Source organism: Chlorocebus sabaeus, chromosome 26 (genome assembly GCF_047675955.1).
Source record: "Chlorocebus sabaeus isolate Y175 chromosome 26, mChlSab1.0.hap1, whole genome shotgun sequence".
Lineage (NCBI taxonomy): Eukaryota > Metazoa > Chordata > Mammalia > Primates > Cercopithecidae > Chlorocebus > Chlorocebus sabaeus.
In genome coordinates this window covers 41,044,102-41,332,459 of record NC_132929.1, presented here as the reverse complement: position 1 = coordinate 41,332,459, position 288,358 = coordinate 41,044,102, and the positions used below count along the sequence as shown (strand labels likewise).

The 288,358-nt window shown below is 41.5% G+C and overlaps 5 protein-coding genes and 2 non-coding genes across 31 annotated transcripts in view; 5 read left to right on the top strand and 2 right to left on the bottom strand.

Moving 5' to 3' along the window:
• Positions 1 to 51,277, top strand: part of DENND4A (DENN domain containing 4A) — a 132,280-nt gene extending 81,003 nt beyond the window's left edge. For 6 of the 12 annotated variants that reach the window (XM_008016208.3, XM_073012245.1, XM_073012246.1 and 3 more), the window contains 20 exons: positions 3,572 to 3,705; positions 6,792 to 6,927; positions 7,290 to 7,496; positions 7,906 to 8,034; positions 8,601 to 8,742; positions 9,121 to 9,252; positions 12,065 to 12,181; positions 12,952 to 13,083; positions 18,033 to 19,129; positions 33,453 to 33,642; positions 38,204 to 38,298; positions 40,231 to 40,406; positions 40,495 to 40,641; positions 42,297 to 42,495; positions 42,716 to 42,970; positions 44,984 to 45,101; positions 45,221 to 45,247; positions 45,717 to 45,879; positions 46,043 to 46,107; positions 48,423 to 51,277. In XM_008016208.3, coding sequence (XP_008014399.3) covers positions 3,572 to 3,705; positions 6,792 to 6,927; positions 7,290 to 7,496; positions 7,906 to 8,034; positions 8,601 to 8,742; positions 9,121 to 9,252; positions 12,065 to 12,181; positions 12,952 to 13,083; positions 18,033 to 19,129; positions 33,453 to 33,642; positions 38,204 to 38,298; positions 40,231 to 40,406; positions 40,495 to 40,641; positions 42,297 to 42,495; positions 42,716 to 42,970; positions 44,984 to 45,101; positions 45,221 to 45,247; positions 45,717 to 45,879; positions 46,043 to 46,107; positions 48,423 to 48,559 — 3,798 coding nt within the window. In that variant the 3' untranslated portion in view covers positions 48,560 to 51,277. The remainder of the gene's footprint in view (positions 1 to 3,571; positions 3,706 to 6,791; positions 6,928 to 7,289; positions 7,497 to 7,905; positions 8,035 to 8,600; positions 8,743 to 9,120; positions 9,253 to 12,064; positions 12,182 to 12,951; positions 13,084 to 18,032; positions 19,130 to 33,452; positions 33,643 to 38,203; positions 38,299 to 40,230; positions 40,407 to 40,494; positions 40,642 to 42,296; positions 42,496 to 42,715; positions 42,971 to 44,983; positions 45,102 to 45,220; positions 45,248 to 45,716; positions 45,880 to 46,042; positions 46,108 to 48,422) is intronic. The other 6 variants (XM_073012254.1, XM_073012253.1, XM_073012250.1 and 3 more) reach the window with 5 other exon arrangements.
• Positions 12,514 to 12,617, top strand: LOC119628213 (small nucleolar RNA U13). The gene has a single exon (XR_005244517.1). It is a non-coding gene; the product is annotated as a small nucleolar RNA U13 (small nucleolar RNA).
• Positions 51,278 to 53,854: 2,577 nt separating the features above from the next.
• Positions 53,855 to 98,515, bottom strand: SLC24A1 (solute carrier family 24 member 1). Of its 6 annotated transcripts, XM_008016215.3 has the most exons (12): positions 98,138 to 98,515; positions 97,247 to 97,428; positions 90,890 to 90,990; positions 83,867 to 85,879; positions 71,665 to 71,718; positions 70,147 to 70,255; positions 65,328 to 65,414; positions 64,189 to 64,280; positions 59,216 to 59,779; positions 58,402 to 58,491; positions 57,339 to 57,505; positions 53,855 to 56,313 (listed from the first exon to the last, which is right to left on the bottom strand). In XM_008016215.3, exons 4-12 carry the CDS (start codon positions 85,754 to 85,756, stop codon positions 56,064 to 56,066), a joined length of 3,303 nt encoding a protein of 1,100 aa, XP_008014406.3. In that variant the 5' UTR covers positions 85,757 to 85,879; positions 90,890 to 90,990; positions 97,247 to 97,428; positions 98,138 to 98,515; the 3' UTR covers positions 53,855 to 56,063. The 6 variants fall into 6 exon arrangements, with proteins under 6 accessions (XP_008014406.3, XP_008014405.3, XP_008014409.3 ...); XM_008016214.3 differs by having other exon boundaries at positions 97,247 to 98,515; XM_008016218.3 differs by lacking the exon at positions 71,665 to 71,718 and having other exon boundaries at positions 97,247 to 98,515.
• A 104-nt stretch (positions 98,516 to 98,619) lies between these two features.
• Positions 98,620 to 131,353, top strand: INTS14 (integrator complex subunit 14). 4 transcript variants are annotated; one of them, XM_008016221.3, is made up of 12 exons: positions 98,620 to 98,745; positions 102,179 to 102,462; positions 104,068 to 104,175; positions 110,037 to 110,192; positions 110,980 to 111,098; positions 111,504 to 111,646; positions 114,469 to 114,561; positions 116,764 to 116,908; positions 118,624 to 118,757; positions 125,435 to 125,553; positions 128,228 to 128,293; positions 130,453 to 131,353. In XM_008016221.3, exons 2-12 carry the CDS (start codon positions 102,241 to 102,243, stop codon positions 130,702 to 130,704), a joined length of 1,557 nt encoding a protein of 518 aa, XP_008014412.1. In that variant the 5' UTR covers positions 98,620 to 98,745; positions 102,179 to 102,240; the 3' UTR covers positions 130,705 to 131,353. The 4 variants fall into 4 exon arrangements, with proteins under 4 accessions (XP_008014412.1, XP_008014415.1, XP_008014413.1 ...); XM_008016224.3 differs by having other exon boundaries at positions 98,622 to 98,745; positions 102,196 to 102,462; XM_008016222.3 differs by having other exon boundaries at positions 98,634 to 99,046.
• Positions 131,354 to 131,754: 401 nt separating this feature from the next.
• HACD3 (3-hydroxyacyl-CoA dehydratase 3) lies at positions 131,755 to 180,044 on the bottom strand. The gene is made up of 11 exons (XM_008016225.3): positions 179,754 to 180,044; positions 158,153 to 158,195; positions 155,416 to 155,489; positions 153,473 to 153,637; positions 151,331 to 151,382; positions 147,150 to 147,260; positions 145,377 to 145,504; positions 139,859 to 139,971; positions 138,410 to 138,516; positions 137,728 to 137,859; positions 131,755 to 133,800 (listed from the first exon to the last, which is right to left on the bottom strand). Exons 1-11 carry the CDS (start codon positions 179,838 to 179,840, stop codon positions 133,724 to 133,726), a joined length of 1,089 nt encoding a protein of 362 aa, XP_008014416.1. The 5' UTR covers positions 179,841 to 180,044; the 3' UTR covers positions 131,755 to 133,723.
• On the top strand, positions 138,993 to 139,093 carry LOC119628222 (small nucleolar RNA U13). The gene has a single exon (XR_005244525.1). It is a non-coding gene; the product is annotated as a small nucleolar RNA U13 (small nucleolar RNA).
• Positions 180,045 to 193,065: 13,021 nt separating the features above from the next.
• DPP8 (dipeptidyl peptidase 8) lies at positions 193,066 to 268,327 on the top strand. Of its 6 annotated transcripts, XM_008016226.3 has the most exons (21): positions 193,102 to 193,324; positions 195,031 to 195,166; positions 198,308 to 198,577; positions 203,584 to 203,696; positions 209,737 to 209,910; positions 212,482 to 212,650; positions 220,644 to 220,754; positions 223,408 to 223,536; positions 226,469 to 226,530; positions 230,516 to 230,616; positions 231,723 to 231,900; positions 232,770 to 232,929; positions 237,799 to 237,878; positions 245,093 to 245,245; positions 245,503 to 245,638; positions 248,405 to 248,550; positions 254,174 to 254,320; positions 256,153 to 256,305; positions 258,422 to 258,564; positions 259,735 to 259,846; positions 263,788 to 268,327. In XM_008016226.3, exons 2-21 carry the CDS (start codon positions 195,151 to 195,153, stop codon positions 263,908 to 263,910), a joined length of 2,676 nt encoding a protein of 891 aa, XP_008014417.1. In that variant the 5' UTR covers positions 193,102 to 193,324; positions 195,031 to 195,150; the 3' UTR covers positions 263,911 to 268,327. The 6 variants fall into 6 exon arrangements, with proteins under 6 accessions (XP_008014420.1, XP_072868343.1, XP_072868344.1 ...); XM_008016229.3 differs by lacking the exon at positions 195,031 to 195,166 and having other exon boundaries at positions 193,066 to 193,324; XM_008016230.3 differs by lacking the exon at positions 256,153 to 256,305.
• Positions 268,328 to 288,358: the final 20,031 nt, after the last annotated feature.

The following is a 288,358-nucleotide window of genomic DNA, read 5'->3' as shown; positions in this document are numbered from 1 at the left end:
ACTACTCAGAAAATCAAAACTGAAAATTAATGCATTAAAACATAGTTACTTGTATTTGCTTTATTATAATTCAAGAGACTCTTATTAGAGAAAAAATAAATTGTCACAAGATTAAAAATATATCTTGGTTTTTTTTTTTTCTTTTTTTTTTTTGAGATGGAGTTTTTGCTTTTGTTGCCCAGGCTGGAGTGCAGTGGCATGATCTCGGCTCACCACAACCTCCGCCTCTTGGGTTCAAGCAATTCTCCTGCCTTAGCCTCCCAAGTAGCTGGGATTACAGGCATGTGCCATCACACCTAGCTAATTTTGTATTTTTAGTTTCTCCATGTTGGTCAGGTTGGTCTCGAACTCCCGACCTCAGGTGATCCGCCCATCTTGGCCTCCCGAAATGCTAGGATTACACGCATGAGCCACCGCGCCTGACTCAAAATATATCTTAATAAAGTTCATATGTAGTTAGAGCAGAGGTTAATTGTATCCCTGGTGGTGTTATTAACCAGAACTCTCTGAAATGTAAATAATTATACAATGCTGTTACTGCCTTTCATGTTTTGATACCACAGTAAGTGACTCACAAAAAATCAGTGCTTACTATTCGTCTGCATATGTTTTCTAGATATCAGTAACACTTTAAAAAGAATAATTTTTGTGAGGGTTATTCCTTAGTTGAGTAACTTTGAGCTTAAGTTTTTAAGTGAACAAAACTCTTACTTCTGGCAGTTTAACTATAGAAAATAAATAACTAAGTATACATTAACTGTCTCATATGGTTCATAACTACTATTGAACAAAAATTAGACGTGTGGTACTATTATTCACTTATTCTCACATGGTATATTAACTCTTTTGATCTTAGTATATCCAAACAAAACACTTGACTGACTTTAAAAAGCTGGAGTGGGTAATACTGAATAGAAATAAGAAAAACAATATATGAGAATTATGTGTTTCATTTATGACTAATTTAAGAACCATGTGTTCTTATTCTTCATATGATTATATTTTAAATCATTACAATCTGTTCCTGTGGGATGGTGCTTAACTAAAGGCAGTTTTGTGTAACAAATAGTCTGGTGAGATTTTTTCTTGGTTTCCCAAGAATCCATTTCCAGTGTTTTCTGAGCATATTAGTGTCTTGTGGGAAAATATGAAAATTATTTTAATTTTATCCTGCAGTGGGTGTTGGATTTCTTTTTCTCTCAATAGAGACAGATGTCACCATGCTTTCCAAAAGACAGAGATGTCCAACCGATAAATGTAGGATTTATTGCATGGCTATTTTTATAATGTTAAAATGAGATTTTATTGGTATATAAGTAAAAGGAAGTACTTTTACCAAGCTATTGAGTCTACAGTGCAAAATTTTAATATTTATATAGACTTCACCGAAAACTAGAGCAGTTGTCCTGGACCCCACACTTTTTTATGAGAACAATATGGCTGGAGAATGGAAAGTAGGCGCAAATATGGAGAGGGAGAAGCTGCTAAAAAAAAAGAGTGAGAACTATTAAATAAATAAACATTTGCTGAGCATGGTGGCTCATTCCTGTAATCTCAACATTTTTGGGAGGCTGAGGCAGACGGATTGCTTTGAGACCAGGAGTTCCAGACCAGTCTGGGCAACATAGCAAGGCCCCATCCCTACCAAAAAAAAAAGAAAGAAAAATTAGCTGGGTGTGGTGGCACGCGCCTGTAGTTGTAGCTACTTGAGAGACTAAGGCAGGAGGATCACTTGAGCCTAGGAGTTTGAGGTTGCAGCGAGCTGTGATTGCACCATGGCATTTTAGCCTGGGCAACAGAGCAAGACCCTGTCTCAAAAGAACCATTAAGAATCATAATATATAGGCTGGGTGCAGTGGCTCGTGCCTGTGATCCCAGCATTTTGGGAGGCCAAGGCAGGCGGATCACCTACGGTCAGGATTCCTGACCAGCCTAGCCAACATGGTAAAACCCCATCACTACTAAAAATATAAAAATTAGCTGGGTGTGGTGGTGCGTACCTGTAGTCCCAGCTACTTGGGAGGCTTAGGCATGAGAATCACTTGAACCTGGGAGGCGGTGGTTCTGGTGAGCCAAAATTGCATGACAGCACTCCAACCTAGGTGACAGCAAGACACTGTCTCAAAAAAAAAAAAAATCATAATATTTATACGATTTAGTAGCCTGATTCTTTTCTCATTTATTGTTATTTTGTGAATGTTTTTCTCATTATTACAATTCTGAATCATGTCCTAATTTTTATCTAGTTCACTGTATGGATATACTATTAAAAACATTATTTAATCCAAGAGAGTATAGCATATAATGCTGTGAAATTATCAATAATTTATATAAGAAGATTTTGAATGCATTGTTTCCTTTAAGTGTTAGAAAATTTTTAAAACTCATCTGTGTTCTTTTTTGGTATACTCTGCCCTAAGTCCTTATCTTAAAGGTTTAACTTGTTAGTAATTCCTACTCTTCCACTTAATCCACATGGTATATGATATTTCTAACCTAATAAAGTTCTGTGAAATGTATTTTGTCATATGTATGACATCCTTTTTTATTAATATCAATATTATGCCCTTTAGTTTATGAGCTCTTGTGGGGCAGTTTAGGTTCTACGAAGTTTTCATTTTTTCTGGATATTACCTTGCCATCGAGTACCTAGTAGAAATAGTACTACTAAAGTGCTTTCAATATTGATGTGACTAGAGTTTAAGTCACATGTACTTCTACATATGCTGAAAGAGTTTAGGGAAAGTTGTTATATTTAGTATAAATTTTTAAAATATATAGAATTCACTGTTCTTATCACACAGACACACATGTACGTGGATTTTAAAAATATTATTTCTTCATTACAGTCTCATGATTCAAATGCAAAACATTTGCATATAAAAAGGTATATTCAAATATAAAAAGGTATATATTCATCTGGGTCCTATTCCATCCTTGTCTACCCTATTCTTTTCCTCTTCCTCATATAGGTACTTTTCTTAGTATCTTTCTAGTATTTCTTTATGTAAATATAAGCAAAAATGAAAGGCCGGGCACTGTGGCTCACGCCTGTAATCTCAGCACTTTGGGAGGCCGAGGCGGGCAGATCACAAGGTCAAGAGATCGAGACCATCCTGGCCAACATGGTGAAACCCCGCCTTTACTAAAAATACAAAAATTAGCTGGGCGTGGTGGCACACACCTCTAGTCCCAGCTCCTCGGGAGTCTGAGGCAGGAGAATCGCTTGAACCGGAAGGCGGAGGTTTCAGTGAGCTGAGATCACACCACTGCATTCCAACCTGGTGATAGAGCAAAACTGTCTCAAAAAATATATGTGTGTGTGTGTGTGTGTGTGTGTGTGTGTGTGTATTTTCCTCGTTTCTTATTCAGAAAGTAATATACTATTTACAGTTTGCACTTTGCTATTTTCACTTAATTATTTTGGCGCTCATAGAGAACTTGCTCACTCTTCTTTTTTAGTGGCTGTTTAGTATCCATTGTGCAGATGGTTTATTTAACCACTTCCCTTTATGTGAACACTTGGCTAACCAATGTGGCTTTTTAATATATGTTTTTAAAACTCCTTTAGGTGGATATGGACAAGAGCGGTGAAGTGCGACTTATAGAACTGGATGAATCTTTCAAAAGTGAACATACTGTTTTTGTAACACCACCTGAGATCCCCCACCTACCCAATGGTGAAGAACCCCCTTTACAGTACAGGTATTCAAGAGGCAGAATGTTTGAGATTGAAAGAGAGAAGCAATCCACCATCTGTGACGTAGCTTTCTAAGGACTGTGGTATTTTCAAAAATCCAAACTTTACAGATCCCTAATTTTTAGGTGGTAAGCAAGCTTATCCCACATCCATTATTAAGCTTTGAGGTATAAAAAGAAAACATATATAATTTTGCATAATATAGACTTGGGAAGCTCTCTAATGATGTCTGCATAAGTATCTGTCCTTGTAAATGTTGATTACATTCAGTTAGACTCCCCACCTCAAATGCAGCACTTTTATTATAGAATTTTGATTTTTTTTTTCATTAAAACTGGTTTCCTCACTTTCAATCCTTTTTCATCTCATACATACACTGATTAATATAACCTTGGTTTACAAAAAGATTAAATCTAATTTAGAGTCAATCTTTGTGGCCTTGATTTGTACAATATAATTTTTTAAGTTACTAATTTTTGTCATGAGTTTTAAGTCATGGGAATTCAGAATTATTGGAATTGATCATTGTTAATTTAGGAAATGTGGTTAGACACTGTGCTAAGTATATAGACTTGAATAATACATTGTCTGTGCCTTCAAGTCTAGTGAAGAAGAGAGAAAAGTCCTAAGCACAGTAAAATAAGGGCTATGATAGAGGTGAATGCATTATTTAGTTTCTAATATACATTTATTTTTACTTAAAATTGTAATTTCTTTTAGAGTTTAAAAGATTTCTTAATTCTCCAATAATACTTTCTTACTTTGTTTAAATGTTCTAAAACCATTTCACATCTATCACCCTTTAAATCATAGTTTGTTATTTTCATTGAAAAAGGATTTTTCAAGACATCTTTGTTTATGACTTGGATTAAATTCTTCTTTTTACAGATGAAAAAGTGATGTGATAGATGTTTATGAATGTTGATTAATAAGAGGCCACTTGATTTCTACTCTTTTCATCCATTGATGATATTGTTCATATCACTTTTTAAATGTCTTCTGTCGAAGATATTTAAAATATTTCTCTTAATTTCTCTCTTCCTCTCTTTTTCTTTCTAAACAAGTTCTCATTTTTTAATCTCTTTTGTACTTTATGCTTATTTGTTTTTTCGTATGTGTCACTCATAGAGTTTTGTGTTTCTGTGGTTTGGTTTTAACTTTTTTAATTTAAATTTTACTTTTAGATTTAGTCCTTTAACGCTAAGAAAATTTGGCCAGGCACAGTGGCTCATGCCTGTAATCCCAGCACTTTGGGAGGCTGAGGTAGGCGGATCACTTGAGGTCAGGAGTTCAAGACCATCCTGGCCAACATGGTGAAAACCCTGTCTCTGCTAAAAATACAAAAATTAGCTAGGCGTGGTTGTAGGTGCCTGTAATCCAAGCTACTTGGGAGGCTGAGGCAGGAGAATTCCTTGAACCTGGGAGGTGGAGGTTGCAGTGAGCCAAGATCGTGCCACTGCACTCCAACCTAGGTGACAGAACGAGACTTTGTCTCCAAAAAAACCGCATTATTTCAGCCTGTGCCACATAGCAATACCTTATCTCTACAAATGATTTTTAAAAAATAGCTGGGCATGGTGGCGCACACCTGTGGTCCCAGCTACTCAGGAGGCTGAGGTGGGAGGATCACATGAGCCTGGGAGGTTGAGACTGCAGTGAGCCATGATTGAGCTACTGCACTCCAGCCTGGGCGATGGAACAGACAAATCAAAAAATAAAATAAAAAGAAAATTACTTATCTGAAAACATTTCTGTTTTTTTAGAATCTGTCATTTTTTTTCTTCAGACTACTCATATAATTTTGGTGTAATCATAACCATAATTGGGAGAACACTGTAAATGTCCTTAATCACAAAGTCTGCCTCATAAGAGATTACTCGTAAACTTACATTGTCTATGTAAAATAATGAGGCATTTGAAATAAGACACACAAAATGGTCTTATTATCTTATCATATACAATGAATTTTTTAAGGGACATGGTTTTCCTGGATTTCTTTGCTGTTTCCTACTCAACATTGAATCATTGCTAGTATTTTCTTATTCTATGGAATTCGACTGTAGTAATGTATAAAAAATACTGTCTACCCTCATTTATTATAGTTAGATTTCTTCCTAATGGAAACTATTTATATGCCTTTAAGAAAATATTATATAGTATTCTTAAACAGGTTAAGTGTATTGCTCAGGAGGCAATTTTGGTTTCTTTCAGCATATTTTTTTCCTAACTGCTGCCTTTCACTTATTTACTTATTTATTAATGAAGTGTCACTGTGTTGTTCAGGCTAGAGAGCAGTGGCTATCCACTGGCAGAACCATAGTACACTACAGCCTTGAATTCCTAGGCTCAGGCGTTCCTCCTGCCTTAGTTTCCTGAGTAACTGGGATTATAGGCACTCACTAACTGCACCCAGCCTAGCTGCTAGCTTTTAAATGTCCAGAGCATCTTGATCTAGCACCCTTATTAGGTTTACCTCCTAATAGAGCACGTATTCTAACCTTTTCTTCCTCTTATTTAACCTTCTCAGTTTTCTTTCTCATAAATGATACCTTGAACCTACTAGCTAACCTGACAAACCAATTCATGAGAATGTGAGAGCAAGGTCTGGTGTGCTAATGTGCTAAACCTAAGGTTGTTATTTGCATCTTTCTAAGAAGGGAAGTTCAACAGTAAATATGTTAATCCAAAGCAATGACATTAATGATTGCCCTTTTTGAAAGAGTCCTAGTTTGGTGGACCTTTTACCAGCTGTCATATTATCTAATATGTTTGCTATGTATTAACAGGAGTACTAACTTTTAAAAGTTTGCTTAAGTTACCTTGGAGTTGGATGTCATGTTCATTTATGTTTTTCCCTTTTCCTCAAAAAATAACTTGAGTCTGGATTTGGCTATTACATTTCTAGTTATTATAGTAAGAAGAGCAACATTAGCATGAATATTTATTGAGTACATATCATAGCCTGATGAAGAAAGATAGTTAAATTCTAAGTGAAGAAATTATTGGTCATAATTATATTAACCTGTAACCACTGTGATCATCTGTGTGTGCTTGAGAACTGTTTTTCCTTTTTTTGTCTTTTCTAAAACAGCTATAATGGATTTCCAGTTCTTAGGAACAATTTATTTGAAAGACCTGAAGGATTTCTACAAGCAAAGAAGAACAAACTGCCTTCAAAATCAAGTAGTCCTAATAGCCCTTCGCCCGTGTTCAGAAGAACAAAACAGGTACTTTATCGCATTCTTCATGTAATCAAATTTTAGAACAAGAAATAAATTGAATATTTATCCTCCTATAATATGCTTTATCACTTCTTATATAACTATTACTAGATTATTTTGTTCCCCAAAGCACTCTGAAGATACAGTAATCTGACTTCAAGAAATTAACTAGTTCTCTTGTCCTAGAAATTTATTTTATATGCTGTTTAATACAGGTGCAAACAGAAACTTGAAAACACTTTAATTACAGACATATTTTGTTATGGAAACATTATAAAAGCTTGTGACTTGTACTTGTTTAACATTCAGTTAAATAAAGATGCCTAAGTGCATAAATTTATTAGTTAGATCTTTATATTTTTTTCCAGGAAATTAAATCAGCACATAAAATTGCAAAGAGGTACTCTTCCATCCCTCAGATGTGGTCTAGGTGTCTACTGCGCCACTGTTATGGACTGTGGTTTATTTGTCTCCCAGCTTATGTGAAAGTCTGTCATTCAAAAGTCAGGGCTCTGAAAACAGCATATGATGTGCTTAAAAAAATGCAGTCAAAGAAGATGGATCCACCTGATGAGGTAACAATTATTTTATTGTTATATATATTTTTTGAGACAGGGTCTCACTCTGTCACCCATGCTGGAGTGCAGTGATAGAGTCACAGCTCACTGCAGTCTTAACCTCTTGGGCTTAAGATGCAATCCTCCCTTTTTAACCTCCCAGATAGCTGTGACTACAGTCATGTGCCACCACGCCTGGCTAATTTTTAAATTTTTTTGTAGAGACAGAGTCTCACTATGTGGTCTAGGTTGGTCAGAAACTCCTGGGCTCAAGAGATTCACCTGCCTTGCCCTCCCAAAATGTTGGGATTACAGGCATGAGCCTCTGTGCCCTGCCACAATTATTGTTTAAAATGCATTATTTTGTTCTAGATTTGTGTACATGGTGACATCTGTGTTTCTGTACAATTGTGAACTTGTATTTCAGGTATGCTACCGCATTCTTATGCAACTCTGTGGACAATATGATCAGCCGGTGCTTGCAGTTCGAGTGCTTTTTGAAATGCGGAAAGCTGGTATTGACCCCAATGCCATTACTTATGGTTATTATAATAAGGTAAATACCTTGGTTTAACAGATAAAGAGTATTACTTTTGTCATTATGCAGTGTTAAATTTAATGGCAGAAATAATTTATGCAGGAGGTTATTTGGCATTTATTTTCGAGTATATAAAATACATTTTGTCAGTCAAGGAAGACTTTAGTTCTCTTTTATGTTATACAATCTACTTTGATTTTTTCTTTCTTTGAAACAAGGTCTCACTCTGTCACCCAGGCTAGAGTGCAGTGGTGCAATCATGGTTCACTGTAGCCTTGACTTCCCATGCTCAATTGATCTTCCCACCTGAGCCTCCTGAGTAGCTGGGAGTATAGGCATGTGCCACCATGCCTGGCTAATTTTCATATTTTTTGTAGAGGCGGGGTTTCACCTTGTTGCCCAGGCTGGTCTCGAATTCCTGGGCTCAAGTGATCCACCTGCCTCAGCCTCCCAAAGTGATGGGATTACAGGCATGAGCTACCACGCCTGGCCTGCTTTGATATTCTTTAGCTTTATTCTGAAACCAATATATATTCACTTATAAAAATTATTTTACTAATTATTTTATTTTGTTGAATGAATAGGCTGTTTTGGAAAGTACCTGGCCTTCAAGAAGTCGTAGTGGCTATTTTCTCTGGACAAAAGTAAGAAATGTTATTTTAGGAGTAACACAGTTCAAAAGAGCTTTAAAGAAACATGCACACTTATCACAAACAACTCTCTCAGGTAAGGGATGTGTGTTTTACTTGTTCTTCAAAATTAATTGACTAGCTACAGTTTACATTTTTAGAAATTTTAAACAGTTTTACAATATTGAATGTTTTAGTTTTTAGTTATTAAGCAAATTATATCACTCTTCCCATTTAGAAACCACCGGATTTCACTTCTGTTTAAATGTTTCAACTTCTGACCACCTTCGTGTGTGGTGGTTTCGTGTTCATTAATAACTCTCAATAGGTTTCTTTGTTATAGTTGTATTTTGCTAAGTATGTGGCCCTTTTCATGTTCAGTATTACATTGGTGGATTATTAGCTTGAGCAACAAATTAATGTGTATATTGGTACCTCTCTGAGTAGTAAAATGCTGTCAAATTGTGTTCTTAAGCAGATGGCAGTGACCTGGATGCTGTTAGTCATGGCAGCATGGATAGTGGTCATGGGACACACACTGTGGAGCAGGCACCTTTTAATACGGGTTTAATCAAAGTGTATGCTACTGATGATAGATCTAGTACAGGTTTGTGTATGCTTATGTATACATTTATTATAGTACATTTTTAAAACTAGATTTGGTAGCCTATTTTTTTTACATTTTCATTTTCAGTGATATGTTTAACTGTCACTTTTTAATTTTATGTATTATTTGATTTGATATTAGATTTAATAACTATATGGAATTTTATTATTTGAATAGAAATAAAAGTTTTAAGAGAGGTTATAAATCACTTTATTCTACTATTTAATACATGATAATCCAGTTAACTCTGCGTAGACATAGATCTCTTTACCCTATCATTTTCTTATAATAAATTCTTTGAAATTATGAAAATGATATTAGAATTTTTTTAAAAAGAAGCATAGCTCTGTATCTAAGTTAATAGTATTATACCAACATCAGTTTCCTGGTTTTGACAATGTACTATGATTATGTAAAGTATTATCACTGGGGGAAGCTAGGTGAATAGTACCAAGGAACTCTCTGTACTGTAATTTTTTTTTAACTTCTGAATCTTAAGTGATTTTAAAAGTTGTAATAAAAAATTTTAAATATAGAAAAATATAGCATTCTAAGGCTGGGTGTGGTAGCTCACGCCTGTAATCCCAGCACCTTGGGAAGCCAAGGTGGGTGGTTCACTTGAGCCCAGGAGTTTGAGACTGTCTGGGCAACATAGCGAAACCCTGTCTCTACAAAAATACAAAAATTAGCTGGGCATGGTGTCCCGTGCCTGTGGTCCCAGCTACTAGGGAGACTGAGATAGGAGAATTGCTTGAACCCAGGAGGTTGAGGCTGCAGCAAGCCATGATCAAGCCACTGCACTCTAGCTTGGGTGACAGAGCAAGACCTTGTCTCAAAAAAAAAATTTTTTTTATATATATATAAAATAATATATGTATAATACTATATATGTATGTGTAATAGTATATGTATAATGTGTGTATAGTACATATACACATAATATATGTATATGATATGTATTTATGTGTATATAGAATTGTATATTTTATGTATATATTTATATGTGTGTATATAGAATTGTATACTTCAGTGCTAGAATTATAGCACCAAAGATGGCATTAATTTCAGAGAAGTATAAGATTTGTATATCAGCTCTTCTTAATTATTATTACAATTGACATGCAAAAATAAATTATTTACATAATTCTGTTCTTTTTATTACATTTCAAAAATTACACATGACTTTTGACTACAGATAAGAGCAAGCTCTTAAAGGACAGAAACTTTAAAAATTGAAGCATTACTAATAAAATATGAAGGCCCATATCTCTGCAAATGTCAATATTATTTTGGTCTGTCTTGCTTTATACCTACTTTTAAGTTTAATAAATGTAAGCTAATTTTGTTGAAATGTAATATTCCTAGTTATTCTTCCTTGATTGGTTTTATTCCTTGACTATGCAGTGTGATTTTAATCAGTTATAATAGTTATCCTTTGGCATTATCTCTTACAAACGAAGAAATCTTTTAACTGTGGCTTTTAAAAAGGCTATCTTAAAATAGTGCAAAACCTAATAAAAGCATGAATTTTATCGAGATAATTCTCAGATTTTTCTATTTATAGTTTCTTTAGAAATAGACCTGAAGTTTGATTAGAAAAAATAAAAACTCAAAATTATAACAAAAATATTAAACTAAATACCTAGTGATATATAATATAATTTCTTTAGAGAATGCTTTACAAGCTTGTAAACACTTTTCATATATAGTCTCATATAATAACAACAACCTTATGTTTTACAAATTTGGGAACTTCAAATCCAAACAAAAAGGTTACATTGTTACTTAAAATCACATGTCTCCTGAGATAAAGAACTAGGATTCAAAACCTTATCTTTTGAGACTAATCTGGTAAAAACAATTTTCTAAAAATGATGCATGTCTCTTTAGCAAAACAGTGTATTAGAAGTTTTTTGATATTGATAGACCTTTTTCCTTTCTTTGAGACAGCATCTCTGTTGCCCAGACTGGAGTGCAGGGGTGCAATCATAGTTTACTGCAGCCTTGAACTCCTGAGCTCAAGTGATCTTCCCACCTCAGCCTCCCAAGGAGCTGGGGTCTATAGGTGCATGCCACCATGCCTGGCTAAATTTTTTTTTTTTTTTTTTTTTTTAGTAGAGATGAGGTCCCACTGTGTTGCCCGGGCTGGTTTCAAACTCCTGGGCTCAAGTGATCTGCCTGCTTCAGCCTTCCAAAGTGCTGGGATTATAGGCATGAATCACTGCATCCAGCTCCTTTTGCTTTTCTTAACAATATCTTTAACACTAGATTTTTATCTCATTCCCATGTATTTGTACTCACATGCAGTTCAATGATTATTCAGCTAAAAATTTTTAAAAATTAATTTCCTATCAAATTTGAAGAAATCCAATTTTTTAGTAAAATCATTTAGACATTTAGCTGTAGTGACCTATGTGTGAATGTTCTGTTATAAATTCTTTGCAGATTTCTCCATTGCTTAGTTGAAACTCAAACTTTCAACTAGAAAGGTCATGGACTTATATAAAGAATGTGTGGTTTGTCTGTGTCTTTTGGAGCTCATATAGTAGTGTGAATGTACATAGTTACTTTTGACTACAGTGTGGAACCAAGAGTAAATTATTTCGAGATCATCCCTTTCTTATATTAATAGAGATGATGGAAGGGGTAGCTAACAATGCTTTAAGGGTAGCTGACAAAATAATGCTTTAAATTGGAAGTTGTCCAGAAAAAATTTATGAGAAAATCCAAACACTAGTATGTTGCTCCTAATTCCAGTTGCACTCACTAAAGAAGTTTGTGATAGAGTTTTGTTTCTTTTTGTTTTTACCAGGTGGCCAGTCTGATCTTGGATATAATTCATTATCTAAAGATGAAGTTAGAAGAGGGGATACATCTACCGAAGACATTCAAGAAGAAAAAGATAAAAAAGGCAGTGATTGTAGTTCCTGTAGGTATTGTTTAAGTTGATATTGTATAAAATTGTGAACTTATATTCATAGAAAATACAGGTGATTTTATAAAAGTTCTGGTTTTACTTTCCATTTTTCCATCATAACTCTTTCTTGTCTCCCATTGTGTGCCCCCTCAGCCACCACATACTCTCATACAAATGCTTTATGTATGAAGTATATAGTCTCAGTGGCAAAACACTTCCCAAGTCAAATACCATTAGAATGAATGCTATGTGACTCCCAAAATACATGTATTTAGTGGAAGTGTATATACATTTCTTGAAACAGTATTTCTTTTTTGAGATTTAACAATATTTGAAAGCTTGTGATCCTTTTGTAGTTCATGGGCATGATGATTGGGTAGTCAAGCATGTTTGTGAGATGTGCCACCCTTGAACCTTGTTATAACATCAGCACATTACCCATCTGACCTGAAGAAAGAAAAAAAAAAGTTTGTTTAATGGATTGTGATTATATTTACCCCCTTCCCCACTCCACCAAAAGCACTCCTTTACAATAAATGAGGAAATATAAAGTTTATACCTGGACCTCATGCATGATCAGTGTTCAGTAGTTTGATCTACACTTCAAGGCCTCAAATAAGTGAAATCACTTATTTGTGGTTGACAAACAGATATAGAGGTGTTCCGTATTTTCTTATCACCTGTTTTCGAGTAAAAATATGTAGAACTGAAAACTTCTCTTGATACTTGCTACAGTGTATATAGATTTCATTTTATTAATATTTTTGTTTTCATCTTGCCAGTGTCAGAGAGTGAGAGTGCAAAAGGAAGTGCTGATTGCCTTCCTAAGCTCAGTTATCAGAATTCTTCCAGTATCGTTCGCCTCACTGGTACAAGTAACAACAGTGCTGATAAAATATCAGGAGAAAGCATGGGTAAGTTGAATAGTACACTTGTGTTATGTGCAGAATAAATTGTATCTGTATGACTAGTGAATAATTATTTTTTTAATAGTCTTAATTCTCCAAGGTGATTTAAAAAAATATTTTGTGCAGCCTCACATGGTATAGCTTAGTAACTTGAGTTCTATATTTTATAACATGCTGTGTTCAAGCTTGTATTATACAAGGCATAGGGGCAAACCTCCAGCTTGTATACTCTTTTGAGTTTAGACTCTTGGTACTTTTTGGAAGGGGAAAGTGAGATCAGTAGAGGTGATGAGTCTGAGGGTACCATACAGCTAGTTAAGTTTCAAATGAAGCATATGGTTGATTAGTTTTCATATTATTCCTGTTTTTCCAGAGGCAAAAGGATAGTCCTTCAGATAGTTTAAGTAACAATACCCAATAATTTTTCTTTTCAAAGTCATCTTATATATTATTTTATATTTATTAATATAGAAATGCTTGTATCAAAGGGGATATTAGCACCATTTTAAAGATGAGAAAACTAAAGCATACTTCAGTGATTGGCAGGTCACATAAATTATCAGTAGTTAATAGAAAAGTCAGATTAGAAGTAGAATAATATTTGGCCTCAAAGTTTTTTTACCAGACCATTTTCAGGGGATTAAATAGACATAAGATTCAGAGTTTTTAGTGTTAGTAGTGTGATTACCTAATAAATTTTTTTTGTGTTACCTTACTTTTGCATGATGTTGTAATATAAAAAATATTGAAGAACATGTGCTATCTAGACTGAAATATCTCTGTTTTTAAATGGCCTTGCTGCAATGGTGTTTGGTTTTTTTTGCAACACAGTTAGATATGCCTCTAGCTCAGGGAAAGGCAAACTAAGGCCCGAGGACCAAATTTGCCCTGAAGCCTATTATTATACTAGCCTGCAAGCTAACCAAGCCACGATGGTTTTTATAGTTTTAAATTGTCAGAAAATAAGACTAATATTTAGTACACATGAAAATTTTATGAAATTCAGACATCAGTTTTCATAAATAAAGTTGTGGGAACACGGGCATGCTCATTCATTTACGTATTATCTGTGGCTGTTTTTGCATTGCAACAGCAGAGTTCAGTAGTTGTGACTGAGACCACGTGGCCTGCGAAGACTACAATATTCACTCTTTAGCCCTTTATAGAAAAAGTTTGTGGAACCCTACTCTATCTATCAGACAAACAAAAGAAAGTTAGATCACCTATAACTCTTATTTTGCATTTCTTTGTTAGATAATTGTTATAACATAAACGTTAAAAAATTTTCATCAGTGTCATAGAGTTGTTTCACAACCATTTAGTCCTTTGTAACTAATTTTCTAGTTATAACTCTTAATAACTTGCGTTTGATCTTTATTTTATTGTTCTTTCATTGCTGTCTGTTCATGCTTGCCCTCCTCTTAGGATCTGTGTTTAATTTTTTTATTTAAATATGATTGTAAACCATCCTTTGATCTTCACATTTTGTCAGAATAATAAGCATCTGGCTAATCATCTGGCTTTCAGTTACCCTATATGCTGAACAAGTGAATTTTATAAAAGTCTAGAGTGGATTTCTTTGGTGTGAAGTAAAGTTATTAGTTTATCCTTGATACTTTTGGCTTGAAAACTCTCATCTGTTAAGTACTGTGGATTTATTACTGCTGCCAAAGACCATACATGGGATATATAGGAATACTTATTATATACTTGTACATACTAGGATTTAAAGCATTTTTCGGGTTTATTTATGTTTTGCAGCACAATATATGAATATTTTATTTATATATAATATAAATATATATTATAAATATATATATTTATTAATATATTTTAATAATATATATAAATTAATATATTTATATATTTAATAATATATATAAATAAAATATATTTTATATATTTTATTTGTGTTTGTGTGTGTGTATATATATATATACATATACAGGAGTAGAATTAACAAAGATATGTTTTAATGTTTGGTTGGATTAAATCAAACATTGAAATCATCACCCTATCTTGATATTTTTTTTTTTTTTTTTTTTTGAGACGGAGTCTCACTCTGTTGCCCAGGCTAGAGTGCAGTGGCACGATCTTGGCTCACTGCAACCTCTGCCTCCCGGGTTCAAGCGATTCTCATGTCTCAGCCTCCCTAGTAGATGGGATTACAGGTGCGCACCACTGTGCCTGGCTAATTTTTGTATTTTTAGTAGAGACGAGGTTTCACCATGTTGGCCAAGCTGGTCTCAAATTCCCAACCTCAGGCAGTCCACCTGCCTCGGCCTCCCAAAGTGTTGGGATTACAGGCGTGAGCTTCTGCTCCTGCCCTCATGATCATCTTGAGAATTTAATGTTTTGATATAAATACATATTGAATTACTGAGTGTTCAACCACAGAGAAGTTTAATTCTGAGATGTTTCTCAAGCCTAATTCTGGTTTTAGTGTGCCTTTACTTTTGATCCTTAACTACCCATAATATAATACATTAATATTATAATATAATGTATTATATTCCAGGTTGGTTTGTTGGCTGCAGTTACTGCCTAATAGACAGTATTCATTCAGTAAATATTCTTTTAGATTCTACTATATTTCAGGTGCTACTGGGGGTATATTATAATAAGAAACAAAAAATAAACATGGATCCTGCCTTCATGGAGAAAGCAGGTAGAAGGGATGGGAAGACATTGATCAAGTAAATGCGAAAGTATTCTTAGATTAAATACAATGAAAAAGGACAGTAGGTTGCTATGAGAACATATAATAGATATGTCTTGGGTTTGGGGTTGTTAGGGAAGACTTCCTTCAGCATATCATTTTTAAGCTTAAATTTCAAATATGAGTAGAAAATAAATGAGGGTAGGGATCAGAAAGGAGGAATTGAGAGGGTGCATTCCAAGCAGAAGGAAGCATGTATAAAAAGGCTGTTTAGTAGAAAGGAATCCCACAGCATGTTCAAAGATCTGAGAAAAGGCTAGTATATCAGCTAGGCATACTTTCAGCTTTAAGTCTCAGAATATGTGATTAACAGTGCTTAAAGAAGTTGCAGTTTATTTTTCTCAAATAGGAAATTCAGAGGTAACCACTTGCTCTAAATGTTGGCTTAGGGGTTTTGCCATCAGTTCTTTTGACCTAACCGTGATTATAGTATAGCCACTGGTAACTCCACACATCACCTATCCGATCAAGGCAAAAAGAATGGGAAGAGAAACACCAGCCGTATCTATTTCTTTTGTCAGGAAAGAAGTTTTTCCAAAAACCCTCAAAAACTATCCTTAATATCACTGGCTGGAATTATGTTATGGAGCCACCTAGCCCAAGGAAGTTAAATAGTTTGCAGTCTTTGTGTTAGAGGCATGCAGCATCCAGCCTAGCATGTGTAATTTAGCATGTGTGTAAACTTAGGATCAGGCAAACTTTTTTGTAAAAAGCCGAATAGTAAATATTTCAGGCCTTGCAGGGCACATAGAATCTCTGTTACCTAGTCTTCTGGGTGCATGATTTTTACAACCCTTTGCAAATGTAGAAACCATTTGAGACTGTACAAAAACAGGCCTCAGGCTAGATTTGGCTCATGGGTATAGTTTGCAAACCTCTGGTAAAGTCTGATAACCAACTTGGTCTTCAGGTCGTAGCATATCACTGACTTTGCAAAGGATCCCTTGCAAATGCAATTCCAGAGTTATCTTTGGTTACAAGATTCCTCCAGGTCTTTAGTAATATTTAACCTGTGAAGCAGAAAATTTCCCAGAATATCAGAAGAAAGTGTGTTCTTGATTTCCTATGTCCTCAATCATAAGCTGATGAAAAAAACAATAAACTTTGCCTCTCTGATATGTCATTTTTCTTGTTAATGGTATATGCTTATTAAGTAATATTAGATGTAGGCTTTTATGACCTCTAGTATCCACTCTTTTCTCTTGCCCTGCCATTTGCATGCATCACATGACAAGAAAAGGCACATTTTCAATACCTGCCTGACTATAGAGAGCTAATTCTGTGGATAAAGCACATAAGAATAGTTGATGATACTATACCTAGACTAATGCTTTAGAGGACTCCCACATATAGTAAGAACAATTAAAGTGATCAGAGATATAGATTTCTGCTTAAAATTTAGTATTTTCATCTAAGTAATTTGGTAGAAAGCAGTGAACAGTATTTCTAAATGTGAAGTGGCCATTAACATTTGACTGGTATAAATGTGCAAGCAATATGTTAAGCAAGGGTAAAATTATTTAGCCACATTAATTTAGCTAAAATTATTTAGGATTTGGAGTTTTAAAAAATAGCCTTTATGGATAAAGTTAACATCTATTTTGTTTTGTGTTTTGGATGTTTTTTTTTTTTTCATTTTAATAAGCAGAAGATTCACAATTTTGGCTGGGCATGGTGGCTCACGCCTATAATCCTAGCACTTTGGGAAGCCAAAACAGAAGTATTTGTTGAGCCCAAGAGTTCCAGACCAACTTGGGCAACATAGTGAGACCCTGTGTCTACCAAATTAAAAAAAAAAAAAAAGGAAGACTCAGAATCTGAAGGTCATCTAGTACAGCCACAATTGTAAAACCATTGTAATTTATTTAGTGGAATTAGTAAGTATAAATCTTAATTGATGACATCTTTAAAAAGCGATACATCCTAATGTCTAGGAGCATACCCTTTATAATTGGACAAATCTGAATTTGAATCTCAGTTCTGTCTCTTAAGGACTGGGTTACTCTGAGCTAGATAATTAATCTCTCTGAGTGTTCCTTTTTTCTCAACCCATAAGGATGTTGGAATGTTTACAGTAGGAAATACAAGTAAAGTGTCTAGTATAGTATCTGTCAAATAGCAGACACTCAGTGAGTGCTTGCTATTATCGTTTTCATCACTAGAATTTTAAATATTTGAGATGACTTCTATTTGCTATTATATTTTCATGGCTAAAAGCACTTTACTTGTTTTTCAGAAAGCACACCTGAGCTGCTCTTAATATCATCTCTTGAGGATACAAACGGAACAAGAAACATTCAAAGTAGATGCTTCAGGAAAAGACATAAAAGTGACAATGAAACTAATTTGCAGCAGCAAGTGGTCTGGGGAAATAGAAACCGTAATCTTAGTGGAGGGGTACTGATGGGATTTATGCTCAATAGAATTAACCAGGAAGCCACCCCTGGAGATATAGTTGAAAAATTGGGAGCTGATGCAAAAATTCTTTCAAATGTTATCTCAAAAAGCACAAGACCAAATACTCTTGATATTGGGAAGCCACCTTTAAGATCAAAAAGAGACAGTCTAGAAAAGGAATCTAGTGATGATGATACACCTTTTGATGGTTCTAACTATTTGGGAGATAAAGTGGAATCTCCTGTTATTTTTGACTTAGAAGACTTAGACAGTGAAACAGATGGATCAAAAGCAGGATGTGTTGCTACGCAAAATCCCAAGAGTATTCAACGTATGAACAGCAGCTTTTCAGTAAAACCTTTTGAAAAAACTGACGTTGCAACAGGATTCGATCCCCTCTCTCTTTTGGTTGCTGAGACTGAACAGCAGCATAAAGAAGAAGAGGAGGAGGATGAAGATGATAGCAAAAGCATTTCAACACCATCTGCTAGGCGTGATTTAGCTGAAGAAATTGTGATGTATATGAATAATATGAGCAGCCCTTTGACAAGTCGTACACCAAGCATTGATTTACAACGGGCATGTGATGATAAATTAAATAAGAAAAGTCCACCATTGGTCAAGGCATGCAGAAGATCTAGTCTGCCTCCTAATTCTCCTAAGCCAGTGAGACTTACCAAATCTAAAAGTTACACAAAAAGTGAGGAGAAGCCAAGGGAGAGACTTTGGTCTTCTCCAGCCTTCTCACCTACTTGCCCATTTAGGGAAGAATCTCAGGATACATTAACCCACTCATCACCTTCATTTAACTTAGATACACTACTAGTACCTAAACTAGATGTTCTAAGAAACAGTATGTTCACTGCTGGAAAAGGAGTTGCAGAGAAAGCAAGCAAATGGTATTCAAGATTCACCATGTACACCACATCATCTAAGGTAAGTTTGGTTAGTATTTGCTACTTTTACTGTCGCACATACACACCCATCACCACCAAAAGCCTCTTACTTGTTTTAACTATTCTTCCTAAACATAGCTTTATAAAAAGGACTCATGGGGTGTGTAAGTTTTGTTAAGTATCAGAATTGGAACTGAAATAGTAACTTCAAAGAAAAGAAAATTTACTAAGGTTATATTTGTAATTCAGTTTTGAAAGACAGTGATTTGTAGCTGGAGTAAGAATTAGTGTTATATGAAAGTACTTACTGAATTTCAATATTTCCTTCAAGATGCAGATTTTTTTTCCAGATAGTGTGTCCAATATGCCTTCAAAAATTACCAGTCAGGCATGTGGTTTGCCCTTCTGGTTAGGATGGAGTAACTTACAGTAGACTTACATACCTTCCCCTAAGAGCAAAAAGCTAGATGAAATAGCGAAAGTATCTGTTTAAAGTCATCAGAGAACTGCTGAAGTAACTAGAAAGCAAAGAGGCAGGATTCTAGAGAAGTGAGCTGAAGTTCTAGAGCTGCTTTCTCCCTGAGGGGATTTGCTAACTATGGGCATGAAGCATTAGGTTGTAAATCTAGGCTTTCCCTTATCAGAACTTTTGGGACCTTGTGGGTTAGAGAGACAAAATTGAAGACTTTAAGGGCCTTAAATACACCGAAGATTTTCTTCCTTCAAGACATTTTCCACATACTTGATACGGCATGAGAAGGGTAAGTAGAACGTCTGTGAGAAATCAAGTTCTCAGCAGTTTCATGGTCCTGGAATCATAATAGCTAGAGTTCAGGAGCTGCCAGAGGGAGGAGGGCCTCAACTGGAATACTTACAGAGGTATGCCTTAGGAACATTGACAAACCAGAGGTAGACTAAGCCTGACCGAAATTGCAACCTAGACTTGACTCGGGTCATTTGTGATTTGGTTAAAATAATCAGCTTTTACTCTTATCAACAGAGAAAAGATTGTACCTTTTCTGGAGGAATAAAACATCATCTAGAGTCCTTAGAGTTTTTAATGTACAATGTCTGTCACTCAATTAAAAATAGCTGTGCCAAGAGACAGGAACATAGCTGAAAAATGAAGAAAGCAGATAATGGAAAGAGACCCTCAAGTGATCCAGATGTTTGAATTAACAAAGGACTTTGAAATAATTATAATATGTTCAAGAATATAAAGGAAATGGTATAAAAAATAACTATAAAGATGGAAGATTTCACTAGATAATCGGAATGTATTTAAAATAATCAAGCATAAATTTTAGAACTGAAAACGAAATAAAAAGCAAAAATCTTGAGCCAGAGAAAAAGATGCATTGTCTGCAAAGGAGCAGTGGTATTCTGAAGAGAAACTGTGATGTCAGAAGACACTGGAAAGATGTCTTTAAAGTGCTGAAAGAAAATAACTGTCAACCTATTTTTCTATACTCAACAAAAATATTCTTTAGGAATTGGGGTGAAAATACTGGTTCCACTGTGGTAACATAAGGCCACCACAGCCCATCCTTGCCACTGATTATAACTTAAAAACCAGACAAAATATAAAAAACAACTAAGGATTCTGAAAAATAAATAAAAGCAGGCAGTTTCTGGGGAGAGACCAACACAAAAATGAGTTTATCATTTTCTTTCCTTATGCATCTTTGCCCCAAGGGCAGTCACATCATGGCACCTCTGGCAGATAAAACTTCAAGAGAAACCCCATATTTCCTGAACAGAGAAGCCTGAGAAAGACGCCTCTTTGTGCAGAAAGTTTGAGGGGAATCCCATACAAGTTTCACCCTACCCCTTGACCTGCACAGTCATGGGACAGATGCAAAATGGAATAGAAAAGGCTTAAGTAACTGAACCAAAAGTTCACTGCCTACAAAAAGTAAAACACGAATTACAGTCTGAATATATAACTCAGTTGTTTGCCTGCTGAGACAAGAGCATCAACAATCTCTGAAGTATTATAACAGTACCCAGGCTACATAACATAATATTCAGTGTCCAAGATAAAATCCAAAATTACTTGGTATAAAGGACCAGGAAAATGTGACCAATTCTCAAGGAAAAGACAACTCCAAGATGACTCAGATGTTGGAACTATCAGGGAAAAACTTTAAAGCAGCTCCCATAACTGGTTCCTTTAGGTAAAGGAAAACACATTTGAAATGAAATAAATTCTAGCAAGAAATATAATTTATTAAAACAAATTTTATAACTGCAATATATAATATCCAATATAAACTGATTGAATGGGTTAAATAACAGAATGGAGATGACAATGAAAAGTCAGTGACCTTGAAGATAGAGTAATAGAAATTAATCAGAAGAAGAGAGAAAAGATTTTTATAAAAATAAACATAGACTCAGGGACTTGTGTGACAATATCAAAAGGAACAAATGAAATATGGATAACTGGAGTTCCAGAAGAATTGAAGAGAGAGATTTTGTTAGAAAAGATATTTGAAGATTTGAAAAAATAATGGCTGAAACCTCCAAAATTGGTGAAAGATACGGATTTATAGATACAAGAGACTCAGCAAATTAGACAGAGTAAACTCAAAACTACACCTGCACACATCAAAAGTAAACTGCCAAAAAGCAGATATTCACCTGCTAACAAGAAAATGGCTGCTAAAGAAATTTAAAATACACTGAAAGCTATTAACAAAAAATTATACATTACCTACAGAGCCATAAAGATTTGAATGTACCCATGCACTTTTCATCATAATCCTTGGAGGGAAGAATTTAGTGGAATTGTACCTTTAACATATTGAAAGAAAGACCTGTCAACTCAGAATTCTATATCCAGTAAAAATATTCTTCAGGGGTGAAGGTGAAATAAAGACATTTTCAGATAAAAGAATTCATGAGCAATGGGATTGCTCTATGAGATATGCTGAAGGAAGTTATTTAAACTGAAGAAAAATGATACCAAAGAGAAACCTGGATCTTCAGGAATAAAAGAAATGCAAAATAAATGGTAAATAGCTGGTTATTAGAAAAGATTACTTTTTTTTCCTCCAAAACTTAAAGAAAAACCTATAATTGTCCAAAACAAAAATAGTAACATTATCTCATGGAATTTTCAATATGTGTAGATGTTTGACAGTAGTAAACATCAGTAATAAAGGAACTTACCCCACAGACCTTCATTATAGTTATAGTATTAAATATGAAATGATATAAAACTAACTCCAAGTAGACTTTAAATGATTAGATATGTATATTGTAATCCCTGGAGCACTGAGTTAAAAAAATACAGTGAGGTGTAGCCAAAAAGCCAATAAAAATATTCAAATAGTCTTACAGAGAACAGAAAATCTTAAAGAGGCCAAGAAAGGGGGAACAGAGAAATAGACTAGAGGTAACCATATCAGTAATTAAATGATAACAATCTTAAACACCTCAATGAAAAGACAGATGTTAGGCTAGTCATGGTGGCTCATGTTGGTAATCCCAGCTCTCCGGAAGGCCAAGCCAGGAGAATTGCTTAAGGTCAGGAATTTGAGACCAGCCTGAGCAGCGTAGCAAGACCCTGTCTGTACTATATATATATATATATATATATATATATATATTTTTTTTTTTTAAACTAGCTGGCCATGGTGGCACATACCTGTAGTCCTAGCTACTCAGGAGGCTGAGGCAGGAGGGTTGCTTGAACCCAGAAGTTCAAGGCTGTAGTGAGCTATGATTGTGCCACTGCACTCCAACCTGGGCAACAGACTGATGTCAAAATGTTGAGGAGTTGGATGTTATGGTGTGTATCTGTAGTTCCAGCTACTCAGGAGGTTGAGGTGGAAGGTCTGGATTGCTTGAGTCTAGGAGTTCTAGGCCAACCAGGACAGCATAGCAAGACTCTGTCTCTCAAAAATATTGATTATAAGAAACAGTTCATCAGGAAGACACAATAATTATCCATGTATATTCACTAAATCACAGAGCCTCAAAACAATGACACAATAATTGATAGAATTAAGAGGAGTTCTAAATCTTAGTAGGACATTTAAAAACTCTCAATTGATAGAAGAACTAACAAAAATTGGTCAAGACAAATCTCAACAACAAAATCAGCTACCTTTATATAATTGACATTTATAGAATATACACTCAACAACTACAGAACACACATTCTTTTCAAGTGTTTACAATACAGTCATCAAGATAAACTATGTTTGGCTTTTTAATAACCTCAGTCAATTGAAAAGGATCCAAATCAAAGTGCATTGTAGAGTTACAGAACATTACCGAGGGATTTTAAAGGAGATTTAAATAAATGGAAAGACATTCCTTGTTCATGGAATTGAAGACTCGGTATTGTTAAACTGCAACCCTCCCTACGTTGGCATCTAAATATATATCAAAATTGCCCCTATCAAAATTCCAGCAGGATTTTGTAGAATTTGACAAGTTGTTCCAAAATTAATATAGAAAATGGAAGGACCCAGAATAGCCAAAACAATTTGGAAAAAGAAAAAGTTGGGGGACTCAATTCTCGATTTCAAAATGTACTACAAAGCTACAGTTACCAAGACTGTGCTGCTAGGATAAACAGAGATGAATAGATGAGAGAATAAAATTTAGACTGCAGAAATAAACTCTTATGTTTATGGTCATTTAAATTTCAATAAAGATGCCAAGGCAATTCAATGGGGAAATGATAGTTTTTGTCAAAAAATGGTGCTGAGATAATTGGATATCTGCATGCAAATACAGTCAGCCTTCTGTATCTGCAAGTTCTGCCTCCATGGATTAAACTAACCACAGATTGAAAATATTAAAAATAAATACAAATAATATAGTATAATTATTTACATAGCGTTTACATTGTATTAGGTATTGTAAGTAACCTAGAGATGATTTAACGTTTACAGGAGGATGTGCATAGGTTATATGCAAATACCAACCCCCTGTGGATACTGAGGGATGACTGTAGGTGAATGTAGACACTCAACTTATATTCAGCCATTAACACAAAATGGATAAGATGTCTAAATGTAAGAGCTAGCACACTATAAAAATTGTGGGCCAGCGGTGGCTCACGCTTGTAATCCCAGCACTTTGGGAGGCCGAGGCAGGCGAATCACGAGGTCAGGAGATCGAGACCATCCTGGCTAACACAGTGAAACCCCATCTCTACTAAAAATACAAAAAATTAGCCAGGCGTGGTGGCAGGCGCCTGTAGTCCCAGCTATTTGGGAGAGTGAGGCAGGAGAATGGCGTGAACCCGGGAGGCAGAGATTGCAGTGAGCCGAGATTGCACCATTGCACTCCAGCCTGGGCGACAGAGTGAGACTCGTCTCAAAAAAAAAAAAAAAAAAAAATTGTGGGCCAGGCGTGGTGGCTCATGCCTGTAATCTCAGAACTTTGGGAGGCTGAGGCGGGCAGATCGCCTGAGGTCAGGAGTTTGAGACCAGCGTGGCTAACATGGTGAAACCCCTGTTTCTACTAAAAATACAAAAAATTAGCCAGGCATGGTGGTACGTTCCTGTAATCCCAGCTACTCAGGAGGCTGAGGTAGGACAATCGCTTGAACCCAGGAGGTGGAGGTTGTGGTAAGGTAGGATCGCACCATTCACGCCAGCTTGGGCAACAAGAGCAAAACTCTGTCTCAAAAAAAAAAAAAAAGAGAAAATACAGGAAGAAAATCTTTTAAGACCTTGAATTAAGCCAAGAATTCTTAGGTATGATACCAGAAACAGTCTATAAAAGGAAAAATTGATAGGTTAGGCATTACCAAAATTCAAGACTTGTGCTCCAAAAATGAAAATGTAAGAAAATGAGGCCGGGCGCGGTGGCTCAAGCCTGTAATCCCAGCACTTTGGGAGGCTGAGACGGGCGGATCACGAGGTCAGGAGATCGAGACCATCCTGGCGAACATGGTGAAACCCCATCTCTACTAAAAAATACAAAAAACTAGCCGGGCGAGGTGGCGGGCGCCTGTAGTCCCAGCTACTCGGGAGGCTGAGGCAGGAGAATGGCGTGAACCCCGGAGGCAGAGCTTGCAGTGAGCCGAGATCCGGCCACTGCACTCCAGCTCGGGAGACAGAGCGAGACTCCGTCTCAAAAAAAAAAAAAAAAAAAAAAAAAAAAAAAATGAAAAGCCCACAGACTGGGGAAAAGATACGCAAATTCTGTATTTAGTAAATGACTTGAATCCATAATACACAACTCTCACAGCTCAATAATAAGATAAACAACCCAAGTAAAAAGTAGTTCTAAATAGATATTTCACCAAAGAAGAGATACGAATGGCTGAAAATCACATGAAACATGCTCAACATAATTAGTTATTAGGCGTTAATTGTATTCGAAGCCACAGTGAAATCCCATTTCACGCTCACTAGAAGAATGGCTGTAATCCAAAAGATGACAAGTGGAGGGGATGTGAAGAAATGGGAACCCTCATACTTCTTTGGTGGGAATGTTAAATGGTACAGCCCCTTTGGAAAACAATCTGGCAGCTTCTTTAAAAGCTAAGCATTAATTTAACATATGACCCAGCAGTTTCACTCTAAATAATCTACCCAAGAGAAATGAAAACGTAGCCTACACAAAGATTTTATGTGAATATTCATAACATCGCTCATAAAAGCCAAAAAATGGAAACAACCCAAATTTCCGTCAACTGGAAAATAGGTAAAATATGTTATACAGTGGAATATAATTGAGCAATACAAAAGAATGAAATACTGATAATATGCCTTAAAAAAATTGATGAACTAGCCAGGCCCGGTGCTCACGCCTGTAATCCCAGCACTTTGGGAGGCTGAGGCGGGCAGATCATGAGGTCAGGAGATCGAGACCCCGGTGAAACCCCGTCTCTACTAAAAATACAAAAAATTAGCCGGGCGTGGTGGCAGGCACCTGTAGTCCCAGCTACTCAGGAGGCTGAGGCAGGAGAATGGCGTGAACCTGGGAGGCAGAGTTTGCAGTGAGCCGAGATCGCGCCACTGCACTCTAGCCTGGGCAACAGAGCGAGACTCCATCTCAAAAAGAAAAAAAAAAATTGATGAACCTCAAATTCATCAAATTTGAGGTGATGAATTAAGCCAGATTTTAAAAGACCAAATATTGTATGAATCCATTGATATGAAATGTCCAGAAGAGGCAAATCTGTAGACACAGTATATTAGTGGTTGCCTGGTGTTAGGAAGGCAATGGAGATAAACTGTAAATGGGTATGAGATATCTTACTGGGGTGGTAAAAATTTTCTAAAATTAGAAACGTTCTAAAACTTGGTAAATTTACTACAAAGATTATTGAATTGTAGACTTAATATGAGTGAATGTTATGACATGAAAATTAAGGCCCAATAAGGTTTCTTTTTAAATCAAGCATATTTTCTGACCACAATAGAATTCATTACAAATCACTAAGTAAGAGATCAAGAAAAACACTTCCAAATAATTTGAATCAAAGATAAAATCATAAAGGAAATTAGAATAATTTTTGAGTGGAATGAACAAAAATATATCAAAATTTGTCAGATACAACTAAGAGGTGCTTAGAGTTTAACTTATAGCTTTAAATGCTGTAGTTAGAAGTGATTTAAAATTAATGATTTATGGTTCTACCTTAAGAAACTAGAAAAAAAAAAACAAAGTAAGCTCAAAGTAAGTAGGAAGAAGGAAGTAATAAAGATGGAGCAGAAATCAGTAAAACTGAAAAGATGGAAAGAGTAAGAATATCAATAAAACCAAAAGCTGATTCTTTAAAAAGAACAACAAAATTGACACACTGCTGGCTAGACTGATCTAGAAAAAGAGAACACAATCACTAATGTCAGAAAGATCCCACCTAAAGATGAAAATAAATAATATTTTTTAAAGCCTAGCATAGGCATGTCTCATTTATTGTGCTTGCTTTACTGCACTACACAGATGTCATGCTTTTTACAAATTGAAGGTTTGTGGCAACCCTGTGTTGAGCAAGTCAGTTGGTATCATTTTCCAATAGCATGTGCTTACTTCATGTCTCTGTGTCACATTTCGATAATTCTTGTAATATTTCAAACTTTTTCATTATTATATCTGTTATGGTGACTTGTGATCAATGATCCTTGATGTTATTATTGTAATAGTTTTGAGACACCATGAACTGTTCCCGTATAAGATGGTAAACTTAATAAATGTTACGTGATTTCTGACTGTCCACCAAATGGCCATTCTCCTGACTCTCTCCCTCTCCTCAGGCCTTCCTATTCCTTAAGACACAATAATATTGAAATTAAGCCAATTAACCCTACCGTGGCCTCTAAGTGTTCACATGAAAGGAAGAGTCACACATTTTTCACTGTAAATCAAAAGTTAGAAATGATTAAGCTTAATGACGAAGGCATGTCAAAAGCCAAGTAAGGCCGAAAATGAGGTCTTCTGCACCAAACAGCCAAGTTGTGAATGCACAGGGAAAGTTCTTGAAGGAAATTAAAAGTGACATGAGTGATAAAACAGCAAAACAGTGTTATTGCCCAAAAGGAGAAAGTTTGAGTGGTCTGGATAGATCAAATCAGCCACAATATTCCCTTAAGATAAAGCCTAATCCAGAGCAAGGCCCTAACTCTCTTCAATTCTATGAAGGCTGAGGAAGCTGCAGAAGAAAAGTTTGAAGCCAGCAGAGGTTGGCAAATGAGGTTTAAAGAAAGATGCTGTCTCTGTAACATAAAAGTGCAGGATGAAGCAAGAGCTAATATAGAAGATGTAGCTAATTATCCACAAGATCTATGTAAGGTCACTGATGAAAGTGGCTACAGTGAACAACAGATTTCCAATGCAGATGAAACAGCCCTGTATTGGAAGAAGATGTCCATCTAGAACTTTGATGGCAAGAGAGGAAAAGTCAGTGCCTGGCTTCCAGGCTTCAAAGGACAGGCTGACTCTCTTGTTAGGAAGTAGTGTAGCTGGCGATGTTAAATTAAGGCAATGCTATCTACCATTCTGAAAATCCTAGAATTTGCTAAAGGTACTCTGCCTGTGCTCTGTAAATGGAACAGAAAACCTGGATGACAGCACATCTGTTTACAGCATGGTTTACTGAATGTTTTAAACCCATTGTTGAGACCTACTGCTCAGAAAAAAAAATATTTATTTCAAAATATTACTGCTCATTGACAATGCACCTAGTCACGCAAGAGCTCCAATAGAAAAGCAGTCACCAGGTGCAGTGGCTCAGGCCTGTAATTCTAGCGCTTTGGAAGGCTGAGACAGGCGGATCCCTTGAGCTCAGAAATTTGAGACTAGCCTGGGCAACATGGCAAAACCCTGTCTCTACAAAAAATTAGCCAGTGTGGTGGCACATGCCTGTGGTCCCAGCTACTCAGGAAGCGGAGGTGGGAGAATCGCTTGAATCTAGGAGGCGGAGGTTGCACGGGGCCGAGATCGCTGTCTGTACTCCAGCCTGACTGACAGAATTGAACCCCCATCTTCAAAAAAAACCGAAATGTCAAGGAGTCAAGTTGAATGATGAAAAAAGAAATGTCAAGGAGATTTATTGTTTTCATGCTGGTATTCATTCTGCAGCCCATGGATCAAGGAGTCATTTTTACTTTTAACTTAGTATTTAAGAAATACATTTCATAAAGTTATAGCCACAATAAGGTAGTGCTTCCTGTGATGGATCTGGGCAAAATAAATTGAAAACCTTCTGGAAAGGATTCTCTTCTAGATGCCATTAATAGCATTCATAATTCATAGGAGGAGATCAAAATAGCAACATTACTGGAGTTTGGAAGAAATAGATTCCAATTCTCAAGGATGATTTTGAGGGGTTCAAGACTTCAGTGGAGGAATTATGCAGATATGGTGAAAATAGCAAAACCCTAGAATTAGAAGTGGAGCCTTGGAGATGTGACTTAATTGCTGCAATCACATAATAAAACTTGAAGGGATGAGGAGTTGCTTCTTATGAATGAGCAAAGAAAGTTGTCAAACAGTATCACATGCTACAGAGAAATCTTTCTTGAAGAGAATGCAGCAAACTTCATTATTGTCCCCTTTTTTACCACAGCCACTCAACCTTCAGCAACCACCACCCTATTCAGTCACCAGCCATTAACATCCAGGCAAAACCCTCAACCAGCAAAAAGATTACCACTTGCTGAAGGTTCACATGATTGTTAGCAATTTTTAGTAATAAGGTATTTTTAAGTTTATGGCATTTTTTAGACATAATGCTGTTGTACAGTAGGCTTCAGTGTAGTGTGAACAACTTTTATATGCACTGGGAAATAAGTTTGTGGTTTGCTTTACTGTGACATTTGCTTTGTTGAGTTGGTCTGGAACTGAACCTGCCATACCTCCAAGGTATGTCTGTACAGTGCCTTCATTGAAGACACTAAATAAATGGTTATTGTTGCTATACTCAATAAAATTCAGTCTCATTAATTTTTCTGCATATAAAGAATTTAATGTCTCTCAATGTAAAATTCTTTTTTTATAATTTCAAACATGCATAATCTGTATTTTAATTAGAAAAATTCAACTATTTGACTTATTTTTTATACTAAGTAATTCTTTTATGCATAAACAGCAACAAGACCTCTGGTTCAGGATGTTAAAATACACATCTGTATTCCCTCCTCCTCAAAATCCCATTAAAGTGACAGAAAAGTAGATATAATAAATCCATCAAAGCAATGAAAGAAGAAAAGTATGCCCTCAGGAGATGAGAAATTTTCATACCTTAAAATGAGAAAGCAAATGAAACTGGATTGATGGAAATGCCTGAATACAGAAAGTATAGCCTCTAAAGTAGTAATAGGAGAGATCAGCTACCAAGATGAGAAGTGTTCTTGTGAATGAAGCCCAGGTGAGCAGGCAGAAGTATAAAATTACACAGCCAGGTAATTAAATTAAAAGACTACTTAAGGAATAGTTTGGCTAGGCATTGTTTTTCCTCTTACAGGAGTAGTTGTGAAAATGAAATACTCCAGCTCACAAAGGTATGAAATCTTTAAGTACTAAGAGTGAAGGAGAGATACCAAGGACAGGTATTGAGATGAGAAAGAAAGTAGGGTTAAAAGTAATTCCAAAATTTCATTATTAGCCCAGATTTTTTTTTAAGGAAGCCCCACTCTACTTAAAATATACTGAAGTATCCACCAACCAAAGTAAAACCTTCCTTTGTTTGGTTGCCCTGTACCTTCTGTTCCAATTCCCCATCCAAGCACTCTAAAGGGTGACCTGTTGCAGACATGCTCACATTGAGCTCTGTCATTCAAGAGAGTCTGAGTTCAAGACCAGCCTGGGTAACATGGCAAAACCCCACCTCTAGAAAATAAAAAATTAGCCAGGTGTGGTGGTGCATGCCTGTGGTCCCAGCTACTTGGGAGGCTGAGGTGGGAAGATTGCTTGAGCTCTGGAGGTGGAGGTTGCAGTGAGCCGTGATTGTGCCGCTGTCCTCCAGCCTGAATGACAGAGCAAAACCCTACCTCAAAAAAAAAAAAAATGTTTAATGTTATAAAAAATAAAATTAAAAGATGAAATAGAAGGAAACTTAGTTAACTTGATAAGAGTATCAAAAAACTATAGTAAACACCATCCCTAACAGTGAAATGTCATAAATATTTCTTTTAAAGTCAGGATCAGGCCAGGCATGGTGGCTCACACCTGTAATCCCAGCACTTTGGGAGGCCGAGGTGGGCGAATCACGAGGTCAGGAGATTGAGACCATCCTGGCTAAGACGGTGAAACCCCATCTCTACTAAAAATACAAAAAGTTAGCTGGGCGTGGTGGCATGCGCCTGTAGTCCCAGCTACCCAGGAGGCTGAGGCAGGAGAATCACTTGAACCTGGGAGGTGGAGGACAGAAGTTGCAGTCAGCTGAGATGACGCCACTGCACTCCAGCCTGGGTGACAGAGCTAGACTCTGTCTCAAAATAATAATAATAAAATAATAAATAAAGTCAGGATGAAGGGAAGGAAGCATGCTAAACACCTGTGCCAGCCTCCCAACAGCATTCTGGATTCTAACAGTACCAGAAGGCAAGGAAAAGAAGTGAGAGATAAAGGCCGGGCATGGTGGCTCATGCTTGTAATCCCAGCACTTTGGGAGGCCGAGGCAGGCATATCACTTGAGTCTAGGAGTTCAAGACCAGCCTGGGCAACATGGTGAAATGCTGTCTCTGCTAAAAAAAAAAAAAAAAAAAAAATTAGCCAGGCATGGTGGTGTGCACCTGTAGTCCCAGCTACTTGGAAGGCTGAGGTGGGAGGGTCACCTAAGCCTGAGAAGTCCAGCCTGGGTGACATAGTGAAACTGTCTGAAAACAAAAAATGATAGATAAAAATGTTGTAAAATAATTTAATAAAACTTGATATTCTGAGGTTATCTACTACCGCTGAAAAAACTGAACTGGTAAGGTGGCTAGAAACAACATAAACATTTGTAAAACAACTTTCCTGGATATGACAGTGGCCAGTTAGAAAAGTAATGGAAAAATATGAGCTAATTCACTAGAACACAAACATGAAATGTCTAGAAGTAAACATAACATCAAGTATATAATACCTACATAAATAAAACTATAATACTTTACTGAAGGACATAATTTACTGATGGATTCAGTCTTGTAAAGGTATCAGTTCTAACCAAATTAGTCAGGGTAGTCTAATTTTAAAATACAAGAAAAAAAAAAAGCAAACCAAATACCTGGTGACTAAATAATACAGATCATAATTAGCTGCTTTAAAATTGATAGAGAAGATACATGAGAATAATCAAGAAAATTTTGAAAAAGAAAAGTATGAGACCAGGTGCTGTGGCTCACGCCTGTAATCCCAGCACTTTGGGAGGCCGAGGCGGGCAGATCACTTAAGGTCAGGAATTCAAAACCAGCCTGGCCAACATGGTGAAACCCCCCATCTCTACTACACATACAAAAATTAGCTGGGCCTGGTGGTGGGCACCTGTAATCCCAGCTATTCGGGAGGCTGAGGCACAAGAATCGCTTTAACCCAGGAGGCGGAGGTTGCGCTGAGCCGAGATCATGCCACTGCACTCCAGCCTGGGCTTCAGACCGAAATTCTGTCTTTGAAAAAAAAAGATAAGAGACTGCGCTCTAAAATACCAAAACTAACAAAACTAATGCTAAAACTATAAAACAGTTTGCTAATCAATGCAAAACAGATAAATGGACTAGTGGAATGGAGAAAAGTCCAGAAATAAAACTGTCTATTACATAGAAGTTTGGGGTATGAAAAAATAGCATTTAACATCAGTGGGAAATGAGACTATTAAGTAAATGTGTCGGTACACTTAGCTATCCACTTGAGGAAAAGATTCCTGCCCTTCACTGAACAAAAAAAAAAAATAATGCTAGATGGATTAGATATTTAAGTGCAAAATTTTAAAAAGATTTTTTTCTCGTTTAGGAGTGGAGAAATACTTCATTAGCAAGATACAGACCTTGGAACCCATAAAGGATGAAAATATTTTACTACATAAAAATGTTAAAGCCCAGCCAGGCATGGTGGCTCAGGCCTGTAATCCCAGTACTTTGGGAGGCCAAGGCAGGTGGATCACTTGCGGTCAGAAGTGAAGACTAGCCTGGCCAGCATGGCGAAACCCTCTCTACCAACAGTACAGAAATTAGCCAGGCACAGTGGCACACACCTGTAATGTCAGCCACTGGGAGCACTCCTCCCAGACAGGAGGATTGCTTGAGCCTGGGAGACAGAGGCTGCAGTGAGCTGAGACTGCCCACTGTACTCCAGCCTGGACAGCAGAGTGGACCCTGTCTCAAAAAAAAAAAACTTTTACCCTATATGATTAAAAATAACAACAATATGCACACACATGACTAGAAAAGTAGGTTGTATTACCTGAGTGGTAGAATTACAGGTATTAAATTTTTTTCATATAAAAATCTACAGCTACCAAATTTTCTCATGTATTTTTAATATAACCAGAAAAAATTTAACTTTTTAACTTCAGTGTTCCTAAAAATGAAAAGTAGAAATATAGATATCTTTGAAACCTGGGTTATTGTGGAAAAGAATAAAACGTAATTCTAGTGGTTTCATATTTGGGTGATACCTTGTCAGGAAAATTATCAATAAATGGAGATTAAAAGTCAACAAGGTTTACCTTACTAACTAGTATATACTTCACTGTAATCAAAAAATGATTTCTTAAAAATTGAACTGCAGCACATTTGTCCAAATGAGCATGCCTTTATAAAATTGGTTGTTTTTTTCTCTAGATGTTGTAATATTAGTTCAGCTGATCATCTGGGTAGTTAGGTGATAAGTATTTTTTCTGCCTTAGAAGTGACTTTTTAATTAACTACCTTTAAATGTATGAGAAATTAAGCTTATAATTATGTCCTTAGGATCAAAGTTCTGATCGTACCAGTCTTTCTTCAGTGGGAGCCCAGGATTCTGAATCTACCTCTTTAACAGATGAAGATGTCTGCCATGAGTTGGACGGAGCTACCTCCTCTCAAGAGACCAGTGCTACTTCAGGGACTAAGAGAATTGATCTCAGCCGAATAAGCCTGGAAAGTTCTGCATCCTTGGAAGGTTTGTCCAAACAGTTCTGTCATGCTGCATTTGATTTGTAGTTTCATTTGAATTGTGACACTTTCACTTTTTTTATGATTTAGTGTTGTTTTTTAATTTTGTAAACAATTTGTATAGTTCCAAAGTCGAAACAATAAAACCAAGGTGCTTTCACAAAAGTGTAACTTTCATCCCCACTCCCTCATCTTGTTTTCTCCCTATCCCTAGAAGCAACCATTTTTATTCATTTTTGGTTTATCCTTCCATTGTTGCTTTTTCAAAAATATAGGTATAGGTATATATATATATATATATATTTTTTTATTACTTCCCTGTCTTCTTACTCAAAGGTAACATACTGTCAATACTTTCCTACCCCTTGCTTTTGTCACTTAATATACTCTGAAGATCATTCCATATCATCACATAGCAATGTTCCCCATTCATTTTTTCAGCTATATAGTACAAAATTATAGTTACACATCATGTGTGGATGTATCATAATTTATTGTAGCCATTTCCCTATTAATGGACATTAAGTTTCCAGTTTTTCTAATGCTATAATGCATATATGTTATATTTTTACCAGTGTGTCTTTGGAAGATACTTCAGAATTCTTCCTTGAAGTGATATTGCCAAGTTCCCTTCCTCAGGCTATTTTGCATTCCCACTGCCAGTATATGAGAATACCTATTTCCCCACAGCCTTGTCAACAAAATACGTTGGCACACTTGGATTTTTACCATCTGATAGGTGAGGACTGTATTTCAGTTTAGTTTTCATTTCTATTTCTCTTATAAATGAAGTTGAGAATCTGTTTAAGGACCATTTGCATTTCTTTTTCTGTGGACTGTCCTTTGCCTACATTTTAATTGTTGGTCCTTTTTTTAAATGTTTTTAGTAGCTTTTTTATATTAGGGAGTTAATCCTTTGTTGCTTATATAAGTTGCAAGTAGTTTAATCTAAGTTTGTTTTTTTGGGGTGTTTGGTGTTTTTTTTTTTTGCCATATGTAAGTTTTAAATTGTGTGTCATCAAATGTATCAGTCTTTCCCCTTATTGCTTCTGGATTGTGAGTTGATAGAAAAGGTTTTTCTTTCCTTAAGATGTAAAAGAATCCACCAGTGTTTTCTTCTGATACTTAACCTGGTTTCCTTCTTAATATTTTCTGGGGCCAGCAGACTTTTTCTGTAAAGCATTATGTAGCAAATATTTTAGGTTTTGCAGGCCACATACACCTCTGTCACATATTCTTTTTTGTTTTTTTTCTTTAACAACTTTTTTAAATGTAAAAGACACTCTTAGCTCAGGGCCATACAAATATGGATTTTACCTCTGATTTAGATATTTGATCCATATGAAAAGTTACCCTGGTTAATGGCATGAAGAATGGATGTAATAGAATATTTGTTTTTCACTTGTATCTTTGCTCTTTTAAAAAGCTTTTATTACGGAAATTTTCAAACATACGCAAAAGTATAAAGAATAGCATAATGAACCCCCATGTATCCATCACCCAACTTCAATAATTATCAACAAATAACCAATCTTACTTTATCTGTTCCTCTTTCTCCTCTGCTGCCAACATTTTCTCCTTCCTCGATGAGTTATTTCAAGGAAATCTCAATGTATAATTTTATTCATAAACACTTCAGTATGTATCTCTAAAGTAAAAGACTTTTATGTTATCTATAACATATAATGTGTCCTTTTTTTTTTTTTTTTAAAGATGGGGTCTCACTCTGTTGCTCAGGCTGGAGTGTAGTGGCACAGTCATGGCTTACTGCAACCGTTATCTCCCATGCTCAAGCCTCAGCATCCCAAGTAGCTGGGACTACAGGTGTGCACCAGCACACCCGGCTAATTTTGTAGAGACGAGATCTCACTATGTTGCACAGGCTGGTCTCAAATTCCTGGGCTCAAGTTATCCTCCCACATTGGCCTCCCAAAGTGCTGGGATTACAGGCGTGAGCCACCAGACTCAGCTATCCTTTTATGAATGTAAATACATTTCACAAGTTCAGCACACCTGAGTAACCAGCGCTCAGCTCAAGAAACAACACTCATAGCATCTAGAACCCTCTCTCATGCCCATGTCTAGTCACTTCTTTCTTTACAGGTAAACATTAACTTCTAACACCATAGGTTAACTTGGCTAGTTTTGAACATTTTATGGGCTCATATAGGATGTCTCTTTTATGAAGTGTTTGTTTTTTGAAAACATAATTATGATACCATCATACTTTTAAGTGATATTTATCATATATGTCAAATATTTAGTTTCAAATTTTCATGGTTATAAAGCTCATTTTATGGATGCTTTGTTCACATTGGGATCCATACAGGGTCAGCACTTGCATTTGGCTAATATGTCTATTAACTCTTTTTTGTCTTTACTCCCCTTCCTTTCCTTTTTTCCCCCTTTGCTGTATATTTATGAAGAAATTAGGTGATTAGGCCCACTCCCTTCTTTTTTAACATACAAGAACAGTTCATTGTCTAAGCAAATACCACTAAACTTACAGCCTGATTCATGTTTATTAAAATGAATATTCTATACTGTAGATTAGTTAGATACAAAAGGTAGACTGCTCAAATAAATGATTGTATTAGTCAAGGCTAATAGAAGGTTTTGGGAAGCAATTTTGAACTAACTGTAGGAGAGGGATTACAGAAGGTTTTTGGGAAGAAGCATCAAGGGAAGAACTGCATTTACCACCAGTGATAAGCATCTTAAAGGACAGCGTGAGATTTCAGCTTGCTTTCTGCCTCCCTAGGCTGTCTCTACATGGTAGGGAGTAGGACCAGTGGTAGTTCTGGACCTTTTGGGTTTTTTTCTTCCTTGTTATTTATTTGCTGAAGCAATCAAGTCTTTAGTTTGGATCATGCTGATTGCATCCCAGTGGTGGTGTTTACCATGTTTTCCCATCCCCTCTTATTTCTTGTGGACTTGTAGTTTACACCATTAATTTTTTTGACCTTTGTTTATCATTTATTTTGAGACAATCTCACTCTGTCACTCAGGCTGGAGTGCAGTGGCGCAGTCGTAGCTCACTGCAGCTTCCACCTCCTGGGATCAGGTGATCCTCCCCCCTCAGCTTCCCAGGTAGCTGGGACTACAGGCACACAGTAACATACCTGGCTACTTTTTTTGTATTTTTTGAAGACATGGGGTTTTCACCATGTTGCCCAGGCTGGTCTCAAACTCCTGATCCACCTGCCTCAGCCTCGCAAAGTGCTGGGATTATAGGCGTGGGCCACCATGCCTGGCCTTTTGATCTTTATCTTTATAAAAATACCAGTCCTCGGCTGGGCACGGTGGCTCACACCTGTAATCCCAGCACTTTGGGAGGCCAAGGTGGGCAGATCATAAGGTCAAGAGATCAAGACCATCCTGGCCAATATGGTGAAACCCCATCTCTACTAAAAATACAAAAAATTAGCTGGGTGTGGTGGCGTGCACCTGTAGTCCCAGCTACTTGGGAGGCTGAGGCAGGAGAATCGCTTGAACCCAGGAGGCGGAGGTTGCAGTGAGCCAAGATCACGCCGCTGCAGTCCAGCCTGGTAACAGTGAGATTCTGTCTCAAAAAAAAAAAAAAAAAAAAACAACTCATTCATAAAATGTAGAAATGACAGAGAAAAAATTGTGTTGAGAGGATATAACATAGATTACCTCCAGTTTTACTGACAAGATACAATCACTGTCGACAACTGATTTGACCACAAAACTTCCCTTACTTTTTCATTGTTATTGTTTTAATATTTACTAATATCCTATTGTTCTTAAGCATACAATTGGGAATTCTTCTCTAGTATTTAAGAGCAAAGAGCAAGATTCACCATTTTTTTTTTTTTTTTTTTTTTTTTTGGAGTCAGGATCTCATTCTGCTGCTCACACTCTCGTTGTAACCTCAAATTTCTGGACTCAAGCAGTCTTCCTACCTCAATCTCCCAAGTAGCTGTGACTATAAGTACACACCACCACCTCCAGTTAGTTCTTTATTTTTATTTTTTGTAGGGACAAGGTCTCACTATGTTGCCAAGGCTGGTCTCAAATTCCTGGCCTGAAGCAATCCTCCCACTTTAGCCTCCCAATGCACTGGAATTACAGGCATGAGCCACCATGCTCAGCTATTCTAGTTCTTAAAAGACCCTTACAAGGAGAGAATTGCCACTAAGTCTTTTCATGATTTGAAATAAAAATGAGCTATTTTATACTTTTTAGACCTTGGAACTAAATACTTTCCTGTATTTTAAACATGAAAAAATAGAAACAGCACAATAGTAATTACTAATGACTAGAATGCTTTGTATTCTGTACACGGAGTGCTTAATAAGTCAGTGATGAGTGAACACACCTCAGATGTGGGGATGAGCAGAATTAGAGCACATTTCCTTAGGTTTGTGCTCAAAAGTTCATGCCTTGAAAAAATCTTGTTCATTTTTTGTTTTTCCTAATTACTTTTAATATTTTGACTAGAATAGGTTAACATTTTATCCGAGAACTTATGGAAATGAAAGATTCTTATATCCTTTCTCATTAGTTTTAATGGTTTCTGTTCTTTGTTTTTCACTAATGAACAGGATCCCTGTCGAAGTTTGCCTTACCTGGGAAATCAGAAGTGACATCTTCCTTCAACGCCAGTAATACAAATATCTTCCAGAACTATGCAATGGAGGTACACTTTTGTGCAAAAGAGAATCTTCATATACTGCTTTATAAAATTCACATTTCTTAAGTATTGGTGATCCTAGGTAGAGTAATAGAAGCTAAATATATAGGCTGGGTGCAGTGGCTCACACCTGTAATCCCAGCACTTTGGGAGGCCAACATGGGTGCATCACCTGGGGTCAGGAGTTCAACGCCAGCCTGGACAATATGGTGAAACCACGTCTCTACTAAAAATACAAAAATTACCCAGGCATGGTGGTGCGTGCCTGTAATCCCAGCTACTCAGGAGGCTGAGGCAGGAGAATTACTTAAACCTGGGAGGCAGAGATTGCAGTGAGCTGAGATCGCGTCACTGCGCCCCAGCCTGGACGACAGAGCAAGACTCCCATCTCAAAAAAAAAGAAAAAATAATAAGTTAAATATGTAGCACCTGAAATTTCAGAATGTGAATTGCATCTGAGTAAAGTTAAAATTTGGCTTTTGGATATCCAGTATTTCAGATTATTGAAGTCATACTAATTTATTTCTATTAGGACAGATCTATGCTTACTTTAAGTTTTATCAACCTACAGATGCATTTTAATTTTCAGTGTTAGTATTTGGATTATTTTCATGAATGTTCTCTTTGAGTGTTTATTTCACATAATAACACAATCAGTTTTGCTATGCAAGCATACTTTTTTGGTGAATGTACAGGGAGTAGTTTTGGCATTGTGTTGTCAACTTCTTCCACCATGTTTTTCATTCTTTGTGTCAAGTTTGATGTAGATCTCTGCTGGGTATGTGTTTATATCCCACATTCTTACAATGAAAAAGTTAAACTTTTTCACTTTAAAACTTTCTATTTTTTCTGTAAAAATTGCTTCCAAATACATTTGTGAGTATGGTTGCTATTTTATGTTAATTTGCATAAATCTGGAAAATAAATTTGCACACAGCCAAAACATAGATGATGAACACTAACTTTACAAAGCTTCTGGAGGCTTCGAAAATTTCTATATTTTATTAACGTAATGACAGCATTTATAGTCATCTATAGCAATGCTTATTAAACTGTCTTTGTAAAAGACCAGGGTTGTTTTCATTTTGTTTAATTTCTAATCTGTCATAACTAATGTTCTTAGAAAATACATTGATTACACACTTAGATGTTACTGCAATATCACAGTACTTTAAAAAGTTTATAGGCCAGGCGTGGTGGCTCAAGCCTGTAATCTCAGCACTTTGGGAGGCTGAGACGGGCGGATCACGAGGTCAGGAGATCGAGACCATCCTGGCTAACACGGTGAAACCCCGTCTCTACTAAAAAAAAAAAATACAAAAAACTAGCCGGGCGAGGTGGCGGGCGCCTGTAGTCCCAACTACTCGGGAGGCTGAGGCAGGAGAATGGCATAAACCCGGGAGGCGGAGATTGCAGTGAGCTGAGATCTGGTCACTGCACTCCAGCCTGGGCAACAGAGCGAGACTCCATCTCAAAAAAAAAAAAAAAAAAAGTTTATAAATCCTCCTCTCAATTTCTTATTTATCTCATCACAATCTGGTAAGTGTTTGTAGACCAGCACTGGTCTAGCAACCATGCTTTGAGTAACACTGATTTGTAATATGTAATTACAAATGCCTGTTTGGGGTATTAACAAATTAGTGATTGAGTTTACTTTTCCATTAATAAAACCACAGCAAATTTTACTCTGATTTGTAATGAAAAAAATCCTCACTTAAAAGCAAAAAAAGCCTCCCTTTCAGGCAAAAATTCTAGAATAGATTTAGCGGAAATAAAGACGATTATAGTATATAATACCCTGATGTAATCGAGTGTTTGTGTATAGCATCTGAATCCTTCTGAGTTTTGATTTTCCAATGGATTTATGACTTGAAATGGTTTTTAATTCATAAACTGAATTAACCAGCTTTCTTTATAAAGTGCTGTCTTCTCCCATAGGTTCTCATCTCAAGTTGCTCTCGGTGTAGAACTTGTGATTGTCTTGTCCATGATGAGGAAATCATGGCTGGCTGGACAGCAGATGATTCAAATCTCAATACTACATGCCCATTCTGTGGCAATATCTTCTTACCCTTTCTGAATATAGAAATAAGAGATTTAAGACGACCTGGAAGGTAATGATATTTTTTTTCCTTCATGTTTAAGGACCATGTTCCCTATAATATCTTTTTTCTCAAAAAGTTCCTTTGATTCACATTACAGATACTTTCTAAAGTCAAGCCCATCAACAGAAAATATCCACTTTCCATCCTCCATTTCAAGTCAGATGAGGCAGTCTTGCATTTCAACATCAGCCTCTGGTCTTGACACATCTGCTGTCTCTGTTCAAGGGAATTTTGATCTAAATAGGTAATTATGATTATGTGGAACTATATTTTGACAACATATATTTACATATATTTTAGAAGTATGACAGAAAAATTAGTTGACCATTTCCAGGTTTAAATTTCTATGAATAATAGATTCCTAATCTTAAATTCTTACTCTTAAAACAGTGTTAAAATTCTCTAATCACATAAATGTTTAAATATGTATTTATATATTATGCTTTATTAATCCCCAGAGTTTAAGCTGTATGTATATATGATAATGTTTACTAGTATTTTAAAGTAAAAAAAAATATGTAGAACACTTGAAGTTTATAATGACCATCATTTTTTTGTCTCTGTCTCTTTAGGAATTAAGTCAATACTACTACTTTTTAATATTTTCTACCTAGGAATATTTAATAATCTAGAACACATTTGGAACTGACATAGGAGCTGTGAAATTAATCTAAAATTTATATAGTAAGCCTAATATAAGTAAATCTACACTTAAAACTGATGCAGAAATCAGTTCCATTTTGCATAAGTGCCAAATAAGCCATATATAGCCGGACAGTTGAAGACATATTGGTAGCTGCATGTGCCAAAAAATGCCTGTATAGTACTGGCAGGCTAATGTGACCTGTTTGATCTTGATTACTTAAGCAGTAAAACCAAAAATCTGTTTGTGCACCTTCTTTCATCATAGATCTATTGTAGCCCTTATCTTTTTCTTCTTCTGGTTTGTGACTCCTGAAGGAATATGTGCCTATTTTCTCTGCTTTCTATCCCCATGGTCTAGTGTGCTTTCTGCTGTATAGAAGTCTACTAAAGGGTTTGAATAAATAAATGAATCTTAAATATTTAAAGTTGACTTGATAAAAAAAAGGAAATTTATCATGACTATACTACTTAAAAATATATTGTATTTCCCAGCTGAAGCCTGAGAAGCATTTCCTTTCATTCATGTTGCCATGTCTAGCTCTGATTCTTTTTTTTTTTTTTTTTTTTGAGACAGAGTCTCACCCTGTTACCCAGACTGGAGTACAGTGGTGCGGTCTTGGCTCACTGCAACCTCTGCCTCCCAGGTTTAAATAATGTTTCTGCCTTGGCCTCCCAAGTAGCTGGGATTACAGGCACCCGCCATCACACCTGGCTAATTTTTCTATTTTTAGTAGAGACAGCGTTTCACCATGTTGGCCAAGCCGCTCTCGAACTCCTGAGCTCAGGCAATCCACCCACCTCAGCCTCCCAAAGTGCTGGCATTACAGGCGTGAGCCACCTCGTCCGACTGTCTAGCTCTGATTCTAAACAGAAGAACAGAGCCGGGCGTGGTGGCCCACCCTTGTAATCCCAGCACTTTGGGAGGCTGAGGTGGGCAGATGGCTTGAGCCCAGGAGTTCAAGACCAGCTTGGACAACATGGCGAAACCCCAGCTCTACTAAAAATACAAAAATTAGCCAGGCGTGGTGGCATGCGCTTATAGTCCCAGCCACTCGGGAGGCTGAGGTGGGAGGATCACTTGAGCCCAGGAGACAGAGGTTGCAGTTAGCCAAGATCACACCACTGCAGTCCAGCCTGGGTGACAGAGCAAGACCCTGTCTAGAAAAAGAGAGAGAGAGAGAGAACATGATACTTGTCGACGAAGTAAAGTAAATCTAGACACTGATATGCTTTTTTCTTTTTTCAATGCCCAAGCAAATCTAAACTGCAGGAAAATGTTTGTGCCCGAAGTATTCAGATCCCTGCTAATAGATCAAAAACAGCTATGTCAAAATGTCCGATATTTCCAATGGCCAGGAGTATTAGTACTTCTGGCCCCTTGGATAAGGAAGATACTGGAAGACAGAAGCTCATTTCTACAGGCAGCCTGCCAGCTACTTTACAAGGAGCTACAGTATGTATTTTGTTGTATTTTTATTTGGAAATTGATCACTTACATATGATTTTGTTCCCCTTGTCCTAAGTAGTCTTATTAGCTTTATTATTGCCAAGAAGAGTCTCTTATCCAATGATACAATTATATTACTTTTCTACTCATATGGGAATCATTGAATTTTTTAATGGCTTAGTATTATTTTGCATTTGCCATTTATGGTTTTTTATTTATTCAACAGGATTCTTTAGGTTTAGAATGGCAGCTTCCAAGTCCCGATCCTGTCACTGTTCCATATCTTAGTCCTTTAGTGGTATGGAAGGAACTTGAAAGCTTATTGGAAAATGAAGGTGATCATGCAATAACAGTGGCAGACTTTGTGGACCATCATCCAATTGTTTTTTGGAACCTGGTATGGTATTTCAGACGTCTTGACTTGCCGAGTAACTTACCTGGATTGATTCTTTCTTCTGAGCACTGTAACAAGTATTCAAAGGTATGAGACTAAAAATTAAAAGGCAATGAATGCTTCTGTCACCACTGTAATGTTTGCATATTCCTAATAATTAAAAAGTAAGGTTTGTTTTTATGCTGAATTTCTTTTATTTTATTTTTTGAGACGGAGTCTCTTTTTCACCAGGCTGGAGGGCAGTGGCACTATCTCGGCTCACTGCAACCTCCAGCTCCAGGGTTCAAGCAATTCTCCTGCCTCAGCCTCCCAAGGAGCTGGGATTACAGGCACCCGCCACCATGCCCAGCTAATTTTTGTATTTTTAGTAGAGACAGGGTTTCACCATGTTGGCCAGGATGGTCTCAATCTCTTGACCTCATGATCCACCTACCTCGGCTTCCCAAAGTGTTGGGATTACAGCCGTGAGCCACCATGCCCAGCCTATGCTAAATATTTTTAATAGCCATCTGGATCATTAGATAAATAGAATTGTTTTAGTTGCATTTACAAATAATATTTTCTTCTTACAGGCTGACAATAAGAGTTTTTTGTTTTTGTGTTTGTTTTTGTTTTTGTTTTGCCTTCTAAAATTTACATTAAACGTACTTGAATTTTTGCTATTGCTTCAAGAATAAACTGGAAATGACTCTTAGGAGGCAGATTTGTGAGTTAAGCCTATTTGCATCTTGTATTTCCTTCAAAACAAGCCTATTTTTTTTTTTTTTTTTTCTTTTTTTGACACAAGGTGTCGCCCTGTCACCCAGGCTGGAGGGCAGTGGTGTGGTCATGGCTCAGTGTGACCTCTAACCCCTGGGCTCAAGTGACCCTCCTTTGTCAGCCTCCCAAAGTGCTGGGGTTATAGGCAGGAGCCACTGTGTCCAGCCCAAGCCTAACACTTTTTTAGGAGGATATCTGTACAGCAGTCCCTCCTTATTCACGGTTTTCCTTTCTGAGGTTTCAGTTACCCATGGTAACTGTGGTCTCAAAATATTAAATGGAAACTTCCAGAAAGAAACACTTCATAAGTTTTAAATTGCATGCTGTTCTGAGTAGCATGATGAAATCTGGTGCTGTCCCATCTGGGATGTGAATCATCCCTTTGTTCAGTGTATCCACGCTGTGTATGCCACCTGCCTGTTAATCATTGAGTAGCCATCTCTGTTAGCAGATCGACTGTGATGGTATCACAGCGCTTGTGTTCATGTAACTCCTATTTTACTTAATGGCCCCAAAGCACAAAGCAGTGATGCTGGCATATTGTTTTAATTGTTCTATTTTACTATTAGTTATTGTTTATTTCTTATTGTGCCTCATTTATAAATTAAATGTAAGTATAAATATCATAAGTATGTATGTATAGGGAAATACAGTATATATAGGGTTCAGTACTATCTGCAGTTGTAGGTATCCATTGGGGGTCTTGGAATATAGCCCCTGAGGATAAAGGGAGACTGTTGAAATTCATATTGCAATCATGTGCTACCACTCTTGTCATTCCTTTACCCTATGTTTTTGTTTAACATTTAGGCAATTTGTTTGTTATATGTTCATTTGTATTTTTGGTATGTTGTTTTATAAAAGTGCCTTTACTTTTTCATATACTGCCACTGCCACTAAATGGTCAGGAACCTTGCCTTCTCTCTTCTTGTGCTGCATGCCTATGATTGCACATGTGCTTTGGATTTTCACTACCTCATAATGAGTGACAAAGATGTGAACTCAGCGTTATCTGGGCCAAGGTTTTGGATGATATAGAATGAGATTCCTGGATTTATCTTTCTGTGACGTTCAATCATGAGCAAGAGGAGCAAGATGAGTTCTTCTTAGTACCTTTCTCACTGATCTCAAGTACTTTGTTATATCTGATCTTTAGAGATCATTAGCTTTTCCACACAGCCCATCTTCCTGTAGTAGATACGAAATGTATGTAAATCAGTCTTTTTCTGTTCTCTTTTCTCTCTCGCACATACACATCCTAAAAAATATAAGAATTTTATAAAATACTTATAAAAAATTATCATGTAAGGATCATTAATGAGTGTTTATTGTATAACACAGATTCCCCGCCACTGTATGTCTGAAGATAGCAAATATGTTTTAATACAAATGTTGTGGGACAATATGAAGTTACATCAGGATCCAGGACAGCCCTTGTACATTCTCTGGAATGCACACAGTAAGTGCCGTCATAGAATGCTGAGTTTGTTCATATGAGAGTAATCTCTACTTGCTTTAAATAGCCTAAACCAATGTATAACTGACTTTTATTTTACTGTACTACTTTTTGTCTTACAGGTCAAAATCGTACTCTTTTGTTTGAGAGTGAGTGTTTGATTTTTTTAGTGCTACCTTCTATGGAGGTCTAAGGGTTTTTTTTTTTTTGGTGGGGGGTTTGGTTTTTTGCAGGGTGCTGTGTATGTGCTGGAGGGGTTGGTTGTGTTTTGCAGAATTCAGCTTTCAGCACATTGCTCATCCCAATTTCTTCTTTTTACTTATGTTTTATTTGTTTCCATCCCAGGCTGCTAATTTAGAATTTGCATCAGAGGCTGTATTAAGGGAAACAGTATTTTTAGTTATTGTCTATTTAAGACCACAGAAGGCTTTAGACCATTTTTTTGTCATTATTTGTCTTATTTTTTGCTTTCTTCATTCTTGGATTCCTATTTCTTTATCTATTGCCCTTAATTTATTTTTAGTGCTTTGTAACTTAATATCTGTCAGTTGCTGCTTAATTTCTTTCTTCTTTTTACACAGAACATTTTTCTTCATCTGTTGTTTTGTTCTTTTACAGCCCAAAAATATCCAATGGTCCATTTATTGCAAAAAAGTGATAACTCATTTAACCAGGAACTGTTGAAAAGTATGGTAAAAAGCATTAAAATGAATGATGTCTATGGACCAATGAGTCAGATTTTAGAGACACTGAATAAGTGTCCACATTTTAAAAGACAGAGGTAAGTCCTTCTCTTAGACAAATATTGTTCTCCTAGGCAGATTCATACTGTTTGCTTAGTAATTTGTTAGAATATCTCATGCTTACAATAGCATTAAAATTTTCATAGGGAACATATGGACTATATGGATACTAATATTTTCTCCATGACTTTTTCTCCCTAGGAGTTTATACAGAGAAATACTGTTTCTCTCACTTGTGGCACTAGGAAGAGAAAACATTGATATAGGTAATTTAGCTTTATATATAATATGTAGTATTTATATATCATGGAATAGTTTTCAGAGTATTTTTATATTAGTAGTTGTACTTTATTAGTAATATTAAATCTGTAATTATATTAAGGTAGATTAGTTGTTGCTAAGGACCAAGAGGTGGGGTGAATGGGGAGTGACTGCTAACTGGTATAAGGTTTCTTTTTGGTGAGATGAAAATGTTCTGGAATTAGGCAGTGGTGATAGTTGTACAATCTTGTGAATATACCAAAAAAAATTAAATTGTACACTTTAAGTTAGTGAATTGTATGGTATATGGGTTATATTTCAATTTTTAAAAGTTAATCTGACAAGAAAAGGACTAGTCAGGAAAAATTATTTAACTGAAAGGGGCCGGGTGCGGTGGCTCATGCCTGTAATCCCAGCACTTTGAGAGGCCAAGGTGGGTGGATTGCTTGAGCCCAGGAGTTTGAGACCAGCCTGGGCAATGTGGTGAAACCCCATCTCTACAAAAAAAAAGAAAAAATGTTAGCCAGATGTGGTGGCACATGTCTGTAGTCCCAGCTACTTGGGAGGGTGAGGTGAGAGTATCATTTGAGCCTGGGCAGTCGAGGCTGCATAAGCCATGATGGTGCCGCTGCATGCCAGCTTGGGCTGTAGAGCAAGACCTTGTCTCATAAAAAAAGAAAAAATCAACAGAAGGTGATTCTTTTCTAGAAGCTACTGTAATTACATCAGGGTAATGCTACCAGGGGAAGAGCTAGAAAAATCAATAGTACAGAATAGGGAGTCAGAAATAAACATAAATGTCTACGGCAATATATCAGCCAGGTGCAGTGTCTCATGCCTGTAATCTCAACACTGCGGGAGGCCAAGGCGGGCAGATCATTCGAGGTCAGGAGTTCGAGGCAAGCCTGGCCAACACGGCGAAACCCCATCTCTACTAAAAGTACAAAATTAGCCAGGTGTGGTGGCGCGTGCCTGTAGCCCCAGCTACTCAGGAGCCTGAGGCAGGAGAATCACTTGAACCCAGGAGGTGGGGGCAGCAGTGAGCTGAGATCATGCCACTGCACTCCAGCCTGTGCAACAAGAGCGAAACTCCGTCTAACAAAAAAATATATATACATATATAATATATATAAATATATATTTTATATTTATGTATACATATAAATCAGTTAGGAAAGGTAGACTATTAAATGGCATTGGGACAGTCATTCTAGCCACTTGAGAAAGATGCCAGAACTTACCAAAATCATGAATAGTGTTACTTGAGGTAGGCCTTTTAACTATAGTGAAACAGAGAAGATACCAAAAAGGATTACTCAGATCCTTGTTACCATCCCTTTATTCCCTACCTAATACAAGCCCAGATTGTAGTCAGATATTACTCTAGCCCTCTGCCAAAGGTGAGATTTCCTTGAATGTCTAAAAAATTCCGGACCTCCAAGCTAGAGAAGCTCACTTGCTTATGCACTTGACTCAACTCAAACAAGCCTTCATGGGTACCACTGTGGTACTGTTTCAGAGAGGAAAGATGTTCTTATGGCCGTCACCTCCCCAAAGCAGAAAAATAGGATCTTAGTGACATTGTTATAATTCATACCCCATTTGGCTCTCTGAGGGGCAAATTTTCCTCCAGTATGTGTTTAAAATAAGCAATAAGTTAGCATGATTTCTAGGCTGAGAGAAACTTTTAGCAGAAGCGTGTAAACCTCTGTTGTCCCTTTTTGTCACATGTGGACTATCTTCTGGGGAAAAGGCACACAGACCTTGGTATAATGTCCTTAAAAATAAAAGTCACAGTCTGTTAGCTCCATCTGTTGCCATGTGGAAAAGGGAAAAGAAAAATCCTTACATGGTGATTTCAGATCTTTGGATTATTTTCCCAGAGGTATCCCATAATATAGGAAGTTAGGACACACAAACCAAAAAACATTTCCATCGAAGCAAAATTTAAATTTAAAAAATGAAACCATAAAAGGATTAGTGTAAAGAAAATATGGGCAAAAAACTTTTTGTTAATCCTGGTGGGAAAAGGCTATTATATATTTTTACTGTTTTTATTGAGTATGCAAAACAAAGTACCAAAAATGTGCGTATGGTATTTGGTGGTTTTTAACATCTGTACCTGGTAAAATTAAAAATTGGCATCTTCAAACCTTTTAAGTTTCTCACTGGTCTGTGCAATCCAGCTGTGGTCCTTTGGATAGCAGACATGTCCTAGCGATTCCTTCTTGGCCTCTAATGTAGTATTACAGAAACTTGATAGTTTTCAACATCAGACCTAAATTTCTTTATCCTTTTATTTCTTTATCAATTTTTGCAGATGCTTTTGATAAAGAGTACAAGATGGCATATGATCGTCTCACACCTAGTCAAGTCAAGAATACACACAACTGTGATAGACCGCCAAGTACGGGGGTGATGGAATGTCGAAAAACCTTTGGAGAACCTTATCTTTAAGATGTATTTGTATGTGTATTCAATGTATATTGTATAGTCAGTGTATAAAATAACACTTTTAGACTCTAAATATTTTTTCTTCAATTTTTGAAAATACAATTTGTAAATGGTTCAAAAGACTCAGACAGCTTATGTACAGAATGTTTGAAGAAGAGAATAGTGACAAGTGGGGAGAAAGCCACTTTGTTTCTCGTTTCTTTTTTTCTTCTTCTTTAACTCCCCTGTAATAGGAAATAAAGTATTTTTGTGATGAGGAAATCCCTAAACAAAATTAGTTGCCATAAAATATGACAACCGTTTTATGGTTTCTCTTGGAAGAGACAGATTGAAAAATCATGAATAGAATCTAAACAGAAATGTCAGATGAAAGTATTTCCTGTTTTCATAGACTATTCAAATGTTTTGACCATGAAATTGTATTATACATATTTTAAATTGTTTATAGTAAGTTGATATTTTTTTAATTTTAAAATTTAATATAGCAAACTTAAAATGAATTTAAACTTAAGCAAGCAAGCGTGTATTTTCCTTGTCTGCTGCTATTTGAAGTAATTAGTACAGCTGCAGATCTCTCTGTGTATATCTATCTATATTTTTTATTATTACTTGGGAGAATGAATTTTAAAATGTCAGTGCTAGTGTCAGTGTTGTCCTAGGATTGCATGTTAGTACCCCTAAGCCTGAGTGCGGGCAGTGAGTCATGCAAGGGTAGCGTGCACTGCTCAGACTGACTCATGGAGCCTTGTGCAAGGAGAGCCAGAGGGGTTCACTATACCACGACTCCAAAATTGTCTCTATTGCTAATAGATGCATATAGTATACAGGGAAAATAGCTTATAAATCCAAATATCAATTTAAATTTTAATATTCTACATGAAAACTTATGTTGGGAAAATGCAGACAAATGATTATATTCTAAATTTTACCCTTATTTTAATGTCTAAAATACTGGGTATGATGCAAATTATACTAAAGAATAGTTACCTGAAATAGGAGTTACTGGGGTATTCCGTTAATACTATATATAAATATTCAGAATTTTTTCCAAAAGTAGAAAAATTCCCCTCTAAAAGTACAGCCAGATAGACTGTCCTCCATATTGAGGAACTTAGTTTTTTCAGCAAGCTTCAGAATCTGAAGTCTGTAGAATCTAAAATACAGAAATATCCAGAAATCAGACAATAAATTGAAAGTTTAGACATCATGAGTATTAAATAGGCTTTAAAAATGGATTTTTAGTCATATTATTTCTAATGTCACTTTCTTTGGGTAATTTCTGGAAAGGAAAAACATCTTTTGGCTGCTAGAATTATTTATAGATTTTCAATATGTGTGTGTGTTTGCACACATTACATTAGTGAAGGAATTCCCTAGCTAGTTTTAAAGAAGGAAAAAATGGATAGTCCCAAATTAGGTGTGTAACGCCAGTAGAGTCCACGACACTTGGTCTGGAGGTATCTTGGAGTCCTGAGACTTAGAATCAGTTCAGCTGCAGAAAAACCCACCTTTTGAGTTCACACCATTAGTGAATAGCACCAAGCTGAAACATTTCACAGCTTTCAACTCTGGGAAATAATGGAGAGAATTTAAAAATGTAAAACTTCAGTTCAGTTAGTTTGCGGGCTGAACTTGTTTACTTGAAAAATCTGGTGCTAGGCACATGTATCTGCCTCTCCTTTGTAAATACCACTCCAGTCTTATTTACTGTTCATATCCAAGCTTCATGTTCTATTTGTTCTTCATGTTCTTTAAATCATTTGAAAGTTGTCAACTGAGAGAAACATTTGAGAAGGGAGGCTTTTGGCACTGGTGATAAACATCCCTCCAAGAGAACCCTCTGGGGTTCTCTTCTATTTGTGGTTGGTTGTCTTTATTCTTTTTCAAAAACAGCTTTCATTGTTGTTTACTTTTTGTGTAATACAAACAAAATGTAGGAATCATAGTTTATTGACTTCAAATGGCTGACAAAACAAAAGAATGAGATAAAACCATTCTTTATGGTTTTAAGATTCAGACTCATTTGGAAAAGCGAATGTAATTTTTACCTCCTCCTTCCACCCCAAGTTTTCTTTCTGCTTTTGGAGAGGGTTATATTCCCCCTAATTTTAATCCCCAGGGAATATTATTGCACAGATTTAGTCTTTTAAAATAAAACCTAAAACATGAATACAAAGTGGTAAACCTGTTCAAAAGAAAATTAAAATGTGAATCATTCTTGAGCTGGGTGTGGTGGCTTATGGAGGCATGTAATCCCAGCACTTTGGGAGGTCGAGGCAGGGAGGATGGATTGAGTCCAGAAGTTTGAGACCAGCCTGAGCAACATAGAGAGGACCCTGTCTCTACTCAAAAATTATAAAAATTAGCTCAGCACGGTGGCTCATGCTTGGTAATCCCAGCTACTCAGGAGGCTGAAGCAGGAGGATCACTTTGAGCTTGGGGGTTTGAGGCTGCAATGAGCTGTGATCACGCCATTGCACTCTAGCCTGGATTACAGAGCAAGATCCTGTCTCAAAAAAAAGAAAACAGAAAATATCAATCATTTAAAATAACTCTGTATAAACTTTTCTTCTATTTTCTGTTAACTGTACATTTTGGAGAATAATGGCCAATCATGTTGGAGAGAAATACCCTTTTGCTACATCATCTTTTATTTTCTTACTCTCAGTTTTGTTTACATGTTTAAATGGTTGACAATAAACCATGTCCTGTGCTGATGTAGCTTGTTTACTACGTCCTACCATTATGTTCTAAATGACACACATTTGTATTCCATACCGTATTTCAGATATTCTACTTTTTCTTCCTAGTGTTAGGCGGAGAAATATGCAGCTGTTCATCTTCTGATTTTTGTCTTCTTTTTCCTGACTTTCTTGGGGTTTTGGTTTTTGTTTTGCTCTAAAACCCTAACACCACCAGCATATTTAATTGTAAGGTTTTCTAGTATGTCTCTCCATTTGTGTATTTAGAGAAATGGTCCCAGAAAACTTTGGTTCAACATTTTAGGCATTAAATACTTATTTTTACTTTATGCTGATAATTACTATGATACTTAAGTGCAACCAGCAAGTATTAGCCAGCTGTATATAGAAGTTATGCTTTATTTCTAAATACGGACTGAGCTCCTGGAATCCAAATGCTCCAAAATCCAAAACTTTTTGAATACCGACATGATGCTCAAAGGAAATGCTCATTTGAGCATTTTGGATTTCATATTTGGGATGTTCAACCAGTTTGTATTTTTCATATATTCCAAATTTCAAAAATATCTGAAATCCAAAACACTTCTGGTCCAAAATATTTCTGATAAGGGATACTCAATCTGTACTTTGTAAGTATGCAGTATGAAAATACCTATTTGTTTGGCAATATGCAGTAGCCCAGCTTTATTTTTATTTCTCTCACTAGAACTTGAAAGCTGCTATTTGGCACTTTATCTCAGAGCAGGAAGAGAAAGAGTAGGCTGTCTCTCTGAGAGGACCCTTGTCCTTCGTGCTAAAGTTAGCATGCGCTGCCTCTTCCTGTCTGGATACAAGACTAAGCTTTATTTCAAAACTGAACTCTCTAGCAGCTGCATACCAGTTTACCTTAATATCCTCAGTACTTGGTATCTTAACATCCTCATACTACCTTGCTCCTTTGGCCTCAAAGTAAGCATATTTGCTGGCTTATTTTTCTTAACAAAATTAGCAGTAACAAATTGAAGAATTTTCATCTTTGATTACAAAAGTCTGCGCATGTGCTTGTAGTCTGAGATGGTCATAGATTCTTCTGATAAAGTTATTGCTGTCTTTCCACAGTTCCTGTTCATTTGGACGGCTCCCTCCTTTACTATTTAAAGATTTTCTTTTCAAATGTAGTAGTATGATAAAACTATTGCAGCAACTGGTGGATTTTCTGCAAGTTAAATTCTCCAGGTTTTGCTTGCTCATGCAGCGAAGGGCCTAAAGACCAGAAGTGTGCCTTTAGGTGTGCAGGCAGACTTGGGCCAGGATGTCCTGTAGGCTTTAGTGAACCCCCAAGGATAGGCAGCTCTGCTCATGAGCCCTCTCATTACACCTTTCATAGCGTCCAGTCCCCGTACATGTTGCAAGCTGCACTGCTGGAGGACCCTCCCACCAAAAAAAGAGTCAGAACCAAGAGTATTCATTGGCACATAAGGCCAACCAATTCTTCCTGATTATTTACCAGGCTGTGCTCTAGATAATACATTCCAATTCCTGTCCCCTTTGGTACTCAATCTGTAAATAATATTGATATAGACAGCTGTAAAAGACTAAGCCTGTAATTTGGTAAAAACCATTTTCAAATCTATTGATGACAGTGCAATATAATGTTCAAAATATATAGTAACCATTTTGGCTGGGTACAGTGGCTCAGGCCTGTAATCTCAGCACTTTGGGAAGCCAAGGAGGGCGGATTGCCTGAGCTCAGGAGTTCGAGATCAGCCTGGGCAACAGGGCAAAACCCTATCTCTATAAAAAAAAAATACAAAAATTAGCTGGGTGTGGTGGTGCACTTCTGTAGTCCCAGCTACTTGGGGGGCTGAGGCGGGAGGATTGCTTGAGCCCAAAAGGTGAGGCTACAGTGAGCCATGTTCATGTCACTGCACTCCAGCCTGGGTGACAGGGCAAGGCCCCGTCTCTTTAAAATTAATTAATTAATTAATTAATTAAAAAAAAAAAACATTTAAACACATAACAGTTTGAAAAATTTGGAATACATCTCTTTTTTCTGGTACTATATAGAATCGTAACCGATTAAATAGGAAGAATTCAGAAATCTGGCTCAAACTTATTACCAGGGTTTATCACACTATCAAGGAAGTGCAGCCTAAGGGATTTGAAGTCATCCATGTAGCCACTGACTTCCAATTCAGATACCCATGTGGGACAGTTCAGACTTTCCAGGCTGAATGAGCGACCTAGAATTTGTCACAAGTAACTACATACAGAATATTCTGCCTATAAAGTGAGAGGACCATCTCAATATTATCTTGACATTTTTAAATGGTACTTTACCTCTAAAACAGCATGATTTTAATATTATAGTAGGTTTGTAAATGTGTGACCAAAAATTCTAATTTCCAGGTATAACCAATTAGTCTTTTAAAAGTTACGCAAGTTTTCCATCTCCCCAAAGTAATCTCTGTCTCTCCCCCAATGAATTCCTACTCATCCATCAAGACTCAGCTTTCATTTTTTGTACTTGTCCTTTTCTGTAACACTGTGAAATGATCAGAACTTCCTTTCTAGGCAAAGGGGTATGCCAGAAATTCAGCAAATTGGGAAAAGGATGTCAGATTATTAGAGTTGGTTTTTATCATTAAATGGATATTTCAGCCTTTTATCATTACACAGCATTTTACGGTCCATCGCTCCTTACTCAGTCTGAGGAAGAGCATCAGATCCCAGGCTGTGGATGAGGAGGTGGCATCCCCGAGGCTAACTGGAATGGGCTGTAGACACCAGGTTAGCATCCAGAATTTTGGTGTAGGGACCTCCCTCCCACAGGCATTGCCTTCTCTTCCTGTTCTTAGGCCATGGCTATGGAAACCCAGCAATGCAGTAGCATCAGGAATAAGGATAATTAAGAATATAGAATTGGAACATGATTCCATACTCTTCATCAGTCTTCTCGGGAGGATTCTGACCAAATGACCTAAAGATAAGGATGAGCCCATCCATGTTGTAAAGTAAAATACCATTGGGATTCACAGTTTATTGAAATTTAATAAAAATTATTTCCAAAGAAGGGGAATCCTGGGGTAGCGAGGCAATTAATTAAGCAGTTCATCTTAAAAGATGGAATATTTGGAACACCTTAGCCATCGTTCAGTGCCAAAATGTTTGGGTTTTTCACATCACATCCGTCCTTTTCATCTTCTCATCTTCAGTGAATCATTCCTCATTTGTAATTAAAGCCATATTTACTATCATAATATGCAGTCACCCGAGCTCATTTTGCTCTGAAGTCAGTGATATTAAACTGTTCTGTTTCTAATGTGTCCCTTAACTTGGTTCTAGTAAAAGCAGCAAGCAGTGGTATTTAACATACAAACTCATCAAATTCCACATAAAATGTTTAACCACATTTTTAAAAACTCAAGTGTCCTTTACACTAGCTACCTTGGAAGTAGTACTGCACTTTTTTCACCATGTTGTCATTGTGTTATGCATTCTTGGAATTTCCTGTCTGTAACTACCTTAAGATCCCTTCATAAAGCACAGAAGAAATCAGTCTTGCTTTATAATCCTATCTAGGTTGACATACAAAAATAGCATTGCCCCACTGGATCTCTTACTTTATAAACCAGATGTGGCGCTACTGACTTTGGACTCTTTAGAATGACTTCCCTTCCCACTCCACTCAGCTGTCATTGTTGGGTGAGAACATGCTGGAGGGTGAAACCAGGACAGCTGGCCAAGGGTGGAGCCAGGACATTCCATTAGAATGTCTAATCCCTCAAGGTGACCACTGATGGAGACTACATGAATTTAGATGTTCTAATAAATACATACTTTTAAATGGCCTCTAGAGTAGTTTTACTTCCCTAATCTCCACTCCTTCCAGTTCAAGAGCAGATTACAAATTTTTATTTTTCAGGCTGCTTTTTAAATTTCACTTTTCAGAAATGCAACAATAAGAGTTAAAGGTAGTCTTCCTTTTAAGCTAGAAAATACTGGTATAGGCCAGGCGCGGTGGCTCACGCCTGTAATCCCAGCACTTTGGGAGGCCGAGGCAAGAAGATCATGAAGTCAGGCTGAGGCAGGAGAATCGCTTGAACCCAGGAGGTGAAGGTTGCGGTGAACCAAGATCACACCATTGCACTCCAGCCTGGGCAAGAGCGAAACTCTGTCTCAAAAAAAAGCAAGAAAATACTGGTATATATCCAGAGGCAGTGGGCTACAAAACGTGGAATGATCATTGATTCCTGTTATACTTCTTTTTTTTCTGTAGCCTTGGATCCTTAAACTCACCAATAACTGAACCTACAGTGATTACAAACCTGATAGAACCTCACATTTTGAACAGAAAAGGAGGCAACAAAATTGCAGCATGTGTTTGGGGCAGAGGTTGGGAAGGCTGAGATGTAGACCACAGCTGCATCTTTTGGGCCAGCAGTCCTTCAGGAATGATCAGGGAACAGTGAGCACAGGAGTTTATCTTATAGCCGCTGCGCCTATCCCAACCTTTGCCCCCAATTATCTCTCATTTAGAAAACCCTCTGGCTCCAGGGGTCCTTCTATTGCCTCCATGTAATAAATGTCTGCATGAGTCAGGGGTAGAAACTCCACCCCTCCAGAGGTGAGGTTCTTAATCCACAATGAGCTGCACGTGTTTCCAAGGACAAACCTTAGTCTCAGATCACATTCACATCAGAGGTCCTAGGTCACTCAGTTCACTTTCCAGGCTCATATACATTCTTTCATTAGTGTCACAAGAGATACAATAACTTCTGCGTAGTCTTCTGATCCATGTCCATTGTGAGCAAGAGTGACTTAACTCAGACAGATACAGGACAGGATATGATTCGATCTTCTAACATCACACTGATTATCAGGAACACAAAGTAAAGGAGGAACATTGTGAAGCCCAGGATCTTGTTCATTCTCCATTTACATGACGCAATTGAAGAGATCACAAACAGAAGCATGAGAAAAAGCAAAACAATTGCACAAAACAAGCCATTGCTGCTGACTGGAACTGGCTGTAATCCATTAATAAGACAGAAAAGCAACCAAGGAACGGGCAAGCTGCAAGATTGAAGAAACAATGTGAATATCCTCAATGTTTATAATAATCCCATACACTTAAATAGTATTTTACAGTTTACAAAGTATGTATTCTTCCACCAAGAAAAAAATCTATGAAGTGAACAGAAATTATTAGCCCCATTTCACAGACAAGGAAACTAAGTTTCAGGGAAATTAAATTACTTGCCCAAGGACTCGCAGCTAATACCTAGAAAAGCTTAGGTTAAAACTGAAGTATTCTGAGTCTGAGCTTTTTTTTTATTTTCTGCATACTTCATGACTTCTATATGACTCAGATTGGTTGATGTGTGCCTTTTTTTTTTTTTTTAAATGCTGGAATTACAGGCACACATCACCACACCCAGCCCCAGTGTGATATGTACTCTTAAATCTCTACATTTTTATAAGGCCTACATTTCTTTTAATTCTTTAGTGATGAGGGCTGCCTTTTTACCTGCCCCTCACCCCAAATACACATACACAGATTAAAATTTAAGGAAACAAATCTACCACCTAAATTCAGAACATGATTGGGGAAATGAAAATAGCCCCTTTCTGACAAGGTAGGGAGAATGGGGTAAGAGGATGGGTACAGGAGGGTAAGGCATTTGCACGTTATACAAAATGCTGTTTAGAGCCTCTGAGCTAGCAGGAGTTCACGTACAAAGGAGCAAGAGTAGTACCAAGAAGTGAAGTTGAGTCATTGCTCCTTCCAGTCCCACCTCCACCGCCTTGAAAGTCAGTGAGGAGAGCATTTGATGCTATTTGGTAATAGAAGGAAATGGACTTTGGTTTTCAATTTATCTGTAAATTCCAGTCAGTTACATTTCAGGCAGCATTTTAGTTCTATTATCCCATCTGGCTATGATGAATGAAGGCAAGATATTTTGTTGCTCTGCAGAAACTAACAATATAAATGCCCTTTTATGCTATGTATAATGAATAAAGCAGAAAACCAGTGAACAGAGCCAATGCAGTGTTTCAGTCACATGTAACACCCCTTAGGAAGTAACATTGCCACTCACCCCACAGTAATATCAAATATGTTACTGCCCACAGAGCTTGACACAGCCATGTCTCCCAGGCCTTTTCGAGCGACAATCACACTGGTGATGAGGTCAGGAATTGATGTGCCTGCTGCAAGGATTGTCAGGCCCATAATCTCTTCAGAAATGCCTATTGTTTCACCAACCTGGTAAACAGCAACAGTAATGAGAAACCATGGCAACAGTAGGTGAAAAATCTGAGGCACCTCCAACCACTATCCACATCCTACTTCGTGCAAACAGAATGCCTTCTAAGGAGCTCAGCTATACCCCCTCAGCCTGAGTGAGGAAGGGTGATAGGCGGACCTACAACTGAGATGGCCACAGAGAGGAAGAGCAAGCAAGACTCCTGCTCCTGGCTGCAGGGACCATGTTGCTCTTCTTTTCACAATTGGACTAAAAGTTACCTACACCAGATCTGCTGCTCGCTGTCATTCCAACTCTTAACACCCCTACCTTCCCACAAGAACTGCCCTTCCAAAGAGCTGTTCATGTCAGCATTTCTATTTCCAGGAATGTGGACACTTGCTGTGTGCCAAGAACTAAGAGGCTGGAGGTGGAAATATGAGCAGGATGACATAGACCCTAACCTTAGCCTTTTAGAGAGGAAAGCTAGTAAACAATTATTACAGTGCAGTATTCCAGGCAGAACAGAAACACTATGGGTACTCAGAGGAAGACTAATTGAATGCCAGAGAGCAGGCGAAACAGCTGGCTCTCAGAGTGCATAGGATTTCACCAGGTGAGAGGGATGGGTACATGGCGGAGAAGCAGGAAATAAGGCTAATAAGCCATGGTCAGCTGGAATCAGGCAGGATTCCAAGGTCTTCTATGCCATGCTACAGGATATAACAGAAAAGCCACACTTGAAAAGCACTGCATTCACTGGAATAAAAAGTCTACCTTTAAGCCTTTACAAGCAACACAGAAACAGCACGAATTCACTTGATCCTCGAGATTCCCTGAGTACCGGAAATTGATCCTGAAGGAAAGTGTCCTTGGGACCTGCTGGTAGAGGATTTCGTTCCTGCTGTTCACTCACCTGGTGAGCCCACCACACCATGAGGTATGAGAACATGGCTATCCACACGATAGATCCCAGGAAGGTGAAAACAAAAAACTTCCTAGACTCCTGTTTGAAAGTTTGAAAAGGATGAGAAGTAAGTTGTAGAGGCTAAACGTCTTTGACCCTTCTGAGCAAGCCCAAGAATCAGTGACAAGGTCTAATGGAAGAGTGATGGAGAGGAACTGGAGACATTTGACCTGAGGGCTCTCTCTCCAGGCCGAGGACCTTGAGATGGATGGAAAAGGATGGGGGTGGGGGGTACAACTGTAGAGGAGTGCAGCCAGTAGGGTGGACAGCAGTCACCAGATGGAAGAAAGCTGTTTGCTTGCCCTAGAACCAGGTCAATCTAGGTATCTGGTTTGGCTTTTGCAACCTCCTTGTACCATTCCTTTCTTGTCAGACCTCTCCTTGCAAATAAGAATGTTGGGTATAAATACCAGTGATTTCCCTGGGTTTTGGGAATACTCCTGTGAAATATGGAGGAGGTTTAGTGGCATCATTCTCAAATTAAAATCAAGAAGCTGAGATAGGAGTCAAAGAGGGACTAGTGTATACTGCTTATACTGGTGGAAATAAAGCACATTTGAGGTCCAGGGTCTCCCAGTCCCAGTGGTATGTCCCCTAAGCACATTGTCCCCTTCCAAGGCTTCAGTCCCTTCCCGGATCTCAATGGTGGAGCCCTGCTAAGCTGGTTGTCCCTGGCCTCTTCCTCCTCTTGAGTGTGAGCCCTGCCTAGAGACCCCGCAGCCTTGCTGGGGATAGAGTCTGAGATACAGAGGGGCACACTCACCTGCCTTCGGACGTCGGGGACTGTCAGCCACAGTGGGAACACGATGGGCAGGAGAAAGAGGTAAATGGCCTGCTTCTGCCTGGTTTCAGGCCAGTGCAGGGACAGAGGCTCTTCATTTCCCTCCTCCTCCTCTTCCTCTTCTTCCTCTTCCTCCTCCTCTTCCTCCTCCTCCTCTTCCTCCTCCTCCTCTTCCTCCTCCTCCTCCTCTTCCTCCTCTTCGTTATCCCCTCCATCACTTCCCCCTCCATCTTCTACACCTTTCTCATCACTTTTGGCTTCACCGTGATTTTCAGCACTGAGTTCCTGGCTTTCAGTTTCACCTTCAATACCTTTCATTTCACCATCTTCTGCGTGGATTTCACCCTCACCTTCACCTTCATTGTCTCCTTTTCCTTCTGCTTCATTTTCTTTTTCACGTTCTTCTCCTTTTCCTTGTGTTCCAGTTTCACCTTCACCTTCTGGTTGAGTTTCACCTCCGCTTTTCTCTTCAGTTTCACCTTCACCAGCAGTTTCGCCCTCTTCACCTGTCATTTCACCTGTGCTCTCAGCCTCAGCCACATCTTCCTGCAATCCAAAACCAACAGATTAATGTGTGGTAGCTGCTCTGATTGTTTTCCTTCTGATACTCCCCCATTTTCTTTGTTGGCGTGCTTCTCAGAATGTATCTGAAAACTTAAGCATGAGGAGAAAACTAGTGCGATAATTCAGCAGAATTCCCATGACCACACCCCTACCTAGTGGCTGTCCAGCTTTTATGTGATCATTTCCAGGGGTGTAAAACTCACCACCTGAAGCAGCTTCTGTCATCTTTGGCACCTCTGATTACTCTGAAGTCCATATTTATATCGAAGTTCTACCCCCATGTATAGGTTTTCTCTTTGATGCCTTACAAAACATCAGTCTTCCATGAGACAGCTCTCTTTCCTGGGTTAAAGATTCCCAGGTCCTTATATCATTTCTACATGCTATGGCCTAGCGCCTCCTCCCTATCCTGGTAAACTCATTTTAATTAGCTTATATCCCAGGAGGAGGGCATCCAAAACTGAACACAGAACATTGCATGGAGTGGAACAGGACTATCACCTCCCTTGTCTTAGATACGATACTTCCATTAATGTTTAATATGGCATGACATCCTTTGGTGGTCACAATGCATTGCTGAGTCTACTAAAACTCCTAAATTGTTTTATTACCTTGTATCTATAAAATAAGGATGATAATGCCTATTTATTGAGGGTTTTTATGTGCCAGGCACCATGGGAAGTAGTTTAATAATAATAGCGAGCACTTACTGTGTTTTATGAATCAATTAATTCATGATATGGATAGAATTATGCTCATCTTACAGATGGAGAAACTAGAGTAAAAGGAACTAAGTAACTCACCTGTGGTCCACGTAGTTTGTAAGTGATGAAGTTGGGATTTGAATACGGATGGTCCACCAAGCTATCCTGCTTTACCAATACCAGGTAAAGGTCCGAATGAGATGTCTGGCTCCCAGACCTGGTAGCCTGAGGAGCTTATTAGAAATTCAGATTTTTAGGCCAGGCACGGTGGCTGATGCCTGTAATCCCAACACTTTCGGAGGCCGATGCAGGGGATCACGAGGTCAGGAGTTTGAGACCAGCCTGGCCAACATGTTAAAACTCTGTCTCTACTAAAAATATAAAAATTAGCTGGGCACAGTGGCAGGCACCTGTAATCACAGCTACTCAGGAGGCTGAGGCAGAATTGCTTGAACCCAGGAGGCAGAAGTTGCAGTGAGCCGAGATTGCGCCACTGCACTCCGGTCTGGGTGACAGAGCAAGACTCCATCTCAAAGAAAAAAAGAAATACAGATTTTCTGACCTCACTTGGACCAACTGAATTAGAATCTCTAGGATTGGAAGCCAGGCATCTGTATTTTAATATACTCACAGCTGTTCCTAAAACATCTACCTTTAGACCACTGTTTGGGAACAACTGACTATCTCCACATACCCTAAAAGCCATTGATAGCTGGGTGTGGTCTCAGACATAGATACCTATGTTTCAACTACTCAGGCAGCTGAGGCAGTAGGATTGCTAGAGCCCAGGAGTTCCAGGCCTGCCTAGGCAATATAGTGAGATCCCATACCCCCATAAAAAATTTAAGAGCTGGGCCGGGTGCGGTGGCTCACGCCTGTAATCTCAGCACTTTGGGAGGCCAAGTTGGGCAGATCATGAGGTCAGGAGTTTGAGCACAGCCTGACCAACATGGTGAAACCCTGTCTCTACTAAAAATACAAAAAAAAAAAAAAAAAAAAAAAAAAAATTAGCTGGGCGTGGTGGTACATGCCTGTAATCCCAGCTACTCAGGAGGCTGAGGCAGGAGAATCACTTGAACCCAGGAGGCAGAGGCAGTGAGCTGAGATCACGCCATTGCACTGCAGCCTGAATGACAGAGTGAGACTTGGTCTCAAAAAAATAATAATAATAAGAGATAAAATTAAAAGCCATTGATTCAGAGTGTCCTCAGATTAGGCACCCAGCTAACCTATAGCAACATGCTGGTCCATCCCTTGAGCAAGAGCCCTGGGCTGTGTGTTCATGGAGTAAATATGTTGTCTGTAACAAATGTCATGATATTGGCAACCCCCAAAGGATGTTGAGTGATTCTCAATTGTGCTGCACATTAAAATCACCTGGAGGCTTTTTAAACTATTGATGCCCAAGGACCCACCCCAGATATTCTGACTTCATTGGTTGAGGGTGGGGCATGGTCATTTTTTTTTTAACTTCCCCAAATTATTCTAATATGCAACCAGGGTTGAGAACCCCCAACGAAGACATCAGATACTACTGGTGAGGCCTGCGGTTTGAACTGAGAATGAGGATTCAGAAGATTTTAGTCTGAAATCATTCCTGCCCTCTCCCTTCTACCCCCATCAGGTAGAGAATGCTTCTCAGAGGAGATGACAAGTCATTTAAACCCATAAATATGGGAGTGTCTGCCTGTTTGGCTCCCTCTTCTCTGAAGACTGTCACTCCTAATAGCCCCAGCTGAGCAGGTAGCTTCCTCTTCCGTGTTGGAGTCAAGTCAGCCAGCCACAGCCAGTTGGATGAAAGCTGGATCCCTGCAAGGAGCTGGGTTGAAATGCTTCTTTCTCTCTCTCTCTCCCTTTTTTTTTTTTTTTTTTTTGGAGACAGTCTCCTCTGTCACCCAGGCTGGAGTGCAGTGGTGCGACTTCTGCTCACTGCAACCTCCGCCTCCAGAGTTCAAGTGATTCTCCTGCCTCAGCCTCCCAAGTAGCTGGGATTACAGGCATGCACCACCACACCCGGCTAATTTTTGTATTTTTAGTAGAGATGGGGTTTCACCATGTTGGCCAGGATGGTCTTGAACTCCTGACCTCAAGCGATCTGCCTGCCTCGGCCTCCCAAAGTGCAAAGATTATAGGTGTGAGCCACCGCGCCCAGCCCGATTCTCTCTCTTTTAAGACTGGAAACCTGTCACTGATTCCCCTGTGGACTGCAGGATTGGGTTAGTGGCTTGGAGTTGTGTGTGCTCATAAGGGAACAAATGAAGCCAGCCTGCCAAGAGAGGCCCATGATAGAGCCTGTACCCAGAGAAGGGATGTGAGGGAGAGCAGGACATGGAATGAGAAGCCACCAGGGTAACAGATGCCTTCTCAGGCCTAGTTCCAGCTCTTCATGAGATCAAGCCTTACTTCCTGCCCTGGGATTCCAGGGGATACCTTTGTATCCTCTTAATCCCTTTTACTCGAGCTAGCAGTAATAGGCCTACTCATGTTACCATGAAGCTGTCTTAGACGCTGAGCCCAAAGTTGCTGGTTTAAGGACGAGATATAATCAAGCGCTTTCTGGGTATTGAATGGAGAGAAGAAAAGAGATGGAACTTGCAAATGGGATGTTTTTTACTATCAGTCACTCAACATATATTGAGCCAGTTGTGCACCAGGCATTCTGCTCCCCTCTGTAGAGGAGACAGGGATGACTCAGACTTCGATCTTGCCTTCAGGAACCTCACCACCTAGTAGGCTCAGAATCCAAAGAAGACAATTGGTAAAAGCCCTGAGATAGGTGCAGAGCACCAGGGGCATTCAGATTTGGAGTGGATCGAGGCAGCTACATGACAAAGGTGTTCACACTGGCCAGGGGCGGGGCCAGGGAGGGTGGGGGTGCGTGGTAAGATGAACATATATGAAAATGGAGGAGAAAAGGCGTTCTAGGGAGAGGAAACCATGTGAGCCAAGGCTGGGAGGCAGAAAAACATGGAGACGGCCGGGCATGGTGGCTCACGCCTGTAATCCCAGCACTTTGGGAAGCTGAGGCAGGTGGATCACCTGAGGTCAGGAGATTGAGACCATCCTGGCCAACATGGTGAAACCCTGTCTCTAATAAAAATACAAAAAAAAAAAAAAAAAAAAAAAGAAAAACATGGAGACAAGAAATCCAGTTTGGCTGGAACATGGTAGAAGAAGAGACCATGAGGCTATAAAGACAGGGCAGTGTCAGGACTTGGAAAGCTCTGCAGACAAGGCTGAGATGCCTGACCAGGTGCAGTAGGCAATGAGGAGCCTCAGAAGGTTCGAAAGCCTTCACCCAGCAACCCTCCCACCTGCATTTCAAGCTTCCCAGTGCTCTGGAGCTACCTGGTCTCACTGTCATCTAGTTGCTGACAGACCCACTAACAATTATTCCTTATGTTCTTATAGCATGTGACAGTTCACAATACATTGTCAATATATTAGCTCACTCATATAAGATGTTCCAGTGAGTTAACTGGCCCCATGAGATATTTGTATTTTTGAAGTGATCTTCAGAGAAAGAGTAATATTTACCCCTAAAGAGTAATACTTGAAGTGATCTTCAGAGAAAGAGTAATATTAACCTCAAATAGGATTTCAGACCTTCAGGGAGGATGTATTTTTGGTCAGGAGTTCCTTCCCTAGACCTCTCCAGTTTTGTCTGTGCAAAGGCTGGGTGCCTACCTGACCGCCTGGATTCTCCTTCTGATCTCCCTTGATGTCTGGAGCAGGGGCTGGTGTGACCGTGACCGCAGGGAGCTTGGCTGGCTCCTCCTCTTTAAAGGATAAACATGGGTTACATCAGAAGAGTGCACAAGGTTCTAAGGGAAGCTGGCGTAAGTGGCTACAGGGCTATTGGACTATAAGGTTTCTGAAGGTTTATTTGGGGGAATTTCTTGTTGGTAGGAAAAGTAAGGTGATGTGAATTGTTATTGCCCTGACCTATCTGCAGATGAGAAGACAGTTGGCAAGTGACCATCCGTGCTCCCCTATAATTCATAGACATTTCCATCCTGGCTATTGTGGCCAAGGATGCTACCAACAGCTGGGCAGCCAGAACAGAGAGAAGGCAAAGCTCCCAGCACTCAGAGAATGACCCTTTGGGAAAGATCCTGCTGATTCCAAAAGCAGCAGCTTTTGAAGGCTTGGAACAGGACTGACGGGAAGGGAAACTTGGAACGGGTTCTCTCACTTCTTGGCTGTGTGGCTTTGGGAAGTCATTTGACCTCTCTGAGCCTCTTGTTTATAGGATGGGAAGAATGACTGCTGTTCCACCTCCCTCCAGGGTTTGCTGAGTGGATCAGGCAGTCCTGGTGTGCCGTGCAGAGCCCACATGGCAGTGGCTGTCCCATTTTCTCAGTCCTAGCTGCCACACAGATACCGGATTTCTGTGACACCAGACCCCTGGTAGTTGCTGATTTCAGACCAATAACGAGCAACATTGTCCTTGTACAGAAGAGACAGGAAGAAGAAATAAAGTCCCATAGTCTCATTTGGGATGAGATTCAGCAAAAAGAAGTGGAAGTTCAACAACCCCCTAGCCTTCCCTTGCCTATCCCAGCTGTGGAAAATGGAGAGGAAGCTGTATGGGGCCACTCTCAGACCAGCAGCCATGTCAAAAAGACAGTACCTGGGAAGGAGGAGTCTGGAGTGGAACGGTGATCAGGGCAACACCCGACCATCACCCTAACTGACTGGCTCACAGAGGCCAAAGATGTGACTCAGCCCCTGGCCTGGCTGGCTGCCACCTCCAGGCCAAGCTCACTACTGACAGCAGGGAGAGAGGGGCAGGAGAAAACCCACTGCTCTGGCCATCCTCTCACCTTCTGGTTTACTTTCTGATTTGGCCTGGGGTTGGGCTCTGGCCTCTTGATTCAAGCTGTCCTCCTCCTTCTCCTCGGCAAGGCGAACTGCAAATGAGACAGGACATACATCTTACCTGGAATCATAGGATAGTCCCTGCCATGCTCTTTCAGTTAGGACAGTCAGCTGAGCAGCCAGAGGGCAGCTGCAGAGCACGGGAAAAGGCTGCCATGGGCGTTGTGACATCTGGATTCTGATCCCGCGAGGCCTAGTTGTGGTGCCTAATTCCCAAAGTTCTGTTTACATTCTCTGCATTGTCACTGACTGGCTGTGACCTAGGGTAAGTCACTTCCCTTCTCAAGGCCTATTTCCTCTCTGGTAAAATGACATGGTTGGACTCAGGGCCAAGAAATAGGATTTATTTCCTTTGCAAGCTCAAGTGACGGCCTGCTTGGATACTGAATTGAGGAGGACTCTAACCCAAATTTTGTAGGAAAGTAGCATGATTGATTGGTAATGTCTGTGATGGACATGGAATGGAGAAATAATTGCAGGGAGATGTTTTTGCCATCCTTGGACAATATTATCTTTGTAGCTTACTTTCTATGAATCTACTAGAAGCTTTGTTATAGCTCCAGGGGCACGACTGATGGCCATGTTCATAAGCCTTCCCTCTCCAGTGGAAAAGGGGAAATGGTTCACCAACAAGCTCTCGGATACACCCTTTTTGACCTGAGGCACAAGAAGAGCCCGAGAAGGGCCTCCTTCAGATCCCTATGCACATGCTTTGCTGGAGGCCCACAGGGCAGCATGCACAGAATTGTGCTGCCCTGATTTCCAGGCGAGAAACATGGGACAGCAACTCCCTTTCACCAGGACTATGTGCCAGGAAACATGCAAAGTGCTTTATGTGTATAATTTCAAGGTGAGAAGGGAAGAAGGAACAAGGCTGAGACGAAGGAGCCCACAGCTGTGTGGCCTGGGAGGGTGAGGGCAGTGGTGCAAGTGAAGAACAAAGCGGTGTCATGGGATCTATGGGCTCTATTCTGAATTTAGGCTGGCTGTGCCCCATGAGCACTGCGTGACTTTGGGAAGCCTGCGTGCCGTCACTAAGCCTTAGCATCCTCTCTAAAAAGGCAATACCGTCATATCCTCAGGGAACTGATGTGATGAGGGTCCATGAGACAAAATAAATAAAAACACTTTTACTGCTGCAAATGTGGCCTCACTCATATTGTTACTTTAGCACGGATTCTGAAGCCTGATGACCTGGGTTTGAATCCTAGTTCTGCCACTTGCACTATAGCTGTGGACCTAACTGGGTGATTCCTTAAGCTCTCTGTACTTCAGATTCTCCATCTGTAAACTCTTCCAGAGTTGGTGACAGAGTAAATGAATGTATATAGGAATATGGTCAAAACAGTGTCTGGCACCTAGAAAGCACTATATAACTTTTAGCTGTAACAACAACAACAACGGTGAAAACAAATTGACAAGAGTAGTTGACAGCGGCTGTCCCACCTGGGAAGCAACCCCACAGTGATGATGCCCAGCCTTCCAGAGGGTCCGAGTTAGAAGGAGCCCTGGACATCATCTAGTCCATAATACAGATGGACCGAGAGGAAAGGGAGAAGCTGGAAAATGCAATCTGGGAAGCTGGGTGGATCAAAGCCTCTGCCTGGCTCCAGGACAGGTAGGAAACAGATAAATGGGTCTGGAATTTCCTCCTCTCTTCCTGTCTCCTAAACTCTCAGAGTGAGTTCAGCTGCAGCTGGCTCTGCAATAAGCTCCATGGGTAGAGCCACCACTATGACACGTGTGGTCCCTCGAAATGGCCTGGTGGGCCTGGGTCCTCCTCAGAACTGAGAGGTCGGGGGCCAACACACCTTCGTCCTGACAACCCCAGTGCCCCCTTGGCACTAATCAAACCCTGAAGTCTTCTGTTGAGCAATGTGTAGCTGCTGTCCCAGGAGGGCTCCCTTGGTTCTGGTGTTGGCACTGAGAATATCTGCTGACTGTTGCTGGAAGGGCTCGCCATAAACACAAGCTTCCCCCTTTCCTTCTCATCCTCATCACAGCCTAGCCTCTCACTTCCCATGTTACTGAGGAAAGCAGATCAGCTGCAGGGTCTCCCCCACCCTGTCTCACACACATCCAAGTGAAATCACCAGAAGAGGCATGGGACCCTGGAGAGGAAAAGCCCCTTTACAGGGAAGGTGAGAGTTCAGACCCCAGGAAATGTCTTTTCCACAGATCAGCTCTGTGGAAAGAGCTGGAACACCTGGAAAGAGTGGAAACATCTACACGGCCATCTGGAAACAGCATATGAAAACACAAATGTGCATCTAGAGAGCCTGGGGAACAAAGGCCCCCATCACCACCCTGCATGGTCCCTGCCCCTCCCGAATGTCGTCTCAGGGTGTCGAATCAGGCTGGGCTCTTGAGCATGACTGAATCCCAGAGGACATCTGCAGTCATGCACTGTGAGAGCCATTCCATGCCCGGTAGACACTCGGAGACAATGTAGCAACATGCTTGCCCTCCCTGGGATGATCGCTGCTGGCTCCTGGGCACTCGTTTCCTCACATGCCTCTCCCCTCTCAGCATGGCCGGATCATCGCTTTAGCATCAGTCTCCTCTGACCTCAGCCTGGCCTGAACATCACGTAATCCTGTTAAGACAAGTAGGCCAGCTGGAGGCTGTTGGTCACGGAGGTGCCCAGCTGGGGGCCCTCCAGTCTCATCCAAGAGAAGGTCTTTACATCAGGACTTTGCTAGAGTCAGTGATTCCTCTGGGAGTAGCCACTGATGACCCAGAGATACAGCTTTCCTCATGGGGCCCTGGCCAGAGCACCCCCAGCATTCATCACCAGAAGCTGTCAGGGGCTGCAGCTTCCATTCTGCAAACCCGAGGTACTATTTTTCTAGAGCTGACATTTGGGGGTGGCCTCTCTCACAATGTCTTCTGAGGTTTACCTTGAGGAATTGCTTTTTATTTTTTCTTTTCTCTCTCTTTTTTTCTAACAGCTCCATTAGCAGCTTAATTTTTTTCTCCCTTTCTCTCTCCCTCTGTTCTTACCTTGAGGAATTCCTAAGGAAGGTTTCATCACTTGTCTTTGATGCAGCTTTTCACAGTATGGTTTATTTATTTATTTATTTAGAGATGGAGTCTCACTCTGTCGCCCAGGCTAGAGCTCAGTGGCACGATCTCAGCTCACTGCAACCTCCGCCTCCTGGATTCAAGCGATTCTCCTGCCTCAGCCTCCTGAGTAGCTGGGACTACAGGTGTGTGCCACCACGCCCAGCTAATCTTTGTGTTTTTAGTAGAGACAGGGTTTTACCATGTTGCCCAGGATGGTCTCGATTTCTTGACCTCGTGATCCGCCCACCTTGGCCTCCCAAAGTGCTGGGATTACAGGTGTGAGCCACCGTGCCCAGCCTTTTTAAAAATTGTTTGTTTGTTTGTTTGTTTGTTTGAGATGGAGTCTCACTCTGTAGCCTAGGCTGGAGTGCAGTGGCTCAATCTCGGCTCACTACAACCTCCACCTCCTGAGTTCAAGCGATTCTCCTATCTCAGCCTCCCAAGCAGCTGGGATTACAGGCGCCCGCCACCAAGCCCGGCTAATTTTTTTGTATTTTATTAGAGACAAAGTTTCACCGTGTTGCCCAGGCTGGTCTCAAACTCCTGAGCTCAGGCAATCCACCTACCCTGGCCTCCAAAAATGCTAGGATTATAGGTGTGTGCCACTGCGCCTGGCTGGTATTTTTTTTTTTTTAATTTAAACAACTGACAACTCAATATTGTCTCTGAAAATGACTTCAGAGCCTAAAGAAAATTCTGAGCCCCCAAAATTTGTCCTTGAGCCAGAAAGGTCAGTCAGAGTGCTCCCTGGGACTCAATGGATCATTCTGTGGTGTCATATTCAGCTCAGCCCTCAGCCCTCCTGCCCAACTGCAGTCCAAGCCCTTGGCTTTTGCCCAAAGGCTAGCCTTTCCTTGATGGGCCTCCTGGCTGGGTTCCGGTTCTGCACCAGACCCCCAGAGATGGGGGAGCTCAAGGAGAGCAGGAGGGTAGCTGAGGAGTGCCTTTTAGGGGTCTGAGATGCAGGTTGGGGACAGCTCTTGGGGGAAGAGAAGCAGAAGGCAGGATTTGGTAAGGTGGACAGTGAGAATCTCAGCCACTGCCACCATTTGTCAAATTGGACAACAGCCCCCACTGTACTTTGGATCCTGCTCTTACCTTCGTCACCCTTAAAAGGGTGCTGGCAGTTTCCAGGGTGTCCTTTGGGATTCCTGACTTGGGGAGGAGGTAGCAGGTTTCCTAGGACTCCAGAGTTGAATATAAAGCAAAAGGAAGTGCCACTAAGAACTTCTGGGCTTTGGGACCCTACAAGAGGTGTCCCCACAAGCAGCCCAGGCCAGTCAGCCTGGGCCAAGCTGCCTGGCTAGACACTCTCCATGGAACACTGGGGCTGACTCTTGGGCAGTGGGCTTTACAGGGCAGCCCCAACCCAAACCTGTGCAGAGCACACGGTACTCATAGCCTAACTGCAGGTTAACGCCTGCATTTTACAGGGAGGGACAGAGGCAGGGAAGTGGGATGTGGATACCTAAGGACCTTAGCCTCTGTGTTCCTTGTTGCCCTCTCTTGGTGAGTCCCCTGTCTTGGTCTCTACCCTCTTTCCCAGACTGTCTGACTTTTACTACTTTCCTCTGCTTATTCTCTCTTCCCACCCGCTCCTCACTGCCTCTCGGATTTTCAGGTCCCAGTTCGTCTCCAGCTGCAGGAGGGAAGGAGTGGATGGGGCAGACCACACAGGCCTGGAGAGGCCTTGCTTACCTTCCCTCAAGGGGTCCAGGCTGTGGAGCATAAGCTGGTAGATGGTGCTGCGGATGGTGCTGTTGTGCAGAGAGGTCGAGCTGCTCCCTCGGGTCAGCAAGGACGGGAGCTGAGCAAGAGGAGAGCCGCACAGGCCTCAGTGGGTCCCTGTCCAAGCCAGGGGAGGAACCACACGAGGGCATCACTAACCTTGCCTCTTTCCCATAAAAATCAGGGAGAAAGCACAGATGCCTTATCCTGACCTCCCCTCTTCCTCCACCTCCAACCAGGAGAGTTACACTACTTTCTTTCTCAGCCTCCCATCAGCTCTTCCAGGACTATTTTGTTCTATATACTGAATAATTTCCCAAGGTCTCCACAGGGAGCAACCTGGTATATTAGGGATATCATGTTACCAAGGGTTTGCACATCCCTGCAAGTACACCCTCAGAAACACTCCCTCACCCACACACCACACAGACAGACCCACTACACATGGCTACAGCCCTTTACAGTCCATATTATCACGTTTTATCATTGCCCCACTCCCAGAGATAAGCAAAGCTGTGATCCCCATCTATGGAAAAGGAAAGGAAAACTCAAAGAAGCTAGGTGCCTAAGCCAAGGTCATGCGGGAAGTAAACAAAAGAGTCAGACTGGTACCCAGGTCTTCTGTGGTCTTCTGATTCCCAGTTCAGTTTGTTTGTTTCTTTTCTGCCCACGTGCTCAGACCCTCACAGGTACACACACACACACACCCCGATACTGTACAGACACAGATGTGACACTTATTCATAGTGACACATATAGAAATATCATCTGAGTTACAATGGAACATCCAAAGACAATGCTTCCACACTTGCTGAGTCCTCCCTCCCTCCTCCTCTTCTTTCTCCCTCCTTTCTTCCCCCTCATCCCTCTGATCTGAACTCTTCTGCCATCTAGTGACTGTGGTGCCACAGTACTTCACCACAAGTTTAGAGATTTTCTTTGGATGGGGGAGGTTCTTTAGGTTCAGGTTTGGAACTCCTTTCAAAGTTCCCCATAATTCTTTGCAGATACTTCATAGTCTGTAAACAGCGAAGGCACAGTTTTTCAGAAACCTTAGACTCCTGCCCTCTCCAGTTCCCCTGCTATCTTTCTCTTAGTTCTGGGGCATTCCAAAGCCATAGGTAATCCGGCTTTTATATCAATCATACAGTGTTGGGCTGTACACTCGGACCTGAATTCATCTAGTCCAAACAGTCATTTTACAGATGCAGAATCTGAAGCCCAAGGTCACACAGCAAGCTAATGGCAGAGCGGACTATAACATTTCAGACTTAGCTCCCAAACTAGCACCTCCTCAAAGGCCATCTAGAGGTGAGAGTTCTCAGAAAAGGAGCCCTCTCCTCCCTTGCCTCACCCTGGCAGCGCTCCCAGGAGCTTCCTAGGCCTGAGCACAGCCAGGGTCCCCAGCTCAGGGCCCCAATACCCCAGGTCTGTGACCATCCACTGAGACCCTGCCTCCCCACTGTGCAGACTCCATACAGCACCCACCTTCAGCTTCTTGTTATCCTGTAGCTCATCCATCGCAATGGCCCCATCGCCCGGCTGCAAACAGGGAGAGGAGTCACAAGATGTTGTGGCGAGACCCTCACTTTCTCCCTACATCCCTCTCTCCATGAAAGTCCTCAGGTTGAAATAACGAAACGCACTCAGAGATAATCTGGTCTCAGAAAATGTTTCAACATGCTCCATCCCTCCAGTCTGACCTTCTATAATCTGGCTTCACTCTGCAATGCAGTATCCCTAGTCGAGTGTGTCCACTCCATAGTCCAGTGGCACCAACTGTATTTGGGTTTCTGAAATGTGCCATCCTCTTCACCCACCTCAAAACCCTCATCACAGGGCCCCTCGACCCCCGTCCATAATGCTTTTTCCCTCCTCAGGCTTCTGGTCTCCACTTAAGTGTCACCTTCCTCTGGGAAGCCATGTATAATCCTTTTATAGGCCCCTGTTCTTTTCCTTCACAGCACTTTCCCCTATTTATTTGGGGAAATAAGTCAACTGCCCCACTAGCATCTTGAAGGTAGACTATTTTATTCACCACTGTGTGGCCAGCATGAGAACACTGCCCAGCACTTAGCAAGAGCTCAATAAATATTTATTAAATGAATGAATAAATGAAAATTAACTGTCCTCTAAATACACTTAATCTATTCTAACTCTTGTTCCCTTGTTCATCATGCCTTTTCCTCCTGCCTAAAATGCCTTCTCCGTTCCTTTCTTTCTTCTCAAATCTTATCCATTTTTTATAAAATTCAGGGTGAGTTCTTGTATAAAGCTTTCCCAAATGCCCTTTCCATGCCCCCTCCCATCCTCCCTTCAGCTTACTACAATACTTCTCTCCTGGAAAGCTGTATAACAGTGAGCACATTCTGTGATACTAAAATCAGCTGTGTGCTCAGGTAAGTGCTAGTGTTTTGGGAAAGCTATGGGGCAGCCAGCTGGGAAGTGGGACAGCCCTAGACAATCTAAGACGAAGAAGCATTAAGCCTATGTATTTACTGTCTGAACCACTGGCTTGCCACTTTACACTCACAGCCTTGTAATACCATTTGAACTTTTTTCAAAAAAAGTGCTGTTTAACTTTTCACTGCATGAATTGTCTACCAGCTACATGTAGACTCTACCTTTTTTTTTTTTTTTTTTTTTTTTGCCATGTAATGAACTTACAGTCATCTCTGTTTCCCTTCCTTGTAGCACAGTGTCTTACTGAGCACAGGAGGTACTCAGTAAAGGTGACCTGAATGAGTAGACACTCCCAAGTGACCTTTAGTGCTTTTGTTTTATTATTATTATTATTATTATTATTATTATTATTATTTTGAGATGGAGTCTCTATCACCCAGGCTGGAGTGCAATGGTGCAATATCACCTCACTGCAACCTCCCCTCCTGGGTTCAAGCGATTCTCCTGCCTCAGCCTCCCAAGTAGCTGGGATTACAGATGTTTGCCACCATACCCGGCTAAATTTTGTATTTTTAGTAGAGATGGGGTTTCACCATGTTGGCCAGGCTGGTCTTGAACTCCTGACCTCAGTTGATCCACCCGCCTTGGCCTCCCAAAGTGCTGGGATTACAGGCATGAGCCACTGCACTCAGCCTTATTATTTTTTTACAGAGTTTTGCTCTGTTGCCCAGGCTGGAGTGGAGTAGCACGATCATGGCTCATTGTGGCCTTGACTTCTTGGGCTCAAGCCATCTTCCCACCTCAGCCCCCCAAGTAGCTGGGACTACAGGCATGTACTATGACACCCGGCTAGTTTTTGTATTTTTTGTAGAGATGGGGTTTCACCATGTTGCCCAAGCTGGTCTCAAACTGTGCTCAAGTGACTCACCCACGTCTGCCTTCCAAAATGCTGGTATTACAGGTGTGAGTGACTAGCTACTTTTTTTGTTCTTTTGTAGACACTGGGTCTCTCTATGCTGTCCAGGCTGGTCTCGAACTCCTGGGGTCAAGCAGTCCTCCTGCTTCACCCCCACAAAGTGATGGGATCACAGGTGTGAGCCAGCACATCCAGCCTTTAGTGTTGTCTTTAAGTAGCAGGATCACAAACGGCTGCCCTCAGCAATCGTCTTTACCTTCTCATTGCTTCCCTCACCCCACCAACCTCCATGGCTAAACAAGAACTGAACTTGCTGCACTCCCTTCTTTGTTCAGCTCAGAAAATACAGAAAATACTGCTTGATCTAGGGCCACTCACCCACCCCTTCAACTTATTCATTCATTCAGTTCTTATTTACTGAGAACCTGCTATACTATTTATATGGTGCTATTCTGGTGGCTTTAGGGATACAAAGATGCTTAGGACATGGATTCTGTGTCCAGAAAGAAATTGAGGCCAGTGATAACACAGATGCATGACAAAGAAGAATGTGGTTCCTGAAATAAAAGGCATAGACAGGTGCTATGCTAGGATGGGCAAGGAAGCTTTCTGAGGTAGGTAGAATTTGAGTAACTTTGAAGGATTGGGGGAGGTTTGAATGTTTGAACACACATTGCTAAATGAATGAATGAACATAAAAATGAATGAAACAGAGTATAAACAACAAATCGGCATATGAAGGGGCCACTGTGCATTTTAAGAAATCCCCTCAACTCTTTCATGACACGCCTATAAGTTAACTGGGATATAAGAGGCTACAGCACTGACCCCATTGGCCCAGCCATCTCACTATTTCTCACATCTAACCCTCACCCAAAGAGTTATCTTTTTTTTTTTTTTTTTTTTTTTTTTTTTGAGACAGAGTCTCACTTTGTCGCCAGGCTGGAGTGCAGTGGCACGATCTCAGCTCACTGCAACCTCTGCCTCCCGGGTTCAAGTGATTCTCCTGCCTCAGCCTCCCAAGTAGCTGGGACTACAGGTGCGCACCACCAGGCCCAGCTAATTTTTGTATTTTTAGTAGAGACCGGGTTTCACCATATTGGTCAGGATGGTCTCGACCTCCTGACCTAGTGATCCACCCACCTCGGCCTCCCAAAGTGCTGGGATTACAGGCATGAGCCACTGCGCCTGGCCAAGAGTTCTCTTTAGAGGCAAAGAAAGAACTGTGAGGGTCCCGTCTACACTCTGGGGTGAAAGGTTCTGTACACCGAGGGGTAGGAGAGACTGATCTTTGCCCCATGGTGCACACCCCTAATGGTTTCTCTGCCATTCAGATGTATTCAAGCCAAAATACCTTTCTAAGGATTCATCGTTCATGGCTAATTTCAGAATGCACTTCTAACTTTCTGAAGTCTTTCACATCCATTTTCTTATTTAATATGACTAACTCTGTGAAATAGACAACACTCATATTATTGTAGCTATTTTGCTAGATGAGAAAACTGAGATGTAGAATGATTCCATCACTTACCCACACTCACAAAGATGGTGACAGAATCCTGTCTTCTCTTTTTTTTCTTTTTGTTTAGAACCCTGATCTTATCTCCCTTCAGTTTTTTCTTTTTTTCTTTTTTTTTTCTTTGGTGCTTTTGATTTGGTTTTACTAAATCCCATTTATTTTCCCAAACATGAATAAGGAAATGAGGTCAAATCTATATTCCCTCGTGGCTCTATTTCATATTTCGACATTTCAGGCAAATAGACATGAATGTTCGTCAACATTTGGGTGTGGCGAAATGTTGTGAACTCATGAGTAACAGCACTGGCAAGTAGGTGCTTTCTGAATATGCCCTTTTCACAAACACATTCACCTCTCACATCACAACATTCTCCCTGCTCTTTCTTCAGCCCAGTTACCCCCACTTTCTTCTCCTTACAATTAGCAAGAGGCTGAGGTAACAGAAGAGGATGTCTTCATGCCTCTTGCTGAAGATGAGCAATGGGATCCTTTGCAGCTGTTTATAGGAACTTCAGGTGGCAAACCATGGTAGCCCCTAGATGGCTTGTCCTCCTGACCTCCATTTGCTATTTCCCACTGATACAGCAATTCCTCTTCTCAACCATCCATAACACATTTCCTGAACTAAACATGTTAGTCTTAAATTTTTTAAAAACATTTATTCAACAAATATTTATTGAATCCCTTGTCCGAGCCCTACCTTCACCCAGATTCTCTCAGATAGAACACACTTCACTTTAGCCCTTCACTGAATACAGTATTACACCCCAATCCACTCCATTTGTCTATCCTGGAAACCCAGAAGTCTACCCAAATTCCTCCCTCCCTCACAGCCCACACCCAATTAGCTGTCAGACCTCCTTCCTGAGAGTTCTCACATTTCACCTTGTCTCTGCACTCTCCTGCCTGCAGTCCTGCACAGCCTCCTGACTTCTGATCTGTTCCTCTTCCAGTACATTCACCACCCCTTAGCCAGAGTGGGTTTCTGAGCAAAGCACATCATGTCCCTCCCAACACACTGGGAGCCCCACTGTCACCCAGTAAGAGTCCAAACTCCTTAACGTAGCGCAGCCTCCTGCTTACTTGCAGTGCACTATTGTCCAATAGAAATATAATGCAAGCCATATATGTAATTTTAATTTTTTAGTAGCCACATTTTTTAAAAGTAAAAGAAACAAGTGAAATTACTTTTTTTTACTTTTTTAGACGGAGTCTCACTCTGTCACCCAGGCTGGAGTGCAGTGGCGAGATCTCGGCTCACCGCAACCTCTGCCTCCCCGGTTCAAGCGATTCTCGTGCCTCAGCCTCCCGAGTAGCTGGGATTACAGGCGCCTGCTACCACGCCCGGCTAATTTTTGTATTCTTAGTAGAGATGAGGTTTCACCATGTTGACCAGGCTGGTGTCAAACTCCTGACCTCAGATGATCCACCCACCTCAGCCTCCCAAAGTGCTGGAATCACAGGAGTGAGGCACTGTGCCCTGCCGTGAAATTAATTTTAATAATTACACTTTAACCTGATATGCCTGAAATACAATTTCAATATGTAATTAATATTACAAATACTGGGGTGTTTTACATCCATTTTTTCAGACTAAGCCTTTGAAACCCAGTGTATATATTAAACTCATAGCACATCACGAATTGGACTAGCTGCATTTCCAGGGCTCAACAGCTGTATGCAGCTGGTGGCTACAGTCTCTTCTTGCCCTCTCATTTCTCTGGTTTTTGCACATGCCTACGAGATTCCCTAGCCCTTCTATAGCCAGTGAATTCCTGCTTGTCCTTCAAGATTCACCTAAGTATCCCCTCCCCTAGGAAGCCTTCCCTGACCCTCTGGTCTGTTGAGATGTCGGCCCTCTGCAGTACTAAATCCCTCAGCATTTACCTATACCATTACACATGATAGTGTAAACTACTGCTTTACTTATCTGCCTTTCCCACTGAGAAGGATTTACCATGGAGATGATGAAGCTTAAGCTTCAGGGCTCATCACTCTCCTACACAAATCCCTTCCAAGGCCTGCACCTAATTTTGTGGCAATAGTTTTATATTCTTTTTCTTAGTGAGTATCGGGCCCCACAAAACCTAGACTAACTCCACCTCCTCCATTAGACTAAGCTCCTTGAGAGCTGGAACTGTGCTTTATTCAGACCTATCACAGGCCTCATACAAAGATGTTCAGTGAATGTTTGCTGAATGAATGTTGGGGTTCTTGAGGGATTACTACCAGACTATCTCTCTTTCAGATTAGCATCAGCCAATTCTTGATTTTAATTATCATACATTCGTTGGTGATTCACAGTTTTCTGTTTCCAGCCCAGACTTTGTTCCTGGGCTTCAGACTCATTTGTGCCACTGCCTCCCAGATATACCCACTTGGAAGTGACCTAAGCACCCAAACTCACTATTCCAAAGTGGGAACTCTTGAGTCTCCCTAAACTTATTATTCTTTCTCAGTGGATGGCACTACCATCCACCCTGCTGCTCAAGCCAAAAAGATCAGCAGCATCCTTGATTTTCCTGATTCTCTCACCCTCCATATCCACTTCACACCAAGTGCAGATAATTCTGTCTTAAAACATTCACAAATACATACACATATAAACAGCCCACAACAACCCCCTAACTGGACTCCCTGCTTCCACTTTTGCACACCTACAATTCATTCTCTACTCAGCAGCTAGGGCGGACTCTCATTACTTCATTCACCTGTTGAGCTTGAAATAAAATCCAGGCTGGGCGTGATGGCTCACACCTGTAATCCCAGCACTTTGGGAGGCCAAGGCAGGCAGATCACAAGGTCAAGAGATCAAGACCATCCTGGCCAACATAGTGAAACCCCTGTCTCTACTAAAAATACAAAAATTAGCCGGGTGTGGTGGCGTGCACCTGTAGCCCCAGCTACTTGGGAGGCTGAGGCAGGAGAATCGCTTGAACCCAGGAGGTGGAGGTTGCAATGAGCCGAGATTGCGCCACTGCACTCCAGCCTGGCGACAGAGTGAGACTTTGTCTCAAAAATAAAAATAAAATAAAATCCAAACTCTGTATCTGATGCACAGAATAATAATCTGATGCAAAAGTAATCATGATTTTTGCCATTAAAAGCAAAAGTAATGGCAAAAACCACGATTACTTTTGCACCAAACTAATAGCTCCCACCCTCTTCTCCAGTGGTATTCTGAACCCCTCTCCTTATTACTAACCACACTGGCCTTTATTCTTTCCTCTAATTTGCCAAGCTCTCTTTTCCAGCTCTGAGCTTTTGCAAATGCTGTTCCCCCTTCCAGAAATTCTTGTCAAAGGCCATGGGGTGGTTTCCCTTCTCATTCTGCAGATCTCTATTTGAAATTATTCTCCAAGAGACCTCCCCCACTCTCCCTCACTAAAGGGGGCCCACTATTATTTACAATCACTCTCTATTACATGCCGTGTTTATTTCCTTTACAGCACTTGTCATATGCTGAAATTAACATCTTAGTTTATTTTACTTGTTTATCATCCATATGTCCACTCCCTCACACTAAAAAAAATTCTGTTGGCTGTGTATTTCCAATTAATTCAGGTGGCAGAGCATCTAGACATCATGCTGTTCTCTGTAGAACACCATGAATATCTAGTTTCATATTGAATCCCATCACATGCACTAGGAGAAAATATTACTGGGTTGTATGAATGCATGTAAAATCTCAACTACAAGCTTACACATATCCATGAAAACAACAAACTGTTAAACTAGATGTGATCAGATGTTTGAGTTTTTCTGTTAATATTTGTTTCTTATGCATCCATTTTGTCATACGCTAGCACCCACTAGCAGGTGAACATTGAAAGCTTAAGATTTTTTTTTTTAATATTGTGGTTAGGTTTTGGTTTTGTTTTGTTTTGAGACAGAGTCTTGCTCTGTTGCCCAGGCCGGAGTGTAGTGGCATGACCTCAGCTCACTGCAACTTGCGCCTCCTGGGTTCCAGCAATTCTCCTGCCTCAACCTCCCAAGCAACTGCAATTACAGGTGCGTGCCACCATGCCTGGCAAATTTTTGTATTTTTAGTAGAGATGAGGTTTCACCTTGTTGGCCAGGCTGGTCTTGAACTCCTGGCCTCAAGTGATCCACCCACCTCAGCCTCCCAAAGTGCTGGGATTACAGGCGTGAGCCACCGCACCTGGCCAAAAGATTGAGAAAATTTTATGAAGAGAAACCCTAAAATTGAGCATTCTACTCTAGCATCTTTTCCTGACAATTAGAGGGAAGCTGATTATTATTCAAAGAGTCGAAGAAGGGAACCCCTCAGCCCAGGCTAGGGTGGGCCCTTTGGCAGCACAGTGAGTTCCAGCTGCTTCCTGCACACAGCCCCTTGCCTCGAAAGCAGGTAGCTGGCTCTACAGGTCACTGATAGAAGCCCTTAGGATAAATGCCAACCCTGATAAGAAAGGGGAGGACCAGTCCCTAAACAGGGAGCAGGTTTGTCTGCTTGAGGTCTTGTTGATTGGTTTAATTTTTAAAATCCTGCCAGGGACCAGGTGCGGTGGCTCACACCTGTAATCCCAGCACTTTGGGAGGTCAAGGTGAGAGGACTGCTTGAAGCCAGGAGTTTGAGACCAACCTGAGTAACACAGCGAGACACACCCCCAGATCCTCCCCACCCCCCCCTTCTCTACAAAAAGTTTTTGAAATTAGCTGGGTGTGGTGGCATGCACATGTAGTCCCAGCTACTCAGGAGGCTGAGGAGGGAGATTGCCTGAGTCTGGGAGGTCAAGGCTGTAGTGAGTCGTGCTTGTGCCACTGCACTCCAGCCTAGGCAACAGAGCAAGAACTTGTCTCAAAAATAAATAAATAAGTGCTTCCAGGATGAAAATAGCCCCCAGTGCATTTAGGAGAGAATGGCAGACTTTTCCCCAGGAGTATTCTAGAGGGAAGGGTGTGGGTATGGAGTTTTCAAAGGAGTCCCAACTAGGCTCTTTTCTCTGCTTTGCATCCCTTTTAGCCATTGGCTTTCCACAGGACTGTCTTGCTAATCATACACCTCATGCAGATGGCTGGTGCTTCCTGGCTAATCTAGTCAAGTATGAAGAAGGGCCCCTGCTGTCCTTCAAATACCAACAAGGCTTTTCAGCCAGCCTAGTGCCTCCGCTTTGCTGTCTGTTGGCTTTCCGTGACTATGCATGGTCAAGGCATGTCAGAGATTTATCATTTTTGGCCAGAACAAATACACTGAGAGCTTCAAAACCAAGTATACTTGAAAACTAAGTTTCAGAGAGAGAGCCTGTGCTCAGAATTAGACTGTGTTGATAACTACGCAAACATTTACCATTTCCTTATTGGGGTCATAAAAGGCATCCTCAAACCAATATATGTCAATCTGACAATGTTGTCCAAAATATTTTTAGCTTTGAATTTTTTCAGCCAGTGTCAACAGTGAGACTCTAAAATACTTACTATATGTCTATGTTCGATGCTAAGTCCTTTATTTTTTTTCTGGAAATATTCTTAAGTAAATTCTGATTAGAATCACTCCTAAAACACCTTTATCTTTATTCTAGATAATCAGGGCAGAATAAACAGTAAAGTGAAAGATCCTCAGATTCTGAGCTGTTGAGCTCAGAAATTCAACAGCTATCAGGTGGGTGAATATCCAGTAATAAAATGGATTGTTCTCTGCTGATTGTGTGTTTCCAAGTTGCTCAGGAAGAAGAATACCTGCAAATATGTTGCTCTTTGTAAAATACCACGTGGCCATTCCAATTAGTTTATTTATTATCTGTAGCTGCTTTCACACTACAAGGACAGAGTTCAGTAGCTTTGACAGAGACTATATGGCTTGCAAATCCGAAAATATTTACTGTCTGGACTTTTACAGAAAAAGTTTGCCAACTTCTGCATAGCTCATCCATTCACTTTACAGATGAGGAACCTAAGGCCTGTTTGAAAAGCAAAGTAACTTTGTAGCATTTTGCCCAGGGTTCACTTCACTGCAGTTAATTTTCTCTAGGCTTATCCCTTCTACTGGATACAATCTTTTTATTTCCCACACTGGCTTTCATTTAACTTAATAATAATGGTTTGTTGTATTGCATTGACTTGCCCAGGGTAACAGGAATAGTCAGCAGTGGAACATGGCTTAAAACCCAAATATACTGATTCCTGATCAATGGTAAGGATCACCAAGTAGCTGTGTAACTTTGGCTGAGTTAATTATCCTCTCTGAGCCTCAGTTTCCCCATCTGCAAGATGAAGGTAATCTATTCCTTGTATGGTTTTATGAGAAATTGTTAAGACAATGTATGTATGGAATAGGCTCTCTGTAAGCATGGATTCTCAACCCCTGACTCCTTTGTCTCACTAAACTGGAGTTCTGGAACTTTTGGGATTACCTGAGGAAACTGAACTAAATACTTATGGAACTTCTTCTAAGAACAAGACACTGGGCTTGGCCCTTTAGGAGGTACAAAAATTAGTTCCCCATCTAGTGGCAGTGATAAGCCTGATGTGACCAGACTTATGATCTGGTTAAAGGGAAATAAGGCATCCTTGAAGGGGTGATGACATTTAAAAAATGCTAAAGGGGCCAGGTGTGGTGGTTCATGACTGTAATTTCAGCAATTTGGGAAGCTGAGGCAGGAGGATCACTTAAGACCAGGAGTTTAAGACCAGCCTGGGCAACATGGTGAGGCGCCCATCTCTACAAAATATTAAAAATTAGCTAGGCATGGTGGCACATCCCAGCTACTAGGGAGGCTGAGGTGGGGACTGCTTGAGCCCAGGAGCTCTAGGCTGCAGTGAGCTATGAGTGCACCAGTGTACTCCAGCCTGGGCAACAGAACAAGACCCTGTCTCTTAAAAAAAAAAAAATTCATACTGGATCTATTTTGACAAATAAGAACAGAGATGTAATCATCCCTGTGCTTACTAATTGGCAAGGAGTTGCTACTAAAGCCCTCGAAGAGTCCCTTCAGTAGGTTATGTATTCTCTTTTGAAATCATGATTATGCTTCATTTGTCCCGCAAGCTTTTCTTTGATGGTCTAACTTAGATCAAATGGAAAGTTCAGAGTTTGTGGAGACTAAATAAAAGCAGAATTACTATGAGGGACTAGGAAGCAAGTCAGAGGCACTTTGGAAACTGCTGGCCTGTTGTACACCAAAGTATTAGGCATTTTCTTCAGAGGAGAATACCAGGACTTCATGGCCACCCCTGAGAACTTAGCAAGGCCTGCCCTAAGAACTGCATTAGGAGAGAGGTTCCTGTTTCCTTGTATTAAATTCTGTAATGCTCTAAGCCTTTCTTTTTGAAGTCTTTGGCTTCATGGAGGATAGTCTGGTGGGAAATAGCACTGAATGGGGAGTTAGAAGACTGGGTTCCTGTTCCAGTTCTGATACCTGCTGGCTGTATGACCCTGGGCGGGATATTTCCTTTTTGGACCATCTGCAAATGACACAGTAGAAGCTCAATTGACCAGATCAGACACATAACCATTGCGTTGGGTCCTGACAGAACTGAACTCACTTGGACATGGGACATTATCATAGAATGCTAGAGTTAGACGGGACCTTTCAGCGATTAGTTGGATTCTATCATTTCTCCTAGAGAGGGCAAAGGACCTGTCTATGGTCACACAATTCATTAGAGGCAGAATCAGATTAGAACCCAGGTTTCCTGGCTCTCTGTTCCATGCTTTGGCCAGAACAACATGTTATCTAAAAAGTCTTAAAGGAAGTGCATTTAATCTCCCTTGCCTCACATATCTCACAGACACATTGCTGAGTTTGGTCTCCATCCTGCTCACTCATCAAAACTGCTCTGGATTAAGTAGCTAAGTCCTTCCACTCTGTATGCAAAATTCTGCTCACACCAGCGGCTTCTCTGAGACCTGGAATAGGCAGGCTGTGAGCCAACCCTTACCCAAACTCACCCTTTGGGAGCAGGAGAGAAGTGGGGTCTGTGTTCCCTAAGATACCCTCACTTTAGAGTCTCAAGGAACAAAAAACTTGGAATGATCCGGGTGTGGTGGTATGTGCCTGTAGTCCCAGTTACTCCCAACCCAAAAAACCCAAAAAATTTTGGAATTAATTTTCAGAGATCACTTCTGCAATTAATCATCTTCCAGGTTATTGAATCATCCAATGAATTTAACAAGAAGGTCCCTCAAGTGAGCAGAGAAGTTCTTGGAAAGGAACTCATGGGTCAGGAGAAAGCCCTAGGATTGGTGCTCCTGGTGTCTGATCTCCAATGCGCACAGAGTGAGGGGCTCTGCCCCCAGGACTAGCTTGTCAGTGGATGAACAGAGTTCCCATCTTCTCTAATATTTTCAGAACAAAACAAAAATATAAAAGCCTCCCCCTTCTCAGACCCCATCCAAGTCTGAAATGTGAGCTAACGGGATTAAATGAAAATGAGGGTGCTAGCTAAACCCTGAACGCCATGCACATGGAAGAGATTATCATTTTTCCTCGCCTGGCATCTTCTTGGACATTCTCCAAAGCCCAACTCAAATATCATTTCCAAACACCTGGTCATACCAACCCGAGCTCAAATCTTGGTTCCACTGCCTATTTGCTGTGTGACCTTGAACATGTGGTTTAACGTCTTTAGGCTTCAGTTTCCTCTCCTGCAAATGGGGATCATAATATGACCAGTTTATAGGGTGATTAAGGGTTGAGCCAATGTCATGCTTACAAAGGTCCCAGCACAGTGCCTGGCAGAGAATAGGTACTCTATAAATGTTGAATAAATAGTAAGGGAACCAGAGCATTCATCTCTTGAGGTCTGATCCAGCACCTTCTCTTCGGGTCCTGGCTTCGCCACATCCTTTCATGTCAAAGGGGCTAGAGAGGCCTGAGCCAATTTGTCCTTACCTTGCTGAGGTCTCCTAAGGCCATGACCTTAGCCGCTGGCCTCCTGCTGAGCTGCTCCTTCACCCAGGCCTCGATTTGCTTGTTCCACTTCATGGTGAACACATAGAAGGCATAGGCCAGCAGCAGCAGCAGGCTCTCCCACCAGGCAATAAGGCTGTCCAGGAAGAAGAGGATGAGCATTATCAGGTCAAGGATGTAGAAGGAGACATCACGGAATAAGGGCCACCAGGTGAGGTTGAGGATCTCTCGGGAGAAGAGGGAACAAGTGCCAATGACAAAGAGAATGTTGAACACAGCAGAGCCCACAATGGTACCGATGCCCACGTTGCTGTGGGAAATGAAGACACCAATGAGGGAGGTGAAGAGCTCAGGGGCAGAGCCTCCAGCAGCCATGAATGTGGCGCCTGCCACATCCTCGGAGATCTGCAGCTTGTCTGTGATGACACCTAGGGCTGGAACGAAGTACTCATCGCAAACAATGGCCAAGGCCACAAACACATACATCATGCCAAAAATGTGCAGGACCACCCAGCCCTGCCGCCGCTCCTCCACACTGAACAGATCTGGGGGGTACTCTCCCTTGGGAGGGAGGTCTGGCAAGATGGGAGGCAGCACTGAGGGACTGGGACTGAGCTCCTCTGGGAGCAGGGCCGTTGTGAGGCTTGGGGAGGGAGTGGTGGGCGTGGCTGGGGTTGGCTTCACAACCACACAGTGATGGACCTGCGTGGTCAGCTTTGCCCTGACTGTGGGGGTTGTTGAGGTGCTGGGTGCTGTGTAAGGTTTCTTTTCCAGCCTCCAGACTGTGGTTGGGGCTGTTTCGATGGCTGACACACTGGTCCTCGGTGAGGGATTCCTGACACTCCAGGCAGCAGTGAAGGCTTTGGTTTCTGATGGGTTGCTGCCTGTCATGGTGCTTATTGTCACCTGCCCCTCAGAGGTGGCTGGGGTATGCGTCAGGACTGTTCCCTGGGGAGTCTTCAGGTTGTTCTTTCCCACTAACCCCCAGGGATGGGCTGAGCTGTTACTTTCCACTCTTCTGGGGGGAGACAGATTGTTTTTTTCCACGATGCTCCTTGGAGAAGTCAAGACGTTTGTTTCTACCTCATGTGTCAGAAAAGTTGGGGTGCTATCAACCATTCCCTTCGGAGTGGTTGGGGTGGTTTCCTCCATTATTCTCTTAAGAGAGTTGGTTTCCAGTATTTTATAGGTTGTTGTAATGTCACTGTCCTTCACTGTTGTCCTGGGGGTGATCGCATGGCTTGTTTCCGTTGTCATGAATGTGGATGAAGCGTAAGTGACTACTCTTCTACCACGTGGGGAAGGAGTATACGTCACCTTTTCCCTGACTTGAGTTGGGCTATAGCTCTTCATTTCTCCTGTGGCTGTTGGGGTATACTTTTTTACTATTTGTCTGCTTGAAGTTGAGGTGTAGTAAGTCAGTGTTCTGCTGGATGTTGGGGTGTCTTCCCTCCTTCTTTCTGTACCTGCTGCTGTTGGGCTATAATTATTCTTGGTTGTTGTTGGGATCATCTTGGCTGTCCTTTTAGGAATATCGGGAATATTCTCCACTGTCATGCTCAGTGTTGCTTCATCACTGCCCACTGAGGCTTGGGGTACCAGCATCTCGCCCCCCATTTCAGAGCTAGGTTTTGGAGGGTTGCTGCTCACCATCATCATCTCTTCACTGGGGAGGTCCCGGCTGGCCAGTTTTACAGGCTGATGAGAAGAGACTGCTGCCCACAATGAGGAAAGGCCCCGGGGTCTTCTAAGGTGCTGGTAGGTAGAACTGATGATCAACATTCCCAGTAGGAAGAGGAGGCGACTCCAAGGAAGCCGCTTTGTCCGGAGTAACCGCCTATCTTGCGGCCCCATCCTGATCAATTTCCCCATGCTGGCCAGTTATATCTGGTTACAGAAGGCCTCCCATTCTGTCCTAAGATGGAGGCTACTCTGGGATTCAGGGTGGTGATCAGAGATTTCTCCATGAAGCCCAGCCAGGGGGTATCCACAAACCTAGATGGTAGAAAAAGAGATTATTTACCACTAAGAGGAGATCTGGGATCCATAACAGCCTCATATGGAAAAAAGTGATAATAGAAGCCCCAGGAACACAAAAGTATAATGCATGGGGTCTTTGCAAGAGTAAACTACTCCTGTCCCCTGCTCCAGAGGAAAATGCCTACTCTTAAGAGAAAGAGTACCTAGGGGTCCTCTGTACTATGTAGGCCTGCCAGCAGCCCAGGTTCCTGAGCTGGGGCCTGAGTGCTCTATGGAGTCTCCCTGGGCTCTCAGCAAAAGATCTGCCAGTACTCTTCAGGTCCAAGCCTAAGATGCTGGGAGCTCAGTCATCCATAGCTGGTGCCAGGCCACAGGTCTCACCTTATCAAAGGCAGGAAGGAGGTAGGGAGATATGGCTTTAAGCTATAGACAAAAAGAGGCAGTAGTGGAGGGTATTGCCAGGGACATTAAGGCTCCATGTATTTTTTTGGACTGACTTAAAACAATTCCACCATCCAGAGTGGGCAAAGCTTAAAAGTTAATGTTATAGAGCTTCCCAGAGAATACAGCATGGTGGGAGGATCATGGGAAATGGAGTTGAAAGCCTAGACTCCCTGTTCTGCTGCTTACCAGCTGTGTCATCCTGGACAGGCTGAGCCTTGGTGCCTCATCTGTGAAATGGGCATGATAACATATATATTGGTTATGCAAATATAATCTCTGGAAGGACAATTGGGTAAGGGAAACTGAGGATCAAAGGTCAGAAGGCGACTTATTTTCACTGTATAGTCTGTTAGTTTGACCTTTTTATCATGTGCATGTTATAATATTTTAAATTTAATTTAAATTAAATTAGAATATGAATAATAACAGTGTCACAGGAATGTTGAGAGAGTAAAAACATATGAAAAGCATTGAACAGGCCAGGCATGGTGGCTCACGCCTGGAATCCCAGCACTTTGGGAGGCTGAGGCGGGCAGATCACTTGAGGTCAGGAGTTCAAGACCAGCCTGGCCAACATGGTGAAACCCTATCTCTGCTAAAAATACAAAAGTTAGCCAGGCATGGTGGCACATGCCTGTAATCCCAGGTGCACGGGAGGCTGAGACATGAGAATTGCTTGAACCTGGCAGGCAGTGGTTGCAGTGAGCTGAGATCGCACCATTGCTCTCCAGCCTGGGCAACAGAGCAAAACTCTGTCTCAAAGGAAAAAAAAAAAAAAAGAAAAGCACTGAACAGAAAGGTTAGTTTTACACAAGAATGAAGGAGGGAAGAACATGAAAGGCCCTCAAAGAGTCCTCATTTTATAAAGAAGGGTATTGAGGCCCACCCTAAGTAAGTATTTATTAAATCTCTAATTAATGTCCATACACTACTACAAAACAATAAATGGAAATGATTGGTTTTGCATATGATATATTAGAAGTGAGCTGAGTAACCCATGGAATCTGTCTGGTACAACTCTTCGTCTGAGATATGAAAACACAGAGGTACAGAGGAGATGTGACTTGCTTAACATCACACAGCTAGTGAGTAGCCAAGCAGATGAGCCTCCTAACTCCCCTTTCTTTCTTGCATGCCACACTAATTGGACATGCAAAGGCACTTGTCTTAAAAAGCAAGAGAGGGACAAGCAAAAGGAGATGTAGGAATAAGTGAACTTCCTTCTTTGTCCCTGATTTCTGTAATTTTCTTTCCACTATCTCCCTGCAGCCCCCCGATCCTTGCCATGAACTCAACACTTTGCAGCAAGCCCACTTGTATCTCCAACAGAAATTTCAGAGGGTCTCTCTCTTTCTGATGTTCCTGTGTTATGTAACAGAGCTGAGCTGGCACCCCAGCTGATCACTCCTACCTAATTACATCATTTACCTTCAGATCTTGGCATCTGGCTGTCTTCTCAGCTCTGGAAACTCGTCAGAATCCAAGATCTCAAAGAGTGGGTCTGAAGCTGAACAGCAGGGAACACCCCATTCTCCTGCCCCCAGCTCTCCTATGGAATCCTAATTCAAGGCAGGGTCAGGTATGAAGGGCAGCTCAGGGGAAGAATATCCGATCGTGGCTAATACCCACCTCCTCTAAGAAGCTTATCAGGGCATTGCACAAGTTCTGGGTCCCAGTGCGCCTGACCAAGCCTGAAAGAGTGGGCCTTCCACCAGGGACACAGATGGGCTCACTGTGGGCCCGCAAAGTCAGTGGAGGAACTGGGGAGATTTCTCAAACTTGTTTCTAAGCTATGAGAATGAGAGGTAGTCTAGGGTTTCCATGCTTAGATGGGGAAAGTTTTGGAAAGATTCAGAAGGTGCCTGGGGCTTAAGAGATCAGAAGGCCTCAGTTAGCATTAGGCTCGACTTGCTGCTGTGTGATTCTAATGTAACCTACAAGTAAATGTGGGGATAATAATATCTGTCCTACCTATCTGTAAGGTGAATGTGAGAATCAAAATAAAAAACAAAGATTATAGAGAAAACACCATGCAAACTTCAAAGCAATTCATACATGAAATCTATTTTATTAGGCCTAAAGGAAATCCTTGGTGTAGAGGGCACTAACGGATCTCCCCAGAGCAGGCTGGGACATCCCAAGATACCTGAGGAGTTGGCATGCTGAGCTCCCTGCACCTCTAGTCCATGACTTGGAGCTGATCAAAGTGGGAGTAGGGTAAGGTAGTGGGGATCTCGTCATCCTAACCATTGATCTGGAAGCCATTTCAATCATTCAGCTAACTCGGCCTGATATTTACTGACTGTCCCTTTCTCCCTTTCCTGTTTCCTCCAGAGTACCTGGGTGCGTGATGCTTTGGGTTACTTTCATCTGAAATAGCAGGTAATCCTCACAGCCTCACCTCTGCCCTGCTTCACCTTGAGTGGCCTGGAACAGTAAGAAGGTCACCAGATCCCTCTGCTGAAGCCTACAGGAGTGCCCACCCACTGTGGAAGAGTTGGCTTCATCTCTGAGTATGCTGGGGTCACTCTGGATGTTGGAAGCCTGGGGTCAGGGCCTAAGGTCTGCTAGTTACACGTCCTTGCCTTTATGCTGCTGTGGGCAGAACCAAACCTAGTTCTTTCCCTTTTCATGCCACTGTGTAACACAGTCTCAAACTGGCCCAGAAAGATGAAAAAAGGAACATAATTCACAAAGTAAAATGAGTGATCTTTTTTTCTGAAACAACTCCTCTACATTTACAATGTTGTCAATATAAAAAATTCAGGGGAGAAGGAAATCCTCAGAAAAGTGATTCCTTTCTCTCATATATTCATAAATGTTGCCAAGGAGTTCTTCCTGGAGTCTAACCTAAATCCTACCTGTTGGGGGTAAACACAGCTTCTTCTGTCTTATTATCATGGGATTCTGGCACATTTTGAAATTCAGCAGGAAATTTGGCTGCTCAACCAAGAATGGAAGCATCCTCTGTACTAGCCATGTGAGTTTGGACAAGTTATTTAACTTCTCAGTTGCTATAAACCTCTCATCCTGTAAAATGAGAATGATAATGTCATTACCTGTTTGATAGGGTTGTTGTGGGGATTAACTAATTTGTAAAACATATTAACAGTGCCGGGTACTATTGTTGTTGTTATTCTGCTTTTAGGTATCACAATCAGATTGTGTTAGAGGGGTCAGCAGGTATCACAATCAGATTGTGTTAGAGGGGTCAGCAGGTCTCCATGCATTTCACTGTTACAACGTTCTATTGTGCATTTATTTGTGCAATCACCTGATTAATGTGTACAACTCTTACTAGAGCGGGTGAACTCCAAGAAGACAGGGACCTTGCCTGTCTTATTCATCACTGAATCCCCAGAGCCCAGAACAGTGCCTGGCAAACAATGAATGTATTTAATAAATAAATTTACTTATAAATAAATTTATTTATTAAATATATTTAATTTATATATTTATTTATATTATAAACATATTTATTAAATTAAATATATTTAATATATATTAAACATAAAAAGCATAACCCAGTGAGGAAGATGCTCAGAGATGGAGCCCCTGAGGGGATGGAGAGGGGAATGCCCACTTGAAAAGTTCATGACCTTTTGAGAGCAAATGGCTGGAGAATGGCCAGCACCACTGAGAAGGGGAAGCTGATCTGCTTTGCTCTATAAAATTGCCTCATTTTATACCCTCCCCTGGAACAGGATGGAAGAACTGATGGGGCAGATCTGGCTCTGACCCTCACGATAAAATAAGGGGGTGAGGAAGGCAGATCTTAGAGGTTTGGCAGGACAGCAAGGAGGCCTTTCCTTGCCCTCCAAAACTCTAGGCCTTTCCTAACTTTTATTAAAACAGAAAGAAGAGGGAACGAGACTTTTCATCTGACATAGAGGGTTTGTGGCTAAGGCTGGTTTATTTCTGGGCCTACATCAGGAGTTGCAACCGACTCTACAGTTGTACAGTGGAAAGTAGACAAGATTTGAAAGGGTCGCAAATTTTATTTCTTTTGTGTTTTTTTTTAACTGGCAAACAGCAAGCATTGATGGGTTGCAAATGTTAATGCCTTTAGGTCCTGGGTAGATAAAAATAAGTTACATCAATCATTTTCTAAGTAACTGGGGAGTGCTGGGGGCTATTTCTGGACAGAGAATAAATGACCAAACGATAGGTATTCCAATGTCAAACAATTTAAAAATATTAAGAAGCAAACAAATGAGTCTGAGGGCTGAATCTAACCTACAGGTACTGCTTTGAAACCTCTAATAAAGTAACAAGTCTGACGAGGAGCAAGCCTAAGATCTCTCATTCTCAGCTTCCTCATTTATGAAACCAGGAAAGACAAGCTTCCTCATGGAATTGCTATTAGAGTAACAGTGAGAGGATCTGTGGAAAAGCACTTTGATCTGTCCAACCTGTACAATGTCACAGCCTAAGGCCTTTTGTTTCTATTGTTTTATTTGTGCATATTATATTGTTTATAGGATTAAAAATGGCTGTATAGTTGTCACTGGTGGAAGACAACAAAATAAGTCCCCAAACATCCTATGATACATCTTTACAAGCCAGTGGCTAGAACCATACCTGAGACAGGGAGATGCAGGTGGTGGCACTTCACACTGAGTGCAGCTCAGAGACAGGATTTCATCCTGACAGCCAAGTGCCCTTCTGGTGAGGCCAGAGGCCTAGAGAAAAGGTCAGAGAGGTGATTTCAGAGGACTTCAGTGTGGCCAAGCAGGAAACCACACAGTCCCAGTATGATTCACAAAGCCCCTCAAAGTAAGAGAAACAGCCCACTAAGTAAAACTCCCATGTCAAATCTGACATTATAAAGGAATGATGATTGAGGCACAGCAAGATACCTTTTTTTTTCCTGTAAGCTGACAAAGAGTAAGAAATTTAAATAACACCCAATGCCAACGAAGATACCGGTGAGGATGTGTAAATCAGGTATAGCAGCCCAAGTGACCTTGTTAAACTGTAAATCAGATCATGTCCCTCCTGTATGCCAGACTTTCCAGTGGCTTCCCACCTCAATTGGAGAAAAAGCCCCTATATTAGTCTACCAGGCCCTTTCCAGCTTTGCTTGTAGTAGCAAAAACTGAAATCTAAATGTCAATAGGAAACTGATTACATAAATGATAGTAGCACATCTTTACGACAGTCAATTATATATAGCAGTTAAAAGGAATGAATGTGATGCCCAAGATATATTAATAAATCAATAACAATAAAAGCAAGATGCAGAACAGTACATATAATATTGTTGCATTTAGGTAGAAAGTATTATATATGTTATATAGTATATATAATATATATATACACATACACATATATACATACATATGTAGAGACAATTTTGCAAAGCATATGTAAGAATGGCTATACTTCTGTCACCAATAGATATAGAATGAACAAAAACAAACGACTCTGATATTTCACTTCTCCAACCCAGTAGCTAGAATCATACTTGAGGCACGGATATATGTATGGTTGCTTCTAAGAAAGCAAATGCTTATTTTTCACTTCATCTATTTTGAAACTTTGAATTTTGCCTGATGCAGTGGTACACTCCTGTAATCCCAGCACTTTGGGAGACTGAGAAGGGAGGATTGCTTGAGAACAGGAGTTCAAGACCATCCTGGGCAACATAACAAGACCCTGTCTCTAGTAAAAGAAGTATTTATGGCAAACCCACAGCCAATATCATACTGAATGGGCAAAAACTGGAAGCATTCCCTTTGAAAACCGGCACAAGACAAGGATGCCCTCTCTCACCACTCCTATTCAACATAGTGTTGGAAGTTCTGGCCAGGGCAATCAGGCAAGACAAAGAAATAAAGGGTATTCAATTAGGAACTAAGGAAGTCAAATTGTCCCTGTTTGCAGATGACATGATTGTATATTTAAAAAACCCCATCATCTCAGCCCAAAATCTCCTTAAGCTGATAAGCAACTTCAGCAAAGTCTCAGGATACAAAATCAATGTGCAAAAATCACAAGCATTCCTGTTCACCATTAACGGACAAACAGAGCCAAACCATGAGTGAACTCCTGTTCACAATTTCTACAAAGAGAATAAAATACCTAGGAATACAACTTACAAGGGATGTGAAGGACCTCTTCAAGGAGAACTACAAACCATTGCTCAATAAAATAAAAGAGAACACAAACAAATGGAAGAATATTCTATGCTCATGGATAGGAAGAATCAATATCGTGAAAATGGCCATACTGCCCAAAGTAATTTATAGATTCAATGCCATCCCCATCAAACTACCAATGACTTTCTTCACAGAATTGGAAAAAACTACTTTAAAATTCATATGGAACCAAAAAAGAGCCTGCATTGCCAAGGCAATCCTAAGCAAAAAAAACAAAGCTGGAGGCATCATGCTACCTGACTTCAAACTATACTACCAGACCACAGTAACCAAAACAGCATGGTACTGGTACCAAAACAGATAGATAGACCAATGGAACAGAACAGAGGCCTCAGAAATAGCACCACACATCTACAACCATCTGATCTTTGACAAACCTGACAAAAACAAGCAATGGGGAATGGATTCCCTATTTAATAAATGGTGCTTGGAAAATTGGCTAGCCATACGTAGAAAGCTGAAACTGGATCCCTTCCTTACAACTGACACAAAAATTAATTCAAGATAGATTAAAGACTTAAATGTTAGACCTAAAACCGTAAAAACCCTAGAAGAAAACCTAGGCAATACCATTCAGGACATAGGCATGGCCAAGGACTTCATGACTAAAACACCAAAAGCAATGGTAACAAAAGCCAAAACAGACAAATGGGATCTAATTAAACTAAAGAGCCTCTGCACGGGAAAAGAAACTACCATCAGAGTGAACAGGCAACCTACAGAACGGGAGAAAATTTTTGCTATCTACCCATCTGACAAAGGGCTAATATCCAGAATCTACAAAGAAGTCAAACAAATTTACAAGAAAGGAACAAACAACCCCATCAAAAAGTGGGCAAAGGATATGAACAGACACTTCTCAAAAGAAGACATCTATGCATCCAAGAGGCACATGAAAAAATGCTCATCATCACTGGTCATCAGAGAAATGCAAATCAAAACCACAATGAGATACCATCTCATGCCAGTTAAAATGGCAATCATTAAAAAGTCAGGAAACAACAGATGCTGGAGAGGATGTAGAGAAATAGGAACGCTTTTACACTGTTGGTGGGAGTGTAAATTAGTTCAACCATTGTGGAAGACAGTGTGGCGATTTCTCAAGGATCTAGAACTAGAAATACCATTTGACCCAGCAATTCCATTACTGGGTATATACCCAAAGGATTATAAATCATGCTACTATAAAGACACACGTGCACATATGTTTCTTGTGGCACTATTCACAATAGCAAAGACTTGGAACCAACCCAAATGTCCACCAATGATAGACTGGATTAAGAAAACGTGACACATATACACCATGAAATTCTATGCGGCCACAGAAAAGAATGAGTTCATGTCCTTTGCAGGGACATGGATGAAGCTGGAAACCATCATTCTCAGCAAACTATCACAAGGACAGAAAACCAAACACCACATGTTCTCACTCATAGGTGGGAAATGAACAATGAGATCACTTGGACACAGGGCGGGGAACATCACACACTGGGGCCTGTTGGGGGTGGGGGAGTGGGGGAAGGATAGCATTAGGAGAAATAACTAATGTAAATGATGAGTTGATGGGTGCGGCAAACCAATGTGGCACATGTATACCTATGTATCAAACCTGTACTTTGTGCACATGTACCCTAGAACTTAAAGTATGATTTAAAAAAAATTAAAATTAACTTTGAATTTTTCTCCATAGACACAAATTAATTTTTTTTTTTTTGAGACAGGGTCTTGCTCTGTTGCCCAGGCTGGAGTGCAGTGGTGCGATCTTAGTTCACTGCAACCTCCACCTCCCGGGTTCAGGTGATTCTCATGCCTCAGCCTTTCAAGCAGCTGAATACAGGTGCCCACCACAACAGCTGGCTAATTATTGTATTTGTAGTAGAGACAGGGTTACACCATGTTGATCAGGCTTGTCTCGAACACCTGACCTCAAGTGATCTACCCACCTCAGCCTCCCAAAGTGCTGGGATTACAGGTGTGAGTAATCCATGCCCGGCCTCCCAGCCTTACAAATTACCTTTTATAATTTTTTAAAAACTAGTTTTATTTGGCTTTATCTTCTTTTTCATTGAAACATGCCACCAAGGTTTTAAGAGGGTGAGTGGTGAGCCTGGAAAGATAGGTCAGGGCCCAGATATGAGGGGCCTTTAAAAATTTAGACTTGATAGCATTTTGTTTGTTTGTTTGTTTGTTTTTAGAGATAAGATCTTGTCCTGGCTGGAGTGTAGTGGCACAATCATAGCTCACTGCAGCCTTGAACTCTTGAGCTCAAACAATCCTCCTGCCTCAGCCTCCTGAGTAGCTAGGATTACAGGTGCACACCACCACACCTGGTTAATTTTAATTTTTGTAGAGACAAGGTCTTGCTATATTGCCCAGGCTAGTCTCGAACAGCTGGGCTGAAGCGATTCTCCTGCCTCCACCTCCCAAAGCACTGGGAGCCACCACACTAGGCCTTTATAGCACTTTTCAAAGGAAAGAGTGTATAGAATAAAGAAGTTCCTTTCTACTTTCTTAGAGAAATGTAGTATCTACCGAGTTTTCTCTGTTTTCCCCTTTGAAATTTTTTTTTTTTCCAGTAACCTCTCTTACTCCCCTCCTATCTTCTTTCCACAAATGCACATCCACCATCACATGCCAGACCCTGGGGGATCCAGCGGTGGATAAAGCTCACCCTATTTTCAGAGCAGAGGCAAAGTTAATTGGAATTGGAAATGTGTAAAAGCTTTTCTTTGTTCAGTGAGTCTTTTCATTATTTAAAATAGAGAGAAGCTTTGTGGTTTTCTCAAATGCTCTGGAAAAAACTGAAAGAGGATTGAGAGCAATTTTAAAAGGAGGAGGGAGCACAGTTTTCCAAATACATTTCAAAGGAAAAGAGGGAGAAACCTATGGATTAAAAGAGACTTCTGAGATATAGCAACGGATTTCAATATCTGGATCTTACTTGGATCCTGATTCAAATAACCAAAGTGTAAAAAGTAAAATGTATGATATTTATGACACAACTGAATATTTGAAAGCTGATTAGATATTTGATGATCTTAGGGATTTATTGTTAATTATGTTAAATTTGATAATGGTATTGTAATTATATATTTTTAAGTTCTCTTTTAAAGATACATAAGGAAACATTCTATCTGGGATCTGCATCAAAATAATATGTGGGGAGAAGTCGGTAGGGGTGTACATGAAACGAGATGAGGATTGCATTGACAGCAGAAACTGGGTGAAGGGAACACAGGGATTTATTATCCTAATCTCCCTATCTTTGTCTATGTTTGAAATTTTCCATAATAAATTTTTTTTTCAGAAGAGAGAAGGGTCATATTTATGATATGTTTTGACTTCTGCTTTGGTGAAAACAGTGAAATAGGGAGGGGGGAATAATGAGAGGAAGAGGCTGGAGCTTAGAATTATGATTTGGGAGTGAACAGTCTCCAGACTAGAGGGGCAGGAAGGGAAATGCAGGGCAAAGGACATCATGGGAGTGTGAGAAGAGAGGGAAGAATGGAAAAGAGAAGTAGGCCCACTGCTTTCCCCTCCCCCACCCCTCAGCCTTTTCTTCACTTACTCATTCCCTACCCCTTATCTCTGTAGATGAACAATCATCTTGGGGCCAAATGCAGTGGCTCATGCCTGTAATCCTGGCACTTTGGGAGGCCAAGGAGGGAGGATCGCTTGAACTCAGGAGTTCAAGACCACTCTGGGCAACATAGTGAGACCGCCATCTCTACAAAAAATTTAAAACTTAGCCAGGCATGGTGGCACGTGCCTGTAGTGTCCCAGCTACTTGGGAAGTTGAGATTAGGGGGGATTGCTTAAACTCAGGAAGTCAAGGCTGCAATAAGTCATGACTATGCTACTGTGCTCCAGCCTGGGTGACAGAGACCCTGTCACCACACACACACACACACACACACACACACAAATCACCCTGGGAACTTAACAAGATTCTCAAGCACCAAGTCATGAAATTCCATTTCCATTTCACTTGGCAAGGCCTGGGAATCTGCATTTTCAACACGTGCTCTAGGAGATTTAGATATCTAGACTTCCCTTTGAGTTCCCCAGTACCTGGCCCCTGTGAGAGCATTGGTTTTTCTGTCATTAACCTTTATTCTGTCAGAGTGGGGATCAAACTGCCTTTCAAAGCCTTTGGGACAGCAGTCCACCGTTTCGAGCCAGGAAAAAATAAAGGGAATGAGAGATTATGCAAAAGAAACTTATTTATTGATTTCCTTTAATGTGTGTGTGGAAACATGCAAATGCTGAGGGTTGCTTGACTGGGGAAAAGAAATTCATCAGTCAGCTATGGCTTGAAAGACACCTCCTTTAAGACCTTCTAACCTTTGTGCTGATGTTCTCTGATGTTATAGTCACTGAACAACCTTCTGATTTGTAATGGGATTCCACTAAGGAGGAAAAACAAACTAGTTGCCCTAAGTAGCACAGTCCTCCTGGCAGTTGTGCCTTTTATCATCAATTTAATATATTGATTTTTTGCTTTCCAAGTCTCCCAAAGCCTGTTATTCAGAGGAACTAGGTCACAAGATTTGATCATCCATCAGCGAACTAACTTAAGCTTTAGGGTTGGGTAAGGTAATGAATCAGACCTTGCAACTGAGCCAGAATTACCAGGAGGACAGTAACCCTGTGGCTAAGTCATTGTCACATTAGGGGTAACCAGACACTTGCTTACCCACACATTCTTGGCCACATCCCTCCCAATAGGGAAAGATTAGAAATTATGACTAAGTTATCAGGCTGCAGCCTTACTTACCTGGAGCCCAATGCCTGCTCAAGCATAATAGGTCTTGACATGATGAGATGAGCCAGGTTGGGGAAAGAAGTTTTGAAGCACAGGGCAGTCTGCAGGGCCCTGGGCCCCAGTGCTGGCAGGGATATTCCCAGGGACAGGAAAAAACTACAACCAACTGGACCCACACTCTCCCACAGAACAAGCTGTGAGAAGTCAGATAGAGTCGTCTGTTCAGTTCAAAGCATCCTCCTTCCTTGTCCCATCCCCTAATCTCACCCCATCCCATCAGCTAAAAGAAAAAGGCAAATGCCTGCGGCCTTCTCGAGGCCTTTCTGTACTCACTTTGCAACCTATGTGGTTCCACATTGTTCTTTGAACCATAACTACTCAGGGGCCTGCTGGCATCCATCTAAGCCTATCTCTAGCTGGGATTCCCTGGCTACCTACATGGTTAGAAAGAAAGTCACCTCTTGCCCTCTTAAGGACTTCACTGAGGCACAGGCTGCAATGGAGACACCAGGCGGCCAGAGTGGCAGGCAAGAGCCCATGTTGCTTTACAGGGAAATCTGAGCATGCATGCCTTGTCCAGGGTGAGGGGAACGAAGGCCCCTCAAAGAGGGGATGGGGGAATAAAGTGAGCATTTGGGCTGAGGAGACCACGGGGCCAAGTCTTGAGGTAAATTGGGCTCAGGTCAGCTAAAAAGGATATACAAAGCGTACCTCAGCCAGGAATTACAGTTTTGGTTTTTTTTTTCCCCAAAAGCCTGAAATTCTCGTGTCTTAGCCTCCCAAGTAGCTGGGATTACAGGCACCCTCCACCATGCCCGGCTAATTTTTGTATTTTAGTAGAGAGTGGGTTTTCACCAAAGCCCAGGCTGGTCTCAAACTCCTGGCCTGAAGTGATCCGCCCACCTTGGCCTCGAAAAGTGCTGGGATTATAGTCCTGAGCCACCGCGCCCGACCAGGAATTGTAGTTCAGGAACTGTAGTCTAAAAAGAATAGGAAGAGGATTCTGTCAACCGGTTCAGAGGATACGAGAGAGGGGGCTGAAGACTGACGAGGAAAACAGCAGGAAGGGTTGGGCTCGTGCACCGACAGGGCCCAGGGAAGTGAGGGGACAAAAGTGTGAAGCGGTCACAGAGTCACAGGGCCAGGTGAGGCCCATGGGTCAGTGGGGCAGGAGGGGGAGAAAAAACCCCGAGAATGGGGAGAGATACAGGGCAATGCAGAGAGACAGGGCGACAAGCCCCGACCCAGCCAAGGTTCAGAGAAATTGGGGATTTGTGGGAGGAGAGGGGTGGCCGCGGATTGGCCATCGCGAGGAGAGGCCGCGCCCCCTAGCGTCCTTCCGGGCTGAGCCAGAACCCTACCCGGGCGACCCTGAGGCTCGCCAAGGACCGCCCCGCCTAATGCGGAGTGTCGGCGCCGGGTTCCCTTCTGTCGCGCGGCCCTATAGTTCCGGCTGTGGCGCGCGGGCGGAAAGTTTATGGTGACGGACTGTGTCCGGCGATGGGCACGGGGTGAGTGGGAGGCCGAGGGCCTATTGCTGCCTTTCGTTGCTTATTGGGGTTACAGGTGAAGGGGATAGGGGTGAGGAACAACCCAGGGCCAGCGCTTGGCCTTCCCGCCACCCTGGCGGCCGCCCCGCGCCGTCCCTGAGGCGCCAGTTCCGGGGCGCTGCTCCCGTCCTCCCCTCTGTTTCAGGCTCGGGGTCCCCAGCTCCGCGTAAACTGCACGATTTCGCTCTCTGCTCAGCCCCGCTCTGCACCCCCTTTCCGTGAGAGACTTCCAGATCTCACATTTTCTTGACTGATTTTTAAGGTAAAAATACATCTCCCAGATGCGATTTTCAGTCTGGACTTTTAGAGATGAAGTTGTATCGGAGAACTGGGCAATTATAGCTGATGGACAATTGGTATTCAAGGCCAAATAGGTGGCTAGGGCCTATTTCTCAGACCGTTCTTGAGAAAGAAGAGCCCTAGTTGTTTGAACAGTACACATGGGAAGTGGGTGGCGGTGGGAGACTTGAGGCTCAGAATCCACCCAAGTAAGGAATACATAGTGTTGTTCTCACAAAATTGCTAGACTGTGGTGGGCAGGGATTTTTTTTTTTTTTCTTTTTCTTTTTTTCTGAGACAGAGTCTCGCTCTGTCGCCCAGGCTGGAGAGCAGTGGCGTGATCGCGGCTCCCTGCAACCTCTGCCTCCCAGGTTCAAGCAATTCTCCTGTCTCAGCCTCCCAAGTAACTGGAACTACACGCGCACGCCACCACGTCTGGCTAACTTTTGTATTTTTAGTAGAGATGGGGTTTCACCATATTGGTCAGACTGGTCTTGAACTCCTGACCTCAGGTGATCTGCCAGTCTAGGCCTCCCAAAGTGCGGGGATTACAGGCGTGCCTGGCCTTTTTGTTTTTTTGTTTAATCAGGCCTAGACTGCTTGAATGAACTATCCTTCAGGAATTTTCAGTTCCCTCCTTTACTCCAACCTGAGTACTAAATTGATTTCCCACGACTTTGTAACTGTTAAGGAGGTACATTTGGGAGTAGACACAAATGCATCAGTTGGGAGAAAGAGCCAGTTCCAGAGATGTCTTCAAAGAAGGCAAGACTGCCAGCTGTCATCTGTCAGCAGCAGATTTCACGGGCCGAAAGTGCTTTTTTGTATTTGATCTAAGTCTGTGTAAATGTTTCCTCCCATTCTCCTAAGACGTGAGGGCAGTACTCCTCATGATCCTCAACTTGTAAAAAGGCATCCCTGCATGAATGGGACTACCACAGGAGCTGGGCAGAGGCGAGGGAGTCCCCCATATCTTTGCTTGAATGAGAAGAGGAAATGTGTTTCTGGTGTCCAGAGTTAACATTTATAATGTATTTTGCTAAATAATATATGGTATATCTTGTGATTTAGGAGTAGTTCATTAGTTATTATCAAATTGTTGGGCACCTACTATGTGCCAGTTACTGTGATAAGTTTTGAGGAGACATCATGGGCAAAATCTGGCATGGTCCTTGCCCTTAGTGAGCATATGTTATGGTGTAGTTGAACCAATATTGTACAGGACCTCACTTTTTTTTTTTTTTTTTGAATCAGGCCTATACTGGTTGATTGAACCATCCTTCGGGAACTTTCAGTTTCTTCTTTTACGCCTATGATTACAACCTGAGTTGTCAACATTGTTTCCATAAACCAGTGTATTCTGAGTTCAAAACAGCCTGCTTACAAATGGAATTTTGGCCCGGCACAGGGTAGCTCACGCCTGTAATCCCAGCACTTTGGGAGGCAGAGGTGGGTGGATTACAAGGTCAGGAGTTCGAGACCAGCCTGACCAATGTGGTGAAACCCTGTCTCTACTAAAAATACAAAAATTAGCCAGGTATGGTGACACGCACTTGTAGTCACAGCTACTCGGGAGGCTGAGGCAGGAGAATGGCGTGAACCCAGGAGGCGGTGCTTGCAGTGAGCAGAGATCACGCCACTGCACTCCAGCCTGAGCAACACAGCAAGACCCTATCTCATTAAAAAAAAAATGAAATTTTAGAATATGACACATTTGCAGCTGGGCACTATCCTTAAACAAGCAGTCTGGCTACTGTTAAATGTTTTGAAGTGAATCCCAAAAAAGAAGGTTGTGAACATTAAATTTGTAACTGTTTATATCCACCTAATCTCTCATTGTATGTATGCATTATGATTTTTATGAAGTTGTAAGCAATGTATAATACAGTTCTGGGACCTGCTTTTCTCAGTTACTAATGCTTTCTATACTTATTTTTGTTATTTATAGTACATATTCATTTATAGTTTTATGATATTTCATCATGTCAGTAGACTACAGGTTGCTTAATAATAGAGTAGCAGCAAGCTGTATTCCCGTGAGCAGGTCTGTGTATCTGTAAACTTTTTTATTTTTGAGCACCAAAATGTTTTCTTTATGCTAATTCTCAATCCATAATTTTGAATAACTCCATTTCTACATTTTGACTTTTCCACACAATTTCGTGAGATAATTCCAGCTTTATAACTTTCTTTTCTTTTTTTTTTTTCTTGACCCAGGCTGGAGTGCAGTGGCATGATCTCAGCTTACTACAACTTCCGCCTCTTGTGTTCAAGCGATTCTTGTGCCTCAGCCTCCCAAGTAGCCACCACGCTCGGCTGATTTTTGTATTTTTAGTAGAGACAGGGTTTCACCATATTGGCCAGGCTGGTCTCAAACTCCTGACCTCAAGAAATCTGCCCACCTGGGCCTCCCAAAGTGCTGGGATTACAGGCATGAGCCACTGTGCCTGGCCTTAAATATTCTTTAATTTTGTTCTTTTCCTTCACAGTTGAAGTACCATTAGCCAGTTGATGTACAATGAGTACTACTGAGGCTAGCAGTTTATTACTTTTGTTATGCTTAATGATTTCCAATTTGTCTAATTTGGTTTATGACTTTACTAGTCTTTTCATTTTTATATTTGGCATTCATTTTACTAAAACAAGGGCACCAACCAACAAAATAATTAAACACATGCACTAATACTGCAAAAAGGTTGTGACGGTGCCAAAAAACAATGGTTGATTGTCAGATAGCACCACCATATGACAATTAGAAATGTTCTTCAGTAAATTAAGTGTTAGAGAGGAGATGTAGGAGTTTATTAAGTTGCGTAAAAGTCAAATGTGTGAAAGTCAAGGGCTACCTGAAGTTAGCAGGGCCTTTTTTTTTTTTTTTTTCCCCCAGTAGATATATTTAGATAGTCCTTGATTTATGGTCACTTAATGGGTGATTCTAAGAGTGGTCCTTACAATGAACTAAGCTGCTCACTTCCCTCTCACTGAGTTCCCTAGGGATTATTCCTCACCTCAACTTAAATGGTGTTTGCCTCTGCTAATTTCTGGGAAATTAAAGTTATGGTGAAAAATATTCTTTTCTCTCCATAACATGTAAGACCTTATTTATTTTCTACAGCATTTCTCTGTTTATAGCTGTCTGTTTGCATTCTGATTGGGAACACTGGGATCGTTTTCATCATGCCGACAGTGGTGGTAATGGATGTATCCCTTTCCATGACCCGACCTGTGTCTATTGAGGGGTCCGAGGAATACCAGCGTAAGCACCTAGCAGCCCATGGTTTAACGATGCTGTTTGAGCACATGGCCACAAATTACAAGCTTGAATTTACAGCACTCGTGGTTTTCTCATCACTTTGGGAGTTGATGGTCCCCTTCACAAGAGATTATAATACCCTACAGGTATAAAAAGTAGTAAGTTATTGTATGTACAGGGCCTAAATTTATTGGGAGGAAAACTGTGTTATAATGCATTGAACATTTAGAACTTTGGCATTATTTAGTAAGTCTATTAATACTTAATATGTGTAGCTAAACAACAAGAATTCAACAACCAGTAGGTCTTAATGCCTGCTGTTTCTTCAGTACAGCTATGAGTTAGAGCTGTGAGTTTTTCCCTTATTTTCCTCTCTTGGTTTTCTGGAATTCTCTGTGGAAAAGTGAGCATCTCAGGATGTAGTGCTCCATTCCCTAAAATTTAGGCTCTTTAGGCTCAACACTTAATTTTTTTCTACTCTCCCATAAAATTTGAGGAAATGAAAAATTAGCCCTTTCTTGTTCTAGAGTAATTCAAAATGATATTTCCTTTCCAACAAATAGCTTTGATTTTGATACCAATAAATTAAAATTTTTAAATCTCAATTGGTAGATACTGTCTTTCAAAGGTGTTTTCTGTGTCATGTCAGAATTTACTTTCTGACAACATCTCTAAATGATAGTATTTCCAGCAGTGCCTAACACAGTGTCTTACCCATGGTGAGCAGTCAAGAAGTGTCTGTGGGCCAGGTGTGGTGGCTCACGCCTGTAATCCCAGCACTTTGGGAGGCCAAGGCGAGAGGATCACTTGAGCCCAGGAGTTTGAGACCAGCCTGGGCTATATGGCAAGATCCCATCTCTATTTTTAATAAAAAGAAGGGGAAAAAATAAAAGAAATGTTTGTGGAATTAAACTGAACAGTTTAACAATTGTTAGGTGGTTTAGAAATCCAGGCTCAATACAGTTTGAATTTTTTAATACAAGTAACAAAATTTTGTTAAATATTCCTTTTATTATCTCAGATTTTTTAAGTGCCTTAAAAGCTTTTTTTTTTTAATTACACTGACTTAAAAAAATGTTTTTAAAATTTTTTTCATGTAAAAGGATATTAAACTTTTGGTATATATGCTGACTTTCTTACAGGTGAATAAACTAAGGATTTCTGATGTTTCTGTGGTTCTGAAATTTAGAGAATTGCTATATAAGGAGTGAGACGTAATGTTTTAGACCAGGAACCCTGAAGTCAAACTACATACTTACAAATCCAGGTTCTGCCACCTTTAGTCATGAGACCTGGGAAAGTTATTTAATCTGTCTATACTTTAATTACTTCATTTAAAGATAGGGTTAATAATCTATACCTTATAGTTTTATTGTGATAGCTAAATACATAAAAGTGCCTAGGATGCTACTTAGAACATAGTTAATATTCAGTAGATTTTGTTATTATTTTTGTGATGTGTTTAAAAGTTCCTTTTAATTTTTTCCTTCAAGGTCCGCTTATAAAGATGTAAACTTGGTGGACTGTTCACTCTTACCTGATAAGAGGATAGAATAAACGGAATTCTTTTCACTATCTTTAATAGTTGAAGAAGTCTTTTCTAGCATTTTTCTTTAAGAGGCTATGCTTTGGTGCTCTCAGATACATCAGTGTCCCCTGTGTAACATTCATACTTTGAACAATTTATGTTGTTTTCTAATAACTAATTAAAACTAAAGAGTAACTAGCAATTTTATCTTTTATTCAATAAGGAAGCACTAAGTAATATGGATGATTATGACAAAACCTGCTTGGAGTCTGCATTAGTTGGTGTTTGCAATATCGTTCAGCAAGAATGGGGTGGTGCAATTCCTTGCCAGGTAATGATCAATTCTTTTTCATTGCTCTAAGTTAACAACATTAACCACTAAGGTGCTTCGATTTTCTTCAGGCTCTGACACAGCATGCATTGTAATTTCTACAGACTAGGTTTTACTCTATTGGTATCTTCTTAAGTGAAGGTGCTAAATCAACACTAATGTGTTCAGAAAGCAGCAAAATTATGCCTTAAGGAAAGCATCCTCCTAGTAAATTGACTTATTGCAAACTAGTAATGTTATATAAAATACAAAGGGCTCACAGTGGAATTTTTGAACTATACTCCTTGGAAGGGGTCATTATAATTTTGAGTGATAAAATTGTAAACATCAGTATAATATAGCTTGTCTTCATTATCTCAGTGCAATTATTCAGCAGACTTCATTTTTCTTGTTTTTGGACACAGGGTCTCACTTTATTGCCCAGACTAGAGTGCAGTGGAGCTATCATGGCTCACTGGAGCTTCAACCACCCAGGCTTAGGTGATTCTCCCACTTCAGCCTCCTGAATAGCTGAGACTACAGGCAAATGCTACCACACCTGGCTAATTTTTTACATTTTTTTGTAGAGACCGGGTTTTGCCATGTTGCCCAGGCTGGTCTCAAACTCCTGGGCTCAGGTGATCCACCCACCTCATCTCCCAAAGTGCTAGGATTACAGGGGTGAGCCACTATGCCCAGCTTTATTCAGCAAACTTTTAATCTTCTCAATTGAGTTGTCTTAAAAGTGAGGAGCATAAAACATAACATCTGGCCAGGCGCGGTGGCTCATGCCTGTAATCCCAGCACTTTGGGAGGCCAAGGTGGATGAATCACCAGGTCAAGAGATCGAGACCATCCTGGCCAACATGGTGAAACCCCCATCTCTACTAAAAATACAAAAATTAGCTGGGTATGGTGGCGTGCACCTGTAGTCCCAGCTACTCTGGAGGCTGAGGCAGGAGAATCGCTTGAACCTAGGAGGCGGAGGTTGCAGTCAGCCAAGGTTGCACCACTGCACTCCAGCCTAGCGACAGAGTGAGACTGTGGCAAAAACAAACAAACAAACAAACGTAAAATCTTTTGCTCTTTACTTAGACTCCACAGTAGGCCACATTAGCATCAAATCAGAGCAGAGTAGTAGCAGAAAAAATAACTGGAAATTTGCTCTATACAGATACTTTTGAAAAGTAGTAACATATTTTGAAGGAAAAAGAAACATTGCTAAAAGAAATATCATAATAGTCTACAACAGGAGTCCGCAAGCTTTTTTTGTATTTTAGGCTTCGTAGGTGTCTGTGGCAACTACTCAGCTCTGCTATTATAGCATAAAAGGAGCCATAGATAATAAGTAAATGAATGGGCAGGGCTGTGTTTAAATAAAACGTTGTTTACAAAAACAGACAGTGGGCCAGATTTAGCCTATGGGCCATGGTTTGCTGGCCCCTGGTATGTGACTTTTCATTATAGGGTCAAACACAGGATTCCTCAATAGTGTCGGTAGCATCACTAGTATTTATTTTTTAATAAAACAAAAAAGATTGTAGCCAGGCATGGTGGCTCACACCTGTAATCCTAGCACTTTGTGAAGCCAAGGTGGGAAGATAACTTGAGCCCAGGAGTTCAAGACCAGCCTGGACAACATAGTGAGGTCCTGTCTTAAAAAAAAATAAAAAAGATTGTAGTTGCCTGGGAGTCAGGGAAAGGTATGAATTGACTCAAAAGAAGCAGGAGGGACTCTGGGACATGCTGGAACTGTTCTTTACCTTGTTCGTGGGGGTGGTTACACGACTGAATGCAACTGTCAAAACTCATAGAACTGTATACTAAAAAGAGTGATTTTACTGCATGTAAATTATATCCCAATAAATTCACCTTTAGAAAACAACAAAAACATTTTTTTCTTGTGAAAACCACCCTGTTTTATAGAATATAGTGGATACTTGCTAAAGAAATCAATAAATGCCTTTTGATCAATTTCTTTTCAGAAATAAAAAAACTTTTTATGGCATCTCAGCTTAAATAAATAATATAGCTTATTATTTATTTTGGTAAATCCATGCATATAGGATGTCTTATTTCCTAACATTATAGTGAATAAATGAAGTTTTGTTGTCAGTATCTTCTGAACTGAAAGCTAGCAGGTAGCACAGTTTCATTTGCTATTTCTTCTTTGGTTTTAGAGGAGAAATTCAGATTTTAAGAACCAGACCTTGTGCATCATGCAGACTTCTGACTTTTATGATTTTCTTCTTTTGAAAAAAAGGAAGAATCTGAATTTGAGATATACTGTATGTAACCTGAGGGCAAGGGGCCAAGCCTGAATCTGTCTCTAGTAAAAATACAAAAATTAGCCAGGCATGGTGGCACATGCCTGTAATCCCAGCTACTCAGGAGGCTAAGGCAGGAGAATCACTTGAACTGGGGAGGCAGAGGTTGCAACAGTCAGCCGAGACGTTCCATTGCACTCCAGCCTGGGCAACAAGAGAGAAACTCTGTCTCAAAAAAAACAAAAAACATTGTAGTAGAGGTGGTGGTTACTGGTTATTGTTTCTATAATCAGTTACTATATAACAAACTTGTTAAATGTGGAATTTTTTTCCAGGCACGATGGCTCACACCTGTAATCCCAACACTTTGGGAGGCTGAGGTGGGCAGATCATCTGAAGTCAGGAGTTAAAGACCAGCCTGGCCAACATGGTGAAACCCTGTCTTTACTAAAAATACAAAAATTAGGGAGGTGTGGTGGCATTCGCCTGTAATCCTAGCTACCCGGGAGGTTGAGGTAGGAGAATCACTTAACCTGGGAGGTGGAGTTTGTAGTGAGCTGAGAACGTGCCACTACACTCCATCCTGGGCGACAGAGCGAGACTCTTGTCTTAAAAAAAAAAAAAAAAAAAAAGTGGAATTTTTAGGCAAGATTTGCTTTTTTATTATTATTTTTTTGAAACACAGTCTTGCTGTGTCACCCAGGCTGGAGTGCAGTGGCATGATCTCAGCTCACTGCAACCTCTGCCTTCGGGCTTAAATGATTCTCATGCCTCAGCCACCTGATGAATAGCTGGGACTACAGGAGTGTGCCACCATGCCCTACAGAAGTGCACTACCACAGCCAGCTAATTTTTGTATTTTTAGTAGACAGGGTTTTGCTGTGTGTGTCAGGCTGGTCTCGAACTCCTGGTCTCAAGTGATCCTCTGGCCTGAGCCTCCCAAAGTGCTGGGGTTACAGCTGTCAGCCACCACACCCAGCCTTAACCAAGGTTTTAGACAGCTGTACTCTGTCTTTGTTATTTAGTAAAGTCTGTTTCATTTTGACATTCATGAAATATTTCATTATCCCATAACATCTGAAAAAGCTGGTGGAGGTAAATCATTATGTAGCAATTGTTGATACCTAGGAAAGGAAATTGCCTTGTAGTCAATTGACTATCATGCCAAAAGATGACATCCTTCCAGGGGACCTCTACTAAGCATTCTTAGGCTTTATCAGTAAGTGCCAATCTTGATATTTCACACAGTGCCACCACTTAATACTGCCTTAAGGGCCGGGCGCGGTGGCTCACACCTGTAAACCCAGCACTTTGGGAGGCCGAGGCAGACGGATCACAAGGTCAGGAGTTCGAGACCATCCTGGCCAATATGGTGAAACTCTGTCTCTACTAAAAATACAAAAATTAGGTGGGTGTTGTGGCATATGCCTGTAGTCCCAACTGCTCGGGAGGCTGAGGCAGGCGAATCACTTGAACCTGGGAGGCAGAGGGTGTAGTGAGCCGAAATCACACCACTGCACTCCAGCCTGGGTGACAGAGTGAGATTCCGTGTCAAAAAAAAAAAAAAAAAAAAAAAAAAAACTGCCTTAATTGCCTATTATCATCAGGTTACCGGACTAGGCTAGGGAAAGCAAAAATAATCCTCTCCTGGGATGCATGGGAAGTCTGTCCCCCACAGGATCATTCTGAAGCAATGAAGAAAAGGAAAATGATTTTGCAGTTACTCTCCATTGTTGGTATATTTTATTGTTTTTTTCAAATTACAGGTTGATTAAGAATGCATTTTAAAGATCTTGTATATTTCTGGTTAAATAGCCTTTATAAATACATACTTTAACCAGGTGTCATTTTAGTTGACCAGGCGTAGTTTGTCATCTTTGAAAATAAAGTGGCAAAGTTCAGACTACTATGCTGGTACTTCCTAGGAGCACATGTGAAATGAATCTTCATTCCATATTTGACATTGGTATGTTAGATACCAACTCCTTATCTAAGAATTGGGGTTCTAGTTTTTTGTTTTTTTTTTGAGACGGAGTCTGGCTCTGTCGCCCAGGCTGGAGTGCAGTGGCCAGATCTCAGCTCACTGCAAGCTCCGCCTCCCAGGTTTACGCCATTCTGCCTCAGCCTCCCGAGTAGCTGGGACGACAGGCGCCTGCCACCTCGCCCGGCTAGTTTTTTGTATTTTTTAGTAGAGACGGGGTTTCACTGTGTTAGCCAGGATGGTCTCGATCTCCTGACCTCGTGATCCGCCCGTCTCGGCCTCCCAAAGTGCTGGGATTACAGGCTTGAGCCACCGCGCCCGGCCTGGGGTTCTAGTTTTAATACAATTAAGTAAGAATTGGTTGTGAAGGTTTTTGTCCTTTTTTAGGTGTTCAGAGGCAAGCTTTTAAAAAATATTTTATTAGATGAAGTAGAGTAAAATGCATTGATCTTAAGTACACAGTTCACTGAGTTTTGACAAATGTATACACCTGTATAACCACTACTACAACTAAGACATAGTATTCTTTATCCTATAATGTAGAGTGGGGTTCTAGCACCCCACAAAATTTTCTCATGCCCTTTTTTGGATTTTTTTTTTGGCGGGGGGTACAGGTTGAGGTTTTGTTTTGTTTTTCGAAACAGAGTCTCACTCTGTCACCCAGGCTGGACTGCAGTGGCATACTCACTGTAGCCTCAACTTCCCAGACTCAAGTGATCCTCCTACCTCAGCCTCCCAAGTAGCTGGGCCTGCAGGCACACACCACCATGCCCAGTTAATTTTTGTATTTTTTGTAGAGACAGGGTTTCACCATGTTGCCTAGGCTGGTCTTGAACTCCTGGCCTCAAGTTATCTGCCTGCCTTGGCTTCCCAAAGTGCTGGGATTACAGGCGTGAGCCACCATGTCAGGCCTGCTTTTTTGTTTTGTTTTGGTTTATTTTATTTTATTTATTTATTTATTTTTTGAGACGGAGTCTCGCTCTGTCACCCAGGCTGGGGTGCAGTGGCCGCATCTCAGCTCACTGCAAGCTCCGCCTCCCAGGTTAACGCCATTCTCCTGCCTCAGCCTCCCGAGTAGCTGGGACTACAGGCGCCCGCCACCTCGCCTGGCTAGTTTTTTGTATTTTTTAGTAGAGACGGGGTTTCACCGTGTTAGCCAGGATGGTCTCGATCTCCTGACCTCGTGATCCGCCCGTCTCGGCCTCCCAAAGTGCTGGGATTACAGGCTTGAGCCACCGCGCCCGGCTTGTTTTGTTTTAAAAAGACAGAGTCTCTCTTTGCATAGGCTGGAGTACAGTGATGTGACCACGGCTCACTGCAGCCTTGACCTCCCAGGCTCAAGTGATCCTCCCACCTCAGCCTCCCAACTTGCTGGGACCACAGGTGCATGCCACCACTCCCAATTTTTTTTTTAAGTTTTTGTGGAGATAGGGTCTCCTTATGTTGTCAAGGCTGGTCTTGAACTCCTTGGCTCGAGCAATCCTCCTGCCTTGACCTCCCAAAGCACTAGGATTACAGGCTTGAGCAACTGTACCCAGACCTGGTGCCCCTCTCTAGCAGTGAAGACATTGCTAAATGGGACTGCTTTAAATATGTAATTTAATCTACAGCCTCCTCTCTCTTTTTACAAACAGGTTGTCCTGGTGACAGACGGCTGTCTTGGCATTGGTAGAGGGTCACTACGACATTCCTTAGCTACTCAAAATCAACGAAGTGAGAGCAACAGGTTTCCACTACCTTTTCCTTTCCCATCTAAGTTATATATCATGTGCATGGCGAATTTGGAGGAGGTAATACCTTTTACTAAGTTTTTAGTTTGATTAGGCATATTTTACAGCTTAGTTTATTTTTCAGTGCATACCACTAGTGCTGTATTGTATATACTGTAGTATTGAACTCCATTGGTTTCAGCTGAGGCTGGTCATTTTATTTGAAAAGATTCTGGGTCTCAAATGTTCTTTGAAATTTCAGAGTGTTGCCCCATCTGGGGAACATAGCTGGAGTTGTTATCCATCCTGCTGATGGATAAAGGGTCAAGGTGTTCTTTTTAGCGTTATTCATTTCCCTTATATAAGAATTCGTATCTCCATTCCACCAGAAATGTTGACAGTAGTGTGCTTTGACTTTGACAGAAGAGTAAAGTAACATTATTCTGATATATGTTTTATTAAACACTTAAACATTCTTTGTTTTCCCATTCATTTGGGAAAGTGATTTAACCTTTTTTCCCCTCAGTTTTTCTGTCTGTAAAATGTAGATAATGATGGTTCTCACCAAAAGACGTTAGAAATACTTTGGAGGAAAGATGCTGTGTAAATACTAACTGTGGTCACCTCTGAGAATCATTGCAAAACTACTCCTAAATGAAATAGCTCTACCTGTGTCATTTTACGTAACATTCCTCTTTGGTAACCTTGAGTCAAAATTGTTGTAGTTATTTTCTTCTCACATTGACTGTTAAAAAAATCATCTGTTATTTATTGCCTGTGTTATTGTAATGGCTCTGACCTTGGTGTGCTGATAATAATATGGCATTTTGTGCCAGCCACTTTAAGGGTCATCTGTTTTGCTTTATAGCTCCAGAGCACTGATTCCTTGGAATGCCTTGAACGTCTCATAGATTTAAACAATGGTGAAGGGCAGATTTTTACTATTGATGGCCCCCTGTGCTTGAAGAATGTACAGTCTATGTTTGGGTGAGTATATGCTTAGAGTTCTTTTGCCTTCTTTACAATTCAGTATTATAATTTGACATCCAGAAAGACTATCTGTTTTACTGTTCCTAATTGTGTCATTTCATTTTCCCCAAGTTGTACATTTTTCAGATAAAGTGATTGGTAGTAATGACTTTTTAAAGTAAATCTATACTGGCTGTAGATACTGACTTCCTTGTAATGACTCAGCAATTTCAAATTAACTTGCTCTTGGGCTTTTCAGCATTGAAATTTCCTCACCAAAAATGTCACATTTTGTTCTGTTTTACAGATGGTCAGATCTTAGTTTTGGAACCAACTTGAAAGGAAAACAACCCTTGCGTCTTGAAAAATTAACTTTATATGTATCGTATTACTCTTCTATAACTATTAATTTTCATATTCTAGAAAACTGATAGATCTGGCTTATACGCCTTTCCATGCTGTTCTCAAGTGTGGCCACCTAACTGCTGATGTGCAAGTCTTCCCCAGGCCAGAACCTTTTGTTGTAGATGAAGAAATTGATCCTATCCCTAAAGTCATTAACACAGGTAACTTTTTTAAAAAACTTCTTTCTTAGTTTCTCTGTTATCCTTACTTTCTTCTAACTTGTGACTTTTACCGTCTTCTCTGTCTAAGAAGGTTAAAAAGAAATATATATATTGTGATACAGGTTGAGTATTCCTTACCCAAAATGCTTGGGACCAGAAGTGTTTCAGATTTCAGATTTTTTTGGGTTTTGGGAGAGTTGCATTTTACTTAGTGATTGAGCATCCTTAATCTGAAAATCCAAGGTGCTCCAGTGAGCATTTCATTTGAGCTTTGTGTCAGCTTCATGCATGTGTAATAGTTGTGGATTGTGGAGCATTTTGGATTTCAGATTTTCAGATAGGGGATACTCAACCTGTACTAGGGTGCTGTTGTCATCAGCACTTTGGATTGGAAGATTCATTACCTAAGGGGTGGCAGAATATTGGTTTTTTTATGGTAAGGTCATCAGTTGATCTCCAATCCTAGATAATTATAACCACGAATTATTAGAGTTGGAAATCATAGCCATATTCACTAGCATTGAAATCTTTGAGATGATTCTTAATAGAGATACTGGACTTAATTAGTGTCATAATTAAGGTCATATAAGAAGAGCTAGCGGCCGGGCGCGGTGGCTCAAGCCTATAATCCCAGCACTTTGGGAGGCCGAGACGGGCGGATCACGAGGTCAGGAGATCGAGACCATCCTGGCTAACACGGTGAAACTCCATCTCTACTAAAAAAAAAAAAAAAAATACAAAAAACTAGCCGGGCGAGGTGGCGGCGCCTGTCGTCCCAGCTACTCGGGAGGCTGAGGCAGGAGAATGGCGTTAACCTGGGAGGCAGAGCTTGCAGTGTGCCGAGATCCCGCCACTGCAGTCCAGCCTGGGCGACAGAGCGAGACTCCGTCTCAAAAAAATAAATAAATAAATAAAATAAGGACTAGTTTCTATACTTTGCAGTATGACTCTTGCTGTGTGACCCTGGGAAGTCTTCCTCTAGTTCTTATTGGCTAGGTAGGGAGAATCAACCAGATGGTCTTGGAATTCTTAGTTCCGATATAGTGTACTCTTCTAGTCCTGTTACTTATATTATGACTGAAAGAAAGTGATGTTGCCACAGCTTTTACCTGGTTCGTGTTGCTAATACTATGCTTAACTTAGACTGGCAAAGTGAAGAGTCAAAAATAGCAAGGAGCAGTGGAGAGGAGACTTACCTCCAATTGGTGGGTGGACTCCTTGAATATTAGGTGCATGTTTAACCTTTTAGGGTTGGATATTGTCAGTGTTTCAGTCACCATTACAGCCTTGATGTCCAGCATAGTGCCTGACACTTAGTAGGTGCCCAATAGATAATTGTTCAGTCAATAAATGATTAGAATTAAATGTGCAGTGAATGCTGGTTGTTTGAGGTATATGGATTTTTAAGGAGTTTTGGAGTGAGGGACTGTGAACAGTCTTTTTACTTTTTGTGCCTTTAGCTTCTGGCTATCTAGAAGCAAGGCATCCATCTCTTCTACTGTGACTAGACAGTAGTATGTTAAGCTGTACCAAAAGTCTTGTTGCCTTCATAACAGTTAGATTCCACTTCCTTCCCATCCTTTTTCGAAGAGTAAATTTGAATAGATCTTTTCTTTCCCATATAAATTCTTAGTGGGAGATCTTTCTTGGAGCTAAACTACTCTAAGATATAGTAGACCTTTTCCTACTCAAATGAAAAATATCTAGCTGCTTATACTAATGAATTTATTACTCAGCTAAGGGAGGTAAGGACAGCAAATCTCCAGAGAAGCATACTTCCTAATACATTAGAAATATGGCCAGGTGCAGTGGCTCACGCCTGTAGTCCCAGCACTTTGGGAGGCCGAGGTAGGCGGATCACCTGAGGTCAGGAGACCAGCCTGACCAATATGGAGAAACCCCATTTCTACTAAAAATACAAAATTAGCCAGACGTGGTGGCACATGTCTGTAATCCCAGCTACTTGGGAGGCTGAGGCAGGATAATCACTTGAGCTCGGGAGGCAGAGGTTGCAGTTAGCTGAGATTGCACCATTGTACTCCAGCCTGGGCAACAAGAGTGAAACTCCGTCTCAAAAAATATATATATATATAAGGTGTTCACCATGTTCTGATTTTTAAAAATTCTTTTGAAAATATGGGTATTAATCTAGAAGAAAGACTGAAAAGCACATCAATAAAATATTAATAGAGATTTCCTTTGATTATGAATGAGTGACTTTTTCTTCTTTATAATTTGTATTGTTTTTTAAGTTTTTATGTTATATAATTGAAATTCTTAAGTTCTTTTGGTTACATTTATTTTTGTTTATTTTAGGTTTTCAACAAATACTTTTGGTCTTTACTACAGCTTCTATAAAGCAGAGAAATCATTGTCATATTTAGACTGCTTACCCTAGTTTTGTATAAAATACAGTTCTTAGAGAGATGTTTTTAATACAATAGCTTTATTCTTCAAAGGCTGATTGTAGTTGCTGTGGAAGTGTTTGACTATGATGCCCCCTGGTGACCTGAACATCCCTGACTACACAGAGGGATTAGCCTTTCAGTTTTTGCCTTGGCTGGGGTCTTAACCTTATAAAAATAAAATTTAGCAGATTTTGTCATATAACTTAAACTCATTAAATAAATGACAGTTATCATTATTTCCTGAGCAACTTAAAATGCAAATTATTGGACGACCCCATAGAGAAATCTAATAACTTTCCCAGTCATCATATTTGAAACCACAACCTAAACAGTGCATTTGTGAAATCTAATACACAGAAAATAATGTACTTTTCCATAGAATGAATTAATTCTATGTTGATTCCTTCATTTCAGATTTGGAAATAGTGGGATTTATTGATATAGCTGATATTTCAAGTCCCCCAGTTCTGTCCAGACATCTGGTCTTACCTATAGCACTTAACAAAGGTGAGTTCTCTTCCTATTCCAGTGATATGTCTGAAGCATCTTATTAACTAAAGTTATTCTTAAATCTTAGTAGGATAGCCCATTTTGCAGAATTTAGGGGAAAGGAATAGTTACAGAATTGGATTTTAGAAAGTAGAATATTGCCTAATATAGCAGAAAAGTAATTCTGCTTTACATGGTAGAAACATTTTGACACCTATTTACTGTGTGTTGGTTTGTGAATTTACAGTGGAGATCCTCTTTAGAGATGAGAATGCTTAGTCCCTCATCCAGGGCTCTCTGCCTTTCCTAGTAGTAACATGCTGAGAAAGCTTAAGTAGTTATCAGAAGGTTACTTGATAAATGTGCAAGTCAAATACAGCTTTATAAAGGGAAGAATCACATCTGTTCTTTGTTCTACTAGTGCTCAGCACATAGTAGATACTCAGTAAATATTGTTGAACAAATGGGTGAATGCAGGCCCTTGTGAGTCCTCCTTACTGCAGCATATATCTGTAGGAACTATAAAGTCATCTCCCCAAATTCAACATCTCTCTGGAGAATGCTAGACTCTAGCTCTTTAAAATTCTCTTTATCAAGGGTGGCACTGTGCTGTGGTGGGTATAGAGCAGGAGCTCTGGTCCCTGTCTGGCTACAGGTTCAAATCCTAGTTCTACCCTTAAAATTATCTTTTTCTCTGTTTTAGGCTGACCATCCACTTTATATTTATCAGCTTTCTCTAAGAAGTGTATGTAGTCAGGTTTTCACATACTGAGTAATGACCACATTCCATTTATGCCCAGGTTATCTCAGTTGGAGTATTGGATATTCTATAACCAATCACATGTTCACAGACAGAATCTTGGTATATACTCACAGATATATAATCTGAGTATATATCAAGTATAATATAATCTTGATATATACTCAACTGTGTTGATAATTATTATTCTCAGAGAACAGGCAGATTTCCCTTATTTCTAAGGCCCTGGGGAATTCTGCATGCCAGTATAATGGCCAAAAAAGAAATTGAGCAAAATAAACTATTTATGTAGGAGAATAGTGAAAAGAAAAATATAGGAAGGTGGCCGGGCGTGGTGGCTCACACCTGTAATCCCAGCACTTTGGGAGGCTGAGGTGGGCAGATCACGAGGTCAGGAGATTGAGACCATCCTGGCTAACACGGTGAAACCCCATCTCTACTAAAAATACAAAAAAAAAAAAAAAAAAAATTAGCTGGGGGTGGTGGCAGGCACCTGTAGTCCCAGCTACTCAAGAGGCTGAGGCAGGAGAATGGCATGAACCCATGGGCGGAGTTTACAGTGAGCCGAGATCGCGCCACTGCCCTCCAGCCTGAGCGACAGAGCAAGACTCCATCTCAGAAAAAAAGAAGAAGGAAAATATGGGAAGGCAGAATAGCACCGTGTTGTAAGGGCTGTTGAATTGTCTAGCTAAACTGGGCAAATTCTTCCTGTTGAATTAGAAAGTCTTTGAACAAAACAGAACAGACATAGATATTTTCAGAGGGAAGTTAATTGTAGGAAGATTCATCTGTCAGCAGAGTGTGAGAGAACCTGGAGAATCCAGTCAAGAACCTTATAGAGTAATCATTGTTTATCTTTGGGAACTCACATGCATGTGCTGCCCTAAGCCTGTTGGTTATGAATATACTTGACATATCTGTATCTAATTCTGTTTAAATGGGTGCCTGAAGCTTCCAGATAGCATCTAACTAAACATCCTAGTTGAACTGTGGAAAATGGATTTTTGTGTGTGCAGCAGCTTTACTGAGATATAATTCATATACCGTATACTTCACCCATTTAAAGTGGTTTGTGGGTTTTAGTATATTTGCAGAGTTGTGCAACCATCACCACAATCAATTTGAGAACTTTTTTATAACCCCAAAAAGAAACCCTGCACCCTTTATCAACTCCCAGACACCTCCCCCCATTTCCCTTACCCCAAATAACCACTAATATCCTTTCTCTATATATAGATTTGCCTATTCTGGATGTTTTATATAAATGGAATTCATATAATGTGTGGAAACTGACTTCTATGTAGACATGGGAAAACTGGAATGAGTTTTTCCTGTGTTATAATATTCCCTTAGAACTCTACACTATCCCTTAAAGGCTAGAAACATCCAAGAGTATAAATTGGGGTTTAGGGTTTTTGTAGGTAATTTCAGTCTGACCTGTTATCTCTTTTTTTTCACAGAAGGTGATGAGGTGGGTACTGGCATCACTGATGACAATGAAGATGAAAATTCAGCCAATCAGATTGCAGGCAAAATACCCAACTTTTGTGTCCTGCTCCATGGTAGCCTAAAAGTGGAAGGAATGGTAGCGATTGTTCAATTAGGGTAGGAGACTTTGTTTACATTTGGTTGAATGAAAGGGAAAATCATTTTACAAAGTGAAGTATTTTGCAGACTTTTCTGAAAGAAATAGAAAGGTCCTTGTCACTTTTTCCTTTTCCTGTCACACTTTCTCACCTGCTACTACATTCCTTTTTTTTTTTTTTTTTTTTTTTTTTTTTTTTTTTTTTTTTTTGAGTCAAGACCTTGCTCTGTCCCCCAGGGTTACAGTGGCATGATCACGGCTCACTGCAGCTTCAACCTCCAGGCTCAAGCAATCCTCCCATCTCTGCCTTCCAAGTAGCCAGGACCCAGGTGTGCACCACCATACCTGGCTAATTTTTTTTTTTTTTTTTTTAATTTATAAAAGTGGGGTCTTACTGTATTGCCCAGACTGGTCTTGAACTCCTGGGCTCAAGGATCCTCCCACCTTGGCCTCCCAAAATGCTGGGATTATGGGTATTGAGCCACAGTGCCCAGCTGCTATTACCTTCTAAACTACTCTTTTAATCATTCCCTAGAAGAAGTGTGGAGCGAGCCTTTTAATTATGTTGCTTTTATTTTATATCCTTTCTCAATTTTCCTATTTCTAATCCTATCTAGAATACCTGGGTTCTGGTTATAGCAATGCTAACTTGCTTTAGGATCTTAGGCAAGATTCACAGACTCCTTATCTATAAAATGAGGGGATAGAACTAAACAAAAAAAAGATACTGATAACATTGAGCATTTTATTATGTGCCAGGCACTCCTCTAGGTATTTTACATATGTTAGCACATTTAATCCCTCATAACAACACTATATGGGAGGTATCAGCATTATCCCTATTTTATAGATGAGGAGACTGAGGCTTAGAGAGGTTGTGGAACTTGCCCAAGGTCACACAGCTAGTAATGAAAGAGCCATGATTCTTACCCATGCATTCTGACTCCAGAGCCTACTCATAATCATTCTGCTGTGTTCCTTCCCTGTGAGGAAACCCCATTAGCTGTTACATTTTCTGAAGTCTCAAAATTGCAAAACCATCTATTTCCCTTTCTATAATACATATTGTTAGAAAAGAGGAGGTCCCTGATCATTTTCTGGCCACTACCTGGGGTTGGCTGGTTTATATCAAGAGGTTAGGATTAATCAAAGGAAGCATGGCTCCATTTCTGCTACAGTTAAAATTATCTGGTCCAAAAAGAGGAATGCAGATCTTACTAGGTATTAGTCTGCTATATTTCTTGGCACCCAAGCTACTTGTACTGGTTTGAATATGAGAATCATTTGGGACCCTTTGAGAAACTGGGGACAGAGTCTCTCTTACAGAACAGGATGATGGCCTTGTGCCCTGTGGTAGAAGGGCTTCTCTTGGTGCTGCTGTGAGTGACTTAGTGAGGCAGCTGACAGGACCTATAGGTCACAGCCTTTACCCCTCCTCATCACCTCTCCAGCTACTTGCTACTCTTTATGATTTGTTTTTTCTCTTTCAAGACTGCTTTTGATTTCCATATCCACATAATTTTACCTGAATAATAATAAATATCCCAGAAGAATGGAAATATTAGGGGAGAGCAGTATGCATTTTCAGGTTTAGGTTTTGGCTTTGGTAAAAGTAATGTGCCTAATTTCAAAACTGAAGCCTGTGTCTCTCAAGAGAAAAATACAGGCTAGACTTATTTAACTTGACAGTCTCAGGCTTGATGTTCTTCTGATCTTCTGTCTTCTCTCCATCTAGTCCTGAATGGCATGGAATGCTCTACTCCCAAGCTGACAGCAAGAAGAAATCAAACCTCATGATGTCTCTCTTTGAGCCTGGCCCAGAACCTCTCCCATGGCTAGGGAAAATGGCACAATTGGGTCCTATTTCAGGTATAATCCAGATCAGATTTTACTTATCTTGACTTTGTTTTCATTCTGCTGTTCTCAATGTCTCTGACTGTGCAGTCAGAGAACTGACTCATCTCCCTTACTAGTATGCCATGGTCTCAGATGATGCTGGATGTGTACATGGAAAACTTGAAGAGAGTTTGATGTTTGAACTCCTGAATTTTACAGCTCGGGAGAAATCGACATTTAGATTGCTTTAAATAAATAAACTCTTCAGTGGCTTAGAGTGAAAAACTAATCTCCATAATTTTTTTTCTTGGTGTACTATAGTTCAACTCAAGTAATTTCCTGTCATTCCTAGATAATGTAATCCTTCCTTCTTGAAACTGTTTTTCTGTAGCTTTCCTGACATTGCTTCTGGTACCTATTTGACTTTTTCTTTGGCAGACTTTTCTTTTTGTCTTTGTTTTGTCTTTTCTTTCCCTTGCCTCATGATTTCCAACATGTTGTTCTTTGCCTTCTTCTCTTTGGTTATTCTTCTCCCTTGGTTATTTTATCAGCTGTAAGAACTTCACATTTCCCAAATCTGTAGCTCTAGTCTCACCTGATCTCTCCCCGGAATTTGCATATCATATTTCCAGTTCCTAGTTGGATCTCTCCACCTGGATATTCCGTCACAGTCTCAAGCTCAGCTGTTTGTTACAGACCTGTTGTCCCGCACTCGTTTCTCCTCAAACTATTCCTCCTTCTGATTTTCCTCCTCCTTTTGATTAAGGCATTTGTGCCACTAGCTACTCAGGTTCCAACTGTAGAGTCATCTTTGACTCATTTGGGCCCATTTCAATTTCAGGAACATCTACCAAGCAAGCTGTTCTGTGCCAGGCCTAGGGGATAAAAGAGTTAGCTGGAGTTGTTCAAAGTCTAGTGGAAAGTGGAATGATCACAGACTGGCACAAATCAGAGTTAGCCTGTAGGAGATGATGATGAGCTCTGCCTAGAGGACTCAGGAGAATCTTCACAGAGGAGAAATACCCTAGTTGAGTTTTGAAGAAAAGGAGGAACTTGCTAAGCTAATGAAGGGAAGAAAGGGCATCCTGGGCAAACAGAACACCTACAGAAAGAAAAGGAACTGCAGCACAAAATGTGAGACTGGGTGTGGGAGGGGCAGATGGTAGATTGGAGATTGGTAGTAGCTAGAGTGGAGCAGGCCTTGTCTGAAATGTGAAGAACCAAGAATTTATCTTGCAGATACTGGGAAGCCACTGAAGAGGAGTAATATGATCAGATCCTTCTGGCTACAGTGAGAACAGAGGGATACCAGTTAGGAAACTATATTTTAGGGGCTGGTGCCCCCTGCAGTTGTACAATATGGCCATAATCCAAGTGAGAGATAAGAAATTTGTATTTAGAAAGATATCTCTGTGGAGTGTGGATTTGAAAAGGCAAGGACCTGTGGCTGAAAGTTACTGTGTTAGTCCCGGAAATGTGAAGATGAGAGCCAGACCGTGGTAATAACTGGGGGTAAAATACATTTAGGAAGTAGGATCAATAACGTTTGGATTTGAAAATAAAGGAGAGAGAAGTGTTAAAAATGATCCCAGGTTTCTGACCTGGGCTGCAGGGTGAAAGGTAGTACTATTAGTTGAAATAGATAATAGAGAGAGAAGAGTAAATTTGGGAAGAACGTATTTTGTTTATGTTGAGTTTGTGCCTATGAGATATAGGTGGAGGTGCCTAGAGACAATTCTGTAGAAGTCTGAAGTTGAGGAGAGAGGGCAGAGTTGGAGATAAAATTTTAGGTTGTAAAGCTATCACAAATAGTTAAAATGGTGGGAATGAGGGAGATCGCTCAGGGCAGTGGTTCACAAATTTTGAGTTTTTGTGTACAAAAATAAATTTGGAATAAATACCACATGTTCTCACCTATATATGGAAGCTAAAAAAAATGAGTTCATAGAAGTAGAGAGTAGAATCTAGAATCATGGTCATTAGAGGTTGGGAAGGGTAGTGAGGAGAGGAGAATAGGGAGAGGTAACAGATACAAAATTACAGCTGTTAGGGAGGAATAAGTTCAGTGCTCTATAGCATTGTAGTGTGAATATTGCTCACAATAATTTAGCATATATTTTCAAAAAGCTAGAAGAGAGGATTTTGAATATTCACAACACAAAGAAATGATAAATATTCAGGCAGGCATGGTGGCTCATGCCTGTAATCCCAGTACTTTGGGAGGCCAAAGCAGGTGGATCACTTGAGTCCAGGAGTTTGAGACAAGCCTGGCCAACATGGCGAAACTGTATCTCTACCACAAATACAAAAATTAGCCCAGCATGGTGGTGTGCACCTGTGGTCCCAGTTACTCAGGGAGCTGAGGTGGAAGGATCGCTTGAGCCCAGGAAGCAGAGGCTGCAGTGAAACCTGATTGCACCACTGCACTCCAACCTGTCTGGCCCTCACAGGAAAAGTTTGCCAACCTCCGACTAGACTATTGTGATGGTTTTCACCAAAGATGCATATCTATAATCTAAGATGGTAGTAGCATTCAGACTCCTTTCTGATCTGGCTTCCAATGTAGCAACACTTGGCTTGTTACAGTTGTTCTTCATTCCAGTTGAACTGCTGTTCACTCTACCCTGTGTTCATGTTGTTTTTTCCTCCTTCTGGGTCTGTTCCGCTTTTCGGTGTGGATAATAATAGCTAATATTATAATGAACTTAACTTTGTGCTAGGCACTGTGCTGGACATAATGAGGGTACCATATCATTTAACTCTCACAGCAGTCTTAGAATTGGAATTATGATAACAAATAACAATTAATAATAAAACCTACCTCAGAGGGTTGTTGAGCAAAACATGCAAATAGCACTATTGTTTGTACCAATCCCTCCTACTCCCAGTTCTGTTCCTAGAGACAACTACTTTTTAAAACGTATTTGTTTCTTTTGGTATTTATTTATTTATTTATTTATTTATTTATTTTTATTTTATTTTATTTTATTTTATTAAGACAGAGTCTCACTCCATCGCCCAGGCTGGAGTGCAGTGGTGCAATCTTGGTTCACTGCAATCTTCACCTCCCAGGTTGAAGCGATTCTTCTGCCTCAGCCTCCTTAATAGCTGTGACTATAGGGACAAGCCACCATGCCCGGCTAATTGTTGTATTTTTAGTAGAGACAGAGTTTCACCATGTTGTTGGTCAGGCTGGTCTCAAACTCCTGACCTCAAGTAATCCTCCTGCCTCGGCCTCCCAAAGTGCTGGGATTACAGGTGTGAGCCACCGTGCCCAGCCTTATTTACATTTCTAAATAATGTAGGGATGTCGCCCTATTTCCCAGGCCGGAGTGCAGTGGTGTGATCTCAGCTCACTACAACTTCTGCCTCCTGTATTCAAGCAATTCTCGTGCCTCAGCCTCCCCAGTAGCTGGAACTACAGGTGCCCACGACCACGCTTGGCTAATTTTTGTATTTTTAGTAGATACGGGGTTTCACCATGTTGGCCAGTCTGGTCTCAAACTCCTGACCTCAAGTGATCCGCCTGCCTTGGCCTCCCAAAGTGCTGGGATTACAGGCGTGAGCCTCCATGCCCAGCCTCCTGTTTTATTATTTTTTATTTATTTTTTGAGACAGGGTCTCACTCTGTCACCCAGGCTGAAGTGCAGTGGCACAATCTTGGCTCACTGCAGCCTTGACCTCTCAGGTGATCCTCCCACATCAGCCTCCCATGTGGCTGGGACCACAGGTGCATGCCACCATGCCTGGCTAATTTTTTTGATTTTTTTATATAGACAAGGTCTCACTATGTTGCCAAGGCTGGTCTCAAACTCCTGGGCTAAAGCAGTCCTCCACCTTAGCCTCCCAAACTGTTGGGATTACAGGCGTGAGCCACTACACCCAGCCCTTTTCCCCATTTTAGATGCCATTTTTTGACTTTTTAAAGGATGAGTATTTAGCTCTATTAACACCGCCATCTCCCACCCACCTACACAAGATGCACATTTTCCCTCCTTCTATCCTCCCAATGTAGTTATAATGTTCTTTTTGGTTAAATCAGTATTCAGTCCTTGTTAGATGATGTAAATGTTATTTACAACTAAGCTATGTGGTATACCAATTTATATTTCCTTTGTTTTGCAGCTTTTTGTCCCCTAGCTCAGTCCCAGCTATTTTTTTTTTCTTTGCTTGTTTTCTATATAACTGACTAATTCCTCCCTAAGTAAAATACATTTTTCAAGTATTTTATCGGTTTCCTTTTTTTTCTTAGCATCATCTCCCATCCTCCTGCTTCATAAATGGTATGGTTATTCCCCAGACCTATTGCATAGGTGTCATCCTGAGTCTCCCCTTTACATCTCTCCTATGGGTCTCCTGTTCACAACTCCTGAAAAAAAAGATACATGAGAAGTAAATATTTTGAAATCTTGTGTATTTTGGAAATATATATATGTTTATTTCATTCTTTATTCTTCATGATAGTTCGGTTAGGAATTGAGTTCTAAGTTGGAAGTCATAAGTCATTTTCCCTCAGAGTTTTGAAGCATTACTCTGTTGTCTCTTCTGGAGTCCAGTGTTGCTACGGAAAGTTAGTGCCATGGTGACTCAAAGACCTTTGACCCTGAACTGTATTTTCTCCATATTCCTCGGTGATCTTCTTTGTATCCCTGGTGTTCTGATTTCAGAATGTTGGTCTCTTCATTCATTTTGCTAGGCACTCAGTAGACCCTTTCCGTCTGGCAATTCATGTTCTTCAGTATTGGGAAGATCAATTATTTCTTTGATTTCCTCTTTCTGTATTCTCTGTTCTCCTTTTCTGAAACATATATTTGTGATTTGTATTTGTAATTTTCTATCTCTTTCTGCCCATTTTCCCATTTTTTAAATTTTTTCTGTCTTCTGTATCTTCAAATTTATGTTATAATTTTTATTTTTTGTTTATACTATCATATTTTTTATTTCTTCTTTCATAAATGTAATATTTCCTGTCTCCTAAGCCAGTTAGTTACCACATATAGGCTCCAGACAACTAATGACAGTACAAAATAGGCTCTGATTAGATGTTGAAATGTTTGGTAGTGATACTAAGTGCTAGGGGATAAAAGGGTCTAAAAAAAGCCACTATCTGCCAGAAAAACTTGAAACAATTTCATGGAAGGGGTAAGGTAGGATCTGGACTTGGAATATAGGTAGGTAAGTTTGGACAGGTAAGGAATGGCAGTGTTGAATGGTGGAAAAGGTGTTGGCTTTGGAAACAGGCCCAACTGAGTCACTGTGAAACCTTATATAAATCCAACCTCTCTGTGCCTTAGTTTCCTCATCTTTAATGGGACTAATAACATCTTCACTCTAGAGTTGCTGTAAAGAGAGAAGTTGAATATGTAAAGTATCTGGCACCTAGTTGGAATTTAATAAATATTCTTTATTCTGTAAGTTCCTTGAGGCTGAAAAGTATTTTCTCTAGGCACAATTCCTGGCACAGTGCTTGCTATGTAGCGGGGTCTTACTATAGATAATGAATGAATAAGTGAATGAGTAAATGAGTGAATGAGAAGGGAGAACATTCTAGGCAGTGGGGAGTAATAGAAATAGCAGGAAAGTTGGAAATGAGCTATCGTGTGGGAAAGGACTTGTAGGACCTTAGCCTGACTCAGAAGGTTTATATATTGACAAATATTAATGGAGATATGTCTGGAGAGTTGGGCCAGTATTTTATGGAGGAGACAGGGCTGAGGAGGGTTGACAAAGGAAGTGTTGGGCCAGTATCAAGGTGTTTCAATTAATGACCAAATCCAGGGTAGAGAATGTCTGGCTCAGTTAGACAGACTGGTCTAATTACATTTTTCACCATGAACGTTTGGGCAAGGGATTTAATTTCTCTGAACTTGTAGGAAAATGACTCCTGATCTGTCTATACCAGAAGGTGGTAATAATAATAAAGATCAAATACACCATTAGAAGTATGCGTGCTTTATAAGTTTGTGGCAGTTTCATAGGCTCAGGAAGCAGGTACAGAGACAAACCGTGTTTGTTCATGTGGCTATAAAACCAACATAGCTTTACATTTTTGGAAGCAATAAACTAAAAAGCCATATTGGGGTATGCTTCACCAATAAAAGTATTTCTTGTCTTGCCCTTTGCCTTAATTTGGCTATATATAGTTTTCCTTTTTAATTATTTTAATGCCTAGACCTGTGCTGTCTAATCCAGTAGATACTGGCCACATTAAATTTAATTAAAATTAAAGAAAATTTAAAATTCAGTTTCTCAGTCACACTAGCCACAGGTCAAGTGCTCAGTAGTTAGTAGCTACCATATTAGACAGCACAGATATAGAACATTTCCGTCATTCAGAAAGTTCAGTGGGAAAGCACTGGGTTAGACTATATAGAATTGCAGTATATATGTGTGTGTCTGTGTGTATGTATGTATATATATATTTTTTTAATATGTATTTGTTTTATTCTTTGACCTTAATTTATAAATCAGATAAGTGAAGCTTGTTTCTTTAAAAACATTAAGCTGTTTTTCACTTAAATGGGCCTCCTACATCAGTGGCTTTCTGTTGAGAACAGGTTCTCCAACCTGACTGAAGTTAATGGATTTTCTTAATTAACAAAGTGATAGGATATCAAAGATTGAGTGATTCAAAGAGCTTCTAGTCTAATTGGAAATGTAACTGATTGTGTTTTGCCAGATGTCATTTCAAGAATGTCTTTTCTTTTAAGATGCTAAAGAAAACCCTTATGGCGAGGATGACAATAAGAGCCCATTCCCCCTGCAGCCCAAAAACAAACGCAGTTATGCCCAGAATGTGACCGTCTGGATCAAACCCAGCGGCCTGCAGGTAACATTACCATTTATGTTGCTTTCCACTGGGGACAGGAGGCATTTGGGTAGGCAGGCAGGCATTTTATTTGATTTTCTTTTCCTTTGATACTTAGTAATTCATTTACTTCTAATGTTTGTCATTATTTCCAAAAGGGATTTGAGATGCCCTACAGTAAAACATGTATATAGCAAAATCATTTTTTACAAAATTTAGAGCAATAAGAATCCTAGAGGAAGAAGGAAGACAGTTGTGCCAGGAACCCAAGGCAAAATGATAATTTTACGTGAGCATTTTGGCTCTGAGCTTCCTGTTGACAAGGTCAGTTGTTCTTGTCTGAAAAAAGGAAATTTGTCAGTTTGTCTAGAGAGACATATTTTCCTGGCATTGAATTTTAGTGTGAAATTTTTTATATGGTGAGGCATTAAATAACATAATGGGTATTTAACAACAGTTTTGGAAAAGATGTAAAAGTCTTTATAACGATATTTCTTCCATCCCTTCAGTAGAACTCAATCCATAGAATTATATTTCACAAAAACACTTTCATAGGAAGCTATGATAATATGATTATCAAAGAATGATGCTTTCAGGCAAGGTATTCAGGAACATTTCTCCTTTCATCAACAAAAAGTCATTTATACCTGTTTTTAAAAATCACTTACTGAAACTTTTTTCTCCTTTGAGCACCTTTATTATATTTGTTCCTCCAGTAAGTTCAACCTAAACCAAATGAGAAGACACAGTCAGTCCATTTGGACAACAAAAGTAGTTTCTGTTGACTGCACAGTCTCTGAGCCCCCTTTCCATGGAGACTGAACCACATCCTGCCAAGGCTAATGTGTCAGGGGCCTCTTTGTTGGAAAATCGGGGTCTTCTATTTTCCTGATGTCCCTGACCCCAGTACTTCCTTGTCAGAGGGATATTAGAACCACTTTCACCACCAGTTATAGCTGAGCTTTTCTTATTTTTTAAAATTTTTTGGTTTGAATCTTGACTACTATAGAAAAAAATTCTTTTGTTCTTGGGTTTATTTTTCTTATTCTAGTAAAATATACATAAAATGTATCTTCAACCATTTTAAAGTACACAATTCAGTCCCATTTAGTACATTCACAATGTACCATCACCACTCTCTAGTTCCAGAACATTTTAATCACTTCAAAAGGAAACCCTCTGCCCATTAGAAAAGTCACTCCACATTCCTTCTCCCAGGCCCCGGCAACCACTCATTTGATTTCTGTCTCTATGGACTTACCTATTCTAGATATTTCATATAAACAGAATCATACAATTTGTGGCCTTTTGTGTTTGACTTCTTGTACTTAACATGATGTTTTCAAGGTTTATTCATGTTGTAGTACATATCAGTACTTCATTTTTATGGCTAATATTCCATATGTCTATATGTATGTGTCACATTTTGATTATTCTTCAGTCGATGGACATTAGGGTTACCTTTTGGCTATTGTGCATAATGCTGTTACGAGCATTCATGTATAAGTTTTTGTCTGAATATTTGTTTTCAATACTCTTGGGTATGTATTTTAATGGGAATGGGTTTGCTGGGTCAGACAGCAATTCTGCTTAACTTATTGAGGAATTGCCACACTCTTTCACAGTAGCCGCACCATTTTACATTCCTGCTAGTAGTGTATAAATGTTCCAGTTTCTCCACGTTCCTACCAATACTCGTTGTTTTCCTTTTATTATTATCGTATAGCTATCATAGTAGATGTGAAGTGGTATGTCTGTGTCTTTGCATTTCCTCAATGACTAGTAATGTGCATCTTTTCCCGTGCTTATTGGCCATTTGTGTATATTATTTGGAGAAGTATATACTCAAGTTCTTTGTCCATTTTTTAATTGGGTTTGTCTTTTTGTTGTTGAGTTTTTTATATATTCTAGATAGTATGATCCTTAGCAGATATGATTTGCAAATATCTTCTCCCATTTTGTGAGTTATCTTTTTACTCTCTTTATAGTGTCCTTTGATACACAAAAGTTTTTGGTTTTGAAGAAGCCAAATTTTGTTTTTTGCTTTTGTTGTTTGTGCTTTTTGCTGTCTTAAGAGATCATTGCCAAATCCAAGGTCATAAAGATTTACCCCCTATGTTTTCTTTTTCTTCTTCCCTTGAGAAACGCATCTCACTGTGTTGCCCAAGCTGGTCTCAAACTTCTGGCCTCAAGCCAGCCTCCTGAGTAGCTGGGATTACAGGGGCACACCACTGCACCTGGCCCCTGTTTTTTCTAAGAGTTTTATAGTTTTAGCTTTTACATGTAGGTCTCTGATCCATTTTGTGTTAATTTTTTGTATATGGTATTATGTAAGGGTCCAACATTATTATTTTGCATGTGGATATCCAGTTGTCTCAGCACCAAATGTTGAAAAGACTATTTTTTCCCCACTGAATGGTCTTTGCTCTGGTGATAGATGTATGGGTTTACTGGGTACATTTTTATGAGGCAAGTTTGTTTCTGTCAGGGGATTTATTTTACTATCAAACCTTTTGAAGGAGGGAGTGCTTTACTAATGTTGAACTGACATTAACACAGAAGGGATCCTCATCTTGACATTGTAGCTGTGTTCTCATTTTCATTTCTTTAAACATTTAGATCCATTCTTTTATATTATTTCCCCTTTTTACCACAGAATTCTAATGTTGGATTTTTTTTTTTTTACCCTTAATAGACAGATGTACAGAAGATTTTAAGAAATGCAAGGAAACTACCTGAAAAAACACAGACATTCTATAAGGTGAGACAGTTAGAATATAGTGGAAGAGGAGGTACCTCAAATATATGGTTCATAATAGTAGAACTGTGAGATGGCAGTGTGAATATGGGCAGGGATTAGAGATGTGTGACTTGTGCCTCAGTTTTTTCAAATAAACTCAGTAAAAGTGATAGGTCTGTTCCTTCCCTAAAATCCAAAAATTAGAAGGGTTTAAATGGCCTCATTCTGTACAGGCAGAGGGTTTTTCTGTGTTGGGGCTGCTGTGAATGAATGACTGATGGAAGCAGCTGAGAGGACCTGTGGGTCATAGCCCTGAACTCTCCTCATCACTCCTATATGGGTATCCAGGCCAACCCCAGGCAACCAATGTATGTGGCTTCCTGGATGGGGAATTGTCCGGAACATTTTTTTTTTTTTTTCTTGAGACGGAGTCACACTCTGTTGCCCAGGCTGGAGTGCCATGGTGAGATCTTGGGTCACTGCAACCTCCGCCTCACGCATTCAAGTGATTCTCCTGCCTCAGCCTCCCAAGTAGCTGGTACTACAGGCACGTGCCACCACGCCCAGCTAATTTTTGTTTGTTTGTTTTTTGAGACAGAGTCTCACTCTGTCAGCCAGGCTGGAGTGCAGTAGCATGATCTCAGCTCACTGCAACCTCTGCCTCCCGGGGTCAAGCAATTCTCTTGCCTCAGCCTCCCAAGTAGCTGGTATTACAGTTGTGTGCCACCATGCCTGGCTAATTTTTGTATTTTTTGTAGAGATGGGGTTTTGCTATGTTGGCCAGGCTGGTCTCAAACTCCTGACCTCAGGTGATCCACCCGCCTCGCCCTCCCAAAGGTGCTGGGATTACAAGCATGAGCCACCCCACCCAATCACCCCAGAACATTCTTATTGCACCAGAGAATCTGCTTCTAGGAATGACATCTGACATTACACATTTATGAATTGCAGAGGAGATGGCCCTCCAGAATCATACGTAGCTGATCCAGAACCATTGGTGAAGAGACTATTAAGTTACAGGGGGTGGGGTAGAGTGGGGAACATTTAGGTTTGCTCCTTGATTCTCCCCTATTGTTCTGGTGTTTGGCTGGAATTAAATTAAGTGCAGCATAAAGCATGTCATTTGTGTCATAGCTTTCTAATTCTAAAATATTGGCACATACAGCCAGCCTCAGGCTAGCATCTTAACGGGAGAAGATACATGCTACTTTGTCTGGGTGTTATCTCATTACCTTTATGTCACTGTTGTCTTCAAACCTAATTATGTAGTAAGCTAGTGAAATAAAACAGCTTTAATCAGAGTTCAACTGCAGAGCTTCTCAGCCAGCCAGGCCCCTCCCTAACTGAAGCCCATAATCCATGCAGTCCATCCTCCCTGCAGAGCTTCCTACAGTCATCAGCTATTTACTCATGATGACACACTTGTTTGGCCTTCTTAACTTTCTGCTTTTTAAACAGATGATAGTAGAAAGATAAGTCAGAGAGCCCATTTCTCTTCTCTGGTTTTATATCATTCTACATATTAGAGCTCAAAAGAGCCTAGAGAAACTGCTTCAGCCCCTGCAGTGGGTGAGGAAGGGATTATTCTCCTCATTTTATAAATGAGGCCTTTGAGACCCAGAGAGGCTACACAACTTGCCCAGACCACTCCACTAAGGGGTTGTTGGGGCACTTCTTATTTCTCTGCTTCTATCACTAACCAGCCTTTCTTTTTGTTGGTGTTTCCACTCTGACTCCTCCAGGGCCTCCTCTGAGCCTGTTTATTGTCTTAGTCTGAGGCCCTGCCACAGTGGGGTTAAGAGCCTTTTCAGATTGAGGGCAAGTCTTTTCCATACCTAAGTAACAAGGGGAAAGTACTCCTCCTTAAAGTTAGGAGAAATGAAATGATGGATGCAAAGTGCTGACTACCACGTGTGGCATAAATGCTCATTAACTGTGATGATGACGTTGTTTCATTCAGCTCACTGTCTTCCTTAGCCAGCTTCTGGTCACCTGCAGAGGAACCACTTCCCAGTAAAACCATCGCATTCTTGTTACTGGCATCCCTAAATAAACATTTGTTCTCATAGAAAATTGCTCCCTGAAGTTCAGTCAAGGAGAACTTATTTCTAAGCTGAGCACTTAGAAAGTATGTGTTGAGAACACCATTTCAGGAGCATTGATTTTCTGTCTTGTTTCAGGAGCTGAACCGTTTGCGAAAGGCCGCTCTAGCCTTTGGTTTCCTGGACCTGCTGAAAGGGGTGGCTGATATGCTGGAAAGGGAATGCACATTGCTGCCTGACACAGCCCACCCTGATGCTGCATTCCAGCTGACCCATGCTGCCCAGCAGCTCAAACTGGCCAGTACCGGCACCTCTGAGTATGCCGCTTATGACCAGAACATCACACCTTTGCACACGGACTTCTCTGGGAGCAGCACTGAAAGAATTTGAAACTGACTTTTGGAGCTTTCCTTCTTTTTTCTTTCAACTGAAAATGATTTAGGTAAAACCTTTCCAGTATTTTCACCTCTGGAAGAGCCACCCAAAGACCTTCCTGAGGCTGCCTCAGAAGCACCATGTGCTGTTTTGAATGACTCTACTAGTATGAGAAGGATGTGAAGGTGGTTGGCTGGTTGGGCTTTAACTTCCTGGGACTCATAATTTTTAAGCTTGGAAGATAGCTGCTGTTCCCATGATGGGCACATTTCCTGAGAGGCTTGAAGGACTGATGACCATAGAGCACCCCTGCCTTCCTCAGGAAACCTGACCGGCAAGGGCTCTCTGGCTTCCTGAAAGCTTCACCTCTTCTCTCCAGTTTATATCTCAACTGTAAGGGCATTTTCAAGCTTCTGTTCATGGAATGAGCAATTCAGACTGACTGGAGCTTGCTGAGTACAAACACAACACCACTAAGTTTCAGAACTTTCCTTAGAACTTGGGCAAAATGTGGTGGTAACTCTTAGGTGCTTTTGGTGTCTCTTGAGATTCTAACTTTTAAAGAGCAACCATTAATGTGTAAAATGAGTCCTATTTCTTCAAGGTTTTTTTTCAATGACAACAATATTTGATTTTCTATAAAATGGTTTCACTATGATACTAAGACCTTTGTCTTTTGGTCTGTCTTATCACTTTAATATAATTTCAACTTTCTAAGTGGCATAGATTCATAAATCATGAGGTTTCCTTATTTCTGACAGTGATTAGGCCTCATTGCCTAAGCAGGGTTCTAGCTAGATAATCCTGACAGATCACTGATTCCAAAGTTAATTATGGTTCCAATTTACCAGCTAGCATTATGACTTTGGGCAACTTCTTGAGGCTTTGTCTACATCATCAGTGTTTTCAGTTGCACCACCTTCCCTGTAACTCTCAGGCTTCAACCAGAGCAACTGTTTTTGGTTTAACATGCTGAACTGCTACATAATATTTTGCCTGAACAAAGGACTTTATCACTAACAGAAAACCACTAGATTAAATTATCTTTAAGCACAGTCATTAGAATTTTGATTGTAAATGTTTTTTAATAGAAACACACAATCTTTCACTTTCTCAGACAGCAATAAAGGGGTTTGTAACAATCACTAAGAATACAGAATTTGCCACGACGATGCAGCATAATCTACTGCAAAGCTGATCTGCCCAATTACACATAGTCAGCTGCAAGAATATCAGAAATCAATACAAACAAGTATTGACAGGTGTTACAGACATGCAAATTATCCTTCAATGCAACGAATTTTTAAGAAATCAGCTAGCCTATGTTAATCAGATGTTTTAGGTCAAACCAAGTTTCCATCTTGGGCTCAGTGAAATAGTATTAACTCATTGAGTCTCCTTTCCCCCAGGAATGTTGGGAATGGCAGAACAGAAAGAGCTATCACTCCTTAAATTCTTCTATGCTAGTGTTACTCCAACACTTATTTTACTTGGTTTACTTGGAATGTATGAGAGGAAACTGATGTTTTTTACAATGGCCAACTGTATGTCTAAATTTTCAGTTCTCCTTTTTGTGAGTTTCCTGCCAGAAATCTTTGTTAAAGGATCAGCGCTGTTCACCCCAAAGTTCTCTCTGTTTTCAGTGTTCTACGGCAGATGGGTTTTAAAAAGCCAACTGAACAGCAGCAGAATGAAGTTATTTTTGAGGTCTATGCAAAAAATGTAGTCCCATCACTCACTCACCACTCACTAGAACAAATATACAAGTAAATGGACTCAGCCAGTGCAGGAGATGGAAGGCTGCCATTTTTTGTGTTTGTGCACAGCCTAAGACAGTTTGGAGGTGTGTTTGGCCTACTCTAATGTTTCTAGTTTGTCAAAGGCTGTACACGGTGTTACTGCCAGTTTGATCTACATACTGTGTTCCCTTTGGATCCCTGCTACCATTTGGACCGTGTGTGTGTGGGGCGGGGGGGGGGGGGTTGGTTTTTTTGAGACGGGGTCTTCCACTGTCACCCCGGCTGCAGTGCAGTGGCAATCTCAGCTCACTGCAGCCTTGACCTCCTGGCCTCAGGATCCTCCCTTCTCAGCCTCTTGAGTAGCTGGGACTAAGGTGTGTGCCACCACACCCAGCTAATATTTTTATTTTTTGTAGAGATAGGGGTCTCACTATGTTGCCCAGGCTGGTGTTGAACTCCTGGCTTCAAGTGATGCTCCCACCTAGGTGTCCCAAAGTGCTGGGATTACAGGTGTGAGCCACATTCCTGGCTGAGTTTGGGACTTGTAATCTCATTGTTTTCTAAATAATGTTTCACTTTTCTTCAGTGTTGAAAATAGTTGATTTACTTAAGAATGGCATGATCATGATGTTCCAAGATTCTGATTAGTTTCTTTCAAAGCATTCTGTGCCTCTTCAATGCCCACACTACTGAGCACTACAATAATAGATGTTGTTAGGCCAAAGGATGTCACATGTAAAACATGTTCTCGAGCCCCACTCTTAGAAATGTTTTATCAATGACTCAGTCTACTTCACTTTCAAAAAGTCAATGCCATCCCACTAAACAAGTAACCCCTAGGTACAGAATAATTAAGTCCTGCCTGAGTCACTTTAATAGCCTTCTATAGAGTGACATAGTCTTGCTTTTTTTCACAAGCAATAGCTGAAAAGAACAAATCTCAACTGTAAGAACCGTCAGTACATTGTAGGGATAAAGCACTTTTTGAAAAAAAAAATCTCTGGCATGAATTAGACAGACTGAACATGAGACAGGGTTGGGGTGGGCTGAGCCTTTTGGTGTCATTAACTGAATACACAAGAATGAACCTCTCATCAGATATCAGGAATCCATGTCATGCAATTACTACAACAAGATAACAGTAAATTCAGGAATGTTACTGGGGAAAAGCAAGATAGCCTCACTGAGAATTTAATCATTTAACATTAAAAAAACTTTTACATTGGTACAAGAAGGTAAAACTGTAAGAATCAGATTAGGCTCAAACTGGCAAGAAGCCGTCTAAATCTTTCTTTTTAGTGGATCTTTTTCTTTTTTTGTCCATAGCGCCGTCTGCGCTGTTTATAAAGGTGACGAAAATTTATGTATAACCCTGAAAAAGAAAAGAGGTCAATTAGAAATTAGAGTCTTTGTCTATTTATAACCAGAAGCTCTTGTGGCAGGGACAGTATCTAGCTGTCTGTCATATCCCACAGCAAAAAGCTCATTGCAGCGGCTCAGGAAGGAGTACAACTTAGAACAAATTAACAATAGACACAAACCAATTTTTCCCCAGTGTGTTTGTTTATTTCTTACTATTTTTGCGACAGAGTCTCATTCCGTCGCCCAGGCTGGAGTGCAGTGGCACGGTCTCAGCTCACTGCAACCTCCGCCTCTCAGGTTCAAGCAATCCTCCTGCCTCAGCCTCCTGAGTAGCTGGGATTACAGGCGTCCACCACCACGCCTGGCTAATTTTTTGTATTTTTAGTAGAGATGGGGTTTCACCATGTTAGTCAGGTTGATCTCAAACACCTGACCTCAAATGATATGGCCGGCTTGGCCTCCCAAAGTATTGGGATTACAGGCATAAGCCACCACACCCAGCCTCCCAGTGGGTTTAAAACATATTTTTTTCCTTATAAAATTTTCAAACACGCAGAAGATTAAATCATCGTACAGTGAACACCTAGATTTACTGCTTTTTACTATATTGGCTGTATCACATCCCTATTCATCTATTTATCTCTTCAGCCATCTCATTTTTTATGTACTTCAATGTTCGGTTTCGGATATCAATATACCTCACCCACCCAATTCTTCACGTAGGTATAGTTCGATATTCTTTCTTTTACAGTAAAATTTACATACAATGAAATGCAGAAATCTAAAGTGCAGAAACAACCTAATTTTTAATTCAAGGCTACTCAAGAACATGGCCAGGCACAGTGGCTCACGCCTGTAATCCCAGCACTTCGGGAGACCAAGGTGGGTGGATCACCTGAGGTCAGGAGTTCGAGACCAGCCTGGCCAACATGGTGATACCCCCATCTCTACTAAAAATACAAAAATCAGCCAGGCATAGTGACAGGTGCCTGTAATCCCAGCTACTCTGGAGGCTGAGGCAAGAGAATTGCTTCAACTCTTGAGGCAGAGGTTGCAGTGAGCAAAGATCGTGCCACTGCACTCTAGCCTGGGCGACAAAGCAAGACTTTGTCTCACAAAAAAAAAAAAAAACTAAAAGAAAAGTCCTCTGACCTAGACACAAATGTTAACTAGCTGTTTATGCTGCTTCAAAATTATAAATGTGAATTTAGGATTTACTTCATTCTAAATAATAAGAGCAACTATGCATTTATTATAAGCAAACTAGATATGAACATAAAATCTTGCAAATTAGAGTGTACAACAATATAAACAACACAAAGAAAGATAGTAAGGCAATGCACTTTAAAATATTTCCACCCCTCTACCCTGTTTACTAAAGTATTTTAAATGTCTTTCCAATATTTATTCCTCTTATCTTATGCCCATTTCATGGGGCCTAGTTATACTGAATTTATAGAGTAATAAAGGTAAAAAGCTGTCTTTAATGAGTACATTTTCTGAACTGAGGGTTCCTCTCTTCAAGGGCAAAACATTTTAATAGTTTTGGTTGGCAATCTTTCTTAAATGGATTATACCCTTTGCTGAAATAGAAAAAAAGAAGTAGACGTTAACCTTTTGCAAATGACGTGGGCCTACAATGTATACTATTTAACTGTACCTCTGCCATGCACTGGTACACTAAGGGGCTCCTAACACTATGGTGTAAGTCTCTCCTCCCCCAACACTAAATGACCAAGACCACTGGGCTTTCTCGCTTCCTGGGCTTACCTTGCATGGTCTTCCTCTCACTGTCCAGGGTAGCAAGCCGCAACAACGATCCCAACAACCTCTACCTCCCGTTATTTCATACCTTTGTGTAGTCCCCTCCCATGTTATACTGGGTTGGTCTGTGTGATGGTTTGTCACTTCTGAGATTAGGCACTATGGCTTCTGGCTCTCTCTCTCTCACCAATTGCTCTGGGTGGGGGAAGCCATGCCATGAATAGCCATATGGAGAGGGGCTATGGCAAGAAACCGAAGCCTCCTGTCAACAGCCACAAGAGTAAGCTTGGAGCAGATCCTCCAGCCCCAGTCAAGTCTACAGAAACTGCAGCCCCAGCTGACAGCCTGACTGAAACCTCATGAGACCCTGAGCCAGTACCACCCAGCCAGGCTGCTTCCTGACCTTCGAAAACTATGTGAGATAATAACTGTTTATTGTTTTCAGCTGCTAAGTTTTGGGGTCATTTGTTACACAGCAATAGAGAACTAATACACTATTGTTGCATCCTTCTGTGGCTAGGAGACTGGACAGTTATATTTATTTAGGGCTACCTTAAGTCTTTTGTGAAAGCAAGGAAATATATATAAATTACCACTAAAATGTATCAAAACTTTAAAAAGTCCTTATAGTTAGGAGCTTGTCTTATCATTAAACATGTAAAGTTCTATGTATGATAATCAGTGTTTTCTCCTCTCAATATATTTAATGACAAAATTCCTTTCATTCTGACTTTTTATGTTGTTAGTTGTCATATTCAAATCAATAAGTATTAAATAGTCTGCTCTTAAAGGGAAAAAATTACTTGTTTTTCTCAAATTGTATTTAACCTACATATAAGAATGTATGTATTTTCACATCTACATATAGAATATAGATAATATGGATAGAATCATGTATAGTTGCATTTAGAAATTACCAAATATTGATTACTAATAAAATTTTTTTTTGAGACAGAGTCTCGCTCTGTCACACAGGCTGCAGTGCAGTGGCACAATCTCGGTTTATTGTAACCTCTGCCCCCTGGGTTCAAGCGATTCTCTTGCCTCGGCCTCCCAAGTAACTGGAATTACAGGCATGCGCCACCATGCCCAGCTAATTTTTGTATTTTTAGTAGAGATGGGGTTTCGCCATGTTGGCCAGGTTGGTCTTGAACTCCTGACCTCAAGTGATCTGCCCACCTCATCCTCCCAAAGTGCTGGGATTACAGACATAAGCCACCATACCCGGCCTCTAAAAAAAATTTAACAAAAACAACAAAAAAATCCTTATAGTTAGGAAACCTTTTAAATTTGTCGTATTTGTAATAATTTAGGTTTATTTCTTTTTCCCTTCTGTTCTTAGTTTTTATAAAGTAAGGCAGGAATTTATGATTTTATATAAACATAAATTAATAAGTCAGCAGGTTTTCCATGAGGAGCAGGGAACTTTCCTACTGTGAGGTGGAAGACTTTACGACAACCCTTGGCTGCTCAGAGGCCTTTATTCCCTTCTCCCTTCCTTGCTGCCAGTTGTCTTATCACCTCTATAAACTCTGGATGAGGAATGTGCTACTGAAATTAGTAATAGTGGGAGCTTCTTAGTCTATTTTAAAAGAGCGCCTTACTTTTTTTTTTTTTTTTTTTTTTTTGAGACAGAGTCCTGCTCTGTTGCCCAGGATGGAGTGCAATGGCATAATCTCAGCTCACTGCAACCTCTGCCTCCCGGGTTCAAGCAATTCTCCTGCCTCAGACTCCTGAGTAACTAGGATTACAGGCACCCGCCACCAAGCCCAGCTAATTTTTGTATTTTTAGTAGAGATGGGGTTTCACCATGTTGGTCAGGCCAGTCTCGAACTCCTGACCTCGTGATCCGCCAGCCTCAGCCTCCCAAAGTGCTGGGATTACAGGCGTGAGCCACCATGCCTATCCCCTTACATTGTTTTAAACAAGAAATATCTTATGGTATATTCCCAATCACCAAGAGCACTTAAAGAACATACTTTAACCACTGGAGATTTAGAAAAATATTTCCTTACCATAGCATATTCCCCTAGTGGGTCTGTTTTTGCAAAGTAATCATTCTCTAATTCTATCCCAAAAGAATTTTCATATGGACTTTTACATTTCTGAATGACTTATTTCTACTCTCTAAGAAGTGACAAGAAAAAGTCTGTATTACAGAATCAATACTTACCTAAAAATATCATTATAAGATAAATCTGAAGAAAAAAGGAAAATCTAACTTTGATTTTCACTGGATATGGCAACGTGAAACTGAATCGTCCTGTCTCATTGAATACTGGAATGGACTGAATCACTGAGATAGCTGAAAACAGAAACAAGAACTTGTTAGAAGCAAATGAAACAGTCACATCTAATGACAGAAACTTCCAGCCCTAATACTCTGAAGTTTCAGTTCTGGGTGTGCTAGAAAGGCTTCCTCCTCCCTTTGTACAGAAAGCTCATGCCTCTTCTTTTTTTCCCCTAGTTTTCTAAGAGATCAGCCTCCAACCTGTCAACAGAGAGACAGATGAGGAAGTCATGGCAGTGGGCTTCTTCTATTCTATAAAATAGAGAGAAAAATCCCTAGCTGACTTATGTACAAGATGTTTGTCAGAATAAAATAAAGTCGTCAGTAAGAATCCCCTTTGGAACACTAAAAGCATCACCTGGCTTTCCAGTGTTACAAAATGAGCTACTTTTCTGGAACAGTCTGGGTACCAGGAGTATTATGGAAGGAAGCCCATGCAAAGAAATCCCTGAAAAGTCCAACACTTCCATTTATCGGACTAAGGCCGGGGAAGAAAGGACTGTTCTCTCAGCCTCTGGGCACCCTCTGGAGCTAAGCTATGAAAGCTAAGAGTCCCTGAGAGTACCTTCCGCCAAACATCCCAGTGGATATAAGGGAATCCACAGAGTGTAACGAAGCCATGTGAGCACTTTCCAATCCATGTCAATGCACGTCAGCATGTAGAAGGAGTACCTATTGAAAATAAGTGATTCCAACGTGAAAAGGCGCTTCAGGTTCTGAATGCGACCTTAGAATATCATTTAAATAGATTAATTATATTTCTCAGTTAGCCACACATGGTTTCTTCAGAACAGAATTATAAAGCTGGCTATCAACCCATGAACTTGTCACACTATGCCCTAAATTTTCAAAGGATGTGAACTCTCTTTAATGGCAGACTAAGTTTAGGTCTCAAAGGAACCCTCTTTTTTCAGTATAGGGACTGGATACTCAGACGTTGTTTGGCTTTATTCCTAGTACTGATATACATTCCCAGTAGGTAAGGATATTAGATACTTTATTTCTGGATAAGTGAGTTGTTAGCAAAATTAAAGTATACAAAAGACCTCTAATCTAGAATCAGACATACTCTATTTTAAAAGAGATCCCTTGAGAAAAGAAATGTTCCTTCTCAAACAGTAAACATTGCATTAAGGACCCATAATCTGATCCTTTTATAGCTCATAAGTGTGATAATTGGATTTTCGCTCTCCTGTGTGAGATGTGCTTCCCTCAAACCTTGTTACATCAGCACATTACCTGTCTGATTTGAAAAACATAGGACCTATAATCTGTTTTACCTTTGTATTAAGGCTATTAGAGGGTACACTGGGTGCCATGGGACACAGACCATGGTTAAGACACAATTTAAGGCTGCTATGGCCTGTTCCCCCTCTCAACTAGCAACTTTGTCAAAATACCACCAAACCTGGAGCTGAAGAGTTCATTTGCAAAATCCTTGCTCCAGCTGACTGAAAGGGAAGAAATATGGAGTGTGTATGATCTGGTAAAGAAGAATACATCTACTTTAACTAGATCCATTTCTTAAAAGGTATTTATTCTACTAACAACCGAGAATGGGAAAATTAGGTTAGAGGCCATTTCAAACTTCAATAATCTTGTAGTATAAGATTCATTTCTATCATCCCTTAAATTTAGTCTTAAACTAGTTCTATCCAACCTGGATTGCTCCTTCAACCTCATGTTTCTTCAGCCCTTTCAATTATTTTTCCATGTGGATGGGTCCTCTCTTTCTAAGACTGCAAGATCCTGAAGTCATAGTAAGATGAGTCTTCCCTTTCTCTGGTTCTCCTCTTCTGCTCCCTAGTATCCGGTCTGGTATTATGATCCAATGACGGCTTTAAAAAAATCTGCCTCAACTTTGCAGAGCACATAGATGCAACCAGAATTCTCCACATATGTAATCTTAGTCCCAAACCAAATGAGACTCTGGCTAAGACAACGACTCCCTCAAGAACAGAGCTGCTGCAAAGAGGGAAAAGCATTCAAACACCATCCTGGCATTTCTACCCACCTGAAAATTTCAATTGCGCTCCACAAATAAAACACAAAGAAAACCACAGCTTTATTCTGCATTTCTTCCATGGTGCCAAAGATGATAAACAAAATAAAATTTCTTCCAAGGAGCTATTAGAAAGACCCAAAAGAGAAAAAAGTTAATAAACTATACGTAAAGTTATACAAATATGTTATCTGAAACCTAACCCCACTAAATGCAAGGCAAAGAGAAAAGACTGAGCTCTACCAGTTTAATCCTGCTCCAGTTCTGGAACAAGCAAAGTGCCCAAAACAGTCTTTGTGACCAGATAGGTACAGTATTTTGTGTGTGTAACTATATCATAAATCGTTTCCTTAAAATACACACACATGTTCAAACACAGTCTAAAGAATACTGCCAAATAAACATTTGAATTTACATAACCCAAGTTAAGAAATAGAGCACTACAAACATGAGACCCCTATAAGTAACGACTATCATGTGTTAATCATTCCACGGTTTTTTTTGTTTTTGAGACAAGGTCTCGCTCCATCACCCAGGCTGGAGTGCAGTGGCACAATTATGGCTCACTGCAGCCTTGAACTTCTGGGCTCAAGAAATCCTCCCACTTGAAGCCGCTCAAGCAGCTGGGATCACAGGCATGTACTACCACACTGGCTAATTTTATTTTTTTGAAGAGACGGGGTCTCACTGTGTTGGCCAGGCTTGCTCAAACTCCTGGGCTCAAGTGATCCTCTCATCTCAGTCTCCCAGAGTGCTGGGATTATAGACATGAGCCACTGCGCCTGGCCCATGGCTTTTCTTTATGGATTTCTGCTTGTGTATGTATTCCTGAACAGTACATTGTTTCATTTTGCCTGTTTTAAAATTTTTTGAAATCATTCTATATGTATTATTCTGTGACTTGCTTCTTACTCAGGGTTATGGGCCAGAGACTCATCTATGTTGATGCATGTGGCTATAGTCCACTCATTTTCACTGTGGCAAGACATTCCAATATACGATAGACATTCTATTCTTCATATATATATGGGTTGTCTGTTTCTGGGTTTTATTCTGTTCGCGTGGTCTACGTGACTATCTTTGTACCATACAACATGGTATTAGCTACTAAATCTTTATACTGTCTTGATTTCTTACAGGGTAAGTCCCCAACTTGAGTTCTTCTTTAGAGAATATTCTCAACCCTTTGCTTTTTATTCCCCCATTTAAAAAATTGTGGTAAAATACACATAATGGCCAGGTGCGGCGGCTCATGCCTGTAATACCAGCACTTTGGAAGGCCAAGCGGGCAGATCACTTGAGGTCAGGAATTCGAGACCAACCTGGACAACATGGTGAAACCCCATCTCTATTAAAAATACAAAAATTAGCCAGGTGTGGTGGCAAGCGCCTGTAGTCCCAGCTGCTTGGGAGGCTGAGGCAGGAGAATCGCTTGAACGTGGGAGGCGGAGGTTGCAGTGAGCCAAGATCACACCACTGCACTCCAGCCTGGGCAACAGGGCAAAACACCATCTCCAAAAAAAAAAAATACACATAACATAAACTTTACCATCTTAATCATTTTTAAGTGTTTAGTTGATTGGTATCAAATACATTCATTATGTTGTGCAACCATAATCACCATCCATCTCCACAGCTCTTTTCATCTTGTAAAATAAAACTATGAACCATTGCCGGCCACAGTGGCTCACACCTGTAATCCCAGCACTTTGGGAGGCTGAGGTGTGTGGATCACCTGAGGTCAGGAGTTCGAGACCAGCCTGGCCAAACATGGGAAACCCCGTCTCTACTAAAACTACAAAAATTAGCCAGGCACGGTGACAGGCACCTATAATCCTAACTAGTCAAGAGGCTGAGGCATGAGAATCGCGTGAACCCGGGAGGCGGAGGCTGCAGTGAGCCTACATCGTGCCACTGCACTACAGCCTGGGCAAAAGGACAAGACTCTCTCTCTCAAAAAAAAAAAAAAAAAAAGAAAGAAAAGAAACTATGACCCATTAAACAATAACTCCCCACTCAGCCAGCCCCTGGGAAATACCATTCTACTTTCTGTCTCTATGATTTTGACTATTTTAACTACCTCATATAAGCAGAATCATCCAGTATTTGACTTTCTGTGACTGGCTTATTTCACTTAGAATAGTTTCCTTAAGGTTCATCCATGTTGTGGCATACTTGAGTTTCCTTCATTTTTAAGGCTACATAATATCCCATTGTATGTATATAACAGTCCTTCTTATCCATTCATCTGTAGATGAACACTTGGGTTGCTTGCACATTTTAGCTATTGAAAATGATGCTACTATCCTGGATGGCCCTCTGTTTTTTCAAAAAACTTCAGAATTTTCTCCTCATATTCCAAAATTTTTTAGACTGTGATTGGAACTGTATTTAATCTACAGGTAAATAAGAGAACTAACAATATTATAATATCAAGTCTTATAATTCAAGAAAATTATGTCTGTATATTTACTTTTTGTGCTCTATATTCCTTCCTGTATCTCAAACAGTTCACTAATTTTCTCTTCAGCTATGTCTAATCTACAACACAAACTATCCATTAAATTTTTATTTTTTATTTTTTTAGACAGGGGTCTTGCTCTGTTGCCCAGGTTGGAGGGCAGTGGCACAATCACAGCTCACTGCAACATCAAACTCCTGCACTCAAGGAATCCTTCTGTCTCAGCCTCCCAAGTAGTGGGAATATAGGTGCACATCACCATGCCTGGCAAATTTTTGTTTTTTAGAAATGGGGTCTCACTATGCTGCCCAGGCTGGTCTCAAACTGCTGGCCTCAAGCAATCCTCCTGCCTCAGCTTCCCAAAGTGTGGGGATTACAGGAATGAGCCACCATGGCTGGCTGTAAATTTTAAAGTTTTATTATTGTACTTTTCATTAATAGAAGTTTTTAAGAAGTACTGCCTTCATCTATGCAAGGTGGGAGGAAACCAAGTACATTTCTAACTAAGGAGACTGAAGGTAGGTTTTTCAGCTCCTGCCTAAGAGTCGAATTTCCCTAGTCTTAAAGCTATTTATAACTTTGTTATTTCATGAGGATATTATAAAAATGAAATAGACCAGAAATAGTAAAAGTCTACTTTGATAAATATCCCTGAGGTTTTAAATGTTCTTTCTTCTTCAGGTAAAATAATGCTATTCCTGTACAAATAGGTGTTTTTACTAATTGAGACTTCTTAGCAAAATGTAACATACAGATATGATTTGGCTGTGTCCCTGTTCAAATGTCAACTTGAATTGTATCTCCCAGAATTCCCACATGTTGTGGGAGGGACCCAGGGGGAGGTAAATGAATCATAGGGGCCAGTCTTTCCTGTGCTATTCTCATGTTAGTGAATAAATCTCACGAGATCTGGTGGGCTTATCAGGGGTTTCCGCTTTTGTTTCTTCCTCATTCTCTCTTGCCACTGCCATGTAAGAAGTGCCTTTTCCCTGCACCATGATTGTGAGACCTTCCCCAGCCACATGGAACTGTAAATCCAATTAAACCTCTTTCTTTTGTAAATTGCCTGGTCTCGGGTATGTCTTTATCAGCAGCGGGAAAACGGACTAATACAGTAAATTGGTACCAGTAAAGTTGGATGTTGCTGAAAAGATACCCAAAAATGTGGAAGTGACTTTGGAACTGGGTAACAGACAGAGGTTGGAACAGTTTGGAGGGCTCAGAAGAAGACAGGAAAATGTGGGTAAGTTTGGAACCTCATAGAGATTTATTGAAAGGCTTTGACAAAAATGCTGATAGTGATATGAACAATAAAGTCCAGGCTGAGGTAGTCTCAGATGGAGATGAAGAACTTCTTGGAAGCAAAGGTGACTCTTGTTATATTTTAGCAAAGAGACTGGCAGCATTTGGCCCCTGCCCTAGAGATCTGCAGAATTCTGAACTTGAGAGAGATGATTTAGGGTATCTGGCAGGAGAAATTTCTAAGCAGCAGAGCATTCAAGAGGTGACTTGGGTACTGTTACAAGCATTCCATTTTAAAAGAGAAACAGGAGCATAAAAGTTTGGAAAATCTGCAGCCTGATGATTCAGTAGAAAAGAAAAACCCATTTTTTGAGGAGAAGCTCAAGCTGGCTGCAGAAATTTGCATAGGTAGCAAGGAGCCTAATGTAATCCCCAAGACCATGGGGTAAATGTAACCAGGCCATGTCAGAGCCCTTCACGGCAGTCCCTCCCATCCCTTGCAGGCCCAGGGTCCCCATGCTGTGTGCAACCTAGGGATTTGGTGCCCTGTGTCCCAGCTGCTCTAGCCTTGGCTGAGAGGGGCCAATGTACAGCTCAGGCTGTGGCTTCAGAGGGTGCAAGCCCCAAGCCCTGGCAGCTTCCACATGGTGGTGAGCCTGTGCGTGCAGAGAAGTCAAGAATTGAGGTTTGGGAACCTCTGCCTAGATTTCAGAAGATGTATGGAAACGCCTGGATGCCCAGGCAAAAGTTTGCTGCAGGGATGGGGCCCTCATGGAGAACCTCGGCTAGGGCAATGAGGAAGGGAAATATGGGGTTGGAGCCCCTACACAGAGTCCCTACTGGGGCACCGCCTAGTGGAGCTGTGAGAAGAGAACCGCCATCCTCCAGACCCCAGAGTGGTAGATCCACTGACAACTTGCACCATGCACCTGGAAAAGCCACAGACACTCAATGCCAGCCTGTGAAAGCAGCCGGGAGGGAGGCTGCTCCCTGCAAAGTCACAGGGGCAGAGCTGCCTAAGACCACGGGAACCCACCTCTTGCATCAGTGTGACCTGGATGTGAGACCTGGAGTCAAAGGAGATCATTTTGGAGCTTTAAAGTTTGATTGCCCCACTGGATTTCAGACTTGCATGGGCACTGTAACCCCTTCATTTTGGCCAATTTCTCCCATTTGGAACGGCTGTATTTACCCAATGCCAGTACTCCCCTTGTATCTAGGAAGTAACTAGTGTGCTTGGATTATACAGTCTCAAAGGCAGAAGGGACTTGCCTTGTCTCAGATGAGACTTTGGACTGTGGACTTTGGGGTTAATGCTGAAATAAGACTTTGGGGGACTGGTGAGAAGGCATGATTGGTTTTGAAATGTGAGAGCATGAGATTTGGAGGGGCCGGGGGTGGAATGATATGGTTTGGCTGTGTCCCCATTCAAATCTTAACTTGAATTGTATTTCCCAGGATTCCCACGTGTTGTGGGAGGGACCTAAGGGGTAGTAATTGAATCATGGGGGCCAGTCTTTCCCATGTTATTCTTGTGATAGTGAATAAGTCTCACAAGATCTGATGGGTTTACCAGGGGTTTCCGCTTTTGCTTCTTCCTCATTCTCTCTTGCCGCTACCATGTAAGAAGTGCCTTTCGCCCTCCACCATGATTGTGAGACCTTCCCAGCCACATGGAACTATAAGCCAATTAAACCTCTTTCTTTTGTAAATTGCCCAGTCTCGGGTATGTCTTTACGAGCAGCATGAAAATGGACTAATCCACATACCTACTAGACAAATAATGGGACCTTCCATTACCCACCCTTTAGCTCAACTATTCAATACCTGGATCAGAGAAGGCAGCACTGGTGACGTAGTGACTCCAATTGCTGCATTGATAGTTTCCACAACTGCCAGCATCTGGCAGAAATACATCATGTCAGCCACAGTATGGAATGTGTCATAAAAGGACTCTATGGGCAAAAATATACGTTAAGGGTGAATCAGTTGGTAAATTCCAACAGAACTATTTCTCAAACTCACTCACTCCTTTCATGAAAATAACTATAGGAAAAGAATAACAAACATCCCGTCAGATTCGAGTTTCTTACTTAACTAAGCAGGAAGGGTGCAGGCCACTGGGGTCATGAACAGTAAGCTCTACCAGTTACCAGAAAGTTAACACGTACACCTTATATGCCTTTCTCTTTTTTTTTTTTTTTTTGAGATGGAGTCTCACTCTGTCAGCAGGCTGGAGTGTAGTGGTGCAATCTCAGCTCACTGCAACCTCCACCTCCCGGGTTCAAGTGATTCTCCTGCCTTAGCTTCCTGAGTAGCTGGGACTACAGGCGCACACCACCACACCCAGCTAATTTTTGTACTTTTAGTAGAGACAGGGTTTTCACCATGTTGACCAGGATGGTCTCGATCTCTTGACCTCGTGATCCACCCACCTCAACCTCCCAAAGTGCTGGGATTACAGGAGTGAGCCACCACGCCCAGCCACCTTTCTCATTTTTTTAAGAGTCAAGGTCTTGCTCCATCACCCAGTCTATAGTACAGTGTCATGATCATGGCTTACTGCAGCTTCAACCTCCTGGGTTCAAGAGATCCTCCCATGTCGGCCTCTTAAAGTGCTGGGATTACAGGCATGAGCTATTGCACTTGGTCCATACTTTCATTATCAGGTAGAAAAATCCTCTCCCAGTACTCTTTCTTCTCCTAAATTTTATTACCTATTTATTCATCAAATAAAGTTTCAGAATACTTTAGATCAAATTCTCAAAAATTTCCCATTGGCATTTACCAATGGAATGCCACTGGTCAAAGACAGAATCCTGTTAAACACATAAATTAATTTAAGAAGAATTGGGCCGGGTGCAGTGGCTTACGCCTGTAATACCAGCACTTTGGGAGGCCGAGGTGGACAGATCACAAAGTCAGGAGATCGAGACTATCCTGGCTAACATGGTGAAACCCTGTCTCCACTAAAAATACAAAAAAAAAAAAAAAAAAATTAGCTGGGCATGGTGGCAGGCGCCTGTAGTCCCAGCTACTCAGGAGGCTGAGGCAGGAGAATGGCGTGAACCCGGGAGGCGGAGCTTGCAGTGAGCCGAGATCGCGACACTGCACTCAAGCCTGGGCGACAGAGTGAGACTCCGTCTCAAAAAAAAAAAACAAAAAAAAAAAGAAGAACTAATATATTTATGATACTCTTTTTATTCTTTTTAGAATAGTTCATTTTAGAACCTATTTAGGCTCCAAAAGGGTGAGAACCCTTTTGGCCTTGCATAACTTTGGCACTGGAAGTATCACATCAATTTATTTAGTTGTTAGTGAGCATACAAAAGGATTCTAGCCCAAGATGTGGCTCTGGCTAGCTATGGATGTGAACCATTTTTGACCATCTCTAGGCCTATATTTTTATTACCCGTTAAATGGAAAGAATACCAGTCAGCTTATTTCACAAGGTCATGGGAAATAAGAGCTATGAAAGCACAACAAAAAGTAGAGGGTGCTGCACAAATGCAGCAGTTATTACTAACATCAAAGGCAGAGAATGAATACTGGGCCAAACTACTGAGAAAGGGAAAATTAATCCAAAAATTTCTTACTTGCCTTTTCCCAAGATACAGAATCGCACAGTCAGGTTGACAAAGATCCAGGAGAATCCCAAGAACTGCACAAGATTATACATAAACAGGTATCCCTTCCGTAAGTTTGTAAGAGCTGTAAAGCAAAGCAAAGCAGTAAGCTATTAAAAGCAATAGTCCCAGCAGAAGAGAGGTGTATGAGGCATATCTGGATGACTTCAATCCTTTTTCCTTCTTGAATGCTCCTAAGCTCCCACACAAATATCTGATCCTGGTCCTCACCAGTCTGGGCTCCTACTCCCACAGAGAAACATACAAGGAACATTGCTCTCCAGCGTGTATTTTCAGCAGGACTTCCTGTCCCAGCCTTGAAGAATAGGTATACAGACATAACAAACCCAAGAAAAAAATATTACCCCTGGTGTGATATTATGATATGTGTACATGTACATATAGGTTTTCATCCACAGTTTCTGGCTCATAACTCCCACAGCCCTTGTTATAGTTTTTTGTTATAATGTTGGGACACTTTAGGCCTCAGAAAACAGAATCTTCCTCTATGACTTTCCCTGCCTTCCTTTCAGCTGCCCAAGGCACGACTCTAATCTGAATGTGGATTCTAAGACCCTCATTCCAGAGAGGGTCTTGCTTCATACTCTGGAGGAGGGAACACTGCACAGAGAGGCTGAGAAGAATCTGGACAGACAGGCCTTGTGGGGTTTAGGTCAGACCCTTTTTTTCTAATCACATTTCAACACAGTGCAACATGCTTCAGTCATGCCTATCAGATGAAGTCTCCATAAAAGGCCCAAGGAGACAGGGTTTGGTCAGCTTCCAGACAGCTAAACACATGGAGGTTCCTGGAGGGTGGCACACCTGGGGAGGGCATGGAAGCTCCGCGCCACTTCCTCCATACTTCCTCCTAATCTCTTCATCTGTATCCTTCATAATATCCCTTACAATAAACCAACAAACTTGTTTCCCTGAGTTCTGTGGAGCCACGCTAGCAAATCAATCAAACCCCAGGAGCGGGTTGTGGGAACCGTAATTTACAGCCTATCGGTCACAAGTTCTGGAGGCCCTGACTCGGGACAGGCTGGGGCAGGAGGGTGTCTTGGAGACTGAGCCCTTCATCTGTGGGAATCTGATGCTATCTCTAGGTAAATAGTGTCGGAATTGAATCAGAGGGCACTCAGCTGGTGTCTGCTGCAGAACTCATTGCTTGCTTGCTGTGTGGGTGGAAAAAACCCACACACTTGGTCACAGAAGTCTTCTGTGTTGATTGTTGTTGAGTAAGAAAATAGGAAAAAGCAGCTGAGTGTTGTAGTGTTGTATTTTTTCCGTAACACCTGGCAAAAAAAATGGCCATCTGAAGAGGCATTACAAAAACGAAAAAGATTTCCTCAGCTCCTGCTCCAGTTATTTTTTATTTATTTATTTATTTTTGAGATGGAGTCTTGCTCTGTCACCCAGGTTGGAGTGCAGTGGCACAATCTCGGCTCACTGCAACCTCCACCTCCCAGGTTCAAGCAATTCTCCTGCCTCAGCCTCCCGAGTAGCTGGGATTACAGGCACCCACCACCATGCCAGGCTAATTTTTGTATTTTAGCAGAGACAGGGTTTCATCATGTTGGCCAGGGTGGTCTTAAACTCCTGACCTCAGGTGATCTGCCCACCTTGGCCTCTCAAAGTGCTGGAATTACAGGCATGAGCCACCATGCCTGACCCTCCAGTCATCTTAATATAATCCATAGTTTTTTCTTTTCTGGAATTTCTTTAAGGTCACTGAGGTCAAACTAGCTCACAGAGATAGATACAGTAAATGAAAAAACCAATTCTGATATTTGGTTATATATTCATTCAACCAAGCATTAACTGAATACCTACAATGTGCAAGGTACTGTGAAAAGAACTACTGGGATAGAAAGGTAGTTCAAGGCTGCCCTCAGAGCTTACAATCTAAAAACTGTAATACCAGGTGGGGAGTGACAAGCAATGTCTTGTGAAACTTTCAAGGTGAAAAAATGACATTAGGCTGGAGAAGTGGGCATCAAGCTAGTCTACATGGATAAAGCTGGTATCTAATCTGGGCTTTTTTTTTTTTTTTTTTTTTTTTTTTGAGACAGCGTCTCACTCTGTTGTCCAGGTTAGAATGCAGTGGTGGGACCATAGCTCTCTGCAGCCCTGACCTCCTGGGGTCAACCCATCCTCCCACCTGACCTCCCAAGTAGTTAGGTCTACAGGTCTGTGCCACCACACCCTGCTAATTTTATATTCTATCATATTTTGTAGACACACAGTCTTGCTACGTTGCCCAGGCTGATCTCGAACTCCTGGACTAAAAGATCCTCCCACCTCAGTCTCCCAAAGTGCTGAGATTACAGGCATGAGCCACCATACTTGGCCTGATCTGAGCTTTGAAAGATGGGCAGACTGAGGACATAACCAAAGGAGGACAATTTCAAACCAACAAGCAGGAAAAAAAAGGACATTAAGTTTGTCTGCAGCCTAAGATTCATGAAGATACAGCCGATTACAGAGTAAAGGAAGAAACAAGGAGCTTTGAAAGAGTCATGGCTGAGTCAAAGGAGTAGGGTAAAGAAAAGGACAGTTCTTAAGAGAAGATCTGTAGTGTTCAGATTTTGCTGCTATATATTTATTCCTAGGATACAGATATTCTGCAAAGACATCTGGTTGGTCCTCAAATAATCACATTTAATAATGTGGTCAATCAAAAGCAGCCTAAGCCAGGCACAGTGGCACATGCCTGTAATCCCAGATACTCGGGAGGCTGAGACAGAACGATCACTTGAGCCCAGGATCTCAAGATCAGCCTGGACAGCATAGCAAGACCCCATCTCAAAAACAAACAAACACAGCCTTATCCTAAGACTCCAAAAAATGTCAGACTTCCAGCAACATTTAGCTAATTAAAAGTTTCTTCTTCAAAACTACAAAAATCTATTACACTTCTGCACCATAAAGAACTTCCTTGTTCAGAAAACTTTATGAATTTAGATAAAACAGTTAAAGCTTTACCTAACACCCAAAAAAAATCCATATATTAGAATTTTTATCTATTTTTGAAGTTTATCCCTTTAAAACACCAAAAAATTAATTGAAATCTCAAAGTGGCTTTTTTATGTTGTTCTTCTTTGCCTCCACTGATCCTCTCCCCTCCTCAGCTTTCCTAAAAGAATATTCCCCTAAGGTAGTGGCTATTCAAATCTTTTCTAAAATTCCTTCTCAAAAGAAACCTTATTCAGAATGCCAACAAATAAAACTCAAAAGAGAGTTGCTCTGACTGAGGTAGACCTGTTTGTGTGATCTACTCCTCCAAAGCATCTCTGGGAACCCCTTGGGGTACCATGGAACACAGTTTGAAAACTACTGCTCCAAAACTTTCCCCTCCCTTATTTATGACATGCTAGATAAGTACTACTAAAATCTGAAAAATTTCAACTTAGAACAAATAAGAAACACTTATTTCATTCTGCTTTTCAGAGGTAGTTTTACCTAGACCTGAAGTTCTCCCACTGAGACTGTAAGCCCTGTTGAGTACGGGCGCTACAATGGATCCCTCTGGCTCTCAGTCAAGGGCCCAGCACAATGCTTGCCACACAGCATGACTTTAACAGATAGCTGCTGAATTTAATCTAACTACATCACCCAGAAGATAATACACTTACAGAGCTTCCTGTTTAAAGTGGTTAGATGGAAACAGAAATTGATTTGTTAAAGGTTAATGAATAGCAGGACTATACAGAATACTCTCCATCTTTCAGGCTGACAACCACACTTACGTATCATACAGCCTTTGAGATTTCAGCTGGGAGAAAAACACCAGGCTGAAGGAGTGCAGCCTTGGACCCATGCAATCATTTCCACAAGTCTCTTTGCCATCTGCCTCTTTGCAGGATTTCTTTGCCATCTGCCATAAGGCCAGTCCAGGAGTTCTTTTATTTTATTATACTAGCCTTGGTGTACTCACGAAATAACACCCAAAACACAAAGGAAACATTAAAGGTAAGGATTCTGACGTGGGTGGTGCAGACCTTAAGCACTGGACCTAAAGGGTTTTTCATAAACTCACCCACACAGCTCACTGGGATGAAATCATTAGCTCTCCAGCCACATCACAATTATCCATACTTCCAACACTAGCACAAGTTAACTGGTAACTACCATGGCAGCAGCGCAACTTACTTTCAGGAGAGCCTTCGCTTTCCAGTCGGAGTTTATTTAGGCGCTCTTCTTCCTAGAATTTAGACAAAAGTTTTCCAAGAACACAAGTTAGAATTCCCAAATGCTTGCAAAAGTCCATATGCTGGCTGAGTAATCTGACTTCCTCAAAGCCACCTCCTCCAGTTGGGGTAAGTACCATCATTGGGAAAAATATTCTAGGTCATAGGGCCAAACGCCTGACCCCTCCTTACTAAGTGGCATTAGCATCACGGGATGCCCATCCATTGTTCACAAAATTTTTTTTTTTTTTTTTTTTGAGACGGAGTCTTGCTCTGTCGCCCGGGCTGGAGTGCAGTGGCCGGATCTCAGCTCACTGCAAGCTCCGCCTCCCGGGTTTACGCCATTCTCCTGCCTCAGCCTCCCGAGTAGCGGGGACTACAGGCGCCCGCCACTTCGCCCGGCTAGTTTTTTGTGTTTTTAGTAGAGACGGGGTTTCACCGTGTTAGCCAGGATGGTCTCGATCTCCTGACCTCGTGATCCGCCCATCTCGGCCTCCCAAAGTGCTGGGATTACAGGCTTGAGCCACCGCGCCCGGCCCCTGTTCACAAAATTAACCCAATCATCTGGCTTCCAAACTGACAAGTGACCTTGGAATCTTAAAGCTGGAAAGGACATCGAGAAGATCTGCTGCAGTCAGAGAAATAAAACAGAAGTTTAAGGCAGGAAGTAGACTGCTATTTTATTTTTCAAGATTTCTAGATTTTTAGTATAATTTTTCCAGAAGCTAAGATCATGTTTCCAATATCAGTATGAATTCATGTTTAGCTTAATAGAGATACAGATAGATCCATACAGAAATATTTACAGGTGTATGTGTATGCATGGGTTAGTATCCAAACATATATTTTCTTGTTCTGCCAGTGAAGACAACCTAAAAGCAATGGCAACCTGGTAGCAATGAGCATACCTGGCACGCAGATCTTGCTTTCCAATACTATTCTACAATAAGAACAGAGCTCCTTGAAGAAATGGCTGTTCCAGGGCTGAAGCAGGAAACGTACATACAATATAAGCCTGGAGCAGCTTATAGTGCCAGAAAGTAAGGAAGTGCTCAAAAAAAAAAAAAAAAAAAAAAAAAAGCCCCATAATGATGGCGCTTTCTCAAAAAGATACAAAAGCCAAATGAAAGATGGGCAGGATGAGGACATAACCAAAGGCCAGTTAGTGCCAAAGCTGGAAGAATTTGAGCAACAAAATAAATAATATTAGTTTATAACTCCGAGTATAAAATAAATACCATGTACCCACATGATATAAATAAATGATTGAATAAATAAATGAGAGACAATAGACATGCATAATTATTCTCCCATGCAGAAGAATTCCAAATAATTATGTAGATACTCCATCTAAAGGACAGGAAGCATAACTCCCTGCTCCTTAAATGTACGCTACACATAGTGACTTCCTTCCAAGGAGTGGCAAGAGGAAAATAACCTTATAGTGGAGAAACCTGATAAGCGTCACCTCAAGCCAGCTGACCCATGGTTAATATCAACAGTGATGTGTTATGTTGATAGTATGTACTCTTTTGAGACAGAATCTCACTCTGTTGCCCAGGCTGGAGTACAGTGGCGCAATCTCGGCTCACTGCAAGCTCCGCCTCCCGGGTTCACGCCATTCTCCTGCCTCAGCCTCCTGAGCAGCTGGGACTACAGGCGTGCATCATCACACCCGGCTAATTTTTTGTATTTTTACTAGAGACAGGGTTTCACTGTGCTAGCCAGGATGGTCTCAATCTCCTGACCTTGTGATCCGCCTGCCTCAGCCTCCCAAAGTGCTGGGATCACAGGCATAAGCCACCGCGCCCGGCCGTATGTACTTTTGATATGACGTGATAAGAACTGCACTTTACCTCTGTGGTCTTCTCAATATCTGTCACCTTAGTCTAGTTGTAAGAGAAACATCAGATAGATTTCAACTGAGGGACAGTCTACAAAATACATAGCGAATACTTCTTGAAAATCACGTCACCAGGTCTTTAAATGTATTTGTAACTTTGTCGCTATTCTTTCAGACCCTGAGAGGTATCTGCAGTGGCCTGAATGACGTGGGTTCCCCATGATTTGTCCTCAATGACTAGATCCTAGGATCCTTACTAACCTTAGCTCTGAGCTCCATTTCCGCATCAGATTCATCCAGCCAACGATCAAAGTCAGGAGCCAAAAACAGTGGTCGCTTTTCCTGCTTCGTGAGTCTCTCCCACCACTGACTCACTTTCTTCTGTACCGTAATGTTTACCTGCCTCTGGGTCAGTTTGTAAACAGGCTAGGAGAGAAAGTGAAAATGTAAGAATGCCCTCTTCCGTTCCCTGAAGCAACACCATGCCAGGGGCGCTGTACAGAGAAACTGCAGGATATGTTTATTCTTCTTTCTCTGGTCCTGCAAGTCCTGATGCAAAGGGAACATCTAGACCAGGGGTCTCCAACTCCTGTATTGGTCCATGGCCTGTTGGGAATGGGGCCACACAGGAGGAGCTGAGCCATGGGCAAGTGAGCGAAACTTCATCTGTATTTACACTCGCTCCCCATCACTTGCATTACCTCCTGAGCCCTGCCTCCTGTCAGATCAGCATTGGCATAAAATTCACATAGGAGCGCAAACTCTATTGTGAATTGTGCATGCAAGGAATCTAGGTTGCTCACTCTTTATGAGACTCTAACACCTGATCATCTGTCACTGTCTCCCATCACCCCCAGATGGGACCGTCTAGTTGCAGGAAAACAAGCTCAGGGCTCTCACTGATTCTACATTATGATGAGTTGTATAATTATTTCATTATATATTACAATGTAATAATAACAGAAATCAAGTGCACAATAAAGGTAATGCATTTGAATCACCCTGAAACCATCCCCACCCCACCATCTGTGAAAAAAGTGCCTTCCACAAAATTGGACCCTGGTGCCAAAAAGGTTGATCTAGACCAAGGGCTGGCATGGAGAACTGGTAAGAACATCATGTCCTTCTCTGATTCCCCCAGTGAATGACACAGGAGGATATCAGGATAAGAAAGGCAAAAAGTTCCTGGTTAGGCTGGAGGGAACTAGCATGAACCTCCTGCCACAGCTACATCATGCAAGGTACTACGTCCAATCACCCTCTCAAGGGTACTGCATCCAATCACCCTCAGCTTATACATTTTCCTCCCATGAAAATGACTGTCCTGGCTCAGCAGACCCTTGTTTTAGAAACACCTGCATCAAGGTCAGAACTGTATTGGATCAGTTACAGACTTTTTCACAGGGGTCAATCTGGGGAGTCTTCCCAACTAAACTCAAATTCTTATAGGCCATTCCAGCTCATTGTTTGTCTACATGGCCTCTCCCTTGTCTCCAAAGGAAGCCCCATGACAGGTTCTCTGCCCACTATACCACTGGTTATTATTAATGCTTTCTCAAAACAACTGAGCACCTGTACAGGGAAATCAAGAAGCTCAAGTCCCCAGAGCTAAGTGTAATTCCAGAAACTGAAATACCCCATCTATTGGATTCTCTCCCTGCTTGTGAGAGAAGCTTCCTCAGGCTCTAAGGGAAGAGAAGCTTCGATGATATCTGCAGCATTCTTTCTGAAGACCAGCTGCCTTTGCCCTTTTTGATTTCTATTTTTCTCACCTGCACCTATGGCAAAGTCACATGAAAGTAACCCTTGGTGGGGGCTTTAACTACCCTATGTAACTCTGTTCTCAACAGGTGCCATACTCCTCTGCCATCACTAAAACCAGAGAATATCAGAGCTGGAAGGAACCCTGGAGATCACTTAGTCCAGAATTTCATTTAACACATGAGAAAACTGGAACTCGAAGAAGTGAAGAGACTTGTTCAAGATCACACCACTAATAAATGGCAGGGCCCAGATTCAACGTGGGGTCTCTGACTTTCCCATTCCTCTGCAGCTAAAACCTGGGCTCTGTTCCAAATAAGAGAACTCTATTATTCCCCTTTGGTTTTATCTTCTTCTCTCCACAAACCCTGCTCCCCATTTCACTAAACTACTGGTATTCATTTCCTAAAATGGGAAGGGAAGTGAGAAAGGAAAGAACATACCTCTGGCTTCACAAGGTCTAAGAACTCCAGGTGAAATTCATAGACATTGTCTCCTTTGGCACCATGTCCTTGAGCTATAAAAAAAGAAATGTGGGTTATTGCAAACTTGAGCAGAGCGAGACCATCCAAAAGCCAGCTTGGTGCAGTTCTTTCTTAAGTATGGGAACATTTTTTTTTTTTTTTTTTGAGACAGAGTCTCACTCTGTCACCCAGGCTGGAGTGCAGTGGTGCAATCTCAGCTCACTGCAAGCTCTGCCTCCCGGGTTCATGCCATTCTCCTTCCTCAGCCTCCCAAGTAGCTGGGACTACAGGCGCCCACCACCACACCCGGCTAATTTTTTGTGTTTTTAGTAGACAGGGTTTCACCATGTTAGCCAGGATGGTCTCAATCTCCTGACCTCAAGTGATCCGCCCGCCTCAGCCTCCCAAAGTGCTGGGATTACAGGCATGAGCCACCATGCCCAGCAAGAATATTACACTCGATCGTAGCCAAAAGGCTGAGAAGCAATGTAGTCTGCAAATCTTAATGGGTCCTGTTAAAATGTGTGGGGGCTTGTGAGCAGAGCTCTTCAACAGCTTGATAGGTCAAATCTTTGATGCAAGTTTATCTCCATATGTCCTCTGATGTCAGTTTCAGAGTATTTACCCAATTTTCCACTGTGACCCTGATGATACCCCGTACAAATAACAGGCAGGAAAAAGAATAGAGAAAGCAATGCCAAAGGGGCCACACAGATATAAATTTAACTTTCACAATTACTTTGGCTGTAAATCTAGAGCAGACAAAAATTGGTGGGTGTATCATCTTGACTGTGGTTAAGGAAAGTTGCAGGGCACATGGAAATGCTGGATTGTCTTGGACAGCTCTGAATCTAAAACCTCCCAACCAGGGAGAGAGAATGAAGGGAGAAGCTGACTCCTCCTTTAGTACATCCCAAATGGAACAAGGAAAAAGAAATACAAGCTTTTGTAGCTTATGAAGGACAGGTGGAACTAGGAGGGAAGTACCTGAGTTGGCCAGTGCCTCATCCCTATGCCTTGACATGGCTCCTTTCTCCAATTCAAGCTGGCACCATGCCTAGGTGCCACTGACTGCTGGACCCAGCAGCTGCTGCTGGACCTCCCTTCCACTCTCCTCGCTGATTCATTTACCATTTGGTTCCCTTCTGGGATTCTCATCCCTTATCTGACCATATGTAGACTAATAACCTGCCTAATATTCGCCATAGGTAGCAATTATTCTCTATGACCATAAATTCCTTAAGGTAGTACAGTATGTAAGGTCTAAGTGGCAAGATATGCTTTTATCACTTTAACTTTCATGTAAATGAATATAATTCCCAAAAAACCTGAGCTGAGTGGTAACTACTCTCATCCTAAAAAGCAGATACAAAAGCCAGGCTGTACTTTCATGCAAGTATATTACGGTAGATGGAATTTCACATAAAGCAGAAACTCTTCATGCTCCAATAATCCCAGGAATTGGAACAGAGAGAATCCTACCCCACTGGGTGACAGTGAATGCAGATCCCACCCTCTCTAGTACAGCAGTAAATCTGCTGATGGACTGAGGAGAAGGGAGACGGAGGCAGATTCATAGAATCAGAGACTGTCAGAGTTGAAAAGGCCTGAGACATCATCTAGAATGTAGTGTTTCTCAAACTGGTCTGCAACTCTAGTATCAGGGAGCCACAAAGTCTCATCAAGAAAATTTCTTAGGAATGGTGTAATAAATAATTATTATTTTAAAAAATGTTTAAAAAGAAAAATATTTTTTAAAAAAACAAAACAAACAACAACAACAAAAAAAAACAGGCACAATGGCTCACACCTGTAATCCTAGCACTTTGAGAGGCCAAGGCGAGTAGATCACTTGAGATCAGGAGTTCAAGACCAGCCTGGACAACATGGTGAAACCCTGTCTCTACTAAAAATACAAAAATTAGCTGGGCGTGGTGGCGGGTGCCTGTAATCCTAGCTACTCAGGAGGCTGAGGCACAAGAATCACTTGAACCCAGGAGACGGAGGTTGTTGCAGTGAGCCGAGATTGTGCCACTGCACTCCAGCCTGGGTGATAGAGCAAGACTTAATCTCAAAATAAATAAATAACATTTCTATTTTTTGTTTTCATAATAATCTTTTTTTTTAAAAAAAAAAAAAGCAGCATATTCTGGATCATCTAAATGGCCACTTCATAATCAAGTACTGCCATGCAATCAGTAGCTGTATGTGTGTCTGTGTTCACAGCTGCAGTGGAGCCAAATATCACTTAAAGTGACCATATTTAATTCTTCACGTGTTTCTCAATCTCAGGTCCATGAAACCTTGAGAGTCCTGTGGAAACATTCTTAGGTGTCCATGGGTCCTTGAGTTTGAGAAACACAGATTAAAACCCAGCATCTTCATTGTGTAGGTCCAGAAAACTCAATAACTTGTCCAAGACAGTGGCAGAATTAGAGCTAGAAGACAAGCCTCCTGATTTCTAACCCAGGATTCTTTTTTTTTTTTTCTTCACTGTATCTACTGCCTCTCCATGGGGGAAACAGGATTTTAAACCAATTCTTTGACTTTTCTAATCATATATTTCAAAACAATTTAGCTTACTTCATGAGGATCAAAGGAGTGAACATCAGCAAAAAATCGATAAAACAAATACATTTTTTTTTAAAAAAAGGGAAACCACCACCACACCTCCTTAACTGTGTATAGAGATGGGAGCATTTGCTGGGATACTGACCTTTGAAATGCAGCACATTTTCAGTGATGCTGATGGCAGGGTTCTGTGAAAAGAGACCAAGGATGTAAGAAGGCATTTTAATGAAGAGAAAAAATGAGATTAAACAAGGGGCTTCTTCCCCTCATCCTTCTCCGATGAGGACTCAGCCTCCTACTCTGTGCCTCCCCCACAAATATATTTAGTCATTTATTCACATCTGTGTAGGCTTTCTCTATGTCTGTCTGTACCTATCTAAGACTGCACACTCCTGCCAAGAAGGACCCTAACCTGCTCTAACTGTGCAATCAGTCAAGCACTGAATTCCTCCATTCTGAGAATGGCCAGTCATGCAAGGTGCTATGTGAGATATGACAGGGGAATACACAGATCTCCAGGACTCAATCCCTGAGCTGTAGAACAGAGGTTCCAGTGGGACAGATGAGGCACTTTCTGTGAGAAGATATGAAATAGTTATCAAGAAACATATGGTCAAGACAAAAAAGGTGGTAAAAGGTAGTAAGTGTTAGCAGAGTTAAGAGAGAGAGAGAGAGAGCATAACGGGAATAGAGTAGTGGGGAAAAGCTCCACAAAAGGTGAGACCTGTACTGCAACCTGAATGATAAATTAATTCCGACAAGTGGAGGAAAGGGCAGAGGATTGCAGGTGGTGAATGAAAATGCAACACGCTGCGCCTGTGTCTCTAACTTAGAGGCTCCAGACTCTCTTAACCCCCAAAGGAAACAAGACTCGGGAGAGGTCAAAATTCTCCAAACTGCTCACTGATTCCCAGAAGTTGCTACATACCTTCAGTGTAGCATCACAATTTAAAGTGAAACTACTTAACACTTTTTCCAGTGGATGAGAAACAACTCACCTCCTACTTCCAGCTCAAGGTTAATAAGCAAGAGGCAGCACGTTCCCAGTGTCATGGTGTTTGTTTTTCTTCTGTGGGCTTAGCTTTCTGTGCTCCTCAACTACAGCTGTCGTCTGACCACAACCTCATGAGATTCCAAGCCAGAACAACCCAACAGAGCCCCTCCTGAAGTCCTAACCCACAGAAACTGTGAGAGACAATAATTGATTATTGTTGCTTTAAGCCACTATATATTGGGTGATTTGCTATGTAGCAACAGATTAACAAATAATTAACTGCAATTATTTCTTTAAATGCTTGGTAGAACTTCCAGGTGAAGCCATTTAGACCTGCAAGTTTCCCTGTGGGAAGACTTTTGACTACTGAATCCGTGTATTTAATGCTTACGAGGCTATCCAGGTTTTCTATCTCTTTTATAGAAACTGTCTCTATTTCTTGGAATTTATCCATTTTATCTGATATGAACTTGTTTTAATATTTTCTTTCCTTTTTTTGAAAAAGTCACCCAGGCTGGAGTGCAATGGCTCAGTCTCGGCTAACTGCAATCTCCACCTCCCGGGTTCAAGCAATTCTTCTGCCTCAGCCTCCCAAGTAGCTAGGAGTACAGGCGTGTGCCACCGTGCAGGGCCTAATATTCTCTTAGCTTTTAAATGTCTGTAGCTTTCATGGTTATGTCTTCTTCTTCATTACTGATACGGTTTGTGTCTTAATCTTGTCAATATGTCTAGCAATTTTAATTATCTTTCAAGAACTTTTAGCTTTTTATTGATTTTCTCCACCTCTGCTTTCTATGTCTGTTATCTTTATTCTTTCCTTCCTTCAATTTCTTTTGGAGAATTTGCTATTTTTTTTTTCTAACTTCTTGAAATGGAGATTCAAAGGTCATTAATTTTCGGACTATTTTTTTTCTAAGATAATCATCTAAGAATATAAATTTCCTACCAAATCCGACTTTGGCTGCTCTCAAGCTTTGATTACAGTATTTTCCATTCACATCCTAATTTCCATTATCGTTTTTTCATGGGTTGAGACGGATTTCTTAATTTTCAATTTCCAATTTTCTAGTTATCCTTATGTTATTAATTTCTATCTCAGTTGCACTGGGATCAAAGAACATTCTCTGTGTAATTTCAGTCCTGTCAAATGTATGGAGACTTGTTTAGGAAGCAGTATATAGTCAACTTTAGTAAACGCTCTCAGTACATTTAAAAGAATGTGTATTCTGGAGTTGTTGGGGCCATGTTCTTTATATGTCCATTAGGTTTACTGTTAATTATTTGTTCACATAATCTATATCCTTACTGAATTTTGTCTTCTAGCTCTATCAATCACCGGGAAATCACACTATCATAAATTTGTCTATTTCTCCTTGTACGTCTGTTAATTTAGATATGATTGAGGCAATGTTACTAGATGCATATAACCTTTTTTTTTTTTTTTTTTTTGAGATGGAGTCTCACTCTGCTCCCCAGGCTCACTGCAACCTCCACCTCCTGGGCTCAAGCAATTCTTCTGCTTCAGCCTCTCAAGTAGCTGGGATTACAGGCGTGCACCACCACACCTGGCTAATTTATTTATTTATTTATTTATTTTCAGTAGAGATGGGATTACACCATATTGGCCAGACTGGTCTCAAACTCCTGATATTGTGATCCGCCCACCTCGGCCTCCCAAAGTGCTGGGATTACAAGTGTGAGCCACCGCACCAGGCCAGGTTTTGACTTTACTTCTATCACCTGCGACCTGTCGGGCTGTCAAAACCAAAGTTCAAATTCACTTAGTTGAGCAAATGTTCGCAAGGCAAAAGCAGTTTCCGTGTTCAGCTTATCTCTCTGAGTTCCCAATTTCATTTCTACCTCGTTAACTTTTTAATGTTTTTAAGACATTTTTATTCAATACTTTCCGTTGTTTTTAATAGAAAGCTCAATCTACACAACCTTGTCCATCTCTTACTAGAAAAGAAACTGTGCTTTTGCTTATAAGAAGAAGAGTGAATAGCCAGGCCTGGTACCAGGCACCTACAGTCCAGCTACTCGGGAGGCTGAAGTGGGAGTATCACTTGAACCCAGGGGTTCGAATGCAGCTAGGGGAACATAGCAAGTAGTCAGACCCTGTCTCTAATTCTTTTAAAAAATAAAAAAGAGAAAGAGAGTGGCTGGGCAAGGTAGCTCATGCCTATAATCCCAACACTTCGGGAGGCCTAGGCAAGAGGATCACTTGAGCCCAGGAGTTCAAGACCAGCCTGAACAACATAGACCCTGTCTCTACAAAAATAAAAAAAATAGCCAGGTGTGGTGGCACATGCCTGTGGTCCCAGGTACTTGGGAGGCTAAGCTGGAAGGATAACCTGAGCTTAGGAGGAGGTCGAAGCAGCAGTGAGCTTTTATTGCACCACGGCATTCCAACCTGGGTGACAGACTAAGACTCTTTCTCAAAAAAGGAGTGAATACGGAAAAGGGAATAAGAAAACTCAAATTCACAGCAACTGTCTCTCTTTTTTTGTTGTTGTTTTTGAGACAGAATCTCCCTCTGTCACCCAGGGCTGGAGTGCAGTGGTGCAATCTCGGCTCACGGCAGCCTCCACCTCCCAGGCTCAAGGATCCTCCCACCTTAGCCTCTCAAATATCTGGGACTACAGGTCCACATCACCATGCCTGGCTAATATCTTTTTTAAATTTTTCGCAGAGACAAGTCTCACTATGTTGCCCAGGCTGGTCCCGAACTCCTGGGCTCAAGCAATCCTCCACCTCAGCCTACCAAACTGCTGGGATTACAGGCATGAGGCACCATGCCCAGTCATCATTTTAAAAATAACAATAAAATCACTTACATCACAAGTCTGTTGTAAGGATTAAATTATAATTGCACACACAGAGCCTGGCAACTAGTAAGAATTCATATTCTGGTTGCTTTTCTTCCTCTGACTAGAGTGCCCATCTAGGTTTCCATGCCTGTTGAACACTACTTCTCTTTCAAAGTTGGGGTCAAATGTTAATTCCTCTTCCCTCCTCCTCACCCTAACATCAGAATCAATAGCTTCCTTCCTACTTTGTATTCACCTTTACTATAATACTTACCACACTGTTCCATAATCATTGTTGATCGTTTAACTGCCCCTCTTGACCTGAGTTCTTTGATGGCAGGGACTGTATCTTATTCATCTCTATATACCTAATGCCTCAATAATTGTTTAGTGAACTGAAGTCAATTCATCCCATTTTCAGAATCTCTGGCAGAACTACAAAGAGTTCACAATAAACTATCTGCTATCTAACTCTTTGGACAAGAGTTTCCTTTCTGATTCAAATCATTAGTATTTATCTTCCCATCTGTGTGATTAGTATGTATGCAGAAGAGTTAATATAGCAGTCCTGAGGCTGCAGTCTTTAAAAGTGCCTGCTTCCAAGATCAGCCTTTGGCTGACATCTATCGAGAAACTCAGCCTTCCTCCACCCCCTAACTAATAAGGGTGGTTCAATGTTCCTAAACTGTGCCTACAAACAACATGATTTATGGTGAATATCAACTTTCCTTCTAGGAGTCTGGAATTTTGGTACATGTTAGGCCAAGGTTACCTAAGTAACAAGCCCCCAGTAAAAATCATGGGTACTTGGCCGGGCACAGTGGCTCATGCCTGTAATCCCAAAGGCTGAGGTGGGTGGATCATGAGGTCAGGAGTTTGAGACCAGCCTGACCAATATGGTGAAATCCCATCTCTACCTAAAATACAAAAGTTAGCCAGGCGTGGTGGCGTGCGCCTGTAATCCCAGCTACTCAGGAGGCTGAGGCAGGAGAATCGCTTGAACCCAGCAGGCAGAGGTTGCAGTGAGCCAAGATCGGGCCACTGCACTCCAGCCTCGGTGACAGAGTGAGAATCCGTCTCGGAAAAAAAAAAAAAAAAAAAAAAAAATCATGGGTATTCAATCACTAATGGGCTTCCCTGGGCAGAAATGTTATACGTAAGTCACTGCATTTTTCGTTGCTGGTGGCGCGTGCTCAAGTATACCCCCTCACAGGAGGAAGAGTGATAGAGAGGTTTATACATGGATTTCTCCAGACTCCACTCGTGCTTTTTTTCCTTTGCTGATCCTGTCCTGTATTCTGCAGCTGTGACAAACCTTAGTCATGAGTACAATTATATACTAAGTCCCACGAATCCTTTTAGCAAATCACTGAGCACACTGGTGGCTGCTGGGGACCCCCAACACTGTGTATTTTTAATGTGATCCTTTTCACCCCAATGCTTTACTTTGAAAACTTTTAAATCTACAAAAAAATTTTAAAAATAGGCCAGGCATTGTTGCTCACGCCTGCAATCCCGGCACTTTGGAAGGCCAAAGCAGGCAGATCCCTTGACGCCAGGAGTTTGGGACCAGTCTGAACTCCAGCCTGGGCGACAGAGCAAGACCCTGTCTCAAGTAAAAAAAGAAAAAATAGTATAATGAAAACTCATATACCTTCTGCCAATTGATTGCTAAATGTCATATTTGCTTTTTTTTTAGGGTGGGGGTAGCCACCATTCTACAAAATATAAAGCTCCCAATATTTGCTTTTTATATGCATACTTTTTTGCTGAATTATTTCAAATGAGCTGCAGACATCATATTTCACCTCCAAATATTTCCTCTCCTAAGAAATTATATTATCTTGCATAATTATCAAAGCTTTCTAATACCTAAGAACAATAACTCCATATTATCTAATAAAAAATCTACATGAAGAATCGTCTCAAAGATGTTCAATTGTTTCTGTTATTTACTGTAATGCAACCCAGCTACTCCAAAACTTGACTTAAAACAACTATTATCTTACGTGATTCTACAGGTTGACTGGGCTCAGCTATATAGTCCTATTCCACGTGATGTTGGCTGGGACTATAGTATATTGGGCTGGAATACTCAAAATGGGTCGCTCACTTAGCTCCTAATTGTTGTTGGCTGTCATTGGGGAGTTCAGCTAAAACTGCTGACCAGAATAACTGTATTTGGCCATTCCATGTGGCTTGGGTCTCTCGCAGCAGGGCTGCTCAGTTCCGAGAGGGAATGTCTCAAGATCAAGTGCTCCAAGAGAGAAGAAGTGGAAGCTGGCAGTCCTCTTACAAAGAGCAAGCCTGGAACTGGTCACAGCATCATTTTCCAGCATTCTATTCACTAAGTTGCCAGAGGGCCTGCCCAGATTCAGGGAAAGAGGAAATAAACTGCGAGTCTTGATGGCACTCTTGATGCAGTTATCCTGAAGCCACTATATTTACACTATTTTTAAAAATCCAGGATCCAATCCAGGTTCATATACTCCTCTTGATTGTCATGCCTATTTTTATTTAATACAGACTTACACTTTTATTTATTAACCCATGCCAGTTGTCTGGTAAAATGTATCATATTCTGGATTTGTCTGGCCATTCCTTCATATTAACCATTTTTAGCAAAAACATTTCATAGGTGATATGGTTACATATGGCATCCTTATGTTAGATGGTGATGATAAATTTGGTCATTAAATTGAGAAGGTGACTGCCAGAACTTTCCACTGTAGTGTTCCCTTTTGTAATTAGCAAGTTACCTAATAGTGTAATCTGCCATTCTCTCACAACACTCTTTCATCCAATGGTATGGTCAACTATTGTTAATCCTTACCTGATGCAATTTTTTTTTGAGACAGAGTTTCCTTGTTGCCCAGGCTGGAGTGCAATGGTGCAATCTCAGCTCACCGCAACCTCTACCTCCCAGGTTCAAGCAGTTCTCCTGCCTCAGCCTCCCGAGTAGCTGGGATTACAGACATGTGCAACCACGCCCGGCTAATTTTGTATTTTTAGTAGAGATGGAATTTCTCCATGTTGGTCAGACTGGTCTCAAACTCCCAACCTCAGGAGATCTGCTGGCCTCGGTCTCCCAAAGTGCTGGGATTACAGGCATGAGCCACCGTGCCCGGTAAAATTATAATTTTCCAATTCAACCATTCATTTTTCATTTTCTAGTTGGCATTCTTCTGTAAAAAAAAGAGTTTTCCCTTTTTCTCTTCTCTCTCTCTTTTTTATTGAAATTTTTATTGAGATAATAGTAGATTCACATGTAGCTCTAAGAAAGAAATATATACACCTACCGTGTACCCACAAAAATAAAAATTTTAAAAAAAGAAATAGTACTGAGAGATCCCTTATACACTTTGCCTAGTTTCCCCCAATGGTAGCATTTTACAAAACTATAGCATAAAATCAAAATCAGGATACTGACATTGACACAACCCACCTATGTTATTCAGATTTCCCAGTTTTACTTGCATTCGCTTGCAGGTATGTGCATGTGCGTCTGTGTGTTAAGTTCTACACAATTTGATCTCATGTATAGGTTCATCTACCTACTGTCACAGTCAAGATACTGAATAGCTCTAGATCCCTCGTGGTGCCTTTGCAACCACCACCAGCCTGTACCCTCTCTGGTCTACATTTCTTTTTTACTATCGCTATGGACTCACGGATTTTCTTTTTTTTTTTTTTTTTTTTTTTTTGAGATGGAGTATCGCTCTGTCACCCAGGCTAGAGTGCAGTGGCGGCAATCTCGGCTCACTGCAAGCTCCACCCCCCGGGTGGTTCACGCCATTCTCCTGCCTCAGCCTCCCAAGTAGCGGGGACTACAGGCGCCCGCCACCACACCCAGGTAATTTTTTGTATTTTGTAGTAGAGATGGGGTTTCACCATGTTAGCCAGGATGGTCTCCATCTCCTGACCTCGTGATCCGCCCACCTCGGCCTCCCAAAGTGCTGGGATTACAGGCATGAGCCACTGCACCTGATAGACGCATGGATTTTCTTTTGTGATCTGCTCAGCCAAATTCCATTACCATTATTACTCTTTCTGATGTTCAAATTGTCACCAACTTGGCCAGTAGAAACCCCTTCAAACCAAATCCTATATGATTCTGACATGACCGTGTACTCTTTGAGGATATTGTTCTTTCTCTGGCACAGATTTGAAATAATTGGCCATTTCTTCAAGGAGGCATAGTTCCTTCAGTTGGAAATGGTAATGTAGAAGCCATGATCTAGGTACACTGAGGTATAGTTAATGTTCATCTTTCAGTGGGCTAGCTAGGAATTTTTAAAATGATGATGTCATAGTGAAGTTTCCAAGTCAAGCTATTACAAGGCTTCTCCTTACCTTGTTATTTAAGATTTATATCTCTTCCAGTGAAAATCTTCCTAATAACATTAGCACATTTATATATTTGTTTTATCCTAAAAAAGTTTCAGAATTAGAATATCAACTTTTTTTGCCAACAGTAAACCTACTAATTACTTGCAGAAGTTTCCTTGTGGAAAATAAGAAAAAAGATAGAAAATTTATATTCAATTTTAAAAAAAAGGAAAGGGAAAAATAACCCTTCTAAGTGTAACATTTAATTGCAGTTCTTTTTGTCCTTAAAATATATTCCAGTTAAAGGGGGGAAGGCTGACTTTTAAAAAGGACATAATCTACTAAAGAACCACAGTACTATGTTCAAATATTATTTGTATTGATTAATTTATCTGTAAGATTTTGTCATCAATTTGATATACAGTTAGGTCCTTTTGGTTCTGTTTATTTAATTTGCTTTTTACTTTTTTTTTTTTTTTGAGACAGAGTGTCACTGTGGCGCGATCTCGGCTTACTGCAACCTCTGCCTCCCAGGTTCAAGCGATTCTCCTGCCTCAGCCTCCTGAGTAGCTGGGATTACAGGCATGTGCCACTGCGCCCAGCTAATTTCTGTATTTGTAGTAGAGACACGGTTTCCCCATGTTGGCCAGGATGGTCTCGATCTCTTGACCTCGTGGTCTGCCCACCTCAGCCTCCCAAACTGCTGGGATTACAGGCGTGAGCCACCAGGCCCGGCCTCCTTTTTTTTTTTTTTTAATACAATTTTATCTTTGAATATGTAAAACATTCCCATTGTTCAAAATTCAAACTTTATGAAATGATTTCCTCAGAAGTCTTGCTCCCAAACCCATCCTCCTCTACCACATTCCTATTCCCCACATACTGGTAACCATTTCATTCATTTCTGGTTTATCTATTCTCTGTATATGCGTGTTTTGCAAAAATTCACAAATATATTTAGATATTCCTGTTTTCATCCAAGCGCAGTGACTTATGCCTGTAATCCCAGCACTTTGGGAGACCAAGGCAGGTAGATCGCTTGAGCTCAAGAGTTTGAAACCAGCCTGGGCAATATGGTGAAACCCTGTCTCTACAAAAAATACAAAAATTAGCCTGGCATGGTGGCATGTGCCTATAGTCCCAGCTACTTGGGAGACTGAGGTAGGAGGATCACTTGCGCCTGGAATGTGGACACTGCAGTGAGCCAGGATCACACCACTGCACTCCAGCCTGGGTGACAGAGTGAGACCCTGTCTCAAACAAACATACAAAACAATTCGCTCTGTCGCCCAGGCTGGGGTACAGTGGCCGGATCTCAGCTCACTGCAAGCTCCGCCTCCTGGGTTTACGCCATTCTCCTGCCTCAGCCTCCTGAGTAGCTGGGACTACAGGCACCCGCCACCTTGACCAGCCAGTTTTTTGTATTTTTTTGTAGAGATGGGGTTTCACCGTGTTAGCCAGGATGGTCTCGATCTCCTGACCTTGTGATCCGCCCGTCTCGGCCTCCCAAAGTGCTGGGATTACAGGCTTGAGCCACCGCGCCTGGCCTTTTTTTTGTTTTGTTTTTGAGATGGAGTCTCTGTCCCCAGGCTGGAGTGCAGTGGTATGATCTCGGCTCACTGCAACCTCTGCCTCCTGGGTTCAAGCAATTCTCCTGCCTCAGCCTCCCGAGTAGCTGGGACTACAGGCGCGAATCACCATACCCCGCTAATTTTTGTATTTTTAGTAGAGACAGGGTTTCACCATGTTGGTCAGGATGGTTTCATTCTCTTGACCTTGTGGTCCACTCACCTGGGCCTCCCAAAGTGCTGGGATTACAGGCGGGAGCCACCGCACCCAGCCAAAACAGATATTCTTACTTTCCCTCCTTTCTATACAAAAAGTAGCATACAATATACATTCTTATACATCTTGCTTTTTTTTTCATCTAAATAAATCCTTGAGAGTTCATAAAGATCTTACTCTTTCTTGTTATAGCTGTATAACACTCAACTGGGTGTATGTATCGGTTGGTATTGTCTTCTAATTCCCCCTTTTGGGGACATAGACAATTTCAAAGAATACTAACCAACTTGAGGTTACTATAAGACCACGGTAAAATGAAACAAAACAAGACCATTGCATAAATTTGTCTAATGACAGGTCACTATGCCAACCACAAAATACCAAATCATAGAACTGTCCCTGCTTTCTGTCAACATCCAATCTATAGCAGACCGCACTTCCTTAGACACCCCCACCATTACCCAACCAAAGCCCGAATCCCATATAACAAGGTCTTTTTTAACACCCTCTTACTGAGATACCACATATTTCCCTACAGTGTGTGTTTTCCCTCACTGGAACAAGCAATAAACCCACCTTATTTAACTACAAGGTGTGTTTTGGTGATCTTTGGCTGAACAGCATTGACAGTTTAAATAAACTCTCAGAGAGCTCTTTCAATAAATTTAAAATGCTCAAAGTAATAAGAAAGCTTGTATTATAGTATAATCAGCAGCATTTTTCCCCTCATTATCATGAGGGAAAAAAATAAAACAGTGGTGGATTTTGCAATCAATTAAGTCTAAGATATCATAAAATTCTATTTTCCCCAGACTACTGCCCTGAACTCTGTATTTGTATAGTTATATCACTAGTTCACATTTTCACATGGAAATTGTTTAAAACAAGACTCTCAAACCAGTATGTTCAAAAGGGGATTCTTGATTTTGGCCCCTAAACCTCTTCTGCAGTCTTAATCATTTCAGTAAACTGTACTGTCATCTACTCTGTGCTTAAATCAAAATCCTAAGACTAGTCATTAATTCTTTTCTCTTCCTCTCCAACAAGTCCATCAAGGCCTCAAGGTTCTCTTCAGATATATCTCAAATGTGTCCACGGCTCTCCACCTCCACAACCCTAAACTGAGCCACCTCATCTCTCACCCATACTACTATAACAGCCTCCCTAAATGGTTTTCTAGAGTTCACTTTGCCCCTTTATAATCCACATAGAAGCCAGAATAATCTTTTTTGAAACACAAATCCTACAAAGTCACTTCTCTGCTTAAAACTCTTTAATAGTTTCCCATTGCTCTTACAATAAAACCCAAGCTCCTTACCATGGCAACAAGGCTCTACATGACCTACATCTTGCAAACCCTTCTATCCTCGTCTCCCTCTAACTTATTCCTCACTATGCTCCAAACATACTAATATCCTTTCTGCTCCTGGAACCCCACTAAGCCTTTGCCTGCCTCTAAGTCTGTGGACTTGTTGGAATGTTCTTCCCCCAGCTTTCTGCACAATTTGTTTTATCTTTCAAGTTTCACCCAGCTAGAATATCACCTCCTCAAGGAAGCTTCCCTGACCACTCTATTTAAAATAGACTTTACCAATTATTCTCTATTTCATCACCCTCTTTATTTCCCTCATAGCACTTTATCTAGGTAATTATTTATTAACATATCTATTGCCTGTCTCCCTCCATCTGAAGGTAGTGCCTTTATATGTGTTGCTCACTACTGAATATCTAGTACTTAGCACTATGCCTGGAGCGGTCAACAGTCACAAGATTATTTAACTTACTGCTTTATAAGTACTTTTGTACTGTGGTAATAAACAACTTAGACTTACTGATTTCTATTATGAAATATTTCAAGCAATCAGACAAACAGAAAAATATAGCAAACACCACTATACCTAACATCCATTAGCATTTTGTTTTATTTGCCTCAATTTTTTAAAAAAGAAATAAAACAGACACAGATACATTATAAAATTTCTCAATCTCAATGCCCTCTCTCCCTCAAACATGCCCCAACTTCGCAGGTAACCACTATTCCAGCATTGGAGTTCGTCATTTCCACTGTATTTCTTTATTCACTTACAACATGTTGGGCATTCACAACATACAGTATGATTTTACATGTCACATAAATAATTTCATACTGCCTGTATCATTCTTCAACTTGCTTATTTGATATTATATTTCTAAGCTTTAATTCCATAAAGATGGGTCTGTTTCGTTCATTGTAGCTGTTGTACAGTGTGCCATTGTATAAATATACCACAATTTATCCATTTTCCAGCTGACAAAAATTGAGGCTGCTTTCAATTTTTTGCTGCAATGAACATTCTACCTCCACCTGCATATGTGTAAGAGCTTCTCTAAAAAAACCAAAACTTCCAAGTCATAAAGACGTACAACTTCAGCTTGACAACATGGTGCGGAACTGTTCTCCAAATCAGTTGTGCCGATTAGTGCTTCCATCAACTGTATAAAAAAATGTCCGGCCGGGCGCGGTGGCTCACGCCTGTAATCCCAGCACTTTGGGAGGCTGAGGTGGGCGGATCACGAGGTCAGGAAATCGAGACCATCCTGGCTAACACGGTGAAATCCCGTCTCTACCAAAAATACAAAAACATTAGCCGGGCGTGGTGGCGGGTGCCTGCAGTCCCAGCTACTCGGGAGGCTGAGGCAGGAGAATGGCGTGAACCCGGGAGGCGGAGCTTGCAGTGAGCCGAGATCTCGCCACTGCACTCCAGGCTGGGAGACACAGCGAGACTCCATCTCAAAAAAAAGAAAAAAAAAAAAAAAAAAAATGTCCGGCCGGGCACGGTGGCTCACATCTGCAATCCTAGCACTTCGGGAGGCCAAGGCAGGCAGATTACTTGAGGTCAGAAGTTCAAGACCAGCATGGCCAACACCCGTCTCTACTAAAAATACAAAAATTAGCAGGGCGTGATGGCGGGCGCCGGTAGTCCCAGCTACCTGGGAGACTGAGGCGGGAGAATCACTTGAGCCCGGGAGGTAGAGACTGCAGTGAGCCGAGATCTCCCCACTGCACTCCAGCCTGGGCAACAGGGTGAGACTCCGTCTCAAAAAAAAAAATGTCCTGTCGCTGAACATTCTCACAAACACTTAGTCATGTCAGGCTTTTTCATTTTTCCCACTCTAATGTGAGAAACAGTATCCTATCATTTTAATTTACAGGCACACCTTGGAGCTATTGTAGGTTTTGTTCCAGACCACCACAATAAAGCTAATATCACAATAAAGTGAGTCACACAAATTTTTTGGTTTCTCGGTACATATAAATGTTATGTTTATATTATACTATAGTCTATTAAGTATGCAGTATTATTCTAAAAAACAGTATACATACCTTAACTTTAAAATATTTCATTGCTAAAAAATGCTAATGATCATGTGAGCTTTCAGGGAGTTGTAATCTTTCTGCTAGTGGCGGGTCCTGCCTCAATGTTGATGGCTGTGGACTGATCCAGGTGGTGACTGCTGAAGGCTGGGGTGGCTGTGACAATTTCTTAAAGGAGGACAACAATGAAGTTTGTCTCATTGATTGAGTCTTCCTTTCACTAAAGATTTCTTTGCAGCATGCAATGCTCTTTGATACTGTTTTACCCAGAGAACTTCTTTTAAAATCAGAACATCCTCTCAACCCTGCCACTACTTTATTAACTAAGTTTATGAAATAGTATAAATCCTTCATTGTCATTTCAAGAATGTTCAGAGCATCTTCATCAGAAATAGATTCCATTTCAATAAATCACTTTCTTTGCTCATCCATAAGAAGTAACTCCTCATCCCTTCAAGTTTTATCATGAGATTGCTGCATTCAGTCACACCTTGAGGCTCCACTTCTAAGTCTAGTTCTCTTGCTATTTCCACCACACCTGCAGTTACTACCGCCACTGAAGTCTTTAACCCCTCAAAATCATCCATGAGGGTTGGATTCCACTTCTTCCAAACTCCTGTTCATTTTTATATTTTGACCTCTTCCTATGAATCACAAATGTTCTTAATGGTATCTAGAATGGTGAATCCTTTCCAGAAGGTTTTCAATTGACTTTGCCCAGACCCATCACAGCATCACTACCTACGACAGTTTTAACCTTACGGAAAGTATTTTCTGAATAAGACCTGACAGTCAAAATTACTTCTTGATCCATGGGCTGCAGAAGGAATGTTATGTTAGCAGGCATGAAAACAACATTCATCTCCTTGATATTTCCATCAGCACTCTTAGGTGGGACTAGGTGCACTGTCAATGAGCAGTAGTATTTTGAAAGGAATACATATGTTTTTTTTCTGAGAAGTTGGCCTCAACAGTGGGTTTAAAATATTCAGTAAACCATTCTGTAAACAAATGTGCTATCATCCAGGAGTCGTTGTTCCACTTACAGAGCATAGGCAGAGTAGATTTAGCATAATACCCTTTTTTTTTTTTTGAGATGGAGTCTCGCTCCATTGCCCAGGCTGGAGTACAGTGGTGTGATCTCGGCTCACTGCAACCTCTGCCTCCCAGATCCAAGCGATTCTCCTGTCTCAGCCTCCCAAGTAGCTGGGATTAAAGGCGCCCACCACCATGCCCAGCTAATTTTTTGTATTTTTTAGTAGAGATGGGGTTTCACCATGTTGGTCAGCCTGGTCTTGAACTCTTGACCTCAGGTGATCCACCCACCTTGGTCTCCCAAAGTGCTGGGATTACAGGCATGAGCCACCACGCCTGGCTGATTTAACATAATTCTTAAGGGCCCTAGGATTTTCAGAATGGTAAAGGGGAACTGGCTTCAACTTCAAGCCACCAGCTGCATTAGCCCCTAACAAAAGAGTCAGACTGTCCTTTGAAGCTTTGAGGCCAGGCATTGACTTCTCCTCTCTATGAAAGTCCTCCATGGCATCTTCTTCAGTAGAAGGCTGTTACATTGAAAATCTGTTGTTCAGTGTAGCCACCTTCATCAAGGATCTTAGTTAGATCTTCTGGATAACTTGCTGCAGTTTCTACAATCAGCACTTGTAGCTTCACTTTGGACTTTTATGTTACGGAGCCTTTCCTTAAGCCTCATAAATCAACTTCTGCTAGCTTCAAATTTCTCTTCGGCAGCTTCCTCACCTCTCAGCCTTCATAGAATTGAAAGAGTTGGGGCCTTGTTCTGGATTAGGCTTTGGCTTAAGAGAACGTCATGGGCCGGGTGCGCTGGCTCACGCCTGTAATCCCAGCACTTTGGGAGGCCGAGACAGGTGGATCACGAGGTGAGGAAATCGAGACCATCCTGGCTAACACGGTGAAACCCCATCTCTACTAAAAATACAAAAAAATTAGCTGGGTGTAGTAGCGGGCACCTGTAGTCCCAGCTACTCACAAGGCTGAGGCAGGAGAATGGCGTGAACCCGGGAGGTGGAGCTTCCAGTGAGCCAAGATCGTGCCACCGCACTCCAGCCTAGGCAACTGAGCGAGACTCCGTCTCAAAAAAAAAAAAAAAAAAAAAAGAGAGAGAATGTCATGGCTGAATTATATTCTATCCAGACCAAACTTTCTCCATATCATCAATATAACTATTTTGCTTTCTTATCATTTGTGTGTTCACTGGAGTAGCACTTTTAATTTCCTTCAAAAACTGTTTCTTTGCATTCACAACTTGGCTGTTTGGTGCAAGAGGCCTAGCTTTCAGCCTGTCTCAGTTTTGACATGCTTTCCTCACTAAGCTTAATGATTTACAGCTTTTGATTTAAAGTGAGACATGTGCAACTCTTCATTTTAACACTTAGAAGCCATTGTATGGCTTTTTTGTTTTGTTTTTGACACAGTCTCACTCTGCCACTGGAGTGCAGTGGCGTGATCTTGGCTCACTGCAACTTCAGCCTCCCAGGTTCAAGTGATTCTCCTGCCTTAGCCTCCTGAGTAGTTAGGATTACAGGCACCCACCACCACACCTGGCTAATTTTTGTATTTTTTTAGGAGAGACGGGGTTTCACCATGTTAGTCAGGCTGGTCTCCTGACCTCAAGTGATCCCCCCACCACAGCCTCCCAAGGTGCTGGGATTACAGGCATGAGCCATCACACCCGGCCCCACTGTAGGGTTATTAACTGGCCTAATTTCAATATTGTTGTGTCTCAGAGGACAGAGGCCCAAGGAGAGGGAGAGAGATAGAGGAATGGCCAGTGAGAGCAGTCAGAACACACACATTTATCGATTAAGTTCACCATCTTATATAGGTGTATTTCATTTTGCCACAAAACAATCACAATAGTGGCTGGGCACAGTGGCTCACATCTGTAATTCCAGCACTTTGGGAGGCCGAGGTGGCAGACCACTTGAGCTTAGGAGCTCGAGACCAGCCTGGACAACATGGCAAAACCTTGTCTCTACAAAAAATACAAAAACTAGCTGGGCACAGTGGCACACGCCTGCAGTTCCAGCTACTCGGGAAGCTGAGGTGGAAGGAACATTTGAGGCTGGGAGGTGGAGGTTGCGGTGGGCCAAGATCACACCACTGCACTCCAGCCTGGGTGACAGAGTGAGACCCTGTCTCAAAACTAAATTAATTAATTAATTAATTAATTAATTTAATAAACAATCACAATAGTAACATCAAGGCTAGGCACAGTGGTTCAAGCCTGTAATCTCAGGGATCTGGGAGGCCAAGGCAAGAGGATTGCTTGAGTCCAGGAGTTTAAGACCAGCCTGGCCAACATAATGAGACCCCACCTCTAAAAAAATTTTAAAAATTAAAAATTAGCTAGGCAGGTACCTGTAGTCCTACTCGGGAGGCTGAGCCAGGAGGACTGCTCAAGCCCAGGAGTTCAAGGCTACAGTGAGCTATGATCACATTGCTGCACTCCAATCTGAGCAACAGAGTGAGACTCTGTCTCAAAAAAAAAAAAAAGTAACTTCAAAGATCACTGATCACAGATCACCAGAACAGATATAATAATAATGAAAAAATCTGAACTATTCCAAGAATTAACAAAATACAACACAGAGACACTAAGTGAACACATGCTGTTGGAAAAATGACACCAACAGACTTTGTTGCCACAACCTTCAGTTTGTCAAACCCGCATTATCTGCAAAGCACAATAAAGCAAAGCACAATAAAACAAGGTATGCCTGTACATGTGCCTGATCATAATTGCAATTCAGCATCTTTTCAGACTTACTGGTCATTCTTGTTTCCTTTTACTCTGAAATGTTTATATTATCTGCCCCTTTTTCTTTTGGGTAATATGTCTTTTGCTTATTGGTCTGTAGGTGTTCTTTAAATATTCATGGTATTAGTCATCTCTCAGTGATATGCACTGCAAATGTCTTCTTCAAGTTTGTCTTAAATGTGTCAATATTTGTCTTTAGGGTTTGCATCTTGCTTAGCACATTCTCCCACTTTCCAATATTACAGTCTCCTATATTTCTTTTTAGTAGTTTTGCTTTATACATTTAGGTCATTAATCCACCTGAAACTGATTTTTGTGTATGGCATAAGGCAGGACCTTATTTTCTTTTTGCCATTTGGATTACCAGTTGTCCCAGTACAATTTCCTGAATGGGTCATTCTCTCCTCATTAATTTGTAAGAGCACCTCTTGTCATACCTTAACTTTTCATATATGAAAAGGTCTACTAATAGGCTCTATTCTTCCATTGCTCTGTGTCCATCCCTCTCATCTAAGGTTTAATATCACAATCATCATAATCACTCACTTGAACTGCACACTAGAATTTGCAAAGCACTTTCAAATCCATTTTCCAATTCAAATCTCAAAATAGTCCTATGAGTTAGGCACTACTGTTCATATCCGTCTGGATGAAGAGCCGCAGGTTCATAAAGGTTAAGTGAATCATGGTCACCAGAGCGTAAGTGTAAGAACAAGGACCCAATCTCATGTGTTCAGTTAGCACTCTTTCCACCAGACTCTGTTAGGTAAGGATAGGAACAATATATTTCAAACAGCTCTCAAACACAGCTACACTCTGTTCTCTGTTCACAACACCCAAAACAAGCACCTTGTAAATAAACCGGTGCTTTAACAACTATGTTTTTCAGGACAAACACGTTCATTATGCTCATGATGAAAGTAAATTCGATTTTGAAAGTAACACTGCCTTAGCTGGCCTCTTTGCTACTATTCACCTCAAGCACAGACAATGCCACTGCTGAAGTCTTTATTGTCCACCATTTCTCCTCACATCAGCCGTGTTCTCTCATAGTCATTAGCCCTGCAGTTCCAAAGACAGAATAGAGATGTGACAGCTAGACAGTTCTCTGTGTCAGGACGGAGGGAGACAGAGCCAATGCCTCCAAACTGGAACTTAACACTTTAAAACTCACATTTACACATAAGCTGTGGGACATGCTACAGAAAGCAGGGAGTGTTAAAGTGCTGTCCAAGAACCCCACACCTAGCTTAATGATAGACAAGAGTAGGTACTCCATAAACGATTTTTACTTAACAAATAAATGAAGCGCTTCATCCAGAGCCAGAACCACTGGTTTCTTTTCTTTTTTTTAATAACAAATCAGCACATGTATAACCACTGATTTCAACAGGCTCTGCATAGAGCAATCAGTTGAGAAAGACAAAAAAAAAAAAAAAAAAAAAAGGCGACCCCTGACACTCAGAAGCAGGCATAGCACTCACAGCCAGGCCATGTTATTCTCCTATGGGACAAAAACAATCTCACAGAATATCAACCTCAGATAAGGTTACTCTGAAATCTTCCTAAAATGAGACAGAGGCCATTTCACAACTTTGTTATAAGCACAGAGAAATACATAGTGGCTATGCCACCCATGAAATCCCAAATACCCTCTGGCCAAATTGAGTGACTGCTACTCCTATAGCAATTACAGTTTTGTTCTTATACTAGTCTCCCTGCCCTATAGATAAGATTTATTCACATACCCAACTACAAAACTCCCATATTTTCTTACAGGATCTTCTCTAAAGTAAAACCCAACCTCCTTAACCCTCCCCTTCCCTAATCACCAACACCCAAATCCTATAATCAGTTCTAACACCCTCCTAATGAAACACCCCAGGGTTCCCCATGGAGTATGCTCTCTCTTGATGCAATGAGTAATAAACCCAACTTGTTTAACTACCGGTATGTTATTGGTGGCCTTTGGGCATTGACACGGTTTAAGTCAGACATTACAAGTGTCTAAAAGTCTATGCCTTTCTCTTTCTGGAACATTCTCCCAGTCTTAGTTTGACAAAAATAAATCGCATTTCTGGAAGTCACCACTAACTAAATTTTTTTTTTTTCTGAGACAGAGTCTCGCTCTGTCGCCCAGGCTGGAGTGCAGTAGCCGGATCTCAGCTCACTGCAAGCTCCGCCTCCCAGGTTTATGCCATTCTCCTGCCTCAGCCTCCCGAAGAGCTGGGACTACAGGCACCCGCCACCTCGCCCGGCTAGATTTTTGTATTTTTTTTTAGTAGAGACGGGGTTTCACCATGTTAGCCAGGATGGTCTTGATCTCCCGACCTCAGGTGATCCGCCCATCTCGGCCTCCCAAAGTGCTGGGATTACAGGCTTGAGCCACCGCGCCTGGCCCACCACTAACTAAATTAAAGAAAGGTAACAAATTCCTTTAACACCAGATACCTGGTCCAATATCCAACTCCAATTCTACCAATAAACATACTCCTACACAAAACTTTTTGTTTGTATATGATATGCCTCCTTCTAGATAGTATGCCCTTGAAAAACTGGGTCTGACTCATCTTTGTAAATCTGTACTACCTTACATGTATTAGAGGATTGCTAACACATGTAAACACTCTTTTATGAGTGTAACATGGTGCTTTTAAACTAATGGTAGTTGAAATATGGGTGCCTCAAAACTACAGATGTGAAACCCCAGAGAAAACAAAACCTTAATAAGGGAGAAAAATTATTTATTTTTCCCCAAAATGTTTTAGATGGTTACTTTTTTTTTTTTTTTTTTTTTTTTGAGATGGAGTTTCGCTCTTGCTGCCCAGGCTGGAGTGCAATGGCACCATCTTGGCTCACCGCAACCTCCACCTCCCCAGTTCAAGCGATTCTCCTGCCTCAGCCTCCCAAGTAGCCAACACAGTGAATTACAGGCATGCACCACCATGCCCAGCTAATTTTGCATTTTTAGTAGAGATGGGTTTCTCCATGTTGGTCAGGCTGGTCTCGAACTCCCGACCTCAGGTGATCCACCTGCCTTGGCTTCCGAAAGTGCTGGGATTGCAGGCGTGAGCCACAGCGCCCAGCCTGTTCTGTACTTTTTTATTGACGGCTGGAAGAACCCTCTCTAGACCAGGACTTTGAGCCCCATCTACAAAAGATTTTGTTTGTTTTTTCCTATTCTAGTAAACCACCCTGGAGCAGTAGAGGGAGACAGCACAGAACATTTATTCATACTCTGACCCAAAAGTATAATCTCAGTCTGGATGAACACATTAAACGACACACCATGCAATGTCATAGCCTATTTAATGGCATTCTGGTCACTACTGTCTTCATCTTTCAACAGGAAAACGGTTTATATTCCAGAAGCAAAGATTATATTAAATTCAACAAATTCAAGTCGACACTCAGAAAGCACCTACATTTTACCGGATCCATGGGTGATCCAGCCAGATGCCTGATTCAGAAGCAGAGAGAGTTAAACGGAGTGAAAGAGGTTACAAAGTGCCATAGATATTAAGGAGAAGTTTCCAGTAAGGATGACTGTAGAAAGAACCTTCCAGAGGCTGGGTGCGGTGGCTCATGCCTGTAATCTCAGCACTTTGGGAGGCCGAGGCGGGTGGATCACCTAAGTTCAGGAGTTCGAGACCAGCCTGGCCAACATGGTGAACCCCTGTCACTACTAAAAATGCAAAAATTTGCCGGGCGTGGTGGCACGCGCCTGTAATCCCAGCTACTCGGGAGGCTGAGGCAGGAGAATCGTTTGAACCCGGGAGGCAGAGGTTGCATGAGCTGAGATCGTGCCACTGCACTCCAGCCTGGGCGACAAGAGCGAAACTCCGTCTCAAAAAAAAAGAAAAAGAAAGAACCCTCCAGAATGAAAATTCCAGTTTCTCAAAGCCTGGAATCTTTAGTTTGGACAGAGACATGAGGATACACAGGTCCTTGAGTCTCCGCTATTAGGTGCCTTCAGCTTGCTTATATAAAGGGCCAAGGATCTCGAACAGAAATGCTTAATGTAACTTAAGAAATTTTTAAGTTCTCTGTGCAACTCAGCAAACCTGAGCTCACAGCCTTCAGAACAGAGGGGGAAATCACTTCCTCCAGCTCTTGTGAATTTTAAAATTAAAAGTAATGAGAATGATTTCCATCACTGAACGGTTGTGAGGTGGGTGTGGCCCCCCATCCCTCCCCTCCCCCACCCCCTGCAGCGCCCTGCCTCGGTAACGTCCGAGGGGCCTGGCTGGACCTCTTAGGCCAGCCACGGCCCAGCAAGGCGCTGTCACAACTGCACCCCTAACCCAATGAGCTCATCCCACATCTCGAAGGGCCCCAGCCAACTCGAACCCCGACGGCCAGGCAGCCAGGGCCGGGCTTGGGATCCATGAAGGCCGCCGACTGCGAACAAAGAAGAGGCCCGGGGTAGCCTGAGAGGCCCAGTCCGAGCTCTCTGAGGACCCGAAGGTTCCTGCAGCCCTGGGGGGGTTGTGCCCCCGGCCCAGGATCTGCGGGTGAGCCTCGACAAGCGCCAGCACGCCGTGAGCGCACCGCGTCGCGGACCTTCTTGGCGCACTGCAGGCTCTCCGCGCGCACACTGACAAAGGGGGCAGGGGTCCTGGCGGGTACCCGGAGCTGCGATCCCTCGCGCTTCCCGCCGCCCGACCCGGCCTTTACCTGTACGTCACTCAGCTCCACGCGCAGATACAGCTCGCGGTGTCGCTGAGCCCAGTAGACATGCGGCGTCAACACCTGATTCTCCATGGCCACACTGCCCAGGGCGCGGGGAGGCTCGGCTCGCTGCGCCTCGCTGCCTCAGGTAGTGCTCTGCTGGCGCGGGCCGAAAGCAGGCCTGAAACCCCAGCGCTCCTGAGCGCCTGCAACCCGGCACCTTGAGACACCCCACGCTCGCGGGCCGCGCTTGCGCAGTGACGCGCCGGGATGGCGGCGGCGCCAGCAGTGGGCCTTGGCGCGAGCCGAGAGGGGGCGGGGCGCAGGCGGGATGGGGCAGGCCTGGGCACAGAGACGCCACAGCTCGTCGTGGCCGCCTAGGGAATTGGAATCAGCGGATGGTACGCTCTCCCCACTCGTCTTCAGGGAGATGCTTTAAAATAAAGAAGGCTGGAGACTCATAGGGGACCGATGAGCATGGGAAAGGGTTTGGGACTGATGTCTCTGGAAGGTCCCTTGCATTCTGTTTACTGAGTGCCTACTGTGTGCCTGGGTTTCAAAACTAAACACTGAAACAACAGAAGTGAGACACAGCCCCTTCTGTCTTAGAACTCCCTGCCTATTAAAAGATGCAAGTAATTACAGATGAAATAAGGATGATAATGGTGATAGGGGACATGGTGTGAGAGCAGCGTGGAAGAGCGTTCCAAGAAGGGAAAATAAAGACCAGGGCAGCGCTGCCCAGTAAAACTGTAGGTGATGATGGAAATATTGCGCATTGTGCTCTTTAATACGGTAGCCGCTAGCCACATGAAGCTTTTGAGTACTTGACCTGAATAACTGAATTTTCAATTTGATTCACTTCTGTTCTTTTTCTTTTCTTTTCTTTTCTTCTTTTCTTTCTTTTCTTTTGAAACGGAGTTTCGCTTTTGTTGCCCAGGCTGGAGTGCAATGGCGCCATCTCGGCTCACCGCAACCTCTGCCTCCCGGGTTCAAGCAATTCTCCTGCCTCAGCCTCCCGAGTAGCTGGGATTACAGGCATGCGTAACAGCCCCCGGCTAATTTTGTATTTTTAGTAGAGACAGGGTTTCTCCATGTTGGTCAGGCTGGCCTGGAACTCCCGACCTCAGGTGATCTGCCCGCCTTGGCCTTCCAAAGTGCTGAGATTACAGGCGTGAGCCACCGCGCCCGGTCAATTTTATTCACTTCTAATTTAAACTTAAATATCCATATTATTGGTGGCTATTCTATTGGACAGTGCAGGAGGCTGTCTCTAAAAAATTGGAAACTCAAACTAGAGACAACACTCATTTATGTCTTACTTAAACTGTCTTGTCTGTATCGGCTTTCATCCCCAAGTTCTTCTGCAGGGAAGAATTTAATGGGAAGAAATATTTGTATGAAAACTAGAATTCTGGGACAAAAATGGAACTCATATTCAATCCTGTTAGCTCCCATTTATTTAGCAAAGTGATTCTGTTAGCACCCATTTATTTAGCAGAGGGATCCAACGTTGAAAACAAATTCTGGTAGCTCTCCAGAAACATTTATCTCAGGAGCGGGCAGTATGAAATATAGAGTTTTCATATAATGAATGTGCTGAGCTCACAAAGAGTTTATGATCATAGGAACTGAGGGCCATGGGAACCATCGTTAGACATTTGAGAGAGCCAACCCTTGAGAACGGGATGGTGAAATGTGAGTAGGAATTTGACCGAGTAAGAACCAGGTAGGCCGTGGAAGCACAGGGTGCTTGCTTCGTTCACAGGTGAAAAGATGTGGACTAGGTGCGGTGCCTCACGCGTGTAATCCCAGCAATTTGGGAGGACGAGGCAGGAGGATCGCTGAAGCCCAGGAGTTCGAGACCAGCCTGGGGAAAGTGGCAATACCCCGTCCCTAACGAAAATACAAAAGTTAGCAGGTCGTGGTTGGCGCCACCCTGTGTTCCGAGCTACTCGGGAGGCTGGGGTGGGAGGATTACTTAAGCCTAGGAGGCGAGATCGCGCCACTGCACTCCAGCTTGGGCGACAGTGTGAGGCCCTGTCTTAAAAAAGAGAGAGGGATATGGGAGGTTCTGCTGCTAGGGATTAAAGGCATAGAGGAGCGAGGTCGCCCTGAATCTGGAAAGGCAGAGGGTGCATTAGAGAAGTCTTTGTTTGCTTCACTGACGTGCCTATACTATATTCCACAGACACACGGGAGCCAAGGAAGTTCCTTAACCTGGAGATGAGTAAAATCAAACATGTGCTCAGCAAGAAAGACCTATCAGAGAGGAGGAACTGGTAGTAGGCAAAGTAATTGGCGAACAATGCAAGCTGCTAGGTATGAGTTGATGAAAGCAGTGACCTTGACAGTCTTGAATATTAAAAATAAATTTTTTTATGATAAAGATATTTTTATTGTATTGTGTTTACTACATAAGATGCAATATGGGGCACTTTTTAAAAAATTGAGGTGTAGTTTAAATATAGAACATGGGTAATCTTTTCTTTTTTTTTTTTTTTTGACAAGGAGTCTCGCTCTGTCGCCCAAGCTGGAGTCCAGTGGCGCCATCTCCGCTCACTGCAAGCTCTGCCTCTTGGTTTCAGGCCATTCTCCTGTCTCAGCCTCCGGAGTAGCTGGAACTACAGGCGCCAGCCACCATGCCCGGCTAATTTTTTTGTATTTTTAGTAGAGACGGGATTTCACCGTGTTAGCCAGTAACTCTTAAATATTCAGTTTAAGCGGAATTTTTATATATGTATATATCCATGTGATTATCATCTAGATCAAGATCTGGAATATTTCCAGTATCCCAGAGGTTATTTCATGTTAAAAAAATATCTTTGCCTCTCAGTAATTACTATCCTGATATATCACCACAGAGTCATTTTTGTCTATTCTGTTCTTGAATTTTATATAAATGGAAGCTACCGTGTCTGATTTCTTTTTTTTCTTTTTTTTTTTTTTTTTGAGATAGAGTCTCGCTCTGTCACCCAGAATGGAGTGCAATGGCGCAGTCTCAGCTCACTGCACCCTCCACCTCCCAGTTCAATTGATTCTCCTGCCTCAGCCTCCCAGGTAGCTGAGATTATGGGTGCCCACCACCACGCCCAGCTAATTTTTGTATTTTTAGTAGAGACGGGGTTTCACCATTTTGACCAGGCTGGTCTTGAACTCCTAACCTCATGATCCACCCGCTTCAGCCTCCCAAAGTGCTGGGATTACAAGTGTGAGCCACCGCACCGGGCCTTGGTTTCTTTCCTCAATATAATGCGTATGAGATTTATCCATGTTGCTGAGTGAATCAGTAATTCATTCTCTTTTAGTTTCTGGTTTTGCTCTATAGTAGTTGACTATATGAATATACCGCAAATTATCCATTCTCCTATTGATGGATATTTGTGTTGTTTCTAGTTTTTAGCTGTTATAAATAAAGCTACTCTGAATATTTGTGTACCTGTCTTTTGGGGATATATGCGCTTAATTATCTTGGAATAAATACCTATGAAGGGAATTGATAGGTTACATAGATGTATGATTAGCTTTAGTAGGTACGCTAAGCAGTTTTACAAAGTGTTTTGGTCAATTTACATTCCACAGCAATGTTTGAAAGTTCTAGTTGCTCTATGTCCCTAGTATTTGCAGTCTTTTAATTTAATTTTATTTTATTTTATTTTATTTTTTTTTTTTTTTTTTTTTTGAGACAGAGTCTTGCTATGTTGCCCAGGCTGGAGTGCATTGGCATGATCTCAGCTCACTGCAACCTCTACCTCCCCAGTTCAAATGATTCTCCTGCCTCAGCTTCCCAAGTAGCTGGGATTACAGGTGTGCACCACCACACCTGGCTAATTTTTGTATTTTTAGTTGAGATGGGGTTTCACCATGTTGGCCATGCTGGTCGCAAACTTCTAGGCTCAAATGGTCTCAAACTCCTGGGCTCAAGTGATCCTCCTGTCTCAGCCTCCCAGGCGTGAACCATGGCGCCCAGCCTAATTTTTTTTTCCAGCACCACCCCCTACCCCTAGCCAGTCTTTTTAACTTTAGCCATCCTGGTAGTGGGTAATAAAAAATAGAATAATTTTACTTCAGCATATTTGAAACCTGAGGCTTATCAGCTGACTTCTGCCAAGGTGAAAGCCATTGATATAGAAGAAGACTGAATGTTGGCATTTTGCTTCAGATGCTTCATAAAAAAGGTCCAGTGGAGGTGGGCCTATCCAGCCTGGTTTGACCACTAGTAACATACTACAAAATGACTTATTTAGGCCTGAGTTTCCACATTCATCAAATTAGGTGAATTTGATGAGTTAGATTCGGTTCCCTCTAATGCTCTTATCAGCTGTTTCTAAATTTTTCTGCAAAGAGACCCCACTATTATGGACCCCTCTCTCCAAGAGAAATCTAACAAGAAAAAAATAGAAATGGAGAGAAGAAAGAGTATCATTCTGGTGAACTATAAAACTGCAGGGCAGGGCTGGGCGTGGTGGCTCATGCTGTAATCCCAACGCTTTGGGAGGCTGAGGTGGGAGGATTGCTTGAGTTTAAGAGTTCGTGACCAGCCTGGGCAAAACAGTGAGACCCCATCTCTAGAAAAAAATTTTAAAAATTTGGCCGGGCGCGGTGGCTCAAGCCTGTAATCCCAGCACTTTGGGAGGCCGAGACGGGCGGATCACGAGGTCAGGAGATCAAGACCATCCTGGCTAATACGGTGAAACCCCGTCTCTACTAAAAATACAAAAAACTAGCCGGGCGAGGTGGCGGGCGCCTGTAGTCCCAGCTACTCCGGAGGCTGAGGCAGGAGAATGGCGTAAACCCGGGAGGCGGAGCTTGCAGTGAGCTGAGATCCGGCCACTGCACTCCAGCCTGGGCGACAGAGCGAGACTCCGTCTCAAAAAAAAAAATAAAAAAAAAAATAAAAAAATAAAAAAAATTAGCCAGGTGTGGTAGCATGTGCCTGTAGTCCTAGCTGGTCAGAGCTGCAGTGAGCTGTGATGGCACTGATGCACTCCAGCCTGGACAACAGAGCAAAACCTTGTCTCAAAAAAAAAAAAAAAAAAAAAAAAGAAGAAAGAAAAATACTCTGGAAGGTGGCAGGGGAGATTAAAAGGCACAGCCAAGTGGCAGTCAGTGCCAAGCTGAAATAGGTAGGGCTAAGAGTTTTATGATACTACCAGTCAAATGAAAATGCAAATTTAGCTTTGTCTTTATGTCCTACCTTCTAGATGCAGCCTTCCCAGCCTCATCTGGCCCAGGGCCAGCTCTCCCTTCTCAGAGAATAGTCACCACTAACTACAAGAAGCATTTGCTGAGTACTTGCCATGGATGAAGCTCATTCCCAAGGGTGAAGGCTGACTTCCTGCCTTTGGCAAGAGGTCATACACATCCTTGTTGTTATCTATGTATAAAATCTTCTATTCCTGTAAGAGGTTTTAGAAAATGAGCTGTAGAATTTGACTGGATCCAAATCGCCCAGGATCACGTAGCCAGTTATCCCTGAGCAAAGTCAGGTTTCTCTAGACGGTACAAAGCTAAGTGTGAGAGGGAGACTGACTGGATCAGTGCGGGTATCTAACGGGGAATCCTCCACAGCCAGATCATATACATGTAACCTCCTAACTCTGTCTGGAGAATGGGTATTGTAGGTAATCTTTACTGGGAAAACCTTCCCCTCTACCTGTCAATCCATAGTTCAGAAGTGTGAACGAAAAATGAAATCCTAAGCCTCACAATTGACTGAGCAGAACCCTTCTTGGCCAAGAGGACCCCAGAAAAACCTTAAAAACTGAGTTGCCGATCATGACAGGATGGGAGGTCAGACATGCCTCCTTATACCCCCTCCTTTTTGCGGTTTAGACACAACAACTGACCAGTGTTAATGTGAAAATAGAGCATAAGACTGATGGAACAACAACAACAAAAAAAAACAAATAATGTGTTTAAAGACTGATGGAATGGACCCTTTGTGGCAATATGATAGCAAATTATAAATTAGACCTAAGGCCATGCTAGGCAAGAGGTAAGTCACACACCCCTGCACTTAAAAGAATAAACCATGTTTAACTGCCACAAGGTTTTTCTTTCTCTAGCAGCTAAACAAGCACTAGCCTTGAGATAATCAATATTAAAATTTCTAGCTCACTCCTCACCAGACACTGACCAACTGACCCCTTGTTCCACAAGCCATAACTATAGCTTTGATTGGACAAGAGACTCATTTCAGTAACCTTCTGCTGATAAGAAGACTATCAACCACAGATGAGTTCTGACTGGTTTAGAGAGGCTGTACATTTGAGGGCCTTTGTGTCCTGAAAAGAACTTTTGACGTGTAGACCAAATTGTAATACATTTAAATGTTAAGTCGCCACTGCAAGGTGAACATGGGTCATATGTAACATATATGTTTGTTCAATATTTGTGCTTCAGGACCACCTTCATGAATATTCTTACCTCCTCCTATAACCTGTTGCATATGTATATTTAGCCAATCCATTCAGCAAAAAGCTCCTGTCCTACCCCTTCATACTTCAAGTACCTGACTCTGATCTTTACCAGACGCTACACTTCCCAGCCTATCAGCATAGTCAGCTTACAAACTGTAACCCTTTATAGAAAATAAAGTCTCATTTTCTTTACTTTCTTTTATTTATTTATTTATTTTGAGATGGAGTCTCGCTCTGTCGCCCAGGCTGGAATGCAGTGGTGCAATCTCGGCTCACTGCAACCTCCACCTCCCGGGTTCAAGCAATTCTCCTGCCTCAGCCTCCTGAGTAGCTGGGATTACAGGCGCCCGCCACCACGCCCAGCTAATTTTTGTATTTTTAGTAGAGACAGGAGTTTCACCATGTTGGTCAGGTTGGTCTCGAACCCTTGATCTAGTGATTCACCCACCTCGGCCTCCCAAAGTGCTGGGATTACAGGCGTGAGCCACCTTGCCTGGGCCCCCCCCCCTTTTTTTTTAGACGGAATTTCGCTCTCCTTGCTCAACACTCAGGCAGGAGTGCGATGGCACAATCTCGGCTCACTGCAACCTCTGTTTCCTGGGTTCAAGCGATTCTCCTGCCTCAGCCTTCAGGAGTAGCTGGGATTACAGGCACACGCCACCATGCCCATCTAATTTTTGTTTTTTGTTTGTTTGTTTGTTGTTTTTTGTTTGACACGGAGTCTCGCCCTGTAGCCCAGACTGGAGTGCAGTGGCGCGATCTTGCAGTGGTGCAAGCCCCACCTCCCGAGTTCAGGCCATTCTCCTGCCTCAGCCTCCCAAGTAGCTGGGACTACAGGCGCCCGCCACCACGCCCAGCTAATTTTTTGTATTTTTGGTAGAGACGGGGTTTCACCATGTTGGCCAGGATGGTCTCCATCTCCTGACCTCGTAATCCGCCCGCCTTGGCCTCCCAAAGTGCTGGGATTACAGGCGTGAGCCACCGAGCCTGGACTGTATTTTGTTTTTTGAGACTGAGTCTCACTGTGTCGCCAGGCTGGAGTGCAGTGGCACAATCTCGGCTCACTGCAACCTCCGCCGCCTGGGTTCAAGCGATTCTCTCGTGCCTCAGCCTCCCGAGTAGCTGGGATTACAGGCACACGTGGCCACACCCAGCTAATTTTTGTATTTTTAGTAAAGACAAGGTTTCACCATGTTGGCCAGGATGGTTTCAATCTCCTGACCTCGTGATCCACCCGCCTCGGCTCCCCAAAGTGCTGGGATTTCAGGTGTTAGCCACCGTGCCCGGCCCAATTTTTTGTATTTTTAGTAGAGATGGGGTTTCACCATGTTGGCCAGGCTGGTCTTGAACTCCTGACCTCAGGTGATCCAACCGCTTCGGCCTCCCAAAGGCTGGGATTACAGCCACCGCGCCTGGCTTTAATTTTTTTCTATTTTTAGTAGAGACAGGGTTTCATCATGATGGCCAGTCCGGTCTCAAACTCCTGACCTTAAGTAATCTGCCTGCCTCAGCCTTCCAAAGTGCTGGGATTAGAGGTGTGAGCCACCGCACCCGGCTTGATGGTTTTAAAAAATAGGAGTTTAGACGGGTGCGGTGGCTCACACCTGTAATCCCAGCACTTTGGAAGGCTGAGGCGGGTGGATCACAAGGTCAGGAGATCGAGACCATCCTGGCCAACACGGTGAAACCCCGTCTCTACTAAAAATACAAAAAATCAGCCAGTCATGGTGGCGGGCGCCTGTAGTCCCAGCTACTCGGGAGGCTGAGGCAGAAGAATGGTGTGAACCCAGGAGACAGAGCTTGCAGTGAGCTGACATTGCACCACCGCACTCCAGCCTGGGTGACAGAGCAAGACTCCGTCTAAAAAAAAAACACACACACACACAGGAGTTTCTCTGCAGATGCTTTTTTTTTTTTTTTCTGTCTGCCACAATCCACGTAAGATGTGACTTGCTCTTCCTTGCCTTCTGCCATGATTGTGAGACCTCCCCAGTCATGTGGAACTGTAAGTCCAATTAAACCTCTTTCTTTTGTAAATTGCCCGGTCTCAGCTATGTCTTTATCAGCAGCATGAAAATGGACTAATACAACCTCCATCTCTACAAAAATTTAAAAATTAGCCAGGCATGGTAGTGCATGCCTGTAGTTCCAGCTACTCAGGAGGTTTAGGCCAGAGGATTACTTGAGCCCAGTTCAAGGCTGCAGTGAGCTATGATCATACCACTGTACTCTAGCCTGGGCAATGGTGCAAGACCCTGTTTCAAAATAAATTAAGTACATAAATAAAAGCTTAAATATGAAAAAGAAAATCAGAGGGAAAGATCTTTTTTCTTTTTCTTTTCTTTTTTTTCTTTTTCTTTCCTTATTTTGTTTGAGATGGACCCAGGCTAGTGGTATGATCATGGCTCACTGCAGCCATGACCTCCAGGGCCCAAGTGATCCTCCTGAGGAGCTGGGACTACAGATGCCACCACGCTAGGCTAATTTTTGTGCTTTTCTTTCCTTTTTTTTTTTTTTTGAGATGGAGTTTCGCTCTTGTTTCCCAGGCTGTATTCCAACAGTGCAATCTCGGCTCACTGCGACCTCTGCCTCCTGGGTTCAAGCAATTCTCCTGCCTCAGCCTCCCAAGTAGCTGGGATTACAGGCATGGGCCACCACACCTGGCTAATTTTTTTGTGTTTAGTAGAGATGGGGTTTCACCATGTTGGTCAGGCTGGTCTCAAACTCTTGACCTCAGGTGATCTGCCTGCCTCGGCCTCCCAAAGTGCTGGGATTACAAGTGTGAGCCACTGTGCCCAGCCAATGTTTGTACTTTTGTAGAGACGGGATCTCACTACTTTTCTTTTCTTTCTTTTTTTTTTTTTTTTTTTGAGATGGAGTTTTGCTCTTGTTGCCCAGGCTGGAGTGCAATGGCGCAATCTTGGCTCACCGCAACCTCTGCCTCCCAGGTTCAAGCGATTCTCCTGTCTCAGGCTTCCAGGTAGCTGGGATTACAGATGTGTGCCACCACGCCTGGCTAATTTTTGTATTTTCAGTAGACAGGGTTTCATGATTTTGGTCAGGCTGGTCTCCAACTCCCGACATCAGGTGATCCACCCGCTTCGGCCTCCCGAAGTGCTGGGATTACAGGTGTGAGCCACCACACCCAGCGGGTCTCACTACTTTTCCGAGGCTGGTTTCAAACTCCTGGGCTCACACCATCCTTCTGCCTCAGTCTCCCAAAGGGCCGGAACCATAGGCATGAGCCACTGTGCCCGCCTTCTTTTTTTGTTATTACAGTTTGGTTTGAACTACATCCTGAAAAGGGGGAAAGTATGGGGGGAAGTGGAAAAAGAAACTGTAGACCCACCATATTCTATAATCAATGGCTGTTAGTGTATGTACTACATGCTTATGATCTTTTTTCTCACCAAGATTATAAACGTCCCTAGAGCACAGATTACCTCCTTTTGGTATCCTGTAGTATCTAACACAATGTGCTTTAGAAAGTAGATGTTTAAAACATATTTGTTGATGATAATACCCAGTGCTATATACAGATGGTTTTGCATCAACCTGGCCATGCTATCTCATTCATACCTCATGTGCTAGATAACTTGTCTTTTCCTGATGGGTTCCTAGAGTACGGGGCAGCAGAAAGCCAGCTAGAGTTTGTCAACCACACAAACAAGACTTGGCAAGGCCATGGCCTGACTGATTCAGCCAGTAAAGATACATTGAGCCACTTTTAGATTCAGGTAGTTTATTACTTAAATACAGTGCATAAGGAAAAATGCACAATGGTGATAGATGCTTGTGATCCTTGTCTCATATATCAAAAACGACAATACAGTTGACTCTGTATCTGTGTGTTCTACATCTGGGATTCAACCTACCTCGGGTCAAAAGTATTTAGAAAAAAACTGAAATAAAAAAATAATAGGCCAGGCATTGTGGCTCTCACCTGTAATCCCAGCACTTTGGGATGCCGGGGCAAGTGGATCACATGAGGTCAGGAGTTCAAGACCAGCCTGGCCAACATGGTGAAACACTGTCTCTACTAAAAATACAAAAATTAGCCAGGCGTGGTGGCAGACGCCTGTAATTCCAGCTACTCGGGAGGCTGAGGCAGAAGAATTGCTTGAACCCAGGAGATGGAGGTTGCAGTGAGCCAAGGTTGCACCACTGCACTCCAGCCTGGGCGACAGAGCGAAACTTCCTCTCAATTAAAAAAAAAAAAAAAAAAAAAAAAAGTCAGCTGGGCGCAGTGGCTCACAGCTGTAATCCCAGCATTTTGGGAAGCTGAGGTGGGTAGATCGCTTGAGGTCAGGAGTTTGAGACCAGCTTGGCCAATGTGGCGAAACCCCATCTCTACTAAAAATACAAAAATTAGCTGGGCATGGTGACGGGTGCCTGTAACCCCAGCTACTTGGAGACTGAGGTGGGAGAATTGCTTCAACCCAGGAGGCAGAGGTTGCAGTAAGCTGAACTGAGATCGCACCACTGCACTCCAAAGCCTGGGTGACACAGTGAGACTGTCACCAAAGAAAAAAAAAGTATATATGAGAGGAGGATGTGTATAGGTTACATGCAAATACTATGCCATTTGATATCAGGGACTTGAGTACCACTAATTTTAATATCTGTCATGAATCCCGGAACCAATCCCCTGCAGATACCAAGGGACAACTGTACTGAAACAAAAGGGGCCAAATGACTGCAACGTGAATTGCGAGCTGTCCTGTTGAACAGGAGCCAATTCTAGACTGCAACTAAATGATTTTGTATTCAGCAGTGCTATTCTGAGGGAGTGGAGAGAAAGCCCCACACCTTATCAGAAACTGTGAGGAGAGGAGAAGCTGTCTCCTGACTGCCTCCCCGAGGAGGTTGCCTCCAGGTCCCTATCAGCCTCCTATTCTCTCCTATTCTAGGAACATCACACAGCATTCTGCTAAGACTCAGAGATCCTTGGATTCAAGCCTATGCCTATGGTACACGCAAGGTGGCCAGCGTTCCATGGTGAAGATGTTCCTCTACAGCTCCGAGGTGGGCGGATCACGAGGTGAGGAGATCGAGACCATCCTGGCTAACACAGTGAAACTCCATCTCTACTAAAAAAAAAAAAAAAAAAAAAATTAGCCAGGCATGTTGGTGGGTGCCTGCAGTCCCAGCTACTCGGGAGGCTGAGGCAGGAGAATGGCATGAACCTGGGAGGCGGAGCTTGCAGTGAGCCGAGATGGTGCCACTGCACTTCAGCCTGGGTGACAGAGCAAGACTCTGTCTCAAAAATAAATAAATAAATAAATAAATAAATAAATAAATAAAAATAAAGAAATCTGAATTCCAATCTAGTCAAATCTATAATTATCCATGTGATATAAGCAAGTATTTTATCTGTCCATGGCTCTTTTTTTAAATGCATGAAATTATATATTTTTAATTGTTTGCTTTTGGGGGGAGGGGGCTCTATCTCTTCTTGTTAGGCTATAAACTGCATGAAAACAGGGCTTTATCTACTTTGTTCACTATTGTGGCCTCACTGCTTAAAATAGTGACAGGTACAAGGCAGAGATTCAGCAAACACTTGTTGAATTAATGAAATGAAGTGCAAGATATTTCTCTGTATTTTGTGTGTGCGTGTGCATTTAAAGCTTTTAAAATCTGCTGTCAGGTCATTTGGATAAAATTAATAGAAGAGACCCAGGGAAAATGACTTTGCCTTTTTTTTTTTTTTTTTAAAGGGAACTCAACTTTAAAAAACCTGAGGGAAGGCTCATTTAACCTTAGAGTGAATAATTATACACTGTGGAGTGGAGCATAGTGCCCAAATGGATTTTTTATTAGTGCTATTATAATAAATCCCAATGACATATGACTCTGACACATGGTTCTTTGTAATAATAGAAAATAGGGGAGACCCCACTTTTGCACTGTTTTGTTGTACACCTGCTACTTTCCTGGATATCTTTCTGAGTTCCCTTTTTCTCAGCCAATATACAGTGTAGACCAGGAAAGAAATTGCAGGTCAAGGGACCTGCCTCTGGTTCTGATTATAACAAGTCATTCATTTCTTTCCCCTAGGAAACTAGGGTTTCTTCATTTTATGTGTTAAAGTGCATACTTTTTTTTTTTTTTTTTTTTTTGAGACAAAGTCTCACTCTGTCACCCAGGCTGGAGTGCAGTGGCGTGATCTCAGCTCACTGCAACTTCTGCCTCCTGGGTTCAAGCAATTCTCCTTTCCCCAGCCTCCTGAGTAGTAGCTGGGATTGCAGGTGCCCGCCACCATGTCAAACTAAGTTTTGAATTTTTTGCAGAGATGTGGTTTCCCCATGTTGGCCAGGCTGGTCTCGAACTCCTGACCTCACGTGATCCACCTGCCTCGGCCTCCCAAAGTGTGGGATTACAGGAGTGAGACTCCACGCCCAGCCGGTTTTCTTTAATTGCAATTAAGTGAAATGTATTATATTCCTTTTAGAGGTAAAGAAATTATGGCTCAACTAGATTGAGTGACCTGCTAAAAGATCACTAGCTAATATTAGAGCCAAGTTTCGGACTCCAGGTTCAGATTTCTTTCCACCACAACAATGAGGCGCTTAGATCTCCAAGGCCCTAGTCCCTTTCCTCTTAATATCATCTCGTTGAAAGGGCAGGGATTTACCCCGGTTTGCTCCCAGCGTCTAAGGCTCTCTCTGCCTGGCACATGGACAGGAATGTTGTCTATTTTGAGCATGCACTCAATATATATTTATTGACTACAGATGCGCCACAATCTGCCCTGTGACTTTCAGCAAGTAGCTGTTCCTTTCTGGATTTCATCTCTATCCCCTGCTCGGCCCAGCCTCCACCCCGCGCCTCCTTGGCTCCTCCAGCCACTAGACTGCGCTGTGGTGTTGGACCCCACCCAGCAGACAGCGGCGCCCTTCTTGGCCCGGCTGCGCCTTCGCCAGTCGGAGAGCGGATGGCGAAGAACCGGAAGTGCTAAAGTCTCTGAGGCCAAGGCCGCTGCTGCTGCCGCCGCTGCTTGTGAGTGCCGCGTTCGCCGCCTGTGTTGTCACCGGCGCCGCCGCTGAGGAAGCCACTGCAACCAGGACTGGAGTGGAGGCGCCGCAGCATGAAGCGGCGCAGGCCCGCTCCATAGCGCACGTCGGGACGGTCCGGGCGGGGCCGGGGGGGAAGGTGCAGTATCCGCCCCCCTCTCCTTCCCCTGCGTCGGCGAGGCTTGAGCGACGGCTCACCAGGCCCTCTCCCCCTCACGGAGGGACTGCTTGGCGCGTTCTCAGGGTCAGCGCGCTTTGCGGTTTACCCGACGCGCCGCCCTGTCCAGGGCAGAGCCGGTGGTGGCCCCCCCCCCCCCCCACTTGCCGGAAGAGGAAGCCGAGGCTCTGAGATTCCGAGTCAACCACCGTTCACTGGGCGCCCCCTGAGCTCTGGGCGCTGGCCTCTTGACTTCCACGTCCGTTATCTTAATTGAGTCTCGCTGGGGTTGGGAGGCCGGGTGTTGTCGGCGCTTACAGATAAGGAAACGGAAGCCCACAAAGGCCAAGGGGTTTTTCTTAAGTCCGACTTGGCAGATGGGCTCTGGACTCAGATTTTCTGGTTTCCCAGCTGGTGGTCATTTTTTCTCACCTGCCTCATGCTAGATCGATTCCCTCCCCGCTCACTGCCCCCTCCCATTCTGTTCCACCCACTTGCAACAGGACACTTTCCTGCCACACCTCTCTTCTCACACATTTTCTTCCTAAGACTTGGCATCCCTCCCATTTTCCTTCTCATATTCTCTGCTATGCTTCTCCTCTTCTTCCCCAGTCATAGTTTTTCAAGATCTTTGCTCTCTCTGTGCTAATGAACCTCTCAACTAGGTGTGGACCCCCAAAGAGAGATTAGCTAGGCTTCAGTGAGGCTTTACGTGTTTAAGTGGACGGCTGTTTGGCCCTCGAGTTAAAAATTAAGGAATTTCACTTCAGTGGATCCAAACTCAAGAGCCCTAAAGCTATTTTCTGAGTCAGCATGCTCTATTTCTGAGTGACGGACTTAGTGCTATGGTGTGTCTTGACATTTTAGTCCATTGTTGCTGTGCTGGCATAACCTTGCTGTTTTTCCTACACTTGCCACTTAGCTTTTCCCACCCCATCCCTTCATCACATCCTTGGGCTGTGGGAGCCCAAAATTAAAACTGATAGAGTAACAGATGTAATAGCAGACCTTCCTTTTTTTTTTTTTTTTTTTCCTAAGCCAGAATTTCAACAAGTTTAATGCTGCTTTTTCCAGAAAAGTTACCTATTTAAATTATTCTCAGAGTAATGCAGCAAGAAAAAAAGCAAAAATGGAATGCACTTAAGATGAATGGAAAATTATCTCGTGAAATATCTTAAGTTATTAAATTCAAGTTAATTCCTTTTCTGCAAAAATGGCCTGTAACTCTTATTGGCTATCCTCCTGAGTTGATTCTCCCTCCAACCAGCTTGATATGACATTATTATGTAAAACAGGAACAGGAATAGGCACATAAAAATAAATTTTATTAATCATCTGCCGTTTTTGATGATTTGCAATAGTCACTGAGTAACTTCACATCTGTATGCCTTTTGTAACTTTTTAAAAAGCCTTTCCATGATTTTCCTTTTAATGTGTGTCTGGACACCAAGATTTACTATGTTAGGATATTTTTACTATATTGGGCTACACATCTCTGAAATAAAATAATTCTTGGATTTTGATAACATAAAATGCAGATACAAAATAATCTAGGCATTATATATTGTCCCAAAAAGTGGTATTTCGGTATCAGTTTTAACTTGTTTTGGAGCTTCTCTTTTTGACCACATATGGTCCATCTTAATGATCAGAGTCTTATTATCTTATTTCATTATCCTGGTGAGCAGGCTTGGATGGTGAGAAAAGGAAAGATTCCTGTGAGAAGAGCAGGATGAGCAGAAGGAGTCTATGCTTGAAGTTGAGTCACTTGAAAAAGATCTCTTTGAGTGTGGAAGAGATCTGAGCAAATGAAAATAAAATCAGGTAGGCACCAGGGAAACTACTTAAGTGATGAGGTAGGTGGGACAGTGAGATATATGCACTGTGCTGAGAAGGTACACTGACCCTATTTTCCTGTTTTTGACATTAGAAAATTCAGATCACCTACTTTGAGAATGTATTTGTATATACTCTGGAACTAAGTCATTTACCAAACGTCTGCACAGATTACCAATATTATATAATATCAGATAGATTTTAGAAATGCAGGATGTACATTTGCTGTGAACATACAGAATAGCAGACTGTCATTTGGACTGTACAGTGTTTGTACATGTACACACACGTATGCATGTATATGCATCGAGTGTCCAGGGCTTAGTACAATTCAGGAATACCAGATAATTAAATGTAAGCTAATGTACCTTTTACATAGAAAAGATGTGACGCGAATGATAAGAAGCTGGGCATGGCCAGGCTTGGTGACTCACGCCTATAATCCTGCACTTTGGGCCAAGGCAGGAAGATTGCTTGAGGCCAGGAGTTCAAGACCAGCCTGGACAACATAGTGAGACCCCTATCTCTACAAAAAGTTTTAAAAAATTAGCCAGGCATGGTGATGCATTCCTCTGGTCTTAGCTACTCAGGAGGCTGAGGCGTGAGGATCCTCTGACTCCAGGAGTTCAAGGTTGTACCACTGCACTGCAGCTTGGGCAACAGTGAGACTTGTCTAAAAAAAATAAACTGGACAGTAAGGCTTCGGAGGAGGTCTTTCTGTTGAGCTTCCCTGTTCTGTTCACCAGCCCTATTCTTGCAAGCACTGGTTTGGAGATGAACTTCCAAACATAACACAAGAGAAGTTGAGAAAAATGAGCCCAATTTGTATAGTTTCTTTTCTCATTTGTCCCTCAGTCCATTAGATATAAAACTGGGTCCACTGGCCGGGCACAGTGGCTCACGCCTGTAATCCCAGCCCTTTCGGAGGCCATGGTGGGTGGATCATGAGGTCAGGAGTTCAAAACCAGCCTGGTGAAGATGGTGAAACCCTGTCTCTACTAAAAAATAGAAAAATTAGCTGGGCGTGGTGGCGGGTGCCTGTAATCCCAACTATTGTGGAGACTGAGGCAGGAGAGTTGCTTGAACCCAGGAGGCGGAGTTGCAGTGAGCTGAGATTGTGCCACTGCCCTCTAGCCTGGGTGACAGAGCAAGACTGCCTCAAAAAAAAAAAAAGAAAAAAGAAAAAACTGGGTCCATTAACATTTGGTAGAAAGTAGGCCTCCACTAGCTAGCTTGTAGTAGGGCAAGTAAACAACATATGATAGAATATAACCACCACAGTCTTATAGTGTCAGTAAATATCAGTGTGCTGGATACTCATTGAGCTAAATGACTTTAATTCCCTGCCAAGCTGCTTTGGATTTTAGTCATTGAAAGTGAATGCTCACTTGTTACAATATTACAGGCATACCTGATGTAACTGTCTAATAGGTTTTCTGGCCACTTCATTACTGTTATATTGAAAATGGTAACATAGGTAACTGCAGCATGAAAAAAGACAAAATAAGCTGCACACACAGGTCATTCAGTTATTTGGCATGCCACTAATGTGTGCTTAATGGACTAATTCACAATCCATACCTGCTAATAACTTTTAGTCTGTGATAGTTACTATGATTGATGTTAACCTTCAAATTTGGGCTTTAAGAAAGATATATTAAATGTACAGCCTTGTATTTATTATTGTAGAAGTAGTTAATATGTTAAGTTTGGTTACATAAATGCAATTTAGTTTATCTCCCAAGTCCACATGTCTTTGACATTTATTAGTTCAAAAAGAGCAGATTGCCCAGAATTTTTATGTTCTTTCTTTTTGGCAATGTCATGAATAATATATGTTAGAATACCCACTGGTTTATGATAACACTTTTTGTTATTTGATACTTCGCTCATGTTAAATGTTGGAAAAGATAAAGGAGAAATGCAACTTCTGGATTTGTGAAATGAGAATAAACATTATTAGCAGATGAAATATTAACAAACACTAGGGGTTGAACTGGTAAACCTCAGTTTCTCAGTTTATGCTTTTATCAAAATACTGTTGGTACAAATATTAAATGCTTTCTGTATCAACAACTTCAGCTAATTAAAGCCACTTTAAGATAGTATCTTTTTTTTCTGCCATTTAATCAGTATATGTTGTATGATTGGTAAGAATAGTCATATGTTTCCTTAAAATATAGAGTCACCAGGCTGAGCGCGGTGGCTCATGCCTGTAATCCCAGCACTTTGGGAGGCTGAGGTGGGCGGATCACGAGGTCAGGAGATTGAGACCATCCTGGCTAACACAGTGAAATCCCATCTCTACTAAAAATACAAAAAAGCGGCCGAGCGTGGTGGCAGGCGCCTGTAGTCCCAGCTACTCGGGAGGCTGAGGCAGGAGAATGGCATGAACCTGGGAGTTGGAGCTTGCAATGAGCCAAGATGGTCCCACTGTACTCCAGTCTGGATAAGAGAGCAAGACAGCGTCTCAAAAAAAAAAATAGAGCCACCACAAATGAAGATGATAGTGATGTATAGGCAAGAGCAGAAGACTCAAAGATGTACCAGCCAGTCAAGTGTTTTGTTTGGCTTTCTGTTTAAAAGAAAACAATATATTATCTTGGAGAAGTATCCTAGGAAGGTTATTACATGCGTGTTATTTTTGACAGTTTTATTACCGTTCTCATTTGTTGTGGTTATTTCTGTTAGCTGAAAAAAATCCACACTTACCAAATGTGTTACTTTTTAAAATGCAAAACACTTAGTTTCCTTGGCAGAGTTAGCTTCGCTATTGACATGCTCTTGGGCGGAGCATAGCAGCCAACTGGCAAATGGCCTGTTTCCTTCCAGTGTGGGAAAGAAAAGGGAGTTTTGGCAAGAAACACCTAAGGAGAGCCTTTTATAAAAGTTACCAAAGGCACTGCGAAGTAGACCTGACCTCAATTTTTTTTTAAATTTCATTTTTAAACTGAACACGGAAGGGAGAGCTATTGCTTTTCTTACTAGGTTTCATTGCAGCTGTGCTAAAAAGCATTTTTTTCTTGCCCTCCCCACTCCCCCCGCTTTTTTTTTTTTGAACCTATCAGAGAATCATTCTGATAATAGAAGACAGACCTGTGAACAGCTTCATGTGCCTTGTTTTTCTAGGAAAATGCAACATGGCAGCAGCAATGGAAACAGAACAGCTGGGTGTTGAGATATTTGAAACTGCAGACTGTGAGGAGAATATTGAATCACAGGATCGGCCTAAATTGGAGCCATTTTATGTTGAGCGGTATTCCTGGAGTCAGCTTAAAAAGCTGCTTGCTGATACCAGAAAATATCATGGCTACATGATGGCTAAAGCACCACATGATTTCATGTTTGTGAAGAGGAATGATCCAGATGGGCCTCATTCAGACAGAATCTATTACCTTGGTGAGTACAAAGTCATAGTTTCTGAGAGAAAATGATCTCTTAAGTCAAACTTAACTCTAGATATAATTGACACTCAAAGTTTGATGAATAAATAAATTAGCGACTTTTGGTTCCATTAAAGGAAAAAACCTTTTAATTTGAAGAATTCGATTTTGTTGTATTGCATTAACTTTATTTTTACTTGTAGGTAACAAACCATGAATTGATCATGATCATTTTTTAAAATCAAAGATGCCAGAAATTGCTTCTTCCTAAAGCTAGCTTGAAATGCCTTTCTTTAGATGGTCTGATAAGGAAAACAAACAATAAAACCATTAGTTTGTTCCCACTCAACAGCTGCTGCTTTTGTTTTTTTAATCCAAGGTAGTTTTTGGTCTCTTCTTCCCAAGTCCAGTCACTTCAGATTTAATGTCTGCCTAAATTAAATATGTTAATCTGCTGATTTACTATCTTGTTGGTTAAAATTTTAAAGATAGGTTCCTTCCCTTCCTCCAGAATTTTTCCAGTATAAGTTTTATTCGTTTATATGAATGTGTGCATATATGTGTTTTATTTATTTGTGTGCGTGTGCGGTGTGTGTGTATGTATATGTGTATAGAGATATTAAAGATGTCTGCATGAGTTCATGTGATAATTTTAGATTTTTTTTTTTTTTTTTTGAGACAGAGTCTCACTCTGTCACCCAGGTTGGAGTGCAGTGGCACACTAATGGCTCACTGCAGCCTTGACCTCCCAGGCTCAAACAATCCTTCCACCCCAGCCTCCCTGGTAGCTGGGACTACAGGTGCATGCCACCACGGCCAGCTAATTTTTTGTATTTTTTTTTTTAATAGAGATGGAGTTTTGCCATGTTGCTCAAGCTGGGATTCGTTTTTTTTTTTTAAATAACTTCAGAATGTTCCATTATATAATTGTGCCATATTTTACTTAACCAGACCTCTAATAATGTTCACATGCCGCCATAACCAGCTACTTTATTGAATTTTTTTGTAGAGACAGAGTTTTGCCATGTTGCTCAGGCTGGGATTCATTCTTTTTTAACAACTCAGAATATTCCATTATATAATTGTGCCATAGTTTACTTAACCAGACCTCCAGTAATGGCATTTCGGTTTTTCTGATCTGCTATTACAAAAGAAGAGGAAGTGAATGTCACTATATTAGATCATTTTGCACATGCGTGAATATACCTGTAGAACTAATTCCTAAGAGTGGAATTGCTGGGAAAAGGGTATATATATTTTGAATTTTGATTGATATTGCTGAGCTCCCTTTTCAAAGAGTTTATACTGCCATGAACATTATCTCAGATTATCTATTTCTCCATGCATACACCAATAGTGAGTAATTAAACTTTTCTAACTTTCCCAGTCTGATTAGCGAATGGCAGTTTCTCATTGTTTTTATTTTATTTCTCTTATGAGTGAGGTTGAGCATCGTTTCACATGCTTAAAAAGCCATTTGTGGCTGGGCGCAGTGGCTCATGCCTGTATTCCCAGCACTTTGGGAGGCTGAGGCTGGCGGATCACTTGAGGTCAGGAGTTTGAGACCAGCCTGGCCAACATGGTGAAACCGCGTCTCTACTAAAAATGCAAAAAATTAGCCAGGTGTAGTAGCACACACTTGTAATCTCAGCTACTTGGGAGGCTGAGGCAGGAGAATTGCTTGAACCTGGGAGGTGGAGGTTGCAGTGAGCTGAGATGGTGCCACTGCACTCCAGCCTGGACAACAGAGCGAGACTTCATTTCGAGTAAAGAAAAAAAAAAGCCATTTGTATTTATTTTCTGTGCAGTCACAGTCTATAATATTTGGTTTTTAATTGGGTTGGGTTTCTTTTTTCTTTTTTAAAGTTCTTTTCTTTTTCCACCCAACCCCTGAAGAGGGTTTCTTTTTCTTAATGATTTGAAGCCTTTTATATAATAAGTGAATTAATCCTTTGTGGAATTGTCCCACGTTTGTTTATTTTTTAATTATTTATTAATTATTATTATTATTATTTTTTGAGACAGGGTCTCTGTCATCTAGACTGGAGTGCAGTGGCATGATCTTGGCTCACTGCATCCTTGACCTCCCAGGCTGAAGTGATCCTCCTGCCTCAGTCCCCCAAGTAGCTGGACCTACAGGCGTGTGCCACCATGCCCAGCTAATTTATGTTTTGTTTTTTTTTTCATAGAGGCAGCGGTTTTGCCATGTTGTTCAGGCTGATCTGGAACTCCTGAGCTCAGGCAATCTACCTGCCTCAGCCAGGATTACAGGCGTGAGCCACCAAACCCAGCCTTTTTTTTTTTTTTTTCCTTTTTTGAAATGGGGTCTCACTCTGTTGCCTAGGCTGGAGTGCAGTGGTGTGATCTTGGCTAACTGCAACCTCCACCTCCCAGGCTTAAACCATCCTCCCATCTCAGCCTCCCAAGTAGTTGGGACTATAGGCACACACCACTATGCCCAGCTAATATTTGTATTTTTGGTAGAGATAGGGTTTCACCATGTTGCTCAGCCTTGTCTCCAACTCCTGAGCTCAAGCTATCTGCCCACCTCAGCCTCCCAGAGTGCTGGAATTGCAGACATGAGCCACCACACCTGGCCAGAAATCTTTTATAAGAAATTATACATTTTTGAGAGCCCTTATTCCAAATGCGGTATGCTTAGAAGAAGCTCTATTATTTAGTAACAAGCATTTTGTTACATTAGCATTTTACTTTATCGCATGCTTAATTTTGCCTCTTGTTCTTTGTCATGCTATCCTAAAGAGAAACAGGACTCATTGATACTGTTGCCTGAAGACATGGGACCAAATTGACTGCTGTAGCTCTAAAGACCGATAGATACCATTAGGAAAGCATGAGAAAAGCCCATTTTGTGCTTATGTCAGAACATAGAATGTACTGGGGAAATTTTTACTGGTGATGGATAAAGCTCCTAGTTGGAACTAGGAGCATATAGGGAGGGGCAAATGAAATGATTGTGGGGAATGGCTGTTATTGAGGAGAGAAGAAAACCAATTTTTCTTTTAATATTTTAAGACCGAAGGCTCTTAGAAAGAGAATGGTTAAGGAGGATATGATCACATTTTGTAAAATTGTGAATGGTATTGATGGGTGACCACAGTCTTAAGAATTCTATAACAGAGCAACTTGGGAATCTACAAAGTAGATTTTACACAAAATTCAGTGCTGAAGTAAATGTCAGTGGATATATAACTTTTTACTCCAAAGGCAATGTAAACTAATTAGAAAAATAAGAAGATACAAAAAATATGTGATTATTTGGAGGCTCATCCTCATGAGGGTTAGCATGGAAGTTAACCACACCTTTCCCTAGACTACCTTCTGCTGGCATTAATAATTCAGAAACACAGGTCAAGGGTCTCTTTCACCCAGGAGATTTCTTGTTATTTCTGTGTGATTTATTTTTTCCTTCCTTTACTCTGCCAGCTTTTTGGAAGCAATACCTTTTTTTTTTTTTTTTGAGATGGAGTTTTGCCCTTGTTACCCAGGCTAGAGTGCAGTGGAGTGATCTCGGCTTACTGCAACCTCTGCTTCCCGCGTTCAAGTGATTCTCCTGCCTCAGTCGCCCGAGTAGCTGGGATTACAGGCATGTGCCACCACGCCTGGCTAATTTTGTATTTTTAGTAGAGACAGGGTTTCTCCGTGTTGGTCAGGCTGGTGTCGAGCTCTCAACTTCAGGTGATCCACCCACCTCAGCCTCCCAAAGTGCTGGGATTACAGGCGTGAGCCACCACGCCTGGCCAGTAATACCTTTTTAGAGTAGAAAGGCTTTGTTTTACCTTGTTTATGTTTTCTTTGATTCACATCTTCATAACCATAGTGTTTCTGTCAGTCTTTTATATGTAACTTTTATATGTAACTCACTCTACACTGCTGTTATCTTCCCATCTAGTTATCACGTGATTTCACAGAATTGATTTGACTTCTGCTTAATTTAGACCTTTTTCATTCGCCCTTCCCCAATAAAGGACAAAGAGATTTTCAGCAGATCAGATGCCAGATTCTGTGTTGTTTTAATATTAATATACTTTTATTGGAAACCCTAAAGGTCTTATTCACGATTATTGTTACAGAGCTTTTTTTTTTTTTTTTTTGCGAGATGGAGTCTTGCTCTGTTGCCCAGGCCGGAGTGCAGTGGTGTGATCTCGGCTTATTGCAATCTCTATCTCCTGGGTTCAAGCAATTCTTCTGCCTCGGCCACCTAAGTAACTGGGATTACAGGAACATGCCACCACACCCAACTAATTTTTTTGTATTTTTCATAGAGACAGGGTTTCACCATGTTGGCCAGCCTGGTCTCGAACTCCTGATTTCAAATGATCTGCCTGCCTTGGTGTCCCAAAGTGCTGGGATTATAGGCATGAGCCACCACGCCTAGCCTACAGAACTTTTATAATGAATGAAAACTAGAATTCAGTTAGATCTGTGTGTTTCCAAGTAAGCACTTTAAATGTTTCAGAAACGGAAGAAACAGTAATCTGAAGTTGTTACATTGGAATCTCATGAGCCTGTTGCCAACTGGTAAAGGACTCACAATTTTTAAAAAATTCTGAAAATGGTACTTAACTTTTCTTTACACAGTAACTTACATACTTTTATGTTTATTTTGAGAGGGACTAAGATCTGATTACCAGAATGAAACCTGAGCATTTTTCTTTAAAGTCTCAGGTTTCTTTTTGTTGTTGTTGTTGTTGTTGTTTTAAGATGGGATCTTGCTATGTTGCCTAGGCTTGTCTTGAATTCCTGGGTTCAAGTGATCCTCTCACCTTAGCCTCCCAAGTAGCTGGGATTATAGGCATGTGTACTGGGCCAGGCTAGCCTTGGTTTTATTGAAAATTTTTATGTGTATGGCATAAGCACCTTCTACTTGTTAACATTCATTATAAATCCCATAGAGTGCAAAATATTGCAGTGTATAGAAGGCATTATATACTTGCAACTGTGACTGTCGTAAGAATGCTATTCAAAAAAATAATAATAAATGATTGCTTTCTCTTATAGCCATGTCTGGTGAGAACAGAGAAAATACACTGTTTTATTCTGAAATTCCCAAAACTATCAATAGAGCAGCAGTCCTAATGCTCTCTTGGAAGCCTCTTTTGGATCTTTTTCAGGTAGGATTAAATGTTGTTATTCCTATAATTTGGTGTATGTGTTCAGATACTGCATTTATTTAGAAGTTGGGATTTTATATTTAAAGTAGATGTAAATAGAAAAAATTAAAACTTTTTATGTTTTTGTATGTGTGACCCTGAAATTCCATTTAATTCTTGATATATGAAACTAAGAGATAATAAAATTCAATTTTTTAAACTGCTTTCTCCCTGTTTAACTGCATTTCCCTTTCATAAACTTTGTACTTATGTAGTTCTCACATTTTTTAAAGGAGCTGTTCACAGAAAAGAACTGATAATTATTTCCAGAAAGGCTTATTTATATATTTTAATTGATTTTGTAGTTTTAAAGCTCAGTAACAGCACTAAAATGAAGGTACAAAGTTCAGTTTTACCTTCTAAATAGTATAATTCCATTTATGTAAAATCAAAGGTTGGGGTTTTATTTCCCCCAATATTTTATCTTTGTTTTTTGTTTTTAAAAACTATTTTATATAAATATAAAATATAAAATAGTTTTTAAACATAATATATATGTTTAATAAGATGGGGTCTTGCTATGTTGTCCAGGCTGGTCTCAAACTCCTGGGTTCAAGCAATCTGCCTGCCTCAGCTTTCCACAGTGCTGGAATTACAGGAGTGAGCCACTTCACCTGGCTGATTTTATCTTTAGATAAGAAAGTACATTGTTGAAAATACCCCAAAGATAATGTTTTGCTACAATTGTTTGCTTCGTTGGTTATTACTATTTTTACAGTGAGTATTTATTCATTTATTATTATCATTTTTTTTTTTGAGATGGAGTTTTGCTCTTGTTGCCCAGGCTGGAGTTCAATGACATAATCGCAGCTCACTGCAACCTCCACGTCCTGAGTTCAAGCAATTCTCCTGCCTCAGACTCCCAAGTAGCTGGGATTACAGGCATGCGCCACTGTGCACAGCTAATTTTGTATTTTTAGTAGAACTGGAGTTTCACCATGTTAGCCAGGATGGTCTCAATCTCCTGACCTTGTGATCCGCCCACCTTGGCCTCCTGAAGTGCTGGGATTATAGTCGTGAGCCACCGCACCTGGCCTGGGCCAAGTATTTGTTAATTGAATAACATGAATGTGCTGTTTCTCATAGAAATTTAAAACAAAAAAACTTTTATGACAACTAATCTCTTTTTTTTTTTTTTTTTTGAGACACAGTCTCACTCTGTAACCCAGGCTGGAGTGCAGTGGCGCCATCTTGGCTCACTGTAACCTCTGCCTCCCAGGTTCAAGTGATTCTCCTGCCTCAGCCTCCCAAGTAGGTGGAATTATAGGTGCACACCACTATGCCTGGCTAATTTTTGTATTTTCAGTAGAGACAGGGTTTCACCATGTCGCCCAGGCTGGTTTCGAACTCTTGGCCTCTAGTGATCCACCGCCTCAGCTTCCCAAAGTACTGGGATTACAGGTGTGAGCCACTGCACCTGGCCACAACTAATCGTTTTCACTGCAACTATTTATCATGAACATTTGCCCTTTACATAGGCATGTGACTTTTCTTTAAAACAGAAAAAATTTCTTATTCTAAGACCAGTGTCTTTAACTAAAATAATGATAATTTTCTCATAGAAAAATTGGCAAAAGTTTTTTAAACTTTTATAATGGAAATTTTTAAAGCATGCAGAAGTAGAATAATGTGAAATATTTTCAACAAGGATTAAATCTTAGGCATCAGCGTTGATTGTAGCCCTACTAACTTCCCCTCACAACCCCCCACCCCTACTGCTCAGATTTTTTTGTTTGTTTGTTTTGAGACAGAGTCTCACTGTCACCCAGGCTGGAGTGCAGTGGTGCCATCACTGCTTACTGCAAGCTCTGCCTCCTGGGTTCACACCATTCTCCTGCTTCAGCCTACCTAGTAGCTGGGACTACAGGCGCCTGCCACCGTGCCCAGCTAATTTTTTGTATTTTTGGTAGAGACGGGGTTTCACTGTGTTAGCCAGGATGGTCTCAGTCTCCTGACCTCGTGATCTGCCTGCCTTGGCCTCCCAAAGTGCTGGGATTACAGGTGTGAGCCACCATGCCTGGGCCTGCTCAGATGATATTAAAGAAGATACCAGATATGTCATTCCTGAAATACATCAGTATGTATCTCTAAAGGATACCAATTTTTTTTTAAAAATTGAGACAACATTTCACTCTCACCCAAATTGGAGTCCAGTGGTGTGTGATCACAGCTCACTGCAGCCTGAACTTCCTGAGCTCAAGCTAGAGTGCAGTGGCACAATCTCAGCTCACCGCAACCTCTGCCTCCCGGGTTCAAGCGATTGATTCTCCTGCCTCAGCCTCCTGAGTAGCTGGGACTACAGCGTGCGCCATCACTCCTAGATAATTTTTGTATTTTTAGTAGAGACAGCGTTTCACCATGTTGGCCAGGATGGTCTCAATCTTTTGACCTTGTAGTCCGCCTACCTCGGCCTCCCAAAGTGCTGGGGTTACAAGCATGAGCCACCGCGCCTGGCCCTACTGCAATTTTTTTTTTTTTTTTTTTTTTTTTTGAGACGGAGTCTCGCTGTGTCTCCCAGACTGGAGTGCAGTGGCACGATCTCAGCTCACTGCAAGCTCCACCTCCCAGGTTCATGCCCATTCTCCTGCCTCAGCCTCCCGAGTAGCTGGGACTACAGGCGCCCACCACCACGCCCGGCTAATTTTCTGTATTTTTAGTAGAGACAGGGTTTCACCGTGTTAGCCAGGATGGTCTCGATCTCCTGACCTCGTGATCCATCCGCCTCAGCCTCCCAAAGTGCTGGGATTACAGGCGTGAGCCACCACGCCCAGCCTTTTTTTTTTTTTTAAATGGAGTTTCACTCTTGTCGCCCAGGCCTGAGTGCAATGGCACAATCTTGGCTCACTGCAACCTCTTCCTCCTGGGTTCAAGCTATTCTCCTGCCGCAACCTCACAAGTAGCTGGAATGACAGGCATGCGCCACCATACCCGGCTAATTTTGTATTTTTTAGTAGAGAAGGGGTTTCTCCATGTTGGTCTGGCTGGTCTCAGACTTCTGACCTCAGGTGATCCTCCCACCTCGGCCTCCCAGAGTGCTGGGATTATAGGCGCGAGCCACTGCGCCTGGCCCACAGTTTTTTTTAAAACGGCCCAGGCACAGTGGCTGATGCCTGTAATCGCAGCACTTTGGGAAGCCAAGGAGGGTGGATCACTTGAGGCCAGGAGTTCAAGACCAGGCTGACCAACATGGTGAAACGCTATCTCTACTAAAAAAATATAGAACAGGCTGAGTGCAGTCACTCATGCCTATAATCTCAGCACTTTGGGAGGCCGAGGTGGGTGGATCACCTAAAGTCAGGAGTTCAAGACCACCCCAGCCAACATGGTAAAACCCCATCTCTACTAAAAATATTTTTAAAAAGTCAGGCATGTTGGCAGGTGCCTGTAATCCTAGCTACTCGGGAGGCTGATGTGGGAGAATCGGTTGAACCCAGCAGGCAGAGGTTGCAGTGAGCTTAAATTGTGTCATTGCACTCCACCCTGAGTGACAGAGCAAGACTCCATCTCAAAAAATAATAATAAATGAAAATTAGCCAGGTGTGGTGGGATGGGCGCCTGTAGTCCCAGCTACTCGTGAGGCTGAGGCAGGAGAATCGCGTGAGCCAGGGAGGCAGGGGTTGCAGTGAGCTGAGATGGCACCGCTGCACTCCAGCTAGGGTGACCGAGGGAGAGACTGTCTCAAAAAGAAAAAAAAAAAAAGTAATCAATAATAAATAAATAAATACTTCAGGCTGGGCACGGTGGCTCACGCCTGTAATCCCAGCACTTTGGGAGGCTGAGGCGGGTGGATCACCTGAGATCAGGAGCTCGAGACCAGCCTCATCAACACGGAGAAACCCCCTCTCTAAAAAAATACAAAATTAGCTGGGCATGGTGGCGCATGCCTGTAATTCCAGATACTCGGAAGGCTGACACAGAAGAATCTCTTGAACCCGGGAGGCAGAGGTTGCGGTAAGCCGAGATCACACCATTGCACTCCAGCCTGGGCAACAGAGCAAGGCTCCGTCTCAAAAAAAACAAAACAAAACAAAAACTTCATTGTGTTTCAAGATTGCTTTGAGTATTCTGTGTCTCATGCAATTCTATGTGAATATTATTAGGGTCAGCTTGTCTATATCTGGAAAAAAGGCATTTGGAATTTTGATAGGCATTTACACTGTATTCCAATCCATGCATATGTGATGTCTTTCTATTTATTTAGATCTTTACTTTCATTGAACAGTGTTTCACAGTTTCCCTTATACACATCTTGTTCTTCTTTGGTTAAATTTACTACTAAGTATTTTTGTTTTCTTTTTTTATTTTAATGTCAGTCAAATTTAGCAGTTAGGGGTTGTATACCAACTTTAGTGACACTAATATTAATAAGTTCTGATAACCCACTACTATTAGGTCAGCGTATGTTTTTTTAAATAACATTTAAAGTATAATTTTCATTCTTTTTTTTTTGAGACAGATTCTTGCTCTGTCACCCAGGCTGGAGTGAGGTGGCATGATCTTGGCTCACTGCAACCTCCGCCTCCCAGGTTTAGGCAACTCTCCTGCCTCAGCCTCCCTAGTAGCCGGGACTACAGATGCGCACCACCATGCTCAGCTAATTTTTGTATTTTTAGTAGAGGCGGGGTTTCACTGTGTTGGTCAGGCTGGACTTGAACTCCTGACCTTGGGTGATCCACCTGCCTCGACCTCCCAAGGTACTAGGATTACAGGCACGAGCCACCACGCCCAGCCACAAACTTTCTTTGAGAGACATTATAACAAATATGTTTTAAGTAGGAAAAGAAAACCACAGAGATTCTGCTCTGAAGTTTTGTTTTCCATTTACTTAGCAAATATCCTGAAAAAGCGAAAAACAATACCATTGTTAAATAAGTAACAGACAGTAACTCCTATAAATAATTTAGGACATAAATGAAAGAAATCACTTCTTTCCCAGCGCTGGGAGGCAGAGGTGGACAGATCACTTGAGACCAGGAGTTTGAGACCAGCTAGGCCAACATGGCAAAACTCCATTTCTACTAAAAATACAAAATATTAGCTGGGCATGGTGGTACATGCGTGTAATCCCACCTACTCAGGAGGCTGAGGCACAAGAATCACCTGGTTGTAGTGAGCTGAGATCACGCCATGGCAGTCCAGCCCGGGCAACAGAGTGAGAGTTTTGTCTCAAAAAAAAAAAAAAAAAAAAGAAAGCACTGTGAAATAGTGAATTGGAAAATTGGAAAACTTTGCTAGCTGAGAATTCAAGCAAGATTTTGGGGTATAAGTAAACTGGGATAGGTAGAAAGAAAAGCATTCTTCCGAGAGTCCAGGGAAGAGGGGTAGAACAGACAAAGACCAGGAGACAGAAAACCACTCATTGAGTTTTATTTAGATCAGTGATGTGACCAGCTTGACCTCTAAGGTTTTATTAAGAGGAGTATTGCTAGTATAGTGGAAAGGTATTAATAACAGCTGACACATTTGAGAGCTTAATCTGTGTCAGTCATTGTGCTAAACATTGTACATATTTTATCTAAATTAATCTTCACAAAGCTGATGTAAATGATTTATTACTATTTTGAAAATGAAGACAATTACTTTTGAATAAATTAAGCTACTTTCTCAAGGTTAGACTTCTATTGAAGGGTCAAAGCTTGGATTCAAACCACTTGACTTAGAAGTCTGTGCTCTTAACTGTGTGCTGGCTACTAAATTACAGTTAAGTTGTAGAAAGTCTTGAATGCCAACATGATTAGACTTTATTCTTGTTCTCTAATGTATACAGTAATCATCTAAAGACCCTTTACTAGGAAATCTTTCAGCAGATTTCCTAAAGTTAATCTGCTTAAAGTTGCCAGCAAATTTTGGGGTCACTTAACATGTAGACCATGCTCGGTGAATTAGAAGGCTGAAAAAAAAAATGTAGAGTCAATAATGTTGGAGATTTTAGGATTTCAGTGCCGAAAGCAAAAGACGGTTTTTCAGAAGACTGGAATAGGTGACTTTCCTTTCACATTAGGCAACACTGGACTATGGAATGTATTCTCGAGAAGAAGAACTATTAAGAGAAAGAAAACGCATTGGAACAGTCGGAATTGCTTCTTACGATTATCACCAAGGAAGTGGAACATTTCTGTTTCAAGCTGGTAGTGGAATTTATCACGTAAAAGATGGAGGGCCACAAGGATTCACGGTAAGTTGGAGTTGCTAGTGGTTAAATCTGGTTTGGATCCAAAAGGTTATTTGCACCCAAATCAGAAAGGTAATTAATAAACAAACCAGAAACTTCAGTTTACCCACCAACGAAGAAATTTAATAGCAGTGAAAACAAGAAACATGGAGATTAGTTTCCAATTTTAAGAGCTAATTTTTTTTTTATTTTTATTTTTTGAGGCAGAGTTTCACTCTTGTTGCCCAGGCTGGAGTGCAATGGTGCCATCTCGGCTCACCGCAACCTCTGCCTCCTGGCTTCAAGTGATTCTCCTGCGTCATCCTCCCAAGTAGGTGGGATTACAGGCATGCACCACAGCCTCCGACTAATTTTGTATTTTAAGTAGTGATGGGGTTTCTCCATGTTAGTCAGGCTGGTCTCAAACTCCCGACCTTAGGTTATCTGCCTGTCTCGGCCTCCCAAAGTGCTGGGATTATAGGCATGAGCCACTATACCCGGCCTTAGGAGCTAATTTTCTTTAACCAGCTCAGGCAACAGAGAGAGACCCGTGTCTCTACAAAAAAATTTTTAAAACTTAGCTGGGCATGGTGGTGCACACCTTTAATCCCAGCTACTCAGGAGTCTGAGATGGGAGGATCACTTGAGCCTAGAGGTCAAGCTACAGTGAACTGTGATTGTGCCACTGCACTCCAGCCTAGATGACAAAGACCTTATCTCAAAACAAAAGAGTTAATAATCTTTCTAGTTACATTAAGATGCCATTTTTAGGCCAGACGCGGTGGCTCACGCCCATAATTCCAGCACTTTGGGAGGCCGATGTGGGCAGATTGAGCCCAGGAGTTCCAGACTAGTGTGGAAAACATGGCAAAACCCCATCTCTACAAAAAATGCAAAAAATTAGCCAGGCAAGCTAGCATGCGCCTGTAGTCCCAGCTACTCAGGAAGCTGAGGTGGGAGGATCATTTGAGCCTGGGAGGCAGAGGTTGTAGTGCACCGAGATTGTGCCGCTGCACTTTAGCATGGATGACAGAGTGAGATCCTGTCTCAAAAAAAAAAAAAAAAAGATACAAATTTTAAAGTGGTAAAAATACTTGCTGTATAGAAAGATAGAGTAGGCCATGGGTAGTGGCTTACGCCTGTAATCCCAGCACTTTGGGAGGCTGAGGTGGGTGGATCACTTGAGGTCAGGAGTTTGAGACCAGCCTGGCCAACATAGTGAAACCCTGTCTCTACTAAAAATACAAAAATTAGCCAGGCGCACCTGTTGTCCCAGCTACTCGGGAGGCTGAAGCACGAGAATTGCTTGAATCCAGGAGTTGGATGGAGGTTGCAGTGAGCCGAGATTGTTCCACTGCCCTCCATCCTGGGCAACAGAGTGAGACTACCTAAAAGAGAGAGAGAGAAAAAAAAGAAGGGTAAAGGGCATTAGTTCCCACTTCCCGTATAAGCATTGAGGGAGATTTTGGAAGATCATTATCACAAGGCAATTTTTTATTTCCCTTGAAAGCTAATTCATCTTAATAAATTATACATATACACACACACTTTTTTTTTTTCTTTGGAGAGAGTCTTGCTCTGTCACCCAGGCTGGAGTACAGTGGCGAGATCATGGCTCACTGCAGCCTCAAACTCCTGGGCTCAAGCAATCCTTCCACCTCGGCCTCCTTGAGTAGCTGGGTAGCTATAGATATGTGCCGCCACACCCGACTAATTTAAAAAAATTGTTTTTATAGAGGTGAGGGTCCCACTATATTGCCTCAGCTTGTCTTGGACTTTAGGCTCAAGTGATCCTCTTGCCTCAGCCTCTCAAGTGGCTTATGTTTGGTTTTATTCTAGGCAATTCATTATGAGCTTTAGGAACTTTTCTTTTGAGAGAACTGTGATGATCCTGGCTTCTATTACATTTTTATCAGCAAACTATTTTATATTGGTAAAAATAATTTTAAAATATTTAATAAAATACTTGGTGAATAAGTGTTCAATAACAATGTTTAATGAACAGTAAATACTCTTAAGAGGTATTGGGGCAGGTTGGGGCAACAAAATTTATGAAGTACTGTTTTATTGTCTTTATGTCCTCTCCTATTACCCTTAGCTTTTTCATTCAAAGTAAAAAAAATGAGTCCTTTCTGGTAAGTTAAGGCAATGGAAAGTATATTTTTCTGGGAAGCAATGATCATTGTTGACTTTTTTTTTTTTCTCCTGAGACTGAGTCTCTCTGTCACCCAGGCTGGAGTGCAGTGGCACTATCTTGGCTCACTGCAATAGCTGCCTCCCGGGTTCAAGCGATTCTCCTGCCTCAGCCTCCCAAGTAGCTGGGACTATAGGTGCCCACCACGGACGCCCAGCTAATTTTTGCATTTTTGATAGAGATACAGTTTCACTATGTTGGTCAGGCTGATCTCGAACTCCTGACATCAGGTGATTCGCCTGCATTGGCCTCCCAAAGTGCTGGGATTACAGGTGTGAGCCACCACGCCTGGCCTCATTGTTGACATTTTACCTAGAAATATTCTTCTTCATATAGGAAGCGTGCTGGAACATGTATGTGTCAGCCTGATAGTTACCTTAGAATGTTGTTTACTTTTCTAGCAACAACCTTTAAGGCCCAATTTAGTGGAAACTAGTTGTCCCAACATACGGATGGATCCAAAATTATGCCCTGCTGATCCAGACTGGATTGCTTTTATACATAGCAATGATATTTGGATATCTAACATCATAACCAGAGAAGAAAGGAGACTCACTTATGTGCACAATGGTAAGGCATAGTTCTTCAAATTTACTTTTCTGAACAGTATTTTTTGAAGTATAATTTGCTTCTTGCATTTTGACATTAGATCACCAAGCTGGGTGATCTTTGTGTTTGAAATTCAAGTCTTTAAATTTTTTTAAAAATAGAGAAAAGTACAGGGGATAACTGGTATGTACCACATGTATAATACTGCTTTATCTTAATGTTCATTTTCAAACAGTGCAACAAAAGAACCTCTGACATGATTGTTCTTTTAGCCTAATAAGACTGCCAGAATTTTCATAGAACTCTTGTTATTAAAATAAAATTTTAGGCTGGGCATGGTGGCTCCTAGGACTCTGGGAGGCTGAGGCAGGTATATTGTTTGAGCCCAGAAGTTCAAGACCAGGATGGGCAACATGGTGACACCCCGTTTGCCAAAAAAATACAAAAAATTAGCTGAGCATAGTGGCGTGTGTAATTCTAACTACCTGGGAGACTGAGGTAGGAGGATCACTTGAGTCCAGGAGGTCGAGGCTGTGGTGAGCCATGATTGCACCATTGCACTCCAGCCTGGGTGACAGAGTGAGACTGTCTCAAAAATAAAAAAATAATAATAATAAATAAATAAGTTTTGTTTTTGAAAAACAGATAGAAAAACCAATTACACACTCTAAGAAACTACTTGAGGCCAGGCATGGTGGCTCATGCCTGTAGTCCCAGCACTTTGGGAGGCCAAGGCAGGTGGATCACCTGAGGTCAGGAGTTCTAGACAGTCTGGCCAACATGGTGAAACCCTGTCTCTACTAAAAATACAAAAATTATCCGGGCATGGTGGTGCGTGCCTGTAAATCCCAACTACTAGGGAGGTTGAGACAGGAGTATTACTTGAACCTGGGGGGCGGAGGTGGCAGTGGCTGAGATCGCGCCACTGCACTCCAGCCTGGGCAAGAGAACAAGACCTTGTCTCAAATAAATAAAATAAAATAAAACTACTTGAGACTGAGACGGGGGGAAGCCTGGGCAACATAGTAAGACCTTGTCTCTACCAAAAAAAAAAAATTAGCTGGATGTGGTGGCACATGCCTGTAGTCCCAGCTATTCAGGAGGCTGAGGCAGGCGGATCACTCAAGCCTAGGAGGTTGAGGCTAAAGTGAGACATGGTTGCACCACTGCACTCCAGCCTGGGTAACAGAGTGAGACCCTGTCTCAAAAAAAATTTATCCTTCAGTTTCGGAGAGCCTACTTAGTTGTCGTCATAATAGGAAAAATAGAACTTTGTAGAACTATGTATATTGTGGGAATATTTAATTAAATTTTATTGAAGTGGCTATGATAATACTAAGCAGTATTCAAAGCACAGAAAGCTGTGGTTTCCTCTAAAGGTTTCATACAAATGAAAGATGGGAAATAGTGTATTGCTTTTTCTTTGAACACGTGAAACAGAGTTTAAGATTAAGTACCATAATGGGCCGGGCGCGGTGGCTCAAGCCTGTAATCCCAGCACTTTGGGAGGCCGAGACGGGTGGATCACGAGGTCAGGAGATCGAGACCATCCTGGCTAACACGGTGAAACCCCGTCTCTACTAAAAAATACAAAAAACTAGCCGGGCGAGGTGGCGGGTGCCTGTAGTCCCAGCTACTCGGGAGGCTGAGGCAGGAGAATGGCGTGAACCTGGGAGGCGGAGCTTGCAGTGAACTGAGATCTGGCCACTGCACTCCAGTCTGGACAACAGAGCAAGACTCTGTCTCCAAAAAAAAAAAAAAAAAAGAGAGATTAATTACCATAATGAAGATGAAGACTGAAAATTCTTTTGTCTAACTTTTGCTTAATCTTACATTCACAAAGCTGATTTACTGTCATCTTTCTTAGTCATTATCCCCTCATCATCATCAATCATTAGTTAAAATTAATTACAGACCAGGTGTGGTGGCTCACACCTGTAATCCCAGCACTTTGGGAGGCTGAGGCAGGCAATCACGAGGTCAAGAGATCGAGACCATCCTGGCTAATATGGTGAAACCCTGTCTCTACTAAAAATACAGAAAATTAGCCGGGCGTGGTGGCGGGCGCCTGTAGTCCCAGCTACTCGGGAGGCTGAGGCAGGAGAATGGTGTGAACCCGGGAGGTGGAGCTTGCAGTGAGCTGAGATGGTGCCACTGTACTCCAGCCTGGGTGACAGAGTGAGACTCCTTCAAAAAAAAAGAAAGTCATCGTTAACAGATATGTTACAGGTAGGAAAACAAAATGATATATATTCTCTCAAGTTTGTTTTTTTTTTGTTCTTTTTTTTTTTTTGAGACAGAGTCTCACTCTGTCACCCAGGCTGGAGTGCAATGGTGCGATCTCTGCTCACTGCAACATCCGCCTCTCGGGTTCAGTTGATTCCCCTGCCTCAGCCTCCCGAGTAGCTGGGATTACTGGCTAATTTTTTTTGTATTTTTAGTACAGACAGTTTCACCGTGTTGACCAGGGTAGTCTCAATCTTCTGATCCTGTGATACACCCATCTCGGCCTCCCGAAGTGCTGGGATTACAGGCATGAGCCACTGTGCTCAGCCTGTTTGTTTTTTGTGGCAAAGTCTCGCTCTATTGCCCAGGCTGGAGTGCAGTGGCATTATCTCAGCTCACTGTAACGTCCGCCTCCTGGGTTCAAGTGATTCTCATCCCTCAGCCTCGTGAGTAGCTGGGATTATAGGTGCATGCCACCACACCTGGTTAATTTTTGTATTTTTAGTAGAGACGGGGTTTCACCATGTTGGCCAGGCTGGTGTTGAACTCCTGACCTCAAGTGATCCGCCCACCTCCGCCTCCCAAAGTGCTGAGAACAGGCGTGAGCCACGGCACCTGGCCAGACATAGGGTTTTATAAGAGCACTAATGTGGGAAAGTGGTCAGGGAAGGCTTTCCAGAAAAGATGACACCTAAACTGATCCTAAGTAATGTCTATATATTATCCAGTACACTCCTGACAAAGCGACTACATGAGAAAGGTCTTGATGCAAAAGACATCATGGTGTTTGTGAGGAGGTAGAAGCAGTGTGAAGGTCCTGAAGCATAAGTTCTGAGTCAAGAAGTAGCAGAAGACTGGCAGATAAGGGCCAGGACAAGGGTAGACCATATTTTCTGTAAATGAACATGGACTTTATCATGATATGAGGGTCCATGGAAAAGTTTTTAACAGTTGTGTGATCATAATCATCATGTTGTCCATAAGTTGCTCTGGATATTTTGTAGAAGTTAAATTCAAGAAACATGGGTAGAGACAGGAACACCAAAGCTTGACTGTTGCAGTTATCCAAGTTATATGGCCTAAATCTAGAGCATAGGATAGAGACAAAGGGATGGAGTAGGGAAAACCTTAAGTTAAAAGTACAGATTTTGGCGTTTAATAGATCTCCCTTTGAAGTCAGGAAATCAGAACAGCTGTGCTACTACCAATGGCAGTAGAAAGATTAGGTTGGTAGTTAATAAATCTGTTTTGGAAATCCAAGCCATTTTTTCATGCCCTTTTTTTTTTTTTCCATTTTTTTGAGACAGGGTCTCCTGTTGGCTCACTGCAGTCTTGACAGGGCTCCAGCAATCCTCCCATCTCAGCACCCCTGAATAGCTGAAACTACAGGTGTGTGCCACCATGCCTGCCTAATTTTTAACTTTTTTTGTAGAGACAAGGTCTCCCTGTGTTGTCAAGGCTGGTCTTGAACTCCTTGACTCAAGTGATTCTCTCACCTCAGCCTCCTAAATTGCTGGGATTGTAGGCATGAGCCAACAAACCCAGCCCATTTTTTCATGTTTCAGCAAACACTGGACACTTGCTGTGTACCAGTTATTGTGCTTGAGGCTGAGACTGCAAAGCTGTGATATAACTGTCAGAGTTAAGGCATTTTTAGTAATTTTTTTTCTTCTGTAAAATTGTTTTCCATAGGATTTGTGAAGATTGGCAGAATTTAAAATGGAAAGCACTGGAATCCTGCAGGACATTATACTAGTGTTTTTATTCTTTATCATGTTGTATGTAGGTATGCGGTGTATTTTCAGGGTTAATAGAGTAGTTAAGAATACAGGTAGAGCCTGGTGAAGTGGCTCATGTCTGTAATCCCAGCACTTTGGGAAGCCAAGGTGGGAAGATCACTTGAGCCCAGGAGTTCAAGACCAGTCTGGGCAACGTAGGAGGAGACCCTTTCTCTACAAAAAAATAAAAAATAATAAAAATGACCCAGACATGGTGTCATGCGCCTGTTTCTCAGCTACTCTGGGAGCCGAGGTGGGAGGATCACTTGAGCCTGGGAAGTCAGGCTCAGTTGCACCACTGCTCTCCAGCGTTGGAGTGAGCTGTAATTGCACCACTGCACTCCAGCCTTGGTGGCAGATGAAAGAGAGAGACCCTGTCTCTTAAAAAAAAAAAAAAAAAAAAAAAAAAAAAAAAAAAAAAAAGAGAGAATGTAGAACTAGTTTGAATTTCAAGTCTACCATTTATTAACTGTGCAGCCTTGGTTATTTAACCCATCTCTTTGTTTCCATATCTATAAAACAGATGTTAATAGCACATCAACATAGGGTTGTTATGAGGCTTTAATGAGTTAATATATATGAAGTATTTAGGATAGTGCCTGAAACATAGTAAGTGTTGTATAAGTATGTGCTTAGATAGAAAGTAGGTAGGGAATTAATGTCATCAGCTTATTCCACTCACAATAGGTTTCTAAGTGAAAGTCCACTTGAGATGGATTTGGTCAATCAGTATGCACATGTGTTTATTCTTTGCCTGGTGATAGAGGAATTTAAAAGTAGTAAAATCCTAGTTTCTGCTCTCAAATGACTTACTGAGAGGATGAGATGATACTACTTATTCATTTAATAAATAATAATGGAAGTCTATAATAAACAGTAAGAAGATACAAATGAGGGTTACTTATCTTCATAGTCTTGGCTCTATCATTAATTCCAAAATTCAAAACACTTTGAAAACTGAGCTTAGTTTTCATTAGGTTGTTACTAAAACTCATTTGGCAGTAACACCTGACCTGAAGTAACCTGAGGATATTTATAAACCTAATATGCTTACCTACATAGTGTGCCTATTCATAAGTTTGCTGTGGGAATATTGGTGTATTTGATTACAAGGTATTTGGTTTCCCTGCTGGAGATACTACATAATGTATTATGGTAGATGTACAATATATGAAAAATCTTGGCCAGGCACGATGGCTCATGCCTGTAATCCTAGCACTTTGGGAGGCTGAGGTGGGTGGATCACCTGAGGTTGGGAGTTCAAGACCAGCCTGACCAACATGGAGAAACCCCGTCTCTACTAAAAATTAGCTGGGGTGGTGGCGCATGCCTGTAATCCCAGCTACTCGGGAGGCTTAGGTTGGAGAATCGCTTGAACCCAGGAGGTGGAGGTTGCGGTGAGCCGAGATGGCGCCATTGCACTCCAGCATGGGCAACAAGAGCCAAACTCTGTCTAAAAAAAAAAAAAAAGATGAGGGAGGGAGGGAGGGAGGGAAGAGAGAGAGAGAAAGAACGAAAATGACAGAAAAGAAATATCTCCCAAATTCTGAATTCCAAATATTTCTTTTTGGATTCAAACTTTTTGGATAAAAAAATCATTGGTTTGTACTGTACATTATATCACACTATATAGAAAATATAGATAAGCAAAAATAATAAAACTTGCCTGTAAAATTAGAATCAGGCCAGGTGCAGTGGCTCATACCTGTAATCCTAGCACTTTGGGAGGCCAAGGTGAGAGGATTACTTGAGCTCAGGGGTTTGAGCTGGGAAACATAATGAGACCTGGGAAACATAATGAGACCTCATCTCTACAAATTTTTTTTTAAAAATTAGCTGGGCTTAGTGACACATGCCTGTGTCCCAGCTACTTGGGAGGCTGAGACAGGAGGATTACTTGAACCCAGAGATGAAGGCTGCAGTGACCTGAGATCTCACCCCTGCACTCTACCCTTGGTGACAGCGAGACCCTGTCTCAAAAATAAAATAAAAATTAAAGTCCCTATGAGATATGTAATGCCTACTAGACTGGCTAAAGTGAGAAATATTGAGAACACCAAATGTTGGAGAAGAACTTTCATGCTTTGATAGTAAGAGTGTAAAATAATAGAAATACTTTGGATAACTGTTTGGTACTTTCTTATGAAGTTAAACATACACTTACGACACTAACCAGCCTTATTACTCGTAGGTATTTTACTTGGAAGAAACAAAAACACATGTTCTCAAAAATTCCCTTTTTTTTTTCTTTTTTGAGACATGATCTCAGTCTGTCACCCAGGCTGGAGTGCAGTAGCGTGATCTTGGCTCACTGCATCCTCCTCCTCCCGGACTCAAGTGATTCTGCTACCACAGCCTCCCAAGTAACTGGGACCATAGGCACCTGCCATCACACCTGGCTAATTTTTGTATTTTTTATAGAGGCAGGGTTTTGCTGTGTTGTCAAGGCTGGTCTCAAACTCCTGAGCTCAAGCAATCCGCCCTCCTCAGCCTCCCAAAATGTTGGGATTACAGGTGTGAGCCACTACGCCTGGCCCACAAAAATTCTTACACGGTAATAATGTTCATAGCATCTTTATTCATAATAGCCAGAAACTGGAAACAGGCAAGATATCCATTAACAGATAAAAGAACTATGGTATGCAATGGAATACAACTCAGCAATAAACAGGAATTAACTATTGACACATGTAACAATATTGATGAAACTCAAAAGAATCCAAACACAAGTATATATATACTGTATGATTTCATTTACATGAAATTCTAGAATATGCAAACCTAACCTCTGGTGATAGAAATCAGATCAGTGATTGTTTCTGGGTCGGGGCTGGGCCTTGACTGGGAAGGAGCATGAGAAAACATCCTTGGGTACTGGAAGTGTAAGTGGTGATAGGAGTGTGGTCATACAAGTGTATGTATTTTTCAAAAATAGTACATTTAAGAATTCGTAAATTATAAAGCAATTTTTAAAAACCTCGAAATCTTACTACTTGGAGATAACCATATTTCAGCTTATATCAGCACTTTTTAAAAATGCATTTTTATAACATTTTTATAAATGAATCACAGTATAAATGCTATTCAGTAATCTGATTTGTTTTATTCAAGTGTATTGTAAACATGTCCTCATGACACAAATTTTTTTTTTTTTGAGATGGAGTCTTGTTCTGTCACCCAGGCTGGAGGGCAGTGGTGGTGTGATCTTGGCTCACTGCAACCTCCACCTCCTGGGTTCAAGCGACTCTTCTGCCTTAGCCTCCCAAGTAGGAGCATGCCTGGCTAAGTTTTGTATTTTTAGTAAAGACGGGGTTTCACCATGTTGGCCAGGCTGGTTTCAAACTCCTGACCTTGTGATCTGTTCCCCTCGGCCTCCCAAAGTGCTGGGATTACAGGCGTGAGCCACCATGCCTGGCCTCAAAATCTTATATATTTATGGCTTTGTGGTTTTCTTTTAAAACAAGAGTCCCCTTCAAATTATTTGCTGGAAACCTAAGTGTAAAACAGATGAAAGCTGAGCTGCTCCAACTGAATGAGATGAGAGAAGAATGGTTGAATTATATGACCTATAAGATTCACTCTAGGTCTAAGAATACTTCTCTGTGTAGGAGAGTTGCAAGTGTCCCCTATACTCTGCTCCTTTACATGTGATCTTTTTTCCATGATCCTGCTAATTGGGAAAATAATAACATTTATTTGGAGCATGTACTGTGGTCCAGGCTTTGTTCTAAGTGCTTTATGTGAATTAATTAATTTAATCTTCATATCAGCCTCACAAGGTAGCCTTTTATTCTCATTTACAAATGGGATAATGCAGTGGAATGAGATTGAATTATTTGCCCAAAGTCAGACAGTATGCAAATGATGGACCCCAGATTTGAACTCAGTCCATTTAGCTCCAGGGTTTACCACTGTACTCCAGCTACCTTTCCAAATAAACTGAATCATTTTGCTTTGTATGTATGAAAAGAGAACTCTCTGTGGTAATTTTCCCTTTTATATTTGTCTAGAGCTAGCCAACATGGAAGAAGATGCCAGATCAGCTGGAGTCGCTACCTTTGTTCTCCAAGAAGAATTTGATAGATATTCTGGCTATTGGTGGTGTCCAAAAGCTGAAACAAGTAAGGGGGTTCAAATAATGTATTATGGATCATTTTAAAGTGTTATAAGATTCAGCTGTCAGTTAAGTGCAGATTCTAAATCTTGGTTAATAGATTTGAAAGTGGATAATAGATTCCAAAGTGATGATGATTGATTCATGCCAGTAGTTACTTAAAATATATAGTTTAGGCCAGGCACAGTGGCTAACACCTGTAATCCCAGCACTTTGGGAGACTGAGGCAGTCGGATCACCTGAGGTCCAGGAGTTCGAGACCAGCCTGGCTAACATGGTGAAACCCCGTTTCTAATAAAAATACAAAAAATTAGCCGGGCGTGGTGGCACGCACTTGTAATCCTAGCTACGCGGGAGGCTGAAGCAGGAGAATCTCTTGAACCCAGGAGACGGAAGTTGCAGTGAGCTGAGATCGCACTATTGCACTCCATCTTGGGCACTGAGAGCAAAACTCTGTCTCAAAAATCTGTAGATTATGACCAGGCGCAGTGGCTCAACGCCTGTAATCCCAGCACTTTGGGAGGCCGAGGCGGGTGGATCACGAGGTCAGGAGATCGAGACCATCCTGGCTAACACAGTGAAACCCCGTCTCTACTAAAAATTAAAAAAAAAAAATTAGCCGAGTGTGGTGGCGGGTGCCTGTAGTCCCAGCTACAGGGAGGTTGAGACGGGAATGATGTGAACCTGGGAGGCGGAGCTTGCAGTGAGTCGAGATCGTGCCTCTGCACTCCAGCCTGGGCGACACAGTGAGACTCCGTCTCAAAAAAAAATAATAAAAATGTAGATTATATTTCATCATAATGAAGTCTAGTAAAAACAATTGTATTGTGGTTTAATGCCTCTGGCCCCTCAATTCTCTTTGCCAGTTTTTCTCCTAAAGGCTGGTCTTGGTAATCCTGGCAGCATTGGTGGCAAAATAAAAAATACCACACCTTGGCCAGGCACAGTGACTCACACATGTAATCCCAGCACTTTGGGAGGCTGAGGCGGGCAGATCATGAGGTCAGGAGATCGAGACTATCCTGGCCAACATGGTGAAACCCCATCTCTACTAAAATACAAAGAATTGGCTGGGTGTGGCGGTGCACACCTGTAGTCCCAGCTACTCGGGAGGCTGAGGCAGAAGAATCAATTGAACCTGGGAGGTGGAGATTGCAGTGAGCCAAGATCGTGCCACTGCGTTCCAGCCTGGCGACAGAGCGAGACTCAGTCTGAAAAACAAACAAACAAAAAAACACACCTTAATGTGTTGCTATAAAAATTTGACTAGAGAGTCTGTTAAACAGATGATCAAATCAGTGTATGAATGGACAGGATAAAAGGGAACAAATTCCTCCCTTTCTTGGGGCAAATTCACAAATACCTCACTCTCTAAGAAACAGCTCACTAAAGCTTGGCTTTCAAACTTTTTGACCATGATCCAGTTAGAAGTGTACTTGTATTGTGGCCTAATACATATACTGTATAGATAAAACTGAAAACAAATTTCAAGAAGCAATACTTATTCTTTTTTTTTTTTTGAGACATAGTCTCTCTCTTGTCGCCCAGGCCGGAGTGCAGTGGCGCAATCTCGGCTCACTACAAGCTCCGCCTCCCAGTTCAAGCCATTCTCCTGCCTCTCAGCCTCCCAAGTAGCTGGGACTACAGGCCACTGCGCCCGGCTAATTTTTTGTATTTTTAGTAGAGACGGGGTTTCACTGTGTTAGCCAGGATGGTCTCAATCTTCTGACCTCATGATCCACCCGCCTCGGCCTCCCAAAGTGCTGGGATTACAGGCGTGAGCCACCGCGCCCGGTCGCAATACTTATTCTTATGTGTAATACTCCCTGATACTGTTATGTTGTTTTTTTTGTTTTTGGGTTTTTTGTTTTTTTTTTTTGAGGCGGGGTCTCTGTTGCCCAGGCTGGAGTGCAGTGGTGCAATCTCAGCTCACTGCAAACTCTGCCTCCCGGGCTCAAGCAATCCTCTCACCTCAGCCTCCCAAGTACCTGGGACTACAGGCGCAAGCCACTACACACAGCTAATTTTTATATTTTTTTGTAGAGATGGAGTATTACCATGTTGCCCAGGGTGTGGTTTGTGTGTTATATTTTTTAAAATACTGATTATGACCCATTAATAGATTTCATGACCTACTCATGGTTTGGAGCTAGCAGTCTGAATGCTTCTCTAAGAGACCCTGAAAAATACTTGTAAGCCATGTCTTGGATTTGGACATTTTATTTTAAGATGTGAAATGTTTTGTTGTATTTGTTAGAACACGATTTTGACATGAATAGAGAAACTATTCAAAATAACTGAACTGTATTTAGTATTTATGTTTTTAATGGGAAATGTTATAAATGTAATTAAATATTTCATTTTTCAACAAAGAATGCATTTTATGGTATGTAAGAATGAAGTCCTTCAGAAATGTTTTTCCCTGTTTTAAAAATACATATACATATCATCTCCAGTTGTTTTCTCTCCAAAAGAAGTGGCTTAACAGTAACTCACCTTGCTGCTACAAAGACTAGTGATATTTTCCTACAAAACAGGTAGCGTATTTTATACATAAGTTATTCTTCACTATAAGAAATCTGATACTAGAAGGAACGGTTGGTTATGACTACCTTCTGGAATAATTATTCTAAATTTTCAATATCTAAATTTCTTTTAAGCTCCCAGTGGTGGTAAAATTCTTAGAATTCTATATGAAGAAAATGATGAATCTGAGGTGGAAATTATTCATGTTACATCCCCTATGCTGGAAACAAGGAGGGCAGATTCATTCCGTTATCCTAAAACAGGTACTGTACTCCATTGGCATTTATATTCACTTATTTCCTCTTTCCAAATAAGATTCTGTAGTCATCCAAAGGTGTAGTCAATGACATTGGTCATTTCCAGCCTTATTTATGATGGTTTGTTCACTGGGTATCACAAAAATAGATTTTGAATTAAAGAGTGATCGTTTTTTATTCTTTTTAAAGGTAGGGATGTCCACATAATTGATTTCCTCAAGGAATGAATTAGAGGGTATCTTTGCACCAGGCGTGGTAGCTCATGTCTGTAATCCCAGCACTTTGGGAGGCTGAGGCGGGTGGATCACTTGAGGTCAGGAGTTTGAGACCAGCCTGACCAACATGGTAAAACCCCATCTTTACTAAAAATGCAGAATTAGCCAGGCATTTTGGTGCATGCCTGTAATCCCAGCTAATTGGGAGGCTGACGCAGAATAATTGCTTGAACCCAGGAGGCAGAGGCTGTAGTGAGCCGAGATCACACCATTGCATTCCTGGGCAACAAGAGTAAAAGTCTGTCTCAAAAAAAAAAAAAGAAAAAGGAGAAGGTGTCTTTGCTAGCAAATACAGATTTTTAAGTGATACTGTTCATAATAAGTGATTTTTTTTTCCCATTTTGCTTCTTACAGCATTTCAGTTGTGAAAATAATACATATTTTCACTTTATTTCATTCGGACTCTTTTCAGCCTGGTTTTTTTTTTATTATTATTCTTTTAAAATTTTATTTCAATAGTTTTTGGGGAACAGGTGGTTTTCGGTTACATGGATAGTTCTTTAGTGGTGATTTCTGAGATTTTGGTGCACCCATCACCCAAGCAGTGTACACAGTACCCAATGTGTAGTCTTTTTTTCCTCACCCCCCTCCCACCCTTCCTCTGGAGTCCACAGAGTCCCTTATATCATTCTTATGCCTTTGTGTCCTCATAGCTTAGCTCCCACTTATCAGTGAGAGCAATGATACTTGGTTTTCCATTCTTGAGTTACTTCACTTAGAATAATGGTCTCCAGCTCCATCCAGGTTGCTATGAATGCCGTCATTTTGTTCCTTTTTGTGGCTGAGTGGTATTCCATGTTGTATATATACTACATTTTTTAAATCCACTTGTTGGTTGATGGGCAAGCCCCTTATTTTTATTTTTCTTTTTTAAGACAGTGTCTTGCTCTGTCATCCAGGCTGGAGTGCAGTGGCGTGATCTTGGCTCACTGAAGCCTCTGCCTCCAGGGTTCAAATGATTGTCCTCCCTCAGCCTCCTGAGTAGCTGGGATTACAGGTGCCTACCACCAAGCCCGGATGATTTTTGTATTTTTAGTAGAGATGGTGTTTCACCACTCCTGACCTGAAGGGATCACCTCGGCCTCCCAAAGTGCTGGGATTACAGGTATGAGGTGCCGCACCTGGCCAAACCCCTTATTTTTTGATATTCAAAAAGTATGAATTTGAGATGGGGCTCTGAGATTCTTGTGCAGTAAAGCTCTGACCATCTACATTATTCTTTTTCATTTTTTTCTTGAGACAGTCTCTCTCTGTTGCCAAGGCTGGAATGCAGTGGTGTGATCTTGGCTCACTATACCTCCACCTCCTGAGCTCAGGCCATTTTCCCACCTTAGCCTCCTGAATAGCTCGACCAGCCTGGTGCAGTGTGTACCACTGCACCCGGCAAATTTTTGTTTTTTGTTTTTTTGCTTTTTTGTTTTTGTTTGGTTTTTTTTTTTTTTTTTTTTTTGCTCTGTCATCCAGGCTGGAGTGCAATGGCGCAATCTCGGCTCACTATAACCCCCGCTTCCCAGGTTCAAGTGATTCTCCTGCCTCAGCCTCCCGAGTAGCTGCGATTACAGGTGCCTGCCACCATGCCTGGCTAATTTTTGTATTTTTAGTAGAGACAGGATTTCACCATGTTGGCCAGGCTGGTCTCGAACTTCTGATCTCGTGATCCACCTGCCTCAGCCTCCCAAAGTGTTGGGATTATAGGCGTGAGCCACCGCACCCAGCCGTTTTTTTCGTGTTGTTTGTTTTTTTGAGACAGAGTCTCGCTCTGTCGCCCAGGCTGAAGTGCCGTGGCGCGATCTCAGCTCACTGCAACCTCCGCCTTCCAAGTTCAAGCAATTGTCCTGCCTCAGCCCCCTGAGTAGCTAGGATTACAGGCGCATGCTACCACGCCTGGCTAATTTTTGTATTTTTAGTAGAGATGGGGTTTCACCATGTTGGTCAGGCTGGTCTCACACTGACCTCAGGTGATCCACCTGCCTCGACCTCCCAAAGTGCTGGGATTACAGGCGTGAGCCACTGCGCCCTGCCTAAGTTTTGTATATTTTGTAGAGATGGGGTTTTACCATGTGAGCCAGGCTGGTCTTGAATTCCTGAGCTCAAGTGATCCGCCTGCCTTGGCCTCTCAAAGTGCTGGGATTACAGGCGTGAGACACTGTGCCTGGCATATACTTTACTCTTGACTTAACTAAAGTTTAAAGAGAATTGATCTGGAAAAATTAATTTGAGTCATTTTGGATAAGCATTACTATTCATTTATGTCTCTTTCTTTTTCTTTTTTTGAGACGGAGTCTCACTTTTGTTACCCAGGCTGGAGGGCAGTGGTGCAGTGGCAGCTCACTGCAACCTCTGCCTCCCAGGTTCAAGTGATTCTCCTGCCTCAGCCTCCCAAGTAGATGGGATTACAGACGCACACCACCACGCCTGGCCAATTTTTGTATTTTTAGTAGAGATGGAGTTTCACCATGTTGGCCAAGGTGGTCTCAAACTCCTGACCTCAGGTGAGCCACCTGCCTCAACCTGCCAAAGTACTGGGATTACAGGCGTGAGCCACCGCACCCGACCTATACATTATTCTTGACTTAACTAAAGTGTAAAGAGGATTGATCTGGCAAAATTAATTTGAGCAATTTTGGATAAACATTACTATTCATTTATGTCTCTTTCTAAAGGTACAGCAAATCCTAAAGTCACTTTTAAGATGTCAGAAATAATGATTGATGCTGAAGGAAGGGTAAGTATAAAATGCTGAGTTGACCTTCTGTGTCATTTGACTAATCTGTTCAGCCCAGTAGGGTTCTTTGATACACTTTTTTGTTTTTGGACTTGCTGAACTTGCTGAGATATCTGTGGATCATGATTTTAGACTGACCTAATTTTTTACTTACAAATCATCCTGCTGGTTCATAAGATGGGAATATGGGGATATGCATATTAACCACTCCTTTCCAGTAGTTTTTCTGTTTGCCTTTATTCTCCAGATTAATGTTAAAAGAAAAAAAAAAGGTAGTTATTGACTGGTTACCTTTTGTGGTGGGTAGATGTCTGTGGTGCATTAAATATCCCACAGTGGCCAGGCGCGGTGGCTCAAGCCTGTAATCCCAGCACTTTGGGAGGCCAAGACAGGCAGATCACGAGGTCAGGAGATGGAGACCATCCTGGCTAACACGGTGAAACCCCGTCTCTACTAAAAAATACAAAAGAAAACTAGCCGGGCGAGGTGGCGGGCGCCTGTAGTCCCAGCTACTCCGGAGGCTGAGGCAGGAGAATGGCGTAAATCTGGGAGGCAGAGCTTGCAGTGAGCCGAGATCCGGCCACTGCACTCCGCCTGGGCGACAGAGCAAGACTCTGTCTCCGAAAAAAAAAAAAAAATCCCACAGTTGACTTGTACTACAGCTTTCTGTTTCAACAGCCAAATGCTTATAAGCTGCATGCACACAAGACTAGCTAAAAAGCAGTCTTCTCTTCTAGACTTTTTTGGGGTTTTTTTGAGTTTAAGAGTGGAGGTTTAACAGGCAAAAGAGAAAAGAGGATAGCTTTCTCTACTGCAGAGAGAGAGACTCCTGAGTCAGTCTTCCTCTTCTAGGCTTTTTTAAAAACAGCTTTACTGCGATATATAACTCACATGTAATATGATTTATTTAAAGTTTAAAATTTAGTGGCTGTTGGTATATTCACAGAGTTTTGCAACCATTACCACAGGCAATTTTAGAACATTGTTATTACCTCAAAAAGATACCCTATACTTCTAAGCCATCATCCTCCAGCCTCCTCATATCCCCCAGCACTAGGCAACCTTTTTTTTTTTTTTTTTGAAATGGAGTTCCGCACTGTCACCCGGGCTGGAGTGCAATGGTGCAATTCTCGGCTCACTTCAACCTCTGCCTTCTGGGTTCACGTGATTCTCCTGCTTCAGCCTCCTGAGTAGTTGGAATTACAGGCACACACCACCACATCCAGCTAATTTTATGTATTTTTAGTAGAGACGGGGTTTCACTATGTTGACCAGACTGGTCTCAAACTCCTGACCTCATGATCTGCCCACCTTGGCCTTCCAAAGTGCTGGGATTACAGGCATGAGCCACCGCGCCCAGCCTAGATAACCATTAATCTACTTTCTATCTCTATAAATTTGCCTATTCTGGACATTTCATATAAGTGGAATCATACAATATGTAGTTTGGTCTCTTTGACTTAGATTGTTTTCAAGGTCCATCCATGTTGTACCGTGTATCAATACTTCATTTATTTTTAATTGATGAATAATACCTTTATATGGATATACCATATTGTATTTATCAGGTGATGAACATTTCGATTGTTTCCGTTTTATGGCTATTAAGAATAATGCTGCCATGAGTATGTATGTAACAGTTTTTGTGTGGGCTTACATTTTTATTTCTCTGGAGTATATACCTACAAGTAGAATTGTTGAGTCATTTGATGACTATTTTTTTAACCTTTTGTGGAACTAAAATGTTTTTCCAAAGTGGCTGCACTATTTTATTTTATTTTATTTTTTGAAGAAAGTGTCCAGCCTGCCTAATATGGTAAAACCCCTCTCTACTAAAAATACAAAAAAAGAGAAAGGTCTCACTTTGTCACCCAACCTGGAGTACGGTGACACAGTCCCACTCAGCCCAGCCTCAACCTCTCAGGCTCAAGTGATCCTCCTGCCTCCGCCTTCTAAGTAGCTGGGACTACAGGCACACACTACCATGCCCAGCTAGTTTTATTTTTTGTAGTGACAGGATTTCCCTGTGTTGCCCAGGCTGGTCTTGAACTCCTGGACCCACGTGATCCTCTCACTTCAGCCTCCTGAAGTGCTAGGATTACAGGTGTGAGCCACCACACTCAGCATGCACTATTTTATATTCCAACCTCCTCATATCCCCCAGCACTAGGCAACCTTTTTTTTTTTTTTTTTTGAGATGGAGTTTCGCACTGTCACCCGGGCTGGAGTGCAATGGTGCGATTCTCGGCTCACTTCAACCTCTGCCTTCTGGGTTCATGTGATTCTCCTGCTTCAGCCTGTATGAGATTTCTAGTTTCTCCACATTATCACCAACACTTCTTGTTGTCCATTATATTTATTATAGCCATTTGATTGTGGGTTTGTTTTTTTTTGTTTTTTTTGTTTTTTTTTGAGATGGAGTCTCACTCTGTTGCCCAGGCTAGAGTGCAGTGGTGCGATCTCTGCTCATTGCAAGCTCCACTTCCCGCGTTCATGCCATTCTCCTACGTCAGCCTCCCAAGTAGCTGGGACTACAGGCGCCCACCACCACGTCCAGCTAATTTTTTTATATTTTTAGTAGAGACGGGGTTTCACGTTACTAGCCAAGATGGTCTTGATCTCCTGACGTCGTGATTCGCCTGCCTCGGCCTCCCAAAGTGCTGGGATTACAGGCGTGAGCCACCGCGCCTGGCTGCTGTTGTGTTTTAAGTGGTATCTCATTGTGGTTTTGATTTATATTTCTCTGATGGCTAACGATGTTGGGAATCATTTTCTGTGTTTATTAGCCATGTATATATTTTCTTTGGAAGACTGTCTATTCAGATCCTTTGCAGTTTTTAAAAATTATTTATTTTTTACTGTGTGTTTGCTAGACTTTTAAAAGAAAAAAGTTTGCTTATCCGGCCGGGGCTATTTCTTTAATATATTACACAAATGGGCCGAGCACGGTGGCTTATGCCTGTAATCCCAACTATTTGGGAGACAGGCAGATCACTCAGGTCAGGAGTTCGAGACCAGCCTGGCCAACATGGTAAAACCCCGTCTCTACTAAAAATACAAAAATTAGCTGGGCGCAGTGGCACATGCTTGTAATCCCAGCCACTCAGGAGGCTGAGGCAGGAGAATCACTTAAACCCAGGAGAGAGAGGTTGCAGTGAGTTGAGATGGTGCCTGAGCAACAGAGTGAGACTCTATCTCAAAAAAACAAAAAACCCCATCATATATACATAATTACAAATATATATGTTATACAAATATATTTTAGGCTGGGCACACTGGCTCATGCCTGTATCCTAGCATTTTGAGAGGCCAAGGCAGAAGGATCACTTGAACCCAGGAGTTTGAGACTAGCCTGGGCAACATAGGGAGACTCCATCTCTACAAAAAATTTAAAAATTAATATTTTATTTAATTTCATTGCAAGCACACACCTTACCTGTAGTCTCAGCTACTCAGGAGGTTGAGGCAGGAGGATCACTTGAGCCTGGGAAATTGCGAAGGCAGTAAGCTGTGATCAGGCCACTACATTCCAGCCTGGACAACAAAATGAGACCTTGTCTCAAATATATATATATGCACACACACACATATGTATAAATAAAATATGATTACTGTGTGTGTGTATATATATATTTCTAGGTGAAATATAGGGAATTAGGGACTATTATTTTTCTGGATACCCGAGTTTAAGGTGATTAAAACTTGATTTTACCAGTTATTATCAAGTGTTCTGTTAGTATCAACTAACAAAGAAATAGACTTTTAGGATGTGTTAAAAGTGCTTAGAACTTTTTTAGGCACAAAAAGTGAGTACCAGTATAGGTAACCCAGAATTTACTTCTGGTTTTGTTACATCCTTTGTGCCTTTTTAATACCTAACTCTGGAAAAATTTCCTGCTTTTTGGATAATTGTTAAAGTAGACTAGCAAGCTAATTATTTATCTAAATCTTCTATAACTAGATTCTTTTTTTTCTTTTTTAATAGATTATGGATGTCATAGATAAGGAACTAATTCAACCTTTTGAGATTCTGTTTGAAGGAGTTGAATATATTGCCAGAGCTGGATGGACTCCCGAGGGAAAATAGTGCGTATGTTAAATTGTTACTTCTTTATAACTAATTTAGGATCCAGAGCTTTGGAGTATTTGTGCTGTTAGGTTTGCCTTGTAGTTGGAGCTGCCTTCACATGTAAATTTGCAGTACAGTTATTACTGCACAAGGCATTTTTCTTGAATTAAATGGATTTGTGCATTTGTAACCCTATAAGCATAGGTGCACTGCAGTTTAATTCTGTCTGTATACTCAGCCAGTTATGGTTCACAGTGTTATTTGTGATTAAATTATATGACTTGAAGGCTCACACATAAATGTATATTTTTTAAAATTGTATAATTGTAGAGCTTTATATGAGGATTATTACAAATAAATAGCTTCTGTGTCTCAGGTAGACAGCAGTAGTTTCACAAGACTGGCATTTGTTGACATTGATACTAAAGGGAGAAAACTTTTTTTTTGAGTCAGGGTCTCGCTCTGTCACCCAGGCTGAAGTGCAGTGGTGCAGTCATGGCTCACTGCAGCCTCAACCTCCTTGGCTAAAGCTATCCTCCTGAGTAGCTGGGACTACACGGACATGCCACCATGTCCAGCTAATTTTTTTCATTTTTTGTAGAGACGATGTCTCATTATTTTGCCAGGTTGGTCTCAAAACTCGTGGGCTCTAGTGATCCTCTTGTTTCAGTCTCCCAAAGTGCTGAGATTACAGGTGTGAACCACTGCACTTGGCAGAACTTTTGTTTATATAGACAGGGTCTCTCTCTGTGTCACCCAGAGTGTAGTGCAGTGGCATGATCGTAGCTTACTGTAATCTTGAAATCCTGGCCTCAAGCAGACCTCTCACCTTGACCTCCCAAAGAGCTGGGATTATAGGCTCATGCCAGCCTACAGGGATAAAATACTTTCACTGGCCAACTGTGGTTTTAGACATTTCAAGAAAACCACTTTTTATAAATTCTATTCAAGCTTAAAGTGTATTTTTAATTAACTGTTTGTAAGTGATAATTTAATATACACTAAAGCAGTTCTTTCATTGTGATTATAGATATAATTGATAGGTGCCAAATGAGATATAGGAGGATTCTTTTTCTGATAGCTTGCTTTATTTCTGGTTCTTCTCTTTTATTTATTTAAATAGTGCTTGGTCCATCCTACTAGATCGCTCCCAAACTCGCCTACAAATAGTGTTGATTTCACCTGAATTATTTATCCCAGTAGAAGATGATGCTATGGAAAGGCAGAGACTCATTGAGTCAGTGCCTGACTCTGTGACGCCACTAATTATCTATGAAGAAACAACAGACATCTGGATAAATGTATGCATTTTTTCCTGTACTTGTTTAAATATTTTCTCAGAATGCTAAAGCAAATGAAGTTATATAGCAAACTATCAAAATCCTTTTTTTTTTTTAATTTTAAAGGGACCATGTTATTTCTTTATATGAACAATTCCAATTCGAGTGATGGTTCCAGAATGGAATGGTTTGTATTTAATAGATAGAAAGTAGGTGCCATTGAAATGACATCTCCTTGGCCTCAGATTTGTTCGTGGAGATAACAGATATTAAATACACAGCGTCATCAGTGCTTCTGAGAGGACTTCATGAGTCTGGTCTAGAAAAGACTTTCTCTTTTCTGTTGGCAAACTGTACCAAAATGTACCAATTTTTAATTGAATTTTGAATTTTCCGATTTAGCAGAAAAGTTTAAATAAGATACAAAATAAATAAAGTCATTTCACTTCCTAGCTGAATATAAGTTTAAGCTTCATATGATTTGCCTATAAATACCTGTTTTCCCCTGAACTATTAGAAAAATTATCTTCGGAAAACAAAAGTAAAAAAAAATTTACCTCATCTTTCTGTAACAAGATTTATTTTATTAAACAAACCTTGTGCCATGTTTCAAGGATTATAGAGATGTTGAGTAAGAAAAAACTTTTCGTCATATTTTCCTTTTTACTCCATTTGAAAACATTTACTTCTCAGTGGATGAAGTCTTTGACTAAAGTAAAATAAATCTGAAAGCCCCAAGCAAAATTTATTACTGTAAATACAGCATTCCTGTGGCACTGATGGTTATTTATATTTCAAAGTATATTTATCAAGTAATTTTTCTTATAGCCTAATTGAATTATGTAGTATTTTCATAATCTGTATAGTAAATTTAGCTATTCATTTTACAGATCCATGACATCTTTCATGTTTTTCCCCAAAGTCACGAAGAGGAAATTGAGTTTATTTTTGCCTCTGAATGCAAAACAGGTTTCCGTCATTTATACAAAATTACATCTATTTTAAAGGAAAGCAAATATAAACGATCCAGTGGTGGGCTGCCTGCTCCAAGTAAGAAATCCATTTTATTTTTAAAAAAGAAAAAATGTTGGAAGCAGAAGGTGGGAGGGACAGGGGAATGTATCTTTTGCATGCTTTGTAAGCATCAAATACTTGCTTCATTAAACTTAATATGTAAGTTAAACAAAAATATAAATACATGTATGTGTAAAAAACACAGGACAAAGTTCTTAATGGATTGACACGTATTATAAAGTATTAATAGTGAATAATCTGTAAGTAGCAGGATTACTGATTTTTACTTTCTACTTTTGCTTTGACTGCAATTTTTAATTTGTTTAAAGTGAGCCCATTTAGAAAAAACTATTTTTGGCTGAGTGCAGTGGCTTACACCTGTAATCTCAGCACTTTGGGAGGCCGAGGCAGGCGGATCACCTGAGGTCAGGAGTTTGAGACCAGCCTGGCCAACATGGTGAAACACCATCTCTACTAAAAAATGCAAAAATGAACCGGGCGTGGTAGTGTGCACCTGTAGTCCCAGCTTACTTGAGAAGCTGAAGCAGAAGAATCGCTCAAACCCAGGAGGCGGAGGTTGCAGTGAGCCAAGATCACGCCACCGCACTCCAGTCTGGCGACACAGCAAGACTCTGTCTCAAAAGAAAAAAAAAAAGACAACACTATTTTTTAAATGTTATGTAATTATTAGATATTTTTACACACTAGGTGTTTCTTATACTGTGCACATCTACACTGGAGTTAATTTATAGTTATAGGTCTTTGGATTGATATAATTATGTTGCCCAAAGTAAAATTAAATATTATATCAGCTGAAGTTAATTTTTCTTTAAAAAGTGGTTTTCCTGTCGAGCGCGGTGGTTCACGCCTGTAATCCCAGCACTTTGGGAGACTGAGGCGGGCGGATCACTAGGTCAGGAGATCCAGACCATCCTGGCTAACATGGTGAAACCCCGTCTCTACTAAAAATACAAAACATTAGCCAGGCGCGGTATCGGGCGCCTGTAGTCCCAGATACTTGGGAAGCTTAGGCAGGAGAATGGCATGAACCCGGGAGGCGGAGCTTGTAGTGAGCCGAGATCACGCCACTGCATTCTAGCCCAGGCGACAGAGCTAGACACCGTCTCAAAAAAAAAAAAAAAAAAAAGGTGGTTTTCCTTAAGTGGTGGTTTTTCGTCTGGAAAATATGATACAGAATGGATGCATAAGCGTAGAAAAAGTGAATGGGTACATAGAACACTTTTCCTGAGTTTTCCTAAAACCAAGTTACAGTTCTCAACTGTAATAATATAGTTTGTTTTAGAATAGGAGGCACTTTATGGTAAGTTATGTTGTATGCTTAACTCCATTTGTAACTTAACAGATTCAGCATGGCCCTTTTTAAAAATTGTGGAAGAGGTCCGAGCGTGGTGGCTCACGCCTGTAATCTCAGCACTTTGGGAGGCCAAGGCGGGTGGATCACAAGGTCAGGAGATCGAGACCATCCTGGCTAACACGGTGAAACCCTGTGTCTACTAAAAATACAAAAAAAAAAAAAAATAGGTGGGCATGGTGGCAGGCGCCTGTAGTCCCGGCTACTCGGGAGGCTGAGGCAGGAGAATGGCGTGAACCCAGGAGGCAGAGCTTGCAGTGAGCTGAGATCGCACCACTATACTCCAGCCTTGGTGACAGCAGGAGACTCCCTCTCAAAAAAAAAAATTTTTTTTGTGGAAAAATGTACATAACAAGATTTAGCATTGTGACCATTTTTCCATTTTTAAGGGTATAGTTTAGTGACATTGAGTATATTTATATATTTTTTTAATTAATTTATTTTTTTGAGACAGAGTCTCACTCTGTCACGCAGGCTGGAGTGCAGTGGTGCTGTCTCAGCTCACTGCAACCTCAGCCTCCCAGGTTCAAGCAGTTCTTCTACCTCAGCCTCTCGAGTAGCTGGAATTACAGGCGTGTGCCACCATACCCGGCTAATTTTTGTATTTTTAGTAGAGACAGGGTTTCACTATGTTGGCCGAGCTGGTCTCGAACTCCTGACCTCATGTGATTCACCAGCCTTGGCCTCCCAAAATGCTGGGATTACAAGCGTGAGCCACCGCACCCAGCTGATTATGTTCATATTGTGCAACCATCACCACCATCAGTCTCCAGAATTTTTTTCATCTTCCAAAACTGAAACTACCCATTAAACAGTCACTTTCTATTACCCCCTTCTCCCCAGCCTCTGGCAGCCACTTTCTGTCTCTGTGAATGTAACTACTCTAGATGTCTTATTTAGGTGGAGTCATACAGTTTTTGTCCTGTTTTTGACTGGCTTATTTACTTAGCCTAATACCCTCAAGTTTCATCCATTTTGTAGTGCATGTCAGGATTTCCTTCCTTTTTAGAGCTGAGTAAGATTTCGTTGTATGTATATACCACGTTCTGTTTATCTGTTCGTCGGCACTGGGGGATTGGTTCCATCTTTTGGCTATTGTGAATAATGCTGCTGTGGACATGGGTGTACAAGTATCTGTTCCTGTCCCTGCTTTCAGTTCTTTTGGGTATGTACTCAAAAGTGGAATTTCTGGATCATACGGTAATTCTATTTTCAGTTTTTTGAGGGGCTACCATACTGTTTTCCATAGGAGCTACATCATTGAAACACCAACGGTCGTGGCTACCGCTGCCCCATTTTACATTCCCACTAACAGTGCACAGGGTTTTAATTTGTCTACATTCTGGATGGTACTTGTTATATTCTGCTTTTTAAATAATAGCCATCTTAGTCTTTCTTGCTCCAAGTCATCCTCCTTTACCTTCATATCTACTTCATTTCCTTCTTCCTCCTCTTTGCTTTCTTAAGAGCTGTAATGTAAAACAGTTAGTGTTTATCTATGTTAATCTTGTAATTTCTGTCTATAGTATTTAAAGTACTAAATCGATTTTTTAATTTTTTTGTGCTCCTTGAGTTTACAATTTTTTAAAAAACTTACGTGAAAGCCTAGGAAAGTCACTAGTGCTGTCTCTCCTCCTAGGCCTGTCATCAGCTGTCACTCCCCACAGCAATAGATACAAGCAGTGAGGAAAAGAGAAATGATTTTCCCTTTTTAAGCTGTTCCTATAGGCCACTGAGAGAGCCTTGTCAAGACAAACGGTCATAAAAACAAATGAGTGCTGGGTGTGGTGGCTCACGCCTATAATCTCAACACTTTGGGAGGCTGAGGCAGGCAGATTGTTTGAGTCCAGGAGTTTGAGACTAGCCTAGGCAACATGGCAAAACCCTGTCTCTACAAAAAAAAAAAAAACTAACCAAGTGTGGTGGCATGAGCCTGTAGTCCTAGCTACTTGGGAGGTTGAGGTGGGAGGATCACCTGAGCCTGGGGAGGTCAAGGCTGCAATGAGCTATGATCGTGCCACTGCACTGTAGCCTGGGCGACAGAGCAGAACAGGAAGAAAACAAAAACAAAACGAATGGGACATGTTGACATTTACTATGGTAAACACTTACCTGGGTAATTGTTTGGCAAATGAAGAACAATCGTATTAAACATTTTCTTTTGTGGGTTTTAAAGTAGTTTGTTGCACTTTTAGAAGAAATGCCTTATTGAAATAGCTGATATGGCTACCTCAGAAGTGCCAGGGAGTCAAGCCAGTCCTAACCCAGTGCCTGGGGATGGATTGCACCAGGCTGGTTTTAATGCCTTTATGGCCAGTCATGTGATGGTCTTTGTGGGAGTGAGACAGGGACCCCAGCCTTGCAGCTCTGGACCCTGGCTCCCTGAATGCCATAATAACATATATTTGAGTGGCAAAGCTGTACCCCTCACAGTGGCCAAGAGCCAGTTCTCCTGTTCCTCCAAAGCCCACACTTAGAAGATAAAGCTGGCTCGGTACAGCAGTCGACCCAACTTCCACCTAGCACTGGGGTGGAATAGAGGTATTTGGGTCTCTCTAGCCTGTAAATGTCATACTTTCAACTAACTACTGAGTTTGGGGTTGGGGGGAGTATCCTGGCAGAAATATCACTGCATTGCCCTGGACCTCCTTTTTTACCCCAGTGTCTAAGGTACAAGGGTACAAGTAAGAAGGCTGACCAGCACCTTTAACACTGACTTTATTTATTTTTAAATCTGAAAATATCTTGGGAAAGTTTTACAAAAAGAAAAAAAGAAATCAACAGAAACAAGTTATGGAAAAAAAACAAAAATAAAAGAAATGCTTTGTCAATCCATTAGACTTCTTTGTTGGTCTAACCAAAGGTTCAAGAATACAGGCGCTTTTGAGTTTTCTTCTGGCTTTGCCAAAAAATCTCTTTTGCTATTTTTGCATTATCTAAATAGATCATTCCATTATTATTCCAAAGTATTGTAAAGACTCATAACTTGGATTTTTTTTTAACTGTAGAGTTTTTTTTTATTGAAGTGAAATTCATAAAACATTAAGTTAACCATATAAAAATAAACAATTCAGGCCCATGCCTGTAATCCCAGTATTTTGAGAGGCCAAGGCGGGAGGGCTTTAGGCCAGCAGTTCAAGACCAGCGTGGGCAATATAGTGAGACCTCATTGCTACCAAAAATAATAATTTGCTGGGTTTAGTGGTGTCTAGTCCTAGCTACTCAGGAGGCTGAGGTAGGAGGAAAGCTTGAGCCTAAGAGGCGAAGGCTGCAGTGAGCTGTGATCATGCTGCTGCACTCCAGCCTTAGCAACAGAGTGAGACTCTGTCTCCAAAAAAATAAAAACTAAAAATAAGCAATGCAGTGGCATTTAGTACATTCACAATGCTGTGTAACCTCTGTCTAGTTCAAAAACATTTTTATTACTCCAAACATAACTTTTTGGAAAAAAGAGTTTAGAGTACTGTTCTTAATTGTTTCATTTGCTAATAGTCTGGTATAATGTACTGAATTATAATTATATTTGTCTTCAGGTGATTTCAAGTGTCCTATCAAAGAGGAGATAGCAATTACCAGTGGTGAATGGGAAGTTCTTGGCCGGCATGGATCTAATGTATGTTATTTTATTCTACTGATATGTTTGGTCAGTATTACTGTGTGAATGCAGTGCTAAAAATGAGTGTAATTTAATATGACCCCGGTATTTTTTTTTCCGAGACAGAGTCTTGCTCTGTCGCCCAGAGCTGGAGTGCAATGAATGGGGTGATCTCGGCTCACTGCAACTTCCGCCTCCCGGGTTCAAGCAGTTCTGCCTCTGCCTCCCAAGTAGCTGGGATTACAGGCAGGTGCCACCACACCCGGCTAACTTTGTTGTATTTTTAGTAGAGACGGAGTTTCACCATGTTGGCCAGGCTGGTCTCAAACTCCTGACCTCGTGATCTGCCCGCCTTGGCCTCACTTTACAGGGCGTGAGCCACTGCGCCCAGCCAACCCCAGTATTTTTTAAATACTAAGTTAGGGCCTAAAATTACTCACGTTGTTGAAAAGAAATAATCTTAGTTTAAATTATAAATCTCATTTATTTTATAGCCCTTTTATAGATGTGTTCCTAAAGGTTATTTTCTTTTCTTTTTTGTGAGACAGGGTCTTGCTCTGTCACCCTGGCTGTAGTGCAGGGCACAATCATGGCTCACTGCAGTCTCAACCTCCCAGGCTGACGATCCACCCACTTCAGCCCCTGGAGTAGCTGGGACTACGGGTGTACACCACCACAAGCTAATTTTTAAATTTTTGGTAGAGATAGGGTCTCATATATATTGATTGGGCTGGTCTCAAACCTAAACATCTACTACACCTAAACATCTACTACTTGCCCCTACGTTTATCAGTTTTCTTTCATGTCATGTGTACTTGTGATTCGTTAGTTTGTCTTTCTCTCTTCTCTATTTTCTTTTTCTTTTTCTTTTCTTTTTTTTTTTTTTTTTTGAGATAGAGTCTCACTCTGTAGCCCAGGTTGGAGTGCAGTGGCATGATCTTAGCTTACTGCAACTTCCACCTCCTTGGTTCAAGCAATTCTCCTGCTTCAGCCTCCCGAGTAGCTGGGATTACAGGCATACACCACCATGCCTGGCTAATTTTTTTATTTTTAGGAGAGACAGGATTTTGCCATGTTGGCCATGCTGGTCTTGAACTCCCAGGCTCAAAGGATCCTCCCACCTTGCCACCTCCCAGATGTGAGCCATCGTGTCCTGCTCACCATTTTCTTTTCTTTTTTGAGACAGGGTCTGACTTTGTTGCCTAGGCTGGAGTGCAGTGGCACAGTCTTGGCTCACTATAACCTCTGCCTCCTGGGCTCAAGCCATCCTCCCACCTCAGCCTCCCAAGTAGCTGAGACTACAGGCACACACCACCACACCCAGCTAATTTTTGTATTTTTTGTAGACAGGGTTCCGCCATGTTGCCCAGGCTGGTCTCAAACTCCTGAGCTAAAGCATTTCACCCACCTCAGCCTCCCAAAGTGCTGAGGTTACACGTGTGAACCACCACGCCTGGCCAAGCCCACCATTTTAAAATGTATTATTGCTCCTTGATGAGAAAGGGACATATTCATAGTTTTAGAGCCTAGCAAAAGTTGTAAGTTAGCATATGGTTTGAAAAGTGACTTAAAAATCTATTACAGACTACTTGTATCTACATTATAAATTGCATTTACTGCCTGGGCACAGTGGCACACACCTGTAATCCAGCCCTTTGGGAGATGAAGGCTGGAGAATTGCTTGAGGCCAAGAGTTGAGTAACAGTTTGGGCAACATATAAGACCCTGTCTCTGCCAAAAATAAATAAAAAAAAAAATTAGCTGGGCATGGTGATGCACACCTGTAGTCCTAGCTAGTTGGGAGGCTGAGGCAGGAGAATTGCTTGAGTGCAGGGAAGTCCAGGCTGCAAATGAATTATGATCATATCACTGCACTACAGTCTGGCTGAAAGAGTGATACTCTGTCTCAAAAATAAATAAATAAATAAATAAATAAATAAATAAATTGCATTTACTTCTTCTGAAGTAGTGATTGTCTTTCATTCATCTGTTTATCTTACCCCACAAATTTAAACTTTAATCCACCACCTGCAAAGAGTGATGGGCATTTATACAGAGCTTACTTAGATTGATAGGGAAAAGGAAGGAAGTCTACCCTCTGTTTTATTCTCAGTACCAATTCAGTGAATTCTTTAAAGAAAAAAAAATTGCCTTTTTGAAGTACCTTGCATTTGTTGCAGCTGTCACTTGGATGATCATATTCATGAGATGCCTAGGGACTCCATCCTGTATGTGTGTGACACATACAGTTGAGGTATGCTGCCAGGATTTAGTGAAGGCCTAAGTGTGGTTTCCTCAAATTGACAGGAATATTTATTGAAGGATTATGTTTACTGACTACTGTAAAAATCACTTGTAGTTTCTAAAGTGATTAAGGAGACATAATGAAGATCCAGATCCCAGGTTTGTTTTTGTTAGTAAAAACTTTAGAGTATCTGCTGGGCATGGTAGCTCAAACTTGTAGTTCCAACACTTTGGGAGGCCAGTGTTGGGTTATCACTTATGCCCAGGAATTTGATACCAGCCTGGACAACATAGTGAGACTCTGTCTCTGCAAAGAAATTTTTTAAATTAGACAGGCGTGGTAGGGCATACCTGTAATTGCAGCACTTTGGGAGGCCAAGGCAAGAGGATGGCTTTAGCCCAGGAGTTTGAGGTCAGCCTGGGTAACATAGGCAGACTCCATCTCTACCCAAAAAAAAAAAAAAGTCAGTCTGGTTATGGTGGTGCATGTCTGTAGTCCCAGTAACTAAGGAGGCTGAGTGGGGAGGATTGCTTTAGCCTGGGAGATTGAGGCTGCATTGAGCTGTGACCACAATACTGTACTACTGTACTATAGCCTGGGTGTCAGAATGATACCTGCCTCAAAACAGCAGCAACAACAAACACTTTAGGGTATCAAGATGGACCTTTAAAGTCTCATTTCCACCGAGATCCTCATGTGGCCTTCTTGTTATATATCCAAATAAATTTTGGGGTTTTATTTTTGTTTCCAAATATTTTTTTCTGTTGAAGGACCTTGGATGTTACTGTCACCTAAGAAAAAACTCTTATTGTGGAATTCTAGGTTCTGAAAACAGAAAACTACACTGATGTAAATTTCATGCTATGTGATGGTTGAAGGATAAGAGTCATTACATAATGCTGAGGGAACCCCAATAATTGTAATTGCATACATCTGATCCACCTAAACATCTACTACTCGCCACTACGTTTATCAGTTTTCTTTCGTGTCATGTTTGCTTGTGATACATTGATACGTTAGTCTGTTTTTCTCTCTTCTCTATTTTCCCTCTTTTTTTTTTGAGATGGAATCTCACTCTGTCCCCCAGGTTGGAGTACAGTGACATGATCTCGGCTTACTGCAACTTCTGCCTCCTGGGTTTAAGCATTGCTGCTTCAGCCTCCCAAGTAGCTGGGATTACAGGCATATACCACCATGCCCGCCTAATTTTTGTATTTTTAGTGGAGACAGGGTTTCGCCATGTTGGCCAGGATGGTCTTGAACCCCTGACCTCAGGTGATCCACCCACTTTGACCTCCCAGAGTGCCAGGATTTCAGGCGTGAGCCACCGCACCTGGCCTTTCCTTCCTTCTATTCTTTTTTTGTGTTTCTTTGTTTGGAGACAAGTCTTACTCTTGTCCTCCAGGCTAGAGTGCGATGGTGCGAAGTCAGCTCATGGCAATCTCCACCTCCCAGGTTCAAGCGATTCTCCTGCCTCGGCCCCCTGACTAGCTGGAATTACAGGCACCTGCCACCACGCCTGGCTAATTTTTGTATTTTTAGTAGAGACAGGATTTCACCATGTTAGCCAGGCTGGCCTCAAACTTGTGAGCTCAAGCAATCTGCCCACCTCAGCCTCCCAAAGTACTGGGATTACAGGCGTGAGCCACCGTGCCTGGCCCTTTCCCTCTGTTCTTGATTTGTTTTTTGACTTAAGTTACCTTTTTCCTTCTCTGCTTTTACAAGTCTGTTCCCACCCAAAGTTTTTTTTTTTTTTTTTGAGACGGAATCTCACTCTGTTGCACAGGCTGGAGTGCAATAGTATGATCTCAGCTCATTGTAACCTCCGCCTCCTAGGTTAAAGTGATTCTCCTGCTTCAGTCTCTTGAGTTGCTGGTATTACAGGTGCCCACCACTGTGCCCAGCTAATTTTTGTATTTTTAGTGGAGACGGGGTTTTGCCATGTTGGCCAAGCTGGTCTCAAACTCCTGACCTCAGGGGATCCTCTTGCCTTGGACTCCCAAAGTGCTGGGATTACAGGTGTGAGCCACCGCACCTGGCCACCCACCCAAAGATTTCTAATGGCAGTAATTGGGTAAAGCTTTAAGACTTTTAAGCCTATGAGCTTTTTCTTTTTTGAGATGGGGTCTCGCTCTGTCACCCAGACTGGAGTGCAGTGGTGCGATCTCAGCCCACTGCAACCTCCACCTCCTGGGTTCAAGGAATTCTCATGCCTCAGCCTCCTGAGTAGCTGGGATTATGGGCACCTGCCACCACACTTGGCTAATTTTTGTAATTTTTTTTTTTTTTTTGAGACTGAGTTGTGCTCTTGTTGCCCAGGCTGGAGTGCAATGGTGCGATCTTGGCTCACTGCAACCTCTGCCTCCTGGGTTCAAGCGATTCTCCTGTCTCAGCCTCCTGAGTAGCTGGGATTACAGGTGCATGCCACCATGCCCAGCTAATTTTTGTATTTTTAGTAGAGACAGGGTTTCACTATGTTAGCTAGGCTGGTCTCGAACTCTTGACCTCAAGTGACCTGCTGCCTCCACCTCCCAAAGTTTTGGGATTACAGGCATGGGCCACTGCGCCCAGCCACCTGTGAGCTTTTTATTGTTGAGGGTGGTTCTCAAAGTGCTGGACCAGTGCAAAGCATCAGCATCACCTGGGAACTTATTAGAAATGCACATTCTTGGCTAGGCACAGTGGCTTACGCCTGTAATCCCAGCACTTTGGGAGGCCAAGGCAGACGGATCATCTGAGGTCAGGAGTTCGAGACCAGCCTGGCCAACATGGTGAAACCCCGTCTCTACTGAAAATATAAAATTAGCCGTGTGTGGTGGCACATATGCCTGTAATCCCAGCTACTTGGGAGGCTGAGGCAGGAGAATCGCTCGAACCCAGGAGGCAGAGGTTGTAGTGAGCCAAGATGGCGCCACTGCACTCCAGCCTGGGCAACAAGAGCCAAACTTGGTCTCAAAAAAAAAAAAGAAAGAAAGAAAGAAATACACATTCTTGGGCCCACCTCTGACATCCTGAATCAAACTTTGTTGGTGGGGCTTAGTAAACTGTTTAACAAGCCCCCCACCCGATTATGATACTTCTGTTGGATGTTAAGTAGTTACAGGAAACAGGAAAACCACTGTCGATGGTGGTGAGGAATTGACTGGTTATTTTTTTAGTTTTGAAAGGCCTGACTCCCATCTGCTAGGTCAAAACAGAAAGAGTCCTGATCTTTTGCAAAGATTAACACATACTTGTAAAGTTTCATGAACATTTGTTTCCTATCATTTGTATGCTTTCTGTATATGTCATATGGGCCTACTTAATCCCAACTGTGTTGATTTCTATTTATGCATGCTAAAAATATGTTTAGTGATGAAGAGACAGCTTCCTGGAGGGGGAAAGACATTTAAAAATAACTTACTTTTAGAAATATATCTGTGTTTTCATTGCTGTGTAAAAAATTTGCATTTTTTTTTTTTTTGAGATAGGGTCTTGCTCTGTTGCCCAGGCTGGAGTGCATTGGCATGATCATGGCTCGCTGCAGCTTCAAATTCTGGGCTCAAGTGGTCCTTCCACTTCAGCCTTCAAAGTAGCTGGGACTAAAGGGATGCATCACCATGCCCAGCTAATTTTTTCATTTTTTGTAGAATTGAGGTCTCCCTATTTTGCCCAGACTGGTCTCAAATTCCTAAGCTCAAACGATCCTCTCACTTCAGCCTCCCAAAGTGCTGGGATTACAGGTGCAAGCCACCACATCTGGCCAAAAATTTTCTTAAACATTGTTTGAGTTGGCTGGTAGAAGATTTACAGGAACAATAAAAGAAAGCCATTTATTGAAATCATACTGTAATTTGAGAAGAATATTAAGTGAATTCAGCTATTGAGTTTACTTGCGGTTTTTTTGAGTTCTGAATGAAGACTTAAAAGATCTTATCCATGTTTATTTGTAAACTACACCAGTATTGAAACTGTGATTTAGTTCCATTATTCCACAACCCAGTAGAAAAAACACTTTTGCAAATTTGTGCAAAAGACCAAAAAAGTACAGCCTAGAATAATATAACAGTAACTAATAAATGTACAAGATAGTGAAATTAGACTTTCAAGTATGTATGAATGATTGACCTATATTGCAGCTATAGCTACTTGGTAGGCTGAGGCAGAAGAATCGCTTGAACCCAGGAGGCAGAGGTGGCAGTGAGCCGAGATCGTGCCACTGCACTCCAGCCTGGGCAACAAGAGCGAAACTTGGTCTCAAAAAAAAAAAGAAAGAAAGAAAGAAAGAAATGCACATTCTTGGGCCCACCTCTGACATCCTGAATCAAACTTTGTTGTTGGGTAATCTGTTTAACAAGATTTGTTATAATCTTGTTATAGCTATAGCTGCAATATAGCAGAGTATTTTTTCCCCTATAAAGAGTTGTTATTTTAAGGAAATAATTCTTGTATTTTAAGAAAAACACACATTCTGACCAGATGGGAAACTATACAGTGTGTAACTCAGGTGGCCTTTTTCCTTCAGGGCAGGACCTATTCTTAGCTATAAGTCATGAACAGCCAGACATGGTGGCTCATGTCTGTAATCCCAACACTTTAGGAGGCTGAGGCAGGAGGATTGCTTGAGGCCATGGGTTTAAGACCAGCTTGGGCAACATAGTGAGGCCACATCTCTTTAAACATTTAGAAACTTAGCTGGGCATGGTAGTGTATGCTTGTAGCTACAGGAGGTTGGGATGAGAGTATAGCTTCAGCCTCGGATTTTGAAGCTGTAGTGAGCCGTGATCGCATCATTGCATTCCAGCCTGGGTAGCAGAGGTGAGACCTCAACTCTTTAAAAAATAAATAAATAAATAAGCAAAATTAACTCAGGTTTATTAATAGTGGCAGCAAAAAAAAAAAAAAGGCATAAGTCAGGAAGTGACTCAAGTGATTCTAAATAAAATTGGGGGTTAGCTTTGCCAAGGTCATGTTAGCCCTGATTTTGTTATTGTTGTTATCTTGTCAGATCCAAGTTGATGAAGTCAGAAGGCTGGTATATTTTGAAGGCACCAAAGACTCCCCTTTAGAGCATCATCTGTACGTAGTCAGTTACATAAATCCTGGAGAGGTGACAAGGCTGACTGACCGTGGCTATTCACATTCTTGCTGCATCAGTCAGGTATTAAGTTTGTTTAAAAAGGGTTTTGTGTCATATTAAAACTCTCTGCTTATGTAATACTCCTTTTGAATGATGTGAAATTGGCCTGCAAAAGCCTAATTCTCTAAGGAAAAGCTTTAAAAAGCTTAACTTCAACATTGTTTATGTATATAAATAGTCTCTTATAATACTCCTGCTATATCATTAGTGCAGATGTAACAGCAGATAACCTTTTCTGCCTCCCTAAGGAAAAATGTAATTGTTTCTTCTTTCCCTAGCATTGTGATTTCTTTATAAGTAAGTATAGTAACCAGAAGAATCCCCACTGCGTGTCCCTTTACAAGCTATCAAGTCCTGAAGATGATCTAACTTGCAAAACAAAGGAATTTTGGGCCACCATTTTGGATTCAGCAGGTATTCTTTTTTTCCCCGATCCTGACGTTAAGTAGGATTAATATGTTAGTACACTAAACTTGTGTCATATTTTCAGATTTCCTGAATAAGTCTTCCCATCTCTCACCACTTCCTGTCCCTGAGCTGCCGAGCTCCTGATAGATCCCACTTCTCCTGTTCTGTTAACTACTGAATAAGATGGCTTACTTCTCACTCCAAGCAGGAGCAAGTCTGGAAGGCCTTTTTGAAAATAAGATTAAGGCCAGGTGCAGTGACTCACGCCTGTAATCCCTACATTTTGGGAGACCAAGGAGGGTGGATCACTTGAGGTGAGGAGTTCGGGACCAGCCTGGCCAACACGGTAAAACCCCGTCTCCACTAAAAACACAAAAATTAGCTGGGCGTGGTGCTGTGTGCCTGTTGTCCCAGCTACTCGGGAGACTGAGGCATGAGCATCACTTGAATCCCGAAGGCGGAGGTTGCAGTGAGCTAAGATAACACCACTGAACTGCAGCCTGGGTGACAAAGCAAGACGTTGTCTCAAAAAAAAAAAGAAAATAAGATTAAAATAGTCAAGGTATCAGCTAGGAAACAGTTTATTCACAAATTTTGATGATTTCTCAGGTAAACAAATGAACTTGAAGATAATAGTATTCTGAACTGGTAAGACCCTTTGAGCAAGGAAGCTGCAGCTTTGGAGAGTAACCAGCTGATAGCTTTCTTAAACTTTTGAAGCACTTGTAATGGCCATCTTAATAAAAGAACACTTGCTGTCTCTGGAATGAGAGAAACACTGAATTATCTGTTTAAAATGTTTGATTTCTTAAACATAAAGAATGGACTGGGCTGGGCGTGGTGGCTCACACCGATAATCCCAGCATTTTGGGAGGCCAGGGTGGGCGGATAACAAGGTCAGGAGATCGAGACTATCCTGGCTAACACGGTGAAACCTTGTCTCTATTAAAAAATACAAAGAATTGGCTGGGCACAGTGGCTCAAGCCTGTAATCCCAACACTTTGGGAGGCCGAGACAGGCGGATCACGAGGTCAGGAGATCGAGACCATCCTGGCTAATACGGTGAAACCCCGTCTCTACTAAAAAAAATACAAAAAGATAGCCGGGCAAGGTGGCGGGCGCCTGTAGTCCCAGCTACTCGGGAGGCTGAGGCAGGAGAATGGCATAAACCCGGGAGGCGGAGCTTGCAGTGAGCTGAGATCCAGCCACTGCACTCCAGCCTGGGTGACAGAGCGAGACTCCGTCTCAAAAAAAAAAAAAAAATACAAAGAATTAGCCGGGCATGGTGGTACACGCCTGTAGTCCCAGCTACTCAGGAGGCTGAGGCAAGAGAATTGCTGAACCCAGGATGCAGAGGTTGCCGTAAGCTGAAATTACGCCACTGCTCTCCAGCCTGGGCAATGGAGCAAGACTCCGTCTCAAAAAAAAAAAAAAAAAGAATGGACTGGTTTTATGTATCCTCTAATTCACTTTAATCCCCAATCTTTTTTTCTAGTATTGTTACTAATTCACTATTTCTGCTAAGGGATTAAGAAATTAGGCCAGGCATGGTGGCTCATGTCTATAATCCCAGCACTTTGGGAGGCTGAGGTGGGTGGGTCATTTGATATCAGGAGTTCAAGAGCAACCTGACCAACATGGTGAAACCCCACTTCTACTAAAAATATAAAAACTAGCTGGGCGTGGTGGTGGGCACCTGTAGTCCCAGCTACTTGAGAGGCTGAGGCAGGAGAATCACTTGAACCTGGGAGGTGGAGGTTGCAGTGAGCCGAGATCACACCACTGCACTCCAGCCTGGGCAACAGAGTGAGACTCTGTCTCAAAAAAAAAAAAAAAAAAAAAAAAGAAATTAGTACAGAACGAAAAAATATAAGTGTGTTTTAATATCCACAAGCAGAATCCGAATTTGTAATATGGTGATGATCTCTGCCTAGACTGTAAATTATCCGCTGTACACAGACCCTTAGGAGATGTCTGTATAGCCTTAGTGAACCAAACTGATAATGACTTTTTTCTGAGTTCTGGTTAGGCTTATTTTCTAATGATCAGAAGCAAATATTTTTGGTCACCTACCATGAAAAATTAAATTGACTAATAATTTCCCTCACCCCCTACCCAGCTTTATTTGTTTCTGACCAGATAGATGGTTTAACCAACAATAAGTTACATTGAGCATAAAGTATTTGTATAGTTCTGTACATAGACGTTTCCTAGGCTCCAAGGATTATTGATAACACTCTGTGTCTGCTTCTGAAATAGTTTGATATGTTTGTTTTGTTGTTGTTTTTTATTTGGTGGGTTTTTGTTGTTGTCAAGACAGTGTCTTGTTCTGTCGCCCAGGCTGGACTGCAGTGGCGCAGTCACAGCTCAATGTAGCCTCAGCCTCCTGGGCTCAATCAATCCTCCAGCCTCAGCCTCCTGAGTAGCTGGGACTGCAGGAGCACACCTCCATGCCTGCGTAATTTTTAAATTTTTTTGTAGAGACAGGGTTTCGCCATATCACCCAGGCTGGTCACAAACTCTTGGGCTCAAGCAATCCACCCACCTCAGCCTCCCAAAGTGCTAGGATTGTAGGTGTGAGCCACCGTGCCTGGCCTAGTTTTGTTTTTAAAGATGAATATACTCTTGCTTAAATTCTAGCTTATTATCTGAAAGAGGGGTGGTCAGTTTGTGTTGGAGGGGCTGTCTTTTAATATATTCTTTCTTGTTCCCAGACTGTAGCACTCCCATAAGAACTCTTTTGTAGACTGTGGTATGTTACCTATTCACAGGTCCTCTTCCTGACTATACCCCTCCAGAAATTTTCTCTTTTGAAAGTACTACTGGATTTACATTGTATGGGATGCTGTACAAGCCTCATGATCTACAGCCTGGAAAGAAATATCCAACTGTGCTGTTCATATATGGTGGTCCTCAGGTGGGCATATTTATATACATATATACATATACCCATAAGCATATGTATTTTAGATCTTTTTTAAATGTCTAGTCAGTTGTTTAAGATTTTGAGTATTGTTTGGGCATTTGCTCTTAATGACTGACTGTAGCTTATATTCTAATTATTCAGTTTAGGGGTCAGGAAACTGCTTTTTGTTAGAGATTTAATTTATAAATCACTAAATCTTTTTTTTTTTTTTTTTTTTTTAAGATGGAGTTTTGCTCTTGTTGCTCAGGCTGAAGTACAGTGGTGCAGTGTTGACTCACTGCAACCTCCACCTCCCAGGTTCAAGTGATTCTTCTGCCTCAGCCTCCCAAGTAGCTGAGATTACAGTCATGCACCACCATGCCCAGCTAATTTTTTTTGTATTTTTAGTAGAGATGGGATTTCACCATGTTGGTCAGGCTGGTCTCGAACTCCTGACCTCAAGTGATCCACCCACCTCAGCCTCCCAAAGCGTTGGGATTACAGGCGTGAGCCACCGCACCCTGCCACTAAGTCAGTTCCTTAATTTGCAGTGTGGACTATAACTCTGTGTAGAGCAGTGGGTATTCATGTCAGTAGGTAAATATGTTGCTTTCTATGTAGATAAACTTGTTTGGGAAATAAAATGAAATAATTAAATGTCTTGGTAAATAAAAAGAGTCTTAACAGATATTTTCAGAAAGCCTTGGTAGCCTAATGAATTCTCCCTCTTCATTCTGAAACGTATCTCTCAAGCAAATTAAAATATTTTTATGAGCTAGTTAAGGTAACTGTTACACTACTATTTAGCACAGTAAGAAGTTTATACCTTGATTTTCCTTATTCTGGATTAAGTATTAGCCAATGACTGTTCAGTAAATGCTTTCACTATTGGAGTAAAATGTTTTGACCAGGCACGGTGGCTCACACCTGTAATCCCAGAACTTTGGGAGGCTGAGGTGGGAAGATCACAAGGTCAGGAGATCAAGACCATCCTGGCCAACAATGGTGAAACCCTGTCGCTACTAAAAATATAAAAATTAGCTGGGCGTGGTAGCGCGTGCCTGTAATCCCAGCTAATTGCCTGTAATCCCAGCTAATTGGGAGGCTGAGGCAGGAGAATCACTTGAACTAGGGAGTCAGAGGTTGCGGTGAGCCGAGATAGTGCCACTGCACTCCAGCCTGGTGACAGAGCGAGACTCCATCAAAAAATATATATTTTGGATGGGTGTATTGGTTAATTGCTAAATTTTAAAATTGTTTATTCTTGATTATATATCCTACACTGAGCCTTGGAAGAAATTAAAATATAATTACAGTGTTTTCATAATACAATCCTTAAACTTAGTAATACCCTTTATAATTAATAATTGTACCCAGTTATTTAGTATCTGGAAATGTATCTGCATACCAAATTGTATGAGGTACCTATAATAGGCAAATTCATAGGGATAGAAAGTAGAATAGAAGTTGTCAGGGACTAGATGGAAGGAGGATGGGGAGTGTTTGAGTGTTTTGTTTCTTTGTTTGTTTCTTTGTTTGTTTGTTTTTGAGACACAGTCTCACTTTGTCTTCCAGAGGCAGGATCTCAGCTCACTACCTCCTCCGCCTCCTGAGTTCAAGCAATTCTCCTGCCTCAGCCTCCCTAATAGCTGGGATTACAGGCGTGCACCACCATGCCCGGCTAATTTTTTGTATTTTTAGTAGAGACGGGGTTTCACCATGTTAGCTAGGCTGGTCTCGGAACTCCTGACCTCAGATGATCCACCCACCTCAGCCTCCCAGAGTGCTAGGATTACAGGTGTAAACCACTGTGCCTGGCCAGGAGTTATTAATGGGTACAGAATTTCTGTTTGGGTGATGAAAAAGTTCTGGAAATGGATAATGGTGATGGTTATACAACAGCATGAATGTATTTAATGTCATTGAATTGTATGCTTAAAATGCTTGAAATGGTAAATTTTATATATATTTTACCATAATTTAAAAAATGTTAGCCAATTCAATTAAAACTTTTTTTTTTTTTTTTTTTTTTGAGACGGAGTCTCGCTCTGTTGGCTAGGCTAGAGTGCAGTGGCGCGATCTCAGCTCACTGCAACCTCCACCTCCCAGGTTCAAGCAATTCTTTTGCTTCAGCCTCCTGAGAGCTGGGACTGTGGGTGCGCAGCACCACACCTAGCTAATTTTTATATTTTTGGTAGAGACAGGGTTTCATTATGTTAGCCAGGATGGTCTTGAACTCCTGAGCTCAGGTGATCCACCCACCTCAGCCTCCCAAAGTGCTGGGATTATAGGTGTGAGCCCCTGCACCCAGCCAAAACAAAATTAATTGTTTAGAATACTTTATGCAGTACAGTTATGCTTTTTTGCACTTACTGAACAGTCATATTTGAAAGACTATGAGTGAATTTCACCATGTGGTTTTTGAAAAGCTATAGGTGACTTAGGGTGATTTATTGATTTCTTTCTCAAAATGTTCTTGGGAAAAATTCAAATTTGATGAGGCCAGAGAAGAATCTGGGCTGGGTACGGTGGCTCATGACTGTAATCCCAGCACTTCGGGAGGCTTAAACAGGAGGATCACTTTAGCCCAGGAGTTCGAGACCAGCATGGCAAGATAGGGAGACCCCCCCATCTCTACAAAAAGTAAAAATATTAGTTGGGCATGGTGGCGAACACCTGTGGTCTCAGCTACTTGGGAGGCTGAGATAGGAAGATTGCTTGAGCCAGGAAGTTTGAAGCTGCAGTGAGCTGTGATCATGTGATTGCACTCCAGCCTAGACAAGAGAGTGAGACCATGTGTCGAAAGAGAAGAAACAGAAGAATCTGCCCGGGTGTGGTGGCTCACGCTTGTAATCTCAGCACTTTGGGAGGCCGAGGTGGGAGGATTACTTGAGCCCAGGAGTTTGAGACCAGCCTGGGCAAGACCTCCATCTTTAAAAAAAAAAAAAAAAAAAAGAATCTGGCATTCAGTTTGCAGGGAGATTTTCCCATGAGATTTCACATGATATAGTGCCCCTGTCCCTTCAGCCTCTTGGAAGATCATTCATCTTGTTTGATGACTTCATTTGGGTTAATTATGAAGAGACTCCCTAATATAGGACTAGGTCTTTTTAATAGCACACAATAACATTGTAAAATGTGTTTAAATCTTTTAAGAGTATGATGTTCATGTGGTCAAAACTGTTCTTTGGTGTGTATTCATGTCTAAGGGGAAATCTGTTGAAACAGCAATAGTGTCACAATTCATAACGTGAAGCGAATTACTTTGTCACCAAAGGCAGCAATTTCTATAGGTCAGAAAAGAGTGAAATACAAGAAAAGCAACAGATATTTCCCACTAAAGTTATCAAGGATCAGTTTAGTTTCTTAAACTCTCCATTATTAACAGCTGTGTTTCTAAGCATTTATTTGACAAGGCTGGGTGAGGTGGCTCATGCCTGTAACCCCAGCACTTTGGGAGGCTGAGGTGGGCGGATCACTTGAGGTCAGGAGTTTGAGACCAGCCTGGCTAACATGGTGAAACCTCAACCCTACTAAAATTACAAAAATTAGCCAGGCATTGTAGTGCACACCTGTAATCCCAGCTACTCGGGGGCTGAGGCACGAGAATCGCTTGAACCTGGGAGGCTGAAGTTGCAGTGGGCCGAGATCATGCCATTGCAATCCAGCCTGGGTGACAGAGCAAGACTACATCTCAAAAAACAAAAGTTTGTGTAACAGGTACTTACAATATTTCCTAGAATGTGCCAGACACTGTTCTGCAAATAAAAATGCAAAGAGATCAGGCTAGATGATAACAGGACACAGGTTTTGAAGAATTGATACTGAAGGAGACTTTTGGATTGCCAGTGCCAAAAGGCAGTATATTTAAGTGTTCATATCAAGCAATTGAGACCATCTTCTATACATGGTAGCAGACAAAGAAGTGAGGTGGTTTTCTTTAAATGTTCATATTTGTGTTCTTCTCTGCCTAGTATTTCTTCTTTCAGCACTCTCCCTTTAAAGACAAATCTTTAGCCAGGTGCTGTGACACACATATTAATCCCAGCTATTCAGAGGCTGAGGTGGAAGGATTGCTTTAGCCCAGGAGTTCGAGGTGGACTATGTAGTGAACTATGATTGCACCACCACACTCCAGCCTGAGGTACAGAGTGAGACACCATCTCTTAAGTAAATAAATAAATACAAGTACCTTTACCCACCAAACACCCTCTTCCCAAGGTAGAAATGGAAAAAAAAATTCTCCTATTTCTCTTTTTCATTCATTCATTTAGCAAACAGGTATTAAGTTCCTGTGATGTGCTAGGTACTGTTCTAGGCAGTGAGGATACCCGGTGAACATGTCAGACTAATGTTCCACTTCATGGACCATAAAGGGAAAATAATAAGCAAACATAAAAAGATATGATGGTGAGACCCTATGTCTACAAAAAAAAATTAAAAATTAACCAGGCATGGTGGTGCACACCTGTAGTCCCAGCTACTTGAAGGCCGAGGCAGGAAGATTACTTGAGTCCAGGAATTTGAGGCAGCACTGAGCTATGATTGTGCCACTGCACTCCAGCCTGGAGACCCCATCTCTTCAAAAAAAAAAAAAAAAAAAAAAAAGGTATGATTTTTGTTTCTTTGTTTTTTGAGACAGAGTCTCTCTCTGCTGCCCAGGCTACAGTGCAGTGGTATGATCTTGGCTCACTGCAACCTCTCTGCCTTCTGGGTTCAAGCAATTCTCATGCCTCTGCCTCCTGAGTAACTGGGACCACAGGCACTCCCCACCATGCCCAGCTAATTTTTTGTTTTTAGTAGAGACAGGGTTTTGCCATGTTGGCCAGGCTGGTCTCGAACTCCTGACCTCAGGTGATCCACCCGCCTCAGCCTCCCAAAGTGCTGGGATTACAGGTGTGAGCCAACACACCTGGCCTAAAAGTATGACTTTTTATAATGGAAGTTCTATGAAGATTTGCTGGGAAAGGGGATGGCAAGACCTCTCCTGAGGTTACAAACATTGACAAGGAATGAGCCATGCAAAATATATGAGAGAAAAGCATTCCAGACACAGAAAACGGTAAATGTCAAGTTCCTGGGACTAGAACCAACTTGATAGTGTTGACAATAAGGTTAGAGTACAGTGCACGTGGAGGGAAATGGTATGAGATGAGGTCAGAGGTAGCCAAAGATCTCAAGGGACATGTAGACTTATTCTGAAGGGTAATGGTAGCCAGTGGAAGAAGCCAAGCAGCAGTCATGTCTGATGTCTGATGTCTGATGGGGAGGAAAGTTTTTCTTATTTGTCCTTGTAACTGTCATTTGAATAACACAGTTCTTCAGGGTAGAAATAATCAGTTTAGTAACTTTTTATATGGGGTGGATTGATTCACTTATATGTAATTAATATCTAAGTTAGAATTTTAAAGCCTACGGTTGTTCAGTAATTGCCCTGAACTTGAGTGTGAAGTTAAGCAGGAAGCAACATAAACATGAAAAGACTTAAGTTAATATAAAAATAAATGACTTTAAAAATTGCATTTTAAAGGTAAAATAATAGTGAAATTAAGCTTTCTATTTCTTGCAATGCCCTGCCACTCTTGGGTTTTTATATGCCTCCATATGATAAACTGAAGTTGTGTTTCTTCCTCAGGTGCAGTTGGTGAATAATCGGTTTAAAGGAGTCAAGTATTTCCGCTTGAATACCCTAGCCTCTCTAGGTTATGTGGTTGTGGTGATAGACAACAGGGGATCCTGTCACCGAGGGCTTAAATTTGAAGGCGCCTTTAAATATAAAATGGTATGTGAGCATAAAAACACTTTTCTTTTACAGACATTTACATTTTTCTGGTGTATTGTTTGGTGTGAAACCCTTGAAAGAGAGTTGGGGGAAGGGGCTATGAATGAGTGAATGAGAGTGTATATGTGTTAGAGTTTAGGGGTGGGAGAGAAGATGCAACTTGATGTACACTAGGCTAGCTCATGTCACCTATATGTAACTTTGGAGAACTGAGATAGAGCCACTTGTACATAGAAATACCCTCTCTATTTTGTATGTCCACTTGGGTAGAATTTAGCACCATTTAGCTTTCAGCATCCTGGACACTGTTAAGGAATTATTGAGATTTGTTCTGTCCTCTGTGAAGAGGGAATCCAACTGGTTAGTGCCTTCCTTGTGACAAGCCTCTTTCTCTCTACAGGAAGCTTTAAATGCTACCTTTTAGAGATGCCCCATGTCCTTTCTGCTGCTTTGGGAAATGATGAGAATCCGATGTTCCTTTTGCACAGTAAGGCAGTTACTGTGTTTGCCAGTGTTATTGGACATGCTGAGTAAGACATGGGGATTTTCTCCCACAGCCAGTTCTTTGACCTTATGTTGTATTCTCATGTAAGTTTTTTTGTTTTTATTTTTGTTTTTGGCTCAGTGAAGTGAGATTGCGTACACTGGCAGGCCTAGTAATATAGACAAGGTGGTGGTGGTAGGAATTAGGACCTTAAAGAAGTAGTATGTTCAGTTCCTAGAGGTAATATAATAGGGAAATAAGAAGATAGGGCCTCAAGAGCAATTCCTTCTGCTTTACTGCACTAAAAATTAAAAAGGAGAAGTAGGCCAGGTGCATTGGCTCACGCCTGTAATCCTAACACTTTGGGAGGCCAAGGCAGGAGGATCACTTGAGCCCAGGAGTTCAAGACCAACCTGGGCAACATAATGAGACCCCCACCTCTACAAATAAGTTAAAAAATTAGCTGGGCATGGTGGCGCATGCCTGGGGTCCCAGCTACTTGAGAGGCTGAGGTGGGAGGATCACTTGAGCCTGGGAGGTTGAGCTACAGTGATCCATGGTCACACTACTGCACTCCAGTCTGGACAGCAGGGTGAGACCATGTCTCCAAAAAAATACATAAATAAAAAGGAGAAGTAAAATTAATTACTTAAGGGGCTAATTTTTTGTCTTTGGGTATAGGAAGGCTTGTTACAAGGAAGATGCTGACCTCTTAGCAGACAACAGAACAAATGGAAATGGGAAATACCCAAATAGCAAGGGACAGTTTGAGTAGCAATAGGAAGGAGCTTTATGACTAAGTGGTAACTAAACTCTAGGACAGGCTAGCAACAGAAGCTATAGGCCCCTATCTCCAAATAGATTTTTTAAAAATTTGAGGGAGAGGGAGCAACAGAATCTCAGTTGGTAGTAAATTCTAATCTAAAAAAACCTACAGGGCCGGGTGTGGTGGCTCACACCTGTAATCCCAGCAATTTGGGAGGCCGAGGCGGGCGAATCACTTGAGAGGTCAGGAGTTCGAGACCAACCTGGCCATAGTGAAACTCCGTCTCTACTAAAAAATACAAAAATTAGCTGGGCATGGTGGCGCATGCCTGTAATTCCAGCTACTCGGGAGGCTGAGGCAGGAGAATCGCTTGAATCCAGGAGGCGGAGGTTGCAGTGAGCCAAGATTATGCCGTTGCACTCCAGCCTGGGTAACAGAGTGAGACTCCATCTCAAAAAATAAATAAAATAAAAATTAAAAGACCTACAGATATTTTTAGTAAAAACATTTATCATCTTTAAAAGCACTCTTATGAGACTTTTATTCATCAGAATCAGTGAAATGTTCTCCCTTTTTTGACAGGGTCAAATAGAAATTGATGATCAGGTGGAAGGACTCCAATATCTAGCTTCTCGATATGATTTCATTGACTTAGATCGTGTGGGCATCCACGGCTGGTCCTATGGAGGATACCTCTCCCTGATGGCATTAATGCAGAGGTCAGATATCTTCAGGGTATGTGACTTCCTATTATACTCATTTTTGCAATAAGGGTAGATTTTTCTGTAAATAGAGGATATATAAAAATGTCTATTTCCTGAAGGTTTACAGAGTTGGCAATGTTTTTTTGGGTTTTTGTTTTTGTTTTTTTGAGACAAAGTCTTGCTCTGTCGCCCAGGCTGGAGTGCAGTGGCACAGTCTTGGCTCACTGCAACCTCTGCCCCCTGGGTTCAGGCGATTCTCATGTCTCAGCCTCCTGAATAGCTGGGATTACAAGTGCCGGCCACCACACCTGGCTAATTTTTTTTTTTTTTTTTTTAAAGTAGAGATGGGATTTCACCATATTGGCTAGGCTGGTCTCAAACTCCTGACCTCAAGAGATCCACCCGTGTTGGTCTCCCAAACTGCTAGGATTACAGGCATGAGCCACTGCGCCTGGCCCAGAGTTGGCCATATTGTAGAATGTTAGGGTTTGTATGTTTAAGAGCCATGTGAAATGTATATATATATCTCGTTTGTTTTTTTGTTTGTTTTGTTTTGTTTTGAGACAGAGTCTCGCTCTTCACCCAGACTGGAGCACAGTGACATGATCTTGGCTCACTGCAGCCTTCACCTCCCAGGTTCAAACGATTTCCAGCTAATTTTTGTACTTTTAGTAGAGATGGAGTTTCACCATGTTTGCTAGGCTGGTCTTGAACTCCTGACCTCAAGTGATCTGTCCGCCTTGGCCTCCCAAAGTGCTGGGATTACAGGCGTGAACCACTGCTCCCAGCCTTCAAGTTTTATATGTATATATGTGTGTGTGTATGTGTATTTCTCTTTTAAACATATATAATGTTTAAACATCAACTGGATAACTAGTTACTAACTGTTTATAGATACGTGCCAAAGATTATAGGAGATGGTTACGATTAGTAAGGCACATACAACATACCTATTGGATTGTAATTACTTAATTATTGGACTGCAAGCTATGAGGGCAGGGACCTGTTTGTGCTGTACACCACTGTATCAGCAGTCAAGCCTAATGCTTGGCACATAGTAGGCCCTCAATAAGTGCGTTGAATGAGTGAATTATTAAATGTATAAATGCTTACAATTCTGTAAACAAACTCTTGGAAGAATATACTAGAAGAAAATACATAAGGATAATTGTTGAGAATAGGAATTATGAGTAGTGTTTCTTTTTTTTAATATTTCAATAACATGATGTTACTTTACAGTGAAAAGTAATTTTTAAAATTTTTATTTTTTATTTTATTTTTGAGACAGAGTCTTGCTGTCACCCAGGCTGGAGTGCAGTGGTGCGATCTCGGCTCACTGCAACCTCCACCTCTCAGGTTCAAGCAATTCTCATGCTTCAGTCTGGGATTAAAGGCGCCCACCACTATTCCCAGCTAATTTTTGTATTTTTAGTACAGATAGGATTTCACCATGTTTGCCAGGCTGGTCTCAGACTCCTGACCTTGGGTGATCCACCTGCCTCGGCCTCCCAAAGTGCTGGGATTACAGGCATGAGCCATTGCACCTGACCCTTAACTTTTATTTTTAAGAACAAAATAAGGGTTTTATTCTTGCACATATGTCTAGATGATCTTTATAATAACCATAAATAAATTCTGACTACTCCCATAATTTTCCCAGACTTGTAGCTGTCAAGAGAATAATTAGAGTATTTAAATATAAAACTATGTATAAGAGCCTTAAAATGAGGCAAATTTTTAGTATATTTCATTTATTGTTTTAAATTCTGTACTGCCAACAAAGGCTTAAAAAAAAAAAGGTGGCTCCTTTTTTACATAAAACTGACAGTTCTCGCACATTTTTTCCTCAGTAGCAGGATGTAGTTCAGTTGTCTTTTAACAACATGCCCAGCTTTTGTATTTCAGCTAGCCCAGGTTAAAGGTTTGGTATGTAGAATGCCCATGGAACATGAAACTGACTCACAGAGTATCAAATTCTTGACCTTGGCACTTCACTTCAGTATTCTGAGTTGCCTAAGACATGTATGCGCCAGTCGTAAGGCTAAAGCTTAAGGATAATTTTACAGTGTAATTTTGCAGTTGTAAGATCTCACTGCTAGCCACTCTTTTTCCAGACCACACTTGACTGTCAATGTCATCTTATGCAGGTTGCTATTGCTGGGGCCCCAGTCACTCTGTGGATCTTCTATGATACAGGATACACGGAACGTTATATGGGTCACCCTGACCAGAATGAACAGGGCTATTACTTAGGATCTGTGGCCATGCAAGCAGAAAAGTTCCCCTCTGAGTAAGTGCAAGCTTTTTTTTTTTTTTTTTTTAAATTGAGACAGAGTCTCACTCTGTCACTTAGGCTGGAGTGCAGTGGCATGATCAGGGCTCCCTGCATCGTCAAACTCCTGGGCTCAGAGGATCCTCCCACCTCAGCCCCCGAGTAGCTGAGTCTACAGGCACGTGCCACCATGCCCACCTAATTTTTTATATTTTTAGTAGAGTCAGGCAGGATTTTACCATGTTGCCTAAGGTGGTCTCAAGTTATCTGCCCATCTCAGACTCCCAAAGTTCTGGGTTTACAGGCATGAGCCACCGGGCACAGCCTAATTCAAGCTTTAAAATGAAGATTATAAATTTTTAATTGTATTTTTAAAAATTGTCTTTAATCCTAATGGAAAATTCAAATACTGAAAAACCAAGATGAATATGTTATACTAGAATATCATGGCTATTTCTTTTTTTTTTTTTTTTTTTTTTTTTTTTGAGACGGAGTCTTGCTCTGTCACCCAGGCTGGAGTGCAGTGGCTGGATGTCTGCTCACCGCAAGCTCCTCCTCCCGGGTTTACGCCATTCTCCTGCCTCAGCCTCCCGAGTAGCTGGGACTACAGGCGCCCGCCACCTCGCCCGGCTAGTTTTTTGTACTTTTTAGTAGAGACGGGGTTTCACCGTGTTAGCCAGGATGGTCTCGATCTCCTGACCTCGTGATCCGCCCGTCTCGGCCTCCCAAAGTGCTGGGATTACAGGCTTGAGCCACCGCGCCCGGCCCTTATCATGGCTATTTCTTAAAACTGAATTACAGGCCAGTTCATATGATGTTTTTTTTACAAGTTATATTTGAAGCAGTTGTTTTTGCTGAAAAAAGTTAAGTACACGACTTTCAAGGTGAAAAAAATTTTATGTCTGCCTGAATATATTTTACACATAGTTTTTCTGGGGACATGCTATAATTATAGATGTGTTTTAATATTTTAATTATAAATAATTGAACACAAGATCTTTTTTTAATCTTTCATTACATGTGGTATCTGGTTAATATGTTACAAATTTAATATTGAAAATATTGAATTCTTATTCTAACATTGCAGTATCAGGAAGTTAATATGGTTAAGTATGATTATATAAGTGAAATTGTTTTCCCAAATACTGTACTATTTTGCCTAATCCTGTAATATTTCCATTTCTCCAGACCAAATCGTTTACTGCTCTTACATGGGTTCCTGGATGAGAATGTCCATTTTGCACATACCAGTATATTACTGAGTTTTTTAGTGAGGGCTGGAAAGCCATATGATTTACAGGTGAGTTATTCTACATTTTCTGGTTAAATGCAGTCATGATTAGTGATTGATTACTTTGAAATCTATTAACTGTAGGGTAAGTCCAGATTTTTAGAGTGTCCACCCTCTGCTTAAGAGAACTAAAGTAAGAGGCATATTTAGTAGTGCCTGTAGTTGGATAAAAATTAAGATTCTGTTGCAGTCAGGCTGACATATCTGCCTATCAGATTACATGACTGTGTGTCTGTATCTGCTTTCAGTTTGGAAGCATGGAAAAGATGACAGGAAGTTATTCACTGTTCTCCTTTGCTTTTCTTTTTCCGCTTTGAAGGGTGAAGATGTGCTATTTTGATTTCATGGTTGTAAAAGGATTTTTAGGGCCTGATTATATGGTCTTTTAATTTTCTTTTATTTTACATTGACATTGGAGCAGAAACCAGCAAGTTACCCTCCTCCATTGCTCCATTTATAGATCCTTATTTCAGTTTTTCTTAAAACTATGTTTTACTCCTTAAACAGATTATGTGCACACAAAAATTGAAAAAATTACTCTTTCCTTTTTAACATTTCAGTTGATATTTATGTTTAAACTATGAGATATTTATAGCAGTAATTTTTAAGCTTTTTGGTTTCAGGACACCTTTACCTACCAAAGAACTTTGTTTATGTTGGTTATATCAATGAATATTTCTCATATAAGATATTAAAACTGAGAAAAATTTTAAATATTTTAAAATAATAAACTATCAGCCAGGTGCAGTGGCTCATGCCTGTAATCCCAGCACTTTGGGAGGCCAAGGTGGGCGCGGATCACTTGAGGTCAGGAGTTCGAGACCAGCCTGACCAAAATGGAGAAACCCTGTCCCTAATAAAAATACAAAAATTAGTTGGGCATGGTGGCGCACGCCTGTAATCCCAGATACTTGGGAGGCTGAGGCAGGAGAATTGCTTGAACTGGGGAGGCAGAGGTTGCGATCAGCCGAGATTACGCCATTGCACTGCAGCCTGGGCAACAAGAGTGAAACTCTGTCTCAAAAATGATAATAATAAACTATGACATGTTAACACAAATCACATTTTTCATAGAGAAAAACTGTATTCCAAAACAAAAAAATAATTTACTGAGAAAAACAGCAATATTTTACATTTTTCTAAGTTCCTTTAATGTCTGACATAATAATAAAGAAGACACTTACATTCTTATGTCTCTTTCTGTACTCAGTCTGTTGTGATATGTTGTTTTGGCTAAAGTATGTGAAGAAAAATTTGGCCTCACGGAGTATGTAGTTATGAAATGGGGCCAGGCACAGTGGCTCACGCCTGTAATCCCAACACTTTGGGAGGCCAAGGCAGGTGGATCACGAGGTCAGGAGATTGAGACCATTCTGGCTAACATGGTGAAACCCTGTCTCTACTAAAAATACAAAAAATTAGCCGGGCGCGGTGGCGGGCGCCTGTAGTCCCAGCTACTCGGGAGGCTGAGGCAGGAGAATGGAGTGAATCTGGGAGGCAGAGCTTGCAGTGAGCCAAGATTGCGCCACTGCACTCCAGCCTGGGTGGCAGAGTGAGACTCCATCTCCAAAAAAAATAAAAATAAAAATACAAAAATTAACCGGGTGTGGTGGTGCATGCCTGTAATCCCAACTACTCAGGAGTCTGAGGCATGAGAACTGCATGAACCCGGGAGGCAGAGGTTGCAGTGAGCCGAGATCGTGCCACTGTACTCCAGCTTGGGTGACAGAGTGGAGTCCATAAAAAAAAAAAAAAAAGAAATGGGAGTAGTATTTTAGCTTTTTCAGTTAATTGTAGATACCATTCTTTGATACTGTACCAAAACTGGACAAGTGGTAGTTTCTTAAAGGTTGTGGGATTTTGTTTGTTTTTGTTGTTTTAAATATATATATCATGTATACTTTTTATTTTATATATATATAAATAAATATATATATATATATATATTTTTTTTTTTGAAATGGAGACTTGCTCTGTCACCCAGGCTGGAATGCAGTAATGTGATCTTGGCTAACTGCAACCTCTGCTTCCCAGGTTCAAGCAGTTCTCGTGCCTCACCCTCCTGAGTACCTGGGACTACAGGCTCGTACCACTATGCCCAGCTAATTTTTTTGTACTTTTAGTAGAGATGAGGTTTCACCATGTTGACTAGGCTGGTCTTGAACTGCTGACCTCAGGTGATTTGAGGCCTTAGCCTCCAAAAGTGTTGGGATTACAGGTGTGAGCCACTACATCCAGGTTATATATATATATATATATATATATATATATATATTTTTGAGACAGAGTCTTAGGCTCTGTCTCCCAGGATAGAGTGCAGTGACGCAATCTCAGCTCACTGCAAGCTCCGCCTCCCAGGTTCCTGCCATTCTCCTGCCTCAGCCTCCCGAGTAGCTGGGACTGCAGGCACCCACCACCAGGCCTGGCTAATGTTTTGTATTTTTAGTAGAGACGGGGTTTCACTGTGTTAGCCAGGATGGTCTCAATCTTCTGACCTCGTGATCCACCCACTTCGGCCTTCCAAAGTGCTGGGATTACAGGCATGAGCCACTGCGCCTGGCCTAAATATATTTTTAAAAATAAATAAGAGATGGGTGTCACTAAGTTGCCCAGGCTGATCTCAAACTCCTGAACTCAAGTGATCCTCCCACCTCAGCCTCCCAAAGTGCTAGGATTGCAAGCAAGGTGAGCTACCATGCCCACCAATGAATTTTTTGTTGTTTTTTAATTTTATTTTTTTTAATTGAAGTCTTACTATGATTCCTGGGCTGGTTTCAAACTCCTGGGGTCAAGCAGTCCTCCCACCTCAGCCTCCCAAGTAGTTGAGACTACAGGGAATGGGCTCCTGCATCTGACTTAAAGCTAGGTTTTAGTGTGGAATCTGAAGTGATATATATAAACTTCATATTCTGTTACGTTAAAGTGTGGATCTTATACTTCAAATGGATCTTTTACCATGCATTAGCCATCTGGAAAATACTGGCTCACTGTGTTATTCCAGTCTTTCAAATGTTGACGCCTTTTATTGTACAATATTTTAAAAATCACATATAGTTATATTACCACTGATCTCATCAGAAATGTGTCTAAGTATTGGGAAGCTCATTAGTTAATAGTAGTAGATGCAAGTTTTCCAAAATTCTAACTCAAAAGCCCAGATTTTATCATTGGCAACAAATACTGTCAGTTGTTGTCCATGAAGTGGCCAACTCACTTCATTCACTTTTGAGAAAATATTTACTGGATACCCTAAATAACCGTAGTTGTCAGTCATTCTTTGAAGTTAAAAATGGAGTTCCATTTAAAAAGCAGCAGTTCAGCTTGTGACTCATTCACACTAGTACTTTTCCTTGAGACATCCTGTAGCACAGGTGCTTTATGCATTCCCATTTCATAAACAGAATATTAAAGACTTCTACTCAAAGGTTGTAACTTAATAAATTCTCATTTTTACCGCTACTTAATTGAAACTGACATTTTTCTTTTTATTGGAAGTGTGTGGTGGTGAGGAATACTGTGACTTCTAGTGCAGTTTAATGATAGCGCCTTGATTCATGCTACCCAGCAGTTTTACTCACCTTTGCTTTTGCGTCATCACTGTAAATGCTGACACAACAAGTAAAGGCAAATAATGTCTTTGTGTTGTTCTAAAAGTAGTTTTGACCGTTTGTATCCGTTGAAAAGCTTTCAGAGACATCTGAAAGTCTATAGACCACGCTTAGAGAACAAACCATTGGTCTACAGGTAAATCCATCATTAAGCCTAATGTTTAATAAGGAAATCATAAGATGAGGAGAGGAGCGTTTAGATACGATTTATTCTACAATATTGCATAGAGGCTGTGATTCATATTATTAATCCTGTTTAAAATCTCTGGAAAGCTTTGGAAGAGGATGTATTACTAAATTCTTTTTTTTTTTTTTGTATGTTTATTTTTTGTTGTTGGTAAGATCTATCCTCAGGAGAGACACAGCATAAGAGTTCCTGAATCTGGAGAACATTATGAACTGCATCTTTTGCACTACCTTCAAGAAAACCTTGGATCACGTATTGCTGCTCTAAAAGTGATATAATTTTGACCTGTATAGAACTCTCTGGTATACACTGGCTGTTTAACCAAATGAGGAGGATTAATCAATAGAAAACACAGAATTGATCATCACACTTTGATACCTGCCACGTAACATCTACTCCTGAAAATAAATGTGGTGCCATGCAGGGGTCTACAGTTTGTGGTAGTAATCTAATACCTTAACCCCACATGCTCAAAATCAAATGATACATATTCCTGAGAGACCCAGCAATACCATGAGAATTACTCAAAAAAAAAAAAAAGCATTAACACCATGTATTCATACTACCCTATTTTCACTTTTAATAGTATTATAAACTTCATGAACTTAATTAGTGTATTTTTATAGTATAATTTTGAGTTTGTTAAAATATGATATTAGTGATTGGTTTGGTTCAGTTCCAGAATCTCTGACTAGTTACAGATTTGATAGCACTTAAATGTAATTGAATAGCTTATGCTTCATTGCTTGGGCATATCCAGCATGTTATGAACTAATAACTATTAAACTTGACTTAACCAGTCATTCATTATTGATTTTTCAAGGATAACTTAGTGGCCTCCTAAAGACACTTGTTTTGGCACTGACCAGTTTTTAGCCAATTTAATCTGTATCTAGTATAAATAATTCTCATTTTTCTTTGATGATATTAACGGAGTGGGCTTTTCCTTTTGCATAAAGGCTAGTAACTGTATATGTAGCATGGATTTAATTAGTCATGATACTGATAATTACAGGCAGAAAATTTTTAAATGATTAGAGCTTAAATATTTGCAGGCAAGTTTTTTTTTTGTTTTGTTTTTCCTTTAAGAAAAGGAAAAAGTACACATTCACTAGAATTCTTCAGAAAATGTAGTGGTGCCAGTTTCCATTTGGAATTTCCTTATTAAAATATTCTAGAATTTTAAGGAGATTGAAGGGAATCACAGTGGGGTGGGGAGTCCTGGGTTTGGGAAATGACAGAGAGAAGAGGTGGTGAGGGCCTGATTAAAAACTAAGCAGAAGTAGTTTTAACAAAAAGACTCAGGAAAATGTTTGGAAACTGAAATTTAAACAACTAGAATATTAAGGAAACCAGAATCAATAAATCACTGTCTTGCCAGCACAGCTACAGAGTAACATGATTCAGGGGAGGAAAAGTTCCTTAGAGTTACTTTTATAATTCTTTTTTTTTTTTTTTTTCCCTCTTAGGTTTAGAAATCCTACACATTTAAACTTTATCCTTTTAAAATTATTTGAACATAATTTAGATATTGTAAGCTTAAAATACAAATGTTTACAGATAACCTCTTTACCATAAACTAATCCCTGGCAAGCCATGGCTCTCTTTTTTTTGGTGTTTAAAGCCTATAAACAGTTTTCTTGAATGATCATGAACTTTTCTTGGTTTAGCACTAGGATTTAGCTATGAAGAGAGCTCATAGGCTTTCAGGTGCTAATTGAGATCTGCCCTGTCAGAGTCTTGGGGTGCTAGATCGGTCACGTTGACACCGAAGGCAGGGAAGGCATCTATGAGTTTGATGCTTTTTATCACACACTTCAGTGTTTAGAAAGTTATTACAAATACTTTTAAACAACACTCCAAGAAAATTTGCTGTATTTCTTTCTCATCACTACAGAGAGAGTAGATTTCCCCATAGAGAGCACAGCCTTCATTAGTAAGGTTGGTGACTACTGGTAAGAGGTGGACTTCATTGACACCAAGTGGGAGGTAGGGAAAGCCCAGAAATGGCAGGATGACATGGTGGTTCTGTCGTTGGGAAAGGTATTGGGTTTTGCTGTTTGTGTTTATACTGTATAATAGATACCACGCTTTTTCTTATTATCTGTATATGTATTGCTTTTCATGTTTGATATTTTCCCATGCCAAGATTTGTTTATATATATTTTCAATGTTAAATTAAATTGATTTGGGTAACTTTCTTCCCCAAGAAAGTATTTTTCCCTTTAAGTATGTATCTGACTGTGGAGGGTGTTTTGTTTTGTTTTGTTTTGTTTTGACTAATTGGCCTCAAAGGATCTATCCTTATATGCAATATAAAATAGAAATGGTATACAGTAACTTTTAAGCAGCTACTCCATTGAAACCTTTCACACATTAAGACTGTTTCTTCAAAATGGCATCTTTTATTTTACCGAAACAAACTTAGAAAACTTCATGTACTCTTGAATTCACCGGTGTTTTCCTTTTGCATGTTGCCGCCTTCTTTCCTCCTATCATAAAGATGTTTCTATTATCACTCCCAGTCACTTAAATGCCATTCTGCTTCTTTAGCAGGGAAAAAATACCTGAATGAATTCACTTACAGAAAGACAGTTTGACTGAATTTGCTTTTTACAACCAGTGTGGAAAATATCATAGTCAATTGAGGCAATCAGTAGAAATCTAACTAAAAGTTTGTACCCCATGAGTGTGGGTAACAGCTTAAACGGCAAGAATATATAAAAGTAGCAACAGTTTAGTGGGAGCCAAAAAGCACTAGGTTACATAATATCATACTGTGTTTTTAAAGACTTGATAAATGTGTACACTTGAACAGCCATCAAGAGGGATAGTTACTTGAGCATTTTAGAGTAGTGGAACTCAAAATCTAAGATTCATCTGGGATACTTACTAAAAGAAATGTAGAGTTTTGAAACTCACTCTTAAAAATATGTATTCCCAGGCTAGGCATGGTGGCTCACACCTGTAATCCTAGCACTTTGGGAGACCAAGGCAGGTGAATCACTTGAAGTCAGGAGATCAAGACCAGCTTGGTCAACATGGTGAAACCCCGTCTCTACTAAAAATACAAAAAAATTAGCCGGGCATGATGGCGTGTGCCTATAATCCCGAACCTACTCGGGAGGCTGAGGCAGGAGAATCACTTGAACCTAGGAGGCGGAAGTTGCAGTGAGCCAAGATGGCGCCACTGTAGTCCAGTCTGGGCGACAGAGTGAGACTCTGCCTCAAAATAAATAAATAAAAATTTGTATTCCATTGATTTAGGTAGACACCAGGAATGTGCATTTCTGACAAGCTTTCCACACGATCCTACAGTAAGTCATCTATGGACTACTTTAAGAAACTCTTCTATAGAGAATGGAGTTGGATTAATAAGAGGTGATTTTTTACACTGGACTGATTCACAAGAACCTAAACAGTAGTCCATGAAGCTGCTCATCTGTGGTAACTTGTTTGGCCCTTCTCACTCTGAAAGCAGCAGGAGATGTTTACTTTGTTTCTATCCTGTTTGTCTGGAGATTAATTTTGGAATAAAAGTTTTTGTCTTTATGCCATTCCTGGTTATTTTCCAAAGCCTCATACAAGAGGATTAGGTCACAATGCATGCATTACCTTTTAAACAAATGCAATGTTGATACCGATGCCTAATTTTTTTTTTTTTTTACTACTTGTTTTATTCCTTCCAGATAGTATAGCCCACCTTTCTATAGCATAGTTCTCTTCAGGTGGAATGATTCCTATAAGATTTCTCATTATTAAATCATGCATTTTCCAAGATGGAATCAATCTTTGATTTAATCTAATCTAATATTCTCTTTTGTTAGAAGAACAACCTACATGCTAGAGAGAGAGGAGGAAATATACCCGTGACCACACAGCCAGTTAGTAGCCAGTTGGTGCTGGACTCCAGCCAGGTGTCCTGCCTCATGGTAGTTAAATGATATATAGAAAAGGTAAATTTTTAAATAAATATTTATTAATATATTCGTATAAAACATTTTAAAGGTAACCACATAAAAATGGTTAATTTTTCCATTCCAAAGTAAATGCTAAGCATGCTTATTAATGAAGCAGTACTTCTAATTAGTATATGACATTCTGAAGTTAATTAAATTCATTGCACTAAATGTGTCTTCCTTGGTATAGTGGGGGATTTGAGGATTGGAATATAGAGTAGAGTGCTTGCTTAAGCCTGGGAGCCCATCTTATAGCTATTTGATGTAAGAAAAGAGACATGGCCATTTCTAAACTATATAAGGTGAGTGTCTATTTTCAGCAGATATAAAGGAGAAAGGAAACTTTTTTGACTCCCACCTTCCCAGCCTCACCTATCCATCTTCCAGCCTCAAATATGGAGATGTTAGTGCAAGGTGCTGGGCTCTAGGTAATCATTTCATAAGTCCTTTACAGGTAAAGAAAAAGTAGTGTTTGTATGTTTGTTTTTAAGTAACCCCAAAACAAATTTATGTTGTATTCAGCAAAAATTGGAGTTCAGGTGGTTAATTTTAGAACATAAAGTGCCTGCTGTTTTAAGCATTGACTTGTATAAAAAGAATTGCATGTCTCACTCCAGTAAGCTTATGGGTTTTCTCATTTTTAGGTATATGGCTTTTAATCATGTAAAGTGAAACATTAGTTTTGTTGCATTTTATTACAGGTTATTTGTTGCAATAAAGATGCTGCTGAAATTAACTGATTTAAATGTTCCTTTTTCTCCCATTTGCCCATGGGAAATGTACAACCTTGCCTTGATTAGTGACAACTGTGGAGTGACTAATACACATGAACAAGGTCATGTGCTTGCAGTGGAGAAGAGAGACTGCAGTATGAAGGATTACATGGGGATTTTAGTATAAACACTAACCAAAATGCATCCAAGCCTAATGGGAGGTGTGCAGAGAACTGCTTTCTAATCTGCAAGTGGTTCCCAACAACCAGTGGTTGATACTACAAGGGTAAATGGTGCTTACAGCCAGTGAGGAGCATATCCCCTACCCCAACCTCCACCCCCAAGCAGCTGGGGGTTTGTGGGAATACCACCTAGAGTTGATAGTGGCTTCTGCATGCTGCCCAGGAAATTTTTTTTTTTTTTTTTTTTTTTTTTTTTTTTGAGACAGTCTTGCTCTGTCGCCCAGGCTGAAGTGCAGTGGCACAATCTTGGCTAACTGCAAGCTCTGCCTTCCAGGTTCACGCCATTCTTCTGCCTCAGCCTCCCGAGTAGCTGGGACTACAGGCACCCGCCACCACGCCTGGCTAATTTTTTGTATTTTTAGTAGAGATGGGGTTTCACTGTGTTAGCCGGGATGGTCTTGATCTCCTAACATCTGACCTCGTGATCCACCCGCCTTGGCCTCCCAAAGTGCTGGGATTACAGGCATGAGCCACCACGCCTGGTCCCTACTGCCCAGGAAACTTTGAGGGAGTTTAATGTACTATGTATTTCAGAGGTTTCTGGGTTTTTTTGTTTTTGTTTTTGTTTTAGGTGGAGTCTTGTTCTGTCACCCAGGCTGGAGTGTAGTGGTGCAATCTTGGCGCACTGCAACCTCCCCTGCCCAGGTTCAAGCAATTTTCCTGCCCCAGCCTCCCAAGTAGCTGGGATTACAGACGCCTGCCACCACATTGGCTAATGTAGAGACAGGGTTTCACTATGTTGGCAAGGCTGTTCTCAAAGTCCGTCACGAACTCAGATGATGTGGCTGCCTCGGCCTCCCAAAGTGCTGGGATTACAGGCGTGAGCCACCACGCCCGGCCTGACAATATTCTGTTTTTTTGAAGTTTTATTAGAGAAAGGGCAGAGAGGAGGCAGATGAACCCCTCTGAAATAAGTAAATGGGTTTGTGTGATAATCCTTCCAGAACAGATACTTAATCTGGATTCTGTAACCCTCAAGTTGTGTGTGAAATATTGCAAGAAAAGTAGTAGTGTATTATTCTGGAGATAGGCTCAAATACTCAAAGGGATAATGACCCCAAAAAAGTTAAGAACCACAGCTGTATTAGGGTCTTAAACTTTTATTTTATATACAAAAATTATTAGGAATAAAAATGAGTTTAAAATAAGGGACTGCTAGGCCGGGTGCGGTGGCTCACGCCTGTAATCCTAGCACTTTGGGAGGCTGAGACAGGTAGATCACTTGAAGTCAGGAGTTCAAGACCAACCTAGCCAACATAGTGAATGAATTTTTGTATACTAAAAATACAAAAATTAGCCGGGCATGGTGGCGCATGTCTGTAATCCCAGCTACTCGGGAGACTGAGGCAGAATCGGTTGAGCCCCTGAGGCAGAGGTTGCAGTGAACCAAGATTACACCACTGCTCTCTAGCCTGGGGAACAGTGTGAGACTGTCTCAAAAAAATAAAAAGTAAGGGACTGCTGTAGATGAGTGCTTCCTAACCTTTTCATCTTGTAACACAAAAAGAGATACTCGTATGACACAAGGATAAACATGCACACTGGGGTAAGCTGTTAAAGCTGCTTGTAGCCAGAAGTGGCTGTCCAGGCCCACCTCAACTTTAAAGAAATTAGTATCTCATTATACATATGATCTATTTGTAACATTATGGTTGGGAAATTTTATAGATTACCTTGGCCTATCAAAAATCAAAAATCAGCTTTCACCTGGCACAGTGGCTCATGCCTGCAGTCCTAGCACTTTGGGAGGTTGAGGTGGGCAGATTGCTTGAGCTCACAAGTTTGAGGCCAGCCTGGGCAACATGGTGAAACCCCTGTCTCTACAAAAATACAAAAAACTACCCGGGTGTGGTGATGTGCACCTGTAGTTCTGGCTACTCGGGAGGCTGAGGTGAGAGGATCGCTTGAGCCTTGGAGGCAGAGGCTGCAGTGAGCTGAGATCACACTACTGCACTCCAGCCTGGGTGATAGAGCCAGACCTTGTTTCAAAATATATATTTTTTAATTAGCTTTCACGCCAAACGAGGTGGCTCACACCTGTAATCCCAGCACTTTGAGAGGCCAAGGCAGGAGGACTGCATGAGCTCAGGAGTTTGAGACCAGCCTGGGCAACATAGCAAGATCTTGTCTCTACTAAAACTTTTAAAATTAGCTGAGCATGATAGTGCATGCCTGTAATGCCAGCTACTCAGGAGACTGAGGCAAAGGATCACTTGAGCACAGGAGGTCGAGGCTGCAGTGTGCTATGATTATACCACTGCAGTCCAGCCTGGGCAACAAGACCCTGACTCAAAAAAAAAAAAAAAAAGCTTTCAGACTAGCCATAAGCATCCTGTATAACTGTGACGGAGGTGTAGACTTCCAGCTATAGAACTCCAGTGCCCCAGATTCGGAACAAGTGCTACAGCCTTGAAGCCTTTTGACTTCCCTTTGGCCCTATTAACCTCACCCACCCCACCCAATGGATATGAGGGGGCAGATATTGATCCCTTGGTGCTTTTGTGGGGAGTAGAGTGAAACAGTCGCAGTGTGAGAATCTCATAACCAGAGTATAATTTTATTTTGCGTTCGGTGTAGTTTGGGGATTTACTAGGATTTAAGGATTCATCTTCTGGTTCTATCACCCTGGAAGAGTTTGAGCTTCCATTGTAATTTCAGCTCTGAAAGACACAGATTGTTCAGTCTGCTGTTTGTTCCTTACTCCTTACTAAAAGACACTCTCTCTAAATTGGACTCCAAACCTGTGTTCTTAAAATAGAAGTTTGGGGAAGCAATTAGCCAGGATAGTTGTCCTTAGCTAGCTCCAGGACTCCCCCATCTTTACTGGAAAAACACCCTGTAGATGTGGCATAGCTTAACATTCTACTCAGAAGTGACAGTTATTTGCAGGAAGGTCAGTCCTCTGGCCAGGATGGTTCTGGAAACCACAAAGTTTCTCTGTAAAATGACCTCTCTGTGCTGGCTTAATTACTGAGCACATACCTTGTCATAGTTGCATCCCTAAGCATGCATGTGTATACCACTGTCTGCAGTTCAGTTGGGTACTTGATGTGTTGCCATGCCAGTTAATTGCTTTAAGCTGTCTCAACCGTCCATTCCTCTTCTTTCCTATTGTTGCTCCTCTCCCAGTCTAGGTCTCACGATCTCAATGCCGGGTAAATACAGCAGCTCTCTGTCCACCCTGAGTTCAGGGTGAAGAATAGAATTCCAAGTGACTTCAAATAAGCATTTCTCAACTTTCATTTAGCAAATATTTACGAACAATCATGTGCCAGGTCTATGCTAGGCCATCAGAAACTAGAATTGAAGAGGATACAGTCCTTGCCCTCAGTAGGCTCTCAGGACCAACTTCACTTTCCACCTAGAAGCCACTTCCTTTAAAGGAGCTTTTTTTTTTTTTCTCTTTGAGACAGGGTCTCCCTCTGTTGCCCAGGTGGGAATGCAGTGGCATGAACACACCCACTGCAGCCCCAACCTCCCAGGCTCCGGTGATCCTCCCACCTCACCTTCCCAAACAGCTGGGACTTCAGGCACACACCACCACTCCCAGCTAATTTTTTCATTTCTTGTACAGACGGGGGTCCCACTTTGTTCAACCAGGCTGATCTTGAACTCCTGAGCTCAAGCAGTCCTCCTGCCTCAGCCTCCCAAAGTGCTGGGATTATAGGCATGAGCCACTGTGCCCAGCCTGGCAAGCTAATTATTTCCTGCCAAACTTCAAGTGGTGCTCTAGTCCCTAATCAAATACAAGTTCTGTCTGACAAGCCAGGCGCAGTGGCTCACGCCTGTAATCCCAGCACTTTGGGAGGATGAGGCAGCAGTCACCTTAGGTCAGGAGTTCGAGACCAGTCTGGCCAACATGGTGAAACCACATCTCTACTAAAAACACAAAAACTAGCCAGGCATAGTGGCATGCACCTGTAATCCCAGCTACTCTGGAGGCTGAGGCAGGATAATCGCTTGAACCTGGGAGGTGGAGGTTGCAGTGAGCTGAGATTGCGCCACTGCACCCCAGCCTGGCAACAGAGCGAGATACCATTTCAAAAATACATATATATATATATATATACACACACACAAAAATTAGCTGGGCGTGGTGGCACGTGCCTGTAAATCCCAGCTACCCAGGGAGGATGAGGCAGGAGAATTGCTTGAACCCGGGAGGCGGAGGTTGCAGTGAGTTGAGATCACGCCACTACACTCCAGCCTGGGCAACAGAGCGAGACTCTGTCTCAAAAAAAAAAAAAAAAAAAAAAAAAAGCCTGGCCAGCCGCCAATATGGTGAAACCCTGTCTCTACTAAAAATACAAAAATTAGCTGGGTATGGTGGCATGCACCTGTAACCCCAGCTACTCAGGAGGCTGAGGCAGGAGAATCCCTTGAACCCAGGAGGCGGAGGCTGCAGTGAGCCACACCATGCCAGCCTGGGCAACAGAGCAAGACCCTATCTAAAAAACAAACAAACAAACAAAAAACACTCCGGGCGGGGTGGCACACGCCTGTAATCGCAGGACTTTGGGAGGCTGAGGTGTGAGGATCACTTGAGGCCAGAGGTTCGAGACCAGCCTGGCCAACATGGCAAAACCCCATTTCTACTAAAAATGCAAAAATTAGCTGTTTGTCATGGTGTACTCCTGTAATCCTAGCTATTCAGGAGGCTGAGGCATGAGAATGGCTTGAACCTGGGGGGTGGAGATCACAATAAGCCGAGATCCCACCACTGCACTCCAGCCCAGGCAACAGAGTGAGACCTTGTCTCAAAAAAAAAAAAAAAAACAAAAAAAAACTCAGTGCAGGATTGGATTAGTTAATATACATAAGCACATGATGCCTGGTATACAGTAACTCAATAAAGGTTATCTCAAATTTAGCATTTAATTTCTCTCTTTTTTTTTTTTTCTTTTTGAGACAGAGTCTCGCTCTGTCACCCAGGCTGGAGTGCAGTGGTGCCATCTCGGCTCACTGCAACCTCTGCCTCCCAGGTTCAAGCGATTCTCCTGCATCACCCTCCCGAGTAGCTGGGATTACAGGTATGCGCCACCATGCCCTGCTACTTTTTGTATTTTTAGTAGAGACGGTGTTTTACCATGTTGGCTAGGCTGGTCTCGAACTCCTGACCTCAAGTGATCCGCCCACTTTGGTCCCCCAAAGTGCTGGGATTACAGGCATAAGCCACCTCACCCAGCCTAGCATTTAGTTTCATACCATACTGTTTGCTACCGGTTTTGTTTCTCTAGTTGGATCACAGACTCTCAAAGTGGTACCTTTACACTTGCTTAATTCTCACCCATAATACCTACTGCAGGGTCAGATATGTATGAGATACTTGAATACCAAAAAAATTTTCAAATGAAAACATCTGACATCCCCCATTTAGGGTTGTCTGCTTGATAGCTTGCAGGTTCCTAAGTACCCATCTACCAATTTGTTTGTAACTGCAAAAGAAACCAAATCCTTCCCAAATTTAAGCTTTTAGAACTCCTTCTTTAAAATATCCTTGTAGTTTGTATTCTTTATCCCCAACTGAGGCTTCAGGTCAGGAGATATTGTCCTTCTCAACCCTGGTTGTTATTACAGTTGCCTGGGCAGCTTTTAAAAACATTCATATATAAGTCCCTCCTAGGATCCTTTACATCAAAACAGGGAGGGGAGGTCCTGCCATCTTTTAATTTGTTAAAAATAAGTTCTCTAGGTGATCCTAATGTTTAACCAGAGTGAAGAGTCTCTGGCCGGGCTTGGTGGCTCACGCCTGTAATCTCAGGACTTTGGGAGGCTGAGGACTGCAGATCACCTGAGGTCAGGAGTTCGAGACCAGCATGGTCAACATGGTTAAACCCCATCTCTACTAAAAATACAAAAAGTAGCCATGTGTGGTGGCACACACCTGTAATCCCAGCTACTCGGGGAGATGAGACAGGAGAATCACTTGAACCCGGGAGGCAGAGGTTGCAGTGAGCCGAGATCGTGCCATTGCACTCCAGCCTGGGTGACAGAGTGAGACTCCATCTCAAAAAAAAAAAAAAAAAAAAAAAAAAAAAAAAGGCCCTAAGGTAGAGCAATGGAAGATTTTATTCACAGGACGATAGAGCCAGAACGTATTTTTAGAAATCATCTAATTTACCACTTTACTTAACAGAAGAGAAGCTGATGCCAAGCCGGGAAGTGTTTACTCCGCGGCCATACCAGCTGCCTAGAGTCCATACTGAAGCTCGGAGCTTCTAGCTGTGTCTCCACCTCCCAGAACAATGTCCTCCCAAGCCAGACCCAAGCAGAGAATTTTGCCAAAATCAGGGTGCCAAGGCTGTTGCCAGGGTGGCCTCAGCAGAGGCACGGGGAGTAGAGAAGCTCCCCACCCCTTGTTTCACCCACAGCAACTTACCTGTTTACTCATGTAAAATCAGGGAAAACACGTTCCACAGCTTAAAAGAACAGGTAGAAAATCAATGACCCCTCCCCTCACTTTCAGATGAGGAAACTGAGGCCCAGAGAGGACTACAAAGCCGTAACAGCTGTTCAGTGGCAGAATTGGAACCAAAACTCAGGCCGACTAACTTCCTGAGGTATAAGGAGGTAAAGTGACTTCCCCAAAGGCACAAACTAGTTGGTAGCTGAACATGGACACCTGAATATAGTATCTAGGACTCTCAATCTAGAACTCCTACTAAATTTCCTAAAATCTAAGATGTCACCATTTGTAAGACCCTAATATTAGAAACATCAAAACGTGAATTAAGACTATCCTAAGAACCAGGTGCAGTAGCTCACGCCTGTAATGCCAGCACTTTAGGAGGCTGAGGTGGGAGGACTGCTTGAGCCCAGGAGTTCAAGACCAGCCTGGGCAACATAGCAAGACCCCATCTCTACAAAAAATATGAAAGCCAGGCCTGATGGTACGTGCCTATCATCCTAGCTTCTTGGGAGGCTGAGGCGGGAGGATCACTTGAGCCCAGGAGGTTGAGGCTGCAGTGAGCTGTGATTGCACCACTGCACTCCAGCCTAAGTGACAGAGCCAGACCATGTCTCAAAAAACAAAAAAACCAAACCAAATACACACACACACACACAAAAGAATGATCCTAGAATCAAGGAAATATGATACTTGCCTGAAGTCTGAGTTCCTTCAGGGACTGAGCTGATGCTGAGCTCAAGAAGTGTGTGCTGGGTGGGTCTTGGATATGAATCTCCCTGAACTTGCCCAGAGAAAGGAGACAGAGCATGAAAAAGAGAAGGGAATTTGGGATCTGATAGAGTTGGGTTCAGATCCAGCAGTTGTGATTTTGAGCAACACCTCTGCTTCTCTACCCTTGGTTTCCTGGACCCTAAAGTGGAGTTTTAATACATCACAGAGTTGCTGTGAGGCCAAATTGTCAAGTACAGACTGGCATGGGATGGCAGTTTGGAAGTGATTCATGACAGCGAAGTTGGCCCTCCTGCTGTTGATCCAACCCCACCCATCCAGGCCTGCCAGAGGGCGCAGAGTGCTCTCCAAGACTTGAGCTGTGAGGCCCAAACCCTGGGGAGAAGATAGATGCTGGAAGGGGAGAGGAACATGACTCAGCCCCAGGGATCTTGGGAGGACAGCAGCTTCTGGGCCATGAACAAGGGTGGGTACAAAAGCCTCCTATGGGGGTGACCGAACTCTGCCCTGGCCTCAGATACCTCCCACTTACCTGACCCAAAGGCTGATCTTCTGGTATTGCACATTTCTTTCTTTCTTTTCTTTTCTTTTTCTTTTCTTTCTTTCTTTTTCTTTCTTTCTCTTTCTCTCTCTCTCTCTCTGTCTCTCTCTCTCTCTCTCTCTCTCTCTCTCTCACTCTCTCTGTCTCCCCCTCTCCCTCCTTCCCTCCCTCCCTCCCTCTGTCTTTCTTTCTTTCTTCTTTCCTTCTGAGACGGAGCCTCACTCACTCTGTCGCCCAGCCTGGAGTGGAGTGTTGTGATCTTGGCTCACTGCAACCTTCGCCTCCTGGGTTCAAGCGATTCTCCTGCCTCAGCCTCCTGAGTAGTTGGGATTACAGATGTGCACCACCATGCCCAGCTAATTTTTGTATTTTTAGTAGAGAGAGGGTTTCTCCATGTTGGCCAGGCTAGTCTTGAACTCCTGACCTCAAGCGATCCGCCCACCTCAGCCTCCCAAAGTGCTGGGATTACAGGTGTGAGCAACTGTGCCCAACCTCCACATTCCTTTAAATGAAGGCATCATTAACTGTAAGGCCCTTGTTAGGGATAAAATATTTTACCTGTGAGCCAGGTGACACATTTCCTTCTGAATACCAACTGCTAATATTTGTATGGTGAGTGTCCTACCACTTAGAGTACTTCCTTATGACATCATCATATTGAATTTGATCCTCACAATAAAACTGGGATGTCAGGCATATTATTATTCCTCCACCTTTTTTTTTTTTTTTTTTGGTCAGGGAAAGAAATGAAAACTCAGAGAGGTGTGTGCCTTGCCCAAGGTCACAGTGCAGAAGCGGAATGCTGATCCTGGTTTCACCAGCTAATTGGCGAGCAATATGAATTGAGTGGTTACATGCAGCTAATGATTATTCTACTTCACGGAGTTGCTGTGGGCTTTGACATGAGCAAACACATGCAAAGCTCCTAGTGCCTGGCACGTAGCACTCAGACACGAGCTATTAGTTCTCTGGGCAGTGGAAAAGAGGGTGGTCAGGGAAGGCTGCTCAAAGGAGGTGGCATTTCGATTGGGCACTAACGAACAAGCTTCCCCAGGTGGGAGGAAGTCATTCCAGGCAGGGAGAATAGGGATGAAGGGATAAGGGGTGTGGGGGCTGGCACACTGGGAGAGCTGATTGTGGGGAGAATGGTAGAAAAAGCTGGGGGTGGCAGGGAAGAAGTGTGAAGGGCCATGCATGATGGAAGCTAAGGAGATTGTGCATCTGCCCCCAGCTCTGCTGCTTGCTTCACCTCAGCTGGCCTAGCTCATCTGGAGACAAATGATGGGACAGGTCACGGGATAGTCATGCTTTGATAGGGAAAGTGTCCGAGCAAAGGACTGTTGGGTAGAACAGGTTCAGGGGGAGGATTCCAGCCCCTAGAAGCTGCGGGAAGACACAGACTCCAGCAGGAGGGGGTGAGCTTCCAAACAGGGATGGACAATATGACAGTGTCGCATGCCTTTCTGTTCTGCAGAAGACAGTGCTGCCATCCTGCCACCATCAGTGTGTCCAGCTGCAGGCAGAGTGTCCAGAGAGACCCCAAGAGAGAGCAGGTCTCAGCCCATGGTGTCAGACGCCAGATGTGCCGGGGCCTTATAGAAGGGGACCAAAAAGGAGTGATCTGAACCCCAGTCTTGCTGGGGTAGGTGGGTTTGCAGAGGTGAACACTCGGGAGCAGCCATTCCAGGCGGGAAGTAGCCGTCGATGGGATGAGCAGATGGAAGAGTGTCTGCCTAGAGAGCTGAGGAGGGAGAGCAGGAGGGCAGGAGGGTGTCCACCTGCACCATCTTTTTAATGCATTTTTTAAAGTTTTAAATGTATCAGGGTTACACAAGCACATAGCTTAGAGTCAAGTTATATAAGTCTCAAGTAATATGTTTGTATTGTTATTCTTTTTTTTTCAATTTTGATGTACTATCTAGTGGCGTCCCACTATGAATGATTAGAATTTAGCTGTTTTCCCTTCCATTTCCACCAAATACCCACAGTTCCCATCTCCCTCATCCCTTCAGTATAGTTTTATTGTAATTTTACTAGATTAGATTCCGTTTTTACATCGTTAAGACTATGTAAATGTATTCAGAGATGAATCCACACAATATACTTCAAATGTTTTCTTTTTTTGAGACAGGGTCTCACTCTGTCACCCAGGCTGGAGTGCACTGGCGCAATCTCGGCTCACTGCAACCTCCACCTCTGGGGCTCAAACGATCCTCTCACCTCTACCTCCCGAGTAGCTGGGACCGCAGGTACATGCCAGTATGCTAGGCTAATTTTTTGTATTTTTAGTAGAGATGGGTTTTCACCATGTTGCCCAGGCTGGTCTTGAACTCCTGACCTCAAGTGATCCACCTGCCTCAACCTCCCAAAGTGCTGGGATTACAGGCGTGAGCCATTGCTAAACTTTGAATTTGTTTTCAGTCATGAATAGCTTTTTGTTTTACCTAGTTAATAATTATTTTTTAGCTTATATATTTATTACTGATTAAATCCCAAGCTCCTCAGACTTTCCATTAATTTGTCTATTTTGCTTAATTGCTAGTATTTCCAATGTTTCCCTGCAATATATATAACATTTCAAATACTTAATGAGTTAAAATGGTTTTGATTGGCTAGTCTGAGATGAAGCTCTCATTTGCTGTGCTGACTCTTTAGAGAAATGTGTTTGGATTTTCAGACAATTCATGTGTGAGTCTACTGTAGGCATGGCCACCTGCACAGTGCTAGTTTCTGTCCTCAAGGAACTTCCAGTGTCATCTGAGAAATATAAACATAAAGAAGTCACCATATGAGAAATAATCTAGTTAGTACCTGTTGAATGGGACAGACAGGTCAGTGTGGACTTGAGTTGAGTTTTAAGGGCGTCTATGTTTTTTATTATGATAAAATACACATAACAAAATTTACCATTTTATCTACTATTTTTTTGTTTGTTTGTTTGTTTAAGACGGGGTCTCACTCTGTCACCCAGGCTGGAGTGCAATGGTGTGATTTCGGCTCACCACAACCTCCATTTCCCAGGCTCAAGAGATTCTCCCAACTCAGCCTCCCAAGTAGCTGGGACTACAGGCATGCACCACCAAGCCTGGCTAACTTTTGTATTTTTTTTGTAGAGATGGGTTTCCGCCATGTCACACAGGCTAGTCTTGAACTCCTGAGCTCAAGCAATCTGCCTGCCTCGGCCTCCCAGTGTGCTGCGATTACAGGTGTGAGCCATTGGAGCCGTTGTGCCCGGCCCATTTTAGCCATTTGTAAGTGTACGGTTTAGTGACATTAAGTACATTCACATCCTTGTGTGGCCATCACTATTACCTCCAGAATATTTTCATCATCCCACACTGAAGGTTATAGGTATTTTTTCCTCTCTGTGTCACATTCACTATTTCTCCTCACAAAAATAAGTGTTCAATGTGGATAGTTTGAAAAAAAAACAAAAACAAAAACAAAACAAAAAACACATAGAAAAGCACAAAGAAGAAAATTAAAATATCCCATAATTCCACAAATTGATTAGAGACTTGATGAGAAAGGTGTGGGAAGGCATCTCAGGGTGAAATGAGACCCATCCTGCTTACTCAGAGGGTTTAAGCAGGGGAGCAATGAGGATGATAATTTTGAATATGAAGGGTGAAGATATTAGAAACATACCTATCTTTTGTATCTTCCTTAAAAGGGGATAAATGGGGGAGGCAGCAAGTGGTTCTAACAGTGAACCCAACCCGGTAAAGATTCCAGCAGCTGTACTGATGATCAGGTCTGTTACCATCTATCCAACCACCCCAAGCTTAGTGCTGTAAAACAACAACAATCATTTGTTGTTACTGTCTCTCACAGTCCTGGGGGTTGGCTGGGCTCAGGGTCTCCTATGTGGTTGCAGTCAGACAATGGCTGGGCTAGAGAGTCGAGAAGGCTTTCTCACTTACACATGTGGTTCCTGGGCTGGAAGGTATCAAACAGCTGGAGGCTGGAACAGCTGGGGCCCCTCCAGCCCCTCTGCGTCCATGGGGTCTCCCCACATGGTCTCTCTTATGATGGCTTCAAAGTGGCTAGACTTCTTACATGGTGGCCCAGGGCTCCAAAGGCGCATGTTCCCCAAGAGAAAGCAGTGCAGGAGCAGTAGCCCCTTCTATGACAGACTTCAGAAACCAGGCAGTATCACTTCTGCCACATTCTGTTCTTTTTTTTTTTTTTTTTTTTTTTTTTTTGAGATGGAGTCTGGCTCTGTCGCCCAGGCTGGAGTGCAGTGGCTGGAATTTTTTTTTTTTTTTTGAGATCGAGTCTCACTGTGTTGTCTGGGCTGGAGTGCAGTAGTGAAATCTCGGCTCACTGAAGCCTGGGTTGAAGCGATTCTCCTGCCTCAGCCTCCCAAGTAGCTGGGATCGCAGGCACACACCACCATGCCCAGCCAATTTTTGTATTTTTAGTAGAGACGGGGTTTCACCATGTTGGCCAGGCTGGTCTCAAACTCCTGATCTCAGGTAATCCACCCACCTTGGCCTCCCAAAGTGCCGGGATTACAGGTGTGAGCCACCACACCTGGCCTCTACTTCTTAAAGGGAAGAATGTCAAATAATTTGTAGACATATTCTGAAACCACCACAGTGGTGGATTCTGTTATCTAGTCTAGAATGATATGAGTACCATGGACCCCCATTGCTGGTCTACAGAGCAAGTCATCCATATATTCTTGATTTAGAGTCAGAGAACCAACAGACATTTTAGAGATGACTCAGGTAAGTGCTTCCCAACATTTTTTTGATGCTCAAACCCCATTCACAATAATGTGCTATCTTGTCCCCCGCTTACAGACTTAGAACTTTCATCATTTTCGGCCCAGGCATCTCGAGCCTGTAATCCTAGCATTTTGGGAGGTTCAAGGTGGGAGGATCACTTGAAGCCAGGAGTTTAAATCCAGCTTGGGCAGCAAAGGGAGACTCTGTCTCTCCAAAAAAGTCAAATAATACAATAAATGAATTTTTCATCATTTTTGCATGGTTTATAATAAAGAAGTAACTTTTAAAAAACATTTGTTCAGAAAACATTCATTGGGATTTGACTGTCTTCTGTGCACTGTGCTAGATGCCGGGGAGATGGGAGAACACATGGTTCCTACCACAATGGGCTTACTGTCTAGCAGTAGAGCCAGACAATTTAACAAAGGATGACAATAAAGTGTCTTCAGTGCTCTGATCGGAGAAGTACTAGCTCACAAAATACTTTCCCTGGTTCTGATCTCTCTGCTCAGATTGAAACCGCATTTCTAGGCCAGGTGCCGTGGCTCATGACTTTGGCTCACACCTGCAATCCCAGCCACTTTGGAAAGCCTAGGCGGGTGGATCACCTTGCAGTCAGGAATTCGAGACTGGCATGGCAGAACCCCATCTCTACTAAAGAATACAAAAATTGGCCGGGCGCAGTGGCTCATGCCCGTAATCCCAGCACTTTGAGAGGCGAGGCAGGTGGACCACTTAAGGTGAGGAGTTTGAGAACAGCTTGGCCAACATGGTGAAACCTCGTCTCTACTAAAAATACAAAAATTAGCCGGGTGTGGTGGCTTGTGCTTGTAATACCAGCTACTTGGGAGGCTGAGGCGGGAGAATCGCTTGAACCCGGGAGGCAGAGGAGGCAGTGAGCCAAGATCGCACCACTGCACTCCAGCCTGGGTGAATACAAAAATTAGTCAGGCATGGTGGCAGGCGCCTGTAGTCCCAGCTATGTGGGAGGCTGAAACACGAGCGAGAATCACTTGAAGCCAGGCAGAGGTTGCAGTGCGCCACTGCACTCCAGCCTGTGTGACAGAGCGAGATTCTATCTCAAAAAAAAAAAAAAAAAAAAGAAAGGAAAAGAGAAGAAAAGAAGAAACAAAAAAGAAACAACATTTTCAGCACTTTAATGCTGTCACTTGGATGTCATACAGGGCCCTCACACTCAACTTGTTTAAAAGGCCAATTCACTTCCCTCTCCTAGGTTCTGCTCCTCCCCCATGTTCCCTTCATTTAGTAGTATCCTATCCACCTAGTCAAACCTACAAGAATTCTAGCCCTGTCCCATTCTCTTAACCACTACATTGACCTGTTCCCAAGATGTCACTTCTGTCCTAGAACTGTCTTAGGGAAGTTATTTTAAGAAAAAAAATTTTTTTTTAAACAACTTATTAATTCAAGGTAATTTTAAAATATTTAAATTTAATTATTTTAAAAGCCATATTACTCATTTAATAAATGATGCATGCTGATTTTAAGGTAATTAGGGGCCACGCACGGTGGTTCATGCCTGTAATCCCAGCACTTTGGGAGGCCAAAGCGGGCAGATTGCTTGAGCCCAGGAGTTCAAGACCAGCTTAGGCTCACATAGTGAGACACCGTCTCTACAAAAAATTCAAAAGCTAGCTGGGTGTGGGGGGGTGCATGCCTGTGGTTCCAGCTACTAGGGAGGCTGAGGTGGGAGGATCACCTAAGCCTGGGAGGTTGAGGCTGTAGTGAACCAAGATCGTGCCACTGCACTCCAGCCTGGGCAATAGAGCAAGACCCTGTCTCAAAAAAGAAAGGAGGAGAAAAAGAGAAAAAGAAAGGCATCATTTGTTAACAAACAAAACTACATATAAATGTGGTTTGAGGACCAAATATACAATGAAATATAATAGTGTGGGCTGGGTGCAGTGGCTCTCGCCTGTAATCCCAGCACTTTGGGAGGCCAAGGTGGGCGGATCACGAGGTCAGGAGTTCGAGACCAGCCTGGCCAACATAATGAAACCCTGTCTCTACTAAAAATATAAAAATAAGCCAGGCGTGATGGCACACACCTGTAGTCCCCAGCTACTCAGGAGGCTGAGGCAGGAGAACCACTTGAACCCGGGAGGCAGAGGTTGTGGTGAGCTGAGATCATTCCATTGCACTCCAGCCTGGGCAACAGAGTGAAACTCCATCTCAAAAAAAAAGAAAAAGTAAAAGAAATTAATAATAGTGTGTTACAGGATCAAAAACAGACAAAAATTGCTTTTATAATATGGTTGCATTTTGTGTTAAATATTTTAAATTTCCTGAGTTTTATTTCTGAGATGTGAAATAAAAGATTTTAGGATTTATTGGGAAGTATTCCCCACAAAAAAATATACTGTGGATATGGATGATTTGTCTTTCCAGTAAACAACAAGCCAAATTAGATTCAGTTGTCATTAAATTTTGTTTTTTTAAACAGTGTTTTTTAGGCCACGTACAGTGGCACACTCCTATAATCCTAGCACTTTGGGAGGCTGAGGCAGGCAGACTGCTACTGAGCTCTGGAGTTTGGGACCAGCCTGGGCAATGTGACAAAACCCCACCTCTACAAAAAAAAATATCAAAATTAGTCAGGCGTGGTGGCACATACCACTGCTTGGGGGCTGCTGAGGTGGGAGGATCACTAGAGCCCGGGAGGTTGAGGCTGCAGTGAGCTGTGATCATGCCATCACACTCCAGTCTGGGAAACAGAGCAAGACCCTGTCTCAAACAAATTAATGGGAAAAAAAATTGGTTTTTGACCCGTCAGTGATTGAGTTTTGTTTTGTTTTGTTTTGCTTGTTTGTTTGTTTTTTCTGAGACAGGGTCTCATTCTGTTACCCAGGCTGGAGTGCAGTAGTGAAATCTTGACTCATTGCAACCTCTGCCTCCCAGGCTCAAAAGATCCTCCTACCTCAGCCTCCCAAGTAGCTGGGACTACAGGCACATGCCACCACACCCAGCTAATTTTTTTGTATTTTTGTAGAGATGGGGTTTCACCATTTTGCCCAAGCTGGTCTTGAACTCCTGAGTTCAAGCGATCTGCCTGCCTTGGCCTCCCAAAGGGCTGGGATTACAGGCGTGAGCCACCACACCCAGCCTGTCATATATTTTTTATGGTCCCACGTGGCTATAAACTAAACAGTGTATAAATAACCAAGTATGAAAATAAGTTAAAGCTGTTTAATGATAAAAACCATGACAGTGGGTGGGGCACGGTGGCCTACTCCTGTAATCCCAGCACTTTGGGAGGCCGAGGCGGGTGGATCACCCGAGGTCAGGAGTTCGAGACCAGCCTGGCCAACATAGTGAACCCCTGTCTCTACTAAAAATAAAAAATTAGCTGGGAGTGGTGGCACGCACCTGTAGTCCCAGCTACTTGGGAAGCTGAGGCAGGAGAATCTCTTGAACCCGGGAGGCGGAGGATGCAGTGAGCTGAGATCGTGCCACCGCATTCCAGCCTGGGCGACAGAGTAAGACTCCGTCTCAAAAAAAAAAACAAAAACATAAACAAACCATGACAGTGAACCATGTTTATCTGAGCATGTTCTTCCACCCTCCACTAACTGCCACCCTGTAACACCCCATATACCCTTGGAAGCTTTCCGTGTTACCAGTTGAAAGAGGAAAATAATAGAATATTTTATTACTGAGTTTGTTTGTTTTTTTTTTTGAGACCGAGTTTCGCGCTTGTTGCCCAGGCTGGAGTGCAATGGTGCCATCTCAGCTCACCGCAGCCTCGGCCTCCCGGATTCAAGCAATTCTCCTGTCTCAGCCTCCCGAGTAGCTGGGATTACAGGTGTGTGCCACCACGCCTGGCTAATTTTTATATTTTTAGTAGAGATGGGATTTCATCATATTGGGCAGGCTAGTCTCCAACTCCTGACCTCAGGTGATCCACCCACCTCGGCTTCCCAAAGTGTTGGTATTACAGGCATGAGCCACCGCGCCCAGCCTGATTGATTTTTAAAAAGAAATTAAAACAGGTGCTATATCTACTTTTAATGTTGTGAACTCTGGAACTGGTTAGAAATGTGCATCATACCTCAACCCTTTTGTCTCAGTGATGAAACTGAGGCCCAGAGAGGGGATGGAATTTGCCCGAGGTCATGCAGCAAGTCTGCAACCAAGGCAGGAAAAGAACCATGTTCTGACTCCTTTTGCTGGGCTTGGCTGGCCTGAACCTGTAACTCCATCCCTCCTCCTCTCACATTTACTCCCCACCCAGAGTCCGTGTACTGAGATATGAATATAAATAAATTAATTGGATTTTTGTGTGTGGCTGGTGGAATTAGTCTCTCTATATGGCAACACCTTGTTCATTCATTCATTCAGTTGACAGTTAAATCAACTGCTTTCTAGATAACCTATGAGGCCAGTCCACCCGGCCCCGGTCTCCCTGTTTGGCTTCATCTCCTGCCCCTGCTGTCGTGCCCAGTCCACACCTCCTGCACTCTGCTTACACTGTCTTTCCTACAAGACTTCTCTGCTTCCCCCAGGTCCGGCCTGAGTGCCCCTCTTCCTTGTACCCCATCACAGACTGTACCACATTTGTCCATCTCCCTCAGTAGCCTAAGCACCATTCAGGCAAGATTCCTCTTGCTCACCAGTCTGCTCCCAGTGCCCAGAGCAGGGCCTAACCCGTAACAGGTGCCCCTTGAATCAATGACTGGATATGCCATTTCCAGGCAGGAAGAGCACGCTTCCCTATGCTCTCACAGCCCAGGGCATCTGCAGAGGGAGTTTCTTCCACCACCCTGTCAGTTCTAGCCTTTTCAATTGTCCAGACCCATGTCAAACATCCGCAACAATCAATAGTTCTGTGAAGCATTCTTTCTCAGCCTCCATGTCCCCACACTCCACACACGGTAAGTCCCTCCTCCTTTTGTTCCATCCTCCCTGCCACCCCATGCCATTTAGGACACTACTGTCCTTGTGGGCAGTGACTTGTATTTTTTATCTGAGTTCCCTGGCACCTACACAGTGCAAGATACTGGTTTAGCTGCCTAACATTCAGCAGTGAACCTAGCAAAAAAAAAATATATATATATATATATATATCCCTGTCCTCATGAAGCACACATTGTGATTGTGGGGAGTGGGGAAACAGATTGAAAATAAGTAAAATGTAGAGCATGTTAGTAAGTTACAAGTGTTGGCCGCGCGCAGTGGCTCATACCTGTAATCCCAGAACTTTGGGAGGTCGAGGTGTGTGGATCACCTGAGGTCAGGAGTTTGAGACCAGCTTGGCCAACATGGTGAAACCCTGTCTCTACTAAAAATACAAAACATTAGTTGGGCGTGGTGGCAGACACCTGTAATCACAGCTACTCGGGAGGCTGAGGCAGGAGACTCGCTTGAACCTGGGAGGCGGAGGTTGCAGTCAGCTGAGATCGCACCACTGCACTCCAGCCTGGGCAACAGAGTGAGACTCCATCAAAAAAAAAGAAAGGAAGGAAGGAAGGGAGGGAGGGAGGGAGGGACAAGTGTTGGCCAGGCGTGGTGATTCATGCTTGTAATCCCAGCACTTTGGGAGTCCAAGGCAGGTGGATCACTTGAGATCAGGAGTTCAAGACCAGCCTGACCAAATGATGAAACCCCGTCTCTATTAAAAATACAAAAAAGTAGCTGGGTGTGGTGGCGCAGGCCTGTAGTCCTAGCTACTTGAGAGGCTGAGACCCAAGAATCGCTTGAATCCAGGGGGCGGAGGTTGCAGTGAGCCACTGCCCTCCAGCCTGGGGGACAGAGTAAGGCTGTGTCTCAAAAAAAAAAAAAGAAAAGAAAAAGAAAACAAAACAAAAAAGAAAGTGACAGTTAAAGACAAGAATAGACAGCAGGGAAAGGGGATAGGAAGAGTGCTGGTGGAGTTGTTAGAAAGTGTTTAGGGTATCCAGTATGAGGGAACAGACCTTTAGACTTGCACTGGCCGGACAAAGGTCTTCAGGCTGGAGGGGAGGAGACTGCCTGCGATCAAGTTACAGCAAGGAGGATGGTGTGGCTGGAGGGGTGGTGAGCAGAAGGGGTGGTGTCAAAGGGGAAGTCAGAGAGTAAAACAAGCCTACAAATCAGATAGGCCTTGTGGGTCACAATAAGGACTTTGGCATTTGCTCTGACATAGGAGCCGCTGGTGGGTTTCTAGCAGAGAAGTGGCATGATCTCATTTTAACAGGATCACTCTGGCTGCTCTATTGAGAAAAACACTCAAGGAGGACAAGGACAGAAAGAGATCAGTGAGGAGTTTACTGTGACAATCCAGGTGAGAGGTGACAGGTCTTGGACTAAGGCCATAGTGAGTAAGTGGAGGGTGAAGGATCCGAACAGGAAGAGTAAGAGATGACTCTACATTTTTAAAAACAGAGATGGGGGTCTCGCTATGCTGGCCAGGTTGGTCTTGAACCCCTGGCCTCAAGCGATCCTCCCACCTCGGCCTCCCAAAGTGCTGGGATTGCAGGCATAAGCCACCACACCCGGCCTCTACATTTTTGACCTGGGCAACAGGAAAAGATGGAGCTGCTAGGAACTGAGATGAGGAAGACTGTCGGAGGAGAAAGATGGATAGAAGAGATCAGGATAATTTTGTCTACCAGACAGCTAAAGGAATTGGGGCACAGATGACTGGATACACAAGTCCGGGGTTCAGGAAAGATGGTCTAGGCTGAAAGTATACATTTGGACATCATTAGCATAAAAATGCTCTTTAAAGCCTTGAGGACCAGATGAGATCACCAAGGGAAGCAAGTGTTTCAAGGAAGAGTGAGTGATCCACTAAGTCAAATGCTGCTGATAGGGCAAGTGAAGATGGGGCGTCGCAACGAATGAATAAACGCCAGGCCTGTTAGATATGCAAAGCACCAGAGATTGTTGAGGGTTAACTGACAACAGATAGGTGTAGAGACAAGATGGCTCTAAATCACAGGAACACTTGGAAGGGAAGAACTATGGCATCTTGGAGTTGGAAAGGACCTTAACTGGGTCATTGAAATCTGTACTCTTCCCCACCCTAGCCTGACAATTGAACCCTTGGCTGTAGAACAAGAAATATTTGCGGGATACTGAGGCAAGCAGTTTGGCTAGGTAGGTTAGAGAAACTACCGTTGAAGAATGAGAGAAAGGGTAGTTCAGTAAATACTGGACAGCAGAGGCAGGGTGAGGGAGTGGAGATGACCTTCTGAAGTCAGAAAACCAAGGTTCAGGTCCTGCAACTGCTGCTCCCTAGACTCCTGTCCTTAGGCAAGTCACTTCACAGTCCCCAGCCTCAGTTTCCCCATGCGGCGACTTCTGAATATGGTAGTGCTTGAAGGTAGCGTAAAAGTGTCCTGCCTGTGTTGGTTACTGCCAGAGCAAGGGAAGGAGGCCAAGAGAAGCCCCTGGTTTGG

What these genes read in the sequence shown, in the direction of transcription:
- SLC24A1 (XM_008016214.3), bottom strand. Translation starts at nt 85,756, where the DNA reads ATGGGGAAATTGATCAGGATGGGGCCGCAAGATAGGCGGTTACTCCGG. An exon ending in CCTTAGGAGACCTCAGCAAG is followed by an intron (nt 71,719 to 83,866) that starts GTAAGGACAAAT and finishes CCCTGTTTGCAG; the next exon opens with CCGGGCGATGGGGCCATTGC. An exon ending in TCCCCGACGTCCGAAGGCAG is followed by an intron (nt 58,492 to 59,215) that starts GTGAGTGTGCCC and finishes ACTTTCAAACAG; the next exon opens with GAGTCTAGGAAGTTTTTTGT.
- INTS14 (XM_008016221.3), top strand. Translation starts at nt 102,241, where the DNA reads ATGCCGACAGTGGTGGTAATGGATGTATCCCTTTCCATGACCCGACCT. An exon ending in GTGGTGCAATTCCTTGCCAG is followed by an intron (nt 104,176 to 110,036) that starts GTAATGATCAAT and finishes TTTTACAAACAG; the next exon opens with GTTGTCCTGGTGACAGACGG. An exon ending in GCATGGCGAATTTGGAGGAG is followed by an intron (nt 110,193 to 110,979) that starts GTAATACCTTTT and finishes TTTGCTTTATAG; the next exon opens with CTCCAGAGCACTGATTCCTT.
- HACD3 (XM_008016225.3), bottom strand. Translation starts at nt 179,840, where the DNA reads ATGGAGAATCAGGTGTTGACGCCGCATGTCTACTGGGCTCAGCGACAC. An exon ending in AAGCGAAGGCTCTCCTGAAA is followed by an intron (nt 147,261 to 151,330) that starts GTAAGTTGCGCT and finishes TTTGCTTTACAG; the next exon opens with CTCTTACAAACTTACGGAAG. An exon ending in ATTCTGTATCTTGGGAAAAG is followed by an intron (nt 145,505 to 147,149) that starts GCAAGTAAGAAA and finishes TTTTGCCCATAG; the next exon opens with AGTCCTTTTATGACACATTC.
- DPP8 (XM_008016226.3), top strand. An exon ending in CTCTTTTGGATCTTTTTCAG is followed by an intron (nt 203,697 to 209,736) that starts GTAGGATTAAAT and finishes CTTTCACATTAG; the next exon opens with GCAACACTGGACTATGGAAT. An exon ending in ATTCTTGCTGCATCAGTCAG is followed by an intron (nt 245,246 to 245,502) that starts GTATTAAGTTTG and finishes TTCTTTCCCTAG; the next exon opens with CATTGTGATTTCTTTATAAG.